Below are 288,358 nucleotides of genomic sequence, written 5' to 3' on the forward strand. Positions count from 1 at the left end.
CTGGAAAGTGTCCGACGGGCAGTTTCCGGCGTACAAGGCTGTTTTGTCTTTTGGCCCGCTGGCTTGTACACACCAGTGGACCATATTTCCCGGCGGACCAGAACGCGTGCACGTAAACCACGTTTGACGTCACTATAAAGGGGAAAGGCCAAAGTCAATGGCGACGCCCTCTGTTCCGCTTTTGCTAGTTACGGCTTTGCTCGTGTTAGTGAAGGTTTGGTTAGAGCTGATTCGCGCTTCTCGGTCTCCGTGCTTTAGCAGGTCGTATTTTCTGGTTCAGTGAGTGTGCTTGTGGGTTCGTAGTTGGCATTCGGGTATAGGCGTGCAGTTCGTTCTGCTTTGCAGTTTCATACTGTGCGCTCGTATCTGTGTGTCGTGCGTTCTTTGCAGGTACCGCTGGATTTGATTGTGCTTTCTGTTGGAGTGTGTTCTTGACTGACCAGCCGGCCGGTTTGAAGCCATGATGGAGCAGCAGCGTCAATTTTCGCGAGTTGGTGCTGTTTATGGGATGGCTGCTGGATATGTTCATCATTCCAGTACTTTGGCCAGGAACAGGGGGAGGAGGCGTTCCTGGACCAAGAATTGGTTGCGCCAGCGTGACCAGTTCTCACATATGCCTCTGCTTAGGGAAATCCAAGAGAATAATCCTAATGACTATAGGAACTTTCTCCGCATGACGGACCCCGTATTCAACAGTCTGCTGGATCTTCTGTCCCCCTATATCACGAGGCAGGACACTGTGATGCGCCAAGCCATCACGGCCGAGCAGAGGCTTATTGCCACGTTGCGGTACCTGGCGACTGGGAGGAGCCTGCAGGACCTCAAGTTCTCGACAGGCATCTCTCCGCAGGCGCTTGGGGTCATCATACCGGACACGTGTGCTGCCATCATCAAAGTTCTGCAGGAGGAGTATATTAAGGTAAGTTTCCTCATTTTAACCTCACAATGTGTCTTTAATAATGTGGGCAACTAACTTTTTATTTTATTTCCCAGATATGCTGTGTGTTTAAACGTTGTTCCCTTTTCTCCCTATGCATGTTGATATAAGATTGCCATGTTCTTTTTATTTTGGCCTACCTGCATATTTGTACCTTACCCAATATTAACCTGTCCAGCATGCTATCCTAGGGCCAACCCCCACCTTGCCTATTTTTAGTTAATATTTTTGTTTTTTAAACAGTTTAAACACCCCCCACCCCCCCTTAAAAGTGTTTTTGTCCCCATCAGAGGGCTGTGGAGTCTCTTATTAATTAAGTGGGCCTATCTATTTGTGCCCCGAAATTCTCCCTTCACAATTTTAAAATGCTATTTGAAAACTGTGAAGTTGCACAAGGATGCTTGTAGGATTATGTTTGCAATGTTTATGTGCCAAAGTACTAAATCTCTTTTTTTGTTTGTCCCCACAGCTACCCTCCACACCACAGGAATGGCAGTCTGTGGCTTCCCAATTTGCCCAGCGGTGTGATTTTCCTAACTGCGGTGGAGCAATAGATGGGAAACATCCGCATAGTGCCCCCACCCCACTCGGGGTCCTACTATTATAACTACAAGGGTTATCATAGTATTGTGTTGATGGCGGTGGTGTCGGCACAGTATGAGTTTCTATATGTGGACGTGGGGAAGAACGGCCGGCTGTCAGATGGGGGAGTATTCGCGCGGACAGAATTCTACAGTCGTCTCCAAGCTGGTGGTCTGGCATTGCCACCAGATGAAGATAATGTTGAAGGACTTCCATTTTTGTTTCTAGCGGACGAAGCTTTCGGGCTTGGACCTAACCTCATGCGGCCGTTTCCCCAGAGGACCCTCACCTCAGAGAGGAGGGTGTTCAATTATCGGTTGGCCAGGGCTTGGAGGGTAGTCGAGAATGCCTTTGGGATCCTCACCAACCGGTTCCGCCTGTTCCTGACAGCGATACACTTGGCGGAATATAAATTGAACACCATTGTATTTGCCTGCTGCATTTTGCACAACTTTTTACGCAGGCACTCCCAGTCGTACCTACCCCCCATGGGCTCTGAGGCAGGACTACCCCCAGATACAGTAGGTGAACCCGATTTTGTGTCAATCTCGCTCTCTTTCTCGGCGAGATTGAGCACCTACGAGCCCCATCGCGGGAGCCAGCGCCGAGCTGGCTTGCCGCGATGGAGACAGAGCCGTCATAGAAGCGACGGGAGATCCGACTTGGATTCCCGCCAATTCTACACGCGTGCGGCGTTTGTTATGAATCCTGAGGGGGAAGTCCCCGCCGGATTTTAAATAAAAATCCGGCATGGGTCCCCCCCTCAGGAGCATACCGGGCCCTTAGGTCTGTTATGGGTTGTAAGGAGAGCCCCCCCTACGCCGAAAAAAACGGCGTAGGGGGTCCCCCTACAATCCATACCAGACCCGTATCCAAAGCACGCTACCCCGGCCAGCCAGGAAGGGAGTGGGGACGAGCGAGCGCCCCCCCCTCCTGAGCCGTACCAGGCTGCATGCCCTCAACATGGGGGGGTTGGGTGCTCTGGGGCAGGGGGGCGCACTGCGGCCCCCCACCTCAGAGCACCCTGTCCCCATGTTGATGAGGACAGGGCCCCTTCCCGACAACCCTGGCCGTTGGTTGTCGGGGTATGCGGGCGGGAGGCTTATCGGAATCTGGGAGCCCCCTTTAATAAGGGGGCCCCCAGATACCGGCCCCCCCCACCCTAAGTGAATGAGTATGGGGTACATCGTACCCCTACCCATTCACCTGCAAGAAAAGTGGTAAAAACACAAATAAACCACACAGTGTATTAAAATATTTTATTTTTCTGCTCCGGAGGCCGCCCCCTGTCTTCTTTATTAGCTCTTTTACCAGGGGGGGCTTCTTCTTTGACGTCTTCGGGTGGGTGGGGGCCGCCATCTGGTTCTCTTCCACCGCCGGGGGGGGGTGGCTTTTAAAAAAGCCCCCACCCCCCCGGCGGGTTTCCTCCGGCGTCTTCGGCGGGGCTCTTCTTCTTCCGCTATCCCGACGGGTCTTCTCAACTCCCCGGGGTTCTCCTTCTGTCTTCGCCGCTCTCCGTTGTTGACTCGGCGCACCCCGGTTCTTCGTCTCGCTGTCCGGTGTCTTCTTCCGTGCTGTACGTCTTCTCCTTCCGTGCTGTGATGAGTTCTTCTTCCGTGCTGTGACGTCATGTTCTTCACTTCTCTCCTTCTCCCGATGTTGACACGCCGGTCCTCCTCGCTGAAATGACGGATGCGCGCCTTGCATCGGACCTATATAGGCCTCACAGTCCCATCATGCTCTGTACCTACCCATGTGATGGTAGGTATCACATGGGTAGGTACAGAGCATGATGGGACTGTGAGGCCTATATAGGTCCGATGCAAGGCGCGCATCCGTCATTTCAGCGAGGAGGACCGGCGTGTCAACATCGGGAGAAGGAGAGAAGTGAAGAACATGACGTCACAGCACGGAAGAAGAACTCATCACAGCACGGAAGGAGAAGACGTACAGCACGGAAGAAGACACCGGACAGTGAGACGAAGAACCGGGGTGCGCCGAGTCAACAACGGAGAGCGGCGAAGACAGAAGGAGAACCCCGGGGAGTTGAGAAGACCCGTCGGGATAGCGGAAGAAGAAGAGCCCCGCCGAAGACGCCGGAGGAAACCCGCCGGGGGGGTGGGGGCTTTTTTAAAAGCCACCCCCCCCCGGCGGTGGAAGAGAACCAGATGGCGGCCCCCACCCACCCGAAGACGTCAAAGAAGAAGCCCCCCCTGGTAAAAGAGCTAATAAAGAAGACAGGGGGCGGCCTCCGGAGCAGAAAAATAAAATATTTTAATACACTGTGTGGTTTATTTGTGTTTTTACCACTTTTCTTGCAGGTGAATGGGTAGGGGTACGATGTACCCCATACTCATTCACTTAGGGTGGGGGGGCCGGTATCTGGGGGCCCCCTTATTAAAGGGGGCTCCCAGATTCCGATAAGCCTCCCGCCCACATACCCCGACAACCAACGGCCAGGGTTGTCGGGAAGGGGCCCTGTCCTCATCAACATGGGGACAGGGTGCTCTGAGGTGGGGGGCCGCAGTGCGCCCCCCTGCCCCAGAGCACCCAACCCCCCCATGTTGAGGGCATGCAGCCTGGTACGGCTCAGGAGGGGGGGCGCTCGCTCGTCCCCACTCCCTTCCTGGCTGGCCGGGTAGCGTGCTTTGGATACGGGTCTGGTATGGATTGTAGGGGGACCCCCTACGCCGTTTTTTTCGGTGTAGGGGGCTCTCCTTACAACCCATAACAGACCTAAGGGCCCGGTATGCTCCTGAGGGGGGGACCCATGCCGGATTTTTATTTAAAATCCGGCGGGGACTTCCCCCTCAGGATTCATAACAAACGCCGCACACGTGTAGAATTGGCGGGAATCCAAGTCGGATCTCCCGTCGCTTCTATGAGGCGCTTCCTGGGATGTGCTGTCACTATTCCAGTGAGTGTGAGATGTCGGCGAGATCTCGGCACCCTGTTGCCGAGTATCAGCGCGACGCTGTCGTGCTAAAAGCACAATATCACAAACACCTACTGTAACATTCCTGGGCTGGACACTGGTCGCGCTGGCTTGGCCCCCCTATCTGCTCGTGAGGTACGCGACAAATATGTTGAGTACTTCATGGGTGGGGGGGCCATTGCTATGCCAGATCATATTTCTTTCTAATTCGGCCCCCAAAAGAAAGAAATATTCACAGAACTAATAAATAATTAGACCATTGGACTTTATACAGTTGTTTGTCATTAATGCTTTTTCTCTTTTTTTCTGTCTTCCTGGTTCTCAAACTAACTAGTGCACTTCTAGTGCCAATTTAAGTTAGGCCGATTTAGTAAATAACCACAATTGCACATTATTCACTCATCTACAAACTGGGTATTGAGTCGAGAAATAAGAAGCCACTATTTTTTCAGCTTTTGATGTCACCATTATTTTTTTTATTTTATTCCTTACTCTAAAAAAAAGGATGCATTTTTGGAGTCCAACATTTTTTTGGAATTTTGAGGAAAAAATATTTTTATTATTATATTTTTTTCAATTTTTTTTAATATTTTTTACAGTGATTAGCAAGAATACTGATAGAAACACAATGTCAGATATATTTTTTGCAAATCTACATAATAATTTGCTGGCTTGTCTATATATATATATATATATATATATATATATATATATATATATATACACACACTTCAAAATGTACAAATCTTTATTTTTAGCATCAAAATAATCTTTTTTTTATTATTTTTTTTTGTGGTTTTCTGTAAACAAGATGTATTCTTTTGCTCATATTTTTTTGGTGTTTTTAAAAAACATTTTTTTAAATAGATTTTTTTTTTCGTTTTGTTTATTTAAAAACATTTTTTGGTTAAATTGTATTTTTTTGGTTGTGTTTTTCTGAAAAATTAGCTTTTTGTATTATTTTTTTAGTTTTTATTTGAATTGTTTTAACCCCACAAAAATGTGAGATTTATCTTTTATAAAAATATATCTATTTACATATATTTTCTGGGGTCCTTATTTTTATTATTTTCTATTAATAAATCTTTTTTTTTCTTAGATTTTTTTCCCTTTTTTTGGTTTTGTTGATTTCTTGTTATTTTTGGGATCTGAAACTGTAAACATTTACAACCAAAACAAGATCACCACCAAAAAGAAATATCTTTTCAAAACAGCAGTCAGTCATGGATGGTGTGCTTTCACACTGGAACACGCCAAAATTTCAAGATGCACATATTCAGTGTGAATTCGCCAAATGTCATTGGTTCTACAGACAAATGGCCACATGTGCTATCTGACATCATGGGTGATCAATGTCTGTGTTTTGTGGGAGCAAACCCTTCCTTTCAACTACTTGAGGATCGAGGAGGGGTATGTACCCACAAAGCACAGACAATAGATATTCTGTGATGGCAGATAGCACATATTGGCACACTGTGTGTGCATCTTGAAATTTTGGCGTATTGTTAAATACAAAAAATTAAAATGGTTGGGGGGGGGGGGGGAGGGGCGGGGGGTGTTTCAGTCTTTGACACGGCCCATCATGTCAATGATATTTTTGTAATTCTGTTCGATGACTATCATCCTTTGGCGCATGTTGTCCATTTCCGTGCTGCACTCCAAAATGACATTTCGAACATTCTGCTCCATGACGACCATCCTTTCCCGCATATTGTCCATCTCCGTGCTGAACTCCATTACCTGCTGTACTATTATTGAAGCACTTGCACGTGAAAAATGTGCTACACCATCTTCATCCCCTAAAAACAAACAAATTGGCATTCAAAATATGTAAAGAGTTTCCGGCCTATCTGCATATGTTTTGCCTTATTAAAGTTGGGGTGACACTGACCTGATGGCCTGATAATTTCCACATCCACAATTTCGCCATCTTCTATCACTCCTCCTTCTTCCACCACCTCAGCCTCGTCATCCACGACTCCTCCTTCTTCCACCACCTCCCCCTCATCTTCCACGACTCCTCCATCTTCTTCCAGAACTCCTTCTTTATCCATCAATACCCCTTCAAAATCACTCAATTCTGCTTCGTCCAGTTCCGCCTCATCTTCCCTGAATTCTAACTCCAAATTTAAGTCTTCCTCCTCTCTTCCTTCCTCCTGTCTTACTTCCACATCCTGCTCTCTTACTTCCACATCCTCCTCCTCCTCCACATGCGGAGGTGTGTGATTTTGGGGGTGTCTGGCCCTCTCTGCCACCTCCAATTGCTGGCGTCTTCTTTCCCCTATAAGAAATAATAAAAACAAAAGGTATACTCATCAGCACACAGATATTGTAGAGCAGAACTCGCACACATTGCTTAGAAGAGGCATTTTTTTTTTTTTAGTTTCTTCTTTCAGCAAACCTACATTTTTGGCGGAGTTCTAGGCCAAGCTCTGATCCTGCCCCTTTTTTGCTAAGAAGTGACACACATGGATGTCCCCCCAAAACATTAATTCTCGGAGACCCTACTAAAACTTCTGCTTTTATTGTTGAGACACAGGTGCTTTGCATTTCTAGATGGGAAAACATCTGCTTTATTAGCACTGTTGAGAATGAATCTTGTTTGGCTGTCACATTCACTCAATTTAATTTCTGGGATTTAGCTTTTCAACAATGTTTGCAAACAAAGTTTGGGGCCAGTCAGCCATGTCCAGGTGTGTTGTTCCTGGACTAACCTTGCATTTCTGCGAAACAATGTCATATTACGCGGGTTACTATTTCACGATATTTGGTAAAGGTTGGTATTTAACATAAACACAATACAGTATCTACACATGTTCAAAAGTACAAGCAGGCCAAGGAGGCAGATGTCAAAAACTACATGTCAACACATTCTTGCAGACATTTCCCCCCCCCCCTTAAATAATATGGACTTACTTTTCCGCAGAATTTTGAGAATCTTCTTCATGTGATGTGGCTCCCTCAATTTCAAGTCGGACCAACGCTTCCTGAGTTGCTCTTTGGACCTGGTGACACCAAACATCTTCCTCATTCTCCTCGCCACCTTTTCCATAATGTGTGACTTTCTGCGGTTAGGGGTTTTGTAGGGCCCAAATTCACCATCATAGTCCTTCCTCCGCATGATGTAAACTAACTCCACCATTTCGTCGAAAGCCATATTAGTGGCTTTATATCTTTTTGGCCTGGATCGGGACGGTCCTGCCTCTGTCCCTTCACTTGCGCCATGAGAGCTCCGTGCCCGCTCGTGTGACATCGCCATCTTTCCTTCCCACAGAGATTAGGGGCGTGGAAACGAGGAAATGTCCCGTCATGGGCGGAGATGAGGGCGGGGATTCATGCATATGCGGAGTGTCGAGAATGCAAACAACGTGTTGACGTAGGTTACGCCGAGAATATTCCCCCGATTCCAGAACTTACACAGTTAACGCCATATTTCCGTTTCACATTGATTAGGGGCATGGCAAAGGTGACGAGGGCGGCGTTTCATACATACGCGGAGTGTATAAAAGGCGCACGCCGTGATTATGTAGGTTACGCGGTCACTAATCGAGCGTGACAAACGAGCAATTTGAGAGAGGAAGGTAAGAAATTTAAACATGGGATCAGCAGCGGCCTACAAAATGGAGAGCCATGGGATGGGGGTTTGGTCTGTTGGTTGCACACTTTTATTAAGCTATTATGTCTCTTGGATCCCAGAATGTGATTTTAGGAGCCAAATGCTTTTGTAGACATCACAAAATATAGATGTGAAAAATGCTGTACCTCATTACAATTTATGTAGGGTGTATTCAGATCAGGCCAAGTATTGTTCTGTGTTGGTTGGACAGAGGACATTAGGAAGTGTCTTTCATGTAATCAATGCTGAGGGGCAGGATATCTACACATGAAATAGTGCCTTGATGAATGCTCTCATTTGTAATAATTGGGTATGGTTCTAGATTCCACTTATTTACTGCAATGGAACCAAAGGGGCGGCATGTATAAAAACAATGTTAGGTACAACCAATGGGGCAGAGCTGGCCAGCATTTTGGAAACAAGAGACACTGTGTTTGTATTTCTATATAGGTCCTACATTTTGGGCCACATATTCTATCAATGTAAACGCTGAGCCTTTTTTAAATCGTGTTTTTGGTTTCTTTTTCTTTTGGGAATCTAGACTAAAATTAGCCCCAACAAATATTTGGAATGGATCTACTGCAGACCCAAGAGATTATCCAGCACTTGCTGGATAAATTCAGAGAAATGCCCATCCTGTGGGATTCCAAGCAGCCCACTTACCACAATAAGGACCTACGAGCGGCAGCACTTGAGCAGCTAGCAGCATACATGAGAACATGGGTGCCAGAATGCAGTGCCAACATGGTGAAGGATAAACTTGCCAACCTCAGGGGCACATATAGGAGAGCGTACAAAGCTCACCAAAAGCAGCTAAGATCTGGAGCAGCAGCAAGACCAACAAAGGAACCCAAGCTATGGTATTTTAACCAGATGACGTTTTTGCGGGATCAAGTGGAGGGCAGGCCATCAATGTCAAGTCTGCCTCCCAGCCTTCCCTCCACGCTACCTTCCAGCGGGACTTCCCCAGATCACCACAGCCCTGCAGAGTCGGATGAAGAGGGCCTGGCTGACAGAGAGGCAGATCTGCGCCTCTACGATGATGAGGTATAGTAGTTTCCTAAATATTTCTGGACTAATATTAATTATTGTTGGATTATTGACTTGATATTGTAAAATAAAAGACAAGCTGGGAAAAAAAATTCTAAAGTCGTGGGCAAACAAATAGGTGTCAGGGATGACAACTGCAGGGGTCAGAGGGTGAGTCTGTTGAAGTTTAAATTAGCCCCAAAAAAGGACATTCAAGCATGAAAATGTGAGTGATTAGATTTAGAAATATATTACAACATGTCCCTTTTTTTTACACAGGAAGAAGAGACCAGCCAGGAGGTGTCAGATCCTCTCCTCACTGTCAGCCAGGCCGAAGGGGTCAGTGGCAGCCAGGAGGAGGCCGGGCCCAGTGGCGTTCAGCAGCTCCCCAGGACAACCACCACCAGCCAGGCTCCTCCCCTCCAGATGAGGCCACCAGGCCGAAAGAGGAAATTGGGGCCAGTGGAGGAAGCCAGCCACAAAATGATTCAGGAGGCGAGTGCCATCATGAGGGCCCCCCTCAACCCCACTGAGGCCTACAGTGCCTCCCTGGCACACGATCTCAACAAAGGGACGGAGGAGCAGAAGCAACTGGCAAAGGGCGTGATCAACCAGGCCCTTTGGTGGATGGAGAGGGAGCTGCTGACCACAGACACTGGGCTATGTGACCCGGCCCGGCTTGCTGAACACCATCCTCCTGCTGCCACATCATCCCCACCTGCAAGGGGCCAGGGAAGACCCGCTGGAAGGAAACCTGGAGGGAAGGTTGCAAGGAAGAGGAGACGGTGATTCCCTGCCTTCCATTTGATCCCCCACAAATGGCATCTTGTTTGGACTACCACAGCTTGGGTTCCTTTGGTTATGTGCTGCTGCTTCAGATTTTTGTTTGTGTGCCTCCTGAGGTTTGATAGTTTATCCTTCACCATGTTTGAAATGCAAGTCTGCATGTTTTTTGCTAGCTGTTCAAGTGCTGCCATTCTGTTTTATTTACTTTTTAACATTTGCCAAAATAAATGGCTTTTTGTTTAATTTAAAAACGTGCCTATTGTTTGTTATACTGTGGGGATTATTTTAGGCATCAAACATTCCAAACAAATACAATGTTTCATTTAAAAATTACACAAAGTCCTGTGGGGGGGGGGGGTGCATTTGGTGTGCCAACATGGTAGACAATTGAAACAACCTTCAAAAAAATCTAGGAAAAAATACAAACAAAATCTAACTAAAAAAATTACGTAACACAAAATTCAAAATGGTGACATAACTATAAACACATAAAAAAAGTGGCTAAGATGAACATTAAAGAAAACCTAAAATAAGATATACATGTGGAGGACCCCAAAAAATATGCTACGTCTGGCCTATAAAAGATTGCTAAAATCTTACTACATCCCAAGCAACAAATGTCACTTTTCAGTATGGGACAACTCAGTTGAAATAGCATCAGCAAGATAACGGGTTTATTCTAGCAAGAGAACAATGAATAAAACGACGGCATCAACTGTTGTTTATTGGCTCGTTTTCTTCATTGTTCTATTGCTAGAATTAATCTTTCTACTGACGAATGTGCCATAACCCAAACAAACGTGAGTTTTACCTGAACGAGCGCTCCCGTGGCCTCCTTTAGTCTGAGCATGCGCGGGGTTTTTGTACGTTGCTTTTGTGTACTAACCACCAAACATGTCCGAGCGGACAGGATTTTAGCGGACGGTTTTAAAACAAGTTTGGAAATAAATGTCTGCTGAAAAATGGCCCGGCGGGCAAATGTACGCTGAAATTCTGTACGCTCGTAACTACACACGACCAAACATGTCTGCTGAAACTGGCCCGCGGACCAGTTTCAGCAGACATGTTTGGTCGTGTGTACGGGGCCTAAGGCCCCGTACACACGACCGGATCGATCCGCTGGGATTGATCCGCGGATCAGTTCCAGCAGATAGATCCGGTCGTGTGTACGGCCTAGCGGACATTTTCAGGCGGATAAAAATCCAGCCGACGTATTTTCAGCGGATAAAAATTTCTTAGCATGCTAAGAAATCTATCCGCTGGAATCCAGTCCAGCGGACTGATCCGGTCGTCTGTACAGACTCACCGGATCAGTCCGTCCGCTCCCATCCCTCGCATGCGTCGTAATGATTCGACGCATGCGTGGAAGTATTTACCTTCCAGGGTCGCGCACGTCGCCGCGTCATCGTCGGGGCGACGGCGCGGCACGTCACCGCGGATGTATTCCGCGGGGATTTTGATCTGATGGTGTGTACAGCCATCAGATCAAAATCCGCCAGAGGATTTATCCTTTAGGCCTAAAGGAGCTGCAGAGATCCACAGGTGGGATAATCTGTCTACAGTACAACTATTAGTCATGCACTCCGCAAATCTGGCCAGTATGGAAGAGTGGCAAGAAGAAAGATTTTGGGAAAGGAAAACCATAAGAAGTATTTTTTGCAGTTTGTGAGAAGCCATGGGGGAAACAGCAAACACGTGGAGAAAGATGCTCTGCTCTGGTCAGATGAGACCACAATTTTACTTTTTGGCCTAAAAGCAAAACTGTATGTGTGGCAGAAAACTAACATTGCACATTATCCTGAACAAAACATCCCCACGTGAAACATGTTGGTGGCAGCATCATGTTGTGGGGATGCTTTTCTTCCGCAGGAACAGGGAAGCTGGTCAGAGTTTATGGGAAGACAGATGGATCCAAATACACAGCAACCTTAGAAGAAAACCTGTTAGAGCCTGTAAAACATGAGGGTAAAGGTTCACCTTCCAGCAGGACTACAACCCTAAACAACCATCCAGAGCTACAATAATGTGATTTAGATCAAAGCATATTCGAGTGTTAAAATGGCCCAGTCAAAACCAGACCTAAATCCAGTTTAATGCTTCCAAACATGCGTCGACTTGATTCTGAGCATGCGCGGGTTTTGAACCGATGCTTTCTGTACTAACCATCGGTTTGGACTGATCGGGCAGCGGGCCATCGGTTCGATTTTAAAGCATGTTTTAAAATTTTGGACCGAAGGACAACAGACCGATGGGCTATACACACGGCCAGTTTGGACCGATGAAACTGAACCTCGGTCCATTCTCATCGGTTTTGTCCGACCGTGTGTTCACGGCCTAACATGCCACATTTGACTTCCTATCCCACTTCCCGCTTCTGACTTCGGGCCGCCTAGGCGACTCCTCCTCTCCCCCTTTCACAGGTCCCAGAAGAGTGTCTACTTAGAAGGTGCATCGCGTCTCAAGCAGAAGGTGAAGCCACAAGCTGTCACGGCCGGGTACCCACAGTTTCTATGGTGGCACCATGAAGAGGAGGGAGAGATGAGCGAGACTTCAGCAGCCGCATCTCTGGACCATGAGGCAGGTACGTTTTTGTAGCTGCTGACTTTTTTTTTTTTTTTTTCAATAACAGTTTTATTCAGAAAATTTTTCAATACACGTATACATGTAGGATCAATCTCGATAACAATATCTAGAGGAATGGTCATTAACATACTGGATAATGTCTAATAGTCTACTCAACCAGTTATGTGTCCTCTCATGAAGTAGCAAACTTTTCGTACCGAGTTTCAGCTACAAAAGCTAGTTAAGTGCTATGAACTAGGCAAACCTTTCAGTGCAGTGTTATACTAGTGAACATTTTCGTATCACCAGTGGGTTCACAGGAGATGAAAAGAAGAGGAAGAGGAAAAAAAAAAAAAAAAAGAAGGAAAGATAAGAAACTGTAAAAAGAAGAAGGGGGAGGGGGAGAGGGGAGTGGAGGGTATGGGAATGGGGAGGGAAATCATCCGTGCGGCTCAAGTACCTGATCAGGTTATCTCCTCTCGGCGGTGCCAAAGCTCCCAGACCTTGTCGTGGGCCTCCAGTCTGTCTAGCATTCTGGCCGTCATCTTCTCCATCATTTCCACATCTTTTATTCTGGCATATAGGGCCTCAGGGGGGGGGGGGGCAGAACGCTTCCAGTGCAAAGCCACCAGACAGCGCGCTGCCGTAAGTACATGCCTGGTCAATTTCTTGTAGGGTACTGGGATGTTTGAGCTGCTGACTTTTAATAAAGTGAAAATTGAAAAAAAGCCTGGAACTCTGCTTTAAAGGGGTTGTAAAAGTGTGTTTTTTATTTTCTAAATAGGTTCTTTAAGCTAGTGCATTGTTGGTTCACTTACCTTTTCCTTCAATTTCCCTTCTTTTCTTCCTTGTTTTCTTTGTCTGAATTTCTCACTTCCTGTTCCTCCTCAGTAAGTTGTTCAGTAAGCTATTCTAAATTACTTTCCACCGCTCGGATGATGGTGAAAAGCTTACTGAGGAGAAATAGGAAGTGAGAAATTCAAACAAAGAAAAAAAACATTTAGAAGGGAAATCGAAGGAAAGGGTGAGTGAACCAACAATGCACTACTGTAGCTTAAATAAAAGACGAGCTTTACAACCCCCTTAACCACCTTAGCCCCAGAAGGATTTACCCCCTTAATAAATAGGCCATTTTTTGTCACAGTCATGTGACACTGTACCCAAATAAAATGCATGCCCTTTTTTTCCCGACAAATAGAGCTTTCTTTTGGTGGTATGTGATTACCTCTGTGTTTTTTTTTTTTGCACTATAAACAAAAAAAGACCAACAATTTGGAAAAGAAAAAATTTTTTTTTACTTTTTGCTATACAATTTTTTAATACATATCCAAAAAAAAAAATATTCATCAGTTTAGGCCAATAGGTATTCTTCTATTTTTTTGGGGGGGAAAAATCGCAATAAACGTATATTGATTGGTTTGCGATAAAGTTAGAGCGTCTACAAAATAGGGGATAGATTTATGGTATTTTTATTATTACAGTAAAACCTTGGTTTGCAAGCATAATTTGTTCCAGAAACATACTTGTAATCCAAAGCACTTATATATATATATATCAAATAATTTTTTTACAGGGTATAAAAGAGAAGAGAGGCACCTCCTAGTGTAGCAATAAGTTGCTAAATGTTGTACCTTTATTAAATGTAACCATATTGCTACATTTAGAGGCTCCTCTCTTCTTTTTTATACTCAATTGTGACATGACACTACTCTTATATCAAGACATCACTTGTATATCAAGGCAAAATGTATTAAAACATTTTTCTTGTCTTGCAAAACGCTCTCAAACCAAGTTACTCTCAAACCAAGGTTTTACTGTATTGTTATTATTTTTACTAGTAATGGCAGTGATCACCGATTTTTAGGTGGATTGCGACATTGCAGTGGACAGATCAGAAACTTTTATTGCAGTGATCAGAGCTAAAAATATTCACTGATCACTGTATACATGACACTGGCAGGAAAGGGGTTAATACTAGGGGCGATCAAGGGGTTAAGTGTGTCCTAGGGTGGTGTTTATAACTGTGGGGGGGGGTGGACTGACTGGGAGTACAGAGAGATTGCTTTTCCTGATCACTAGGGACAGACAATCTCACTGTACTCTCCTGTCAGAACGGGGATCTGCTTTGTTTACATTGGCAGATCCCCGTTCTGCCTCTCTAAGAAGCGATTGTGGGTGGCCGGTGCATATCGCAGTCCCCGAACACACGCATCGGCTTCCCCGCTGTATAGAATGCATGCGTGCGTGCCCACAGTGTCTCATGCATTAAACAATGTACGGTACGTTGTTTGGCGCAATAGGACCGCCATGCCGCAGTATATTTGCAGTGTGTTGTCCTTAAGTGGTTAATTCCCAACCATGACACTGCCTGCATGGAATTTGCATGTTCTCCCTGTGCCTAAATGAGTTTCCTCCCACACTCCAAAGATATGATGTTAGGTTAATTTGTATGTATGGATGTGAGATAAGGACCTTAGATTGTAAGCTCCTTGGGGCTGGGAATGAGAATGCACAATATAGATGTAAATTGTCAGCACTATATAAACACATGTAATAAGAACTGCAGGAATAGGCTATGTAAAAATAGATATTACACATCTGTTCTCTTAAAACTTAACTTTCATAGGTAAAGCTTTTTGGTCCTCATTTTTCCATGATAGCTGCTCATAGAAATATATATAGTAGGACTTGGTAAGCTTTTAAGAAATTAATCAGTTATGACACCGGAACCAAAAAAACTAAATGCCTGCTACTTAAATTCCTTACAGCATAGAGCTGCCTTTTGCAACACAAGGCATTTCTTCACAAATCCCTAAAACATGTGTTTTACTTATGAAAGGTTATAATTAGTGCCATGAAAATCAGTAAATCCATCAGTCAGGAGTAGTGTTGCTCACGAATATTCGCATTGCGAATATTCGACTCGAATATAGCATATTCGAGAAATCGCGCTATATTTCGAATTTCGCGGTGAATATTCGCAATTCCGAATATTCGATTTTTTACAATTTTTTTTTTAAAACAGATCACATCCTAGATATCTCCATCGACGTCTAAAAGCATTGCTGGTATCATTAGAGACCCTGGGCCGAGTAGCTGAAGCGTTCATTGAATTTTCCCGAAAAATCGCAATGCGATTATTCGGCAAACGCAATATCGCGCGATTATTTTCCTCGCCCCTATCTTCCGCATCAGAGCGATTTTTACAGTTTCATTTTTAAAACAGATCACATCCTAGTGATCTCCATAGACGTCTAAAAGCATTGCTGGTATGATTAGAGACCTTGGGCCGAGTAGCTGAAGCGATCATTTTATATTGCCGAATATTCGCAATGCGAATATTCGGCAATAGGAATATTGCGCGATTATTTTCTCCGCCCTTTTGCATCAGAGCCAATCAGAGTTCTCCTTCCACACTCGTCAGAGGTTAGCAACCAATAGGAACCTGCCTGCATGGACATTATATAAGCTCACTCCCAGCACCATTTCATTGCAGATTCAGAAGCTGGCTAGAGAGTGTGGAGGCTGTTTCTGTGTTCCTGTGTCTTTGTTCCTGATTGATTTATATCATCACCAGCATAGTGCTGCATTGCTATTTAGTGATTCCAGTGCATCTTTTCCAGTATATCAACTGCTTTTTTCAAAGCAATAGACCCAAGAGCTTTTTTCAAAGCTACGTTTTGTGCTGTTTTGTGCTGTTTTGTTCATTTGTGTTACTGTTTGATCCTGCATCTTCGCTGTTCAGTGATATTTGCTAGAGATTTCAGTGCACATTTTGCTGAGCTTTCTAAAAGAGCTTTTCTAAAAGCTAAGTTTTGTTCATCTTGTGTTACTGTTAGATCTTGCAGGTTCGCTGTTCAGTGATATTTGCTAGGCATTTCAGTGCACATTTTGTTTAGTTTTTCCTAAAGAGCTTTTCTAAAAGCTAAGTTTTGTGTTCAGTTTAGTTAAATTTTGTGTAGTAAGTGTACACACTGTTAGTGTACATTTATTTCATCTAGCTTAGCTTAGTGTGTGTTTAGTGTCTGTGTTTTGTGTTTAAAAAAAAAAAAAAAAAAAAAAAAAAAAAAAGTTAGTGTTTGTTTAGTGCTTTTTTTTTTCTTTAATTTTGTAGTCCTTGTCTTTGGTGTACTACTTTTCTTATAGTTTAGTAGCTGTCTGTGTACGTCTTTGTCTGCGTGCCTGTCTTGTAAAAAAAACACAAAAACACATTTTGTTCACATTTCCCCCCCCCAATAAAGTTTACCCCCCCACACACATATCAGCAATAATGAGCGGCATCCGTGGCCGTGGCAGCAGGGGTAGGGGAGTTACTCCCAGTGCTGGATCGCTGCCAGCACGGGGTACCTCTCGTGCCCCTACTAGTGGTAGAGGATCGGGTGCAAGGGGAGTACGCCTGATCCGGGAGTTCTTCCCATCGGGCAGCCGCCCGATATTGCCATCTCAGGCTGAAGTAGTGGTGGACTACATGGGGCACAGCAGTGCCACTGAGTCGTCGGTCCCGACTCACAGTAGTACCACCATTACACCGGTGCTTGTAGTACCCCCCCCAGCCCCCAAGAGTCCAGCATCTTACTGTTCGACAGCGACAGTGAGAGGGATATCTTGGGGGAGGCCATGCATCAGGCAGACCTTCAGCTCTGTCCTGATGGTCAGGACCTTTTTGAAGGGATGGGTGAGGAGGATGGGATACCTGCTGGCAGTATCCCAGAGACATCCCTTCAAACTGGTGCTGTTGTTTTGGTGCAGGAAACAGCAGCACCTAGTCAGACCCAGGCGTGGGTGAGGGGACAGCGGAGCCAGGCTAGAGGCTCCATGTCAGTTGGTTCCCTCAGACCAACACATTTCAGCCCTTGGTCTGACATCTCTGGGGGCGAAGAGGGTGACCCATCATGGTTGCCATCTGACGCGTCGGCTCACTACGTCAGTGACGACGGGGAAGGTAGGCACCCTGGTGAAACGGTGCGCCAGGTCACCACCAGGGAGACCATCGTCAGGGTCTCCACTGGTGATGGCAGCAGGAGGTGTCAGGAGGAGGAGCAGCAGCAGCAGCAGCAGCAGCAGCAGCAGCAGCAGGCAGCTCCACCTGTGCGCACCGAGTCCCAGCAGGTGCAAGTAAGCGTCACCCCATCTGACAGGAGGGCAGTGCTGAAGTCACCTGTCTGGAATTACTTTACCCTGGTGGCAGACAACCCTACCGTGGCCATCTGCCGGATTTGTAAAGTGAGGGTGAAGAGAGGGAAGTGTTTGGCTCGGGTGGGTACCACAGCCCTGAACCAGCACCTGAGGATAAACCACTGGGCGGTGTTTGACGAGATGAAGCGTGGTGGTGGTAGCAGCGCCACCACCACAAGTGAGCAGGGTACAGCAGCCCCTGCCACATCTTCATCTCTTTCCAGCAGGTCATGCCCCCCCGCTCCCTCGAGTAGAGGTACTGGTACCGGCAGCCAGACCTCTACTTCCACAGCACCCTCCACGTCTGTGTCCCGCACTGCCGTCCGGCGCCAGGCGTCGATTTCAGACGCCTTTGACCGCACCACTCCCTTCCCCCCTGGAGACCGACGTGTGCATTCCCTCAATGGGCTCCTGGCAAGGGTTATTGCCCAACATCTGCTGCCCTTCAACATAGTTGACAGCAACCCCTTCAGGCAGATGTTGGAGCAGGCACAACCCCAATGGCGTGTCCCCAGCCGCCATTTCTTTGCCAGGACTGGTGTCCCTGCCCTACACCAGCACATTGTGCAGAATGTAACCCTGTCGCTAGATCACGCTGTCAGCGACAGGGTTCATCTGACAATGGATGGCTGGACCAGCAGGCATGGGCAGGGGCGCTACATCAGCTTCACGGCCCATTGGGTTTCCCTCCGAGGCGTCGGTGAGGGATCGGCGGCAACCGATCTTGTGGTGCCGCCCCGGGGTGTCCAGGGGAGAACTGCTGGTCTCCCTCAAGCCACTGTCTCCGCAGCTGCTGAGCCTCCCAGCAAGCGCCCCCGTAGCTACTCAAGTGTGGGGCACGTGCGCTGTCAGGCCGTGCTCCAGCTTGTTAGTTTAGGGGACCGGAGACACACTGGAGAAGAAGTGCTGAAAGCACTTCAGGCTCAGGTCCAGAAGTGGCTGACACCCCGAAGGCTCCAGGCAGGTATGGTTGTCTGCGATAACGGCAGCAACCTACTCGCCGCCCTCAGTGCTGGCAGTCTGACCCACGTGCCCTGTCTGGCACATGTCCTCAACCTGGTGGTGCAGAAGTTCCTGCGCACTTATCCAGGGTTGAGTGACATTGTGGCAAAGGCGCGTAGGATTGCCAGCCACTTCAGGCGCTCCCCAACCGCTACCGCGTCCCTGTCCAAGTTGCAGCGGAAGTACAGTCTGCCCCTTCACAGGCTGATTGTGGACAGTGTGACGCGGTGGAACTCCACCCTCCACATGCTAAAGAGGTTGTGGGAGCAGCAAAGGGCGGTGAGGGAGTACCTGATGGAACTAGGCACTGAGAGGGCTTCACCACAACTCCCTTTCATCGCCTGTGCGGAGTGGGGGCAGATAAACCAGGTCTGCCAAGTGTTGTCCTCCTTCGAGCAGGCGACCAAGATGGTCAGCAGTGAGCACATCGGCCTCAATAGCGTGCTGCCAATAGTGTTCATGCTGGAGAGGACACTAGATCGCCTGCTCGAAGCTGGGGAGAGTGCCTTGGTGGAGCAGGAGGAGTCAGCAATGCTCCACCGAGACCAGGGCCAGGACGAGGAGGAGGAGGAGGATGATGATGATGAGGAGGAGGTGGTTGCTGGTGTCGTCCCGGAGTCAGGGCCTGGTCAGGAGGGAGAGCCGGTGTTGGGGGCACCGATAGTCCGGGGGTTGGGCATCTCTGAGTTTGACCAGCAGCGCCTCAGGGATGAAGAGTCGGACCTCATTCACCTGGCCAGCAGTGAGGAGTCACAGCGGGCTGTGCTCTTCCCCATGGCTGCCCACATGCTGAGATGCCTCAGGAGGGACCCCCGGGTTAAGACCATCAAGGCGAGGGATGATTTCTGGATGGCCACCCTTTTGGATCCCAGGTGCAAGGGGAAACTGGAGCAGTTCATCCCAGCCAGCCGGAGGCAGCACCGGATGGAGGAACTGCAGGCAGGCATTGTCAGACGGTTGGAGCAGGCAACTCCCCGGCCTCCAGTTGTCCCCCCTCATCTCACCCAGCAGGTGGCTGCACCCAGCAGCAGCCGAGCAGGGGACCTAATGGATGAGATGAGGATGTTCTTCCAAACCGAGCGACCCAGTACCAGCACCAGCAGCAGCAGCAGTCACCACCAGCGGCTGGCCCACATGGTGGCAGACTACATGGCGTCCGTCGGTGCTTCTGACAGTATGAGCACCGACGACCCCATGGAGTACTGGGTTGGCAGATTGGACACCTGCCGCGAGCTCGCTCAGTATGCGCTGGAGTTATTGTCTTGCCCCCCCTCCAGCGTACTATCTGAGCGGACATTCAGCGCGGCAGGTGGGGTGGTCACGGACAAGAGGACCCGTCTGTCCACAGACTCCGTGGACAGACTCACATTCATAAAGATGAATGAGTCCTGGATCGGCGGTGACTTTCTGGCACCCGTCGTCGGTTCAGGGCGCTGAAGGGTCCCTTGTCATGCATTCCCTGATGGAGCCCCGGACCTGATGTATTTACAGTGCTGAATATAACTATTTTAACATCTGAGAAAATCAATGTTAATATTTGGTACAGTAGGCTTTCTTTGCAATTACAGCGGTCAAACCTTTCTTGTAGTTTTACACCAGCTTTGCACACACTGGAGGAGGGATTTTGGCCCACTCCTCCACACAGATCTTCTCTACATCAGTCAGGTTTCTGGGATCTCGCTGAGAAACACAGAGTTTGAGCTCCCTCCAAAGATTCTCTATTGGGTTTAGGTCTGGAGACTGGCTAGGCCACGCCAGAACCTTGATATGCTCCTTACAGAGCCAATCCTTGGTTATCCTGGCTGTGTGCTTTGGGTCATTGTCATGTTGGAAGACCCAGCCTCGACCCATCTTCAAAGCTCTAACTCAGGGAAGGAGGTTGTTGCCCAAAATCTCGCAATACATGGCCACGGTCATCCTCTCCTTAATACAGTGCAGTCACCCTGTCCCATGTGCAGAAAAACACCACCAAAGCATGATGCTACCACCCCCATGCTTCACATTAGGGATGGCGTTCTTGGCATGGTACTCATCATTATTCTTCCTCCGAACACGGTTAGTGAAATTATGATCAAAAAGTTATATTATGGTCTCATCTGACCACATGATTTTCTCCCATGACTCCTCTGGATCAGTCAAGACACCTATGTCAGCAGTTATTTCACACCCTATATACTCTTATTAAGACTACTGTTCATCATGGCACCTCCTGCCCAAGTGATATGACTCTGTATCAACTACTACTGCTAATACTACTACTGCTGCTTCTGCTGCTGCTGCCCAGTCAATACACCTATGTCAGCAGTTATTTGACACTCTATATACTCCTATTCCTACTGCTGTTCATCATGGCACCTCCTGCCCATGTGATATGACTCTGTATCAACTACTACTGCTAATACTACTACTGCTGCTTCTGCTGCTGCTGCCCAGTCAATACACCTATGTCAGCAGTTATTTCACACTCTATATACTCCTATTCCTACTGCTGTTCATCATGGCACCTCCTGCCCATGTGATATGACTCTGTATCAACTACTACTGCTAATACTACTACTGCTGCTTCTGCTGCTGCTGCCCAGTCAATACACCTATGTCAGCAGTTATTTCACACTCTATATACTCCTATTCCTACTGCTGTTCATCATGGCACCTCCTGCCCATGTGATATGACTCTGTATCAACTACTACTGCTAATACTACTACTGCTGCTTCTGCTGCTGCCGCCCAGTCAATACACCTATGTCAGCAGTTATTTCACACTCTATATACTCCTATTCCTACTGCTGTTCATCATGGCACCTCCTGCCCATGTGATATGACTCTGTATCAACTACTACTGTTAATACTACTACTGCTGCTTCTGCTGCTGCTGCAGCCCAGTCAATACACCTATGTCAGCAGTTATTTCACACTCTATATACTCCTATTCCTACTGCTGTTCATCATGGCACCTCCTGCCCATGTGATATGACTCTGTATCAACTACTACTGGTAATACTACTACTGCTGTTTCTGCTGCCCAGTCAAGACACCTATGTCAGCAGTTATTTCACACCCTATATACTCTTATTAACACTGCTGTTCATCATAGCACCTCCTGCCCAAGTGATATGACTCTGTGTCAACTACTACTGTTAATACTACTACTGCTGCTTCTGCTGCTGCTGCTGCCGCCCAGTCAATACACCTACGTCAGCAGTTATTTGACACTCTATATACTCCTATTCCTACTGCTGTTCATCATGGCACCTCCTGCCCATGTGATATGACTCTGTATCAACTACTACTGTTAATACTACTACTGCTGCTTCTGCTGCTGCTGCTGCCGCCCAGTCAATACACCTACGTCAGCAGTTATTTTACACTCTATATACTCTTATTCCTACTGCTGTTCATCATGGCACCTCCTGCCCATGTGATATGACTCTGTATCAACTACTACTGGTAATACTACTACTGCTGTTTCTGCTGCCCAGTCAAGACACCTATGTCAGCAGTTATTTCACACCCTATATACTCTTATTAACACTGCTGTTCATCATGGCACCTCCTGCCCAAGTGATATGACTCTGTGTCAACTACTACTGTTAATACTACTACTGCTGCTTCTGCTGCTGCTGCTGCCGCCCAGTCAATACACCTACGTCAGCAGTTATTTGACACTCTATATACTCCTATTCCTACTGCTGTTCATCATGGCACCTCCTGCCCATGTGATATGACTCTGTATCAACTACTACTGTTAATACTACTACTGCTGCTTCTGCTGCTGCTGCTGCCGCCCAGTCAATACACCTACGTCAGCAGTTATTTTACACTCTATATACTCCTATTCCTACTGCTGTTCATCATGGCACCTCCTGCCCATGTGATATGACTCTGTATCAACTACTACTGGTAATACTACTACTGCTGTTTCTGCTGCCCAGTCAAGACACCTATGTCAGCAGTTATTTCACACCCTATATACTCTTATTAACACTGCTGTTCATCATGGCACCTCCTGCCCAAGTGATATGACTCTGTGTCAACTACTACTGTTAATACTACTACTGCTGCTTCTGCTGCTGCTGCTGCCGCCCAGTCAATACACCTACGTCAGCAGTTATTTGACACTCTATATACTCCTATTCCTACTGCTGTTCATCATGGCACCTCCTGCCCATGTGATATGACTCTGTATCAACTACTACTGGTAATACTACTACTGCTGTTTCTGCTGCCCAGTCAAGACACCTATGTCAGCAGTTATTTCACACCCTATATACTCTTATTAACACTGCTGTTCATCATGGCACCTCCTGCCCAAGTGATATGACTCTGTGTCAACTACTACTGTTAATACTACTACTGCTGCTTCTGCTGCTGCTGCTGCCGCCCAGTCAATACACCTACGTCAGCAGTTATTTGACACTCTATATACTCCTATTCCTACTGCTGTTCATCATGGCACCTCCTGCCCATGTGATATGACTCTGTATCAACTACTACTGTTAATACTACTACTGCTGCTTCTGCTGCTGCTGCTGCCGCCCAGTCAATACACCTACGTCAGCAGTTATTTTACACTCTATATACTCCTATTCCTACTGCTGTTCATCATGGCACCTCCTGCCCATGTGATATGACTCTGTATCAACTACTACTGGTAATACTACTACTGCTGTTTCTGCTGCCCAGTCAAGACACCTATGTCAGCAGTAATTTCACACCCTATATACTCTTATTAACACTGCTGTTCATCATGGCACCTCCTGCCCAAGTGATATGACTCTGTGTCAACTACTACTGTTAATACTACTACTGCTGCTTCTGCTGCTGCTGCCGCCCAGTCAATACACCTACGTCAGCAGTTATTTGACACTCTATATACTCCTATTCCTACTGCTGTTCATCATGGCACCTCCTGCCCATGTGATATGACTCTGTATCAACTACTACTGTTAATACTACTACTGCTGCTTCTGCTGCTGCTGCTGCCCAGTCAATACACCTATGTCAGCAGTTATTTCACACTCTATATACTCCTATTCCTACTGCTGTTCATCATGGCACCTCCTGCCCATGTGATATGACTCTGTATCAACTACTACTGGTAATACTACTACTGCTGTTTCTGCTGCCCAGTCAAGACACCTATGTCAGCAGTTAATTCACACTCTATATACTCCTATTACCACTGCTGTTCATCATGGCACCTCCTGCCCAAGTGATATGACTCTGTATTGTCAATGTCTACTACTACTACTACTGCTCAATCAAGACACCTATGTCACTAGTTATTTGCCACTCTATACTACTATTACCACTACTGATGCTGCTGCTGCTGTTCATCATGGCACCTCTTGCCCGAGTGATTTGACACTGTATTGTCAATGTCTACTACTACTATTACAGCTCAGTCAAGACACCTGTGTCCCAATTTTTTGGTACACTATTGACTACTATGACCACTACTGATGCTGTAAAGTATTCCCCAAGTGTTTTTATGCTATCTATTACTATTACCACTACTGCTTGTAAATCATGCCTGTGTGATACTTAGTGGGAATGCTTTAATAAGCATTCCCAGTATGGATACCCGTAAATGTATTAATCTTAATTAGTGTGAATGCTTTAATAAACATTTCCAGTATTGATATACGTAAATTTAGTAATCTTATTATTCCTTACGTTTTTTGGTTCTGCGTAACTTCGGCATACTTTCAGCTATTGAGACCATTCAACTGTAAAAATGTTCGTCTCGTTCAGCTAATGATGGGACTTCTTCAAGTTTTTTTCTACTTTTTACACTTTTATAAATTTTAAGCTTTTAGACCCTTTTTTTTAACATTGAAGTCAATGAGAACATCCTTTTCCCCTTTGAATTCACATGCCCTGCCAAAAGTTTCAGCTACTTCATACTTTCACTTACAGACACTGAAAAAACTTTAAAGCGGTCACAAAATATTTAGCTATCCGGCTATGACTTTTCAGATCGTTATCGTTTACAATTTTTTGGTGAAAACGCAATTTACGTTTTGCGAATTTTTCACAAAAATGCAATCGGTTATAATGTAATCCTATGGAGGGGATTTAGAGTCTGTCATGTGACCTTAACATTGGAGATCTTTGTAATTAAAAATATCTTTAGAAAAAGGGGAAACAAATTGGTCTCACGCCCACAAGATCTACTTTTCATACACAATTTTTATATCAAAACGTAGCTATGCTTGTCTGGTTTATGGCAATGTGATCAATTCTGCGATACGTATTTTAGTTTTAGTTATTGGAGCAACAGCCAGAAATTATGTCTCATAGACTCTCATGTTAAATTATCTAAAAAATGTTGCTGCAGAACTCACAAAGACGCTCTTTTCTAAATCGCAGACATGGCCACATTTTTAAGTTTATCAACATAAATTTCATATCGATGCGTTTACAAGGGCCGTGTATTTCAAACGGTGTAGTCGTTGTATCAATTGCATGTACGTTTGAGGATTTATTAAGCTTTGTTTGGAGGCTTAAATCATGTATTAGATCTGTGAATTAAAAGCGTTTGTAATGTTATTTCTTTCCATAAATAACTTTCCTGACCTCAGTGCAATATTCCTCCTCACTGACCTGGGGGGGAGGGGAAACCTATTGAGGGGGAGGGGCGACCAGGAAGTCAGCATACTCTATACTTTGCAGATAGAGAAAGAAGCTGTGTGTCCTAAAGATAGTGTAGTGGTTATGGTGAATGTCTTTGGCAAGGGGCTCACCAATTAAGCTATTCAGCATTCCCACTCGCATTTTCCTCAGGAAATGCATTGTCTAGTTATATTATATTTTAATACTCCTGCTGCTGCCTCCATGCTGAGTAAAGCTTCATGACCTCTCTGGCACAGCGGATCCACCAACAGCCTCCGCTACAAGCTACCAGACCGGATCTAAACAGCAAGTGTAACTATAACAATGAACCTTATGTTAAACCCTGTTTTGCGGCATTTATACTGCAACCATTGGGCTGTCTGCAAGAGCTCATCTGCATTCTCTCTCTTTCTTGCTCTCCCTCTCTCTCTCTTTGTATATATATATATATATTGTTGCTTTTGTTATGTTCATTTTTCAACAGTTTATTTTGTGTTCGTCGTGTCTGTGTCGTGTGCTTTAGTTTGTCCTAGGTTACTGTTAAATAAAATAATAGTATAAAATGTGTTTGCTTATTATGAAGTTAAATGTGTTGATGTTGATTTGTTTGATGTGAAGTTAGATGTGTTGAAAAACCTACAACTCTATCTCAAAAAGAAATGAAACATTTCCAAAAAATAAGATTTTTTAATACAAAAATAAATTCAAATATAACTATCAATGCGTTTCTGAATGCGGTCCAGTTCCGCAATATGATCCGATAGCTGCTGCTCTAGCAGAGCATTTTGTTGGGTTAGGTAGCTCATCTTCCGCTGGTTTTGCAGGATCCTCTGGTGGGTCTTTTGGATGAGTCTGTTCTGCCTTCTCAGATCTCTTGATGCTGTTAGGATATAATAAAAAAACATTTGGATTTCAAAGAACGTTACCAAATAAATAAAATATTTTTTTTGCTTATTAATCAATCATTATCATGTGTATACACTTGTTATGTGTCTAACACATCCCGGGAGTGCAGAATTATTAGGCAAATGAGTATTTGGACCACATCATCCTCTTTATGCATGTTGTCTTACTCCAAGCTGTATAGGCTCGAAAGCCTACTACAGATTAGGCATATTAGGTAATGTACATCTCTGTAATGAGAAGGTGTGTGGTCTAATGACATCAACACTCTATATCAGGTGTGCATAATTATTAGTCAATTTCCTTTTCTTTGGCAAAATGGGCCAAAGGAAGGACTTGACAGACTCTGAAAAGTCCAAAATAGAGAGATATCTAGCAGAGGGATGCAGCACTCTTAAAATTGCAAAGCTTCTGAAGCGTGATCATCAAACAAAAGAAGCGTGTGGAAAAACAAAGGTGCAAAATAACTACCCATGAACTGAGAAAAGTTAAGCATGCAGCTGCCAAGATGCCACTTGCCACCAGATTGGCCATATTTCAGAGCTGCAACATCACTGGGGTGCCCAAAAGCACAAGGTGTGCAATACCCAGAGACATGGCCAAGGTAAGAAAGGCTAAAAGACGACGACCACTGAACAAGACACACAAGCTGCAACGTCAAGACTGTGCCAATAAATATCTCAAGAAAGATTTTTCTAAGGTTTTATGGACTGCTGAAATGAGAGTGAGTCTTGATGGGCCAGATGGAAGAGCCCGTGGCTGGATTGGTAAAGGGCAGGGAGCTCCAGTCCGACTCAGACGCCAGCAAGGTGGTGGTGGAGTACTGGTTTGGGCTGGTATCATCAAAGATGAGCTTGTGGGGCCTTTTCGGATTGAGGATGGAGTCAAGCTCAACTCCCAGTCCTACTGCCAGATTATGGAAGAGACCTTCTTCAAGTAGTGGTACAGGAAGAAGTCACCATCCTTCAAGAAAAACATGATTTTCATGCAGGACAATGCTCCATCACACGTGTCAAAGTACTCCACAGCGTGGCTGGCAAGAAAGGGTATTAAATAAAAAAAAGTAATGACATGGCCTCCTTGTTCACCTGATCTGAACCCCATTGAGAACCTGTGGTCCATCATCAAATGTGGGATTTACAAGGAGGGAAAACAGTACACCTCTCTGAACAGTGTCTGGGAGGCTGTGGTTGCTGCTGCACGCAATGTTGATGGTGAACAGATCAAAACACTGACAGAATCCATGGATGTCAGGCTTTTGAGTGTCCTTGCAAAGAAAGGTGGCTATATTGGTCACTGATTTGTTTTTGTTTTGTTTTTAAATGTCAGAAATGTGTATTTGTGAATGTTGAGATGTTATATTGGTTTCACTGTTAAAAATAAATCATTGAAATGGGTATCTATTTATTTTTTGGTTAAGTTGCCTAATAATTCTGCACAGTAATAGTAGTCACCTGCACACACAGATATCCCCCGAAAATAACTAACACTAAAAACAAACTAAAAACTACTTCCAAAAAAATTCAGCTTTGATATTAATGAGTTTTTGGGGTTCATTGAGAACATGGTTGTTGTTCAATAATAAAATGAATCCTCAAAAATACAACTTGCCTAATAATTATGCACTACCTGTATACTTCTAGCATCAATACCATATTATGGTTCTACAATCTGACAGGTGCGCTTTATATGTTGTCCATTTTTATATCTACATTTTATTGTTGAAATGTTATTAATCATTGTGCACATATTTACCTTCCTGAACGAGGCTCACAGGACCGCTGTCTTCCTCCTGCTCTTCTGCTTGAGAAGTTGGGGTGGTGGGGGGGGGGAAGCTCCTCAGCTTGCTCCTCAACAGGAGCTGGGGTTGGGGAGTGGGAGGGCCCTGGCTGCTCCTCCTCATCCATCTCCTCCTCTGCCGCATCCTCCTCTGCCGCATCCTCCTCCTCCTCCTCATCGGCCTGGCGCCTTCTGCGCTTGGCGCGCACAGCTGGTATTGGAGCACCTATAATAACACAATGTTCATATATTATAAAAATGTTTTCTAATGACGTATGCAAATTCTGTGTACTCTGCTGTATTGTATATGAATACAAATAGATTTATATAGACAGTTAACCAATGGGACAATGTTATATTAAAGGGTCTTGTGGGCACTACAGGGGACTGAGCGTGAGCTGGGATGCCACCATGTTAAAATGAGCTGTTTTTGTCTCCTTTGTTTTGTTCAGACGATCTCATGTTAAAAAAAGGGCCTGATGGAGCACACGGGATTACTATAACAACCCCACTCCTAACACAGGAATTTAGTGGTAATCTATATATATAAAACTCAACGTGTGTGTGCATAAATGTATGTATGTATGTATGTATGTATGTTCCAGCATCACGTACAAACGGCTAAAGATATTTATATGAAACTTGGCACACAGGTTACTTATATGTCAGCCACAAACATAGGATAGGTGGTTTAAACCTTACCCACCCCCATTTGCCATGGTCGGGGTTTTTCTTTAAAGTCCCATGCAAAGCAATGGGAAAAGTATGTTCCCACATAACTTCTGTGTTCCTGTCTGCTGTCCCATGTCTTTTTTCAACAGTACTATGAATACCTTGGCTGGTGGTGATATATGTTAGCACAACATGGCATCTTGGTTAACAACATCTGACCTTACATGAATTACATATGACCTTACATAACTGTCACCAAAGGAGCTGTGGTGGCTCCACGCGATTGCCACTGCGCTGACAAGTGATTCACCTCTGCAGCTAGGGGTTCGGATCCCGCTCTCGGCTACATGTGAATTGAGTTTGGTGGTCTCAGCCCCGCCCCCGGTGGGTGTGCTATGCGAGGTTGGGTTGGGAGGACCCCCTCACACCCGCCATTGCCAACCGGGGCATGGAGAAAGGTGGCAGATTGCCTCTGGGGGAGGCCTCCCAACTCCTGCAGGCCGGCTCCTCTCTCTTTCGAGTTCACGCACAAAATATACTTTTGAAAAAAAAAACATAACTGGCAACAATAACTTACCTGGATGATATCTAGCCCGAAGACGTCTGACCTGATCCATTTGGCGCCTCTTCAGGTCAGACCACTTCTTCACAATCGCCTTGTGGTCGTGTTGGCCGCCAAAGTCAGCGATTAGGGCGCTGACCACAGCCCTTTTCTCTGCCTGCCTGCGGAGCTGGTCGTACCCTGTTTCCAGGAACTTCTGCAAGATGAAGAACAAAGTATATTGTAATACTTCTGTTGACACCCTTATGGATATATGACGTAAATGTATGCTATTCAACAATTGGAAGAATTCTCGCCTTATTAATCAATGACAGGGGTAACATGACAGATTTTATATCCTGCCATTTCGGTCGCCACCTTTTTTGCATAAATATAGCAGCCATTATCATTTGCATAATTATGAATATATTATTAACAACACAGGATACACGTATAGGGGAGATATGCGTTGCTAACTCTTTTCCCTGTCAGGAGCCTAACGCCCCGGGGGGTCAGAGACGGGACCTTTTCGGAGGACCACTGACGTATGTACCCGTCGCAGTTTTTTGTGATGTCACTCTTTAGGTGTGTGCACATTTTTCACTGCATCCGGGTGGAGTTTTTGGGTTGTGTTTTGCACGCTACAGGCTTTTCAACAGAAAAAAACCAGCTGGAGGCAGAATGGTTGCAAAACACTACGGGTTTGTTACCTAACTCTGGGTTTCAAGACCAGTCCACCTCCAGCTGTTGCAAAACTACTACTCCCATCAGCCACGGTCTGTCAGTGCATGTTAAGAATTTTACTTTTGCTGCATCTAGGGTGCCACAGTTTAGAGACCCGTGCATAAAGGCCTGAAAAATGGGGGCCTGCAGAACTTACAATACTAGAAGTGCCAGCATTCCCAGGCATGCTGGAAGTTGTAGTTCTGCAACATCTAAAGGGCAATATGTATTCGAACGTCCTTGGGCCTTGAGGACACTGAAGTCAGGACGTTCGCATACGTCCTATGTCCAAAAAAATGTTAAATTCATTATGCTAAATAACAAGGAAAAGTGCCTAAATACACATTTGCCAACCAGGGTGTCTGCAGCTGTCCAGGCATGCTGGGACTTGTAGTTTTGTAAAAGCAGGAGACACATTTTTTGTGAAATACTAATATCTGATCATATATACTAACTTTTAAACTAGACTAAAATGCAGTTGAAGATAATGAAATAACAGTGGTCAAAATACTTACACAAATCAGCAACTTTTCCTCAGATACAGTGAAATTACTTCCAACCATCTTGCTCTGCGATTGCGTTGCGATCATAAAGTTGGAAACTGGCAAGGGTCCAGGAAATGGTCGCGTGTTGTTCGCGTGTTGATTGCGCTGCTTGGACCGAGATGGGTCCATATGGCTTCGGCTGTATGGACCACAGTAACTCTTTTCCCTGTCAGGAGCCTAACGCCCCGGGGGGTCAGAGACGGGACCTTTTCGGAGGACCACTGACGTATGCAACCGTCGCAGTTTTTTGTGATGTCACTCTTTAGGTGTGTGCAAATTTTTCGTTCCACCGGGTGGAGTTTTTGGGTTGTGTTTTGCACGCCACAGGCTTTTCAACAGAAAAAAACCAGCTGGAGGCAGAATGGTTGCAAAACACTACGGGTTTGTTACCTAACTCTGGGTTTCAAGACCAGTCCACCTCCAGCTGTTGCAAAACTACTACTCCCATCAGCCACGGTCTGTCAGTGCATGCTAAGAATTTTACTTTTGCTGCATCTAGGGTGCCACAGTTTAGAGACCCGTGCATAAAGGCCTGAAAAATGGGGGCCTGCAGAACTTACAATACTAGAAGTGCCAGCATTCCCAGGCATGCTGGAAGTTGTAGTTCTGCAACATCTAAAGGGCAATATGTATTCGAACGTCCTTGGGCCTTGAGGACACTGAAGTCAGGACGTTCGCATACGTCCTATGTCCAAAAAAATGTTAAATTCATTATGCTAAATAACAAGGAAAAGTGCCTAAATACACATTTGCCAACCAGGGTGTCTGCAGCTGTCCAGGCATGCTGGGACTTGTAGTTTTGTAAAAGCAGGAGACACATTTTTTGTGAAATACTAATATCTGATCATATATACTAACTTTTAAACTAGACTAAAATGCAGTTGAAGATGATGAAATAACAGTGGTCAAAATACTTACACAAATCAGCATCTTTTCCTCAGACTTAGTGAAATTGCTTCCAACCATGTTGCTGTGTGATTGCGCTGCGATCATAAGTTGGAAACTGGCAAGGCTCCAGGAAATGGTCGCGTGCTGTTCGCGCAATTGCGCATGCGCGATCGAAAAATCTGCTGCTACAGCAGTTTTCGAAATATCTGCAATCAATTTCGCATTCGCATTTTGTGAAATTGCGTTAAAATATCTCGAATATTCGATTTCAGAGTGAGCCAATCAGAGCGCTCCTCCAGCATATCTCGAAATTGCGCAATAAATATCGCATTCGCATGTTGCGATATTTCGATAAAATATCAGGAATATTCTGAGCCAATCAGAGCGCTCCTCCAGCATATCTGGAAATTGCGCAATAAATATCGCATTCGCATGTTGCGATATTTCGATAAAATATAACAAATATTCTGAGCCAATCAGAGCGCTCCTCCAGCATATCTCGAAATTGCGCAATAAATATCGCATTCGCATGTTGCGATATTTCGATAAAATATCACGAATATTCTGAGCCAATCAGAGCGCTCCTCCAGCATATCTCGAAATTGCGCAATAAATATCGCATTCGCATGTTGCGATATTTCGATAAAATATCACGAATATTCTGAGCCAATCAGAGCGCTCCTACCGCAGTTATAAAAAAATCGCAATTATTTTCGCATTCGCGAAAAATCGCAATCAATTAATTTCGATAAAATATCACGAATATTCGAATTTAGCGAATATATCTCGAATATTCGAATATATATTCGAGATATATCGCGAAATCGAATATGGCATATTCTGCTCAACACTAGTCAGGAGGACGGCAGATGGACCTGACCACGGACCCTCCCATCCCGCTTCCATGCAACAACCCCCCCCCCCGCTGACTTACCATATGACTGTGGTCACGGCTCAGCAGACAGATTGTCGGTGTGATCAGTGCACAGAGCTCCCCTCCATCATTGCACAGCGCAGGATGACAGCATGCAGCACTTCCACTACAATGATAGATGTGCGATCCTCACACCTACTGCAGAAGACTGGATCCCAGCAGAGGGTGAGCCTGGGGAGGACAGATCCACAGAACTTTGGATGAAAGACACAGAATGGTGTGTGGGAATGCCTGCTGCTGAAAGGAGCTGGTCAGAGCAGGGAGAGGGAGAGCAGCTCTCCCCTGGGCGAATCTAACCAGCGGCGGCTTCCCTCCTTTGTGTTTTGTGTCCCCCCTCTGTCTTCCCATCCTGGCCAATTTGGTCTTCAGACTTCCAGCCAATGGGGTCTTCAGAATCCCAGCCAATGGGGACTTAGGACTCCTGGTCAATGGGTTCTCAGGAGCCGATTTCTGATTGGTCCAGGAGGAGAAACAGGAAGACATTAAAGAATATTATTTCGCTAATGTCACACAAGTGGATGGGCTCAGGGTGCAGCGCTCGGCACCCCAAGCTCACCCTTTTTTGAAGCCAATTAGAGCTTTAGGCTTTAATCATGTGCTTCTGAAAAAAAAAACCTTCATGTAGATTAGGGGGCCGGATGCAATGGATAGGGGGGCGGCGCCCGTACACCCCCTATAGATGGGCCGCCACTGACCAGGATACATTATGAGAAACAGTGTTTTCCCATTAAAGTGGTTGTAAAGGTTCGTCTTTTATTTTCTGAATAGGTTCATTTAAGCTAGTGCATTGTTGGTTCACTTACCTTTTCCTTCCTAAGTCATTTAGAACAGCTTACTGAACACCTTCCTGAGGAGGAACAGGAAGTGAGAAATTCAGACAAAGAAAACAAAGAAAAAAAAAAACATTTAGAAGGGAAATCGAAGGAAAAGATAAGTGAACCAACAATGCGCTAGCTTAAAGGAACCTATTTAGAAAATAAAAAAATAACCTTTACAACCCCTTTAATAAATTATAAAAAAATAAATTCAAATTTCAAAGTGCACTAACAAACTGGAAAAAAAATTGAAGACCTCTTAAAACTAAACAAAGAGGCAAACGAGTATATAAAATATGTTGGCACATAAAAGGACAAACAGCAATTAACTTTAAAAATGTATAGAAATATCAGTAAAAATTCATACACATTTTTTTTTCAAAAATGAATACGTGTGTAGGTGAGAACGGGCCTGTAGTAGTGATGAGCTAATCAATGTGCAAATAAAACAGAATTTTCTCACTTGAATATACAGTATGTATTCAGTTTTGCCTGAATGATGAAATTGTGGGTTTTTCTGCTATTGTGTATTAAAATGTTCAGGCAAATTTTAAAAATGCAATTCCATTCTACTGATTTCACCATTACTAACCATATTTGGAAAAAGGCTGCTGTCCAAGGTTCTGAATAAGCAATATATGTTCAAAACAAAGTCTTGAAATATTATGATGACCTTCATATCTTATTTTCACAATCACCTTATTATTTGTGGTTCTTTACTACTTGGCTTTTTGGGTTTGATTCATATGCATTTTCTTTCTTCTTTGGTTATTTTTTTTTATTTATATGCTGAATGTAAGTCCTTGTGCACTTCTTGATGCACTGCTAATAGTTGTTGCAGAAAGCATGTCAAAAATGTATATTATTATCTTAAGGTTGCTTATCAATAAAACTTTATTAACAAAAGGCATTTTGTTTGGCTTTCAGAACTGTGCATAAATTATTTTACCACAACAAACAATACACTGAACAAGGATAGATGTTTGTGGGAAAATGTGAAGCTACACACTGGGCTAAATCCAAAGTTTTAGGGCGCTCATTCAGATTTCAGAACATAAATGTTCTGACCCAGCCTTCAGATCTGGCTATTCAGTAACATAACATATACATGGAATGTCTTGATTCAAATATGAGACCTTTATTTTTATTTATTTTTAAAGATATGCTACTCTCTAAGGGGTTGTAAAGGTAAAAAAAAAAAATCCTGAATAGCTTCCGTTACCTTAGTGCAGTCCTCCTTCACTTACCTCATCCATCGATTTTGCTTTTAAATGTCCTTATTTCTTCTGAGAAATCCTCACTTTCTGTTCTTCTGTATGTAACTCCACACAGTAATGCAAGGCTTTCTCCCTGGTGTGGAGTGCCGTGCTCGCCCCCTCCCTTGGACTACAGGAGAGTCAGGACTCTCTAGATAGAGAGAGAGAAAGGAGCTGTGTGTTAGTGGGGGTCCTGACTCCCCTATAGTCCAAGGGAGGGGGCGAGCACGACACTCCACATCAGGGAGAAAGCCTTGCATTACTGTGTGGAGTTACAGTAATCATGCCAGCTCAGCAGAGTCCCCAATGCAGAATGACAACACTATTTTAGGTGAGCCCAATTCTTCTGCATTGCCGATCTGTCTGTGCATGCTTGTGGGCAGCTCAAGCAATTCTTTATTTTTAATTGTTTTTAATTTGGACTTTTTTAATAACCAGGACAAGGTCAAAGGTCCCAATGTACTGCAGTGATGTGTGCATTACTCATTACATGTTCAAAATCTTCTCCACCCACCCACTTTTAATTGATTACTGAATACTTTAGACGGATCAAAGGGCCCACTCCCACAAAAAATTACAATAAGGTACATATGGACATTATAATTTGGCAGTAAGTGGATCATGATTTTAATGATAAGATACACTACTCAGATATTGGCATATTGACAATTTAAGTTGTGAAGGTTTTAAAGTATTTTCAAAATGTAATATTTTTATAAGATCCAGAAAGAAATACAATTTTTATAAAGCCAAAAATATTTTTTGGATAAAATTGGAAAGGGTTAGAATCCCTGTCCAATTATTTTATTTCTGTCTGTGTCCCTGCTGGATAGATGTGTTCTCACTATTGGTCCTGTAGACCAATGTTTCCAATACAAAAAGTGATAGGAAATAAAAAAAATCGAATTCTCATAGAAACAAGAGGTAAAGGCAATTATTCCAACAGGTAAACCTGTTTTGGTAAGAGCTGTTTAGAGGGAATATCATCTTCCTGGGAGAAGAAGTGAAAAAAAACTCCCTGATGGGACAAACAAAACAACGCTTACAGGGGTCTTTGCTATTTCCTACTCTATCAAATAATAATAATAATAATAAAAAAAAAAAACTACATACTTTGAACTCAGTATCTCTGAAAATATGTACTTTCTCATTAAACTAATTATAATTAGTATAGGCTGATCTAAATAAACTAAACTGTGCAATTTTGTGTGAACTACAATGATATTTCAATATGTTGAATGCTAATTGAGCCTGACCAGTTAACTCCTACAAATTTACCTACAATTTCTGCAATATAAACACTAGTATGGAGATATGTGGGATGAGAATAGATTTTTAATAAAACGTGAAAAATAAATAAAATAAACAATTCAAAGTTTGACTATTGCCCCAATCATGGTACACTTGCCGCATTCTTCTCTTAAAATTATTATATTTAATACTAAATACATGTTAGTCCAAATGAACCTTCTGTGTTTTTTTCCTTTGGCAGTGTTGTGCTATTTGCATACATCTTTATTAGTTCAGATCACTTTAGTCTAATGAGAGATTACAGATGTCTTGCATTGTAATACTAGTCTCCTAGATCTTGAAAGCTTTTCTGGCAGTCAGCACTTTTGCCATCTTAGATCTCAATTTAAGCAAAACATTTTGCTATGTTCATAAAACTACACTAATTACTGTACATTGTGTACTGAGATCTTTGCTTCCACTGGGATAAAAGAAGCACATTTTTTCCAAGTCTTCCTCAGGTAACACTGTATATCTCTGTTTTAATTTGTGCAAATGTTTATTTTCCAGTAATAGGAATGGTTGCAAGGCAACAAAGTGAAGGTTGACCACACTGTCTGTATTTCTTTCACGTTCATTGTGGCTATACTGGATACTATAATGCTCATCAATCAGATTACATTATCCCATCTTAGATCTGTGCACCTTCCTGACCAAGATGCATTGCACATATGCTAGATCATGGAAGCACATGTTAACATGTTCTATTTGCACACGTTTGTTCTCTTGCAGTAAGACATTAATTGTATGCCATAAAAGTGCATTTCAAATAGAAATCACATTATGTACTATATGGCTGGTACACATCTATGCACAGCAGTTTAGTGTGTTTCTAATGGGAAACTGTTGTGCTTGCTTATATATGTATAATGGGAAACTTTACAGGTATTACCATTGGGCCTGTTATTTAGGGTGTCCCTATATTGCTGATTATGGAAACAAATTGAAATTAGAATCCTGAAATCAAACCATCATATCAGCCTTGATTCAATTAAAGTGTGTATGGCCAGTCTTGATTTTGAATAGAATAGGGACGAGTTATGAGCATTGTCAGATTTTTACTGCTCTCTGGGGCTCCATTTGATAGATAGACATTCAGGGGCAGATCCACATACATCTGCGCCGGGTGCAGCGTATGTAAGATACGCTATGCCGCTGTAACTTACTTTGCATTGGTTTGAATCCTGAAAGAATTTGCGCCGTAAGTTACGGCGGCGTAGTGTATCTCTCGCGGTGTAAGGGTGTTCGTGGATCGTTGGAAATAGCTAATTTGCATACTTGATGTGGATTACGACGGAAACGCCACCTAGCGGACGCCGAAAAATTGCAACTAAGATCCGACGGCGTACGAAGACGTACGCCTGTCGGATCTAGCCGAGATGCCGTTGTATCTTGTTTTGAGGATTCAAAACAAAGTTACGACGCGGGAATTTTTAAATTACGCCGGCGTATCAGTAGATACGCCGGCGTAATTTCTTTGTGGATCTACCCCATAGGGTTGTTTTCATTCCTAATCAAAATTCAGACAAATTGCTCGATATTTAGAAATTCAGACATATCTGGCTTTCCAATTTAGAATAGGAACACATTTTAATAAATCTGTCCAAAATAACAAATTATTATTATAATGTGTGCAAGTGTACCTATTGTATTCAAATATTGATTTGCTTGAGATTATATCATAAGGTTCAATGGTATTTGTTACTGTAAATGTCAATTGGTTGACGCGTTTCACATTTCTGCTTCTTCAGAACCAAATATTTTTGACTTGTAACAAAAGGACCTTAATTTGAGAATAGAAAGAGATAGGTATCATTACCAATGGTTACATTACACCTATAACGACAGCAAAATCATTGTCACATTTATTCTGATATATTTAGAGAACAAGTTATTGACATAAAATTATAGCAACTTACGTATTGTGATCCAATTAGAACAGCCAATAGCGGTGTTCCCACAATAAAGGGGAAGTGGTGCGGAAGGATTACCCAGCTGGAAAGGTCCTTTAACAATAAAATATAGCTTACAAATACAACCATTGAAAGAGGAATATGTTCCAAGCAAACGTCTATAATGAACCAATCATCATGAAAATAGGTATCATACTCACTAAAATTCCCCAATCACAGTTTAGGACGGGACTAGGGATGAGCTGAACACCCTCCCGTTCGGTTCGCACCAGAACTTGCGAACAGACCAAAAGTTCGTGTGAACTTTAGAACTCTGTTAAAGTCTATGGGACTCGAAAGTTTGAAATCTAAAGTGCTAATTTTAAAGGCTAATTTGCAAGTTATTGTCCTTAAAAGTGTTTGGGGACCCGAGTCCTGCCCCAGGGGACATGTATCAATGCAAAAAAAAAGTTTTAAAAACGGCTGTTTTTTAGGGAGCAGTGAATTTAATAATGCTTAAAGTGAAACAATAAAAGTGAAATGTTCCTTTAAATTTCATACCTAGGGGGGTATAAAGTATGCCTGTGAAATAGCGCATGTTTCCCGTGCTTGGAACTGTCCCTGCTCAAAGTATCATTTCTGAAGGAAAAAAAGTCATTTAAAATCACTCGCAGGTATAATGAATTGTCGGCTCCCGGCAATTCAGAGAAACTTCATTGATTAAAAAAAAGCGCATGGGGGAACCCCGCCGTCAATTTAAAAAAAATGACGTGGGGTTCCCCCCAAATATCCATTCCAGACCCATCACGTCTGGTGTGGATTTTAAGGGGAACTCCACCCCAAATTAAAAAAAAAATGGCGTGGACCACACCAGACCCCTTATCCGAGCACGCAACCAGGCCGGCCGCAGGAAAAGAGGGCGGGACGAGAGAGCGCCCCCCCTCCTGAACCGTACCAGGCCACATGCCCTCAACATGGGGAGGATGTCCCCATGTTGATGGGGACAAGGGTCTCATCCTCACAACCCTTGCCTGGTGGTTGTGGGGGTCTGCGGGCGGGGGGTGATGCGTGCTCTCTGGATCCCGGACCTGGATGGATCTTCACATTGCTGGACCCCAGCGGAGAGGAGATCACCCGTCGCAGGATACCGAGTGGGGATCGAGAGTGGATTACCACCGCTGGATTTTTTTTTCCTTTTTTCAATAAAGGACTTTTTCCATGGTGTGTGTGTGTATTTGTTGACTATTATTAACACTTCCTTAGTGAATTGGTAGAGGTACAATGTACAACATTACCAATTCACATGGGGGGGCCGAATCTGGGGGTCCCCTTTGTTAAAGGGGTCTTCCAGATTCTGATAAGCCCCCCGCCCACAGACCCCCACAACCATCGGGCAAGGGTTGTGGGGATGAGGTTCTTGTCCCCATCAACATGGGGACATCCCCCCATGTTGAGGGCATGTGGCCTGGTACGGTTCAGGAGGGGGGGCGTTCTCTCGTCCCCCCCGCTTTTCCTGCAGCCGGCCAGGTTGCGTGCTCGGATAAGGGGTCTGGTGTGGATTTTTGGGGGAACTCCACGCCATTTTTTTTTATTTGGGGTGGAGTTCCCCTTAAAATCCACACCAGACCTGAAGGGCCTGGTAATTTGGGGGGACCCCCACATTTTTTTTTTTTTTATAAATTTATTTTCTCTGAATTGCCGGGAGCCGACAATTTATTATAGCCACGAGTGATTTTTAAATTACCTTTTTTCCTTCAGAAATGACACTTTGTGCAGAGACAGTTCTAAGCACGGGAAACATGCGCTATTTCACAGGCATACTAGACACCCCCTAGGTACGAAATTTAAAGCAATATTTCACTTTTATTGTTTCACTTTAAGCATTATTAAATTCACTGCTCCTGAAAAAACAGCCATTTTTTTTACTTTTTTTTGCTTTGATACATGTCCCCTGGGGCACTTTTTAGGACAATAACTTGCATATTAGCCTTTAAAATTAGCACTTTAGATTTCTCCCATAGACTTTAACAGGGTGTTCCGCGGCTTTTCAAATTTGCCGCAAACACCCCAAATTGTTCGCTGTTCGCCGAATAGGCGAACAGGCAATGTTCGAGTCGAACATGAGTTCGACCCGAACTCGAAGCTCATGCCTAGATGGAAGCAAGTAGTTCTACTCCAAGAATAAAACTGATGACATTTCTTGGGATAAATTCCTATTTTGTGTCGTAGGACTCCTGCATAATTTATACCCCAAATTAGTTAATTAAATTAACTTAAATTAAATTAAATTAAATTAAATCTAATGTGGTAACCTGTAAAATAAAATTATGGCGTTGGGTCTAAAGGGTGGGTGTATTCAAAATAAATATACCTGATTAAGCAGTATGGACAACTTGGCGGTGAGGCAGCCTCTTCTCACAAGAAATTAGAAAATTGTATAATCTAATAGGGTCCCATCCCAGTTGGGAAAGACGAGCGCCACGGACCCCCAAGGAAAAACAACAGACAAAATCTTATTAAGTAGCCTCATAGAAGGGATTCCTGTAATGTAAATAGTGTGGACTAAACATCATAAAGCAGAAAATGGGAAAGTTTCCATCCCAATAGTATCAACCGCACTTGCCATCATCTCCCACCTGCACACCAAACACTGTATGCCATGATTCTCACTGACTAAATAGACACTTTTGGTGCCAAATAGCGGCGTTCGGGTCAATTAGCAACAGGTTGGCCATCTGATAATTAAATTGTAACATTGTGATTACTGTCATACATATCTCTAGGTGTGTAATATAATGGATTACATTGGATCAGAGTGGGAAGGACTGATGTCCAAAATTTACAAGGAGTGTGGAGATGACCTTGGCACTGCACTAGAAATTTAGGTTTTAACCACTTAACGACTGCCTCAAGTAGATATATGTCGGCAGAATGGCACGGACAGGCACATCAATGTACCTGCACGTGCCTGTCTAGACGTGGATCGGGGGTCTGATCGGGACCCCCCCAGTACTTGTGGTGATCCGTTTTGCTGTGGGAGTGATCCGGGATGAGGGGGTGGCTGTTCGTTTCTGGCTACCCCCTCGCGATCGCTCCCAGCCAATCCCCTTCCACCGATGGGCTTCCTCTGCCTGTGTAATGTAAACACAGGCAGAGGAAGTGATGTCATCCCTCCTCCTGTCGGTCTTTTCATCCGGTGAGAGGAGAGAAGACATCACAAGTAAGTTGCACCAACAGACCACTGACACCAGTGACACATAGGCACACTTAACCCCCCCAGTCACCCCCCGATCACCCCCCCCCAGCCCCCTGTCACAGTGTCACTGATTGCAGTGATCATTTATTTACTGATCACTGCATTTAAATCTAAATAAAGGTTTTAACTCCTGATTGCCCCTAGAGTTAACCCTTTCACCAGTGATCACCGTATAAGTGTCACTGGTGACGCTGGTTAGCCGGTTAGCCAGTTAGTTATTTAGGTTCGCTGCTAGGTTTTTATAAAGCGTCAGGTACCCCCATATATTACCTAACAAAGGTTTTAACCCCCTGATTGCCCCCCTTTCACCAGTGATCATCGTATAAGTGTTACGGTTGACGCTGGTTAGTAAGTTTGCTGTTTATAGCATTAGGGCATCCGCCGTATATAACTCAATAACCCCCTGATCGCCCGGTGGGTGATATCAATACAATTTTAGCGTCAGTCAGGGTCTGCGTCGCCCCAGGCAGCGTTAGGTTAGTGCCAGTAACGCTTACACCCACGCGCACAGCATACACCCCCCTTAGTGGTATAGTATCTGAACGGATCAATACCTGATCTGATTAGATCTATACTAGTGTACCCAGCAGTTTAGGGTACCCAAAAACACATTATTAGCAGAATCAGCCCAGATACCTGCTAGCACCTGCGTTTTGCCCCTCCGCCCAGCCCAGCCCAACCCACCCAAGTGCAGTATCGATCGATCACTGTCACTTACAAAACACAACACACATAAATGCAGGGTTCGCAGAGACAGGCCTGATCCCTGCGATCGCTAACAGCATAGGAGCATTAGGGGCGGAGGAGCGATTTTTCTCCTAATGCCGCGTACATACGGTTGACATTCCTACAGAGGCTTTCCCGTGGAAAAGTCTGACCATGTATATGTGCCATAACTTTTTATGCTGCGTACATACGGTCGAAATTCCAATGGAGGCTTGCCCGTGGAAAAGTCCGACCGTGTGTACGCGGCATAACTTTTTTGCGGGAGGATGCCCCCATGCTTCGGCATATATAAATGGTGCATGTATGCCCATCATTAGAAGTGGGTGGATGAAGGGAGGTATTCTAATGGTAGGCATACCCACTGATCAATCTTTTTTTCGTTCAGCCAACAGGCTGCATGAAAAAAAAGATTACAATACATGTCCAACAAGAACCATCAACGTACTGGTATGTTGCTGGACTTTGAATGGTTATATCTTGGTATTATTCTTTTCAGCCAGCGGTCGACTTTCATGTAAAAGCAGTCCTAGCAGCTAATTAGCCTCTAGACTGCTTTTACATTCAGTGAGAGGGAATGTCCCCCCCCCCGGATATAAACAGCGCCATTGGGAAATTGGGAAAGCATTTTATCACACCGATCTTGGTGTGGTCAGATGCTTTGAGGGCAGAGGAAAGATCTAGGGTCTAATAGACCCCATTTTTTTCAAAAAAGAGTACCTGTCACTAACTATTGTTATCATAAGGGATATTTACATTCCCTGAGATAACAATAAAAATGGTAAAAAATAAATAAAATGGAAGGAACAGTTTATAAAAAAAAAAAAAAAGCTAAAAAAAAAAAAAAAGATAAAAAAAAAAAAAAAGCATCCCTATCCCCCCTGCTCTTGCGCAAAGGCGAACGCAAGCGTCGGTCTGGAGTCATATGTAAACAACAATTGTACCATGCATGTGAGGTATGACCGCGAAGGGCAGATCGAGGGCAGTAATTTTAGCAGTAGTCCTCCTCTGTAAATCTAATGTGGTAACCTGTAAAGGCTTTTAAAGGCTTTTAAAAATGTATGTAGTTTGTCGCCACTGCGCGTTTGTGCGCAATTTTAAAGTATGTCGTGTTTTGTATCCATGTACTCGGCCTAAGATCATCTTTTTTATTTCATCAATAATTTGGGCAATATAGTGTGTTTTAGTGCTTTTAAAATAAAAAAAGTGTATTTCTTCCCAAAAAAATGCGTTTGAAAAATAGCTGCGCAAATACTGTGTGAAAAAAAATAATGCAACACCCACCATTTTATTCTGTAGGGCCTTTGCTTTAAAAAAATATATAATGTTTGGGGGTTCAACTTAACTTTCTTGCAAAAAAAAATATGTTTTATGTAAACAAACAGTGTCAGAAAGGGCTTTATCTTCAAGTGGTTAGAAGAGTGGGTGATGTATGACATAATCTTCTAAATGTTGTGCATAAAATGCCAGGACAATTTAAAACCCCCCCAAATGACCCCATTTTGGAAAGTAGACACCCCAAGCTATTTGCTGAGAGGCATGTCGAGGCCATGGAATATTTTATATTTTGACACAAGTTGCGGGAAAAATATTTTGTTTTATTTTTTTTGCGCAAAGTTGTCACTAAATGATATATTGCTCAAACATGCCATGGGCATATGTGGAATTAAACCCCAAAAACCAATCACCGCCTAAGGGTGTACATTTTTGATTTCACTCCTCTCTACCTATCACAGTTTCGGAGGCCATGGAATTCCCAAATGGCACAAACCCCCCCAAATGACCCAATTTTGGAAAGTAGACACCCCAAGCTATTTGCTGAGAGGCATGGTGAGTATTTTGCAGACCTCGCTTTTTGTCACAAAGTTTTGAAAATTTAAAAAAGAAAAAAAAATACATTTTTATTTTCTTTCTTCATTTTTAAAAACAAATGAGAGCTGTAAAATACTCACTATGCATCTCAGCAAATAGCTTGGGGTTTCTACTTTCCAAAATGGGGTCATTTGGGGGGTTTTAATGCTATTTTGGCATTTTATGGCCTTCGAAACTGTGATAAGTAGTGAGGAGTGAAATCAAAAATGTATGCCCTTAGAAATCTTGAAGGCGGTGACTGGTATGCGGCTAGGCTCCCAAAAAGTCCCACACATGTGGTATCCCCGTACTCAGGAGAAGCAGCAGAATGTATTTTGGGGTGCAATTCCACATATAACCATGGAATTTGTGAGCAATATATCATTTAGTGACAACTTTTGGTACTTTTTTTTTTGTCATTATTCAATCACTTGGGACAAAAAAAGAAAATATTCAATGGACTCAACATGGCTCTCAGCAGTTTCCTTGGGGTGTCTACTTTCCAAAATGGGGTCATTTGGGGGGGTTTTGTACTGCCCTGCCATTTTAGCACCTCAAGAAATTAGATAGGCATCATAAATTAAAAGCTGTGTAAATTCCAGAAAATGTACCCTAGTTTGTAGACGCTATAACTTTTGCAAAAACCAATAAATATACGCATATTGTGATTTTTTTTACTAAAGACATGTGGTTGAATACATTTTGGCCTAAATGTTTGACTAAAATTTAGTTTGTTTGATTTTCTTATAACAAGAATTAGAAAATATCATTTTTTTTCAAAATTTTCGGTCTTTTTACGTTTATATTGCAAAAAAAAAAATCGCAGAGGCAATCAAATACCATCAAAAGAAAGTTCTATTTGTGGGAAGAAAAGGACGCACATTTCGTTTTGGTACAACATTGCATGACCGCGCAATTACCAGTTAAAGCAGCGCAGTGCCAAATTATAAAAACACCTTTAGTCCTTTAGCTGCATATTGGTTCGGGTCCTAAGTGGTTAATAACCAAATTGAAACAGGCACTGGAACCAAAATCCAATCTAGTTTGGCAGGTAACATTTTTGGAAAGATATATAAAGGAAGGTTTGAACCCACATGGCCTAAGGATTCAGGTATTTCCAAATCTTTGGGAAATTAAAAATTTGTTTAAACTACAAAGGGAAGCAAATTTGCAAGATTGTACAGCAAAAATTATGAACGCTTTAATTGAGCACTATAATAGGGACATTAGAAATAATTTCAAAAACAGAATATGTCCCTATGCGCGCATCCGAAATAAAGTATTAAAGGAGTACATAGAAAAATGTAATAAAGATTTGATTTATAAGAAAGATATTAAATTCATTAACGCCAAAATTGCGTTTAATGGAAAATATGCATACAAATGGACACAACAGGGAGGTAGAAAAGGGAGAAAAAAATCAAGGGGTAAATAAAAATACATGCAAAAGTGATGGCGATTCTATGGATAGAACTGATTCTGATTTGTCCGTTGTTTCGCATTCTTCATGCTTCTCTCAATTTTCACAGACCCTCGGTAGAGGAAGAGGCAAACAACGAGGCTCTAGGAGTAGACAAACAACTGGTGAGAACCATAATGGAGGTGGCAAGGACAAGAAAATTAAAGAACACTTACATGATAAAAACTACAACCTAGATATATGCACAGATAATACTGCTGGTGATGGGTCATTTAACGATGAGGCTTTGAATATGAGAGAGGCTTAGGGGGCTGATGTACTGATTGGCGGTAATAGGATACTGATGTCTCCATTACCATCCACTCATATGCACCCCAACACTCCTCGGAATCTAGGAACGATAACAAAAACTTGTAAAGATAAGGATTTTCAATTATTTCCCCCTACCCAAGATCCACCCAACAGACAAGGGATCTCCCACAATCTGGACAGATATGCATACAAAACCAAATAGAGAATCAATTGCAGGTGATTAATTTATCTGCAAAGACTCTCTCCCAAGTTGAGCTAGAAGTATTGGGCTTGGGTCTTAGTTTTCGCAGTCCAAGGACCACGGTTATGGAACGCTCTACCTACAGACATTCGGATGGAGGAAAACCATCGGCCTTCAGAAAAAAACTTTGGGCCAGATCCTCAAAAGGGATACGCCGGCGTAACTGCTGTTACGCCGTTGTATCCCTGTTTCTAACTATGGAACTGATCCACAGAATCAGTTTTCCATAGTTAGGCAGAAGATCCGGCATGTGTAAGGGACTTACACTGCCGGATCTTAGGATGCAGTACCGCATCCGCCGCTGGGGGCATTTTGTGTCGAAATGCCGCCTCGGGTATGCAAATTAGCACTTACGGAGATCCACAAAGCTTTTCAGCTTCGTTTTTTTTAAAAACAGACCCTTCTGTCCAGCGACGCAATTTTTATTTTATTTTTTTTCGCGCCGTATCTTTTTTTTTTCCCGACACAACTTTATTGACCCGTCGCAATCCACAAAGCTCGGCGTAACGTAATTTCGCGCTATGCACGTCGGGAAAATGACATCACGAGCATGCGCAGTACGGCCGGCGCGGGAGCGCGCCTAATTTAAATGGGAATCGCCCCCATGAAAATAGGAACACCTTGCGCCGGCGGAATTTAAGTTACACAGCCAAACATTTCTAGGTAAGTCCTTTGTGGATTGGGCACTTAGGTAGAAATTTTAAGGCAGTGTAACTTGGGAAAAATTAAGTTACGCCGGATCTTTGTGGATTACCCCCTTAATACCCATTTATTCTGAAGCATGGCTGGACGAAGACATTGGATACAGCGCCTTGGGGCGATTTAGTTCGCATTTGTAGCGCTATAAAAGTTACTCACTCATTCACTCATTCTGTCCGGCTGCCCATACAGACAGCTTTGAGGTTGTCAAGGATCTAAACCTCTTTGCTAGACGTCTAACTTACAAATATATGTATGATGAGGAAAGGAAAAAGAAAAAGCAAGAGATTGTTGAACGTGAACAATGGAAAGGGGTTACAGTAAGAGATTTTATGGCCTTGAAGTACCTGATGGACATATTGGATGAGAATGAGGATCACGCGGGGGGTCTGCTGAGGTTGGTCCACCAACCTGTTCGGGGGTCCCTCCTCGAGCAATCCCCCCTGCTGAGATTCCAAAATTTCACAAAAAATCTACTAACTACCCCCCCTCTAAAAACAAATCCAAACATTTGGACATTTTTGCTACAAGTTATAGCAGACGTTAAGAAATTGGACTTTAAGTCCAATAATGAAAACAATTTTACATTTCGACATCATCAGGCCATCACTTTATTACAAAATAATAAGGATATCACCATTAAAATGGCCGATAAATGTTGTAGTGATGGACACAGATAAATACCGAATGATGTGTCTTGATATTCTTTCCAATAGGGAATGGTATGCTCAGATCCCCGTAGAGAACATTCAGACATTTAACCATGACTATGATGTGATTGTCAGTGAGGCCTATAACATTGGGATCATTGACAAGGATGTCTTTGAGGCTTTATGGGTAGTATATCCGAGAACCCCTTCCTTTTATTCACTCCCAAAAACCCATAAAAATCTGAAAAAAATGCCTGAAAAGGGAAGTCGGTTGGTTGACGCCTTCCTACGACCACATGTTGTACAACTCCCATCCTATTTAAATATATATATAAAGGATACAATGGCTTTATTAAGAAATTTGTACGATAAAAATTACGAGTCAATAGCCTTCTAGTTTCAATAAGCGTAGAGGCATGATATTGTAGTATACCTCATCTCTGTAGCGGAATGTTTTCCTAAATGAAAGGGATTGTAACCTTACAATGCATTTATTATGCAACTATTGCAACATATTCTGACTAGAAACTTTTTTTCCTTTGATGGCTCCCACTACCTCCAGATGCAGGGGGTAGCGATGGGGACATGTTGTGCCCCATCATACACCAACCTGTACTTGGGGGGTGGGAGCGTACTTTATTTTCAGATAAGTCTCTTTCGATTTATCTGGCCAATATTGTATGTTGGCACAGATATATCGATGATATTTTTATGGTGTGGAATTTGAATGAGGATGAATTAAAGGTTTTCATGAATATGTTGGCCACTAACAATCTTAACCTAAAATTCACCATGAAATATAATCAATGATCTTTAGCATTTTTGGATTTTACTATCCTGAAACAGGAGGATGGAACTATAGAAACATCACTATACAAGAAACCCACTGCGGGGAAAAGCAAACTTTACGCAACAAGGGCCAGATTCACAGAAAAAGTACGCCGGAGTATCAGCAGATACTTTAAAATTACTTTAAAATTTGCCGCGTCATATCTTTATTTGTAATTCACAAACAAAGATACAACGGCATTTGGCTAAGATCTGACAGGCGTACGGCTTCATACGCCTTCGGATCTTAGGATGCAATACTTCGGCGCCCGCTGGGTGGAGTTTGCGTCGTTTTCCACGTAGGGTATGTTAATTAGCTGTTTACGGCGATCCAGGAAGGTACGCGCGTTTGTCGCATTCTTTTACGTCGTCGCTAGTCGGCTTTTCCCGTCGTAAAGTTGCGATTGCTATTTAGGTGGTGTAAAATTAGACAGCCCATGTTAAAGTATGGCCATCGTTCCCGCGTCGAATTTCAATTTTTTTTTGCGTAAAGCGTCCGGGAATACGAAAGTACGTAATGCACGTCGCCGTTCAAAACATTACGTCGGGTGACGTCATTTCGCGCAAAGCACGGCGGGAAATTTCAAAACGGAGCATGCGCAGTACGTTCGGCGCGGGAACGCGCCTAATTTAAATGGTACATGCCCCATTTGAATTAGGCGGGCTTGCGCCAGGCAGCTTTACGCTACGCCACCGCAAGTTTACAGGTAAGTGCTTTGTGAATCAAGCACTTATGCTGAAAACTTGCGGCGGAGTAACGTAAACGGGATATGTTACGCCGCCGTAATTCTACATGAATCTGGCCCCAAGTTTCTATCCTCAGCCACTGATTAGAAGTATTCCATATTCACAATATCTACATCTAAGGAACAATTGTTCAAATGAGGAAACTTGTTAATGAGGGGGAATATGCACATGTGGTACTGACGTCATGAAAACGAACCTGACAGATTACAAGCAAATGGAGCAGGTTAGGATCAATCCACACAGAGCAATGTGCACAGTGCTTATTGATGATTACATTCAGGAAAACTTATAAAGGAGGGTTTACAAGTTACATCCACTTTAATGGCTCCTTAAGTTATAGGCTTTTTTTATGATAAGGCCTACCTCTACAACAATGGTATATACTGTATGATTTCCTATGCAACTCTCAACACGCCCATGTTTCTATAGAAATAGGGATATTTAATGAGTGTTTCTGACCAAAATGTATATGTTAATATCTATGTATGACAATAGGGAGATATCCTTATGACATGTATCATAGTGTATATAAATATGTTTATAGATTTTAGTGAGACATGGAAGAGATGGACCTTATAATGGGTATGCATTGGACCACAATAGGGTAATTAAGTTACCAACTTTTGGTTACACATTTAGCATGTTTGGAACCCATTTTACAGCCTAGTCCATGTGTTGGTGTGGAAAGGTAGGTTCTAGCTGAATACCCGGCATGAGGATCCCCTAGCATGGTTTCTTTTCTGGGGACAGGGGGGCTCTTGTAGTGCCTTTTTAGCCTGACCATGGTGGTGGAGTTGAGGTGGTAGGAGCTGGGGATGCTCTCCCCATTTTTGGGTTTTGTGTTTCTGAGTGTCTTGGGTCTGGTGAGGTGGTGGGTTGCTCCCTGTTGCACTGGACGGTGTTTTGCTACTTATGTATTGGTTTGGGTCCTCTTGGGTCCTTGCCGCAGCTGGCTGTTGGTGTGATGGGATCGTTTGGTTCCATCTGCGCATGGGCGCAGTTTCAATTTCCTTTTCGATCGTGGATTGAGCTGGCGCATGCGTGGCTGCTTCTGTTAAGGGCTGCGTCATTGAGCGGATCTCCTACACCGCTATACATCAGCCAATCCACCCCCAGCATATTCACCTGCTACTAATTGACCTGAACGCTGCTATTTTGTGCCAAAACTGTCTATTTAGTCAGTGAGAATCAGGGCACACAGTGAGCAGTGTTTGGTGTGCTGTTGGGAGATGATAGCAAGTGTTGTTGATACTATTGGGATGGATACTTTCCCTTTTTTTGCTTTATGATGTTTAGTCTACACTATTTACATTACAGGAATCCCTTCTATGAGGCTACTTGATAAGATTTTTTCTGTCGTTTTTCCTTGGGGGTCCGTGGTGTTCATCTGTCCAAATTGGGATGGGATCCTATATGATTGTACAATTCTCTAATCTCTTGTGAGGAGAGACTGCCACACTGCCAGGTTGTCCATACTGCTAAATCAGGTATATTTATTTTGAATACACCCATCCTTTGACCCAATGCCATTATTTTATTCACTATGAGTCAATTAACTAATTTGGGGTATTAATTATGCAGGAGTCCTGTGACACAAAATAGGAATTTATCCCAGGGAAATGTCATCAGTTTTATTCTTGGAGTAGAACTACTTGCTCCTGTCCTAAACTGTGATCGGGGAATTTTAGTGAGTATGATACATATTTTCATGATGATTGGTTCATTATGGAAGTTTGCTTGGAATATATTCCTCTTTCAATGGTTGTATTTGTAAGCTAGATTTTATTGTTAAATGACCTTTCCAGTTGGGTTATCTTTCTTCACCACTTCCCCTTTATTGTGGGCACACCACTATTGGCTGTTGGTTCACAATACGTACCGTATTTATCGGCGTATAACACACACAGGCGTATAATACGCACCCTAACTTTAAGAGGGAAGTTTCATGAAAAAAACTTTCCACGGCCCCCTGCGTATAACACGCAGGCACAGTTTATCCTCAATTTTCAGGGTAAAAAAGTGAGTGTTATACGCCAATAAATACAGTAAGTTGCTATTATTTTATGTAGGTAACTAATTCTGTAAATATATCAGAATAAATGTAACAATGATTTTGCTGTCTCTATAGGTGTAATGTAACCATTGGTAATGATACCTATCTCTTCCTATTCTCAAATTACGGTCCATATTTGGTTCTGAAGAAGCAGAAATGTGAAATGCATCAACCAATTGACATTTACAGTAACAAAGACTGTTGAACCTTATGATACTAGTTCTATTGTTTATATATATATATATATATATATATATATATATATATATATATATATATATATATATTTTTTTTTTATCTTTAAATACATTTATTGAAAACTATGTATAGTGTATGAATTCCTCTATGGTACCGTGATAATCCATCATGTTGGTTTGCTTTTTCTAAATTCTATATAAGATGAGGTACCCCCATAGCCTATTTTTTCACTTTATATATATCACTGATCAATGTAAACATGAAGGGAAGGGATCAACAGTAGGGCGCAATCAAGGGGTTAAGTATGTTCCCTAGGTGTGTTCTAACTGTAGGGGGGATGGGCTGCCTGGAAGATGATAGCGATCAGTGTTCCCAATCTCTGGAAACAGTAGATCTCTGTCATGTCTACTGTCAGAATGGGGATCTGCCTTGCTTACAAATACAGATCCTCATTCAGCCTCTGTAATAGGTGATCACCGCAGCCCGATGTACAATGACAGCAATTCACAGAGGAGAACCAACCTGCCGGTATGAAATTTTATTTATTCAATTTCCATGTTACATATTCTGTTGGGCCCATAATGAAGACTTTTTTTGTTATGAAAACCGATTTTTATCTGAAAAAATCACAAATATTTAAACAGTATATAAACAAGTAGTGCCTAACTAATTTATGGATATTTCATTCAAATCGAAAACGAAAAATCTAAAATGAAATGAATTATGAAAATGAAAACTTCTAACATGACAAATACAACTAAATTTAATTCTTAACTTAACAATTCCATTCATAACAAAAAAGTTTTTTTGTTCTGACCTTGTCTATTGATAGACTTCCTCTTGGACCCAACCCTGCTGACAACAAAATAAGGAGTAAGGGATCCAATAGATATTTTTCTCCACTTCCTGTCTGGCGAAGCTGTTGTCAGCAGTTCCAGAAATTAGCACCCCCTATATATATATATATAATATATATATATATATATATATATATATATATATAGATAGATAGATAGATAGATAGATAGATAGATAGATAGATAGATAGATCTATATATATCTATAGATATATATTTATAGATAAATATATATATATATATATATATATATATATATATATATATATATATATATATATATATATATATATATATATAGATAAATATAGGGATATGTATATGTATCACTTAACATATTATATTTCTGAACTGAATATTTTGCCAAAGGTGTAAAACATTGATTTGGGCATATATTTATTTTTGCAGGTGCTGTATAATTACTGCATACTTTTACTAACATGTTTCTCTTTTCATTTAAAGATTACTTGCCTTAATGCTGTCTTAATATTTCTCAATATGGGACTTTCCTTTTTAACAGAGTGTTCTCATAATTGATAATTAATTATATTTAGCATTTAACTATTATTTGTTTCATGAATATGTAAATATGTTCTGTTCTCACTGTTCTGTATATTTGCTTTTTATTGAATTTACATACTTTATGAAGCCAATATATCATAATGGCACAAATGCTTTCCCAACAACAGACAGGACAATCCAGAACTGTTGCAACTTTTTTGACTTGTTCAGGGACTTTTACTTTTCACACAAAAATACCTGAATAGATTCTAATTGTATGTACCAATTTTTCTTAGATAATAGACGAGGTTCCAATCTATCTATTAAGTTGTCTATCCTGACTAACTATAGTGTGCGCGGGTGTGGTTGTGTGCATGTGCGGTACAATCGTGGGTGTGCTGTAGTTATCATTTATACACAACTTTGATACACCAGCTTGATGTCATGAGATAGAAAACACCAAGACCATAAGATGCAGAAGGTTACAGTTGTTTCTGAAAAGTCAGCAATTTATTAAATGTCAACTTTGCTGATAAATACAATACAATCCAGGATAGCTGAGTGGCTGTCAATCTCCTTTGATGGCAATTAGGACACATAGGCTAACTTAGAAAAAAAGACTTAAAAAAAGTCAAATGTGGCATTTTTGAAGTCCAGTGTGTATGAGGCCTAAAAGTGTGCGTGCAGTTGTATTATGTAAACTGAATTACAAAAATTATTATAAAAAACATATATATTTGTTTTGCACAGAAAATGGCAAGTGGTGAACTTTTCCTCCAGTAATGAGATCTGGGGAACAGAAATAAACCACGGGTGAAAAAAAGTTGAGAAGTGTTGGTCCAAATGATCACTTCACTTTTAAGCAGCATAGAGGCAGCAAGATTCTTCTAGATCTGGATCACAACACTGGAAATAAAAACCTCCAGTCACCAGACAGGATCCAATGGTAATAAAGCAATATTTTAGTTTTACTTGGGAGGACAAGATAACTCTTGTTATTGAGGTCACCAAAACATTTGTAAGAGAATCATATGAATGATTGAACCCACTATTTTTCACCATGAACTGAAATATCAGCTTTTAAATAGAGTTGTCTATTAAATGTTCATATTTTTCTCATGTGGTTATGGGTGAATACATTTTGTCTCAACCAGCACTTTCAATTTTACTGAAAGCATGCATTTTAAAAAATGCGGTCAACTATTTTCATATAAAGCATAGGTTACCAAGTGAAAGGGCAAATTAAGCAACTCATTGCTTAGAGAAACCATAGTCATGTGAAATAAATGATATCATTCCCCTGTTGCCAGCAAAGCAGATTGCTTCATGTTTATGTGTGGGAAAACATTAATTAAACATGTAATGCGATAATGGGTGTGTGCATTCAGCCCTAAAATTATTGGATAGGTTTATGTGTCTTTATTACTGTTCCCAGTACGACAAATTAACGTCAAAAATAATTATAGTGAAAACTGCACCTAGAGCCATTTCCTAATAAATGGCTGTTATGGATATTGCTTTAAAGATGTGTCAGAAGGTAATTATACTGTTAATACTTGTTGGAAAATAGGTCAAATGTCCAAACCTAAAAGACTGAAATCTCGTTTGCCATTCTAGTTTCCATTATTAATTTATTGCTTATAATTATTTTCATGGAAACATTTTTTTTTACCAAATTCATTAGGTAGGTTTCTTACAAATTATAATCATGATAGTTTTTATTTTGTTTACAAACTGTTTATTGAGAAATATTGTATGTCAGATACGATTACAAAATATAAACATCCATGTTTACAAAAATAGTATAACTTTATTAGACATAAGAGTGGATAAGTTTACAATGTTATAATAAACATAGATCAAATGGAGAATTTTTTCATGATTAGTTCATCCAATTACAAAAACAGAATAAAATGTAAATAAAAAATAAATAAAAAAAGTTGTGATCATACCATATCATGATAGATTTTAATGATTTTTTTTTAGATTTAAAGGTATTTAATAAGAGTTTATTCAAGATTTTAAAATACGTTAATTTTTTTATTTTTCTTGTTAAAATATTTTAATAAATACACATCAATGAACAAGTTTGTCAATTACACTTATAGAAATAGAGATATTAAAGCTCTTTGCTATACAATGTTATACAAACATTAGTAATTAAATAAAAAAATGTTTTCAAGTGCTATGAGTCTAAATACAACCTGAGGAGTTGATGAGAAGTCATGTGACAATATAGTCAATCCTATAATATTTAATAGTACCAACAGTAATTACTTTCTATCGAGTTATGAGGATACAGGTCATATGCATTTAAAGAGTGAGCTGTAAAATTAGGGTGATAGGGGAGAAAAAGTAGAATAGAAGCAAGGTAGAAAGTTGGAGAAGTCCACAAGGTTAACTCAGGCGTTAGTGCAATAAATGGTTTGGTTGATTAAATAAATGAATGAATGAAACAGCTACCATGGTAGGAGGACCAATTCATCAAAGGTTGGTGGTAGGTAATATTTTATCCATGAATACCATAACTTTTCAATTTGGGAATTTGGTCTTGTTCGATAGCCATAATTTTGGCATGGGACATGGTGGCATTCATGGGCTAGTACAGAGGTATTGAATAAGGAGACCAAACAACAATTTGATACAACATTTTTATTTAACTTTGGTAAAATTGGCCACGGTGTCATCCATAAAATGTGGGGGCGGGGTTACAAAAATTTTCTCAATAAATAAATTAAATTACAAAAGGCCAAATTGGCTAAACTTAAAACTTTAAAATCAAATTAATTTCTGTCCATCCAGCAAAAGCTGGACGACTACTCCCCCCATACAGACGACCCCATGACTTATTATGACAAACTGACAGGTAAGGGTGGGCGGGCGGGCGATGCTGCTTGTCAGGAGATGTGACTGAGCAAATCGCCTCAGCCTCTCCCTTATATAGGCTCGTCCAGTGCGGGTTTTACCTCACGCGAACGGACCTATCAGAGAAGGGGGCTGCCGCAGCTGACCAATCAGAGGCTGTTACTACCCCAGAGCGCGGCAGCCCACTTCTCCCTCTGCTCTATCCCATGCAGGCTCAGCATACTGCCGTAGCCTCACATGGGCTAGTACAGAGGTATTGAATAAGGAGACCAAACAACAATTTGATACAACATTTTTATTTAACTTTGGTAAAATTGGCCACGATGTCATCCATAAAATGTGGGGGCGGGGTTACAAAAATTTTCTCAATAAATAAATTAAATTACAAAAGGCCAAATTGGCTAAACTTAAAACTTTAAAATCAAATTAATTTCTGTCCATCCAGCAAAAGCTGGACGACTACTCCCCACCGGCCGGGGCCAACCGCGAAGCTGTTGGCCGAGGCCCCCCCACCACCGTGGCTGATTCGATCATGGACTGGATACCCATATTAAAAATGTCCAGGCCAATGCCTGACAGATGAATTTGGTCAACCCGAAACAACCCAGGCAAAAAACCCTCTAACTCGGAATGACGAAAGGAAGAGCCACCAATTGAAGGCATAAAACTATGAATCGTCCTATTTAGCCGTCTGCGGATTCTATCCACGTAGAAAAGGGTGCCGTGCGGCGACCATAACAGCCTGGGAACCATCTCAGAATATACTAACACTGAACCTGGGAACATTTGAGTTATGGAATAGAGATCCCTTTTTATTTCACATAACAAGTCCCATGTGTTGAATTTACCCAAGTCATTAGCCCCCACGTGGATAACTATCACTTGGGGTTGAGGCCAGACAGAAGACAAATAAGCTAGGTGGTCTTTTAAATTGCGCCACCGCATACCTCTAACACCTGACCATAAAATTAAAAATAAATCAGGATCAAGCCCCAGGTTAGCAGAGTATGATCTGGATCCGGAGTGCTTGTAAGCCCAGAACACGTAGGAGTGACCTATGACCCAAGCGATATTCCTGGATAAATCTGAAAGAGAATCATAAAGTTAGAAGACTGGGACGAACATATAACTTATATCTATTGCTGCCCCACCTGCCCACTTTTTTAACCTTACTCTCTGAAAAACCTATAGAATCAGCTGTGGTGGCAGCGCCAATTCGGAAAGAATGGGAAGAAAATTGGTACCCAGATAAATTCAAGCGCTTCAAACAGGAGGCCAAAACAGCTGAGAACTGGTACCTAGTTAGAGAGGACAAGTCTTCATGAATAAAAAAGGAATCGTTACTCAATGGTCTGACCAAAAGATAATTACGAACATGAAACACGGGACAGATAGCCTCATTAGGAGAACTGGATAAAGAAAACCACTGGCCAACCTGAGAGGACTTTGATCTGGACAAAAACAGACGGACAGAACCGACGTCAAACTGAACATGAGAAAAACGGAGAAATGAAAAAGCGTTTCTATTTGCTGCAGTAAACTCACCTAACCGAAGGGCTCCAAAGAATGCTATAGAGAAAGCAGCCTTAAAAAGCAAAGATTCGAAATTGGATGAGCAGACATCTTGAAGGATCTGAAGAAGATCGATCAAAATGGGGATAGATATGGGACGCCTATTATCTAAAGAGGGCCTAGACTTTTTGAGGCCCTTCAAAACCTGGGTGACCTGAAAGAAAGAGGTAAGAGCAGGAAGGCCTGCAAACTTAAGGAAAAAAGAAACTCCAGCCAATATTTTACCTATGGAAGCCGGGGACAGATTAGACTGAATGAGAAAGGACAAAAAAGACAAAGCCACGTAAGAAGACACATCTAGTGGATCCAAACCCAATGGTTGACAGAAAGAGCACCATTTGTGCCATGAAAGCCTATAATCCCTCCAGGTGTTTTCCGCTACTGAAGCCTTGAGATTCCGGAATATTATTCCCAAATTAAGCCCCAGAGGAAGTCTGGGCAAGGGGTGCCATGTTGATCCGCTGATGGCGCCAACTCTCGGAATCTCTTGAACTGTGAACGAGATAAAGAATCTGCTATGTTATTTTCTTTACCTGCAATATGCTCAGCTCTCAACCATATATTACAGTTCATACAATGAAGTACAAGGAAACGCAATAACCTCAGAACGGGATCAGACTTAGAGGACAGAGTATTGATGGCAAAAAAGACACCTTTATTATCCGTATGAACTAAGATTCTACGATTCCTAAAGATGTCTTCCCACACAACCACCGACACAATCACTGGAAAGAGCTCCAACAGAACTAGATTTTGAAGTATCTCCTTCTGGAGCCAATCAGGGTGCCAGGACTGGGCGCACCAGCGCCCATCCAAGAAAGCCCCGAACCCAGCAGAGCCAGCTGCATCGGTGAAGAATTCCAACTGAGAACTATTAATAAAGTCCATTTGCCAGGCCGAGGAACCATTAAACTCATTTAAAAAAGCATCCCAAATTCTTAGATCATCCTTGATGCTTTTTGAAATTCGGAAATGAGCGTAAGGGTTCACCATACCTTTTATGGCTAACGAGAACCTGCGCGAAAATACCCTCGCCATAGGGATGACTCTGGCTGCAAAAGCAAAAAGACCCAGCAAAGATTGTGCCTCCTTTAAGCACACCTTCTTACTGACAAGAAAGGTTGCAATCATAGACTTCATTTTATGTATCTTCTGTTGTGGCAATCTGAATTCCATTCGTTCGGAGTCAACCGTGATCCCCAAAAATTCAATAACTGTCGTGGGAAAACTGTTTTCTCCTGGGCCAGAGGCACGCCAAAGTCATGACAAACGTCAAAGAAAACCTGTAAAGCTTCCATACACACTGATGACCCCCGGGGACCTAAAAACAAGAAGTCATCTAGATAATGTAGGATAAGGCCTTGAGGGATAACGACTGACACGACCCAATGTAAGAAGGAGGAAAAAGCCTCGAAATAAAAGCATGACATAGAAAACCCCATTGGCATGCATTTATCAAAATAATATTTATTCAAAAATTGAAAACCCAAAGAATTGAAGCCTTGTGGATGCACGGGAAGAAGGCGGAAAGCCGACTTAATATCAGCCTTTGCTAGCACAGCCCCTTGCCCTGCTTGCCTCAAAAGACACAAAGCCTCATCAAATGAGGCGTAGCAGACTGGAGCCTCCACAGAGGCAACTTCGTCATTGAGTGACGAATGCGGTGGGTAAGATAGGTGGTGGATCAGTCTGAACGCACCCAGCTCTTTCTTGGGTACGATGCCCAAAGGGGACAACCGGAAATTAGAGAATGGCGGGTCATTAAAGGGGCCAGCCACCCTACCCTCAGACAATTCTTTGCAAATTTTCTCAAGCACTAAGTTAGAGTGCATGGATACCGATAGTAAATTTTTAACTGGTGTACACCCTGAACCAGTAAAGGATGGCACTAAGAAACCATTGGCAAAACCTTCAGTTAGCAGAGCCGCCATCCTGTGGTCTGGATAGCGCTCGAGCCATGGGCGCATTCTTGCCAGGCTCACCGGAGTCGGGGCCTTTCCCATGTGTGTCCTTGGGTCCTGAATGAGAGGAACTAGCGGCAGCTTTACGAAAACATCTGCTCGCCGCGTGAGTACCGCCACAATAAGAACACTCATGTTTGTATCTACAATTCAATAAGAATTTACATTGACCCTCATTGAATGCAAAGCATACACCCTTCCTGACTGGACTCTGACCATTTGAAGCGGGGCGAGGGGTGAACTGGGGCCTAGGTGGCAGCATAAGGTTTAACCATAAACCAACGTCCTTAGCCCCCCAATGCAGCGATGGGTGCACAGCTAGTTTTTGACGGAAATTCTCGTCATATGAGAACCATGCGGAGCCGCCAAAGTGGCGAAAGGCCTCCGCAATAATATCCAGGTGTTGGAATAAACCTGAGCACTTCCCCGGGAAGCGTTCTCCCATAACTGCTGAATAGATACAGAACGCTTGCAGCCAGTTTTGAAATGTCTTAGGAACCGCTCTCCTCCTATCTTCCTCTGTTCTTTCGCTGGACTGCCTGTCAGATTTAGCCAAAAACTCCTTAGAAGCAGGGAGAAGTGATAATATATCGAGATATTCACCCCTCCAAATTTTTTCTTTGACTGACTTAGACAGATGAAAACCCAGCGGGGATAAACTGCAAGGGAGGGGTTCCTTAAAGGAAGACTCGCTGACCATAGCAGCCGAGGATCTGAGGGGTAAAGTATTATTAACAGCAGGACACCTCACACTCGATCTGACAGTAACATCCTTATTTAGCAGAGAGGGATGACCAGCCTCATGCCACACCACACCAACCTCCTCCATATCAATAGCATTATCGCTATTTCCAGCACCAGTCTCCTGTGCACTCTGACTTACTGTGCATGCCTGAGTACTCAGACTCTCACCTGGTTGCACATACATATTTACATTTTGTGAGGTAAAATCCGCATCATGTATACCTTTGAACTGCTGCACAATGACAGACAAAGATTCAATTAGACTAGAAAATGCAGATAACTGGTTAACATTACTGAAAACAACTTCAGGTAAAACATGCTCACCCAAGTCCCCAGGAGGGGGGGAAGAGGCAGCGCTGCTCCCTTGCTGGCAAGAAGCACCTCTTGTTGCAGCTCCCTCAGCTTGAGGAGCTAAATTATTGGTCTTACATTTCTTTTTTCTTCCAGGCTGTTTCCTGGGGGCGCCCACGCTCATCTCTGGTACTGCAGCTGGGCTGACAGATAAAACAGAGCCACTCTCCTCAGACAGGCAACGCTTCAGCCACTCTTCACCTCCCCTGCTCTCCGCCTTCTCTAGGAGTCTACATAAGAGCTCCTCACGGCTGTCCTGCACAGCGCGCTTCATCCTGAGAGAGAGGGAGAGGCGGGCGATGCTGCTTGTCAGGAGATGTGACTGAGCAAATCGCCTCAGCCTCTCCCTTATATAGGCTCGTCCAGTGCGGGTTTTACCTCACGCGAACGGACCTATCAGAGAAGGGGGCTGCCGCAGCTGACCAATCAGAGGCTGTTACTACCCCAGAGCGCGGCAGCCCACTTCTCCCTCTGCTCTATCCCATGCAGGCTCAGCATACTGCCGTAGCCTCACATTCTATGCTTAGTCTCAGCCAACACCAATACAGGGGACTTCCATGCCTTTACCCCGGCCGTCTTTGGGTTGAAGCCATAACAAGTTAGAAATTGATAATGGGTCGCATTCTGATCCCTCTATTATTACCCATAAGGGAATTTCCTGTGTTGCATGTAATTAAGAAAGACTGGCAAGATGAGCGGCTTTATAGTAGGTTGCAAAATTGAAGTGAAATGAATGCTCAATTGGGTTTGAGATCAGGTGATTGACTTGACCATTGCAGAATATTCCACTTATTTTCCTTCAAAAGCTCTGAGCTCACCAGTGCATTCTTCTTTCCTCAGAATATACCAAACTGTTGATTTTGCCACTCCTGATGTTGCTGCTATCTCTCTGATGGATTTGTTTCACTTTTGAAGCCGTACAATGGCCTGTTTCACATGCATGGACAGCTCCTTTGAACGCATGATGTAGGTTCACAGCAATAGATTACAGATGCAAATACCACACTTAGAATCAACTCTAGGGGGCAGATCCACAGAGCTAGTACGCCGGCGTATCTACTGATACGCCGGCGTACTTTCAAATTACCCACATTGTATCTTTGGTTTGAATCCTCAAGCCAAGATACGACGGCATCTGGGTTAGATCCGACAGGTATACGTCCTTGTACGCCTTCGGGATCTAAGATGCAATACTTCGGCGTCCGCTGGGTGGCGTTCACGTTGTTTTCCGCGTCGGGTATGCAAATTAGCTATTTTCGTCAAACCACGAACGTACGAGCGGCCGGCGCATTTTTTTACAGCGTCTCTAGTCGTATAGTTAAAGCTGGTATTTCGTTGCGTATAGTTAGACCTGCCATGTTAAGTATGGCCGTCGTTCCCGCATTTATTTAAAAAAAAATTTTTTTTTTGCAGAAAGAAAATAAGATAGGGTTTCAGCCTAAAAGAAACAAAGATTTAGTTAGTAATATGGAGGTCTGATTAATATTTTAAAGTGATTTTACTCTGTTAGATTATAACACATTGTTGGACCTTCTCTTGTGAATTTTCCAAATTACTTATGGGGCTATTTTATCTTATAGGTTGATCAGTGAACATCCAAACATAACTAAAGTTATGCATTTTCTGATATACATGTAATGTCCTTTTTTTGTTCAGCCTTATCCTGCGTACACACAACCGTTTTTCGGGTTGTAAAAAATGACATTTTTAATGGTCTAGAAAAAACGTTTTTTTTTTCAACCCGATCGTTAAAACGGCCTTGCCTACACATGATCGCTCTAGCAAATCGCGGTGACGTAGAACACGTACGACAGCACTATAAAGGGGAAGTTCCCCCACCCTTGGGGCTGCTTTTGCTGATTTTGTTTTAGTAAAAGACAATTTGCGCTTTTCAGTCTGTTACAGCGTGATGAATGTACTTACTCCATCATGAAAGCTAGTTTTACCAGAATGAGTGCTCCCGTCTCATAACTTTTTTACGACGTTAAAGACGTCAACGTTAAACTCGTCGTGAAAAATTAGAGCATGTTCAAAATTTTTAACGCCCATTTTTTACATCGTGAAAAATGCTCTGGAGCCTACACACGATCGTTTTTAATGACATAAAAAAAAAACATAATTTTTTACAACCCGCAAAAACGGTCGTATGTACGTGGCATGAGGCTGAAAAAAAAACTGATTCCTCCATTCTCATTGGTTGATGTGGATAAAGAAATCTCTACCAGAAAAAGTATATGCAGAAAAACAAAACAAGTGTCACATCTCATTCCAAGTTTACTACAGACTTTGTGTGGTGACTTTTGTGTTGGGGTACCAGGGAGGACATCTGGAAAATTCCTCTCATGCAGTCAGCTAACTGCATCTGTATTTGGGCTTTGGGCTACAGTGCCGCATGGATACAAAAGGGCTTTGATGATCGCTTCCTAAAATTTTAGGAAGGATCCAGTTCTTCCAGTTGCCTTGTAAATTACAAAAGAATTGTGTAGAGCCAATTTAAATAAATAGATAGACACTTTTTTTTACCAGTGTCTAGCTCTGCAGGATGCTAAATACAGCTTCATTATTTGGTTGTTGAAATTGTTGAATTCTATGCCTTCCATATAAGGATTATAGTTGTGACCGCGGAGAGGCTTTTCAATGACACCAGATGCCATGTTAATTTGTGTCTGCATGAATGGAAGATAGGATGAACACATCCCATGTGTCCTTCCCTTCACTTGGGGAAGTTCTTCAATGCACAAGTAGGCTTTCTCCCTCTTTTGAATTGTGGTGTTAACGAGCTGTTGGGAGAAGCCCCTGTGATTAGATGCACATATTCTCCAGCACACCCTGGATCATTGAATAGCATCAAAAACCTTTATTGAAGAATTATCACATCACAGAGGGCATAGTGCAAATGTTTTGGACACGCAGGATCCCACGCAGGCAATAAAGATTTTGGACACTATTCAATGATCCGTGGTGTGCTGCTGAATATGTGCATTTAACCTGTAATGTCTCCAGTTTCAGCTGGTTGTTGCTTCAGTGGCCACTACTACTACTAAAGCCTCATTCAGGAAAGTGTGCAATGGGAATATTGACATTAGTTTATGCCAATGTGATTAGATTGCATGGTGCCACACCAGCCAATTTTTTAGGCAAAAAATGTCTTAAAAGTGGCAAGCTTGCATAAAAGTTGTCCACATACAAATGGTACACCTTATGGAACAAGGGTGACACCAAGTCCCATACTATCTAGCCACTTCTTTCAAAACAGTCTGGGCATTCATGGGGCTCCAGCTGACTGTCTTTTTTCTCATAAATTCTGAAATGTAAAGCCTGTGGCTCTTTCACAGATCTTATACAGTTTGAACCCCACATTGTGGTTATTTCCTAGCTGTATCACTGGCAGTGCCAGGACAAGGTCATCAAGTGCCCAGGACAAAGATGCCAAACTGCTAACCCCCCTTCCAAGGTGTGCAAGCTCAGGGGATCCCACACCCAGCAGTCTCTCACCTGTCAAAATCATTGTAGCTGTGACTACCCCCCCCCCCCCACACACACCCTGTTCACCCCTTGTTCCAGTTACCAGTACTTTTTATAATGTAAGTGAAGGAGTTGCAACCTTTAAAGTTCAGTGATTATGTATATCAGAAAATGCATAACTTTAGTTATGTTTGGATGTTCACTGATCAACCTATAAGATAAAATAGCCCCAGAAGTAATTTGGAAAATTCAGAAGAGTAGGTCCAACAATGTGTTATAATCTAACAGAGTAAAATCACTTTAAAATATTAATCAGATCTCCATATTACTAACTAAATCTTTGTTTCTTTTAGGCTGAAACCCTATCTTATTTTCTTTCTGCTTACTGCCAATAAATATACACATATTGGACAAAAATGTGTGTGTCCTTGGTTTAAATAAATATTAAGTTCCTTCCTGATATATTATTTACGGTATTGTAACCTACTACATATTAGTTGTGAACCTACATATTTATGAGATCAGTTTAATTAAAAGTTTCAAGCATTAAAATTGTTTTGAATCAGAGAGCTTAACATTTGTATCAGTTTCCTGGTTTTAATCATGTAGTTTATGTCATAATGACCTAGATCCCTGCCTGGGACATATGAGATAGTGTGTTGTCTTTTCTAAGATGATCTAGTAGGACTTGATGGATGTATTCTCATTCCTAAACTCATTACAACCAGCTTCCCATCCATCTCGTAAAATGCTATGATACAGACTTAGAAGGTGCTATAAATCATATTATTCCAGCCACTTCAAGCAAATTCATTAGAAATGCTCACCGTATATATCACAAATAGAAAGTCAATATAGTATCACATTTTCTAAGGGACTGAATTCTAAATATAGCACAAAAATATGAATTTGTTTATGCTGAAAATATAGTTGGAGTAGCTTGATATTTAGATGTCCAGAGTTTTTGAAATAAATGACTGTGTTCTGTTTTTCTTTAAATTTGTATTCAAATATTAGCACCGTTTAATGTGACCAGTGAATTTATATTTGAATCCAGTGTGTCCAAACATGCAAAGTTAAATCTGTATCAGGGTAGAATTTCAAACTTTTCAAACTCCTAATGCCATAAGCTGTGCCCGTGGTTTACTGATGTAGCGTTTTATTTCCTGTTATGCATTAAGCAAATATCCAGTCACTTTTTATTCCAGTTTGGAGGTGAAACAGTGGCACCTTCTTCTTTTTTTTTGTTTCATTCTTTTTTTATTGAGAAAAAGAAATATAAGAAAAGACAGTAACATGGATTGTAGGATGATACACAGCACTACAAACAATATTACAGCAGTTGCAGGATAGTAGGCATCACAAACCAGTTATGGCATAATTACGATGCATGTTACAAAGTACAGTAACGAGAACAGAGAACAGACTAGCTAAATCAAAGAACCATTTAGCTAGGTAGATAAGCTAACAAACAACCAAATAAACGAACAAGTAAACAGCAGGTCAATGTCGGAAAGGGCTAAGATTGTACATTCAATCACTGATCTTTGGCCCAGAGAACCCATAGTTGCCACTGACGGTCAAAGATGCGTTTTGAGCCATATTTGTAATATTTGCGTATAACTTAAGATCCGTGTTTAGGAGTGAAATCGGCCTATAATTGGATGGCTGGGTGGGGTCCCTACCTGGTTTTGGTATTGTTACAATATATGCCTGCAACATTTCTTTAGGAAAAGGAGCAGAGGCCATTGCAGCTGCGAACACCGAAGAAAGATTAGGGGCTAGAACATCTTGAAACCGCTTATAGTAGTCATTCGAGAAGCCGTCAGGTCCCGGGGACTTCCCAAGCGGCAACGAATGAATTGCTTTTGCAATCTCCTGGGGAGTTATAGGCGCGTTAAGCGCCCGCAACTGGTCAGACGTAAGAGCAGGGAGTTGCAAAGAGGCCAAAAAAGATTGAATATCTGAGTCATCAGGTTGCGGGGTATTAGGGTCATCTTTCAGGTTGTAGAGGGAACCATAGTAAGATGCAAAAGCGTCAGCGATATCTTTAGGGTTAGTAATTTTCCTCTGTGAGGATGAGTCTATCAGGTGGCTAATTTTCGTTTGTAATTTCCTCGCTTTGAAACGATTGGCAAGAAATTTGCCTGCTTTGTTGCCGGAGGAATAATATGTTAGGGCCTTAAGAAATTTATCGTGACGCTCTATTAACATCAGACGCAAATCAGAACGCAATTTAGAAAGAGCTGTGCACAAGGATTGGGAGGGGTTAGCTTTATTGGAAGCGTCAAGAGATTGGATATCTTTCAGTATTTTGTCAAGCTGCAACGACCTCTCTCTCTTAATACGAGAACACATCTGAATAAAAATTCCCCTTATATAAACTTTATGAGCACACCATACAACATAAGGGTCAGAAACCGATTGAGAGTTAAACCGAAAATATTCCTGAAGAAGGTTAGCAATATCTAAAACATTACGTTCAGAGTTAAAAAGTTGTGAGTTAACTCTCCAGATGTACGCAGGGTTGGGTGTGTGTTCCTCCAGAATTGATACAGAAACTGGAGCGTGATCGGACCACGTAATATCATGTATACTGGAGGAAGACACAGCCTGTAGAAGCACCTTATCCACCAAGATCATATAGATCCTTGAGTATGAGTTATGGCGTGCAGAGTGGAAGGTAAAGTCACGTTCTTCGGCATGTTGACACCTCCAAGCATCGTAGACGTCTTCCTTGTGGAAGAGTGGTTGGAGTGCTAAAGGTAGACGTTTAGGCTTAGAAGATAGGTCTAAATGAGGGTCAGCAGTGGCATTAAAGTCTCCGCATATCACCAGCTGCCCTCGTCTAAGGTGTGATATTTTGCGAAACAGTTTTCGTACAAAGCGACTTTGACGGGTGTTGGGAGCATAGGCACACACTATTGTGAAGGGCCTGTTGTTAATATCACACACAAGTATCAAAAACCTGCCATCAGGGTCTCGGAAGGAGTCATGAAGGGAAAAGGCCACAGAGTTTTTAACATCAATAAGGACTCCCTTCCGTTTCTGCGAGGCGGATGCGGTAAATATGTGGGGAAACTGTTTGTGATACAAGGCCGGTAAGGCTGATTCCAGAAAGTGCGTTTCCTGCACACAAATCAAGTCACTCCCCAGTTTAAGAGATTCAGCCCAAAGAGACGCCCGTTTAGCAGGGTGATTGAGGCCTCTCACATTAAAGGACATTATTTTAAACACCATCTGGACAATAGAGCAGAGTGCCTATGTTACCTCCCGGCGTCCCCAGCAGGGCCTCAAGTGGAGCTGCACAGACAGTGGCAGGGCTGTAAAGCTGCACGATGTGGTGATGAGCATCTAAGGGCCGTTCCCGAGCATTTGACCTGCAGTTCAGAACAAAAACAAAAAAAAAAGAAGAAAAGAAAACATATCGAACAGGATATAAAAAAGTGGGCGATTCCAGCCGGAATCTGAGTGCAGACGAGATGCACCAAAGCTGTAGGGGGGTCATCTTGGGCATAACGTCCTAGCGGACCGGGGTAAGAAAGCAATAAGGAGTATATGCTGGTTGGCACATGTGGTTAATTAGCACGGTTCTTCTGTTTACGCTTGTAGGAGACGGTCTGCCATACCTCTCGTGTATCGATCTTAGAAGGAGACGTTTGGGGAGCAGGTTCTTGTTCTGGCAGGATATCCCAGGAGCGAAGCAAAGCCAGGCCGCCATCCAAAGATGTTATTACTGAGGTGGAGTTGTTGTATGTGACGGTGAGCTTCGTTGGAAAGCCCCAGCGATAAACAATGTCGTGATTTCTAACAGCCTTTGTGATCGGCAAGAGTGATTTTCTTTTTTTGAGGGTATATTGCGAGAGATCCGCATACACTTGGAGGCGAGAATATTTCTCCAGGATCTGATTATTTTTCCGGAAGTTAGCCATAAGTTGGTCTTTCACATGGTAGAAATGCACTCTCACAATAACGTCTCTCGGCAAGTCCTCTGATAAATAAGAAGGTTTCGGCAGACGGTGTATGCGATCGATCACTACTTCAGAGTCAGGCACAGATGGCAAAACCGCACGGATTAGGTCACAAGCATATTGAGTCAGATGGGTATTCAGAACAGTTTCGGGGACCCCCCTAAGTTTCATATTATTTCGCCTTGAGCGGTCCTCAAGATCTGTGATTTTGGCTCTGAGGTCCTCAAGTTGTTCATCATGATCATTGTGGGAATCTATCAGGGAGTTATGAGAAGAAGCAAATTCCCCCATCTTATGTTCAATCTTGTCTACTCTGCCTCCCAGCTCCTGCACTTCAGCTTTAAAAGTAGCAACACATTGCACCATGTCTGATTGCAGTGATGTACGGAGAGACAGCAGCATATCTTTGAGTGTAGATTCAGAGACAGGCTGAGAGGTGGCAGGGAAGGAGTTACAGGTATCAGAGAGTTCTCTTGTAGTGTCAGCAGAGTTGCAGTCCAGGCTTACCTCTATAGGAGATGAACCCACAGACATCCTGGGCTTCGATTTAGCAGGGCTCTGCATTGATGGGGTTGAAGCCGCTGGTGATCTGGGCTGAGTAGCCTTAACTGCGGGGCTCTGTGAGGAGCGAGAGGAGCCGCTGGAGGAGGCCGGCGAGCACCCGCCGGCGCCATCTTGGACACGCTGTTGATCCACGGGGAGGAAGAAATGCGGGAGTTTCTGGCTCCCGACGGATTCTTTCTTCCTCCTTGCCATCGCGGGGTGTTCCGCTGCCTGTCACCGAGCTGCGGGGTTGTTTTGCGGTTGTTTAAAGTGCATCTAGCCGCCGAAAGTCCCGGTCCTCTGGTGGAGCTGTGAGCCTAAGCGTCCACCCAGCCGCGCGGTAGCCACGCCCCCCCCCCGGCACCTTCTTCTTTCACTGTTAGTCAAATATATTTTTCCTGGCCTACCTCATGTCAGCACATAACAGATGTTCTCTTTTTGGTCATGTTTCAGGCCACATGTTGACTGCAGTTGGTAGGTAATTTGTTTGCTGCATCCCCCCTGCTGAACCTACCCATCCATGTTTAGCCTTTCATGGAGTTGGAAGACCCTGAATTCTGGAGGTAAATCCTTCTAAAAACTGGGTGCCTTTTTGTGCCAAGGCCGTCAGCAAAATGATGCTTAAACAGCATTGATATGGTACAGGTGTGGTATCATAAAAGCTCTGGAATGTCATCATTGCCTCTCCCTTTGTTTTTTTTTCCTGTCTTTTAATATGCAGCGCACCACACTGCTCTCCTGGCTTTATTGTCAGTCTGAGAGTGGCTGTGAATGATGTCACAGAGCGGCATGGGATGGGAACTGCCAGACGCCATGTAATGGTGTAAATGGTCTTGGAGGTCTGCAGTTGAGAGGGCTTCTCTCCCCCTCTCTCTGCAATCCTGCCAGGTAAAGGACTTACCTCAGATTCTGACTGTGTCTCTGGTCTGCCTCTGGATCTGCTGTCCTGGCTCCCCTGCTATGCTGTTTACTTCTGCTTGCTGCCTGCCGTTGGGAGTGCTTACTGAGCTCACCTGTGGCTGCTTCTGAAGTGAGTGGAGGAAGGCAGATGTCTCTTAAACAGACAGTGTATCTGTTTTTGGTGAGGAAATATGCTTTTCTCCATATATTTTGTGCAAATATAAGTTTGCCACACCTGTTAGTGGCACAGAAGATTAGCAAAGGTAGGAGGGGGCAACGTGGGACATGGTTTTTAAAAGAGTGCTCAAAGAAAATTATGCAAAAGTGTTTTGCATTATGTTAGGAGCAGAAACCCTGAATGCAAACACTCCAAAAAAACATAAGACCCGCCAATGATCATTTTATCCTGACCAGGACAATGACACCTAACAGGTTTTCATATTCATTAAGCATGTGGTCAATACACTCTAAAGGAGTCATTTCCACTTACCCTGTGAAGGGACAGGATCCAGGAAATTGGCACATGTGTTTATGCCAGCATGATAGACAATGCCTCGTCAAGCTCAGGGTGCATTTTGGGCATGCAGTCTGCAGTGGCAGATAAATGAAATTTCACAGGTTGCCTTACAAGGATGTGGTTGTGCAAAATTCTAAACCCTATTAAGGCGGCTATAGCAGAAAGGATGCACACCACAAACAACACCCATAATAATAGAGCGTAAATTGCTTGTTGGTGAAGGATGATCTTTTCCCACAATGATAGAGCGTAAAGCATTCGTTGATGAAGGATGTTTTTTCCTCACAATAATAGAGCGCAAAGCGCTCGTTGAGGGAGGATGGTCTTTTCCCATAATGATAGAGCGTAAATCGCTTGTTGATGAAGGATGGTCTTTCCCTACAATGATAGAGTGTAAATCGCTTGTTGATAAAGGATGGTCTTTTCCCATAAGTATAAAGCATATCGCTCGTTGATGAAGGGTGACAGAGGCCTTGTCAGAAGACCAATTTACAGTAACAGGTTCTTTAAGCAGAAATTGTGGTGATCTGGCCATCAGGCATGCACAGAATCTATACAGTGACAGATTGTGCCTGCCAACCAGCAATAGAGTTGACTTTGATATATAAACTTTAGAAATGGCATTACATTCAACACTGAAAACTGAAAGATTTGGCACAGTTTCTGGAAAGAGTGGAACCTGTCAGCTGACTTTTGGTTGATGCTTTTGATAGACCTAGTACAAGCGCTGGCACATTTACTCACTGCTATGAGAGCATTGTGGTTACACCACTGGAGGGCAGGCAGAACTTCTATACAAGTCTTCAACATTTCCTATAAAGGTAGGTTATTGTTTGGCCAAACACTGAACAATCCAATTAAGCCAATGACAGGAGAAAAAGTTTGGACTGTGGCAACAGACTAGTAAGAGGAAGCCACCATCCTTCACTCAAGCCTACTGAACTTCAGAGGGTGCAGGAGGCCAAAATCTTATAGGACAGGCTGCAGATTTAATAGATCCTAGTGGAGGTGTCTCAAAGTTATTTTTGACATGAAATCAAGTCCAGAGCAAACTGCTAAGATGGCTGGAAAGTCTTTCTGAAGGTGCGTCCAACCAGTCTCTTCCAGTATGGCCAGAGGGCCTGAGTGAAGTTGATGTTTGTAGCATCCTTCTGGATGGTTTGGACGACAATCATCAAAGACCAGTGGGTCCAGAAGACAGGTGGGAGTACAATGGAGAATTCCAAAGCTGACCACTGAATCCAATTAATTTCAATCCAACAGATTTCAGAAGAGAAAATGTTATGTCATTTTTATACTGCTACAAGGCCATAATGCCAATGATGCCGAAAACAAAGAATCACCTGGGGGCCTTTCTCCCCAGTTTTTGTAGTACCTAAGGCAGGAGTCTTATGGCCTGTTTCAGTTTCAAGGAATCAAATGTATTCATATACACCAGGAGTTTCAAGATGGAGTCCATGCAGACAGTCACAGGGACAATTCAGGAGGAGGACCAGTTGGTATTAATCGACTGTCTGACTTATACTTCCATGTACTGACTGATTAATGCCGAGCACCAGAAACATGTGAGATTTGTGGTGGCCAGATTTAACTTCCAGTTCAGGTGTCAGCCTTTTACAGAATTGGCACAGCCCCAGGATTTTTTTAAGATCCTGTTGGCAGTGGTTGTACCTTGGGCCAGGTGGCACATGAGGTCATTTAAATGTGCCTTCTTTAGCCTATGAGCTGAGCTGTCCATGGATCAGAAAATATTTGTGCCTATAGAAAATGAACAAGAACTGGAATTTTGAATATCGCCACTGTGCTTTTTTCAGAGGCAAGCCTCTCAGCTCAGGAGATAGGATGATTCTGAAGCCAGGTGCCAGTCTCTGGGGCTATAAAGTCCACAATCTGAAGAAACAAGTGCAAGGCCAGTATTTTGAATGGAAGGAAGCCTTTTCTAGCATTGCAAGCCTTTCAGGATTTTCAAAAGGGGCCTGAGTAAGGTTGACAACAAGACAGGTGTAGCCTACATTGCCTGACAAGGGGGCACCAAGTCTTTTTTGTTACATGTTGCAAAGAAACTTTTTGTGGGGCAGAGAACCACTTACAGTCAGTTAAGGTTGGTCTCCTTGCCAGGGAAGCAAAATCAATTATTGGTTCCAATTAGGCAGAATATTTTTTCAACAAGAGCCTCATACCAATATTGGCCTTATGGGGCATTCCAGCAGTAGTTCTCAGGGAGACTTCACTGAACATGCAGCTTCTGATATTTGCAACAGGATACCAATGCAAAGACTCCGTCATACAAGATAGGTTCACAGTGCCATGGAATTGTCTGTTTTATCTTTGTCTCTGGTCAAATTAAATATTTTATGGCAAGGTCAGTAACAGCACCCCAATCCAACAAGACTACTTTTAATAGCCTGGCTATGGAATAGGCTACACTAGAGGTTGCTCAGACCTTAGTGACCAGAAAATCATCCATGAACGTTATGTTTTGTTTGCTCAACAAAAGCTTTCTCTCCTGTGTTCCCTGCTCTAGCCAATATCCTTGACATTGTACAGTCAGTGCTAGAGATTGGTCAGGCATACAACTCGATTTAGGGTACAGATCTCTACTTTATCTTTTCACAGGCTGCAGATGACCTTGAGGGAAATCCTTGTTCCCTCTGTGAGACATATGCCGCGTACACACGATCAGAATTTCTGACAACAAATGTTCCATGGGAGATTGTTGTCGGAAATTCCGACCATGTGTAGGCTCCATCGGACATTTGCTGTCGGACTTTCCAACAACAAAAATTTGAGAGCTGGTTACGATCGTGTGTACACAATTCTGACGCACAAAATTACACGCATGCTCGGAATCAAGCAGAAGAGCCGCACTGCCTATTGAACTTCATTTTTATTGGCCTGTCATACGTCTTGTACGTCACTGCGTTCTTGACGTTCGGAATTTCCGACAACATTTGTGTGACCGTGTGTATGCAAGACAAGTTTGAGCCAACATCCGTCGGAAAAAAATCCACAGTTTTGTTGTCGGAATGTCCGATTGTCTGTATGCAGCATTAGGCTTGGATATGAGAGCACCCTTTGCTCCAATAGGTTTCATTTTGATTGAAGTACCTCAGGGTAAAATTTGTTCTCCTAACAGCAACTACTTCAGACAGAAGGATGTTGAAGATTGCAACACTTTCCTGCAAGGGCCCTTTGGTGTCTTTTTTTATTTATATTTTTTACCAGAAAATTAAAGTATTTGATGATATAGGGATAGAGATACCACGTCTATCTCCACAAGTGGTATCCAGTTTCCAGAGAAACTGGGAAGTGGCCCCTCTGGGTTTTCACACGAGAGTGCACAACAGGATGACGTCAGTTTTCTTATACATGGTCAAGTTACTAACAGTGTACTTGGTCAAAGGAGGAAAATGCACAATCCTTTCATTTAGCCATTGGGCTCTCAAGAGTCATCCACTCTTGGGTTACCTTGTGATTAGATTGACATGAAGGAAGTAGGCCTTTCTGCTCTGAAACAATTGCAAGCCTATTTGACTAGAGAAAGTGACAGCCTTTGGGGCAGTTATGCCAGGATTGCTTGAAAGATAAAGGTAAGGTCTGATGTGGCCTTCATTCAACTTTACAAACTAAATATTCGGTCAGCACGTTTGGGACAAGAGAGATAAATTCTTTCTGGCTTTAGCAGCTTTTCTTTAATTGTCAGAGTCTTCATTAATTTTTCCTCTCTCGCCCCCATGTGCTGACGTGAGGTGGGCCAGGAAAACAGAAAATTGTTATCAAATACTTACCTTAATTTTCCTTTCCTGGCCCATTCTCACGCCAGCACAAGACTCTCTCCTAGGTTATCGAACATCTTATTTGGGGGAGGGTCTGTCTTTTATTCAACTTGAAACATGTGGTCATGTGGGGCTCCAAAGGAGGTGTTAACCTGTTATGTGCTGACTGGAGGATGGGCCAGGAAAGGAAAATTACGGTATTTGATAACAATTTTCCGTTATTTCCGTTACTTATTCAAGTTCTTGTAAACAAAGCACTGCATGGACCCTTCTTCACTGAAGTGTTTCACTCAGCAAGTGAGTTTAGTCATAGGGAGCTTTTTATTGCTCAACAACATTGGAATATGCCTCATGACCACTAGACTCCAAGAGTTAAATTAATGAAAGAATGGGTGCATCTCCCACCAGACACAGGCTCTATCACTGATTTTTTTCCCTGAATATGGCTTAGTCATAGAGCCTTTCTGAAATTCTGACTTTCTCAAATTCAGTGTTAATGTATATTATTACTTTTTTTTTGTTGAATTGGATCTGGGTGAAATCTTTCCACCCATGGCCAGTTCCAGCACTATACTATGGATATAAAAAGTCTCCACACACCTGTTAACCATTTGCCGACCGCCTAACTGTAAATGTACATCATTAGTTTGATGTTAAATACCAGGGTTATGGCAGAAGCTAGCTGCCCTAACTCTGGTATTATTATTTACAGCAGGCAGCCAGCTTTCAGAGGTGCTCGCTCCCTTCCCCCTGCTTTCCAGTGTTTTGCCGAGCTTACCGGACCCATCAGTAACCTGGGAAACCATCCAGTGCAGCCGATCATCAGGCAGGAAGCCGAGTGATAGTCCCTGCTCGGCTCTATGCCCTTTGGAGGACTGGAGCGACATCTGACATCACTTCTGCATCCCAGCCTTAGAGGGGTGTTTTTTTTTCCTCTTAAAGGCAAAATGTCTTTTTTTTTGCTTTTAACTACTTGGTAACCGCCCTATAGCCGAAATACGGCTACAAGGCGGTTACCTAACTCTAGGAGGGCGTCAATATACGTCCTCCCAGAGAGTCACAATTGCGCGCCCGAGCGGGCGCGCACACGCGATCACCGGCGCTCGGCGGGTCCACGGGACCCGCAGCAACACGGATCGCGGTAAGGAGCCAATGGAAGCGGCTCCTTACCACGTGATCGCGCCGTCCAATGACGGCGCGATCACTTGTAAACAAACCGGCGTCATGTAATGACGCCGGTTCCTCCCTCTCCTCTCTGTACCGTTCGGTACAGTGTGAGAGGAGAGGGAGGGGGGGGGATCGGGCGGCAGCAGCAGCCGCCGCACTGTGGGCTGGATCTGTGACAATTGCAGTCACAGATCCAGCCATCCCTGCGCAATACTCTGCAAAATAAAAATAATGATGAGTGCAATACTCTGCAATACCCCACCCCATACTCTGCAATACCCCACCCCATACTCTGCAATACCCCACCCCATACTCTGCAATACCCACCCTGGGGGGGTGGGTATTGCAGAGTATGGGGTGGGGTATTGCAGAGTATGGGGTGGGGTATTGCAGAGTATGGGGTGGGGTATTGCAGAGTATTGCACTCATCATTTTTTTTATTTTACTCTGCAATACCCACCCCCCCATACTCTGCAATACCCACCCCCCCATACTCTGCAATACCCACCCATACTCTGCAATACCCCCCCCCATACTCTGCAATACCCCCCCCATACTCTGCAATACCCCCCCCATACTCTGCAATACCCCCCCCCATACTCTGCAATACCCCCCCATACTCTGCAATACCCCCCCCCATACTCTGCAATACCCCCCCCCCATACTCTGCAATACCCCCCCATACTCTGCAATACCCCCCCAATACTCCGCAATACCCTCAATACTCCAATACCTTGCAATACGTCGCCTATGGGGATTTTTAAGTAGCAACGTTTGGCGCAATTTCACGAGCGTGTGCAATTTTGAAGGGTGACATGTTGGGTATCTATTTACTCGGCGTAACTTCATCTTTCATATTATGCAAAAACATTGGGCTAACTTTACTGTTTTTTTTTTTTTTTTAAGCACAAAACTGTTTTTTTTTTAAAAACACGCGTTCAAAAAATTGCTGCGAAAATACCGTGCAAGATAAAAAGTTGCAACAACCGCCATTGTATTCTCTAGGGTCTTTGAAAAAAAAGCATATATAATGTTTTGGGTTTCTATGTAATTTTTTTAGCAAATAAATGATGATTTTTACATGTAGGAGAGAAATGTCAGAATTGGCCTGGGTGCTCCAGAACGCCTGATGGTGCTCCCTGCATGTTGGGCCTCTCTATGTGGCCACGCTGTGTAAAAGTCGCACACATGTGGTATCGCTATACTCGGGAGGAATAGCAGAATGTGTTTTGGGGTGTAATTTGTAGTATGCATATGCTGTGTGTGAGAAATAACCTGCTAATATGACAGAAACTAGATTTTTTTTTTTTTTTTACAGAATTTTCAGTCTTTTTTCTTTTATAGCGCAAAAAATAAAAACCGCAGAGGTGATCAAATACCACCAAAAGAAAGCTCTATTTGTGGGAAAAAAAGGACAAAAATTTCAGATGGGTACAATGTTGTATGACTGAGTAATTGTCATTCAAATTGTGAGAGCACCGAAAGCTGAAAATTGGTCTGGTGATTAAGGGGGTTTTCGTGCCCAGTGGTCAAGTGGTTAAAGATAAATGAGAGATCTGAGGTCTTTTTAACCCCAGCTCTCTCAATAAAGAGGACCTGTCATGCTTATTTCTATTACTAGGGATATTTACATTTCTTGTAATAGGAATAAAAGTGATAAAAAAAGAAATGTAACCGATTGCCGACCAGCCGCCGCAGTTATACGGCGGCAGGTCGGCTCTGCTGGGCGAGATCACGTAGCTATACGCGCCAATAGGGGCGCGCGCGTCGCCGGGCACCCCGCGATCGCTCGTTACAGAGCAAGAACCGGGAGCTGTATGTGTAAACACACAGCTCCCGGTCCTGTCAGGGGGAGAAATGCCTGATTGTCTGTTCATACAATGTATGAACAGCAATCAGTCATTTCCCCTAGTCAGTCCACCCCCCCCTTCAGTTAGAACACACCCAGGGAACATACTTAACCCCTTCCTTGCCCCCTAGTGTTAACCCCTTCCCTGCCAGTGTCATTTTTATAGTAATCAATACATTTTTATAGCACTGATCGCTCTAAAAATGCCAATGGTCCCAAAAATGTGTCAAGAGTGTCCGAAGTGTCCGCCATAATGTCGCATTACCGATAAAAATCGCTGATCGCCGCCATTACTAGTAAAAAAAAATATTAATAAAAATGTCATAAAACTATCCCCTATTTTGTAAACGCTATAACTTTTGCGCAAACCAATCAATAAACGCTTATTGTGATTTTTTTACGAAAAATATGTAGACGAATACCTATTGGGCTAAACTGAGGGAAAAAATTGTTTTTTTATATATTTTTGGGGGATATTTATTATAGCAAAAAGTAAAAAATATTATTTTTTTTGAAATTGTCACTCTGATTTTGTTTATAGCGCAAAAACTAAAAACCGCAGAGGTGATCAAATACCACCAAAAAAATAGCTCTATTTGTGGGAAAAAAAGACGCCAATTTTGTTTGGGAGCCACGTTGCACGACCGCACAATTGTCAGTTAAAGCGATGCAGTACCGAATTGCAAAAAGTGGCCTGGTCTTTGACCAGCAATATGGTCTGGGGCTGAAGTGGTTAAGGGGACAGTGTAAGAATAAAAAGTAAAATAAATAATAAAAAAAAATAGAAATCGCCCCGTCCCTACATACTTGCACGCAGAAGCAAATGCATACGTAAGTCACACGCGCATATGTAAACAGTGTTTAAACCACACAAGAACTCCTCTGTAACTCTAAACAGGTAACCTTTAAAAATGTTTAAAGCATCGCCTATGGAGATGTTTGTCGCCACGAGCATACGCAATTTTAAATCATGACATGTTAGGTATCTATTTACTTGGGGGTAACATCATCTTTCACATCATAGAAAATAATTGGGCTAACGTTACTATTTAGTTTTTTTTTAATTCATTAAAATATATTTTGTTTTAAAAAATGTTTTAGAAATACCGCTGCGCAAATACAGTGTGACCAAAAAAAAATGCAAATGGTTTTTAGGTGGTTAAAATGTCAGGTTTCTGTGATGTAAAAAAATAAGACAAAGATAAATAATTGCAGAACCTCTTCCACCTTTTCCACCTTTAATGTGACCTATGAACTGTGCAACTCAATTGAAAAACAAACTGAAATCTCTGGGGGGGGGGGGGGGGGAGTAAAAATAAAAAAAAATAATAATGTGGTTGCATAAGTGTGCACACTCTCTTAAAACTGGGGATGTAGCTGTATTCATAATTAAGCAATCACATTTAAACTCATGTTAAATAGGAGTCAGTACACACCTGACATAATTTAAAGTGCCTCTGATTAACCCCAAATAAAATTCAGCTGTTCTAGTAGAGCTTTCCTGAAATTGTCTTATGCCACGTACACACGATCGGTTCGTCTGATGAAAACGATCAGACGAACCAATCGTGTGTGGGCCCCATCAGTTTTTTTCCCATCGGTGAAAAAACTTAGAACCTGTTTTAAAATTATCTGATGGTTAAAAAAACAATAGAAAAAAACGATCGTCTGTGGGGAAATCCATTGGTTAAAAATCAACTCATGTTCAGAATCAAGTCGATGCATGCTCGGAAGCATTGAACTTCATTTTTCTCAGCACGTAGTTGTGTTTTACATCACCGCGTTCTGACACGATCGGTTTTTTAACTGATGGTGTGTAGGCAAGACTGATGAAAGTCAGCTTCATCGGATATCTGATGAAAAAATCCATCAGACCGTTTTCATCGGATGAACCGATCGTGTGTACAGGGCATTAGTCTTATTCTACAGAAAAAGCCATGGTCCGCAGAGAGCTTCCAAAACATCAGAGGAATCTCATTTTTAAAAGGTATCAGTCAGGAGAAGGGTACAAAAGAATTTCCAAGGTATTGGATATACCATCACAGCGAAGACAGTCATCATCAAGTGGCGAAAATATGGCACAACAGTGACATTACCAAGAACTGGACATTCTTCCAAAACTGAAAACTGGTCCATGCCTAGCCTGACATACATTACGTTTTGTGACTTCTTCTGTGACAGAAGAAGTCCCATTGGATGAAACGTACGTCAGGCTAGGCACGGAGCAGCGGTGACGTCAGAACACTCGTGGAGGGTGCTGGACAAATTATTGTTTCCATTTTTTGGCCTTATTTTATAGTTTTTGTTGTAAGTACAACTTTTATTAAACTCCTGTGTGCTTTTAAAAGAATGTTGCGCAATGAGTTTATCTTCCTCTTTCATATGAAGAATGTGTGACCAGACTCTTAAGTTTCCGTAACTGATGATAACTGTGGAATATACACCTGTGGAATCCAATTAAGCAGGCTGGGTAGTGAATGTGGTTGAGCCCATAGTGAGGTGTGAAAGCTCACTAATGCGCAGATAGACCCTGAAGGGTCTTAAAATCTGGTAAGAAGATATACTTACCCTGTCTATCCTGTGGGGAGCACTGGGTGTCTTCCCAAAATGAACATTGGATCGGCACACCTTTTGCGCTCACTTTATGGATGTGGAACTGGGACATTTGGATTATTAATAATAATAATAATAAAAAAATCCCCTTTTCATTTTTTCATGTTTTCATCTTTATTGCATTATATTAGATTTTTTTGCACTTTGATCATTAAGGTCATTGTTTGATAGCGCTACACATTTTTGATTTACATTTTTGTTATGAAGTGTACATTGTTGTGAGAGCTGCTGTCGGTCACGGATCATCCGTGTCACTTCCATAATTTAATTTACTCTATCAGTGGTTCTCAACCCCAGTCCTCAGGACCCACTAACAGGCCAGATTTTACGTATTACCTTGGGAGGATGCAGACTAGAATACTGCAATCACTGAGCAGAAAATTATATCACCTGTCATGTATTTCAGTTATCTTGCAAATCTGGCCTGTTAGTGGGTCCTGAGAACAGGAGTTGAGAACCATTGCTCTATATGCAATTAGTGCAATATCGCTTATTTACTAATTATTTATCTTTGTCTTATTTTTTTACATCACAGAAACCTGACATTTAAACAGGGGTACAGTAGGTGTTTGTGATATTGTGCTTTTAGCACGACAGCGTCGCGCTGATACTCGGCGACAGGGTGCCGAGATCTCGCCGACATCTCACACTCACTGGAATAGTGACAGCACATCCCAGCAAGCGCGTCATAGAAGCGACGGGAGATCCGACTTGGATTCCCGCCAATTCTACACGTGTGCGGCGTTTGTTATGAATCCTGAGGGGGAAGTCCCCGCCGGATTTTAAATAAAAATCCGGCATGGGTCCCCCCCTCAGGAGCATACCGGGCCCTTAGGTCTGTTATGGGTTGTAAGGAGAGCCCCCCTACGCCGAAAAAAACGGTGTAGGGGGTCCCCCTACAATCCATACCAGACCCGTATCCAAAGCACGCTACCCGGCCAGCCAGGAAGGGAGTGGGGACGAGCGAGCGCCCCCCCCCCCCTCCTGAGCCGTACCAGGCTGCATGCCCTCAACATGGGGGGGTTGGGTGCTCTGGGGCAGGGGGGCGCACTGCGGCCCCCCCCACCTCAGAGCACCCTGTCCCCATGTTGATGAGGACAGGGCCCCTTCCCGACAACCCTGACCGTTGGTTGTCGGGGTATGCGGGCGGGAGGCTTATCGGAATCTGGGAGCCCCCTTTAATAAGGGGGCCCCCAGATACCGGCCCCCCACCCTAAGTGAATGAGTATGGGGTACATCGTACCCCTACCCATTCACCTGCAAGAAAAGTGGTAAAAACACAAATAAACCACACAGTGTATTAAAATATTTTATTTTTCTGCTCCGGAGGCCGCCCCCTGTCTTCTTTATTAGCTCTTTTACCAGGGGGGGCTTCTTCTTTGACGTCTTCGGGTGGGTGGGGGCCGCCGTCTGGTTCTCTTCCACCGCCGGGGGGGGGTGGCTTTTAAAAAAGCCCCCACCCCCCCGGCGGGTTTCCTCCGGCGTCTTCGGCGGGGCTCTTCTTCTTCCGCTATCCCGACGGGTCTTCTCAACTCACCGGGGTTCTCCTTCTGTCTTCGCCGCTCTCCGTTGTTGACTCGGCGCACCCCGGTTCTTCGTCTCGCTGTCCGGTGTCTTCTTCCGTGCTGTACGTCTTCTCCTTCCGTGCTGTGATGAGTTCTTCTTCCGTGCTGTGACGTCATGTTCTTCACTTCTCTCCTTCTCCCGATGTTGACACGCCGGTCCTCCTCGCTGAAATGACGGATGCGCGCCTTGCATCGGACCTATATAGGCCTCACAGTCCCATCATGCTCTGTACCTACCCATGTGATACCTACCACGTGGTAGGTATCACATGGGTAGGTACAGAGCATGATGGGACTGTGAGGCCTATATAGGTCCGATGCAAGGCGCGCATCCGTCATTTCAGCGAGGAGGACCGGCGAGTCAACATCGGGAGAAGGAGAGAAGTGAAGAACATGACGTCACAGCACGGAAGAAGAACTCATCACAGCACGGAAGGAGAAGACGTACAGCACGGAAGAAGACACCGGACAGCGAGACGAAGAACCGGGGTGCGCCGAGTCAACAACGGAGAGCGGCGAAGACAGAAGGAGAACCCCGGAGAGTTGAGAAGACCCGTCGGGATAGCGGAAGAAGAAGAGCCCCGCCGAAGACGCCGGAGGAAACCCGCCGGGGGGGTGGGGGCTTTTTTAAAAGCCCCCCCCCCCCGGCGGTGGAAGAGAACCAGACGGCGGCCCCCACCCACCCGAAGACGTCAAAGAAGAAGCCCCCCCTGGTAAAAGAGCTAATAAAGAAGACAGGGGGCGGCCTCCGGAGCAGAAAAATAAAATATTTTAATACACTGTGTGGTTTATTTGTGTTTTTACCACTTTTCTTGCAGGTGAATGGGTAGGGGTACGATGTACCCCATACTCATTCACTTAGGGTGGGGGGCCGGTATCTGGGGGCCCCCTTATTAAAGGGGGCTCCCAGATTCCGATAAGCCTCCCGCCCGCATACCCCGACAACCAACGGCCAGGGTTGTCGGGAAGGGGCCCTGTCCTCATCAACATGGGGACAGGGTGCTCTGAGGTGGGGGGGGCCGCAGTGCGCCCCCCTGCCCCAGAGCACCCAACCCCCCCATGTTGAGGGCATGCAGCCTGGTACGGCTCAGGAGGGGGGGGGGGGGGCGCTCGCTCGTCCCCACTCCCTTCCTGGCTGGCCGGGTAGCGTGCTTTGGATACGGGTCTGGTATGGATTGTAGGGGGACCCCCTACGCCGTTTTTTCCAGCGTAGGGGGGGCTCTCCTTACAACCCATAACAGACCTAAGGGCCCGGTATGCTCCTGAGGGGGGACCCATGCCGGATTTTTATTTAAAATCCGGCGGGGACTTCCCCTTCAGGATTCATAACAAACGCCGCACACGTGTAGAATTGGCGGGAATCCAAGTCGGATCTCCCGTCGCTTCTATGACGGCTCTGTCTCCATCGCGGCAAGCCAGCTCGGCGCTGGCTCCCGCGATGGGGCTCGTAGGTGCTCAATCTCGCTGAGAAAGAGAGCGAGATTGACACAAAATCGGGTTCACCTACTGTATGTAAACTTTTCATATCCACTGAATATGAGCCTCGGAGCTGTACTTTTGGCAGAGCACTAACAGACAGGACTTGTTGTCTGTGTCCCCATTGTCAATTCTTTCTCACTATCTATCCAGTTAAACAATTCTCATCATGACACCAAAGCTGGGTATACACAGAGATTTTTTTTAAATAAGGGTAAAACACAAAAAAAACCTCATGGATTCCTGCATTTAAGCAAGCAGAATAGATGCAGGGATCTCCCATGCTGCACTATTGTATTCTGAAAGCAGTGACTCCCCGTCAGAATACACTGATCACTGGCTGCAGCGGCAGATCGAAGGCTGTTTTTTCCAGCAGGACTGTTCAAAATAAGCTGGATTAACTATCGCCATCTAAGACAGGGAAACATACAAATCAGAATTTGTCTGGTTCCAGCTGAATTTTGATACATGTATACCCAGCTTAAGGCCCCTTTCAGACTGGGGCGGGAGCTGCGGTGGCGGTATAACGCCGCTAAGAATAGCGGCGCTATACCGCTGGAATTGCCGCGGGTATCAGCCGATAGCGGTGCGGTATTAACCCCCGCTAGCGGCCGATAAAGAGTTAATACCGCCCGCAATGCGCCTCTATAGAGGCGCATTGCGGGCGGTATTGCCGCGGTTTCCCATTGTTTTCAATGGGAAGGAGCGGTGAAGGAGCGGTATACATGCCGCTCCTCTCACCGCTCCAAAGATGCTGCTGACAGGAGATTTTTTTGTCTCCCGCCAGCGCATCGCCTCAGTGTGAAAGCCCTCTGGCTTTCACATTGAGTCTGCAGTGAAGGAGTTTTTCAGGCGCGATAGCAGCGCTATTTTTAGCGCTGTACCGCCTGAAAAACTCCTCAATGTGAAAGGGGCCTTAAGGATAAGTTTCCCTTTGGGAACATGTTACACGTTCCATCCATTTTTAGAGTGGAACATATAACATGTTCCCACTCCTGCAGCCTCTCGCCGTTCCCCCCCCCCCCCCACCTCCTGCTGATGCAATGCTTTACAGGCACCTACATTTTTTTTTTTCAAAGAAATGTGCATTTATTATAATCTTTTTTTTAAAGGTCAACTTATCCTTTAAGACAGGATACATCATTTTAATGGACCCCAAGAAAGCAGCGAACACCTGACTGAGGTTGGATATACACTTTCTAATCATTTATAATCTGCCAGTTTCTTTTTTATTATTTAAAAAAAATAGCTCCGTGTGTTAAAGCTCATTGATGCAATAGTGTTGGTTTATAAGCCTAGTACAATTTACAATGTCAAGGCAGTGAGTTTATTAAATGGTAACTATTATCATGCAGTGTGCAAATCAGTCATAAAATTCAAGTAAGGATCTATGTATTACAAAAGAAGTGCCTGAACAATACTAATGACTAAGAGCCAAGATTTATGACAGGTAGTTCATTCACATGAATATTGAAATTCTTCCACCTGATATACTCTATCTTAAAAGCTACCTACATAGCTTATGGGAATGTGTCTATAATATGCTGAGGAATTTGCATTTTCCACAATTCATTTTATTCTGCTTCTAATTTTGTGACATGTCTTTTCTTAAAGTTTCTTCTCAAAAAGGAATAAGAAAACTACAGCTAATAAGTCAGCAAAATCATTACAATACTTTATATAGGAAGTAGAATTCAAACTTAAATATGCAATTAAGTTTACATGTAACACATAATGTTTAGATTGTACTCACTCCTCCCTTTTGAGTAATGTCCTATTATATTAAATTGTACACCATTTCAAAGCCTATAATTAAATGTTGCAGCTAGGTGATGTCTCACAGTTTCTCACAAACTTACATTGTGGACTAAATTGCAGTCTTTTAGGCATATTCACAAGAACAAAGCAAGGCCAATGAAAAATTCTCTATCTTCCATTACAGTTAGCAATAACCCACGCACATGCCATGAGGCCACACAATATATAATTAAGGGAGTGCTGAGGCCTAGTGCTTTCGCTGGATTGCTATTGATTGTAGAAAAAATCTCCTGCTTAGTCTCAGGATTGATTTTAGGTGTATTTGATTGAGCTAAGTAATGCTTTAATTATCAAAATTTCTTGGTGCGATACTGAAGTTACTATTGCTCAGCCATGCATTTGTGCATTTCTTGGCATATAGTGTATATGTTTAACATTAATAAAACATAATGGTTTTATTAGCATACAAAGAACACACTGACCATTTCTGTATATTCAATCAAAAGATGAAAAACGACACAGTCTTTTTCTACTCCATAGTAAATATTCATGCTTTGTAAAGCCTCCCTATCCATTATGCCTTAGGCCCCATACACACCATAGAATCCATCCGCAGATAAATCCCATCAAATGGGTTTCAGCGGATAGATCCTATGGTGTGTACACGCCAGCGGATCTTTATCCGCGGATATATCTCCCCTGGGATGGATTCCAGCAGATCGGATATTCGCTGACATGCACAACAAATCCATCTGCTGGAATCCATCCCAACGGATGGATCCGCTGGTCTGTACAGACTCACCGAATCCATCCGTCCGAAGGGATCCCCCGCATGCGTCGTAATGATTTGACGCATGCGTGGAATTCCTTATATGACAGCGTCGCGCACGTCGCCGCGTCATAATCGCGGCGACGGCGCAACACGTCATCGCAAGAGGATTTCGGCGCAGATTTCAATGCGATGGTGAGTACACACCATCGCATGAAAATCCGCCGAAATCCACAAGAGGATTTATCCGCGGAAACGGTCCGCTGGACCGTATTCGCGGATAAATTCTATCGTGTGTATGGGGCCTAAGTAGTGATTGAATGCATTTTCGTCTGAATTTCAGGTATTTTCGTTATCGTTTTAACAAACTAAAACGAACGCACAGAATACGAAAACTGAAAGATACGACATAAATAAATGCTTTATTTTCATTTTCGTTGGTCGAATGTGCCTAACCTTAACTCTATTAGTCCAAGATTATTCTACATAGAGAGAAAAGATTCAACATTATATAGAGAAAAGATTTGTCATTATAGAGAGGAAAGATTCGACATTATAGAGAGAAAAGATTTGACATAGAAAAGATCACTGCTGGAATTGGGTGGGGGAAGTAAAATAAAAATAATGATGATGATGAATATTATTGGCTGATTGTAACCAAAGAGGAGGAGCAGTAAAATAGCTAGAACTAACTCGACAATTCAACATGAACGACAAAGATTTGTCAAAGCATCGAAAAACGTTGAATCTGTCATTGAAGGCTTATGCTGTCTATTGATAGTTCAAATAAGATTCGACGGAGCAGCTAAACTGTACGACGTTGCAATCATACATTTACGGTCAAATGCTTGGCCCATAGGCTATAGAAAAATTCTATTTTTGGTTGACTAGTAATAATAATTAATAAATATAATTATTACTAGTGTCATACAACACTAGAATTATACTATAACTTGTAGGCGGAACAGGAAAGTATGATTGAAGCGTCATACAGTTTCGCTGCTCCGTCGAATCTTCTTTGAACATTCGACAGACAGTCAGACACCATAAGCATTCAATGACAGATTCAACCTTAATTTGTTCGGATTTTCGGACGAATGCAATTTCCAACGAAAAACGAAATAAATAAATAAAAACTAATTTCGGGAGTTACTAAATAAATGTATTTTTCGAATGAAAATGAAAATCCGAAACAAAATATTTCAGTGTGTACATGTCTAGTAGTCATCCATCTGTTTAATACTGATGGTATTTTTACTCTGTATAAGGTGTCTGGTTCATGATGACCTACCCTTAAGCCTCGTACACACAATTGGATTTTCCAACAGAATTGTGTGTTGACAGCCTGTTGGCGGAAAATCCGACTTTGTGTACGCTCCATCGGACAATTGTCGGATTTTCTGCGGACAAATGTTGGATATCAGGCTTTAAAATTTCCCCGTGAACAACAGTCTGCTGTTGGATTTTCCAAACATGCGTACACAAGTCTGACAAAATTCCAAAATGCTCACCAAACACAACATTAGCAGAAGGTGCCCAAAGGGTGGTGCTAAAGAACTGAAAAACGACATGCCGTTTGTATGCAAGACAAGTTTCTGGCCAACATCCTTCGGACAAAAGTCTGAGGTTTTGTCTACGGAAAATCCGATCGTGTGTACGAGGCTTTAGGCTCTCCTCATGCTAATCCTCCCAGATACACTAATGTTAACCCTAATGCACTCTTTACCACTAATTCTATTACTTAAGCCACGTACACACGACCGAGGAACTTGACGGGTGAAACACATCGTTTTCCTCGTTGAGTTCCTTGTTAGGCTGTCGAGGAACTCGACAAGGCAAGTTTCTCCATTTCCGTCGAGGAAAAAGAGGATCCTCGACAGTTTCCTCGTCGAAAAATGTACACGCGACCGGTTTCATCGGCAAAAAAAAATCCCAGAAAGTTTCTTGCTGGTTTTTGCCGAGAAACTCGGTCATGTGTACGAGGCCTGACACTGCTTTTACATTAACCTAATTCTGAGGACTAAGTGTTGGAATCCCAGTGCTAGAATCCACTGTTTTATACAATTCCTTTCTTCTCTGCCACTAAAGCATAGAGATCAAATCCACCATAGGATTGAGGTGTATACTACCAAAGTGCAAAAGATTTGGTGGCATCATGGGAAATATCTTGCCGGATTGCTGGATTGGCGACAGATGAGTATAGTTGCCTGGGGATCTGGGGGTGAAATTCAGTATAAAATAAGGCTGGGTTCACACTAGGGCAAATTCATACTCATATTGCATAACAGGAGAGTGTGCCTCGCTCTCAATGGAGCTGGTTCACATGCTAATCATGTGGTGGCCGCAGAGCAGATTGTGTGTCTTTTGGCTCCGATTCAGGTCTGAATTCAGGCAAAAGTTTGGGCCTGATTCATCCCTAAGCCTAGATTCACATTGATGCGATTTGGCATGCGATTCACAAAAGTAGTTTCTGTACTACTTTTGGTGACTTTGGGTGCAATTTCAATATACATCTGTGCTGGAACTCACACAGATGTCTCTGAGATCGCCCCCGAAGTCGGACTGACATGTGGGTATGAAATCTTGCGAGTTCAGCTGAACTCACAGTTTTCAATCCCGCCTAGGCTTAAAGGGAGAACAGGGACGCACCGGAACCCTGCTGTGAGCTGCGTCGGTGCATGCATATGCAAAACATAAACATACCTGTATATTTGTTAAAAGGAATCCATCATGACTTATTTTAGGTGTGGAAGAGGAAGCTTTAGTCTTCTTACTTCACAAGCACTTCATATAGATACCGTGGGCACATACTTGTTCTTGATCCCTCACTAAAGTTTCTGAATAGAAACAGATTCTGCTTAGCCCTTACTATTGTTACTTTTGGAATGTGTAACTCATTGTTCATTGTACTTTTGGAATGTGGATTTTAGATGTTTAAATGCTACAAGGCAGACACAGGGGTTGATTTACTAAAACTGGAGAGTGCAAAATATGGAGCAGCTGTGCATAGTAACCAATCAGCTTCTAACTTTAGCGTGTTCAATTAACCACTTAAGGACCGGAAGGATTTGCCCCCTTAATGACCAGGCCATTTTTTTTGTGATACGGAACTGCATTGCTTTAACTGACAATTGCGCGCTCGTGTGACGTTGTACCCAAATGCCTTTTTTTTCCCCACAAATAGAGCTTTCTTTTGGTGGTATTTGATCACCTCTGTGGTTTTTATTTTTTGCACTATAAATAAAAAAAGACTCATCATTTTGAAAAAAAATGTTTTATATGTTTTACTTTTTGCTATAATAAACATCCCAAAAAATAAATAAATGTCTTTATCAGTTTAGGCCAATATGTATTCTTCTACATATTTTTTGCAAAAAAATCGCAATAAGTGTATATTGATTGGTTTGCGCAAAAGTTATAGGGGGCAGATCCACAAACAAGTGCATGGGCGCAGTGTATGTGAGATACGCTACGCCGCTGTAACTTACTTTTCCCAGCTTCAAATCCACAAAGAATTTGCGCCGTAAGTTACGGCGGTGTAGTGTATCTCTTGCGGCGTAATGGCACGCAATTCAAATGCGGCGAGTAGGGGGCGTGTTTCATTTAAATGAAGCGCGTCCCCGCGCCGAACGAACTGCGCATGCACCGTCCCTAAATTTCCCGCCGTGCATTGCGCTAAATGACGTCGCAAGGACATCATTGTTTTGACGTGGACGTAAATTACGTCTAGCCCAATTCACGGACGACTTACGCAAACAAAATAAAAAAAAATTAATTATACGTGGGAACGACGCCCATACTTAACATTGCGTATGCCACCAGATAGCAGCTTTAACTATACGCCGAAAAAAGCCGACTAGAGACAACGTAAAAGAATGCGACAGCCGCTTGTACATTCGTGGATCGTCGGAAATAGCTAATTTGCATACTCAACGCGGAATACGACGGGAGCGCCACCCAGCGGACGCCGAAGAATTGCATCTTAGATCCGAAGGCGTACGAAGACGTACGCCTTTCGGATCTAACCCAGATGCCGTCGTATCTTGTTTTGAGGATTCAAAACAAAGATACGACGTGGGAAATTTGAAAGTACGCCGGCGTATCACTAGATACGCCGGCGTACTCTCTTTGTGGATCTGCCCCATAGCGTCTACAAAATAGGTGAAAGATTTATGGCATTTTTATTATTTATTTATTTTTTTACAAATTATGTCTGCGATTTTTAGTGGGACTGCGACATTGCAGCGGACAGATCGGATGTTTGACACTTTTTTGGACCAGTGACACTTATACAGCGACCGGAGCTAAAAATAACCACTGATTACTGTATAAATGACACTGGCAGGGGAGGGGTTAACACTAGGGGGGGCGATCAAGGGGTTAATTGTTCCCTAGGGATGTGTTTATAACTGTGGGGGGAATGTAGTGACTGGTGGAGGAAAGAGATAGCTGTTCCTAATCACTAGGAACAGCAGATCTCTCTCTACTCCCCTGTCAGAACGGGTATCTGTTGTTTACATACACCGATCCCTGTTCTGGCTCTCTGTGAAGCAATTGCGACAGCCAGCAGACATCATGGCCGCTGGCCACGCACATCGCTCCAGCGACATGCGCGTGCCCCCTACCTCTCTTACAATGGCCGACTTCCACTTATGGCGCTTCACGCAGCCGTGCCAACCTGCTGCAGTATAATGACGGTGGCTGGTTGGCAAGCGATTAAGACTTTGACAAAAAAAACTGGAAGGTGATTGGTTTCTATGCAGAGCTGCATCAGATTTCACCCTCTGCTGTTTTAGTAATTCAACCCCATAGCCTTACTATAAAAGGCAATAAAATGTATTGCTAGTCAGCTATCACTTATCAAAAAATATATTAGATTTAAAAAACCCGTTTACAGTTCATTTAAATATCTAAAGATAAAAACATCCACAATTGTGTATGTATTATATTAATTATATTAATTAGAAAGGTTTTGTAACTCATTCCAGTGAACTTCAGAACTGTTAATTGATCATCACTTTATAACATGGGTGGATTGTGCTTTTGTGAAATTAATAACCAGGTGTTGCATTGAAATTATATGCTTCCAAAAGACGAGGGCTTGCTCCTCCGAGGCACTCTAGCAATTAACACAAGGAGGTTATTTGGCAAATTTCTATTTTAATATTCAGGTTGTGTTTCATTTTCACTAGATCTTAATTTAATATCTTGGCATATCTAAAAACAATTGTGTGGCAAAAAATGTACATACATTAAAGCTAATTGGCATGTTATTAAAATAATAACTACATTTCATGGTATGTCATTCCATCATTAAAGCAATATTTGTAATAGATCATAATTAAAAATGAGCACTTAGTACAATGTATGGTCACTGTAATGCATTGCACAATGAAAGGTAAGTGACATTGCTATATTAACCACTTCAGCCCCAGAAGGATTTACCCACTTCCTGACCAAGGCAGTTTTTGCGATATGGCACTGCACCACTTTAACTGACAATTGTGCGGTTGAAGGGACGTTGTACCCAAACAACATAATGTCCTTTTTTCCCCACAAATATACTTTTTTTTGGTGGTATCTTATCACCCAGCAAAGACCGACAATTTTGAAAAAAAATTATATTTTTTATTTTCTGCTATAGAACACACCCAATAAAATTGAAAAAAATAATCGAATTTCTTCATTGATTTAGGCCAATCAGTATTCTACAGCAAAAAAAACAAGTATATTGATTGGTTTGCGCAAAAGTTAGTGCGTCTACAAAATAGGGGATAGATTTTATGGCTTTTTTTTTTTACAAGTAATGGCGGTGATCTGCGATTTTTAGCGGGACTGCAACAGATCGGACCCCTAACTGACACTTTTTTGGAAACCAGTGAAATTATTACAGTGATCAGTACTAAAAATATGCAATGACATTGTACTAATGGCACTGGCAGGGAAGGGGTTAACATCAGGGGCAATCAAGGGGTTAAATGTGTTCCCTCACTGTGTGTTCTAACTGTGTGGGGGGTGAGCTGCATGTAACAACACACAGATCCATCTTCCTGCATAGCAGAAAACCAGGATCTGTGTTATCTCCCCTGTCAGAATGGAGATCTGCCTTGTTTACTGTAGGAGATCCCCATTCTGTCACTGCGGGAAACAATGGTGGGTGGCCGACAGACATCGAGTCCGCCGGACCCACTGTGTATGCTGTGACAGGCTCCCCTGCTGTGTACGAGCCTGACATACACCTACAGCGATTTGGACAGCCGAGAAGCCCTGCCACAGTATAATTGCGGTAGCTGGTCAGCAAGTGGTTAAAAACTGCAAAATTTGGAAGTTAGGCAGGATGAAACTAAAAGAAGATTAGGACTTTAAATGAGGCTATTGACTGGTAGAGGTTAAATGATATGTGGACATGTTTATTAGAAAAATGGATGTAAATACGTTACAATGGTACATAGCATGTATGCGATTAATATCATATGAATAACCATACACACATGGCATGGGCAGCATTAATAATACAAAGATATATACATATAGCAGCACATGGCAGTTCAGAACATAGTAATATAAATGTAAAAATACATGTATCTACACATGGCAGCACATAGCAATATTAAATATATTAGGCATACATTGTTTTTGTAGAATAAAAGATGGTATATCTGGATAATTTCTGTTGCAGCATATAGTTAGCTCCTTTAACCTGATGCATTTCGTGTAAAAGCCCTTCCTCCTGGGTACTTACAAACACCAGAACACAGTGGTATATGGTATGATTTTGGGCCAGGGCCTAAAGTTTGTCTGTCGCAGGAGCTGAGGTGGTCTATAGCCCTGTACCAACAGGGCGCACACACAGAAACCCCAAAGCACAGTTTGCCAATCTCTACATTGTATCAAAAATGATGAACAAGAGTGATGTCAGCCAATAAGGTCTACAATGGATAGATAAGGTATCCATTAGAATTCAAGACAATTGTGAAAGTGAGATGAGACCGGTTGCCCAAATGGAAAGATGAAGGGAATTAAAGAATGTGCATGTGAATATGGTGATAGTGATTAGTGGAGAATAGGGAGTAAGACTAATGAGAGAAGTATACAAATATCACCATGAGAAAGTCCAAATATACCAAGGAGCAGTAGAAACAAGAAAGAAAATGACATACTAAGAAACAGTATAATGGGATCACTAGGTAATTACCTTGAGTGTGTGCATAGAAGCAAAGTACTACTCCAAATTGCAGCATCTGCACGTGTGCAGCAAAGAGAACTGTGCTCAGGGGCATGCCTTATATATGCCCCGCACGCACAAAGGCTGCCACCAGCGTCACACTGGCATGGCAAGTGCAGGGAGGGGCCCCAGCCTGGACAGCAGATTCCGCCCGTTACTGACGCCAGTGTTCCCAACTGAGTTGGCAAAGGATGGAAGGCTTGCACTCCCGTCATGACGTCCAATTGGACACCACACATGGAATAGGGTGCGTGACGCCAATGCGCTGTGGGAACCCACCTGAGCCCCCCTACATCCCCCCGACCAAACCAGGGTGGAAGAAGAGGGAAAAGGGAGGGCGCACAGAGTGCATTGCAGCTCCCTGGTATAAGACAAAAAACAGCTCTATTGTATATATTGAGGGGGGAATTTGGGACTTTAGATGAGGCACATAAATATATGTGCCTCCATCCTAGGTTCATGTGAGATTGGGACTTTAAATTAGGCTATTGACTGGTAGAGGTTAAATGATATGTGGACATGTTTATCACATCTCATTTAACCTCTACCAGTCAATAGCCTCATTTAAAATCCCAAACTCCTTTTATTTCACTTGAACCCAGGATGGAAGCACATATATTTATGTGCCTAATCTAAAGTCCCAAATTCCCCCAAATTCAAATTCCCCCCTCAATTTGAATTTTTTAAACAGTGTAAAATTGTTGTTTGAAAACCCAATAAAAATAAAATACAAAAAATAAAAGGAATACAAGGAAAAGGCCCTAAACTTTTTTGTACTTTTTCATTTTTAGATAGATGTTTGTTATTTTCTTTCAACACAGCATGTATCACATGATTTTACATAATGTAACCTGGTGACATGGCTAGTAACACACCCCCTGTTTTAGTGAGATACCATTCTAGATTAAGGAGAACAGGAGGCACAACAGACAGCAACATTATCAGTCTGGGAGGGATTGTTAAATGTATTTGCAAATTTAAATACACTAATTGAAGCCAAAGTCCAGCTAACACTTTATAATCAGTTACAGATTTTTTTTTTCTTTCGGTAATAAAGACTTTATATGAAAAAATAAAAGTTGATCATTTTAACCACCTCTGACAGTATTAAATGGTTTGTCTCATCCATGTAAACTGATACATTCTGCTGGAGAGCTTGAACTGTTAAAAACACAACATACATGCTGCCTGGATCACCAGATGAAAATAGAAGAAAGATATTTAAAAAATAAGAAAATTAATGCAGCCATCACAACTAAGAATTGGTAAGCTGCACTGTAATAAATGTTTATGAAAACATGAATACTGTACAGGAATACATAAGTACAAGTATAAATTGTCCTACAAAAAAAGGTTTCTGACCCTTTTTATTACAAAAATAGTGCTGGAAACTGGCAAAAGTGGCGTGCTCCACATTATCAAAGTAGCAAGGCCGGACTGGGACTGGAAAAAAAATCATACCAGCCCCATAGCATTTTTATACCAGCCCAACAGCAAACGTCATTATTTTCTTGTTCATGTAAGGGAAAACCATGCATTTTAAACCCCCCCCTTACATTGTTGTATTCACTCCCCCCTTACAGCAATGACACCCTCCCCTCAGACTGGCCTTGCAGCGCTGTCACTGACCTCCTCTCAGGTGCACCTACAGTAGCAGAGATCAGTCAGTCGGCTCCAGCTTGGTTTGGTGGCTCTGGTTTCATCCTATAGTTTCCTCTCCACAGTCCACACGTCTGACTTCTCCCATGACCCCCATACCAGCAGCACTCCCTCGCTTGACTCCTTTACAGACTCCCTCAGAGACTGCAGACATGATATAAGACAAGAGATGGTTAGAGGTTGCAGACATGATACAAAAGATGGTCAGAGACTGCAGACATGATGCAAGAGATGGTCAGAGACTGCAGACATGATACAAGAGATGGTCAGAGACTGCAGACATGATACAAGAGATGGTCAGAGAATGCAGACATAGTACAGGAGATGGTCAGAGAATGCAGACGTAGTACAGGAGATGGTCAGACACTGCAGACATGATACAAGAGATGGTCAGAGACTGCGGACATGGTACAATGGATGATCAGAGAATGCAGACATGATACAAGAGATGGTCAGAGAACACAGCCATGATACAAGAGATGGTCAGACACTGCAGACATGGTACAAGAGATGGTCAGAAACTGGAGACATGGTACAAGAGATTTTCAGAGACTGGAGACATGGTACAAGAGATCAATGCAGGCTCCCTGTGCCCATCAATGCAGCCTCACTGTGCCCATCAATGCAGCCTTACTGTGCCCATCAATGCAGCCTTACTGAGCATATGAATGCAGCCTTACTGAGCATATGAATGCAGCCTTACTGTCCATGAATGCAGCCTTACTGAGTGTATGAAAGCAGCCCAGCCTTACTGTCCGTGAGAATGCAGCCCAGCCTTACTGTCCATGAATGCAGCCCAGCCTTACTGTCCATGAAAGCAGCCCAGCCTTACTGGCCATAATTGCAGCCCAGCCTTACTGTCCATGAATGCAGCCCAGCCTTACTATCCATGAAAGCAGCCCAGCCTTACTGTCCATGAAAGCAGCCCAGCCTTACTGTCCATGAAAACAGCCCAGCCTTACTGTACATGAAAGCAGCCCAGCCTTACTGTATATGAAAGCAGCCCAGCCTCACTGTCCATGAATGCAGCCCAGCCTTACTGTCCATGAAAGCAGCCCAGCCTTACTGTCAATTAAAGCAGCCCAGCCTTACTGTCCATGAAGGCAACCCAGCCTTAGCCCAGTTTCACACTGGGCTGCGGGAGTGAAATGTGCACATTCAGCTGAACTCGCACAATTTCACTCCCACTGGCAGTCCCGATTTCGGCCGCGATTACAAAGACATCTGTGTAGGTTTCTGCACAGATGTCAATGTAAATCGTGGGCCAAAAATCGCAAAAAGTAGTACAGAAACTACTTTTTGAAATCGGTGCAGTGCCGCAGATGCGGTGTCGCACTAAATAGGACGGTGTCAAAATGCACCAGTGTGAACCAGGGCTTACTGTCCATGAAAGCAGCCCAGCCTTATGTCCATGAATGCAGCCCAGCCTTACTGTCCATGAAAGCAGCCCAGCCTTACTGTCCATGAAAGCAGCCCAGCCTTACTATCCATGAATGCAGCCCAGCCTTACTGTCCATGAAAGCAGCCAAGCCCAGCCTTACTGTCCATGAAAGCAGCCCAGCCTTACTGTCCATGAATGCAGCCCAGCCTTACTGTCCATAAATGCAGCCCAGCCTTACTGTCAATGAAAGCAGCCCAGCCTTACTGTCCATGAAAGCAGCCCAGTCTTGCTGTACATGAAAGCAGCCCAGTCCAGCCTTGCTGTACATGAATGCAGCCCAGCCCAGCCCAGCCTTACTGTCCATGCATGCAGCCTTACTGAGCCCATCAATACATACTTGCCTGGATCACATATACATCGAGTATCTCCCGCGCTGTGTGTGAGAGCTGGCTGGGTCTGTGTTTGGCTGTGCTGCCTGTAGGAAGGTCCAATCAGTGTTCCATGATCCATCTACTATCACACGAGCAGATCTAGAGGGGCGGGACCTTCCTACAGGCAGAACAGCCGAACACAGACCCAGCTCTCACACACAGCGTGGGAGATGCCCGATGTATATGACACATAGGAAAGAGAGAGAGCGAGGGAAGGGAGCGCTGCATTCAGCTGCAGCTCAAAGCAGCCCCAGGACAGGCAGCCTACCGGGAATCCCGGTGGGCCAGTCCGGCCCTGCAAAGTAGATAGACCTGTTTCAAATTTAAAGTGAAATAGAAACTGGTGCAGATTTCTTATCAAATTAACAAAGGAATTTCAGTAGTTTTCACTATAGGAAACTGCCCTATATCCCCACCAAATTGTACCTGACATATAGGAAGTGGACGGTCTGCTGTAACCTGACAGACAGCTTAAATGCCTCTCTCTGTTCATGCAATGAACATAATACACAGACAGATCCTGGCTGTTAACTACAGCAGATGCAGGGTTAATAGAGATCCTCTCCCTGTTTGCTCTTAGCTGAGCAGGGGTGGGGTAGGCAGAAGGAGCCAGAACAAACAGTTTCAGCTATCCTGCCTCTATGGCTGCTGTGTTCGGTGCAGAAACAGCATAGAAAACATAGCAGATTACTCCTATTTAACAAACGGGTTTGCATGTCTTTTGTTGAATCAAGTTAGAATCTGTTCCTCAGACATCATGAGAAGAAAGAGATATGAGGGAGGATCACTCAGATTTGGGTATCACAGTCATCACATGATTCGAAGACCCTCCTACCAGCTCCCAATCCTTACTCTGATAGCAGAAGCTGTTGGTGACAGCACTGTCTCAGTGTGTTCAGGGAGCGTCATCAAGTGTGTTACCAGTACAAACACATGTAGCAGCACGGCATAAGGCCCAGTCAGCGGCACCAAATATATGCATGCAGCCGGCCTTAAAACTTTAAAGAAGAACTATAGGCAAACTTTTTTTTCATTTTGGTTAAGGGAATGTTATAACCCCTGTTAATTTATTTTTTGCCATCTGTACCCCATTGGGGAGATTTACCTTAACTTAACTTCAGGAAGTAAGAGGAAATCCCTCCAAATTAAGAGAATTCCTTGGGGACCCCCAGGCTACAAGAACCAGTGTCCCTATTGGAAGATTTTCCCTTTATTTGGAATAACCCAACATTTGGGATTTTCTTTTACTTTCACTTTTAATGCTAATGGTAAATAGGACAATAATAAAAGATGACTCTCCCTATTGGAGGCACAGACAGCAATGAAAAGTGGCAGGTGTTCTAATCCCTCTCCACTCTACCCAAAACAAAAGAAAACGTTTTACCTTTAGTTATACTTTAATGAATCATCGTTATCAAATTAAAATTTGAGCCCAGCAACAGACTGCTTCATTTTAAGGCTTCATGCCCACTGACGTTTTAAAAAACGGACTGTAAAGCTAGTACAGGAAAAAAACGGCGTTTTAACACAATTTTTTCCGTGTTTTGCATTGAATTCAATGCACGTTTCGCCTCACTAGCTTTCAGACGCGTTTTTCTTTCTCTATTCAAAATCAATGGTTCCCTATGGGAGCCCATTGATTTGAATAGAGGTCGCACCAGAAGTCGGATCAAGATGATCTGACTTGCAGGGCGACTCGTGTGCAGAAACAAAGTATACAAAGAAACACCCGCATGAAGCGCTACACCATAAGGACGGTAAACCACAGTGTTGTCAGTGGTTAAAGAAGTTTCACTAAAACACAATCCGTGCAGCTGTCAACCACTAAGGAGACATGGGCAAAAAGCAAAAGAACAAAAACATACAGCGCACAAGGGTTAAGTGAATGTCACTTTATAGTCTGTAATGTGTGGAAAAACATATATGCATGAAAAATTTAAAAGTTGAAAAAATTGAAAAAATTGAAGTAGCCACAAATAGCACACAGGAAAATAGCACATTAAAATTTTTAAATTTTTTTAAAAAAAACTAATAACAATAGTCCGCATAACATAAGCAGCAGTTCACGTGGAGATGGTAGAGTGAAAACACATACACTTCGGGGGAGATGTTAGGAATGAATCCAGGTAGTGTGCATACACTTGTATGCAGAGGTAAAACAATACCTCAATAAAAGCAGCCGCTTCTACGTCTCAATGCAGGGAGATGGAATCCGTTGGTGGGATGATGACAGCCACACTGGGAGCAGATGTAGAAGTTATATCCATGCAGAGATGGATACTGCCGTTTAAAGACCACTAGCTCAGGGGCTGATGGAAAGGAAACCTTCCTCGCAAACAGAAATCTCCAGCGGCAGGGGAAGTCCTGGAGGGGAGCCACCAAGCCGGTTCAGTGACGCAGCCGCGTCACACGGGAGCGAGGAAAGGGGGATGGTAGCCTGATGGAGTCACACAGAGAGCAGGAGGTGTCCGGACACCTTCGATCCAGCGTCAGGTGACTCAAAGCACCAATCAGTGTGGGCAGAAAACGAGCAGTAGAGATGCTGGCGCTAGTGTCACTGAGAGGATTTCCCGAGTGTCGGCACTACACATCAGCTGCAGTGTGCTTGCTGCAAACATACAGGGCAATGGTGTGGGGGTGGTGGCGCTGTCTGAGTGGAGGCTGATAATACCCAGAGGTGGTATGAACAAACTATATAGACCTCAAACACAATGAGTGATTAATGTGTCTCAGATATAGTGCCTCTAAAGTATGCGGTGTGCTAGTGAAAAAGTGGATGACATATGTGTTGCTATGACCACATGCTGCACGTAGCATCAAAATGCAAAATAATATAATATATACAACGTTGAAAAAAATATATAGTAATAAAAAGTGATAACATACAGCACAAAGGCTGGAAAAAAGGTGTCCAAAAAATGTCCAAAGGGTAAATCCAAAAAATGTATATATATTCAAAAGGTATATACGAAAACAACAATCCAGGTGTATAAACCAATATTAAATAAGTTGACAGCAGTCCAAAGTGATATTGGTGACTATGTGACTTTCCAAGCAGATAGGTGATCACAGTATGCAGTAGTGCAGTGATGCGAAGTGAGTCCGGTGCTCCCCCTCGTGGGTCCCTACTCACCAGAAGCCTTCACCCCTGCAGGGGTAAAGTGCATGGAAGATATCCAACCAACTCGAGTCCTCGCTCTCCTAGTAGATCCTATAGTCCAGCTGGTATCAAAAAGATCCTAGGTAGCCAGGTTCGGTTTTAGGCAGGTCTTCACCCCCAGAACTTCCAGTCCTTGCTAAACCTTTATCAGCTTCTCAGAGATACACAGCTTCTTAGGAGGAGTAAGGGAGTGCACCTGTCTGAAAGAAGCTGTGTATCTCTGAGAAGCTGATAAAGGTTTAGCAAGGACTGGAAGTTCTGGGGGTGAAGACCTGCCTAAAACCGAACCTGGCTACCTAGGATCTTTTTGATACCAGCTGGACTATAGGATCTACTAGGAGAGCGAGGACTCGAGTTGGTTGGATATCTTCCATGCACTTTACCCCTGCAGGGGTGAAGGCTTCTGGTGAGTAGGGACCCACGAGGGGGAGCACCGGACTCACTTCGCATCACTGCACTACTGCATACTGTGATCACCTATCTGCTTGGAAAGTCACATAGTCACCAATATCACTTTGGACTGCTGTCAACTTATTTAATATTGGTTTATACACCTGGATTGTTGTTTTCGTATATACCTTTTGAATATATATACATTTTTTGGATTTACCCTTTGGACATTTTTTGGACACCTTTTTTCCAGCCTTTGTGCTGTATGTTATCACTTTTTATTACTATATATTTTTTTCAACGTTGTATATATTATATTATTTTGCATTTTGATGCTACGTGCAGCATGTGGTCATAGCAACACATATGTCATCCACTTTTTCACTAGCACACCGCATACTTTAGAGGCACTATATCTGAGACACATTAATCACTCATTGTGTTTGAGGTCTATATAGTTTGTTCATACCACCTCTGGGTATTATCAGCCTCCACTCAGACAGCGCCACCACCCCCACACCATTGCCCACATTTCTTGTATCCTTTAGGGGATCACATTTTTGGGGGGGCTGCAGTCTTATACTTTCACCTTTTAATTTGGATCATATATCTTTTGGTAGATTTCCAATACTGTTACACATTTCCATCTAGTGTTTCCTAAGCGCGGATACTTGTTTTTATTTATTGCAAACATACAGGGGCATCAAAGATTGTACTGGTGAGCCATGACTGACATGTTTCGCGTGCCAGGACGCTTTATCATAGTCCACCTTGTCCGACTCGTGTGCAGAGAATCTTGAAGGGGACCCCTGCGAAAATTTAAAAAAAAATTGCGTGAGGTTCCCCCACAGGATGATACCAGGCCCTTCGTTTGGTATGGATCTTAAGGGGAGTGCCCCACACCGAAAAAAAAAAGGTGTGGGGGTTCCCCCAGGATCCATACCAGACCCTCATCTGAGCACTCAGCCCGGCAGGTCAGGAAGGCCACATGCCCTCAACATGGGGGGGCTGGTGCTTTGGGGCAGGGGGACACTGCGCCCCCCACCCCAAAGCACCTTGTCCTCATGTTGATGGGGACAAGGACCTCTTCCCGACAACCCTGGCCGTTGGTTGTCGGGGTCTGCAGGCTTATCGGAATAAGGTGGCCCCCAGATCCCAGCCCCCCACCCTATGTGAATGAGTATGGGGTACATCGTACCCCTACCCATTCACCTGGTGGAATAATAATGTCAATAAAAAACACTACACAGGTTTTTAAAGTAGTTTATTAGGCAGCTCCGGGGGTCTTCTTCCAACTTAGGGGGTCTTCCGACTTCTCCCTTCTGCCGGGCACCACCACTGTCTTCTTTCAGCTCTTTTACCAGCGAGGGCCCGATCTTCTCCCTTCTTCCGACTTCGGGGGTCTTCTTCCGACTTCGGGGGGTCTTCCGACTTCTCCACTCTCTTCTCCCGCTCTCCGGCTCTTTTTCCCTTCTGCTGCGCACCACCGCTGTCTTCTTTCAGCTCTTTCACCAGCGGGGGCACGGTCTTCTGTGTCGCCTTCTTCTCTTCTTCTTTTCTTCTCTTCTGCAATGTTGACTCAACGCTCTCTCCCGCTGTAATGCCGGGTGTGCGGTGATTTATATAGGCCTCTTATGACGTCACAGTCCCAGCATGCTCCGGGTGGTGACAACATAAGGGAGCGGGGTAATTATGTCATTAGCACCCGGAGCATGCTGGGACTATGACATCATAAGAGGCCTATATAAATCATCGCGCACCACACACCCGGCATTACAGCGGGAGTGAGCGTCGTAGCAACATCGGAAGAAAAAGAAGAAGGCAGAAGGCGACAAGGAAGACCGTGCTGGCCATCGCTAGTAAAAAAGCTGCAAGAAGATAGCAGCGGCCAGCCCCGAAGAAGGCACCGGAGAGTGGGAGAAGAACCGGGGAGCGCGGAGAGCAGAAGAAGAGAGTGGAGAAGACCCCCGAAGTCAAAAGAAGACCCCCGGAGAGCGGAGAAGTCGGAAGAAGACCCCCGGAGCTGCCTAATAAACTACTTTAAAAACCTGTATAGTGTTTTTTTATTGAAATTTTTATTCCACCAGGTGAATGGGTAGGGGTATGATGACCCCATACTCATTCACGTAGGGTGGGGGGCCAGGATCTGGGGGCCCCCTTATTAAAGGAGGCTCCCAGATTCCGATAAGTCCCCCGCCAGCAGACCCCAACAACCAACGGCCAGGGTTGTCGGGAAGAGGCCCTTGTCCCCATCAACATGGGGGCAAGGTGCTTTGGGGTTGGGGCGCAGTTCCCCCCCTGCCCCGAAGCACCAACCCAGCCCCATGTTGAGGGCATGTGGCCTGGTACGGTGTAGGAGGGCTGCGTGTCGGGCTGCATGCTCAGATAAGGGTCTGGTATGGATCCTGGGGGTACCCCCACACCATTTTTTTTCAGTGTGGGGGATTCCCCTTAAGATCCATACCAGACCGAAGGGCCTGGTATCATCCTTTTTTTTTTCGCAGGGGGTTCCCCTTCAAGATTCTCTGCAACCTTTATTTAAATCAATGGGCTCCCATAGGCAACCATTGATTTTGAATAGAGAAAGAAACGCTGAACGAGGCTTAACACAGCATTAAGCCTCGTTAAATCACGTTTTCCGGCATCTGACGTCTTTACAGCTCTAACGCTGGAGCTTCAGAGCACAATGGTCCTGTTTTTTTTTGCAGCTTAAAAACGGCTCAGGCATTTACAGCTCGAAAACGTCATGAGGCCATAGGCTAACATGGAGCCGTTTTTAAGCTGCAAAAAACGCTCAGAAAAGTGTCTGTAAAAATGTCCGTGGGCATGAGGCCTAATAGTTTCTCTTCGCTCACAGAAGTCTGAGGCCTCGTACACACGGCCGAGTTTCTCAGCAAAAACCAGCAAGTACACTTTTCGACGAGGAAACCGACGAGGATCTCGTCGGGCCAAAAAGAAAGCATGTCTTCTTTTTCCCCGATGGGAATGGGAAAATTTGGCTTGTCGCGTTTCTCGGCCGTGTGTACAAGGCCTCAGTTGTGAGGAGAGAAGTAAAGTTCTGTGCCAGGCAGTGTAAAAAAAATAGTTTTTTTTTAAAATGATGTGTGAATTACAGCTTTTGAACTTAGAACAAAATATAGGCAAATGCCTAATACTATTAAATCCAAAATATACACACTTGGTTTATCGATCATACAGTGATAAAGTTTGTATCAAAGCCTACAAATACAGTATATAGGCTTCCTGTACTCAGGATAAATAGGAAAACAAATTTATAAATGTTTTTTATAATAGCAACTATACAACAAAAAATTATGCATTAAACAATATTTAACTGCATTTTTCACTTTTGTGTTGCATATCTAGTAATTTATTTGTGTAGGGCCTATGTGTGTTTTAAAAATGATGTGAAAATCAGTTTGATATATAAGGAGGTTGATAGATTTGGTTAAGTGCATACCAACATTTTAGAATTTGGTCTGGTTATGAAGGTTTGATTACTCCTAATTGAGAAACCCCAAATAATCTTTCTTCAAGCTGCAATTTTCAAAACTTTTTCACACCTATTTTTTAAACACCTATAATTTTGGCTGATGTGAAACTGGCCAGTTTATGCTAAGAAATAAATCTACATATGTTTGAGTAGTAATTGACAGTTTAGTCATTCTTAAAGGGTCACTAAAGGAATTTTTTTTTTTAGCTAAATAGCTTCCTTTACCTTACTGCAGTCCTGGTTTCATGTCCTCATTGTTCGTTTTTGCTTTCATGTTGCTGTAAATCCTCTCTGTTCTGGACACTTCCTGGTTGCCTGTTTCCTGATAACCACAGTACTGGGAGATTTCTCACGGTGGTCACTAATCAAGGAGCTGTGTGTAAAACGAAACTGGATTGGTGCTGAGGAGTTTTAGACAAAGTATCACTGCTCTCTATTGGCTGACTGCCCTCTAGTGGCTCTCTGTACATCAGAGAACCAGCAAACAACAGCAAAAACGAAACTACACTGCAGGCACATTATATGATTGTTTTTTATCTATGTTTAATCATTTTTAAAAGGAATCAGTTAACTATTATGTCTCTATGTCCTGTAAACAGTCATTTCAGCTAAAAAAATGTTTTCCTTTAGTGACCCTTTAATTATTATTGTATCTGATTTTTTGTAAATAAAACATAAAACTTACAAAGCAGTCATCCTATTTTCTTACTTTGATTACAGCAAATTAAAACAAGGTAATTTTTTTCCCCATGTTTTTAAACTGATGATTTATATCTATTTTTATATACAATCTATAGTAATGTATGTTGTATAAATAGACAAATAATGATGACACAGAATTTCAAAAATACTATGGGTTAACTAAAGAGGCAGCACAGCAAAAGCAGCACACATTTAGACACATCTGATATTCAGACATGTCTCTTATTAAAACTTTGTACTGAGCTCCCTGATATGGGGCAAATTATTATTCTGATTCAACCAGTTCAATGTGTAATGACCCTAATGAAAATATGAGCATTGGGACTTTTTGAATGCCACATCAATAAAATGTACAAATCATTTTTCCCTAAACCAGAGTGTCTTTTTCTTTCATATGTAGAAAACAAGTCTTAAAAACATATTGTAAAACATTGCTGGCACTTGTTATAGTATTAACCACTTGCCTTCCAACCTATGTATTATAAATGTCTTGGATGGTAAGTGGTCATGCCAGAATCATGGCTGCAACTGCAGTCATGATCCTGATATCATTTTTTACAGCCAGCACAGATCTTTTGTGTCTTCCTTTCCACTGGGGAGCATGGGACCACTATAAGTGGTCATGTCAGCTGCCAATAAAGAAGATGGAGGAACATCCATTCCACCATCTCCTGTACAATCAATGAAGCCAGAAGCTACCAGAATTTCATCACTTCGAAACAGTCAGGGAAGAATCTGCCTAAACAGATTGAAGGACAGGGAAGACATCAGAGGTCTAATAGACCCCTTATGTCTTTATAAAAAGTAGCTATCATTGCCCAAAGCAATCACAAGGGGTCTTGTTCACTTCTTGTGATAGCAATAAAGTTAAATGAAAAAAGCGTTAAAAATTAAAAAATAAAATAAAGAATAAAATAAATAATAATGAAAGAAATGTTAAAGCATCCTGTGTTTGCCCCCAAGTCTCCCCACAACACATATGGGTTTACTTACTAAAGCTAGAGAGGACGATATTAGTCACAATTCTGCAGAGAAACAATTAGCTTCTAACCTCAGCTTGTTTAATTAAGCTTTAGCAATACAACCTCGAAGCTGGTTGGTTTTTCTGCAGAAATGTGACTAACTTTGTCCTCTCTAACTTAAGTAAATATACCCCAATGAGAACCTAGACAGGATATCAGGTGTATGGGGGCCCTTCAGAGCCCCTCATAGGGAGTCCATTGGAAGCTGTGGCCCTGTTTAGTAAGTGCAATTATGTCCTTGCCATAGGCCAATTGTTGTGAGATTTATGGAGCAAAAAAAAAAAAAAATTGCCAGCTACTTGTTTTAATAGAGCACCGCCCATTTGGACTTACCTGGCAGGCTTCACATGCTTGCGCATCCATCGCCACAGTGGCTGGAATGCCCTGGGAGCATTGTACAATACATGTCCATACCTCAATCAAGAAGGAAACATCAATATATATATATATATTCTACAATCAATGAAATTTACACTGGACCCAATCACCACTGATACCACCAAAAGCATCATCGGAAGCCTCTGAGACAGTACATCACCAAACGACATTATTCCCACAAAACTTCTGAAAGAATGTTTCGACATTTTGGCACCCACGATCACACACCTCATAAATCAATCATTTAAATAAGGTATGGTTCTGACCTCCCTCAAGCAAGGTACAATTAAACCCCTCATAAAGAAACCCAACCTCGACCCCAAAGACCCAAACCACCGCCGACCTGTAACTAGCCTTAACGTCTTCTCGAAGATCATTGAGAAAGCGGTAGTACAACAGCTACAACTCCATTTGGACACCCACAAACTACTAGACCCACTACAATCGGGTTTCCGCCCAGGCCATGGAACAGAGACAGCAATTCTCAAAATATGGGATGATGCCCTTCAAAGCAGCAGACGTTCGATGGAGAATCGTGTCTACTGATGCTGCTGGACCTTAGTTCTGCTTTTGACACAGTAGACCACAAAATGTTGCTAGGTCGCCTCACACAAGTAGCTGGAGTCACAGACTCTGATCTACCCTGGTTCGCATCGTTTCTGGAGAAACTATCCCAGACAGTGAAACTAGGAGCCTTCATTTCGGAAGCACGCACTATTTCATGCGGAGTCCCTCATCACCCCTGTCATCCGTACTCTTCAACATATACCTCCGCCCGCTCCTCAAAATCATCAGCAAACAGGACCTACTGTACCACATGGACGCCACCCCCCATTCTGGGACAAACCATCACCCCAAGCACCAAAGTCAAAAGTCTAGGAGTCACCTTTGACTCTGACATAACTATGGACGCACAAATAGGATCAGTAGTTAGCGGATCTGACCATCTTCTCCGCCTTCTACGAAGACTCATCCGCTTCATCCCGGAAGAGGATACAGGAGTAGTAGTTGGAACAATTAGCAACTCCAGACTCGACTATGCAAACTTCCTCTACCTCAAAGTACCCAAATACCAGATTTCTCATCCAGAACATGGCAGCCAGACTGATAATGATAATATTTATCAGTTCTATGTGTTCTAAATTTCCTCTTGAACTATCACATTTTTAAACACTTTTTTTCATTAGGTGATGGATGGAGAGAGCAATTAATACAACCGATAATTCAATAAATTGGCCGGACAAAATACTACAAAATAATCACAATAAATACTTACTTGACTAGAAAAGATAAATACCCTTTTTTTTTTTGCTCTGACTATAAAAAGTAAAGACTATAAGTAAAAATATGCATTAACATTGAAAAGCTTAAAATATTTTTTGCTGCTATTAAATATACAAACCAAGTAATCATATTAGAGAATATTTAATTTGTGCCCTCCTAGTAGCAATGCAGCCACACTTATAAAAAGAACAATTTAGAAGCAAGGTGCAATATACATTTGTAAACTTTGCAAATATTAATAAGGCACAACGGGAAGCATATTACAGAGCGAGATATATGCAAGTGATCATGCCTTGAAGACTAAAGATAATGGAGCTATATGAAATATGAAGACAGTTTCTGGTAATACAAAAATAATTTCAGCAAATGGTGCATAGAACTCTGCAATATACAGTAAATGGCAATTTAAAAATGAACATGCTGAAGACACCCTTTGGGGTCAAATATACAAAAACACAGCATTATGCTGGATAAAGCCTATGACTTTGTAACAAGCAAGCAAATTGAGTCAAGAAAGAAACCCAATGGCCATTAGCTGACATCAAGTTATGTATTTTCATCACTTTCTGAGTTCTCATTACACACTCAGTCAGCACTGGTGGTGATAATGTATGTGGAATGTGTGTTTGTGTGTTACATTCATTTCAAAAACATGATACTTTAATTGAATAATCTAATGCCTGCTGTGTATGTTCACATAAACAGGCACTTGGTATAAGTACAGAATATAAACACATACATAGATGACAATAAAGCCTCCTCTACTTTTCTGCATAAAATAAAATAAGATAAAAATCTACAGGATACAGGATAATTGTCTTTTAAGTACAGCAGCATATTGTACATGAATAAATATAATAACTTAAGCATATCAAAATGTAATATATGAACACTAGCAAATAAGTTTCCACTTGTTCAATGTATATACTGTTATGTATACAGTAATTTTTTAGCAATACAATTACATTGAAAATGAAAGTCATACTAAAGTCTTGTTTTTTTGTTTTCTTTAAAAATAACAAACATGTTATACTTAGAGCCGGTTCACACTGGGGCGACTCGTTAGGCGACTCAGCCGCCTGACAAGTCACGTCCCATTCTATTCAATAGAACCGTTCTAATAGGAGCGACGCAAGTGGCTCCGACTTTGAAAAAGGTTCTTGTACGACTTCGGGGGCGACTCGGGGCGACTTGCATTGACTTCTATACAGAAGTAATTTTGCAAGTCCCCTCTGAAGTCGTCTTCAGGACGCCTTGCCGAGTCGCCCCCGAAGTCGTGCCGCCCCAGTGTGAACCGGCTCTTACCTGCTCTGTGTAATGGTTTTGCACAGAGCAGCCTGGATCCTCCTTTTCTCGAGTCCCTCGCCAGCACTCCTGGCCCCTCCCTCCTGTCGAATGCACCACAGCAAGCAGCTTGCTATGGGGCACACGGGCCGAGCCGCAGCTCCATTCAGACATGGAGCCGCGGTTCAGCCCACCCCCTCTCTCTCCTGATTGGCTAACTGACTTTGATTGACAGCAGCAGGAGCCAATGACGGCCAAGACACTCGTGCACATCGCTGGATAGAGATGGACCTCAGGTTAGTATTAGGGGGCTGAGGGGGCTGCTACACACAGAAGGTTTTTTGATCTTAATGCATATAATGCATTAAGATCAAAAAACCGTCTCCCTTTACAGCCATTTTAAGTCACCCAGGTTATTTTATAAAGAATACTTTTTTTTAGGGCTAGGTTCACACTTCTGAAATACAATTTTGATCTGACCTTTAGTGTGATTATGTAGTGCAACTTGCATGCAACTTTGATAAGGTTTGTGTATTCTATGGAGCCGAAATTGCAATGGATATGCACAGAAGTAGTACAGGAACCTTTTTCAAAATAACTCAATGCTAATTCTAGATTTTCCTAGTATGGGACGGAAAATATTGATTATATGAAGACAGGAGGCGAGTATCTTGCATTAATCTTTCCATTTTAATGCTCATAGCAGAAACATTTTTACATTTAAATGAACTTAAAAACTACATTTCCCATCAGTCCCAGCGTCCGTATAGCCCCCCCCCCCCCTTAGGGGTCTGAGCCTATAACTAGGACTGTCCTACTGTAAATCCTCCTCTTTCTGTAAGCGAATGCCCAACACCGGACCACTTCGAGGAATAAACAGCACCACGACTCTTCGACCAGCCGGTCAAACCTGCGACGACGTCAACATAGGCAAACTGGAGATCAACATGTAGTCAACAGGACTCCAACCGGGAAACTTAACCACGATTTCGTTCCAACGGGGAACACAGGAATCGCTTCAACAACTGCTCCAAGGATCTGGGGTGATATTCAGTATCCTGAAAAGAAAAGATAAATAACCGTAATAGGGCGGGTAGGGAGGGAAGATACTCGCCTCCTGTCTTCATATAATCAATATTTTCCGTCCCATACTAGGAAAATCTAGAATTATATATCAGACAGGAGGCTCATATCTTGCAAGTTCAAAGCTATACATGTGTGAACCTCCTGAGATACTCATATATTTATCATATATACAATATTTTTCAGAGAAAAAAACTAAAGTATGGTAACAGGGATCCATAAGCTAAGCGGTGAGAACAGATAATGAGACATGATCTTCCGGCCTGAAGTAGAAACGACGAAAGGTCACCTCTGAAGACCAATCAGCCGCCAACAAAAGATCTGATAGTGATCCCCCTGATGTAACCACCCTAGTGGCCATGGCACCTCTGGTGGAATGAGCTCCAAAAAGAGATATATCTATACCTGCTATCTTCATAACTGACTTTACCCATCTAGCTAGAGTTGCTGAAGATACCGGCCGATGTGGTTGCACAAAGGATATCAACAATTGGGAAGAATCTGGAGCACGAAGCGCCAAAGTGAGGGACTCGTACGTCTGTAGACAACGGACCACACAAAGACGCGGATACGCTGGAAAAAAGGGGTAAAAAACTGTGTGTAGATTGGTTTTTGTCCTGCGAACCACCGAAAACCTAACCCCTTCCGGCGAGAATTGTCGTCTAGAAACGTCTAGGGCCCTGACATCGGATACACGTTTAATAGAAATTAAACATAACAAGGTGGTGAGTTTTAGGGATAGGTCTTTCAAGGATAATTGATCATTGTCCTCCCATGAAGAAAACAATTGAAGTATTTTGGACACATCCCAAGTAGAATGGTATCGTGGACGAGGAGGGCGTTTGTACTTAACGCCGCGGAGTAAACGACACACAAGAGGATGTCTGCCTATAGGAACTGTGTCTACCGGACAGTGGTAAGCCGATATAGCTGACCTATAGACGTTCAGGGAACTGTATGATCTTCCCAGCTCGTAAAATTCCGCAAGGAAATTTACAACTGAGGGAACAGGGGCATGAATGGGATCAATCTGTCGTTGATCACACCAACGGACCCACAACCCCCAGGCAGATCGATATGCCGATCTAGTCCCTGGGGCCCAGGCCACGGCGAGAAGATCTCTAGCCGATTGCGAAAGGTCTGAACCTGTCTCTGACATCCCGAGACCAACCAGGCCAGGAGTGGCAGCCTGTTTTCCAACAGCAAAGGGTGTGGACCTTTGGACGGGTTCGTCAATAGATGAATTGAGTGTGGGAGGAGTCTGGGGTAGTCTATCGACATACCCAGAACTAGCGGGAACCATGGTTGCGTTGGCCACCAGGGAGTGATCAACGCCACCGTCGCAGATTGATTCATGATGTGAAGGAGAAGTCTGGTTATCAGTGAGAAGGGGGGAAACGCATAGTTCACTCCCTTTGGCCATACTTGGAGGAATGCGTCCACCGCATATATATATAAAAAAATATATATAAAAAAAAAAAAAAAAAAAAAAAAAAAAACCCAACACTTATATGTATATGGTCGCTGGTCTGCTCTTTCAGAGCATAACCAGCTTCTTTATTATGTATACTCTTACATTCATGTATTAGACCTCTGAATGGATAAATATTTAGACAGATCGATTGCACATTACCACACTTGACCTCAGACTTTTGCACTAGATCATCATCTACCTAATGGTAAAATAACCGTTACCATGTTCATCACGATCACATTTATTGGGTAAGGCACCTTAACAGATGTTGTCATTACCTGCATGATGTTCACGCACATCATATCCATATGATTTTGTTTTCACTGACTCATTCATTATAAGGTCTTACTCACTATTGAACTTTAACTTAATGTCCATTCATGTAGCGATTCTCCCATCAATTTATTATTTGATTTTGCTATTTCACAGTTTATTCCCTAAAATAGGTCTATTTTGGCTTCACTAATTAATTTATTCCAATAACTTATGCATTTTTGAGTCACTAAATGACCACGGGTGAGAGCGCTTCTATATATATACATATGTACATGTATACACATAATAGAGAATTTTTTTATTATTATAATTATTTCTTATTTTTTAAGTGAGACTATACCTATACATATATGTTGTGGTCTGATTTTGAGAAACTTTATAAGTAATTTTATGGGTATTTCTATTTTTATATATTTGTTTATCTTCATTGTCATTTCATTTTGATTTTCATTTATACACAGGTTTTTCACAAATCAATATGTGTTTTTCACGCTTTCTCCCTTTTTTACAAAGGGACACACTTGAGGGAGGTTTAACCCATATTTCAGCTGTTTAAAGTGCCGTTTGATTTACTGCTTGATTAACTTAATTGATTCCTCCCTGCTGTAGGCAGGGCTTTTCATCACATGATTGTATGTTTTGTGTATATATTTCATTTGTAGTGTGAACCTTGCTAGCCATGACTAAGCACTGACGCCAGTGCGAAACGTTGGCCATACTGATTTTTGTGGGCTTGCAGTGACTGTATGCACAGTTGAAAATAAAGACATCTCTTTTAAAGAAAATTTTGGAGTGCGGCTGTCCAGCTTTTGTTCTTTTGTTTTTTTCGCTGTTGCCTCTGGATCCGGCCTCCAACTGAAGAAGTGGATCAGTTGTCGATTGATCCTGGAAGCGAAAAGGTCTGTGTGGAACGGACCCCAAAGTTCCTGTATTGTTAGGAAGGTCGATCTGTCCAGCGTCCAATCGCTGGCGTCTGACAGATAACGGGAATTCCAATCTGCCACATAATTGGAAACCCCGGGGATGTATTCCGCCACTGGCAGGATGTCCCTGGAAAGACAGAAATTCCAGAAGTCGGACGCGATGTCCGCCAGCATCTTGGATTTCGCGCCTCCTAGGTGGTTGATGTATTGCACCGCCGCCACGTTGTCCATGCGTAAAAGAACGCAACATCTGGACCTCCGGGAGAGAAAACTCTTGACGGCAAAGAATGCCGCCAAGAGTTCCAGTGCATTGATGTGAAGGGATGACTCGTCGTTGGACCAAGTCCCCCCTGTGGAGGCTTGCCCGCAACGGGCACCCCAACCCTGTTTGCTCGCATCGGATTCTAGTATGACATCCGGTCGAGAACTGAAAATAGTTTTGCCATTCCATTCTATGGCGTGATGGAGCCACCATCGTAACTCCTTTTCTGATTCCGCACAAAGAGAGATTTTGTCCGAATAACCTAGACCCTGTCTCAGGTGTAAAGTTTTGAGGCGCTGAAGGGCCCGGTAATGCAGGGGAGCTGGAAAAATAGCCTGAATGGAGGCTGACAAAAGTCCGACAATGCGTGCCAGGGTTCTCAACGATATCTGGCCCTTGCGCAAAACTGACCTGATTTCCTTCCGAATCAGGGACAATTTCGACTGAGGCAAGCGTAAGACTGCCTGTCTGGTGTCTATCGTGAAACCTAAGAACTCCATCTCCTGAGCTGGGGACAGTACGGACTTCTTGAGGTTGATGAGGAAACCTAGTTCCTCTAAAAGTGACACTGCCCATCGCTTGTGTAGGTCTGCCTGTGATTTCGAATGGGCCATGATCAAGAGGTCATCTAGATATATTATCAGACGCACTCCTCTGCATCGAAGGGCAGCTACCACGGGCTTCATTATCTTGGTGAAGCACCATGGAGCCGAGGAAAGGCCGAAGGGGAGACAGGTAAACTGCCACATACGGCCCCACCATAGGAATCTTAGAAAGGTTTGTGAAGACAGGTGCATGGGAATCGTCAGGTAAGCATCCTTCAAGTCTATCTTGACTAGCCAATCCCCCTGAGCGAGTAGGTCTCTTAGTAGATGAATACCTTCCATCTTGAAGTGACGATACGCCACAAATTGGTTTAATCCTTTTAAATTTATAATTGGGCGATGCCCTCCGCCTTTCTTCTTCACTAAGAATAGGCTGCTGACAAACCCGGGTGATAAGGGGTCTACTTCCACTATGGCCTGCTTTGCTGCTAGGTCCTGGATCTCCTCGTCTATGAGACGAGTACATTGTTCTGAAAACTGAGCGGGGTGTGGAAGCCCCAACATGGTTGGCTGCGAGATGAAGTCTATGTTGAAACCCGCTACTGTCGATAATATCCAAGCGTCTGCCGTAATCGTGTGCCAGACGTGGATAAAATGCTTCAGTCTGCCCCCTACCGGTATGTGAGAAGAAAACTGAGGAACACTTACCAGTGGAAGGGCGTGATCTGGGAAAACCTCTGCCCCCGCGTCCTCTCCATGGGCGTCCTCTGGGAGGAAAAAATGGCGCCGGCTGTGCCACTGGTAGGGAGTATTGCTGATGCATGGGCGTATAAGATTGAGCGGCTGCTCTAGGGTAGGCCCTGAAGTAATTGTTTCGACCGGCAGATCGGCCTCTCCCTCTGCCGGCCCTACCAAAAACCTTGGATCCAGAGCCCGCTTTCTTTAAAGAAGTCTGGGCCTTGTCAAGGCTATTAAACAGGCCAACAAACCTGTTAATATTTTTCATAAGATCCTCTCCGAAGAGAAGACCTTCTGCAGAGGGGCCCGGTTCTGATTCTGCCAAATGGGAGAGTTGCGGGTCCAATTTCATTAAGATCGACCTGCGACGTTCTACAGCGCAGGCCGAGCCTAGCAGGCAAATGGCCCTTTGTGCCCAACCTCGTAATTGACCTAAGTCTACTGGGCCCTCAGTGGAGGCTGCTTGTCCCGAGAGGTTTAGGATTTTCGTTAAGGGGCCTAGCATATCTAGGATACGATCCTGGATCGATTTAAACGATCGTTCAATGCCCTTTTTGGCTTGTTTGCCAGCTTTAGTTAAATATTTTAATAGCACTGGATCGATCTCGGGAGTAATAGCCACTTTCTTTGGAATAACGGGTCTCGGGCATTCTGCCCTCAGTTTATTCCTATTGACTCTATCCAAACCCTTCCGAGTCCAGTGTTCTATATACTGGGCTACCTGAGGAAGAGGTGTCCAGTCCCCCGATCTGGGGTGGGAAATGCCCTCTGGGTTGAAAAAGGGTTCGCCTAGCGAGTCTAGAATTGTCTCAGATGGTAAATCTGAGTTAGCCCCAAGGTCTGTGAACTCTTGCCCAGAGTCTCCCATGTCGGAGTCATAATCTTCTGATGCGGCGATCAGAGATCCCTCAGAGGCGTTATCATCTGAGTCCTCGTTAAAAGAATCCAGTTTGGACCGGTGGGAAGACTTAAACTTTTTCTTTGAAGACTCCTTAATTAGTAAGGGTCGTTCACCCTCAGGGTGATTGGGGCGGCAGGCCGTGGGGGGTCCTGCGTCGAGCATAAATTGTACTTCCCCTGCCGGGGAGTCAGAACAAGCGGTCAAATTTTTACGCTTGCAAAGGGCCTTGCCCTTTTTCACTACCTCCTGATGAGTAGTAGACGGATTGGGATGAGAGGCTAGGGCTGCTTGAATAGAGCAGTTGATAAGCTCCTGTATTTGAGCAGCAGTTAAAAGCTGCGGGACCTCAGGGGTTAAACCTGTAGAGGTATTATTTGCCATATTAATATCATCCGTCATGATGAGAAGAGAAACAGCCTGACAATAGGATGAAATATTATGTTAATGGTAAGGCTATAGAAACTATTTCTGCAGAAGCACAGTGTACAGTGTACAACTAATGAAGGCTTCTAACTTTTCCTGCAGAGTTTAACTAATAGGGTTAATCAATAAGTTTCAGTGCAGCAAAGATCTAAATTAGTGACAAATATTGCAGGGATAGCAGACCACTCCTCGAGTGCTCCGCTCTGAGAGAAAGTGAATAGGGAAAATAGCACAGAGTTACCGCTCTCCTCACCGCCCAGCAGCAGACTGGCGTGCGGTGAGGAAGCGGTGAATACAGCTTACAGCGCCGCCCGAGATCTCGCGAGATCTCGGCTGCGGGCCGTGATTGGCTGGAGAGCGCTGAGGAGAGAGCGCGCCTGGAATCGCCCCCCTTCCTCTGCCCACAGCCCGGGAAACTCGGGCTAGTGACAGGGAGGAGGAGGGGGGGCGAGGAGGACAATGGAGGACAGAGCCTGCCTTTGTCCAAGAGAGAGCACACCGCAGAGGCAGCGGTTAGCTGAACCATGACGCCCTAGGAGCAAGGGCAAGGATACCAGCAGAAAATTCCATATACAGTAAAAATTCAATTAATTAAATAGAAAAATAAAATAATAATAATAATAAATATAATAATAAAATAAAATAATACTAGAATAATAAAATAGAATAATACAATAAACAAATCGATAACTGACGCACAATGGAGTGCTCTATGTACAAGCTGCTAACAGCACATATATATACATCAAAGAAATATCAAAGTAATATGAATATACTTATCTCTGCCATGAGCAGAAAGAAAGGGGAGGATTTACAGTAGGACAGTCCTAGTTATAGGCTCAGACCCCTAAGGGGGGGGGGCTATACGGACGCTGGGACTGATGGGAAATGTAGTTTTTAAGTTCATTTAAATGTAAAAAAAATTCTGCTATGAGCATTAAAATGGAAAGATTAATGCAAGATATGAGCCTCCTGTCTGATATATAATTTGCATTAATGTGAAAGGGCACTATTGAAAACAGTGTGATTTCCTTTGTTATGTGACTCTGTGTGACTCTAGTCACATTTAAATCGCACTAGTATGAACCAGGCCTATGTGTCAATCCTCAATTGTAGTAACCCATCGCAACCAATCAGGATACACCTTGTACTCTTCTTCATCCCTTGAATAAGTGTTTAAAAACTGGACTGCTATGTAATGTTTGTGAGACTAATGTTAAAATTACTTACAACTGACCTACAGTGCCTTGAAAAAGTATTCACACCCCTTTAAATTGTCTGCATTTTGTCAGTTACAACCAAAAACGTAAATGTATTGTATTGGGATTTTATGTGATAGACCAATACAAAGTGGAACAAAATTGTGAAGTGGAAGAACAATGATAAATGTTTTTCAATTTTTTTTATAAAAAAATATCTGAAAAGTATGGCGTGCATTTGTATTCAGTCCCCTTTACTCTGATGCCCCTAACTAAAATCTATTGGAACCAATTGCCTTCAGAAGTCACCTAATTAGTAAATAGAGTCCACCTTTAACTTTAATGAACAAACAGCATCATGAAGGCCAAGGAAGACACCAGACAGGTCAGGGATAAAGTTGTGGAGAAATTTAAATCAGGGTCAGGTTAAAAAAATATCCCAAGCTTTGAACCTCTCACGGAGTACTGTTCAATCCATCATCCCAAAATGTGGCACAACTGCAAACCTACAAAGACATGGCCGTCCACCTAAACTGACAGGCTGGGCAATGAGAGCATTAATCAGAGAAGCAGCCAAGGAACTCCACAAATCTGGCCTTTATGGAAGAGTGACAAGAAGAAAGCTATTGTTGAAAGAAAGCCATAAGAAGCCCCGTTTGCAGTTTGTGTGAAGCCATGTGGGGGAAACAACAAACATGCGGAAGAATGTGCTCTGGGCAGATAAGACCAAAATTTTACTTTTTTGGCCTAAAAGCAAAACACTATTAGCCGGATTCAGAAAGACTTACGCTGACGTATCTTCTGATAAGCCACATAAGTGCACGGATGCGCCGTCGTATCTCTGCGCCTGATTCTTGAAATAAGATACGCCTGAATTTTGGCTCCATCCGACCGACGTTAGTCTCCTACGCCGTCGTATTCTGGGCGCATATTTACGCTGGCCGCAAGGGGCGCTTTCATTGATTTACGCGTCGAATATGTAAATGAGCGAGATACGCCGATTCACGAACGTACTTACGCCCGTCGCAGTAATCTACACCGTTTACGTAAGGCGTACGTCCGGCGTAAAGTTATTCCACACAATAGCAGGTGTAAGTCATGTTAGGGTATGGACGTCGGAACAGCCGTCGTATTTTACGCTGTTTACGTAAGTCGTACGAGAATGGGGCTGGGCGTAGGTTACGTTCACGTCGTAGGCATTGAGCCGTCGTATCTTAAGGAGTATATGCAACGTGATTCTGAGCATTCGCGTGCATGCGCCGTTCATTCGGCCCTTCATTTACATGGGGTCACGCTTCATTTTAATACATCACGCCCACTTCCTTGCTACTTTGAATTAGGCGGGCTTACGCCGGCCAATTTACGCTACGCCACCGCAACTTACGGACCAAGTGCTTTGTGAATACTGGTCTTGCCTCTCTATGTTACGTCGGCGTAGCGCATATGAGATGCGTTACGCCGGCCAAAAGATGCGCCGCACTACGAGAATTTGGCTATATGTGTGGCAAAAAACTAACACTGCACATCACCCTGAACACACCATCCCCACCGTGAAACATGGTGGTGGCAGCATTCTGTTGTGAGGATGCTTTTTTCAGTAGGGACAGGGAAGCTGGTCAGAGTTGATGGGAAGATGGATAGAGCCAAATAAAGGGCAATCTTAGAAGAAAACATGTTAGAGTCTGCAAAAGACTTGAGACTGGGGCGGAGGTTCACCTTTCTGCAGGACAACGACCCTAAACATACAGCCAGAGCTACAATGGAATGGTTTAGTTCAAAGCATATTCATGTGTTAGGCCCCGTACACACGACCGAGTTTCTCGGCAGAATTCAGCCAGAAACTCGATCGGAGCCGTATTCTGCCGAGAAACCCGGTCGTGTGTACACTTTTGGCCGAGGAAACCGACAAGGATCTCGTCGGGCAAAATAGAGAACATGTTTCCTTGTTAGTCAATGAGGAAACGTGGCTCGCCGAGATCCTCTGCGGCTTCACAAGGAACTCGACGAGCAAAACAATGTGTTTTGCCCGTCGAGTTTCTCGGACGTGTGTACGGGGCCTTAGAATGGCCCAGTCAAAGTCCAGACCTAAATCCAATTGAGAATCTGTAGCAAAACTTAAAAATTTCAGATGCTCTCTATCCAATCTGAAAGAGCTTGAGCTATTTTGCAATGAAGAATGGGCAAAAATGTCACTCACTAAATGTGCAAAGCTGGTAGAGATATACCCAAAAAGACTTTTAGCTGTAATGGCAGCGAGAGGCTGTTCTACAATGTATTGACTAACGGGGGCTGTATACAAATGCACGCCATACTTTTCAGATATGTATTTGTAAAAAAAATGTTAAAAACATTTATAATTTTCCTACCACTTCACAATTATGTTCCACTTTGTGTTGGTCTATCACATAAAATCCCAATAAAATACAATTACGTTTTTTGGTTGTAACATTTTAAGGGGTATGAATACTTTTTCTAGACACTGTGGCCGGGATTCAGAGAGATCGGCGCATCTTTAGATAGGTCGTTGTAACATTGAGAGGCAAGTACTGTATTCACAAAGCACTTGCTCCCATATTTACGCCGGCGTAACGTAAATGCGCCGGCGTAAGCCAGCGTAATTCAAAGTAGCAAGGCAGTGTTGTATTATAATGAAGCGTGACCCCATGTAAATGCATGGCCGAACAAACAGCGCATGCGCGCGCATGCTCAGAATCATGTCAAATTTACTCCCTAAGATACGCCGGGTCCATTCATGCGACGTGAACGTAACCTACGCCCAGCCCCATTCACGTACGACTTACGTAAACGACGTAAAATACGACAGCTGTTCCCGAAGTTTCCGACGTCCATACCTTAACATGACTTACCCCTGCTTTATGAGGGGTAAACTTACACCCGACGTACGTAAACGGCGTAGCTTAATGCGACGGGCGCAAGTACATTCGTGAATCGGCGTATCTAGCTCATTTACATATTCGATGCATAAATCGATGGAAGCGCCCCTAGCGGCCAGCGTAAATATGCACCCAAGATACGACGGAGTAGGAGACTTACGTCGGTCGTATCTTGCCAAAATTCAGGCGTATCTTGTTCCCTGAATACGGCGCATAGATACGACGGCGCACATTTGGACTTACGACGGCGTATCTGGAGATACGTCGTCGTAAGACCTTTCTGAATCCCGGCCTGTATGTGTAAAACAATATTTAAAAGATAACTTCAGCAAGTAGAATACTCTATCAGTAAAACATCTTTTGCAGAATATCTGACTTTAGCACTGCATGTATTGGCTGATTCTTTCATTGCTGCATATTAAAAAGCATTTTGGACTTTGCAGCTCCCCATGATCATTGATAAGGGATGCTTAAACTTGCAGTTTATAGGTAGTCACTTTGCACTTGCAGTAATAGCAAGATAATATCCTAGGGGGTAAGTTGTAAGATTTGAAACCTATGTATCATGTTCTGTGGTTATGGGAAAATGCTGTGTTATAACTTTTTTTTAATAAGTTTAATAAGTTAATAAATACAACTGTAATGACTTTGGTTCAATCTTATTATAATAGATGTTATAGACGTTTTACTATGTATATACAGTCTTTGTTTAAAAAATAAATATACGATGCATCACAAAGGATTCCCAAAGCACTATGGGCCACATTCACAAAAGAGATACGACGGCGTATCTCCTGATACGCCATCGTATCTCTGTTTTAGGGCCGTTCTAACTATGTGACTGATTCATAGAATCAGTTACGCATAGCTAGCCCTGAGATCCGACAGGTGTAATTGAATTACACCGTCGGATCCTAGGATGCAATACTTCGGCCGCCGCTGGGGGGAGTTTGCGTCGTAAACCAGCGTCGGGTATGCAAATTAACAGTTACGGCGATCCACGTAGGTTTTTCCCGTCGTTACGTCGGCGCAAGTCTTAGTTTCCCGTCGCAAAGTTAGGGGTACTTTAACATGGTGTAAAATTACTCCACCATGTTAAAGTATGCCCGTCTTTCCCGCGTCGCTTTTGAATTTTTTTGTTTTCCCGGCGTAAGTACGTTATGCACGTCGCGATTCTCAACACGTCGGCGCGTCGTAATTTCGCGCAAAGCACGTCGGGAAATTTGCAAACGGAGCATGCGCAGTACGTCCGGCGCGGGAGCGCGCCTAATTTAAATGGTACCCGCCCCATTTGAATTGGGCCGCCTTGCGCCGGACGTGTTACGATACACCGCCGCAAGTTTACAGGTAAGTGCTTTGTGGATCGGGCACTTAGACTGAAAACTTGCGGCGGTGTAACGTAAACGGGTTACGTTACGCTGCGCCGCAGGTACGAGAATCTGGCCCTATGAATTTTATAAAGAGAAAGCTCAGAAGAAGTTAACACTTTTTAGGCTGGCCATGTATTGGTAAATACTCATAAGGCATCACCAGTCTAACTCATGTACTCCCTTTACAATGAAAGGCCTTTTACCATTCTTTTTTGTAAGCCATCCTTGCTCTATTTCCATATTCACCCCGTGTTTCAGAAAGTATAAACCAAGTTTTTGGTATTAAAATATTAGGAACACCAACTTTTGTAGGCTAGATTAAGTTAGTCCCTGGAGATTTTGTCATGGCTATAGTCATTAGGAATAGTAAACTTTGTAACAGGGTGTCAAAGATATAGTCTGTGTGATTATTTCTTTCTGCAAATATTACAAGATTTATAGTTTTCATTAGCTAAGATGGAATGTTTGTATGAGAATGTTAGTGGCTAATTATCATGTAATTTAGCACACTGAAATGTGTACTGAAGATACACAGTTGATTATAAGCTAATTAGGTAATCTGCAATTGACATTTTTTTTAATGTAGATGATACATTGCTAATTACTTTATAATTAATACAAGTAGATATCCTGCTATGTTCAGATCAGCAACCTAATCCTGGTTTCATAAATTAAATAACTAATTACATTCTGTTGTTCTAATTGATAATGAAAGGGTCATATGTAAGAATTTTTACACTTGAAAGCATAGTTTAACACATAAATAGTAATAATGAATAAATAATTTGACAGTGTACCTAAAACATTATGCATTTGTACATTTGATATTTAATAAATAAGGAACATTTATGGTACAATTGTGGAATTTTATCATTTAATTTTGTTAATTTGCATAGTCCTACAATGCTGTGAAAAAGTATTTACATATTTGTTAGGCCCCATACACACGAGAGGATTTATCCGCGAATACGGTCCAGCGGACCGTTTCCGCGGATAAATCCTCTCGAGGATTTCAGCGGATTTCTCTGCGATGGAGTGTACTCACCATCGCATTGAAATCCGCGCCAAAATCCTCTGGCGATGACGTGTCGCGCCGTCGCCGCAATTATGACGCGGCGACGTGCGCAACGCTGTCATATAAGGACGCATGCGGGGGATCCCTTCGGACGGATGGATCCGGTGAGTCTATACAGACCAGCGGATCCATCCGTTGGGATGGATTCCAGCAGATGGATTTGTTTAGCATGTCAGCAAATATCTGATCTGCTGGAATCCATCCCAGGGGATAAATATCCGCAGAAACAGATCCGCTGGAGTGTACACACCATAGGATCTATCCGCTGAAACCCATTCGCTGGGATTTTTCAGCGGATGGATTCTATCGTGTGTATGGGGCCTTACACTTAAATGACTCCGATCATCAAAAATTGTTATTATTACACAAAGATAACCCAAGCAAAATACAAAATGCAGTTTTTAAATGATGGTTTCATTTATTAACCCCCCTGGCGGTATCCCCGAGCGTGACTCGGGGTTGATTTTTTCTGCTATAATCGGTATCCCCGAGTCACGCTCGGGGTAGATATGCAGAGCCTGCAGCGTGCGCTGGCTTACCTTGTCCTGGATCCAGCGATGCCACCGCGCTGTGTGAGCGAGCGGGACCTCGCTCGATTCTTACAGCGTCCTCCTGTGCCGCCGATCTCCGTTCCCTGCGACTTTACGACGCACGGGAGCGGAGATCGGCGCCAAATTCAAAAAGGTAAACAAACACTATACATACAGTATACTGTAATCTTATAGATTACAGTACTGTATGTAAAAAATACACACCCCCCTTGTCCCTATTGGTCTGCCCAGTGTCCTACATGTCATTTTATATAATAAAAACCTTTCTTTCTCCCTGCAAACTGTAGATTGTCCATAGCAACCAAAAGTGTCCCTTTATGTCAAAAATGGTTTTAGATCAGCTAAAAAACAGCGATAATAAATTATAATCACTTGCAGAATTGTGCGATAGCGATTTGTGGGGAAATTCGTCATAAAAAAAAAAATAATGACAGCGACAATTTTGCAACTGAGAAAATTTCAGTGATTTTGATTTGATTACATTATTGAATAATTTTTATAAGAATTATATTATTATTTGTTATAATTATTTATAATTATTTATTATATTATAATTTATAATTTTGTTTTTAAAAAAATGTCATACCCGGGATGCCTATTAGATTCTTGTTTGGTCAGATTTAAGTGAGTTATTCCTAAGAATTACAGGCCTACAGTACAAATCACCAAATTTCCTTGCAAATAATTGTACCGCTTTTGGTACGTAATTCCAGACAGAATCATACCGCCAGGGAGGTTAAGGCAAAAAAACTGTCCACTCCTGGGAAGGTTCACCACTGTTCCACGTTATCACCATTTGTGGATAACGGCTCCCCCCGTGGTTCACTGGAGTTCCAAAGCCTTAGAAATAGCTTGGAAACCCTTCCTAGACCGATACATGTTTGTTTCTAAACTGTTCTTGATTTTTTTTAGATTGTGGCATGATGTGTGGCTTTTTGTGATCTGTTAGCGGCCTGATGGGCCGTTTTAATCGGACAAACCAATCGGGTGGGGGCCCCATCGTTTGTTTTCCATCGGTGAAAAAAATAGAACATGTTTTAAAATTTTCCTATGGATAAAAAACTGATAGAAAAAAACGATCGTCTGTGTGGAACTCCATCGAAGAAAAAATCCACGCATGCTCAGAATCAAGTCGACGCATGCTCTGAAGCATTGAACTTAATTTTTCTCAGCACGTCATAGTGTTTTACATCACCGCGTTGGACACGGTCGGATTTTTGACTAATGGTGTGTAGAGAAGACTGATTAAAGTCAGTTTCATCGAAAATCTGACGAAAAAATCCATCGGATTAGATTCCATCAGATATCCGATCGTGTGTACAGGGCATAAGAGGTATGTGCTGGGAGTGGGGTTTTGGTGGGAGATAAAAGGGTTTGTTCTGGAGAGGTAATTTATGCTGGGAGGGATTAACATGATTTGTAGGGGGAATCTGGAGGCAAAAGCATTTGTATTTGGTGGACTGTGTTGGTAGGAGAGATTTGGGGAGTAAAATAAGAGGATTTATGTGAGAAAGAGAGGTTGAGAGAAGGATTATTGTTGGGAGGGGGATTGTTGGAAGGATTTATTCTAGCAGAGGGCATTCGGGGGGGTAAGAGGAGTTTTATTAGAAGGAGGGGTTTGGGAGGTGGAAAATTTATGCTGGGAGGGGGGAAGGATTTTTTCTGGGAAGGGGGTATTTGTGTCAGGTGGTGGAAATTAGGTGGGTGGGGAAAAGAGGATTTGTGCTAGAAGAAGGGATTGAGGGGGCGTTGTTGTACTGTGGGGATGATTTGGGGGAGAAGAGGATTTGTACTCAAATGGGGGAATGGGGAGGGGGATTTGTGCTAGAAGGATGGATGGGGGGATTTAAAGAAAAAAGAGATTTGTACTAGTAGGGGGCAGTAGATTTATGCTGCAAGGGGGGGTTTGGTGGGGGGAGAATTTATGCCAGGGGATTTAGAGAGGAAATGGATTTGGATTAGAAGAGGGATTTGGAGGGGTGAAAGAGGATGTGGGTGGGGGACATTTGCTGGGAGGAGAAGAGGAATTATGCTGGGAGGGGTGAATAGGCAGATTAATGCTGTTTTTTGTTGGAAGCCTATGGGTCCCTGCTCACGCTTTACCAATCATTGTCGGGCACTCACTTCTGTCCCCTACAGCCACGCTGGCTGATACAGGGAAGAGCACATGATCAGACCAGAGCAGCCTCAAAATATGTAAGTATATACAGTATTCTTTTTTTACACAGGTTAGTCAGCATAGGAGTTAAAAGAGAAAGGGGACATTTTTAAGGCACTTTAGGCTGTAATTCCACTTTAAGAGGCTACCAATAAAAGGGGGTTTTAATAGCATAACGCCATTGACCACCTATGCTTGGGGTTATTATTGCAGAAACTGGTGTCAATGCTGGGGGTTACAATTGCAGAAACTGGTGTCAATGCTGGGGATTATTGTTGCAGAAATTGACACCAAAGCTGGGGGTTATTATTACTGCTACTGTCACCAATTCTGGGGGTTATTATTGCAGAAACTGACACCAATGCTGGGGATTATTATTGTGGAAACTGTCACCAATGCTGGGGGTTAGTATTACAGAAGATGCCGTCTATACTGGGGGTTATTATTGCTGCTACTGACACCAATGCTGGGAATTATTATTGCGGTAATTGGTACTGATTTCGTGGGGGTTATTATTTGGAAATCTTAGGAAAATTAGGGGTTATTATTGCAGAAACTGACACTGATGCTGGGGATTATTATTCCTGCTACTGACACCAGTGCTATGAGTTATTTTGCAAAAGCTGGCACCAATGTTCGGGGTTATTATTGCAGAAATTGGCACTAATGCTGGGGATTATTATAACAAAAAACTGCCATTTATGCTGGTGGTTATTATTGCGTAGAGTGACAACAATACTTTTTTTATTGCAGAAGCTAGCACTGACGATGCTAAGGGTTTTTAGTGCAGAAACTAGTTTTGAAAAGAAAGTGACACTTTCTAAACAATCTGGGGGGATGCGGGAGGGGTTCGCAGTTTGCCATCTTCGCCTTGGTTACAAGATGACCTTGTCTGTGTTAAATTGGTTGGGTTGGAAAACTGTTGAAAGGCCTATCTGAACTTAGTTTAAAAAGCTTTTATAAAGCATGATACATATTCAATTGTTTCTTGTAGGATGTGTGGGAAAACAGGTTTCTTGTCTCCTTTGACCATGTCTTTATCAAAAAAAGAATTGGGCAGAAAAGATCACCTCTTTACTATTGCCTACCACTTTTAAAAAATAAACAGTAGCAGGGGCATATGTGTGGCAGCAATAATTAGCGGGTTGATTGTGAAGCCTGAAATCTGTCTATGGTCTGCTTCATATACCTCCAAGTAAGCTTCTTAGTCACATTCAATATGGCCATCTCAATGGTGAAAATCAGCAAGCAGAAACCTCCTACCTCACCTACCTCACCACTCCGGGATCAGAGGCCTTCGCAGGACCCTATAATGGAGTTCTTTCTCCACTGGCCATCCACCCCACCCTCGGCCGCTACTCCCTGGATTGTGAGCTTACTCATAAACCTGGAGGAGAACACCACCATTTCTGCTTCTATACCAATGCAATCCTCTGGGCCCTATCTCACAGCCAACATATTAAATGACTACTTACAGACCCTGCCACAGAACATTGCTTACAGTATATGCAGAGAGGTGGGGAGGATTGCACAAGACCTAAGGGGTGAAATATGCATACTGGAGGAACAAACTTATCAACTCGAAACAAAGTTTGATGATTTAATCCAATACGTCCACCTCATACCCCACAGCTACATTAACCCTCTACTCTCTGGAGTGTTCCTCATGGTTTTTCCCCTCTTTTATAATTTTGTGACAGGTCTTTTCATCTGTGTGATGTGCTTTCAACTCAGTAATTGAGACATACAGCTTAATGTGATTTCTAAAATAAACGTATACTTTATTATGCCCTTTATACATTTCCACTACTATGTGACAATCAAAATATTCACTTGCTACATGTGTTTCTTGTAAAACTGAAAAAATTAAGCAGCAGCAACCACAAAGATAATAATTATAGGAGTAAATGTTACACCTATTAAAAGAATTGACTAAATTATTATTATTATTATTATAATACACAATTTATATAGCGCCAACCGTTTACGCAGCGCTTTACAATGAAGAGGGGGGGACAGCACAATTACAGTACAGTTCAATACAGTAAGGACAGGAGGGCCCTGCTCGTAGAGCTTACATTCTAAATTGAGGGGGTGGTGGTTCAAAAGGTAATAGCTTTGGGGGATGATTTGATGGGGGTGGCTAAATGACTTCAAGTGGTATTAAACCCAAAATCAAATTTGTTTATTATTAGATGCGATGAATGCAGTCATTTTTTTTTTTCTGGAGGTAAAGACAGAGTCCAGGAAACAAGCCAAGGTCAGTAACAGATGGGAAAACAGTGTGCAGAAGGCAAGCCAGGTCATACACAGTAAAGCAAAATCAGTAAATCGGGTCTCAGGTAAACAAGGTCAAGCTGAAGATCATTCAGCAACTTCCTGCTGCATTTCTTAAGTTTATATAGGCCACTGGGTGCCAATACCAGTGCCAAGTGTCAACCCTCATTTCTGCTCATGTGCCTCCACACTAATGCACGTCTGGCATTTACCTTATGCAAAGAGGTATGGACAGCAAAATGCACATATGCATATGCCTGCACTGGTTTCCTTCTACTGAAGAGGATTTGACCTTTCTTACAGTGCCTCTGTGTGAACTTTAAAGAGGACCTTTCCTACAATGCCTATAGCTACGATAAGGACTTTTTGATTCTTTAGAGTGCATAGTCTTAGCACTGGGTCACTTTAAATATGGCAATGACTGACCACTTATGAATGCACTGGAGGACACACATACTAGAGAAAAAATAAAATGGCTCTGCGTAGCTTCTAATCGACATAGTTATAGACCCTCACATTAGAAAAAGACAGGAAGACGGGACAAGACATACAATATACATGTAGCCCCAGACACTAGAGGTCAAACTGTTCTGTGCTGAGACTGGCTGACAGCTCCATTTTAGAGACGACACAACAAAATACAAAAAAACACAGAAAAAGCTGTATGGTGGAAATATTTTCAGACAGGTCAAATCATTTGTTTCTGAATAAATGTTCAGACACATTTTTCATTATTCAGGAATTCAGATATATGCAAAAAAATGCTGTTTCAGTTAAGCCAAAGGGTGATTTAAGGAGTCATTATATTCATTTGATGAAGATTTTTCTTTTGTTTGTTCATTTTGCCACATTCGAATCAGAGAAAAAAAAACAAAAGTTTACGATTCGGCCGATTCAAAATGAATCGTCAAAATCTGTAAATTCTAAGAAAATTTAAAAACGACATAAAACCAATTCTGAATACAAATTCCAAATACGAATCCAGAAGATGAATTCAACCAAATTTAACAAAACGTATTAACCACTTAAGCCCCAGACCATTTTGTAGCTAAAGGACCAGGCCCCTTTTTGCGATTCGGCACTGCGTCGGTTTAACTTGCAATTGCGCGGTCGTGCGACGTGGCTCCCAAACAAAATTGACATCCTTTTTTTCCCACAAATAGAGCTTTCTTTTGGTGGTATTTGATCACCTCTGCGGTTTTTATTTTTTGCGCTATAAACAAAAATAGAGCAACAATTTAAAAAATATATATATTATTTACTTTTTGCTAAATAAATATCTCTCAAAAATATATAAAAAAACGTTTTTTTCCTCAGTTTAGGCCGATACATATTCTTCTACATATGTTTGGTAAAAAAAATTGCAATAAGCATTTATTGATTGGTTTGCGCAAAAGTTATAGGGCCAGATTCATAAAAGAGATACGATGGCGTATCTCCTGATACGCCGTCGTATCTCTGAGATACGACTGTCGTATCTATGCGCCTGATTCATAGAATCAGGTTACACATACAGTAGATCTCCCTAAGATCCGACAGGTGTAAGTGACTTACACCGTCGGATCTTAGGCTGCAATTCTAGGCCGGCCGCTAGGTGGCGATTCCATTGCGGTCAGCGTAGAATATGCAAATGACTAGTTACGCCGATTCACAAACGTACGCTTTGCCCGTCGCTGTAAATTTACGTTGTTTCCGTAGAGATACAAGGCGTAAAGATAAACCTGCCCTCTAGGTGGTCTAGCCAATGTTAAGTATGGCCGTCGTTCCCGCGTTTAAAATTTTAATTTCACGTCGTTTGCGCAAGTCGTCCGTGAATGGCGCTGGACGCCATTTACGTTAACGTCAAAACCAATGACGTCCTTGCGACGTCATTTAGCGCAATGCACGTCGAGAAATTTTAGGGACGGAGCATGCGCAGTACATTCGGCGCGGGAACGCGCCTAATTTAAATGGTCCCCGCCCCATTTGAATTAGGAGGGCTTGCGCCGGGCGGATTTACGATACGCCGCCGCAACTTTACAGGCAAGTGCTTTGTGAATCAAGCACTTGCCCGTAAAACTTGCGGCGGTGTAACGTAAATGTAATACGTTACGCCGCCGCAGAGTAAGCCAATTCTACCTGAATCTGGCCAAAAGCGTCTACAAAATAGGGAGTAGTTTTATGGCATTTTTATTAATTTTTTTTCCTAGTAATGGCGGCGATCAGCAATTTTTATTGTGACTGCGACATTATGGCAGACACATTGGACACTTTTGACACTATTTTGAGGCCATTGTAATTTCTCTATAAAAATGCACTGATTACTGTGAAAATTACACTGGCAGTGAAGGGGTTAACCTGTAGGGGGCGCTGAAGGGGTTAAGTGTTTCCTAGGGAGTGATTACTACTGTGTGGGGACGTGGCTTGGCGTGTGACATCACTGATCATCGTTCCCTATGACAGGAAACAAACGATCAGTGACACTCACATTAGGAAGAAGGGAGGGAAGACGTTAATGACGAAACGCGTAAGGCGGAGTTACGCACTTACGTCACATCCGGGTACCACCAGCTGGAACGCAGCTGGAGCGCACGCTGCGGCTTCCAACTTGCCGAACATATTGTGCCCGTTGTTTTTACTTTTAACTACCTGGAAACAGGCAGGATCTTGTTTTAATATATTTGAGATACCATTTTTTGTACAATTTTTTTGGTGTCTGTTGGAATAAATACTTTTATACTACACCATGAAAGCTATACTTCTCTTTTTCTGAGGATAATGGATACACACCATTGCCTGCTATTTGGAAAGCCTTTCTTGTAAAAAACTGGTTCGGCAAGCGGAGAAACAGAGGAGTGGAGGTCCAGGATATTTATCTTATATGTAGTATAACCCTGGAGGGGTGATTGGATATGGTGAGTGGGGACCCATGTGGGGGAGCACCATAACCACCTCAAGATCACTTGTTGCGTGCATCACCGTATTCACCTCAGGATCACTTGTTGTGTCACATTAGTATCTCTCTTGTGAGATCTTTCACTGTTTTGGACACTGATGAACGGAATCCCAACAGTGTTATTTATGGGACTTTATACACACTTTTGATTGGACTTCACCTTTTTCTTTTTTCTTTATATTTATATATTTTTTATTTACTCTTTGTTCTGATTGTTCATGCCATTTGTCTCATATGTACACATATTATATTTGAGGCACCTGCACATAATATATGACAATAATTTATATATTGATTTAACAATTGGTTCTTCTAGGTATCAGTCAGCAGTACTGGCTGTTGCATCACAGTAGGTATGACCTGAGATACACCCTATACTAGCAACTTTGGTTGGAGACCTAGGTACTTTTGTATATTAGTAGCACAGGTGCACACCTATCTCCTGGTATTCAATCATACGGATGGTGAGGAACCATTACACATTTTTTTCTTTTTTACTATAGTTTTTTCCCCTAGGGGATCTTACTAGGGGAGGCAGCAGCCTTCTTCCAAACCAACATCCTAAGCGCAGGACACATACATTTTTTACATATGTTTACAATTACCTCTCCCCGTTCTTCAGCTCTGTGACCCGATCGCGGCGATTGGGTCCACGGGTCCCGCGGGCTTGGTCACGGAGCTCAGGACCGGGTCACGGGCATTCTGACAGCAGCGCACGCGCGACCCACAGCTGGGCTGTTAAAGAGCAATGTACCTCTAAGTGCTTTTGCCCAGCCTTGCCGCTCTGCCGACGTATATCGGCGTGAGGCGGTCCTTAAGTGGTTAACTAGATTAATGAATCGAAACAAAACAAATGTTTTCGTCATGCACATGTCTACCTAATGCACCTGCATGTAGAAGATGTAGTTAGTTTTGTTTTAGAGTTCTAGATGATTTAGGTGCTAGCTGAACATACAGTTATTCATTTTCCATTGTAGATGTAGGCTTATGTTTAGACATCAATGAATTTGGACTTGATACAATGTGATCAGCCATGGATAATCTATGATTTTGGGTGATCTGTTTGGATTATATTCAGGTTTCTATATGTTTAATAAGGTTATCTGTTTATAATCCCTCTTATTTAGCTAAGAAGGACTAAACAGTGGATCAGCCTAACAGTCTGTAGTGTATCATACATGCTATAGTCATCATCTAAACAGCTGCTATAGTCATCATCTAAGCTACTATAAAGCAAGGGTAAATATGTACAATTGCAGACTGTATGTATTCTGTGTGCTGAATTATGATATTTATGTATTTATTTAATATACATTACAGGTACATACTGTATATAGCGTTGTCAATTTACACAGCGCTTTACATATATATTGTACATTCACATCAGTCCCTGCCCTCAAGGAGCTTACAATCTAAGGTCGCAAACTCACATTCGTACATACACATACTAGGGCCAGTTTAGACAGGAGACAATTACCTGCCGGCATGTCTTTGAAGTCTGAATGAAAACCCGAAGGAAAACCACACAAGCACAGGGAGAACATGCAAAGTCCTGGCAGGTAATGTCATTGTTTGGGATTCCAACTGATGACCCTGGTGATATGTTATGTAGATTCAAAAAGGTGTGCAGCCAGTAACATGGCAGACATAAGAACTCAGTTCTGCACAAACACAGTATGGAACCTATAAGTATGGTAGCTATAATCTGCTACACTCTTCTGCTATTCTGCTCTTTACATAGATGTGTTCATAATACCAATATGATACAATATACAACAATGTGTCTAGTTTGAAAAGATTTACAGTACCATATTTTTATCTAGCAATAAATATGTTTTAACCACTTAAGGACCGCCTCATGTACATATACGTCAGCAGAATGGCACAGGCAGGCACATCAACGTATATATACGTCCTCTGCTTGACGTGGGTCGGGGGTCCGATCGGGACCCCCCCCCCGGTACATGCGGCGGTCCCTGTGGCTTCAGGAGCGATCCGGGACGACGGCGCGGCTATTCGTTTATAGCCACTCCGTCGCAATCGCTCCCCGGAGCTGAAGAACGGGGAGAGCCGTGTGTAAACACGGCTTCCCCGTGCTTCACTGTGTCGGCGCATCGATCGCGTCATCCCCTTTATAGGGAAGACACGATCGATGACGTCATTCCTACAGCCACACCCCCCTACACTAGTAAACACATACACAGTGATCCCTAAATGTTACAGCGCCCCCTGTGTTTAACTCCCAAACTGCAACTGTCATTTTCACAATAAAGAATGCAATTTAAATGCATTTTTTTGATGTGAAAATGACAATTGTCCCAAAAATGTGTCAAAATTGTCCGAAGTGTCCGCCATAATGTCGCAGTCACGAAAAAAATCGCTGATCGCCGCCATTAGTAGTAAAAAAAATAAAATAAATAAAAATGCAAAAAAACTATCCCCTATTTTGTAAACACTATAAATTTTGCGCAAACCAACCGATAAACGATTATTGCGATTTTTTTTACCAAAAATAGGTAGAAGAATACGTATCGGCCTAAACTGAGGGAAAAAAATGTTATATATGTTTTTGGGGGATATTTATTATAGCAAAAAGTAAAAAATATTGCATTTTTTTCAAAATTGTCGCTCTATTTTTGTTTATGCGCAAAAAATAAAATCCGCAGAGGTGATCAAATACCACCAAAAGAAAGCTCTATTTGTGGGGAAAAAAAGACGCCAATTTTGTTTGGGAGCCACGTCGCACGACCGCGCAATTGTCTGTTAAAGCGACGCAGTCCCGAACTGTAAAAACCCCTTGGGTCTTTAGGCAGCATTTTGGTCCGGGGCTTAAGTGGTTAATATAAGCCATATGTTGTTGAAGGCACTGTGAATCAATTCATCCTTGGCTGAAGGTGCTTTACCAGAGTACCTGCCCTGTATTTACACAATAAATTTCTCCGCTGTGCGTAGCTCTTTAACTGCTTGTTAAGAATATGCAAATACTGAATGTCCATAATCAGGCCACATGCTCATTTTAAACTGTAAATCTCTTTATATTAACATTTACCTTGTAAAACTTCACTGTGGTTTGCTGAGACAGTACATTAGTAAATAATATCCACTCTTAAATTTCAATTATTTATAATTGTAGTCATACAGCTGTAAAATACAAGTTGTGTTTCCTTAAGCTGGTGTTGTCTTTTTAAAGAATAGATTAAATATTGGAGGTATCCAGGCAGACTGTAAGTGATACTTTAATTAAGATTTAATTATTTTGTCATGAAAGGGTAGGAAAGCTAAATAAATACAATTTATACAGGCAGGATCTACGCACCTGTAATTGCAAGAGGGCTACACAAGCTTTAAATAATAGGTCCTTAAAACACAAATTGATATGGGAGTGAATAATGACACCCAGGTGTAAATCTTTTAGTTGAGCACAACACAGAATATTTAATGACTTAATTACCTCAAAAGCAAAATTTTAATTCAGACTAAGTGTCATCAGTAAGATTGCATTAAAATGCAAAGCTAGCCTTCTAAAAGTAAAGGACTAAATAATTACAGCAAAATAGCATACAATTTGTTGTACATAAAAGTGATAATATATTTTGCAGTGCTGTACAACAGAACCAGAGATGATCTCCCAGTAAATGTCCACTGTGGATTTCAGACCAATCTGGAGATTATCTGTCATCTTTTTACCTTGTTTTTGCCATTAATGTAGAATTTTTTTTTTTTTTTTTAAACTCATGCAACCCTTCCCCCCCCCCAAAACGTTTTTCATCCCCCTTATACAAGTGGTTAAACAGTGTACAGGCCTGCTTTTATTGCATACCAACAACTGTTGGGTTTCATGAGCAGCTGCTGTGCCACAGCAAACTGGTAATTGGACTTAAGGGCTAAGATCTCCTTCTGTCCCATGTTACACCCATATTTAGGGTGTAACATGCAGCAGGAGAGCATTCATGACCGCAGAAATAAATGTGCATTTGCACCCTTACCAGAATCATGGAGTGCATCTTATACCACATTTTGTTCCTTATTAAAACTGTGCAGCCATGCCCCGCACAGACACGCCATTTATGACAGCTGTCGCTCCTTTCTCTAAAGTACACTTTCCATGTGCCACCTCTGCAGATATGTCTACAGAGCAAGTGCATGTTCCCATCCCTCCTTCCTGGGCTGTTTGCTTTGGTATGCTGGGTGCAGCCTAGTCTGTATTCCTGAGCATGTTCTCAAGGAACACTTTCAGCCTTGTGTTAGGTTTTAGAAGGATAGCTGGCCATAGTAGAGTAGTGAGGTCACATCTATCCTTCCTGCATGCTCATAACTGAAGGTCTGTGCAGAAGTAAGAACCTCAGCTTAGGACTAGAATTTGCAGAAGCCTAAGCATTGCACCCACAGTACACTAACCATGATTGCAATGCTTGAAACTATGAACTGGCTTTTAAGTCATGGAAGTAAACCTGCATGACATGGGTTTGCTACAAAGGGGGAAAAAATTACTGCTATAAACCTGGTAAAGCTATCATGCTGGTGCTGACCAGTGACATCATGGTAAAATCCCAAAATACAATGCACTTTTTTCTAGGATTAATTGTTAGGGGGAGTTTTATTATGGGATTGAATGCGATAATGTAGGGGAGCTTTCCTTTCTGAACTTTAAAGTAAAATGTTGTACAAAACCTTTTTTTAAACTTGAAGAAGGAAGGGTTAAAGCTTTTGCCAAGTTTTAATTGCTGTATGTATGATCTGCTGACAAGGTAAAATGTGAGGGGACATGTTTAATACATTTTATTTACAGTCAGCATGGTTAGTAACATAGGGCCAGATTCATGTACTTTTACGGCAGCGTAACGTATTCCGTTTACGTTACACTGCCGCAAGTTTTCAGCGTAAGTGCTTGATTCACAAAGCACTTGCCTGTAAACTTGCGGCGGCGTAGCGTAAAGCCATCCGGCGCAAGCCCGCCTAATTCAAATGGGGCGTGTACCATTTAAATTAGGCGCGTTCCCGTGCCAAACGTACTGCGCATGCTCCGTTTTGAAATTTACGGAACGCGACCTGCGTTCCGTACTTTCGTATTCCCGGACGACTTATGCAAAAAAAAAAAAATTGTAATTCGACGCGGGAACGACGGCCATACTTTAACATGGGCTGTCTAATTTTACACCACCTAAATAGCAATCGCAACTTTACGACGGGAAAAGCCGACTAGCGTCGACGTAAGAGAATGAGACGAACGCGCATACCTTTGTGGATCGCCGTAAACAGCTAATTAGCATACCCGACGCGGAAAACGACACAAACTCCACCCAGCGAGCGCCGAAGTATTGCATCCTAAGATCCGTACGCCTGTCGGATCTTAGCCAAATGCCGTTGTATCTTTGTTTGAGAATTCCAAATAAAGATACGACACGGCAAATTTGAAAGTACGCCGGAGTGAGTGAGTGAGTGAGAAACTTATATAGCGCAGCACATGCGAACTAAATCGCCTCTGGGTGCTCGTTTGTCCATTTCTCCTTAGAACTTAAAAGAGATGGGTTTTGATCATTCTCCTAAAGGTCAGGTGATTCTCCTCCAACCGAATGCTGGTTGGTAAAGCGTTCCATAGTCTGGGGCAGCAGATACTCCGGCGTACTTTTCCTGTGAATCTGGCCCATAGATCTTTATTCATAATTGATTTACACAGTGTAATCTTCTTACTGGATTATTCAAATATATAACATGATGCATGTACAATAAAGTTCACAAAGTAATGGAAGAAAATATTATAAATTACATAGCAACGAGTTTTGAAAATTACATTAATATGGCATATTTCTAAAATGGAAACTGTATACCAGAGTTTTAATGAGTAAGCAAAATTATGATTGTAAACATTTATTTAACAATTAAATCCTAATAATAGCCTTATCTCTTAGAGAAAAATTTGATAGAGAATCTTGAACGCTATATATTAAATAATCCCTGCTAATATTGAAAATCAAACTTTTTCTTATTGAGCAGTTTCTTGACTAAAGGCATTGTACTTAGTGCCTCTCATCATTTTTGTTTTGATATTGCTCCCTTTGGAAATCTTAATATAATAGCCTATGATTCATCATTTTTCAAAGCTGTTTCTAGTAAACACAATTTAATATCTTTTTCGTTCTGAAAAATAGAGGTATTGAAAATTTAAAGCCATCATACATTATAATTTGTGATCCAAAGATATATAAGGGATAACCTCAAACAAAATAAACAAAATAAGTTCTAAAATATGATGATTTGGCTAACCATAAAAATAAATGTTTAGTTCATATTATGCATTAAAGGTAAACTAAACCCATCAATTTAGGCGTTACAGTTACATTAAAGGCATGCCATGATTAAACGCTGTCACAAGTGCTTGTGCTCTAAACAGAATTGTCAATCCATCAAACAGCTGGTATCATAACTGATCACATGTGTAGCACCATGGCAACTGCAGATCAACACGAGGCTAAGATTTCAGCTTTCTTGGCTGTAAAGGATAGGAAGGTTTAGTTCTGCTTTAAACAGCCCTAGAAATCAGAAACTATCTAAGCAGGATCCATGGTGGTTTCAGCTGATTTTTTAATTAGTGTTCTCAACTCCAGTTCACTAGGATTATGAACAAGTATATTTTTTGCTCATACATCACGGGACACAGAGCCTTAATTACTTAATGGGTTATGTCGTCACCACAGGTGATTGGACACTGGTAAACCTAATTAAAATTGAGTTCCTCCCCTATATAACCCCTCTCAAATGGAGAGTACCTCAGTTTTTTCGCCAGTGTCTAAGGTGGTTGGTCACGTTGAACATGTGCTAAGAAAAAAAAGCTCTTTTGAAGGTCTTCTGCGGAAGCCTAGGAGCTATAACCAGATCCATACCTCGGGCCGATATCAAAAGCCTAAAATGGGTGGTATCTGGGCCTCGTGTAAAGAAGAGAATGTTTGCCTGTAATGTTTCTCTGTAGAGGTCTGGGCTCTGGGATCCAGGCTTTGGTGTACTAATGCAACTGTGGCACGAAAAGTTACTATCAGAGTCTTCTACAGGTCCAGGTATGAGGTTCCTCTAAGTAGGAACCCATGGAAACCTGAAGGTTGGCACAACATACCCGCCGTGATGGGTGAAGGCTGGATCTACTTTTAGTAGTATCTTTCCTGCAGCGGGGATAAGGTAGGAAAGGATAATTTTTTAAATAAATGTTATCTTCTGTGAGTAGGATGTCTTACCTGGTTTTCACCACTCGAGGGAGTAATACATACCTGGTGTATTCTTACTGTACATAGCCATCCAGGACACGCTTTGTAAAGTTGGTCAGTTAAACACCACTCACCTCCTCCGCTGCAGGCTCTGCCACAAAAACGCATACAGGGGTCCCCCCAGAAAGCCCCAGTGATATGCTCTCCTTTCCTTTTCGCCATAGAGTGCCGCCATGATGGTCGGCTCACGCAGGTGCATGTCGGGAGCACGCCTTTTACTGTCTATAGGCAGATGGAGAGGGGGAGGGCCGTGGTTGCTCATGCCCGTGCCAAGACACGACGCAACTGTGTGCAGGCACCAAGAGGCTGGTTTAAAAAGCCCAGTATGCCAGAGCCTTCTGTAAAGTGGCATGGACACATAGCTGTGGGCTGTAAGCATCCCTGTGGATTGAACCAGGCAAACCTAAGACTCCTACTCTGCATCAGGTTGTGCAGTGAGCTAATATTTGTGTATTGTAAGACTATAGCACAACAGTGATTGCATTTTTTGGATAGTTCCTTTGCTTTGCAGTAATGTCCCCCAGAAGAGGTACATGGGCTAGTAAAAGAGGCACCAGGAAATCCCCTCTTATGGCTAAGGATTCTGAGCTTGCCTGCAGTTTACCATCCCCCTCTTTCAGTCTGGTAGCAGCCTCACAGGATGATCATGTGCCCCTGTCTGGTTTTACAGCTTCTCCTATGGCAGCTCCTTAAAATTACCTAGAGATGATTCTACAGGTAGAAAAATCTTGTCTGCATTGCGAAAGTCTAAACAGTCCCCTTAAAGGTGTGAAGTGATAATTCCGCACCAAATACTACAAAAATTATAATAAATATATAATTGTATATAAACACACAGGGCCAGAATCACAAAAGAGATACGACAGCGTATCTCCTGATACGCCGTCGTATCTCTGTGATCCGCCCGTCGTAACTATGCGACTGATTCATAGAATCAGTTACGCATAGATAGCCGTAAGATCCGACAGGTTTAATTGACTTACACCGTCGGATCTTAGGTTGCAATTCTAGGCCGGCCGCTAGGTGGCGATTCCATTGCGGTCGGCGTAGAATATGCAAATGACTACTTACGGCGATCCACGAAGATACGCGCGTTCGTCGCAATCTCTTACGTCGTTGCTAGTCGGTTTTTCCCATCGCAAACTTAGGCCTGCTTTATCATGGCTTATCTTTAGATCAGCCATGTTAAAGTATGGCCGTCGTTCCCGCGTCGAATTTCAAATTCTTTTTTTTTGCGTAAGACGTCCGGGAAAACGAAACGACGTAACGCACGTCGCCGTTCAAAAAAAAACGTTGGGGCGCCGTAATTTCGCGCAAAGCACAACGGGAAATTTCCTAACGGAGCATGCGCAGAACGTTCGGCGTGGGAACGCGCCTAATTTAAATGGTGCCCGCCCCATTTGAATTAGGCGGGCTTGCGCCGAGCGGATTTATGTTACACCCCCGCAAGTTTACAGGTAAGAGCTTTGTGAATCAGGCACTTACGCTGTAAACCTGCGGCGGTTTAACGTAAATGGGATACGTTACGCCGCCGTGGCGTACCGTAATTCTACCTGAATCTGGCCCACAGTTACTAAAGCTGCTCCTCTGCAAATCAAGTGATACTTGTTCAGAATAGTTGTGAATAGTTGAGGGCGCTATACCATAATAAAATGTGCTAAATTACACTTAATGTCCTATAAATATATATGTCCATATGTGATATCTGTATGTATTGGTGAATCCTAAATCAAATTATGTCACCAAACGTGTACTCAATGTACACTCAAAAAAGTGCAGTCCCAATATTTATTTAAATTTCCATTCGATCCAGTGATCCAAACTTGAAAAAACTGTCCCAAATATTGATTAAAGTGAAAGAGTCCTTCACCACACACACGACTCTCTGTGATCGCCAAAAAGTGCTTGAAAGGTTAATTCGCTTACCAGATGTCTCTGACTTCTTTGGTGAGAAAGAAAGTCAGATATAGCCTTTGCAGGTTAGTGCCTGCATGCACATCAATTAGACAGGAGAAAGTTTCAACCTCTTGCTCGGGGGTTAAAAATTAGATATGCAAAAAAGAATGCAGCAATCCATAGCATAATACTGCTTATTTATTTAAAACATACAATATAAAAAAACGGCCGATTGGCCTCTTACATTAAAAAGTTCCTTGTCCCGGCACCAAGGCTGCTAGCTTGTCTGTATTGCGCCTGTCCTCCACCTCCGTGGTGGCGTGCGTTCCACCCGACGAGACAGCAACCAGATGTCCGGAACTTGCATAGAATACCACGTGACCAGGTCCGCCGCCGACGTACGTTTTGTTTCCTTACATCTTCAGGGCGCGTCGTATATATTTATAGGACATTAAGTGGAATTTAGCACGTTTTATTATGGAATAGCGCCCTCAACTATTCACAACACTCCCCTTAAAGGGCTTGCTTCATTTGACAGCAAATACTGTAGCTGGGAATATATCTACAAGTGAGACAATCGTGTTTGCATTGTGAGATTATAGCAGCCTGCTTTAAGGGCTAGCTTCATTTGATAGCAAATAGCTGGGAATAATTCTACAAGTGGGACAATCTTGTCTGCATTGTGAGAGTCTAAACAGTTCCCTTTAAGGGTTAGCTTCATTTAACAGCTAAGAGTTGTGTTTAGTCTGGCCTCCTGTCTCAGAGTACATGTCTGCTGAATGAAAGATAACTGCAGTTCAAGAGTCAGTGTCTAACTCCAAAAAGGTTTGCTCTTGCAGTTCTAGCCTGGAGTCCAAAAAGAATTGAAGTGAGAAAGAGTCCTCAACCAAGTAGTGAGCGAAGTTGAGAAGTTGCTTACGGGCCTTTTTCATATTTGTGCCATTCATACATATCTTATGGGTACCTGGATGCTCCTCTTCTGATAGGAAGATGCAGCTTTGGTCTCGGACGGTTGGACCCTCAGGTCAAGCACTTCAGGCCATGTTGGTCAATCAGTCATCTTCAAGCCTCTGACTGTGCCAGGAGGAATCCTTTGCACCAACAACAATAGACAAATTCTGCTAGCCAACGTGGTTCTTACCGTTTCTAGAGATGGCAATTGCTATTCCAAGAGATGTGATTTTAAGAGGAGTAATATTGTTGCTCAGAGAAATGCCTATTTCCAACTCCCAGAGCTGTCTTCTGACATACCTCTGTTTTTACATGGGTCAAGACGTCATGCATATATGTCTGCTGGTTGGGTTCTTGATCCACTCCTCCTCTAGATAGGAATTCTTGTCAAGTATATGAGTTCTCAGAACCGTACAAGATTGGCTGTTTAGTCTTTCAAAAAGGGTCATGTGAATCCTACGCAAATGCTTGTGTATCTGAGAGCCTAATCCATCACGGTTCAGGATACATTGGGCCAGATCCTCAAAAGGGATACGCCGGCGTATCTACTGATACGCCATCGTATCCCTGTTTCTATCTTTGGAACTGATCCACAGAATCAGTTTCCAAGAGATAGACGGAAGATCCGGCAGGTGTAATAGTTTTACACTGCTGGATCTTAAGATGCAGTACCGCGACCGCCGCTGGGGGCATTCATCGTCGAAATTACATCGGGTATGCTAATGAGGAGTTACGTCGATCCTCAAAGCTTTTTCGCGCTCGCTACGTCGCCGCTACATTAGTTTCCCGTTGCTTAGTTACACTTTTGTAAACCAGCCCTACTTTTACACAGCAGGCGTACTGCTGTGTAAAGTATGGCCATCCTTCCCGCGTCGAATTTTAAAATTTTACGTCAATTGTTTAAGCCGTACGGGAATACGGAAATACGCTACGCGCCGATCAAAAAATGACGTCACGTCGCGCAAAGCACATCGGGAAATTTGCGTCACAAGCATGCGCAGTACGTCCGGCGTGGGAGCGCGCCTAATTTAAATGGGACTCACCCCATAAGATTAGGAACGCCTTGCGCCGGACAGATTTGAGTTACACCGCCGCAAATTTCCAGGTAAGTGTGTTGTGGATCGATACCTAACTTAGGAAATTTGCGGCAGTGTAACTTAAATCTGTTAAGTTCCGTTGCGCTGCGGGGCTGTGGATCTGGCCCATAGTTTTTGCCACTAGAGCATACTGGTGGTAGGATGCTGAGTAATCCTGACTTTCCTCTCTTCACCTGTCAGTGTCTCAATACCTAATGATCAGGACCATTGTCTCTCACATCCCTATATTGAGGTGTGCTTAATGGAAATGGCCTCCTGTCCTGAAAGTGTTTTTTTTTCAATTATTTTTCCAATGTTGATCATGCACCCAGCGATTCATGTCTCGCAAGCAGGCAGATGAAACCTTGGGACCTGGCAAAGTAATAAATATTCTGTACTACTGAGTTATTGCCATTGGAACTCCCCTGTCAGGAAGTTGTTTTGCCAGTAGAACTCCTGGTTGAGAAGTTATTTTGAACATTCTGGTTTTCTGGCCAGCTCTTTCATACTTTCTTTGGCTTTTGTCACCTAACAGCAGGCTTTCTAGTTTCTGGTGAGGCTGAACATCAGGGGGCAGTTCAGAACCTGCAGGGTCAGCTCACTGAGAAGAGGTAGAGATGACTGTGGAGTGGAATCTTCTTTATCATCTCTTTTGGGAAGAATCCATGTTCTGTGGCCCAATTGGGCAATAAGTAGTTCTAAAATCCAGGTTCCTCCCAGTGGATTTTATCTCTGGACAATATATATATAGAGTTCGATCTGGTAGCATGTCCTTATAGTTACAAGCTGGAAATCTTTTCCCTAGGGGCCTGGGTCAAGCCCTGGGTGCAGATGCTATGTCAGATCAGGAAAGATCTCACAAGCCATATGCTTTTCCCATTCGATCCATATACAACTTATTCGGGGGGGGGGGGTCTAAAGACTGTGGCAATTTTTGCAGTAATTCCCTATTGGCCAAATGGACCTTGGTTCCTGCCTTTGATACCAGGGTATGGGATTGAAGCCCTTTCTCTCGAATGAGATCTTCTGTCGTAGAGGGCAATATTCCACCCTTGTTAATCTCTTCCAGTTTCTCATCCTGGCAGAAAGAGACTGTTAAGGCTATAAATCCTACAAAAGCATTTGAATAGAGCTTGTTCAGTTTGGACTGCTTTGTTCTCTTTGCTTCAGTCCTCAGGTCAGGTGCATTCTGGACTTCAACTGATCCTAAAGCTCTTTTAGAGGGCAAATCTCTGCAGTCCCTGACATATCCAATGTTTCATGGGTAGACTATCCCTTACTCACCCAATACTTTGATGGGGGGCTGTTTCTGAGACTCGAAGGAGGGGTTTACTACTTCCACTGGACTTCCTTTCCAGCTCCACATGAGATATCTTTGCAGTCTAGCTTGGTCAAAGACTGAGATATGAAGACATACACTCTAAGGGCTATCTGCCAAGATCAAAGCTTTAGGCTAGGAAGGATCCTTTGGTGACTTTCAGCTCCAGGTGGGATCCCCTCCAGTTCAGTTGGAGTAAGGATTGAGCCATGATGTCAATCTCGCTAGGGCTACATGCTCAGCAGGAAGTTTGGCAAGTGTCAGGGCCTTTAAGCCCCTTGGCAGCTTGTTGCTTTAGATGGAATCTCTTTTAGTCCAGTTTTGAGTAGTCTCTGTCAGGGCAGCCTTTCTTTGGGTTCTTTTTCCTCAGTCATGAGATTTGCTGGGATCTGGGCCTTGTGCGAAAGAGGGATACTTGTGGCTTTCTGCTTTGTACAGGTAGTGTTTATATCCATACTGGGCGGTAACCTGAGGTGGCTTCGGCATTCTATGAGAACAAAATATTTGTTCCTTCCCATAAGCAGGACCACCAAGGATAACTGGTTCCATGCAATGGATATTTCGAGCATGCTCTCAAGCTACAGTTTAGGACATATTTGTTGCTCTTTCTAGCATAACCAATGGGATGGGGATGTCATCCAGAATTTTTGATGAATGGGTCATTCCAGTTAGCTATTAGGCTTATACAGCTTAGGGCTTGGTTCCTGCGGAAGCAGTCACCACACACTCATCCAGGAGTGTATATGCTTTGTGGGCTCCTTGTGAAAGGGCACCAGGAACAGTTGTAGGAGGATGACGTGTCTTTCATTGAAGCTGTTTTGGCTCATTGTAGGGTGTAGTTAACTTCCTTATGCTGTTAATATCTATTCATAGGGTTTCTGTTGGCTATGAAACCCTACTTTTTCTGACATCTCACCCTTGTTTTTTGGGCTAGTTAGTTCCTCAATGTATGCTGCCATGGAAGTCTGTCAGGAAAACTGAAAATTTACTATCAAATACTTACCCCATAATTTTCTTTTCCTGATTGACTCCATGGCAGAAGGAGTTTCTTTCCAGATTCATGAGTAGGCTAGTTATAGAACGTGGCCTCTGGTTCAGCCTGAAAATTTATGGGAGTGGGGTACTATGGGGTAGGAGCGAGGGCGGGGCTACCCAAATGTATGATGCTATGGAGTCAGGAAAGGAAAATTACGATAAGTATTTGATAGTTCATTTTCCATTTTTACATAATTTCTAGGTTGTTATGTCATGTTGGTCATGTCAGTTATTGAAAAAACAGATCAAAATATAAACATATGAAAACATTGCTTCCATGTGTTTTGTTTTACCGGTACATATTTTTTTACAATTAATGACATGATCACCAGAGCTCTGTCCATATATTTTACAAATACAGCAGCAATAAACTGTGAGACAGTTGTGTAGGGTGGCTTGCTGTGCAGGAAATAAGTTCACAAAAAAACTTACAAAGAATTTGGAGCATGTAGAAATCAAGTGTCAAAGCAAATGACTTTAGATCTCAATAGTGTTCCCACTCTGAATATGGAATTGGCAGGATCACTACATAAATACAACCAACACATGGGTTTTCAACTGAAAACAACAGTGCATGCAATACTCTACAGCTTAAAGGGTCACTAAAGGAAAAAAAATGTTTTGCTGAAATGACTGTTTACAGGGTATAGAGACATAAAAGTTAACTGATTCCTTTTAAAAATGATTAAAAATAGATTAAATTCAATCATATAATGTGCCTCTAGTTTCACTTTCGGTTTTAAACTGGTTTCATGTTTCTGTGAAGTAAAGAGACCCACAGAACAAAAACAAACAAATCCAGGGCAGTGTTTTGTTTTTAAAATTAATGTGATTGGTTCTGTTAAGTTTTAGACACACTGTAATGACAGCTTAGACCACCGTGAAAAGCTCCCAGTACCATGGTTATAAGGAGCCAGACAAGCAGGAAGTGTGGAAATCACAGCAGAATTACAGCTACTTCAAAGCAAAAACGAACAATAAGGACATGAAACCAGTACTGCAGTAAGGTAAAGGAAGCAATTTAGCTAAAAAAAAAATTCCTTTAGTGATCCTTTAAGGTAAAATTTCAAGTTTTGGATTTACTGACAATCGAAGACTAAACTTATGGGCCAACAGAGCTTGCAAATGCAACTAACTCAGAAGACCATATCACTTCAGTGTAGCCACATCGCGACCGCCAGGCACGCGCACCGGGTCCCGAGCAAGGATGTCATATGAGGTCCATCCGGAGAGAGGTAGGGTTTGCGGCCGATGTCATTTTACAATGACTCGGTAGGGAAAGTGTTAAAGTCATGAGTTTTTTGGGTTCATGTTCATGATGAAATTGATGTGCAGCATGTTTCTCAGTGGCTGTTAAAGTCTGTAGGACTATCCTCTTTGCAAAAACTCTAAAAACCAAGATTTTAAGTCCGCTTTTAAGTACAAGGAAGCTCTTTGGAAATAGAGTGTCAGCCTTAAAGGTTCAGTCCTCCCCAAGCTTACATTGTAGATATAGCTGGAGGTTGGTAGGTTGGCTTAGCCCCAGACATTTTGTGTAGCCTTTGATACCCATACAGCAAGTTCTCTCTAAGATTATTACAGACGTTTGAGTCTTGCTACCTACAACTGTGTGTTCCAGCACTTGCTGTTGGATTTTCAAAACATAAAATAACATTTTAGTTTTACACCACACTCACTCAAGAGCATGGTTGTGTCTCTTGAGACTTCTGGTGTTGTCTGTTCGCCAGGGTTGTAGCAGGTAAGGCCTGGTTCTGCATGTAGAGAGAGGGGCTAGTTTGTTCAGAGAGGATGACAGTATGTTGTTGTAGATGGAAGTTGCTAGGTCTGGGCAGGACAGGGGTGTGATTTTATCATAAAGGCAGTCAGTAGTAGAATGAAGAAGTTAAGGGTTGAGGTTGCAAAGGTTCCTGCCGGTAATTGTTAGCAGATGAGCTGTATTATAGAGTATATGATCAGCTGCAACTCCATTTTATAATTTCCCTTCCATTTCATAGTTCTTGTTTTTAAAGAATGTACGTGCCTCATCTTACACTTCATTCTCGTTAGTTTAGACTTTTTGCTTGAGCCAAAGTTTTAAATAGAAAACCCCCACTGTATGATTTATTGTATTTAACTATGTCCTTGTAGATGTTATCTCTCCTGGGTTTCTTGCAGCTGCCGAAACTGATGGGATAATGTTATCTTTCCTAAGTTTCTTGCACCTGCTGAAACTAATGATAAAAAAAATCTCTGTAGAAACCTGCTTAACCCTTAGAAACTTAGAATTAAGTCTACCCCTGCCCTCTTGTTTTTTAATCATATAAGCTATAGCCCTTAATAAAGATTTCAGACTTGCTTTGCACACTGCCTGCTGTGTGTGCGTGTCATTGAGTTCTCCAGAATTCTGACAAGGTCGCGGTGGATTACCAAAGAGGGTGGTCGGCTGTCCAGTAATCTATCCTTTTTAAGCGGAATGGGAGGTAGGAGACAGGGAGAGTGTGAAACGGATAAGGTTGTGATCGGTGAGAGGAAAATGGTGTTAGAGATCATCATTGTTTACTTGTGCTGTACAGTTGTTTGCTCCAAAACACCACATTTGTATACCCCTGTTTGCCATAGCTTCCATTAAATGTAGGGATCCCCCCAAAAATAAGGTTGGGAAGGCCTAGAGTAAGAGACAGAGGTACTGCATGCTGACATAGTACTTTGTATGTATTTTCGATTTTTTTTCTAATTTATGTATTCATTTATTTTTATTGTAAGACTGACCCATTGAAGAAAAATGGGCAGGGATGGTAATATAACCTAGGTAATACCTAAAAAAGAATGTTTTAGACCTAAAAATCTGATCATGGTTCTCTGATGTAAACCTGTTTTTCTATTTGGCTCCAACATCCCTAGGCTCTTCTGAAAATGTGTAGGGTATTGATAGAATAACTGAAAAGGTGGACACTGGTGGTGGACACTGGTGTTTTAAAGGAGCTGGATGTCTAATTCAAGGAATTCAATGAAAGAGAACAGAAAATAATCATTAATATAGTACTTACCCCAGACTTGTTTGGCAGACCAATGAAGAGTGTAGACTATAATAGTAAGTAAGGGAGGAATTTATTATTCCATTATTACACCAAAGTCGTGTGAGTCAGCTCAGCGTACCCAATACTTACAAAGTACAAAATAGGGGGAAAGATCCCAAAAAAGTAGATACTTAATGCAGCCACAAATGGTAATACTGAAAAATATACTTTATTATGGACTTCAAAATTAGAAAAAAGCACAAAAAGGCAATTAACACCTGCACCCAACACTAAATATTACAACGTTGAAAATTCTAAAATAAATACTAGAGTCCGGACTCAGAAAAATATAGCGTCACTGTATCTCAGCAACCACCATCAGTGTTCCCAAGCTCACATCAGAGCATATAAATGTGTAACAATAGACATGCAATTTAAAGTGGGACCACGTAAGTTGATGGAGTGATAGTGACCCCAACCATACACTCATCAAATCATGAACAAATAGATACAGTATTGATTCAGCAACCTGTATGGTTGATCACTAATGAGCAAAGGGTACTTAAACTGTAAGAACTGAAGCTATTAATGTGGAAGTAAACCCTCACATATACCCAGTAAGGTGAACAGCCTCAGATGATACACAGATATTAAACAAATCTCCCTACATAAGTTTTACATGTATATCTGCTGTCTTCAGCTTGCTATATTCTTTAGAAATTGAACATCGTGTTAGAATTTTGTTCTTCCTGTTCCAGCAGTGGAGTCTAGGCATTCACTGTGTGACAGCTGATTGGAGGAAAGGCACACGCCCCTCCCTCCACAAAGTTAGGAGAACGAAGATACTTGCAGAGCTCTACTGTGAATAGACCAGCTCTCTGCTAATCTATAGCACCCCCCAGACACAAATTTTCAGCTGCTTTTATCTGCCATCTCTGAGAACTTGTCAGAAGTTATGTTTATGGGTGTGTAATGGTGTGCTTGTTCAAATAACTTTATATATATACAGTATAGTGAATCCAGTGAAAAAATTTTGCTTCCACCGCCACCAATAGATAAAATGGCTGCGAACCTCAGGAAATGGCCATAAGGCCAGACAGTGCTCAAACAACCATGACTTCTGGTCCGCAAGCTCTCAGAAAGAGCACAAAAAACACCATAGCGCAATTTTGCCAGGAATACATGTATTAATATCTGCTTATATTAAAATTCAATGACATCCGCGATAAATGAGAAAATGGATCGCCTCCTCACCGCACTTCCGCACACTGTGGACATAGGAAGTGATGTCGCAGGCTCTACCCGACGTGTTGCGTCACTGGTCACGTGACTTCCTCAGGGATAGGAGCCTTATGATGAGCTTCTGGCTTTTAAAGTCCATCTGTGATCATAGGTTGCCTTAGTGACAGATGGCTCATCAGTTCATGACCGCTGTCTAAAAAGACTGAATATTCAAAAAAAGAGAGAGCTGATTTGCATACGCCAACAGAACCTCAAAAACGGAGCAGCAGAAAGAAATGGGATTTGGAGAGAGATAAGTAAACACTACAGAAAAACGTGCCCAGGTCAAATTTAATTAATCAGATGTACATCCACTTTAAGGCAGGCTTAGTGCCCCCCAAGAGGCATCACAAAGATGAATGATTGTAACTTAACTGCACATGGAAATGGCTTTCTGAGCACAGAGGTTTTCCTTCCTCATAGAGTGTTGCTGAAGGTTAGTACAGGTGTGCAACAACAGGGGTAATTCAATTCACCATCTGCAGCATGAGCATCAATATAACAGTTCCAAAAATGTCAAGTGAATATATACTCTGCAATGCTGGTAATACTCACTGCTAGTAGAGTCACTGTGGCAGGGCCACGATAAACACATATGAGCCATGCAGTCCTAGATCAGGTATCTCTCCCAATGATAGATTAGGCCATTAGTTCCCCAAGCTCATGTCAAGCAAACATGCTGCCCAAGTGTGTGACAGGCCTGCTGACCAAGCTTATCATGGGGAGAAGATAAACCTTGAGCTTAAAGGGGTTGTAAACCCTGATGTTTTTCACCCTAATGCATTCTATGCATTAGGGTGAAAAACTAATGCAGCAGCCCCCCCAAGTCCCCGTTTTACTTACCTGACCCCGATCCTTCTCTTGCTGGGATATTTACATATATATACATACACACACACATATATATCACCTCCCAGTCCTGGAAGAAATCATGTTGTAGAAAAGAAAGGTAAAGACCCCACATACTAGAAGAACCACAAATAGCAGATCCAATTTACTGCTGATCTATGACACAAATTAGGTCTTAAACTCCCTGGCGGTATGATTATGTAAAATTTTAGGTGCTGAAAACGGTACAATTATTTTGCATGGAAATTTGGCGTTTTATATTGTAGGCCTGTAATTCTTAGGAATAACTCACTTAAATTTGTCCAAACAAGAGTCTTGTAGACATCCCTGGTATGATAAAGTTTGAAACACAAAATTATAAATTATAATATAATAAATAACTATAAATAATAATAATAATAATAATAATAATAATAATAATAATAATAATAATAATAATAATAATATATCCATAATGTAATCAAATCAAAAACACTGAAATTTGCTCAGTTACAGAATTGTCGCTGTCATTACTTTCAGTGTTTGATGATGAATTTCCCCACAAATCGCTATCGCTCAATTCTGCAAGTGATTCTAATTTATTATCGCTGTTTTCTAGCTGGTCTAAAACCACTTTTGACATAAACTGACACTTTTCGGTTGCTATGGACAATCTCCAGTTTCCAGGCAGAAAGAACAGTTTTTATAATATAAAACTGCATGCAGGGCATTGGACAGACCACTAGGGACAAAGGGGGTGTGTAATTATTTGATACAGTACTGTAATATTACAGTATACTGTATGTATATTGTGTTTTTACTTTTTTGAATTTGGGGCCGATCTCCGCCCCCGTGCGTCGTAATGTCGCAGGGAACTGAGCTCGGCGGCACTCAGGCACTGTGAATCGAGCGAGGAGGACACAGCTTGCACACACAGCGGGAGACATCGCAGGATCCAGGGGACAATATAAGTAACCATGCCTGGATACTGCGATGCGATCCCGAGTCTGGCTCGGGGATACCGCTAATGGTTCTGGATTTCCACCCCAAGCCAGACTCAGGATTACCGCCAGGGAGGTTAATAAATGTATTGAGAGGCCAACAATATTTTATCAAGATAAATATGGCAGAAACATGAGTTTTGATATTGCTGAGAGTCAAACGCTGGTCTCCAGATGAGACATGTTCCCATTCTCCGCTACAATTTTTTTTAGGTTTGAATTTTTTTGTACTATATACAGATTAGTCTTTTTTTTTTTTGAATCACATCATTTTATTGATTTTAGCAGAAATAAAGATTTACAAAAACAACAAACAAAAACAGACAAATTTGAACAGTTTGTCCTCACATACATACTGTATAGTTACATAGTTGGTAAGGTTGAATAAAGACAACAGTTCATCCAGTTCAACCTGTGTTGGTGTGTGTGTAAGTGTAGATGTTCTAGCACAATACAGATTATTAGATTGTACCACTTCAGATAGGATCATTTCCACACCAATTCAGTGAGTTTCAAAAGGGGTCTAAAGAGGACATACAGAAAAGAAAAGAAGAAACATATACATCTACAATTGTCAAAGAATTCATCCTGCATATAAAATGTATCTAGATATACTGGGATGCAGTGGCGGCTGGTGAAGTTTTAGGATGGGGGGGCGCCAGACCCCGCCCTTCCTTTTTGACCCCTCCCACTTGGTGGACATGGGCGTGGCTTCATCGGAATAGTGGGCGTAGCTCTAAGGTGGTGTGGTTAGCATCTGAGATGAACAAGGGATGAAAGGAGAGCAGGCCCAGATCCTACACAACAATAGAAATATGTGCATTCTAGAAAGTTTAACAATCAGCAGATAAAGATACTTCAATCATCCCAGCACCATGGTTGTTATGGTCTCATGATGATTGAAGCGCATTATTTCTATTATTACATTGTAATATAAAATGAAACCATTCAACTCACCATAATGTAGAATCAGTGGGATCTCTGAGCGTGTCGCCTGCCACCGGATGCTATCAGGTGTCCCCAACGGAGTCCCTCCTTACATCACGTGTCCCCAGCGGAGTCCCTCCTTACATCAGGTGCCCACAGCAGAGTCCCTCCTTACATGCAGCCCTGTGTCACATCAAATGTAGCCTGTGTCACATCAAATGCAGCCTCTCTCCCTATCAAATGCAGCCTCTCTCCCTATCAAATGCAGCCTCTCTCCCTATCACTTGCAGCCAGTGCCTGTCCTCATCAATTGCAACCTCTGCCCCTATCAATTGCAGCCTCTGCCCCATCAATTGCAGTGACTGCCCCATCAATTGCAGCGACTGCCCCATTAATTGCAGTGACTTCCCCATCAATTTCAGCGACTTCCCCATCAATTGCAGCGACTGCCCCATCAATTGCAGCGACTTCCCCATTATTTACAGTGACTGCCCCATCAATTGCAGCGACTGTCCCACCAATTGCAGCGACTGTCCCATCAATTTGCAGCGACTGCCCCATCAATTGCAGCGACTGCCCCATCAATTTACAGCGACTGCCTCATAAATTGCAGCGACTGCCCCATCAATTGCAGCGACTGTCCTACCAATTGCAGCGACTGTCCCACCAATTGCAGCGACTGTCGCATCAATTGCAGCGACTGTCCCACCAATTGCAGCGACTGCCCCATCAATTGCAGTGACTGTCCCACCAATTACAATGGCTGAAATGGCCGTCAGTCTTATCCAAGGAATGCAGGTGGGCTGCGTTCCGAGGATAGACATCCGAGAGCCGGAGGGCTGTACTCAGAAAGCCTGCTGGCTCTGATAGGCACTTCCGCTCAGCCAACCAGCTGCCGTTATTCATGTAATCGGCGCCCTAAGGTCCGGTTATATGAATAGACCTGCGGCAGCTGGCAACCAGCAATAACATACATTCATGCAATGCAATGAATGTATGTTATTTGCGAGAGGGGTGGCGCTGCAGCGCCCTCTATAGACGGCCGTCAGAACTGCAGTTAAAGTTAAAATGATAAAATAAGCAAAATAAAAATTCTTAAAGGGCCCGGTTTTTGTTTTTTTGGAAATATATGAGGGCTGGGGGTGGCGCCCGGGTGTCCCTTATGGACGGGCCGCCACTGCTGGGATGAGTGAACATTGGGCACAAGAGGATTGATTTACTAAAACCGGAGAGTCCAAATTTGGTGCAGCTCTGCATAGAAATCAACCAGGTTCCATTTTTTTTGTCAAGGCTTAATTAAATAAGCTGAAGTTAAAAGCTGATTTGCTACCATGCACAGCTACACCATATTTTGCATTCGCCAGTTTTAGTAAATTAACCCCTAGGTGTCACAATTTATAAAATTCTGAATAATAATCACAGCATGCAAAGCTATCCACAACACAGCTACACAAACTTATCTCAAGATATTTCATCCACTCCACTAGCTCCCTTGTAATTTCCTTCCATGCTCACCTTCAGGGCCTCTCCAGAACCTCTCCTATCCTCAGGAACTCCCTACCCCAATATGTTTGTTTAGCTCTTAACTCAAGTGGTCCAACATAGAATGATTTGTCTGTCTCAACCTTTGGAAAAGATTCCAGAGTGTATAGCATAAGAGGTTTAAGTCTGTTGAAGAAAAAAAACAATGACAGGCAAAAAAAAAATGTATTGACAGAATTTTGCCTGAGAAAAACCAAGCCACAATCAACCATACACTCCACATCAGTTAAACCCCTTTCACACTGAGGTGTTTTTCAGACACTGAAGGGCTAAAAATAATGCCTGTGAGAACTTGAGTTCTTTTACACTGGGGCCCTGCGCTGGCAGGACGTTAAAAAAAGTATCTTTGGGGCGGTGTTGGAGCAGTGTAAACACCGCTCCTAATCCGCCCCTGCCCATTGAAATTAATTGGCACTGCTGCTGAAGTGCCTGCAAAGAGCTTCGGCAGCGGCACATTTAACCCTTTCTTTGGCCACAAGCAGGGGTTAAAAGTGCCTCGTTAGCGGCCGAATAGCACCTCTAAAACTATGGTAAAGCGTTGCTAAAACTAGTGACACTTTACCGCTAATGGGCCCGCGACTCAGTGTGAAAGGGCTCAAGCCCAGATGCCGGTTGAAGCTTAGTGAGAGAAAAAAGCGTGTAAAGTCTTTCTTCCAGTAGGTGAAATTTTACTCACTTCTTTTGTAGGACATGAGGCATAAAGTAAATATCCACAATCTAATGCCACGTACACATGATAATTTTTAGGCATGAAAAAACGTAGTTTTAAAAAAATGTCATTTAAAATGATCGTGTCTGGGCTTCACATCATTTTTTGGCTTCTGAAAAAACGACAAAATGTTTTTTAAACGTTTTAAACTATGTCGTTTTTCGGGTTGTAAAAAATGATCGTGTCTGGGCTAAAACGACGTTAAAAACCCGCGCATGCTCAGAAGCAAGTTATGAGACGGGAGCGCTCGTTCTGGTAAAACTACCGTTCATAATGGAGTAATCACATTCATCACGCTGTAACAGACAGAAAAGCGCGAACCGTATTTTACTAACACGGAATCAGCTAAGGCAGCCCCAAGGTTGGTGTCATCCGCATGGTACTTCCCTTTTATAGTGTCATCATATGTGTTGTACGTCACCGCGCTTTGCTAGAGCATTTTTAAAAAACGATGGTGTGTGGGCAACATCGTTTTAATGATGAAGTTGGAAAAACATTGTTTTTTCTACATGCCGAAAAACGTTGTTTTTTTCATGCCGAAAAATGATCGTGTATACACAGAATCACAGAACAGATTACTTAGCTAGTTAAACTCTGAGGTGTTGTTCTTTTCTTTCCAGCCCTGTAACTGCGGTCTTTGGGGTCTTCGAGAATTTCCTTTCTTTGTCTGCCATGACAGGTAATTTAGCAGGATACATCATTGGAATGGGAAAGCTGAAGAGAGCAGAGTCACTTCTTAACATCATGCTATTTTGCCTATTGCTTTGATAGGGCCTTTGGTGAAAGCTTGAGGATAATGTCTCTCTCTTTATAATTCAGCAGCTTTATTATAAGCAGCCTTGGTAAATTTACATGGACAAGGAGTTGCAGCCTCTGGGGCCTTTCAAAAAGGTGTGTATATGTAGTGACAGATCATGTGACACTTAGATTGCACACAGGTGGACATCATTTTACTAATTATGTGACTTCTGAAGGTAATTGGTTGCACCAGAGCTTTTTATGGGCTTTATAACCAAAGGGGTGAATACATACGCACATGCCAATTATCATTTTTTTTTCCTGAAAAATAGTTGTATGTATATATTTTTCTAATTTTACTTCACCAACTTAGACTATTGTGTTCTAAACCATCACATATAATTAAGATAAAAAAAAAACATTGAACTAAAGGCTGTAATGTAACAAAATAGGTAAAAAGCCAGGGGGGGTGAATACTTTTGCAAGGCACTGTATGTTCTAAACTGAACTTAGTGCTGTCAATGATAAATTGTCTCTGGTGGTAATTCATATTAGAGTCTTTAGTGAAAAAATATTGTGGTGCAGTAAGTTCCACTTTATGCAGGATGGCGGTATTAAGAGAAAACACATCCAAGAGGCCCATACATAACCATCTTCCCACTTATATTATTAAAATGCAAAAGTGCTAAGTCGGTCCTCTTCTTTCAGCACAGCTCAGCGCTCAGGGGGTTGAAATATGATAAATGGACTACATACAATAAAACAATAAATAAAAATAAAAATAATGATAGGAAAACACCATAAATCACATATGAATAGATAGCAGCCACTTAAGTTGAAACAAATATATGTAGACAAAAAATAAAGAGCAAAAAAGTCCAATAAATATTGTAGTGGTGCTTTTGTTCTTGATGAAATGAACAAACTTCTTTATGTAATACTCTTCATAAAGAAAATCAATAGAAAATTGAGTGAATGAAAGAGAGGTGCTCACACAGTGTAGTTCATTAGTGACAGCAATGTAAGAGTCTTCTTCACACACCACCGTTCACCCTTATATCACCTTGTGACCACAGAACGCCCCTCTCGGGGATGCACTTACCCCAAGGATAAGTATATATTGCCTTGAGATCTCAGAAATCTTCCTTCTCCTCTTAGAACCTCCTTACACCGTCATATATAGAGAGATAGGCTCCAATGGGCTCATGCAAACAATAACAGAATGCGAACTATAGCGTAATATAGTTATAGACTTTATTGTTCCACATGTGCCCCCCTCTCAATATATACGTACATTAAACAATTTCACTAGGTCCCCTTGTTCAATCTATATTATGTATTGAAATCTCTGGTCTCCTTCTCCAAGGTCTGACAAAGGGGCAAGACCTCAAAACATGTAATCTTGGAGTATCTGTATGCTTACTGGCACTATGGACTCCGACAATATGGCAGTCTGAGGACTTCCTTTTAGCAGTGATGCACTTCCAGTTCAACAGAGCAGCTCTAGCTGGCTGGCTGGGTGGCTGGCATTAATGCTGCAGCTTCCTCCACTCTCACCTTCTAGGGAGCATGGATTTTGCCACATTATAGCTGCTGGTCAGTTAGTTTGTGGGAGTGCACCTCAGACAAAAGTCCCACCATGGTGGGTTTCTGCACACCACAGAAACCAGTGTAAGCACCATTTATGATTGCTGGGTTTATGTGGATACCATTTACTCTCTGTGGATTTAGTTTTTAACCCCCCAATGACTCAATAACATGTCTATTAAATTTTATATGAGATTGCCACATTAATTCAACACCACCACAAGAGTGTTTATTGCTTGGGCATGTAGTTAAGCATTAGGTTTGACATTGGAATTAGCCCATAATTTGCACTCACAGCCAAGTAATTTATAATGACACCAGCACCATCATCTGGGTTGTTTATTAGGACACCATATATACTCTTAAGGAAAATTACCCTTTAAAAAAAAGATATACTATTAAGGTATTTGCGCTGTGTTTTGAGTGCTCAATTTAAGCTTCAAGCTATGCCTTTGCTGCTTATATAGTGTGCATCAAACTATTTCTGGATTTTATCTCCGATAACATGCTTTCTATTTTTTATTTCTGGATAATGTCAGATTTTTCTTTCTGAAAATGCAGTTTACATAATGTGCATGGAAACTGTACTACGTTTTTTGTTTTAGAAAAAACATACACTCTAGTTTTTTTGCCTGGATAACACGTGCTTGGTCTTTACCTCTAAAAATGTATCCTAGTCAAAAGCCTTACTACTATTGTAGTAGTAGTGCATCAAATCTATATTTTATGTTTTGCTTTTGTATTAGAAAACATACAGTACACTCATTTTTATTTTATGATAAAACATGCCAAGTCTCTCCATCGTAATTTGTGGCCTAAAATGTACTGCTTATATAATGTTCATCAAGTATGAACAACTTCTGGCTCTTGTGCCTAAAATAATACACTGTAATTTTTATTTCATGAAAACACTTGCCTAGTTTCTCCCTCCTACAATGTGGATTAGTAAAAATGCTTACATAAATGTGCAGCATGTCAGTGCAAGGTGTATTTTTGTATACAACATTTTATTGAATAAAGATTTAGGGGCAGATCCACATACATACGCTGCGCCCGGCGCAGATGTCAAATACGCTACGCCGCTGTAACTTACTTTGAGTTGGTTTGAATCCTCAATGAATTTGCGCCGTAAGTTACGGCGGTGTAGTGTATCTCTCGCGGCGGAATTCAAATTGGGCGGGTAGGGGGCGTGTTTCATTTAAATGAAGCGCGTCCCCGCACCGAACGAACTGCGCATGCGCCATCCGTAAAAACTCCCAGGGTGCATTGCTCCAAATGACGTCGCAAGCACGTCTGTCATGGATCTGCCACTTAAGGGTTAATGGTGCAGACTGATTTCAGTGATTAACAGCAGGCTGCCCTATTTAAACACCTCAGCAGCACAGTGTCTTCGCTGCCTGATCTGCAGTATTGACCAGATCATACCTGAGACCTGTTACCTGTTTATCCTGCTTGAATACCTGTTTGAAACCTGAACCCGGCTTGTCTGACTCTGCTATATCTGAACTGTTTCCTGCTTGTGCCGCTGTAGTCGCAGATCCCGTGCGGGTCGCTGACCCATCCTCCGCTTCTGTGTTCAGCATCTACTCACCAGAGGTATTCATCCTTCTGCAACTACCCATCATCACCTCGGCACTCCTACCCCTCTGTGCTCCGAGTCCGCTGTTCCCACATTCAGTGGCTCGTGAACCAGAGTCGTAAGAGAGGCTACCCTGCATCAGACTCTACACACCAGGTACGTAACAGTATCAGGCAGCCATGACAGAGTCTGCAGGTGTAGTTCCGGCCATGGAAGAGGTGTGTAAATATCTAGCTTCCCTTACCCAAGCCGTGAAAAATCTGCAAGATGGCTATCTAAGGTTGGAGGGACAAGTTCAGAACTTAACAGCATCTGGGGACGCAACTTCAGCATCTGCTGCTAGACCATCTGCATCTTCATCCGCTTCTGGTCCGTCAGTAGTGATGTTACCGCCCGAACCCAGGGTTCCCATGCCCGAACGATTTTCTGGAGATCGAACCAAATTCCGGGACTTTCGCAACTCCTGTCAGTTGTATTTCGCCTTGCAACCTCGCACATTTTCTTTGGAAGCTACCAAAGTAGGATTTGTTGTTTCTTTGCTTCAAGGGGAACCTTTGAATTGGGCACATCGATTACTGGAGGAGAACAGTGTCCAAATCGAGACTTTGCCGTTCTTTTTCCAGGCCATGGCACAACTTTATGACGACCCTCAGAGAACTGCCACAGCTGAAGCGGCTCTACTCGCTCTCCAACAGGGGCGAAGGGCCGTAGAGGACTATGTTACAGATTTCCACCGTTGGAGTGCGGACACTCAGTGGAATAGCGCAGCCTTGCGCCATCAATTTCGTTTAGGTTTGTCCGAAGCTTTAAAAGACGAATTGGCCCGTATTGGGGTACCTGACACCCTGGATGACCTGATCGATAAAGCTGTGCAGATCGACCAACGATTAAGGGAGCGCCGAGCAGAACGATCTTCTCAGCCAAGTCGCCCAGTCTGGGTCACTACCCGAGCTCCTTTGCCTCCTTCTCATTATCAGCCACCAACTTCTTCTAACTCTACTGGCTCTTCCTTTGACACTCCTGAACCCATGCAGTTAGGCGTGATGCGACCTACCTTACCGCCAGAAGAACGCATTCGCCGCCGCCAGCTGAACTTATGCCTGTATTGCGGTGAGGCTGGCCACTACGTTCACAATTGCCCTGTTAAACTACATAAGTCCCGATCATCAGTTCCTGGTAACATTTCTGATATCTCTACCAATACCAACCTTCTCGATATCTCCCTTTTGTTACAGCTTCCAGGAAAGACGGTGTCGGTCAAAGCCATCGTTGATTCAGGTGCGTGCAGCTGCTTTATTGACTCCTCATTTGCCGATATGCACAACATCCCTGTCCGCTTAAAGAACTTTACACTTTCAGTTTTTTTGGCTGATGGCTCACATATCAAATCCGGGCAAGTCACCCAGGAAACCTTTCCTTTACCTGCCATCACTGCCTCCAATCATAAGGAACTTTTGATTTTGGACGTTATCTCGTCTCCTTTGTTCCCGGTGATCCTGGGAATACCTTGGCTTAAAGCACATAATCCTCAGATCGATTGGATAGCCAAAGAAATCTTGTTTTCATCCCCCTACTGTCAAGTACACTGTCTACCTGGACACCCTGATCCATCTTCTGCCCTACTTTGTTTGAATACCGATCCAAGTCTGCTACAATCCGTCCCTAAACCCTACCACCAATTCCTGGATGTCTTCAGCAAGAAGGGAGCTGACTCCCTTCCACCTCATCGGCCATATGATTGTCCGATCGACCTCCTTCCCGGGGCTGAGATTCCCTTTGGACGAATTTTTCCACTGTCCGAAAAAGAACAGGACGCATTAAAGATCTACCTGGATGAAAATCTGGAAAAGGGATTTATCCGCCCGTCCACTTCACCAGCAGGTGCCGGAATATTTTTTGTTACAAAGAAAGATCAATCTCTCCGTCCCTGCATTGACTACCGGGAACTCAACAATGTTACAGTGAAAAACCGCTACCCCTTACCCCTAATACCGGAACTCTTCCAAAAGCTAAGGTTTGCCGTCATTTTCACAAAATTAGACCTGAGGGGAGCGTATAACCTAATACGTATCAAAGACGGACATGAGTGGAAGACAGAATTTCGTACCCGTTATGGCCACTACGAGTACTTGGTCATGCCCTTCGGGTTATGCAATGCGCCTGCTACGTTCCAACATTTTGTTAATGACGTGTTCAGAGATTTCTTGGACATTTTCGTTATTGTTTATTTAGATGACATATTAATTTTCTCTCGTTCCTTAGAAGAACACCGAGGACATGTCTGTAAAGTTTTGGATCGTCTTCACCAGCACAGTTTGTATGCGAAAGCAGAAAAATGCGAGTTCGAGCAGCAAACCATTCAATTTTTAGGCTTGGTAATTTCTCCAACAGGAATTGAGATGGATTAAAAGAAGGTATCTGCAATCTTAGACTGGCCAACACCTCTAGATAAGAAAGGGGTACAACGCTTCATAGGATTCGCAAATTTTTATAGAAAATGTATTAAAGGTTTTTCTGCTATTGTCGCCCCCATCACACAACTCACAAAACAGAACCTTCGCTTCCGTTGGAACCCTGAAGCCCAGAAGGCCTTCGACACTCTAAAAAGACTTTTTACTTCAGCTCCAATTCTCAGGCACCCCAATCCAGCGTTACCCTTCCTCCTCGAAGTAGACGCCTCTGAAGTTGCCGTTGGGGCCGTCCTCTCCCAATGTTTAGGAGATAAAGATCTAATACATCCAATAGGATTCTTTTCTCGAAAGCTTTCCCCCACAGAAAAGAACTACGACGTGGGAGATCGGGAATTACTAGCCATTAAGACCGCCTTAGAGGAATGGAGATATTTGCTAGAAGGCGCCGCTCACCCTGTTCTGATCTATACGGATCACAAAAATTTGGAATACTTAAAAACTGCCAGACGCCTTAAACCTCGACAAGCTCGTTGGGCTCTTTTCTTTTCTCGTTTTTGTTTTCACATTACTTACCGGCCAGGATCTAAAAACGTGAAATCGGATGCATTATCCCGAATGCACGACAATCCGAAGGATGCATCCACTCCTGATACCATTTTACCGGACAACAACTTCCTACTGTTACATACCGACCTACTCTCTATGATCAGAAGGGCCTCTTCCAATTCCTCTAAACCCTCTAATATCTCACTAACCTCTAGAGACGGACTATTTTGGAGAGGAAGTCAGGTTTTTGTACCAGAAGATATCAGAGTCGAGGTCTTGAAACTTTGTCATGATCATCCATTAGCAGGCCACTTTGGAGTTAATAAAACTCTTGAATTAATACGACGCACATTCTGGTGGCCCAATCTGGAGGACTTCTGTAGGTCATACATCAATTCTTGTCCTATATGCAACCGAAATAAAACACCCCAAAAACAAGCTTGGGGTTTACTAAAACCGTTACCAGTACCCAACCGACCATGGGAAATGATAGCAATGGATTTCATTGTTGAACTTCCTCGTTCCGAGGGATGTACGGCGATCTTTGTTGTTGTGGATCGTTTCACCAAAATGGCCCATTTCTTGCCCCTGAAAAACACGCCTTCTGCAGCGGAGACGGCCCGCGTGTTTATCAAGGAGATTATCAGATTGCATGGAGTACCTCCTAATATCGTCTCTGACAGAGGGGTTCAGTTTACTTCCCGATTCTGGAGAGCTCTCTGCGAAACACTACAAATTCAACTGTCCTTGTCCTCTGCCTATCATCCTCAGTCCAATGGACAAACGGAAAGGACGAATCAAACATTAGAGCAATATATTAGATGTTTCACAACCTTCTCCCAAGACGATTGGGTCTCCCTGCTACCTTTGGCAGAATTTGCATACAACAATGCCAATCATTCAGCTACTGGGCAATCTCCTTTCTTTGCTAATTATGGGTTCAATTTAACATTTTTGCCAGATTTCTTTTCAGAGTCACCAGTTCCAGCCGTACAAAGTACTATGGACTTTCTCAGACGCAACAATCAACTTTTGCACGACGCAATTACCAAGGCTCAGGCGGACAGCAAATTTTTTTTCGATAAGAAGAGAAGGGGTGACTTGGATCTAAAACCGGACGATCAGGTATGGCTATCTTCAAATAACCTCAGATTACCTTGTCCGTCTAAAAAGCTAGCACCTACGTTTTTGGGTCCTTTTCCAGTCAAAAGAAAAATGTATGTAGCCTCTTACGAACTGTTTTTGCCTGACACCCTAAAGATACATCCTGTGTTTCACGTCTCTTTGCTCAAGCCTGCAGTTGCCGATCCTTTTCCCAACAGAGGGTCTAAACCTCCAGAACCCATTCATGTGGACGGATGGGAAGAATACGTGGTAGAAGCCATATTGGACTGTCGGAAGCGACAAGGCCAGAATCAGTTCCTAGTCAAATGGAAGGGGTACGGCCCAGAGGATAATTCTTGGGAGCCAGAAGGTAATATACATGCCAAGAGGTTGTTACGTGCTTTTTTCCTTGCTCATCCTGACAAAGAAGCCCGACTGGGCATCCGGAGGCTGCCCCTTGGGGGGGGGGCAATGTCATGGATCTGCCACTTAAGGGTTAATGGTGCAGACTGATTTCAGTGATTAACAGCAGGCTGCCCTATTTAAACACCTCAGCAGCACAGTGTCTTCGCTGCCTGATCTGCAGTATTGACCAGATCATACCTGAGACCTGTTTATCCTGCTTGAATACCTGTTTGAAACCTGAACCCGGCTTGTCTGACTCTGCTATATCTGAACTGTTTCCTGCTTGTGCCGCTGTAGTCGCAGATCCCGTGCGGGTCGCTGACCCATCCTCCGCTTCTGTGTTCAGCATCTACTCACCAGAGGTATTCGTCCTTCTGCAACTACCCATCATCACCTCGGCACTCCTACCCCTCTGTGCTCCGAGTCCGCTGTTCCCACATTCAGTGGCTCGTGAACCAGAGTCGTAAGAGAGGCTACCCTGCATCAGACTCTACACACCAGGTACGTAACAACGTCATTGTTTTCATTGTGAACGTAAATGGCGTCCAGCCCCATTCACGGACGACTTACGCAAACATCGTAAAATTTTCAAAATTACACGCGGGAACGACGGCCATACTTAACATTGAGTACGCCACCATATAGCAGCTTTAACTATACGCCGGAAAAAGCCGAAAGGAAACGACTTAAAAAAATGCGACGGCCGGTCGTATGTTCGTGGATCATCGGAAATAGCTAATTTGCATACTCGACGCAGATTACGACGGGAACGCCACCTAGCGGAACCTGAAAAATTGCATCTAAGATCCTACGGCGTACGAAGATGTACGCCTGTCAGATCTAACACAGATGCCATTGTATCTTGTTTTGTGGATACCAAAACAAAGATACGACGCGCCAAATTTGAAATTACGTGGCGTATCAAGAGATACGCCGGCGTAATTTCTTTAAGGATATGCCCCATAATAAATAAATAAATGCTGAATTATAAAAACAGAGCCTTATTATAAATATTATAAGAGGAATTGTAGACAATAGTGACAAATCTGTGGCAAAAAAAGACAACCAGGGGTTCCACCTTTCTTTAAAGTGAGATATGAAATCATGGGTTTTGTGATTTTCTGTTTCCCTTTAGCATAATGGCATCTACTCTAGAAATGACTTGCAACTTGCAACATTTGAGGATTTCCAATCAAATGCAATAGTCCATTTCATGGCAAAACAAATTGTGTAACTGAGCTTCTCCAAAAATTTGGGAGATCAGGAATATTAGTGATTAATAGGCAATTTGCCCAGGTCAGGTTAACCGTTTTACTAATCAATTTAGTAGACAAATACCTCCCGCCAGACTGGAGCTAGCTAGTCACATTCCCAAAATATATTCCCAAGATACAGTGTAGTTTAGGTTGTTCACAATACCACCTTGTTTCTCTAACCATCAGTGACTTAGTACATTTCCGTAGGTTACATTACAGGGTCTCCTACACCTGATCGGAGAAATGCTCTCCAATCTCCTCCTCCTCCCAAAGGATCGTATGGAAAAGTCTGTTTGTGGAGTTAGCCTCAAAAAAGTTGTTATAAAGTTTGCAAATCAGTCCTTTCCCTCAAGGATTGACATTTCAGAATGTTTCACAAATTGTATAAGGAGAGAGCGTAATGTGTAATAGAAAATGTCTAACTTGCAGAAAACTTAAAGTGGATGCAAACCCACTCTCATCCTTTCTAAACTATTGCCATAGTGCTGATCTATAAAGATTTATAGGTAGATTCAGGTACATTGGTGCAAACTTGCGGCGGCGTAGCTTAGCGTGTTTAGTCTACGCCGCCGTAAGTTAGCTAGGCAAGTACATGATTCTCAATGTACTTGCCTGCTAATATACGGCGGCGTAGCCTAAAGCGGGCGGGTGTAAGGGCGCCGAATTCAAATGTGTGGAAGGGGGGCGTGTTTAATGTCAATCATGCTTGACCTTATGTTTTTGAGGTTTTTATGTTACTGCGCATGCGCCGGGCGCCTACATTTCCCAGTGTGCACTGCGGCTAAGTACGCCGCACGGGCCTATTGATTTTGACGTGGACGTAAACAACGTAAATCGCTATTCACGGACGACTTACGCAAACAACGTAAAAATTTAGAATCTCGCGGCGGGAATGGCGGCCATACTTTAACATTGCTATTCCACCTAATAGATGGAATAACTTTAGGCCTGATAATGCCTTACAGAAACGGCGTTAAACTACTGCGGCGGCCGGGCGTACGTTCGTGAATCGGGGTATCAACTCATTTACATATTCTACGCCGACCGAAATGGAAGCGCCACCTAGCGGCCATCCGAAATATTGCAATCTAAGATAGGACGGCGCAAGCCGTCCTATCTTAGATATGTTTAAGCGTATCTCTGTTTGAGCATACGCTTAAACATTGGTCGGCGTAGATTCTGAGTTAGGTCGGCTTATCTACTGATAAGCCGGCCTAACTCTTTCTGAATCTACCTAATAGATGCCTCCTGCATGTATCCTCCACCTGTCAAATGTCTCTCCTCTGTCTGTTATAAGAACTGAAAAACTGCAGATTCTGTGGGTGGATCTGTTGTCTGGAGCTCTGTGGGTGGAGTCGTGATGTCAGTAGACTCCCTGCCTACCTCTACACTCCCCTTGTCAACATGCATTTTCTCATGTGTATTCCTTACACTAAATTCTGCTATGATCACTAACATCCAGTCAAAATCCAGAAAGGTAACCACATGACTTCAGAAAAGAAGTGGGGGTGTGAATTAAAAAATAATGACTGTCTCCAGGCTAGTGCACAAGATATGTAAATAACCTGTTAAAAAAAGGAGGTACAGCGCAAAAACCAGGGAATGATTGATGGTGAAGACCTAATGACTGAACATAGGTGTAAAAATAAAAAAACACAAAAACACATAAGGATGGCGGAGAGGTGCTGAGCAAAGCTGTTGCCTGTGTGTAGCGATCCCAGTCTTCGTTCCTCGTTCTCCCAGACATATATGAAAGCCATATCCAGGATCTAGGAACGGGATTCCCCTTAGTCTTGTTGGGAGACTTTAAATAAATCGTGTGTCCATACTGACCGCTGTAGTGGTCATTTGTTCTGGTAAGCAGACTACAACACTATATCACTTGGGTGTTTTATCTGGTGGATAGATCGCATGGATTTCTTCTGATGTCACATCTTGAGTTTATATCAGTGATTCACCTGATTCACATTGGAGATTTCATTCTTTGGACTTCCAATTATTCACTGTTCCTCACTTGATATGTTTGGACCTTGTTATTATTAACATTCATCTACAATATAGCATGGGTTTCTGATTGCCTGCGGACTCAAGCCATTTTTATGTGTTTTTGTGTTTTTTATTTTTACACATGTTCAGTCATTTGGTCTTCACCATCAATCATTCACTGGTTTTTGCACTGTACCTCCTTTTTTTAACTTGTCTTTAAATTTGTATCTACAATTTTTGGTACTTGGCAGCACTTACAAAATGTATTTCTGTGCACTAGGACTGCAACACCAATGTGAAGGTATGCAAAAATGTCACCATAGTGAGATATGAAGAAAGCCGCGTACCTTAGCCCACCAAGCCTCTAGCTAAATGAGCCTTCCTTGGACTACCGATGCATGTCTGGCTTTAAAAAAATAACAAAACATTTTATAACTATTAAATCAACCCACATATATATTTGAAAACTAAACAATATGTTAAAATAAAAAAAGGAGAGAAGCAGTCAACAATTAAGGAAGTAACACACTCTCTATTTTGGCTCAGCACTTCTAAGATGGAAGCAATTACTGTATATCATCCCTGTCATGGAAAATATGTGAATATTCCTTAATGTAATCAAGACATAATCTGCACATTTTCTTTAAAACTGGAACTTTCAACTACTGTAACTACTTGCCGTTGGAAGAGAATTTTGTGAAATCATAAGAAATCCAATTTGTGTCCTCAAATTACTATTCAAAATATGGTTAAAATAATTCCCCAGGGGGAAACCTTACCACAGACTTTTATTATTCACATCACGTAGAATGAGTATAGGAACATCAAACAGGAAAACCCACATGGAATAAATTATGTCACTTATGTTACAGCTTTCAGATCTCATAATGTGTGGCTTGTGGTTTTGTCATGTGTTTTAGATCTCAGGAGTTGGCTGATGATTTCCTAAAATACCACACTGCCCATGATCTTTAATGTACCTCGAACAGGCAGTTTTAAATCTGGAATTGATCATGCATATTTTCAAAATGTAGGCCTCTTCATTTAACTGCTCTGAAACATTTTTGTGGCTTGTCTTAAAATGTCTTAATTATTTATGTGCCCAAAAGTAAATATTCAATGTACAAAGCATAGAAAATATGCCTTAATGTACTAGGGAAATTACATATTTGGTTTTCAGGCTTTGGTCTTTATGAACTTTAATAATTCCATTCCATGTCTTAAAAGAACATTTCATATTATGTCTCCACTCTTTGTACGGTTATTTTTTACAGTACTTATTTGTACATTTTCTTTACAAATGACATATAAAGTTCTAGATCAAATAAATCAGTTCATTTCTTATTTGCATTAATACACATGGTGAAAACTGGACTTTTCATGGACAGGAGCTAACTTCTTAATACCTAGACCAGGGACACACGTTATTGCCAGGAGCTTGGCTAAGAAAAGAGAGTGGGAGGCTGCAGCTGCCCACAGTAGCTGCTGCCCTGTGGTGCTGAACTGGTTAACAGCTATTTCAGCAAGAGGGAGCAGTGAACAGGAAGAGTTCAATAGACTGAGTCAAACAGAACTTGTGATTTTGTCATGTGTTTTAGACCTCAGGAGTTGGCTGATGATTTCCTAAAACACTGCACTGCTCATGATCCAAAGGAGAGATATGCTACTGTAATCAAGTGCTTTTGAACTGTATTTCCTAGATAAAGATTGTTTTGAAGAGGTGAAAGAGCTGCATTTTCTCAAGTTGTACAGGGCACAACTTTCTCTTGCCAGGAGGGAGCCTGGAGAGTTCACATCTCTTTCCAGTGTACATCACCACTGCTGCATTAGGCTGCATTCACATCTGAGCGTATCGTTTTGCAGCGATTTTGCGGCGTTTTTTACCATGTTTTGCTGCTGCATTCACACCTGAGCGTTTTGTCGCCTGAAGCATGAACCTCTAAAACGCTAGAGGGGAAAAAATACATTATTCTCTATGGAGATGGTTCACATCTCCACTCCAAAACGCCTGACGCCGAACGCCTGAAGCTCAAACAAGTTCTGGACCATTTTTTGTCACTCGAATTGAGCGTATTTGGCCGTTTTTCTGTTTTTAACATTGGTGACCCTAGACCTGTCCAAAATCGCGGTAAAAAACGCTGCGACAAATCGTGGCAAATTGCGGTAAAAAATGCTGCAAATAGCGCGACAAAATGCGGTAAAAAACGATGCAAAATAGCGGCAAAACGCTACGCTCAGGTGTGAATGCAGCCTTATAGCGGCTTGAGTGGGATCTCGAAAGCAGAGTCCAGGTGTGCTGAAGCCAGAGTCACCTGGGTGCAGAGCAACGAGAGGACTAATCACCGGATGGTGACATACAGTGGGGGGAGAACCCTGGGGGAGAACATCTGGGGGAATCTAGGATGGAGAGGGACGTGGGGGTCCTAGTAGATGACAGACTCAGCAATGTCATGCAATGCCAAGCAGCTGCAAGCAAAGCGAACAGAATATTGGCATGTATTAAAAAGAGCATTAACTCCAGAGATAAAACGATAATTCTCCCTCTCTACAAGACTCTGGTCCAGCGGCATTTTGAGTATGCTGTCCACTTCTGGGCACTTGTCCTCAGGAAGGATGTGCTAGAACAATTTGCTGTAAGTTCGGGTTCGGTGTTCGGCAATGTAATGGCGCGCTGCAGGGCAGCCAATCACCATTTGTTTTACTCATGTGACCTAGAAGCCATCACAGCCATGCCTACTAATCGCAAGGCTGTGATTGGCCAGTGCAGCATGTGACCCAGCCTCTATATAAGCTAGAGGCACATAGCACAGCTCTTCCCTCTGCTTTAGATAGGGTAGGGAAAGGCTGTTGCTGCTGCTACTCTGAGGGAGAGAATTAGATGGGAGTCAGACTGTCCTGCTTCAGAAATCAAATTACACCAGCACTGCATATGTTCCTGTGAGATACTCTGCATTAGATACTTTAGGGAAAGGTTCCTGGTTGTGTTTGTAGGGAGAGAAATATATAGGAGTCAGTCCTGCTTCAGAAATCAAATTACACCAGCACTGCATATGTTCCTGTGAGATACTCTGCATTAGATACTTTAAGGAAAGGTTCCTGATTGTGTTTATAGGGAGAGAAATATATAGGAGTCAGTCCTGCTTCAGAAATCAAATTACACCAGCACTGCATATGTTCCTGTGAGATACTCTGCATTAGATACTTTAGGGAAAAGTTCCTGATTTTGCTTATAGGGAGAGAAATATATTGGAGTCAGTCCTGCTTCAGAAATCATATTACACCAGCACTGCATGTGTTACTGTGAGATACACCCTTTAGATACTTTTCTTCTATTGTGCTATTAAAAAAAAAAACATTTAGGCCCAAAAAAAATATTTTGCAGTGTTTCCTCCAGTGTTTGCAGTGTTTCCTGCATATCTGTACGTGTGAGATACACACTTTGATACTTTTTTTCTATTGTGCTATTCCCCCAAAACATTATTTAGGGCAAATATTATTTTTTTGGTGCGTTTCCTGCATATCTGTACGTGTGGCATAAACACTTTAACAAGTGTTCTTCTATTGTTCTATTAAAAAAACACCCATTTAGGGCAAAATATATATATACTGCAGTGTTTCCTCCAGTGTTTGCAGTGTTTCCTCCATATTTGTAGGTGTGAGATAAACACTTTAGCTAGTGTTCTTCTATTGTTCTATTAAAAAAAACACCCATTTAGGGCAAAATATATATATTTTGCAGTGTTTCCTCCAGTGTTTGCAGTGTTTCCTCCATATCTGTAGGTGTGAGATAAACACTTTTGCTAGTGTTCTTCTATTATTCTATTAAAAAAACACCCATTTATGGCAAAAATATATATTTTGCAGTGTTTTCTCCAGTGTTTGCAGTGTTTCCTTCATATCTGTACGTGTGAGATTAACACTTTAGCTACTGTTCTTCTATTTTGCTATTCAAAAAACACCCATTTAGGGCAAAAACATATATTTTGCAGTGTTTCCTACAGTGTTTGCAGTGTTTCCCCCATATCCAAAAACCTGTGTTGGCTACCTCGTCCTCCTCCACCACCGCTTCCACCTACACCGCCACATCCACCGCCACCTCAACCTCCTACTCCATATGGACCTCGTCCTCCTAGGTCAAGATTATTTTTATTTATTTTTTATTTTTTTATGTTATTTTAAGTAATTTCCCTATCCACATTTATTTGCAGAGTACTTGCCATGCTCTTACCAACACGTTTCTGCCATTTTCAGCCCTCTAGCCCTTTCCATTAGTTTTTTAGAGACATTTTAGTACTCAAAAATTCGGGTCCCCATTGACTTCAATGGGGTTCGGGTTCGGGGTCAAGTTCAGGTCAAGTTCGGGTCCCGAACCCGGACTTTTTTCCACAGTTCGGCCGAACCTGTCGAAACCGAACATCCAGGTGTCTGCTCAACTCTAGTTACGAGCACTGAACTTGTTCTCTCTGGAGAAGAAATGCTTGAGAGGGGATATGATTTCAATGTACAAATACCATACTGGTGACCCACGAGAGGAATAAAACTTTTCTGCATAAGGGAATTTATTAAAACATGCAGCCATTCACTAAAATTAGAAGAAAAGTGGTTTAACCTTAAACTGTGTAGAGGGTTCATTATGGTAGGAGCGGTTATGATGTGGATTCCCTTCCACAGGCAGTAGTTTCATCAGGGAGCATTAATAATTTCAAAAAATGATTAGATAAGCACCTGAACGACCACAACATACAGGAATATACAATGTAATACTGACATAAAATCACACATATAGGTTGAACTTGATGGACTTGTGCGTTTTTTCAACCTCGCCTACTATGTAACTGAGTGAACTGCAATATCATTGGGACTGGTGAGCTGTTGCTGTGGGGATTAACTATCTGCTCGTAGAGAGAAAAAAAGAGAGAGACAGCGAGAGAGAGAGAGAGACTGAGACCTTTAGGAACTGACAATACAGCCATCTAGTAGCCTTATTGCTACCTCCAGGCTTGAGTATGAGAATTCTCATGTGCACCAATGGTACAACTGAGCCCCAACACTAGCGGGCTGAAGAATTAAGACTAAAGACTGCCCCTTTACAGCTGTTATCTAGAGACCTTCACCTATTGCTTATGCTAAGAGATACCTCTCAGGGGACATTGAACCATATCCTATCAATTTTTCTAGAGTGCACTCTAGACTAGTTATAGTTGTTCTGGATATTTTATAGATAGGCAACTCCTATCCTCATATTGGTTAGTGGTTCCAAATTAATAACTACTGCAGTAGGGAACAGACACAAAAGACACACTCTGAGTCTTTTCAAATAACTGTTCTGTTTTATTATGACGCAATTGAAGGTTTTTATACTGATTACGTAGTTATCACATTAATATTACAATTGTTTTAAATTTCTCTTTATTGTTCTTTTTTCTGTATACAAAAAATGTTCATTATCCCAATTGAACTATTTGTTTGATGAACTTATTACCACAGCCGTGTCATATCTAGTCTCCATCAGGACACATTTAATTACCTTTAACAGGACAGAGACTCTAACATAGGTTCAAGAGCATAATTCACCCTGAGGGGCGGGCTCTTTCATTCTATTGATTCTCAATATACACAGGCTTTTTTCTTTGCTAAATTAAGTGGAAGTATACATTTTCTTCAGCCCCCCGCGGGGTCACCTCTATTGTTTTGCTCCACAGCATTTATACTTTATATTATCATATCATTTTTCCCATAAGATTATTATATCTTCGTTCCGGTTATTCCGAATTGATAATTCAGCAGAGGTGATTTTTTGAGCGTCCGGACTGTCTGTCTATACTTGTTTCATGTTCGTCATTGTCCTTCATGTATGTTTGCGTATTGTTTTTAGTACATAGTATTCTATACTGGTGCATGCTGCTCACTTATTTGGATCAATTGCCTGTTTCATTTGTTGCACTTTCACTTTTTACTGCTAATTTTCTGATATTTTGTAGCGACCTTTTTTCATCCAATAAATTGCATATCTTGTAAACATTTGGTTCATGAGTATAGCCCGTCTTTTTACCTATAGTAGCCCCTTTGTTGCTCTTGGGATACCTCCCTTCTCGGGGTCTCCCTGGGGCATTTCCTTTTTGTTATGCCTATATTGTTTGGTAACACTTGGGGAAGGCCTACTCTATATAGTCGCCACCACATATTAGCAGTTTCTCTGCATTAGGTACATCTTTCCCCTTCCCCTTTTCCTTATCATCATATGTGTTACATAGGCAGGCTACATATAATCAGGACTCAAAAGAATGCAAACATGTAATGAAAGCATTATTAGCGCCATGTGCACAATAAGTGCAATACATATAAAATAGAATACAATTATATACAGAACTTACATATTATCCTTTAATAGTATTATTATTCACATTGCAGTTAATGCTTATATACACTGTTTATTGTTGACTTTGCTGATTATTAGTTAACCTCTTGCTGACCAGACACCATCACAATATATCGTGTCAGGTGGGCTCTCCTGCGCAAACCTCTGTAGGTTTAATGCCGGTCTGTGCAAGGGAGGTTAGCGGATGCACGCACGCCCGTGCACCCCGTGCACCCCTGCGGACTCGATGCCTGCCTGTATCTACATTTGTGTTCCTATAAGCACTTGCTGTAAATTTTACTCAACCAGGTGTGTGTCAGGTCACCTGAGGCCAGGTGACAGATGCACACCGTTGGGGTCAGGAGTGCACCGCTAATGTAGTGGACCCTATGGCTGACTGCTGCAGATGGAACTCTAGGTGGTTAAGGAAGGCAGATTCACTGGAGCACCAACACGGATCCCACAGGGAGCTAATGCTTAAGATTCCCCAGGGCAAGTGTTCACCAGAGCCTCTAGTGGTGAGGATGGACTGTGTTGCAGCTGGATCCAGGTCGCGGCCCCCAGAGTCTCCCAACTCATGCTCACAGTAGGCTACAGGAGGATAGAGAGGAAGCAGCAGCCCAGGATAACAAGAAATAGTAAGGGGATAAGCCAAAGGTCGGGGCGACTAGCAGGCAAGGATAAACATAGAAAACGCCAAAGGTCAGGGTCACAAGCAGGCAGGGATAATCAAGAAAAAGCCAAGATCGGTAACTGGAATCAGACGTAGAAGGCACAGCAAGTCACACACGAAAGCTAAAACACAATGTTGATCAGCAGGGCTAGCTTTGCAGTGCACAGGTTAATATAGAGTTCTCTTATAGGGGCTGGGGTGGAGTCATGCTTTGAGGAGAGATTACTTAAGCAGCAAGGTGAGAGTGGCTAGAGTGGCCTCTAAAGGTGGACACATGGAGGAGAGGTAAGCTGACAGACAAACATTACTGCATACCCATGACAGTGTGTCAAAGAGGCTGAGGATGTTCTTGGAGTTAAGGTACAGAACAGAGAACCCAAATTACCAACTGACTCCTTCAATGGTAGTGCTAAATATATATAATGTTGCTTAGGAATTAATAAACACTGAACAACATTTTTATTTCCAGTAGCTTTCCTAGCTTTCTTGGACATTAGGATCCTTATATCTTTTTCTTGGTGTGTTAACATTGTGAATCTAATGCTTGATCTATTGATGAAGCGTCACATAAAATGGTTTTGTTTCTTTATTAAATACATAGGCATTGTTTTTCTAAAAATGGAGAGTGCACAATCTGGTTCAGCTCTGCATGAAAACCAATCATCTCCCAGGATTTTTGTCAAAGCTTAATTGAACAAGCTGAAGTTAAAAGTTGTTTGGCTACCATGCACAGATGCACCAAATGTGTCCCTCTCCAATTTTTGTATATCAACCCCAGTGTGTCTGATTCTTAAAATATTATACAAACATATTGAAATGTATCTACTGTACTTCAGTAATCCAGTCTACTATAATCACTTACTTGTTCTATTTAAGAATAAGTCATTTATGAGCATAAAACTCAAAGGTTTTGGTGCGTGTGCAATGTTCTATCTTATAGAATGCAAAAGAGATAGCCTTTATATACACATATAATGAGTATCTCAAATGGATGGGCTATAAAAACTGCAATCTCTTTACATAATTGTTGTATTTTAAAAAAGCTCCACAACATATGGAGAGAGTTCCCTAAACATATGCCATATTTAAAACATTTATACGAAGAGATACTGTTCATTCTATATAATCAAGTTGAAGTTACGTGAAAACTTTATTTGTATTAATTTATCTATTTAACCTTTTTTTTTTTTTTTTTTTTTATTTTTTTTTTTTTTTTTTTTATTTTTTTTTTTTAAAGTGTATTTTGTGCGTGAACTCGAGAGAGGAGCCGGACTGCAGGAGTTGGGAGTAGGCAGGCCTCCCCCAGAGGCAATCTGCCATCTTTCTCCATGCCCCGGGTGGCAATGGCGGGTGTGTGAGGGGGTCCTCCCACACAGCCCGCCCTACCTGCTCCGCTTTGAAGCCCAACGGGGCAGAGGGACTCCCTATAAGGGAGTGAGAGGATTAGCCCGCTCAACCAGCCCCATTAGTCCTTCGCCTCTCTTTTTAGAGACCGCGTGGTCAAAGTGCGTGTGTTAACCCAATTTAGAGTGCGTGTGTAGGTGTGGTGGTTTTTGTGGGAGGGGGGTGGGCGTACTAAGCACAGGCTTACCTTGCATAGCACACCCACCGGGAGCTGGGCTGAGACCACCAAACTCAATTCACATGAAGCCGAGACCGGGATCCGAACCTCTAGCTGCAGAGGTGAATGGCTTGTCAGCACAGTGCCAATCGCGTTGAGCCACCGCAGCTCCCTATATATTTAACCTTTTTAATACCAGCATGTTATAACCCATTTCTTTCCTGATAATTTTTTAGTTTTTCAGTGATGTGATAGTTTGACTGGCAATTGCTTAATTGTGTTACATTGTATCCAAATGAATATCATATGATTTTTCAGACAGAGCTTTCTTTTGGTGGTATTTAATCACTTCAATACCAGACACTTTCACGCCCCTTCCTGTCCAGGCCAATTTTCAGCTTTTAGCGCTGTCACACTGAATGCTAATTTCTCATACAACACTGTACTCAAATTAACCACTTAAGCCCCAGACCATTATGCAGCTTAAAGACCAGGCCACTTTTTACGATTTGTCACTGCGTCGCTTTAACTGACAATTGTGTGGTCGTGCGACGTGGCTCCCAAACAAAATTGGTTTTCTTTTTTTTCCCACAAATAGAGCTTTCTTTTGGTGGTATTTGATCACCTCTGTGTTTTTTATTTTTTGCGCTATAAACAAAAATAGAGCGACAATTGGACAATAGAGCGTTTATTGTTTGGTTTGCGCAAAAGTTATAGCGTCTACCAAATAGGCGATAGTTTTATTGCATTTTTATTAATATATTTTTTTTCTAGTAATGGCAGTGATCAGCGATTTTTATCGTGACTGCGACATTATGGCGGACACATCGGACAATTTTGACTCATTGTCATTTTTACAGCGAACAGTGCTATAAAGATGTACTGTTTACTGTAAAAATGACACTGGCAGTGAATGGGGTTAACCAGGAGGGGGCGCTGTAGGGGTTAAGTGTGCCCTAATGTGTGATTCTTATTGTGGGGGGGCATGGCTTGGTGTGTGACGTCACTGATCGTCTTTCCCTATGACAGGGAACAGACCATCAGTGACAGTCTAACTAGGAAGCATGGGAAGAGGTTTGTTTACACTTACCTCTCCCCGTTCTTCCTCTCTGTGACCCGATCGCGGGACACCGGCGGCGATCGGGCCCGCTGTTCCCGCAGGGACAGTCACGGAGCATAGGACTGGGTCACGATCCCCACGGCTGGGATCTTAAAGGGGACGTACATGTATGCCCTTGTGCCCAGCCATGCCATTTTGACGACGTATATCATCGTGCGGCGGTCCTCGAGCGGTTAAATTGTTATAATTTTTTTGAGAAGGATACAGCTTTTATGTGGTGGTATTTAAAAGAGTATTTTAAAAGTATTTTGCTTTTTTTTTACATCATGCTTACCAAGCTTTATGCAGCATTGGTTCGATGCTGCATCTCTCCCCCCGCCGGCTCTAAAAATGAGAACTGAGCGATGAAACACTGCTGATAGCTCAGTTATCACAGCTCCATGAGCAAAGAGCTGGTGATTGTCGTTCACTGGTTCTCTGCTCTGCCCCCCTCCCATACTCACTGGAGCGCTGGACTGTGAGGAAGGCGTGAGCGACCTGCTCAGACTCTCAGCAGCTTGCTGAGAAGCTGAGCCAGATTTGTAACGTCAGCCAACAGCGGACTTCAGCCTGCTGTCTGCTAAAATTGGGTCACCGGACTACAGAACAAACTGCACTGGAGGTGATCAGGATTTTTTTTACTCTATGATTGCTTATAACAGTGATACATTTCTGTCATACGCAATCATTTTTATGAATGGCATCCAATCATTCACAGGGTGTACTATTGTGGAAGCTGTGATTGGACAAGTAATATTTTAACTGCCGCTGTATAAACATACCCAAAATAAATTACAGTGGTAGTGAGTAAAATCTCAAACACCTATGCAGTGCTAAATGACTCCCAATATGTGAAATTCTGGAAAGGCACAGATGTTATCACTGTAATTAAGGACTGCTTAAGGACGGAGATCTGAAAAATAATATCAGATTGTTGATTAGCTAGATTAAAGGCTTTATATTAGACCCTTAATGGAATAACCACAAGCTATTAGCCTAACTTTAAAAACATCAGCTTCCCACCTAAAATCCTCCTGACTGGATAAATTGTGTCTAAGATGCAGGTATTGGCTGTAGGGTATTGATTTAATTAAACTGTAAGGGCCTTCTGATATAAAGTAGACCCCAGTGTTTGACTGACCAGCCTGTACAAAAATGTCAAAATCCATAAATTAAATTCTCTTTTGATCAAATGTCATGGTGAATGAGAGATTAAAATAATTGACATTAAAAGCCTTTACAAAAGTCTCCAAAAGTTCTTTGGTACCATCCCACAGGATGAGGACATCATCGATGTACCTATGCCATGATAGCACATGGCACAGGTACATCAAGAGGAACCCATCGCTGAAGATCTTTTGTTCCTACCCTCCAGGTACAAATTGGTGTAGGATGGGCAGAACATTGCTATGCCCTAAAGCTGGAGGAAGTGGGAACCATCAAATGTAAAACAGCTAATTGTTCTTTAGAATATGCTCAAGCAGATCAAGCACAAAGTTATGGGGCCAGATTCACGTAGCTCAGCGGATCTATAGATCCGCTCGATCTACGTGAATTAAGATCCGCTCCCGCAAGTTTAGGAGGCAAGTGGCTAATTCACAAACCACTTACCTCCAAACTTGCGACGGCGGATCCTAAATCCCCCGGCGGAATTTAAATGCGCATTCGCCGACTGCGAAATTTCCCGGCGTGCATTGCTCCCACTGACGTCGCTAGGACGTCAGTGGTTTCGACGCTTACGTAAACGACGTCCGTCCGTATTCGAGAACGACTTACGCAAACGACGTTAAAAAATTCAAATTCGACGCGGGAACGCCGGCTATACTTAACATTGGCTGCGCCTGATAAAAGAAGGGGTAAGTATACTCCGGGAAAGCCGCTAAGGAAACGTCGTAAGAAGACTGCGTCGGGTCCGCGTACGTTCGTGAATTTGCGTATCTCGCTGATTTACATATTATTTATCGTAAATCAGCGGGAACGCCCCCGGCGCCATTTTTAAATGGGAAAAAAAGATCCGACAGTGTAACACAGTGTAACACTGTCAGATCTTAGCCCTATCTATGCGTATCTGATTCTATGAATCAGGCGCATAGATAGGACCAGTGTAAGTCAGAGATACGATGGTGTATCTGTAGATACACCGCCGTATCTCTTTGTGAATCTGGCCCATTATGTCTTTCTTGATCTTTACTACTTTCCTGCAACAATTATTTGACTATGGAAAGGCCATTATCGTGTGAAATATTGCTATATAACTTCTCAAAGTCCAATACTACTAACCAGACATTATCTGGGACATATATGTATTTAATTGTTTGCAAGAGATGTATATTGTCTTTGGTATAGGAAGGTAAGCTACTGATGTGAGGTCTAAGATGAGAATGTACCACAGCCAGAGATTATTGGTCTACCTGGAGGAGTTATCAGGGGCTTATGAACCTTAGGGATAGAGAACAAAATGTTGGTAAGCATGGGCAGTCTACTTTTTGATATTGCCAAGTACTTTTGGGAATGACACCTTCCTGCAGAGCTTTATTAATGAAGTCATAAAAGGCATGTTGGGCCTTGGTAACTTGGTGTTAAGGAACGTTCCTATACCAGTCAGTATTTTTGAGAATCCATTGGCACATCATTGTATACTGGGCATTAGACATGATCACAGTGTTGCCCCTTTTTTTCTGAGGGTTTAATAACTAGTTCCTTTCTATTCCTAAGCGTACCTAATGTCGCTAAATAGGCTTACTTAGATTGTACTAAGAACTCTCCTTAACAGGTAGTGTCAGACTTGCCTGAAAGAGCAGAGGAAGGTCCCCGTATGGATCCGACTTGAGGCCCCTGGAAGTGGGAACAGGAGGCACGGGAGTGCGGATGGGTATGAGAGCCTGGACACTTGTTGCGGGTGAGTAGCTCAGGAACCGGGTGCAGGAGAAGCAGATGGTCCGCTCTGCAGCGGGCAGGCTGATAGGACCATGGGGGTGGAGCTGGAAAGAAACAGAGTAGAGTAGTCGGGTACAAGCAAAGTCAGCAGCAGACGGGCAGCCGAGATACAGAGAGGCAGGCAGGTGCATGGTCAGAACAAGCCAAGGGTCAGATGCAGGCGGAAGACAAGGGGAGTCCGGATAAGCAGACCAAGGGTCAAAAGATCACAGATCAGGCAGATAACAGGTATGGGCAGTGTTGCTCATCTTCCTTTAAAAAAGTAATTAGTTACAGTTACAAATTACTTGTCCGAAAAATTAATTGAGTTAGTGACTCAGTTACTACATTGGCAAAGTAATTAGTTACTCAGCAAAGTAACTGGTTCTGCTGGTGGGAGAAGTCATCCCTGCAAGGAGAACACAGCGATTACCACTAGTTACTATAACAGCTGATAGCAATACTCACATCTAAAACGTGACAGACGCGTTGTACCCAAGTTGATCGATCAAAGGTGTTTTCGATCCTAGCCAAAATAAAATTGTATACAATCAGTCGATCAACTTGGATACATTCAGCTTGCCTATTTATGGTTTGAATCTCAGCTGGATCAGCATGAATTCAAATCCGTTATGGCTGGCTTTATTGTCTCTAGCAGTTTTTTTTTTTTTAAGGAATACGGTATTCCAGATCAGATGTGGATCATTGGCTTAAAAAAAAAGGGCACACATAGGTATGCAGCTATTCATATGGCTTATTTATTATAGAATTTAGCCTTCAATGTCAGGGTTGATAGGTTACTACTGACTGTATCATGTTCAGTAATGCTTCCCTTTGTGACACACACTGTACTGACATGATATGATTATATTTTGGCTAGGATCGAATACACATTTGGCTGGATCTAAAAACCGCATGACCTCCATGCCAGACACCAACCGTCACTCTCCACCCTGACATACTGACATATGTACTGGCTGGATTGCGGCTCCTCCTCATCTGTATTATTCACACATCTGATTTCTTCACAACTTCCTTCCCTCAGAGATAACAGCCTGTTGGATGGCCAAACAAGCTTTGTGTATACTCCAAGTGGTAGGGAATCCTCAGACCTCCAGACAGCAGCCTCCATATAATCACTCAAATGGAATCCATCCATCCATTTTGAGACAAAAGCAAAGGAGCTCTCATGGTGTAGTATTTTGTCAAAATCAATTTAATATAAAAGGTAAAAAATTACTCACAAAGCCAATACGACAAACGAGCAGTATAAAATATCACAAGTGCGAGTGAGAGCGGCACTCCCTCCACCCTCCCCTCCACCCTCGCTGGAAACTGTGAGTGACGATAAAGCCTTGGTAAACCTGTAGTCTGCTGTGCTGTGCTGCTGTGCTGCGTGGGAGCTGGATTTGACAAGCCTTAACAATACCTTGGTAATACTTGTATTCCGCTGGAAGCTGGAAGCCCTGGAAGCTCTGGAAGCGGGAAGCGGCTTACAAACCCTGGTGGCAGTGTGAGAGTGCTTTTTTCCCCTCTCAATCTCCAAGTCCCAGATGAGAGAGAGAGAGTCGCGTGTGCCTCTCTCTCTCTCCTCCTCAGTCCTCTCTCTGACATTGTCGGCAGAAGCAATTACTCTGCTGCCATCTAGTGGCTGTAGATGTAATTGCGGTAACGCCGCCCAAGTAATGGGAACGGCGTTACCATGAGGGGAAGAGTAATCAGGTAGATTACTCGTTCCCCTCAAAAGTGGCTGCGTTACGTAACGACGTTTATTTTAATGCCGTTACTGACAACACTGGGTATGGGGCAACGGAACGCTGTAGATCAGACAGCACCGACCTGCAGTCTTCCAGGAGTTTAAGTAGGCTGTTTGGCGCCAAGTGGTGCACGCACACGCGTGTGCACTTGCAATCCAAGGCGTGCGCCAGCTCACACAGGCGCGCGCACCCGCAGTCCGGAACGTGAACCGGCGGAGACAGGACCGTGCACGAGCGCGCACCGAGGTGACCAAGGCCAGATCTGGAAGGGTATGTTCTCTGACAGGTAGTTCCATATTTTCTTTGGATGTTTTATTGGGCAAAAGCAAATATATTGCCATTGAGAGTTAATGAACTAAAGGCCTTGGACATGGGTTTTCAATACATTCTGCAGTGGAAATCTAGTGGATGTGGAAGAATCACGTGGATGTGTGACAATTCATTAAGATACCACTTTTCAATCTCATCAATATACATTGTACATTTCATGAAGGAAGTGTAAATAGGAGGGCACAGGAGAGGATATACCACACGCGCATGAACATCTTTGGCATGGGTGATTCGGAGGTGTTTCGCATTTTCAGATTCAGCCCTACTGCCATCCAGGAAATAGCCACAACCCTGCATGATGACATCACCAGCAAGACACAAGCAGTGCAGCCACTGGTCAAGGTCCTAGCAACAAAGCATTTGCTCGCCAGTGGATCTTTTCAGCGTACAAGTGGAGTCGTGTCTGGGATGTCACAATCCAGCATGAGCAGATGTGTGCACCAGGTTGTCCCCACAATCCTCAGACGCATGTCCCACCACATCATCAAACCCACCCAGGAGCACCTGCTGAATAAGGCAATGGCAGATTTCTATCAAATTGCCGGATTCCCAAGCACTGTGGGGGCCATTGATTGCACACATGTGGCACTACAGCCCCCCCGTGACACAGAGCACATATACCGCAATCGGAAGCACTGGCATTCCATCAACGTACAGGTGATAGCCTATGCCCATTGCCTCATATGGCACATCCGTGCCAAACACCCAGGGGCCAGCCACGACAGCTACATATACCGTCAAAGCCACATGTCCACAGAATTCGAGCAGAATGTGTATGGGGACAGCTGGCTGGTTGGTGAGTGACATGGGAGTCAGGCATGACTGTCCGCCCCCATGATGCAGACATCACGAGGGGCACATGCATGACTAACATCCTCCTGTCTTTTCCCTTCCAACTGACGCGGCATATGCACTTGGGCCCCATCTCATGACTCCATTCCGGAACCCCCAAACCACAGGAGAGCAAAACTACAATGATGCACACACACGTACCCGTGCAGTGGTGGAACACACATTTGGCCTCCTGAAGTCCCGTTTCCGATGCCTGGATACGTCCGGGGGGGCCCTGTTGTATTCCCCAAACTTCGTGTGCCAGATCATCGGTGCATGTTGCATTCTGCACAACTACGCACAACTACGCCATGAGAAAGGGCCTGGAGATTGACATACGTGATGACCTGACCCCCCTGACCTGACCCCCCAACCATACAGTCCCCCCCAAACCTAGGCTACCCCATCTGCTGAGGGAAGAGCAGTCAGGAGTTGCCTTGTGGAACGTATCTTTGCACGTTAAACACACACATTCATCATGGCACAAGGAGAATGCACGCATGCACACCACTGTGGTCCCTAGCACACACCCCACATCCACATCACATTGGATTAGCCCAAGTCCACCAAGTAGGACTTGGGAGCAGCAACGCCACGGCAAGGCTCCAATTATGTTAGTGGCCATTCATACCACATTCACACGGCCGAGGGTGACACCCCTTTGCTGGCAGGAGTGTCACCCCCCCACATTCACACACCAGTCACACTGTAGTTTACACTCCTCACCATGTGTAGGAACTACAACTAAAAAAATAAAGCTCATACTCTGAGCAGCATAAAAATAATAATAAAGCTCATACTCCGAGCAGGATACAAATAAAATAAAAAAAATCAGAGCAGAATATTAAAAATAAATGAGCACTCATCTGCTCTGACGTGGGCCAAGGCTGGTGCCACGGGTGCCATGGCTCTGGCTCCTCAGTTGGCGGGAGGGGGGGAGCATCATCCCCTGCTCGGTCACTCCTGGCAGGTGGTGACTGCCTGCCCTCCATTGCGATGGCGAGGCGGGTGAGCACTGAGTTTGTCTGTGCGAGCATCCTCAGCTGGTGGGTTGTATTGTGGTGCTGGTGCCGCCGGGTCTGTGTCCCCTCCGCATGCACAGCAGCAGTGTTGGCCTCTACTGCACCTGCCAACTTGCTCACCTCCGCTGTGAGGACTGCTGTGGTGGCCTGCTGCTCCCCCATGCATGTCACCATCGCCACACAGTTAGAGCTCACATCCTGCAGGCTCTCTGTCATTTTGCTGCCCTGATCAGCATGCAGGGTGAGGGTCTCCTGCAATGTCGCTGTACATGCAGCCTGGGACTTGGACGAGGAGGCCAGGCTGTCCGCCACACGTCGCAGGTCACCCACCATAGCCCCGATATGGCGGGTCTGCCGGCCCTGCTCCTTCTGCAGCCCTTCTTGCAGGGCTCCGGGTACACACCTCGTCTTCCTTAGAGCCTTCCTGGGGGAAGGAGAGGCTTGAGCCCGTCCAGACGGGGAAGAGCGGGATGGGGTTCCCCTGGATGGGGTAGACCTGATGGTCGGGGAGGTGGTTGAGAGTCCAGGGATGCTGGAAACCTCCTCTAAATAGATGGAGTCCTCCTGGTGGAGATGTTTGGACTCCTCCACAACAACCTCAAGAGCTGAGGTGTGGGCACTCCCCTCCACCAACATGCCTAGGCTTCCCAGGGGGTCCGACTGAGCCACAGTATGTTCCGGGGATGGTGTGGGTCGAACAACAGCCGACGACGGCCCAGCTTCATCCAGCACATCTGCGGATGACACAAAAAAAACACATGTTGGTGAATCCACACACTTGTCACATGTTCCCTTCCACCCCCTCACATGCTACACATCGAATGGAGGATAAAACACACTTACCTGTCCTCAAGTCCCGATCAGTGGAGTCGTATCCCTGAATGCCCTCCACCTGCTCCTGGGAAAGACACCTTGCGATAATCTCTTCGGAAGGTGTCAATCGCAAGGAACAGGCTGGTCCTCCTCCCGTGCCACTGGCATGCTTTTTAATCAGGGCCAACTTGTCCCGGACCCGACGTTGCATGCCGTTCAACTTCTTCTGGATGTCATCAGAAGAGCGTTTTTCATTGCCAATGGCATTAACATCCAGGGCGATCTTGGACAGAATCTCCCTCCTCTGTGCCTTGGTGGTATTCTTACGTTTGGCACCATGCAGGGAGGCATCGTATTTAGTCAGTGCCGCCAACATAATCTCCATCTCAGCAGGGTTGAAGTTGTGCTTCCTCTTTTTCTCCTTGCACACTTGAGGAGGTGCCATCTCCAGACCAGACAAAATTACCTTGCTCAGGGGGGGGGGGAAAAGCAGGATGTAATTTTGCGCCGCACGGGCGCATGTCTGGGCGTATTTATGCACTTGGCGTAAGCCGGTGGGCCGGCGTATCCCAGGAAGTTGGGCCGGCGTAGTTGTGAGCATGCGCACAGGGAAGTGATCATATGTCCACGTGACTGCGCATACTTCGTCTATGATACGCCGGGCGTAATTCACTGCTCCACGTTCAGGCCATCATTTACATAAGGACACACCCACTTACACTTACGCCGGCTTGCGCCTTCAAATTTATGGTACGCCGGCGCAACGTTACGAGCAAATGCTTTATGAATACATTACTTACCTCTCAAAATTACGTCGGCGTAGCGCAAATGAGATACGCTACGCCGGAATAAGGATGCGCCAATCTACCTGAATCTAGCCCAAAATCTCTGTCAACAGAATTTTCCATTAATGAATACATGAGTTATTCATTTGACTATTTTTTTTGAGGGATGTGGTTAACTTTATGACACATGTACATCTATTCCTATGAAAAGTTCACAGGTGGATTATTCACAAGTCTTCAGTGAGACATTTGTAGCAGAAATCTTATTGGGACTGTTTTTATTTCTATATAATTCAAGGTTTTTATGGAAGGCTGACCTAATCTTTCATATTGCATCAGTTTCTGGCTGGATTTCACCAATGCCAATATATAAAAGTAAAAAATAATAAGAAACTTTAAGATAAAGTTGAGAAAATGTTTGGCTTTCAACCAACAGCAATAAAACACTCTTAGTTAAATTGGAAACATTGCCTACCATTCACTATTTTTGTTCCTTTACCAGGTACATGTTTCTTAACAATAGTATGTTTTCATTTGTAATATAAGGATATGGAATATTCCAGTACATGTCTTCCTATTTGTAAATAAATATTTTTGCTAAGGAATACAATAGATAGGCAGGTAGTATTAAAGTGAAGTTCCACCCAAAAATGGAACTTCCGGTTTACATACTTGTGGCACCCTGACATGCCACGTTTTATTTGGGATGGAAGAGCAGGTACCTAGCTTTTACAGATACCCAGCTCCCACTTCCTCTCCTGGCACCATGGTGCTGGAAGGAAGTTCACCTCTCCCCCCTCTATCCCTGCAATCTTCTGGGACACGTCACAGGTCCCAGAATATTGGACGGCCATTCATAACGTGCAGTGCAGCTCGCCCATGCGCAGTGCTTGCCCGGCTGTGAAGCCACAGCTGGGCGCCCACACTTCCAAAGCCAGCGCCACAGAGAGGACAAGGAGAAAAGCGAGGCTTCAGGAGGCCGCATCACCGAACCATGGGACAGGTGAGTTCCTGTTTATTAAAAGTCAGCAGCTACACTTTTTGTAGCTGCTGACCTTTAAATGGGTGGACCTCCGCTTTAAATAATACTTTGTTATTTCAGCGCATTTCAGAACATTTTGTTAACTTCTTTGGGGCAATTATGATCTAAGATTGAAACAAAGCAGGCATCTATTTGAAGAAAGTGCCAAACCTTAGATTTTCATTTGAAAATAAAGCCTTAAAATACAAACACTTTATTCTAATTAGATCCATATTCATTGGTTTGTTCTCAATTAATATCAAATGTTCTGGGACCTTAGAAAGCAAAGGCAGAGGAATGCTTAACATGTACTAGGACTGATTTATTTTCACTCTGAGAATAACTATGCTAATTTTAGGCACAATGTTCTTGGTGTTGTACATTTAAGCACAATTAATACCTGTTAAAGTGAAAAGATAGCTACAGTAAACAAAAAAAGGCAAATGACTACAGTATATCCAAGAAATACTTCACCCAAGAAAGAATAATAGTAATGTCAGTTACTTCTAACCTTATAAACCCCTAAACTTTACCTCAGTCTCTTATAACCTCATCCATTATTTAACTCTGTACCTAAACCCTCAAAATAACTGATGCCTCAGCCTGTTAACCCTAAAACATAAAAATATTTCTAAGGTTAAGCTTAACCTGATCTTTTAAAGCAATTGTAAACCTTATACATTAAAAATGAAGCACATCCTACTATATACTGTATCTGCTATCTCCATGACTCCCTCTTAATAGATTAAGCCTACAACTCTGCCTTCTGGGAGACATCCTGCCACTCTCCAGCACACAGCAGATGTGTCAGGGAAATGTCCGTAGAAGAAGTACTGGCAATCTTGCCTGTAGAAGAAATGGCCATAAAAGAAGTACTGCCAATCTTGCCAGTAGAAGAAATGGCCATAGAAGAAGTACTGGCAATCTTGCCAGTAGAAGAAATGAGAGCATAGGCTCATCATGTGACAGGAAGATCCTCCTGCTGGCCTATAAAAGGCTGCCACTGTCTGATCCAAATTGCTGGATTGTTGTCAGCCTTCCTGAGTCTCTGTATTACTGCTGTTTGGATTTCCTGTTGTGACCTGGCTTGTTTCTGACCTGTCTGATCCGCTCTCCTGGTTTGACCCCCTGGCTTGCTTTACTGACTTGTTACTTTCTCCAGCACCTGATCCCGGCTTGTTTCATGGACTTTGCTTCAGTTATCTGTTCCTGCCTGTTTTCCAACACCAGACCTTTGGCTTGTCTCCATTCCTGCTAACCTGCATCTCCTGCCTGGATCCACAGTGTTTGATCCCCAGCCGGCTTCCACTGTTGCTCCCTGTGCACACCTTGCCAAGTGTTACCGAGGACTCCTAGAGACTGCAGCCCAGCGGTGTTTCCTGTACTCTCCAGTATTCTTCAAGCACTCACCAGCTCTTTTCTCCTGGATCCATCTGGCAACCTGTGCTTCTATGGGCACTACACCCTCTGTACCCAACCTCAGGGGTGTACTGCACTTAGCCGCAAGGGGAGCCCTCTCGGCATTTTGGCCTTCAACCACATATGTGACAAGATGACTCATATCCTTGGCTCTATGTTTCTCTGAACCTGTTTTTTTGGGAGGTGTCACTTTCCTCCAATCAGCTTTCAGATTACACTCAACTCTCTGCTCTACTGCTGCAGTGTGTGTAAAGTCAGCTCCCTGACCCCTGCTTTCTGCTGCTGAGAAAACTTCTTTCATGTGTGTGTCTTAGAAGGCTGTATGGGACAGATGGCTTTCAGATTACACTCAGCTCTCTGCTCTGTGCTGTGCACTGTGTGACATCATTTCCCTACCCCCTGCCTTTTGGAAGCCTTTAAAACAGTATGTGAAAACTGAATGGCTATAGAGAAGAAAAGGCTGCATATAAACAGCTACAACTTATGCAGGAGAGTTTATTTAATCTTTGTTTATCACATGAGGCTAGTCACTTCAGTGGACATATGTAAGGGTTAACAACCACATTAATTACAAACACTACTGAAACACTGAGCTGCTAACAATAATAACTAAAAAGTTATATTTTAAATGACCTTTGATTAAAACACTAAAAGATGTTTATGAACACTATTGGCTATACTATGCATGCATGATATAGCTGCAAAATGATTGTCCTTATGAACAATCACTGTAAATGTAAATTAACATTAGACAGTTTGCATATTTGTGCATGTGGAGGATAGAAGCAAGCAACTGGTGGGGATAATTCATCCTAGGTGATCAATTTTTACTCTGATCAGGAAACAGGCTTTACGTAAAATACCATTTAAAGCCTAACTTTATCTTTGCTTAGGTAAAAAAAAGGTACAGGCTATATAAATAAATGCTAATGGTTGTAAGCACTCTTGTTTAATGCTCACGGCAGAGGTCAGAGACTATAGATGGCAAGTGTAACTTCACTTATAGCAGTCCCAGGTCCCTTAAAGTGGACATAAACCTGAAAATAAATGTTTAATGAAGACTTCCACCTGGTACAGTAGAGGATGTCAAGTCATCTGTGCCCAGTCTTTCCACAAAGAGTTAATCCAGATCTGAGAAATCCTCTTGTCTTTTTTTAGTAAGATAAAAAAACGACACACAGTACGTTTGCGTTGCCACATCCCCCACTGCTGTGATTGACACCTGATTTCTATATCTCATGAACGAACAGAGAGCAGATTGTGTGTGTTACAATTCCAGCTTCACATCTCTCCTCCATTCTTCTCCAGCTGTCCCAGGATTGGCTGCTCCACACCTCAGCATGATTGGGCATGCTAAAGTCATGTGGTGCCTTTCCTGAGTTTTGACTTTCCTGAGTTATGTTACTCATGGGGCATGATCAGTGTGACTGAAGAGTAGGAAAGTGTAGAGGTGAACAGGGAGTCTTATGACATCACGACTCACTCACCCACAAGCTTCGGAAAAGAGACGCACCCACTGATTCCAGGAGGCTTGCGTGTATATACACATTAATATTGTGCCATTAGTATATACTGGGTGAGTGGTGGGTTTACATCCACTTTAACCACTTGGTAACCGCCCCATAGACAATATACGTCTACAGGGCGGGTGGTTAACTCTAGGAGGGCGTCAATGTACGTCCTCCCAGAGTCCGTCTCCCGCGCGTCCCCTGGGGCGCGCACACAGGAACATTCGTGACCGCCGGGTCCAGAGGACCCGGCCGATCACGAATCGCGGTAAACGGCCGCTGATAGCGGCCGTTTACCACGTGATCGCTCCGTCCAATGACGGAGCGATCACATGTAAACAAACCGGCGTCTTTTGATGACGCCGGTTCCTCCCTCCTCTCTCTGTACCGAGCGGTACAGTGTGAGAGGGGGGAGCGCGGGTGTCAGCAGCGCTGTGGATGGATCTGTGACTATTGCAGTCACAGATCCATCCATCCCTACTCAGCCATCCCTGAAACCCCCTGCAATACTGTGCAATACCCCCCCTACAATACTCTGCAATACTCTGCATACCCCCTACAATACTCTGCAATACCCCCCCTGCGCAATACTCTGCATACCCCCGGCAATACTCTGCATACCCCCCTGCGCAATACTCTGCATACCCCCCTGCGCAATACTCTGCATATCCCCCTGCAAAATACTCTGCATATCCCCCTGCAAAATACTCTGCATACCCCCCTGCGCAATACTCTGCATACCCCCCTGCGCAATACTCTGCATACCCCCCTGCGCAATACTCTGCATACCCCCCTGCGCAATACTCTGCATACCCCCCTGCGCAATACTCTGCATACCCCCCTGCGCAATACTCTGCATATCCCCCTGCGCAATACTCTGCATACCCCCTCCGAAATACTCTGCATACCCCCCCCTGCGAAATACTCTGCATACTCCCCCCTGCGAAATACTCTGCATACCCCCCCCTGCGAAATACTCTGCATACCCCCCCCTGCGAAATACTCTGCATACCCCCCCTGCGCAATACTCTGCATACCCCCCTGCGCAATACTCTGCATACCCCCCTGCGCAATACTCTGCATACCCCCCTGCGAAATAATCTGCATACCCCCCTGCGCAATACTCTGCATACCCCCCTGCGCAATACTCTGCATACCACCCCCTGCGCAATACTCTGCATACCCCCCTGCTCAATACTCTGCATACCCCCTGCGCAATACTCTGCATTACTCCCCGGCAATACTCTGCATTACTCCCCGGCAATACTCTGCATTACTCCCCGGCAATACTCTGCATTACCCCTGCACAATTACTCTGCAATACCCCCCGCACCAATACTCTGCAATACCCCCGCACCAATACTCTGCAATACCCCCACACCAATACTCTGCAATACCCCCGCACCAATACTCTGCAATACCCCCGCACCAATACTCTGCAATACCCCCGCACCAATACTCTGCAATACCCCCGCACCAATACTCTGCAATACCCCCGCACCAATACTCTGCAATACCCCCACACCAATACTCTGCAATTCCCCAACACCAATACTCTGCAATACCCCAACACCAATACTCTGCAATACCCCGGCTAATACTCTGCAATACCCCGGCTAATACTCTGCAGTACCCAGAAAATACTCTGGGGAAAAAATGCGTTTTAACCACTTCCCGCCCGCCGGCCGTCATGACGTCCTTGACTTTGTGCGGGGATATCTGAATGATGCCTGCAGCTACAGGCATCATTCAGATATCATTTTTTTCAGCCGGCGATTCCCTACACCATAAGAACGATCATGGCCGCTGTTCCGCCTCTTGATTGTTCTTACGGGAGGCGAAAGGGGACGTCTCCCCTCCCTTCTCCCTCCGGTGCCTCTTCTGACTCACCGCTACGATCGAAACCAGGATCGTTTTATTTTTTTTATTTTTTTTTTCAGGCTTCCCAGCCTAGAGGTGAGATGTGGGGTCTTATTGACCCCACATCTCACTGTAAAGAGGACCTGTCATGCTATATTCCTATTACAAGGGATGTTTACATTCCTTGTAATAGGAATAAAAGTGATCAAAACATTTATTTTTGGGGAAAAACATATCAAACTAAAATAAATAAAGTGAAATGAACAATAAAAATATATTTTTTTTTTAAAGCGCCCCTGTTCCTGCGTGCTCGTATACAGAAGCGACCGCACACGCAAGTCCCGCCCACATATGAAAACGGTGTTCAAACCACACATGTGAGGTATCGCTGCGAACGTTGGAGCAAGAGCAATACTTTTGGCCCTAGAGCTCTTCTCCAACTAAAAAGATGTAACCAGTAAAAATATTTAAAGCGTCGCCTATGGGGATTTTTAAGTAGCGAAGTTTGCCGCCATTCCACAAGCGTGTGCAATTTTGAAGGGTGACATGTTGGGTATCTATTGACTCGGCGTAACTTCATCTTTCATATTATGCAAAAACATTGGGCTAACTTTAATGTTTTTTTTTTTTTAAAAGCACAAAACCGTTTTATTTCCAAAAAAACACATTCGAACAATTACTGCGAAAATAACGTGCGCGATAAAAAGTTGCAACGACCGCCATTGTATTCTCTAGGGTTTTTGCTAAAAAAGCATATATAATGTTTTGGGGTTCTATGTAATTTTCTAGCAAATAAATGATGATTTTTCCATGTAGGAGAGGAATGTCAGAATTGGTCTGGGTGTTCCAGAACGCCTGATGGTGCTCCCTGCATGTCGGGCCTCTGTATGTGGCCACGCTGTGTAAAAGTCTCACACATTTGGTATCGGCATACTCGGGAGGAATAGCAGAATGTGTTTTGGGGTGTAATTAGTGTTATGCTGTGTGTGAGAAATAACTGGCGAATATGAACATTTTGTTAAAAAAAAAAAAAAAAATCTTGATTTTGCAAAGAATTGTGGGAAAAAATTACAACTTCTAAAAACTCACCATGCCTCTTTCTAAATACCTTGGAATGTCTTCTTTCCAAAAAGGGGTCATTTGGAGGGTATTTGTACTTTTCTGGCTTGTTAGGGTCTCATGAAATGAGAGAGGCTGTCAGTACATCAGATGTGATCAAATTGATCAATTTTCAGTAATTGGTACCATAGCTTGTAGACCCTATAACTTTCACCCAGACTAAATAATAACCCATTTTTTTTTTTTTTTTTACCAAAGATATGTAGCAGTATACATTTTAGGCCAAATTTATGAAAAAAATACTTTTTTGCAAAATGTTATAATAGAAATGAAGAAAAATTCATTTTTTTTACAAAATTTTCTTTCTTTTTTCATTTATAGCGGAAAAAATAAAAACCGCAGAGGTGATCAAATACCACCAAAAGAAAGCTCTATTTGTGGGGAAAAAAAGGACAAAAATTTCATTTGGTTACAGTGTTGTATGACTGAGTTATTGTCATTCAAAATGTGAAAGCACCAAAAGCTGAAAATTGGTCTGGTTATTAAGGGTGTTTAAGTGCCCAGTTGTCAAGTGGTTAAGGTAAGCAGACCTACTGGTGCTTGGTTGCCCCCAAGGCATACATTTTAAAATGCACATTTGTGGCCCACAGATTAGTTAAAACCCTCAAACATTATATATTTTCTGAAAGCAGAGACCATGTAAACAAAAAATGGTGGTAGTTCATTTTTTGTCTCAAGATATTAGGCAAATTGTATATCAAAAGCCTATTTTTAAGTAATAAAATAAAAATAAACTAAAGTTACTAGTACATACAAGCACAATATATAACTAGAGTTGAGCGGACACCTGGATGTTCGGGTTCGGGTCCGAACCCGAACTTTAAAATAAAAGTTCGGGTTCGGGAACCCGAACTCCGAACCCCATTGTAGTCAATGGGACACGGACTTTTAGAAAAAAAATGCGCGGAGGTCCCCGCAAATTCAATAACCAGACCCTTTAGGTCTGGTATGGATATTAAGGGGAACCCCGCCGTTAATTTGAAAAAAAAAATGACGTGCGGTTCCCCCTAAATATCCATAACCAGACCCTTCAGATCTGGTGTGGATCTTAAGGGGAACTCCACCCCAAATTTAAAAAAAAAATGGCGTGGAGTTCCCCCTAAAATCCACACAAGACCCCTTATCCGAGCACGTTGACCTGGCCGTCCGCAGAAAAGAGGGGGGGGGACAGAGTGCGCCCCCCCCTCTCTCCTGAACCGCACCAGGCCACATGCCCTCAACATTGGGAGGGTGCTTTGGGGTTCCCCCCAAAGCACCTTGTCCCCATGTTGATGGGGACAAGGGTCTCATCCCCACAACCCTTGCCCGGTGGTTGTGGGGGTATGCGGGCGGGAGGCTTATCATAATCTGGAAGACCCCTTTAACAAAGGGGACCCCCAGATCCTGACCCCCCCCCCTGTGTGAAATGGTAATGGGGTACACTGTACCCTTACCATTTCACGAAGGAAGTGTAAATTCTTGTAAAAAACACACACACACACACACACCGTAGAATAAAGTCCTTTATTAATAAAAAAAAAGAAAAAAACTCCAGCGGTGATAATCCACTCGTTCCCGGCTTCCTGCTCCAACGTTGTCCTGATCCAGCGACGGGTGTGGGTGATCTCCAGCGATGAGAAGATCCATCCATCCAGAGCACAGCATCGCCGACCTCCTCTTACCGCTGGACACAGCCCAGCGAATGACGTGCTGAAGCTGTGACATTACTTATATAGGGGAGGCAGGGCCACCCGTCACGTGACCCCGCACCCTTTGACGCACCCTCTGCTACGTCACTGGGTAAGCCCAGTCTTCCCTCTTCCTGGGCTTCCCCAGTGACGTAGCAGAGGGTGTGTCAGAGGGTGCGGGGTCACATGATGGGTGGCCCTGCCTCCCCTATATAAGTAATGTCACAGCTTCAGCGCGTCATTCGTTGGGCTGTGTCCAGCGGTGAGAGGAGGTCGGCAATGCTGCGCTCTGGATGGATGGATCTTCTCATCGCTGGAGATCACCCGCACCCATCGCTGGATCAGGACAACGTTGGAGCAGGAAGCCGGGAACGAGTGTATTATCACCGCTGGAGTTTTTTTCTTTTTTTTTTTATTAATAAAGGACTTTATTCTAGTGTGTGTGTGTGTTTTTTTTTTACAAGAATTTACACTTCCTTCGTGAAATGGTAGGGGTACAGTGTATCCCATTACCATTTCACACAGGGGGGGTTCAGGATCTGGGGGTCCCCTTTGTTAAAGGGGTCTTCCAGATTCTGATAAGCCTCCCGCCCGCATACCCCCACAACCACCGGGCAAGAGTTGTGGGGATGAGACCCTTGTCCCCATCAACATGGGGACAAGGAGCTTTGGGGGGCACCCCAAAGCACCCTCCCAATGTTGAGGGCATGTGGCCTGGTGCGGTTCAGGAGAGGGGGGCCGCACTCTGTCCCCCCCTCTTTTCTGCGGCCGGCCAGGTCAAAGTGCTCGGATAACGGGTCTGGTTATGGATGTTTAGGGGGAACAGCACGTCATTTTTTTTTTTAATTGACGGTGGGGTTCCCCTTAATATCCATACCAGACATAAAGGGTCTGGTTATTGAATTTGCGGGGACCTCCGCGCATTTTTTTTCCCGAACTCCGAACCCGGACCCAAACTTTTTCCAATTATTCGGGTTCGGGTCCGGGAAAAACCCAAAGTCTGTACCGAACCCAAACTTTACAGTTCAGGTTCGCTCAACTTTATATATAACACCTTTTTGTAAAGTACGAATGATGTAGTTAGTCAATTAAGAAGATACTAAACATGTCAAACTTTAAAAGTGCAGGTGCCTGTGAAACAGTGACAATGTATAAGTCCTTACAGGTCATCAGTTTAGAAATAACTGTAATGGATGACAGTATTATTTATCTCACTCCAGTATGTGCGGTGATACCTAAAATGCATGATTCAGTAGTGGTTTTCATGAAAATGTTCATTGATCATCCTCTGCTCTCCTCACTGACACCCTTCATGGGTGTCCTGGGCACATCTTCCATCAGTGATCACTTCCACTAGAAAACTGACAGTCAGCTGAAGAGATTTAAACAGATTCCGGACTTATATAGCAACCGGGAGTTCATTGATAAGGCTGTGCTGCCACTAACATAGTATTAACGTCTGTGGCAGTGAAAGGGTTAAAGACATCTCCCAAGCATGTAATTTAAGGGATTGGTGTTTTTTCAATGTCAACTTAAAAGTCAATTAAAAAAAGGACACATAGGAGAGAGTTGGCGCTTGCACCAGCAGCGATGTAAACAGAACTTAAAAACAAGAAAACTCCTAAAATCAAGGCACTGTTTAAAAACTTGAGACTCTTAAAAAGTCCTTTTAGTTCATACTACAGCACTTTAAGACAGCCCAGTGAAGATGTAAAGCATATCTGGATTTAGCTGGGGAGAGAACACAATGGCGCCACTCTAAGTGCAGTATATTGCATATCCTTTATTAGACAAGCAAAGCGAACATACTCACAAACGTGGGTAAAATTAAGCGTGTAGAACCATGGAACATCCAGGAGAGTCACTGTGAATGGCTGTGATGTAGTGTAGCGGGTTGCGCCGGTGGATGCCGAGGCTTCCTGTATCTCGATCACACAGGGAGCCGGGGCTGTGACGTCAGTTCCAGGTGAACGATGGGCCGTGTGGATAACGGCACTTCCGGGTAATTCGGGGAACCAATAGACGACGCGTTTATGGAGCATGCGCTCCTTTCTCAAGCCTGACGGGGGCCATGTTGGATTTGGGCTTATACGCTCTGTCATGAGAGCTCCTGGGTCCTAATGTCCTTTCTATTCGCTTGCTCTCAACAAACGGAGCACAGATGCCATACATATGTTAGACAATATAGCAAAATACAACAATGGCCAAAAAAATACAAATGCGTATGAAGGAACAATGGACAAAAACATTGATGGGCAACAATAAATGTTAAAATATGGAAAATAATGAGGAAAAAATATGTGTAAATAGTATGTGTAAATAGTATTGGGAGAAATGGAAGTAAAAATGGAAATAAAAACATAGTAAGAGATATATTAATAAATATTAAGAAATATATGGAAAATTAATGGATAATATTGAAAAAGGATGGGAATGAATAAAATAAATAGAATAACATAAACAGATATATCTATACTCATATACATGCGCATACATTTATATATATACATATATATATATATATATATATATATATATATATATATATATGCATACATGCACATAAGGGTAAAAAAAAAACTATATACATATGTGGGAAAAAATGTATGTGAAAAAAAAGGGGCCACATATAATTGCACGCACATGTGTCCATGTTGACATAGACCAAACTAACGTGTACACTTACTAACATGGGAGATTGTGTTTGCTTATGCACTTGATCAGGATGAGTCCTAGTACATGTTTATTGAGTGTGAATGTACATTAACCCATAGAGGTACTTTCTTGTTGTAGAGGAAGACCTTAAGGATCCAGGGTATACTATACGGACCAGGACACCAGAAAGAAGGGGGGAGTTGAGGCAATAGACAACAAATTCTGTCAAGCAGTTGAAGAAGCTGGAAATGGAGTAAGTTTTTCCTTTTATTGTGAATTCCTTCTACCCGTGGTTGACATGCTTACATGTCAGACACAGTGCTGTGCAACACTGAAACATGCCAACCAAGGGAATGAGACACATGGTGCGTGTAGGAGCACCGGGGTGGGGTATATACTTGCTGGGAGCTATGAGATTTTTGATATTTCTGGCTTTCCTATATGAGAATTTGGGTTTCTCTGGAATAGTGGATTGCAACTGAGGGTCCTCCAATAGAATAGACCAGTGTTAATTTAGAATTTGTTCAATTTTTCTGTATTTGGTGTGAAATTAAGTAACAAATCTGACCGGTTGGGCTGCAGATTGGTTGGCGCCTTTAGGTTGCACAACTAAATCGGACAGAGAGTTTTTGAAAGCTTTTTCTGCAAATTTTTTGTTTGAGAAGGGACCCTTGTTCAATTTAGTCTGCTTTGATGGTGCAGTTTCTGCGAAGATGGCAGAACTGGCTTTTGGGAATATTATTTATCCACCTTGGATGATGGCAACTGTGGTGGTTTAAATAGGAGTTTCTTGTTGTTGGCTTATTGTAATTTTTGTAAAATATTTGACCATCTTTATGATATAATGTTAAATCTAGAAATGATAGTTGTTGGGAATCGTGCTCTGAAGTGAACGATAGACTGAAAGTGTTGGTGTTGCAATGTTGGAGGAATTCAGTGAAGAGGGACTCCGGGCCATACCAGATGACAATAATGTCATCAATATACCTCCCATAAAAAATAATATGGGAGGTATATGGATTATTGTGCCAGATGTAATTGGCTTCCTAGAGTCCCATGGTGAGGTAGGCATAGCTTGGGGCAAAGTTGGCCCCCATGGCTGTGGCCTTCACCTGTAAATAAAACTCTGCATCAAACTCAAAATAATTGTGTGACAAGCAGAATTCTGTGGCTGCCAGAATGAACTCTGCTTGTCTAGGGTTAAGTAGGGATCTGTAGAAAGAAAATATGACGTGGCTCTGAGGCCTATGGGATGTGGTATGGAAGTATAAAGGGAATTAACGTCTAAGGAAGCATACATGTAAGTAGGTTCCCAAGTGTAATTGGCAAGTAGTTCAAGAAGATGTACCCCATCTCTAATGTATGATGGGAGATTTTGCGCAAGTGGCTGGAGAAACTGTATTGTGAAATTGGATTGGTTATACTGTCCATGGCTGCAACTATTGGCCTGCCAGGTGGGGTAGTAGTGCTTTTGTGGATTTTGGGTATTTCTAATAAAAATATGGTGTTGAGAAAAAATCCCTGTTAAAAAAAGCGTATTCTAATTTGGTGATTATGCCGTCTTCTTTAGCTTTTTTGATGAGTGTGGTTACTTCAACCATAGAGTTTGATAAGGGATCGGACCGAAGTTGGATGTATGTCGTAGTGTCTAACAAAAGGCGGCGGGCTTCCAAAAGATAATCCTTTTTATCTTGGGCAACTATCCCGCCACCTTTATCGGCGGTTTTTAGAACCAAGTCATGGTTGTGAGCAAGGTCAGTAAGAGCTGTTTTCTCATTTGGAGTGAGATTAGAATGATTGGGATGACTAGTATGGGTCCAATTGCAGAGTTTTATTAAATCTGAGTATACAACTTGATAGAATGTTTGAAGTCCCTTAGTATGCGTGGGGTTAAAAGTAGATTTTGCCCTGAATTTACTGTATTGCACTGGGGGAGAAGTGGAGAAGTGTTGTTTAAAGAGGACAAGATCCTCGTCCTCACCTATATCATCGTGGCAGTATAATTCTTCCAGTATACCTAGATCAACTGAATTGGGACCTTCTGAATTAGTGATGGCATCCTGAGTGGAAAAATTGAAGGAACATGCTGTGTCTTTGGGGGATTTGGTGTTGAAGTAGCGTTTTAGGGTAAGAGTACGTATAAAGCTATGCAAATCCTAAAATAGTGTAAATGAGTTGGGTAAGGATGAAGGGGCAAAATTGAGGCCTCGTTGCTAAATTGAAGTTAAAGATTCTGATAAGGTATGGGAGGATAAATTAAAAATCTTTATTGTTTGTGGAGCTTGGCTCTTTGATTTATGTTGTTGTCTGCCCCCTTGTTTTCCTCGTCTTCTAATTTTCTTTTTAATTGATTGTGGGTTTGCGAGGGGGACTGGACTAAAAAATCCAAGGGATTCCTGGGTTGTCCATGGTCAGAGCTAAGCTAGGATCGAGATCCACAATGGAATTTAAATTATGTTGGGGAATAATGAATCGATTTAGGAAAAGATTGAATGCAAATGAGGTGTACAACTCATCAAGAGTCACATATTTGGCCTGTTCTAGTTGTTGTAACCAATCCATGGTGAGTGGGAATGGAAATAGTTGTATATATGTGTCTATATGCACTCAAATGCACATTTATGTACATATATGCAAATATGCAAACACACATATGTGGTGAAACAAAAATGGGAATATGGGAATAGAAAGGTATACACATTTATGTGCCCAAAAACATGTATTGTACAGTATTACCATAAACAATCATACAATATCTGTACTATGATATCATACAGTATCTGGGATACTGTTGGTATTAGGGGCAGTATAGAGGAATAAAAAATTATATTTTAAAAATATATTTAAAAAAATTATAAAATTATAAATATATAAAAATATATGGGGGGGCGTGGCCTGGACGGGATCCGAGATGGCTGCTTAGAGAAGGAGCTCCGCACACAGAGGACGAAAAAAAGCATATATCCAGGGTCCATCCGACCCTAAAACATGGGCAAATCCACAAGAAGCTCCTCAACACCCCGCACGCTGAAAGAGACCGGGACCCAGCTAAGCAACAACATCCCAGAGATGTTCCGGACCCGGCCGTCGGGGACACACGTGGAGACACACGCTACACAGGCCGCATCCCCGGCCTCGAGTAGCAACACGGCCGAATCGCCGTTCGCCGACGGCGGAACTATGGCGTCCAACCCCAGCCTGCTAGACCTCCAGAGGGACCTGCAGAAGGTGGCGCTGGACATCAAACACACCCTCACAGCGGCTATATCCGACCTGAAATCGGACATCCACACGATGAATCACCGCATCACGGCAGTGGAAGAATCCTCTCAGATGCAGGCAGCAGCGGTCAGGCAAGTACAGAGGGCCTACGACCTACAGCTCCCACACATGTTTGAACTCCACAGGCAAGTGGAGGAATTAGACAACCGTGGCCGCAGACATAACATTAGGGTGAGGGGGCTCCCCGAGGGGGTAGACCAAGCTACCATGCCACAGACAGTTTGCGCCATTTTTAATGACCTGCTTGGGCGCCCAGCTGAAACCCCCATCGAAATGGAACGAATCCATCGGGCCCTGAGACCTCCTCCCCGTGACTCTGAACCCCCAAGAGACATTGTCTGCTGCATTGTCAATTTTCCCCTTAAGGAAGAAATACTGCGGAAGGCGAGAGACAGAGGCCGCATTTTGTTTAATGGAGCAGACATTAAACTATTCCAAGATCTCTCCCAAATAACATTACAAAATAGACGGTCACTGCGCCCCCTGCTGGACACGCTGCGGGCTCGCAACATCCAGTATAGGTGGAAGTTCCCCTTCTGCCTCTCGGCCTCCTCCAGAGGTCACACAGCTCTCCTCCGTACCCCAGAAGACCTACCCACGTTCTGCGAGCAGTTGGATATTCCGCCTATTGACCTGCCGGACTGGTACGCTTTCTACTTCCCTGCTGAGCCGTGGAAACCGGTCTCCCACACTTCGTCCCCGAAGTCGCAAAGGCAACGTTCCAGACGTCGCAGACTGGACCCCACAGCATCTAATGATCGCCATTCCCACCGTGATCCTCCTCCACGTGACCTTGAACCAGCCGTCACCCCGCGTAGGGGCCACCAAGATGCTTAAACCCTGAAGACCTCACCCATACACTCAACAACGACGAGAGGGAACCCCCGTTATGTTTTTGCTCATGTTCTTTTCCCCTTTTCTTGTTGTTCCCTCTTGTTCTTTTTTCGGCTTGAAGGTTTGCCTGTTCTTCTCTCCACTCGTATTGCACAGTCGGATCCTAGATGACTGACATCGCCCGGTAACCCGGAAGAGCGTAGCCGACGCGATACAGTGAGCTTCCGATATCTTCCCGCGGCTCCAGATGGACAAACCCCTGGATCTCCCCGGCTCAGGTACTGTTTCATCAGAATGTGTGCACGTTTACAGTCGCAATAGCCCCCCGTGACCCAAGCTGAATCATTATTTGTAGACTCTTAAACTCAGGTATTGATGTGATCATTACACATATATGGCTGCTATAGCCTCTTACGAACCCCAGAGAGATCACCTCCTTGAGGCGCGCCGGCTTAGATACTGTTTGACTCTGCCACTAGCCTATATGCACAGCTATAACTGCAGTGTCCCCCTGCGAATCTCACTGGACAACTGCTGATACCACTTCAGCCCAGATTCTGTTGTGATTTATTCGTTAGAGCGTGTGTGTGCATTTAAGATTGCTAGATATTCCGCTCTGCTATGTCCCCTTGCCTCCCTGAGGGTTTAAGGGAAATCCTACACGCCTCTTACACTTTTCCTATGGGCTATACTCATATTCAAATCCACTGCAAAAACTGTGAGTTGGGATTTCAAATGTTGCTATACATATGTGGGTTGAGCTTATATCAAACAGGACGCTGTGACTACCTTCTCAGAGGAGGCTCCTGGCAGCCACACCTGGGTCTAGAGGGGGATGATCTATCCAGGTAAAGATGCGGATCGCCTAATTTTCTCAGAATGGGGAAATTGGATTGTATTTTACAACCCTGATGAAACTTACACTGGTTTTCTTTAAACGTTTGTTTTAACTGCTTATCTGCTTAAAGACTGACTGTTTTATACTTAATGTGTTTAGAGGATTGGATGGGTCCAACCCCTTCCGGGTATGCTAGAAGCTTCCTGGCGGTACTCAGAACCGCCAGATGCTGTCAATACCCCTCACATGTTATCTAGGATTTTGCTTGCTTGTTAGACTTTGACCCTTGATTCTGCCTACCTTGCACTTGATGTGCGGTTAAGCCGCGAATTTACTGCGGAGATGGGCAGACCCAACGGACTACTGATCCGCTTTACTCTGAAACGGTAATGTCCTTCTTTAGTGGTGATACATTTCTATCCACACCCTGGAAACACCTGTTCTCCACCCTTCGTCCTCTGTGGTGCGACATTCCGTATTCCGCCCACGGTTTTCTATCCCCCCCACAGCTTCCCTACTGGATTGAAGCTGACATTCCGGACTCTCTCCCTACCCCCCTAAGGTGGGTGGGCACTTCCCTAGCCACCTCCGGTAATTTCTCACACCTGGGATTAATACACCCTGCGTAGGTGTGACTTTTAACTCTATTATCCCCCCCCCCCCCGGTTCTGTTCAACTAGACAGGCCCCCTCTCCCCGAGCCCCCCCCCCCCCCCCCCCCCTAAAACTTTTTCTCTTTTTTTTTCCCTTCTTTTCTTCTTTCTCTTCTCTCTCTCTCCTCTCTTTCCCCCCTTCTTTCCCATTTCTTTCTTTCCTTATACCTCCTCCTTCCCTCTCCCTGGGTCCAGCGAGTGACGCAAATCCCTCGCATACACTTTCTACTCCCCGCCAGCTGTTACGATGCAGAAGACACAGGTCTCTACCCAACAATTGTCGCTGAAATGCCTCTCGTTAAATGTCAAAGGCCTCAACCTCCCAGAAAAAAGGTCGCAGGTCTTAGCTGCCCTAACCAAACACAAAGCTCACTTCCTCCTGTTACAGGAAACACACTTCCGTTCAGATGCCATCCCTAAACTAGGCAATCATGTATACAAATGGGCATTGCATTCCACAAACCCAGACTCCAAAACAAAAGGGGTATCAATCCTCATCTCCAAACACGCTGACTTCCAAATCTTAGACACAATGATAGACCCCGAAGGTAGATACATATTTGTTAAAGGTAGATACGCCTCCAAACCTGTTACGCTGGCAAATGTATATTGTCCAAACGAACACCAAACTTCCTTTTTCAGGAAAATGTCCGATCTTCTCTTCACATTTCGCGAGGGGATCGTGCTGCTAGGAGGAGACTTCAATGTCCCCCTCAACCCAACTGTGGACACATCCACCGGTACGATGGCTCTCTCTTATAGAGCCCTCCGCCAAATTAAACTCCAGCTGCAGAACCTGACGCTCCATGACACATGGCGCACCATGTTCCCCACTGGAAAAGACTATACTTTTTTTTCCCCCCCGCATAACAAATACTCAAGAATCGACTATTTCTTTCTTTCTCAAACAGACCTTTCACTTCTCACGAAGGCCACCATAGAACCAATGTTTCTATCAGATCACCACCCCATTACAGTGACACTCGTCTTTCCAGAATCCAACAAAACGACTAAGACCTGGAGACTGAACCCCTCCTTACTAAAAGACCCCGAAAACCTTAGACAGATAAACACACAAATCCAACGATACTTCGGGGAGAACGCCACCCCTGACGTGACACCCATCACACTTTGGGAAGCCCACAAGTGCGTTATTAGAGGGACTTTGATTGCCCTGTCAACAGCACATAAAAAGCGACACCAAGAAAGAATTAAGACACTCATTGCCACGATTAACCGCCTGGAAGCTGCCCATAAACAGTCGGCCTTGCAAGCCACACTACAAGACCTCCTGCTTGCGCGCTCCACCCTGCTAGACGAATTAGGCAAACGTACCAGGCGACAATACGTCCTTGGCCAGAAAATCTTCTACGAACATGGGAACAAAAGCGGGAGGTTATTGGCGCGCACGATACAGGCTTCCAAAGCTTCTTCGGTAATCCATCATATCCGGGACAAAAATGGCAATGTGTTCTCTAAAAATGAGGACATAACCAAGCAATTCGAGAAATTTTACTCGAAACTCTATAATTTGACGCCAGACGGGGGGGAACCATCCGACGCGCTCACACGTTCGGCCCAAATAAAAGAGTTTCTTGCTCGATATTGCCCCAAGTCTATCCCTTCGGAAAAGGCGGAGGCCATGGAGAGTCCTCTCTCCATGGAAGAACTTAAATTGGCAATTAAACAGATGAAAGTGGGAAAAAGCCCGGGCCCTGATGGCCTCCCCTTAGTTTATTACAAATGCTTCCAAGACGAACTCTCCCCTCAGATGCTGCGGACATTTAACTCATTTGCAAACCCCCAAGTGTCACTAGGAAGAATGTTAGAAGCCCATATAGCTGTTATCCCGAAAGATGGTAAAGACCCTTCACTAGTCTCGAACTACAGGCCAATATCCTTGCTTAATGTAGACATTAAACTCTACTCGAAAATCCTAGCAAACAGATTGATGTCACTGATCCCGGGCCTTGTCCTACCCGATCAAGTAGGTTTTGTCCCTGGCAGGGAAGCCAGAGACAACACCATCCGTACCCTAAACCTACACCACTGGCTCACCTCATCAGGCACTAAGGGGTTCCTACTTTCCCTTGACGCCGAGAAGGCGTTCGACAGGGTGGCCTGGGATTACATGCGGGAGGTTTTGAGGAACATTGGCCTCCTTCCTCGCATGTTCGCGCATATTGATGCTCTGTACTCTAATCCCTCAGCCAAAGTTAAGGCTAATGGCCTCCTGTCGGACGCCTTCTCTATCGGCAACGGCACGCGTCAGGGATGTCCGTTGTCCCCTTTGATCTTTGTCCTAACATTAGAACCCCTGTTGAACAGAATACGTGACAATACTGACATCAAGGGCATCCCTTTTGAACGCAAAGAATTCAAAGTCGCAGCCTTTGCCGACGACATACTATTATCCTTACAAGCCCCCCGAATTTCTTTACCTAACCTATTGAAAGACATTAATTACTTTGGGACGCTGTCCAACCTTAAAATAAATTACACAAAATCTCATGCACTCAATGTGACACTGTCCCCCCAAGACGTCTCTCACTGTCAGGACTCCTTCCCTTTCCAATGGAAAGCTGAGGCCATCACCTACTTAGGAATCCAAATCACTAGAAAGTTAACAGATCTATATAGCGCAAACTTCCTTTCCTCCCTCACTAAAATTCAATTAGACTTGAAAGAATGGGCCGCACTAAACATATCTTGGTTCGGACGTTCAGCGCTCGTTAAAATGGTTGTCCTACCTCGCCTTTTATACATAATGCAAATTATCCCAATCCACCTACCCCCCTCCTTTTTCGCGACATACGAAAAGGCCTGCACAGCCTTCATATGGAAGAATTCAACCCCACGCATTAAATTCGCGCGCCTAACCTGTACAAAGACGTCGGGCGGAATTGGGCTCCCTGACCTGAACAAGTATTACCTAGCTTGCCATCTAACCAGAGTAGTTGACTGGAAAACGCACAAACAAAGCAAACCCTGGGTGATGTTAGAAAACTCCTTTTCACAACTCTTGACACATACTCTACCTTGGGTTACGCCCAAATTCTGTCCCCCATCTATCAGGCAGCACCCTCTCATTCTCCCCTCTCTTCTGGCCTTCAGGAAAGCGATGTCTCTCTTCAACCTATCCTCACAACCAGGTCCGCTGACTCCCGTAAGAGAGAACCCTGAGTTCCCACCAGGAGAGTCCAAAACATTCCTGCAAAGGGAATGGCCACACGAGGAGGTTCTGGCTTGTCATTTCTTTCATAAAGGCCGTCGGCGTTCCTACGACGAGTTAAACTCCGATTCTCGTACGGGTGCCTTTCCCTTCTGGTCATATAGACAACTGACACACTTCCTTACTTCCACAAACTCGAACGACCCCTGGAATAGAAGTCTCACGCCATTCGAAACACTATGTATACGCTCTACACCCCAGAGACATTTAATCTCATATATTTATGCTCTTCTGCAAGCTGACAAGGACCCCTCCCTGACACAGTCGCTACATACTTCCTGGGAGGCAGATTTACAACTGACTCTCACGGAAGATGACTGGGAATCCATCTATACATCTGCTCACAAAGGCTCGATGAATGTAGCTATCCAGGAAAATGGATATAAAATCATCACAAAATGGTATAGGACCCCAGCTCGTTTACACAAGTTCTCGCCCTCAGTTCCAAACACCTGTTGGAGATGTCAAAATGCAAAAGGCTCCATGATTCACATTTGGTGGGAATGCCCTCTGCTCCAACCATTTTGGAGAGAAGTCCACTCCATAATTTCCTCGGTCACCACCTATACCTTAGACTACACCCCAGCTCAATACCTTTTACACCACACTTCCCTCTCCCGACACGCCTACCAGAAATCATTGGCCATGCACATGGTCAATGCGGCCAGACTATGCATCCCCAACCACTGGCGATCATCGGATATCCCAACCATCAGAGAGTGGCTGGCCAGGGTGTCCAAAATTGAGGAGATGGAGGAATTAATTTATATTGCCCAGGATCGTATTCAGAAGTTTACAACGACGTGGGCCTGTTGGTCACACTTCAGGAACTCAGATTTGTACAAGTCCCTCTTCCCGTGCTAGCAAGAAACTGCTTGCCAGATGGATTCTCACGACCTGGACCCACCCCACTAGCCCCCCCCCCCTTTCCCCCTTTCTTTTTTTCTCTTTTCTTCTTCTTTCCCTCACTTCCTTTTTTCCTTTTCTTTTATCTCTCCTTCCCCCTCTCCAACTGGGGCCCTTGGCCCCCCTGGCGATATAACCGACCAACGCCTCCCCCAGGCCCCCTGTCTGAACCACAAGTGTCGGTTTTCAATGGTTTGTCCATAGGCATATGGTATTTATTTGGTGTTATTATGTTGAATACTGCATGGCGCTACCCTATGCGCTCACTGAAGCCGTGATAAACTGTGTTACCTTGCTTATGTCACGCCATAATTGTAATACCTGAAGTATTGTCATGCTTTGTATGTACTTATGCATTTTTATACGCATATATGTATGACTGTCTTTTCCTTAATAAAAACCTTTTTTGTGGAAAAAAAAAAAAAAAAAATATATGGAAAAAATATATAAATTATATATATTTATATGTTGTAATGAAGATGTTAAGTGTGGTAGGATTGGGGATGGAATAAAGGGAGTGAATGGGTATACCAGCGTCTGGTGGTGCAGCAGCACAGCTTTTTTATTTCCATTTTTACTTCCATTTTTCCCAATACTATTTACACATAATTTTTCCTCATTATTTTCCATATTTTAACATTTATTGTTGCCCATCAATGTTTTTGTCCATTGTTCCTTCATACACATTTTTTTTTTTGGCTATTGTATTTTGCTATATTGTCTAACATATGTATGCCATCTGTGCTCCATTTGTTGAGAGCGAGCAAATAGAAAGGACATTAGGCATATAAGCCCAAATCCAACATGGCCCCCGTCATGTTTAAGAAAGGAGTGCATGCTCCATAAACGCGCCGCCTATTGGTTCCCCGAATTACCCGGAAGTGCCGTTATCCACACGGCCCATCGTTCACCGGGAACTGACGTCACAGCCCTGGCTTCCTGTGTGATCGAGATACAGGAAGCGTCGGCATCCACCGGCGCCACCCGCTCCACTACATCACAGCCATTCACAGTGACTCTCCTGGATGTTCCATGGTTCTACACGCCTAATTTTACCCACGTTTGTGAGTGTGTTTGCTTTACTTGTCTAATAAATTATATGCAACATACTGCACTTAGAGTGGCGCCATTGTGTTCTCTCCCCAATTAAAAAAAGGAGCCTTTCCCAGTTGTATAGTGTTTTTTTTTTAATATTTAAATTTTTATTTGCCTGTCCCCCATGGCAGATCCCAGCTCCCCAAACCTATTTTATTACAACAGGTTACCTATTTGCCTTGAAAATGGCCAGAATTCAGTATCAAGATTTGCCCCTCAAGGACTTCAATTGGGTTTACAGCTAAGCTAGGGTTTTGTGGAATTGAAGCGGGATTCAAGGAACCACCTGCAAATCAAACCCAGGTAAATAGTAGTACAATTATTAACACAGTCAAAATAAAAGTGGGCCGACAGTTTCCAACTTTTAGCAAGAGCTAAATAAATTTGTTTTTTAAAAATGTTGTATATTTGAAACTTGTATCATAATAGTAATGTCACATTATCTGAAATCCATTCACTAGCTCTATTACCCCAAACAATGTTTTGTATACCTTATAGATTGGTAAAAAGGTCTAGTAATATGCACAGAGAAAAAGAAGAGTATAAGTGGCATGGTGGCTAGGTACTAGAGAGAGTACCATTAATTTTCAACATGTGGAATCAGCTTGATCATGACTGATCCTCCAATAGTTGTAACCTCAAAGACATTTGACTTGGTAGCACACATGACTGTTCTCTGCTGTGTACCACCAAAAACTCATTAAAACAAATCACACAAAGTCATAATTATACTAGATTCCTTTTAAATTACCAAGGGGGGTAGGAGGTGTAAATTTAGAAGGGGCTACCAACAACAGTCATCCTCAGTTATCTTAGCAGAAATACAAACAACTTGTATGACCTTTTCTCAGTCAAACAACACATGTACATCTATGCTTATTCATATACTAGTATTGTATACGTACAGTATATACAGTTTAAGGGGATAAATGGTTTCCTGAAAAATAAACACTGTCTTAATCTGAATCATAAATGAATGGCTTCCATTAATGTGACCACTTGCCCAAGGTTAAGAAATGGACAACTATCCAAATAGTATTTGTCTTCCATTAATAGTTACACCATCTTGACATGAACTTTTTAGTTATAGAGGTCACTTGGTTGTAAGATAGGTAAAACAGCTAAGTGCAACTTTATATATAAAGGTGATTAATCCGAGACAGGAAACATCTGTATAGTGTGACAATTCCAGACTACCTACAGAAACAACTGAATTGAATATGTTATTATTTGAACCCCATTATTTACGTTAATAAGCCTATTTTTATTCCAATTATCACTTTACAAAGATATCAAAAACATAGAGTAACTAAGTAATTAACACCAAATACAGTTCTGTTTTCTAAAAGTGGAGATGACAAAAATACAACAGCAGTTCTTTTGTTTTCCAAGATCGTTTTCTTGGCAATCCCAGGCTTGGGCTGAGAACAAATTCAACCTTTTTTAACGCATACTGTTAGACAGGTTAATTGGTTGTTCTGCGAGCTGTTCGGTAAGTAGGCTTGGTTTTTCCCTGGGCATTCCCCAGGTTTTGTTGTTATTTGGCTGAGAACAAATTCAACCTGACAGAGAATAGCAGATCTTAAGATCAAAATTAGTATATGTCTATGAAGGTTGTCTGCACCAAGGCAGAAATAATGACACATAAAAACAAGTTGAAAAGCGTGTAAGGGTAGTTTTCTTATATACTATGGGGCAGATTCACGTACCTCGGCGCATATCTCTAAGATACACTACGCCGCTGTAACTTATTTTTTTTCGAATCCTCAAAGAATTTGCGCCGTAAGTTACGGCGGCGTAGTGTATCTTTGGCGACGTAAGGGCGCGGAATTCAAATGGATGTGATGGGGGCGTGACCCGACGTAAACAACGTTTTTTTTTAACGGCGCATGCGCCGTCCGTGGGGGTATCCCAGTGTGCATGCTCAAAATTAAACCGGAACAAGCCAATGCTTACGACGGTGACGTCATTCTATGCAAATCCCTATTCGCGAACGACTTACGCCGTAACTAGCTAATTTGCATACTCAACACGGAATTCGACTGAAACGCAACCTAGCGGCCGGCGGAAAAAATGCACCTAAGATCTGACGGCGTACTAAGACGTACGCCTGTCAGATCGACCCGAGATGCAGTCGTATCTTGTTTTGTAGATACAAAACAAAGATACGACGCAGGAAATTAAAAATTACGCAGCGTATCAATAGATACGCCGGCATAATTCTTTTGTGGATCTGCCCCTATGTATATATTAATATAATATGGGGTTGATTTCCAAAAGGCAAATAGGCTGTTCAATTTGCAAGGGAAGATGCACTTTGCAAGGAAATTTTCTCCATATCTTAGTGAATGTGGTAAAGTTTTACTTTGCAAAGAATAACCAATCACGTGCAGGGAAAAAAATGTTTTACTTGCACATGACTGTACTTATATTGCACTCACAGCTGTCAGAATACCCAAAAAGTGGCTACATTTGATTGGATGCAGGTGCTATTCAGCCAAGAATTTTCTGCCTGACACCTTTCACAAAAGTAATTTGAAAAATGTTTGTTGCGTGTCGGCTTGTACCCCTAGGGAAAGAAATTCAACCTGTGTATGGCCAGTTTTACTCATACAGTTTTTTCTTTTGCAACTTTCACGGGTTAGTTTCCAGTGCTCAAGAGCAAAGAGTGAGCACTTCTACAAACCTTTCCTCATGTCTTAAGCTGGTAAACTGTTTTAAATAATAATAAAACAAAAAAACATTATTCCTATGGGGTTTTCTGAGTGGTAGCAAGTGTTGAGAAATACACTTTATTTCTTGCTATCTGCATATGTAACATTGACATCTAATTTGTTTTGAATATCATGTTTCATACATATTTGTATGTAATAAAGATTTTTTTTTTAATATATATTTGATCTAGTTACATTTTTGCAGCTGCCTATAGGCCCTTGGGGGCATTTTTTTCAATGTTATATTATTCCTATCTAAACCCTTACATAGACAATGAAAGGGCTTTGAAAAATAAAGTTGACAATACCTAGCTTGTAGAATTCAAGGCCCAATATTTTACAGGGTGGTCTGATGTTCTAAGCAAATCCCAGCATGAAAAACAAAGTTTTTAACTTTTTAAGTTGATATTTTTAAAAGAGAAAATCACAATTTAATAAGTGAAAACACCTTTAACCAGCTAGTCTTACTCAGCACAGACCATAATGATCATCTAAAATGAAAATATATTCAATGTTGATTTTTGTCAGTTGATCTACATATGTCAACAGCTTGTTACATTTTATACAGTTTTAGTTATTTCTCATGAATGTGCTAATGCCACAAAGGCACAGTATTTTTGTTTGTTATTAGATTTGCCATTTTCATTAAAAAGCAACATATTTAAAGCATGTGATGCTTTTCTAAGTAAGAAGGAAGTCTTGGCTAAAGCTTGTTACCTCATGTGCATGATTTTTGTCCTATGAAGCACAATGCTTTTAACTAGCTCAAAGGCGTTTATTTTAAGCAGTTCATTTCCCTTGGTTTAGTGCTGGGAAACCTTTTTAGAAGTGTTTAGAAAAAAATGATACTGATTAAAAGCTTGCTACCATAATCCAAGTAACTGTTAAATCTTCAGAAAATTGCAAGCAGCTTTGGCTAAAATGTAGCGTTAAATGCTTTGATGATAGCATGGCCATGTTGTTTTCATGAAAGTATTAGTGGCTGCTTGGCAGATGCAGATATTAAGCAAGCACAGTCAAAATTGCTAGAAGGTGAAAACAAAGGGCTACTACATTAGAATGCCTAAAATACTGTACAGCATCTCAGTTATAATTCTTTAGCAGGTGGCCAGAAAATGAAAGTCCTGCTACTTTCTTGTTCAATTATTTTCAGGTACTCTTTAATGTAAATTAGAGTGAGGATTTAAGTAACTCACAGGTTTATTTGAAAATCTTTCTCCATGTACATATTGTTACTCCTTTGTGAAGTTACAGCAGCAAATTACAGTCAGTGTATTGTCCCACGGTAGAAATAGAGCTAGCTGGATATCACACATGTTCTACAATTAAGACTGGCCATAGACGGTGCAAATTTTTATCCTGCAACCCCGGGTTGCAGGATAGAAATTTGCATGGTTCCCCAATCAACACAGGGAGTGCTTACAATGCATCCCCTCCTGCCAAGCAATTATCTGGTCCGATGGGGAAATCGGAGAAGACAGTGATTATTGCTAGTGGCCATAGCAGCCATTAGTGATAATCGAAACTGAATATGGCAGGCTGGTTGTACCCAAGTTGATCAATTGATCAACTTGGTACATTCAGCCTGCCCACACACAGTTATCAGCTCAGCTGGCCGAGATTCAAACTGTCTATGGCCTAACTTTAGACATGTCAAGTTTGATAAATGAATAACTTGTCACCTGCCATATAGAAATATGATGTAGGCAAAGTGGTTTAGTTATCCTGATTGGACGTCATATGAGGTGATCAGGATAACAAGCTGGTGCGTGCCCGCGGGGACGCGTATAGCGGCGATCGAGGTGCTGTGTGTCAGTCTGAAACACTGCAACTCAAATTATGATATGGAGCCTGACAGAGGCTTCGTACCACGTGATCAGCTGTGACAATCACAGCTGATAATCGTGTGAACCAGGAAGTGCCGGTAGCTGGGTGGGTGAAACCTGATAGACATTCAGAGAAACTAGTTTGTTATGGATGATATGTTTCTTTAAATGCAACTCTATGATGCATCTCTGTTGTACTTCTTCCTGTATGGCGTGTACACCCTTGAACACCCGTGAAAGCACATGCCACCACCTATTGAGGAAACATGATTTAGATCTACAAACAGCAATTGACATATGTCGCACTGCAGAACTTACTGACAAACATATGAAAGCTATGGAGCAGTATGAACTGATTGACAATATCAATGTAGCCTCTAAACAACAGTAAAGCTTCAAAAGCCACTAGCATAAGTTTCAGCACAAGGGTCACCTACACAACTCACCTGGGAGGAAGCCTGCATCATGCAAGTATTGCAGCAATGTGCATGTACGAGAGAAAGAAAAGTGTCCTGCATATGGGAAAATCTGTAGTGCACGTGGTAAACCAAATCACTTTGCAAGAGTGTGTCTCTCCAGTAGGGATGAGCTTTATGTTTGGGTCGAACATGAGTTCGACTCGAACATTGGCTGTTCGCCGAATAGTAAACAATTTGGGGTGTTCGCGGCAAATTCGAAAGCCGCAGAACACCCTTTAAAAGTCTATGGGAGAAATCAAAAGTGCTAATTTTAAAGGTTAATATGCAAGTTATTATCATAAAAAGTGTTTGGGGACCCGGGTCCTGCCCCAGGGGACATGTATCAATGCAAATTTTTTTTTTGTTGAAAAATTACGTTTTTTCGGGAGCAGTGGTTTTAATAATGCTTAACATGAAACAATAGAAGTGAAATATTCCTTTAAATTCCGTACCTGGGGGTGTCTATAGTATGCCTGTAAAGTAGCGCATGTTTCCCGTGTTTATAACAGTCCCTGCACAAAATTTAATTTCTAAAGGAAAAAAAGTCATTTAAAACTACTTGCGGCTATAATGAATTGTCGGGTCCCAGCACAACAGATAAAGTCATTAAAAAAAACAGTATGGGTTCCCCCCAGTCCATTACGCGGCCCTTCAGGTCTGGTATAGATATTAAGGAGAACCCTGGGCCAAATAAAAAAAAATGGCGTATGGGTCCCCCTCAAAATCCATATCAGACCCTTCAGGTCTGGTATGGATTTTAAGGGGAACCCTGCAACAAAAAAAATGGCGTGGGGTTCCCCCCAAAAATCCACACCAGACCCTTATCCGAGCATGCAACCTGACAGGCCGCAGGAAAAAAAGGGGAGGATGAGAGAGCGCCCCCCTCCTGAACCACACCAGGCCATGGTATGGGGACCATGGGGACAAGGGCCTCACCCCCACAACTCTTGCCCGGTGGTTGTGGGGGTCTGCGGGCGGGGGGCTTATCGGAATATGGAAGCTCCCTTTAACCAGTTAAGACCCGGACCAATGTGCAGGTTAAGGACCTTGCCCCTTTTTGCGATTTGGCACTGCGTCGCTTTTACTGACAATTGCGCGGTCGTGTGACGTGGCTGCCAAACAACATTGGCATCCTTTTTTTTCCCCACAAATAGAGCTTTCTTTTGGTGGTATTTGATCACCTCTGCGGTTTTTAGTTTTTGCTCTATAAACAAAAATAGAGCGACAATTTTGAAAAAAAATATGTTTTTTCCCTCATTTTAGGCCGATACATATTCTTCTACCTATTTTTGGTAAAAAAAAAGCGCAATAAGCGTTTATCGATTGGTTTGCGCAAAATTTATAGCATTTACAAAATAGGGGATAGTTTTATGGCATTTTTATTAATATTTTTTTTTACTACTAATGGCAGTGATCAGCGTTTTTTTTTTTTGTGACTGCAATATTATGGCGGACACATCTGACACATTTTTGGGACCATTGTCATTTTTACAGCGAAAAGTACTATAAAAATGCAATGATTACTGTGAAAATGACAATGGTGGTGAAGGGGTTAACCACTAGGGGGCGCTGCGGGGGGTTAAGTGTGACCTCATGTGTGTTTCTAACTGTAGGGGGCGGGGCTGGACGTGTGACGTCAGTGATCGTCATTCCCTATATCAGGGAACAGACGATCACTGACATTGCCACAGAGAAGAACGGGGAAGGTTTGTTTACACTCACCTCTCCCCGCTCTTCAGCTCCTGTGACCCGATCACGGGACACCCGGCGATCGGGTCCGCGGGTCCCACGGGCGCGGTCACGGAGCTTCGGACCGGGTCTCGAGTGCCCAGCTGGCGGCGCGCTCGCGACCCGCGGCTGGGCTCCTAAAGGGGATGTATATATACGTCCCTGTGCCCAGCCGTGCCATTCTGCCGACGTATATCATCGTGCGGCGGTCCTTAAGTGGTTAACAAAGGGAACCTCCAGATCCCAGCCCCCACCATGTGAATTGGTAAGGGGTATATTGTACCCCTACCATTTCACAAAAAAAAGTGAAAAAAAAGGACCAATGTGCAGGTTAAGGACCTTGCCCCTTTTTGCGATTTGGCACTGTGTCGCTTTTACTGACAATTGCGCGGTCGTGCGACATGGCTGCCAAACAAAATTGGCGTCCTTTTTTCCCCACAAATAGAGCTTTCTTTTGGTGGTATTTGATCACCTCTGCGGTTTTTAGTTTTTGCGCTATAAACAAAAATAGAGCGACAATTTTGAAAAAAAAACAATATTTTTTCCTTTTGCTATAATAAATATCCCCCAAAAAGATATAAAAAAACTTTTTTTTTCCTCATTTTAGGCCGATAAGTATTCTTCTACCTATTTTTGATAAAAAAAAAGCGCAATAAGCGTTTATCGATTGGTTTGCGCAAATTTTATAGCGTTTACAAAATAGGGGATAGTTTTATGGCATTTTTATTAATTTTTTTTTTACTACTAATGGCAGCTATCAGCATTTTTTTCGTGACTGCGGCATTATGGCGGACACATCGGACACCTTTGACACATTTTTGGGACCATTGTCATTTTTACAGCGAAAAATACTCAAAAAATGCACTGATTACTGTGAAAATGACAATAGTGGTGAAGGGGTTAACCACTAGGGGGCACTGTAGGGGTTAGGTGTGACCTCATGTGTGTTTTTAACTGTAGGGGGCGGGGCTGGACGTGTGACGTCAGTGATCGTCGTTCCCTATATCAGGGAACAGACGATCACTGACATTGCCACAGAAAAGAACAGGGAAGGTTTGTTTACACTCACCTCTCCCCGCTCTTCAGCTCCTGTGACCTGATCATGGGACACCCGTGGTGATCGGGTCCGTGGGTCCCACGGGCGCGGTCACGGAGCTTCGGACCGGGTCTCGAGCGCCCAGCCGGTGGCGCGCTCGCGACCCACGGCTGGGCTCCTAAAGGGGATGTATATATACGTCCCTGTGCCCAGCCGTGCCATTCTGCCAACGTATATCATCGTGCGGCGGTCCTTAAGTGGTTAACAAAGGGAACCTCCAGATCCCGGCCCCCACCATGTGAATTGGTAAGGGGTATATTGTACCCCTACCATTTCACCCAAAAAAGTGAAAAAAAAGGAAAAAAACACACACATCTCCTTTTATTAAAGTCCTTTAATAAAAAATTATGATAATTCCAGTGCCGTAATCCTTCTACGAGTCCGATCCGCCGCTACGAATGATACAGCCTCCATAGGAGGTGCCTGGCCGAATGACGTGCAAGCCGTCTGACAACTCTTAAGTAACCTAGGGCGGGGACACCTGTGACGTGGACGTGTGACCCCACCCTCTCTGATGCAATGGGGGTTCACAGCAGTTTCCCCGTGGCATCACGGATGACCCTGCCCCCCTCTGACGCAACGGGGGTTTCCCGTGACACTTCAGAGGGGGGAAGGGTCATCCGTGACAACACGGGGAAAACACCGGAAACCCTAGTTGCGTCAGAGGGGGTGGGGTCATCCGTCCACATCATGGGTGGCCCCACCCTCGGTTATTTAAGAGTCGTCAGACGGCTCGCGTGTCATTCGGCCCGGTGCCTCCTATGGAGGCTGTATTGTTCGTTGCAGCGTGTCGGAGTCCTAGAAGGATTACGGCACTGTAATTTTATTTTATTTTTTATTAAAGGGCTTGTCCCAAGCTGTGTGTTTTTTTCCTTTTTTGTCACTTTTTTGGGTGAAATGGTAAGGGTACAATATACCCCTTACCAATTTACATAGGGGGCCTGGGATCTGGAGGTCCCCTTTGTTAAAGGGGGCTTCCCGATTCCGATAAGCCCCCCGCCCATGTGTTTTTTTTGGGTGAAATGGTAGGAGTACAATGTACCCAGTTACCAATTCACAAAGGGGGGCCAGGATCTGGAGGTTCCCTTTGTTAAAGGGGGCTTCCAGATTCCGTTAAGCCCCCCGCATGCAGACCCCCACAACCACCGGGCAATGGTTGTGGGGATGAGGCCCTTCCCCCCATCAACATGGGGACATCCTCCCCATGTTGAGGGTATGTGGCCTGGTATGGTTAAAGAGGGGGGGTGCTCTCTCTTCCCCCTCTTTTCCTACCGCCTGCCAGGTTGCATGCTTGGATAAGGGTCTGGTATGAATTTTTGGGGGGAACCCCACGCCATTTTTTTCTTTGATGCGGGGGTTCCTCTTAAAATCCATACCAGACCTGAAGGGTCTGGTATGGATTTTGAGAGGGACCCCTACGCCATTTTTTTTTATTTGGCGCAAGGTTTCCCTTAATATCCATACCAGACCTGAAGGGCCATGTAATGGACTGGGGGAACCCATACCGTTTTTTTTAATGACTTTTATCTGTTGTGCTGGGACCCGACAATTCATTATAGCCACGAGTAGTTTTAAATGACTTTTTTTTCCTTTAGAAATTACAATTTGTGCAGGGACTGTTATAAACATGGGAAAATGCACTACTTTACAGTCATTCTAAAGACACCCCAGGTATGAAATTTAAAGGAATATTTCACTTTCTTTTTTTCACTTTAAGCATTATTAAAATCAATGCTCCCTAAAAAACTGCATTTTTTAACTATTTTTTGCATTGATACATTTCCCCTGGGGCAGGTCCCCGGACCCCAAACACTTTTTTGACAATAACTTGCATATTAACCTTTAAAATTAGCACTTTGATTTTTTATGTTCGTGTCCCATAGACTTTAACGGTGTTCGTGTGTTCAAACAAATTTTTTGCCTGTTCGCATGTTCTGTTGCGAACCGAACCGGGAGGTGTTCGACTCATCCCTACTCTCCAGTAAAATGGAAGCAAGGAAGATGCACACAATTGAGCAAATGTCAGATACGGAGGATGCACACCTGCTTAGCACTGTTATGATTTACTCCTCAAAATGCATTGGTGCTGTAAAAACAAAGGGCAAAAAAGGTTTGTAAACCTCATATTAAACAATATAATCCAACCCTGCCAGCTGGACTTGGGTGCAACGTGTGATGTCATGAGTATAAAGGACAAAATGAAACTGGCACCCAGAGCACCCCTTCAGCCCAGTAGCACCAAACTAAAGTTGTATTCAGGGGAACCTATGGAATTATTGGGGCTATTCCAAACAGGATGCAGCATACATGATTGTATACACAAACTGAATTTTGAGATTGTTGACGCCAATCAGAAACCGCTATTATCTGGTTCAACATGTGAGCGCCTTGGACAGATGCTGTTCACCATTCCTGCTGAGCTACATAATGTTGATAATCAGCCTGCAAAATCTCTGACTAGGCCACTGACAAAACAGCAAATTCTTCACGCCTACAGTGATGTGTTTAAGGGCCCGATAGTCTCTTTTCCAGGAGAGGCTTGTTTTGAACTTGATCCTACCATTCAACCTGTACAATGTGCCCCACGCAATGTGCCTATCGCCATTAAACCACAGGTTAAAGTTCAACTAGATAAATATGAAGCTGAAGGACATATAACTTCAGTATCAGAGCCTACAGATTGGATCAGTAACATGGTTGTTATCATAAAGCCTGAAAAGATCAGACTATGCATTGATCCCAAGTTCCTAAATATGGCCCTGAAACGGTCACACTACTTAATGCCAACACTTGATGATATTTTGCACAAACTACCTAAAGCACATGTCTTCACACTTGTCGATGCTAGAGATGCCCTTTTACAGTGCAAACTGGATGAAAAGAGTAGCTACATGACCATGTTCTGGACTCCTTGGGGCAGAAAGATATGGCTCAAACTACCATTTGGAGTCTTTGTAGCGCCAGAGGTATACCAGCGAAAGCAGCATTAGTTGGTCTTCAAGGAATTGAGCCAAAAGCTGATGACATTCTTATAGTTGGCTGCGGTAATACAGATGAGGAGGTCGAACTTGACCATGATGAAAAATGAATAGCACTACTGGATCCTTGTAGGCAGGTGATGCTGAGGCTTAGTGTAAAGAAATTACAGTTCAAGGTGGAAAAGGTACGTTTCTATGGACATATCCTATCTTTACATGGCTTAAAAGCTCACCCGGATAAGATTAAAGCCATTGTGGACATGCCACAGCCTGCTGATGCCAAAGCGGTACAGAGATTTATAGATTTATTGGCTTTGTTACATACCTAGCGAAATTCCTGCCACACTTATCTAAAGTGTGTGAGCCATTAAGGCGACTTCTGGACAAAGATGCAGTTTGGCACTGGCTTCCTAAGCATGACCAGGCCGTAGAGGATATAAAATGCTTGGTCACCTCTGCCCCAGTTTTGAAATACTATGATGTCGCAAAGCCTGTTACGATACAAAGTGACTCCAGTAAAAATGGTCTAAGTCAGTCTCCAAACTGTGGCCTGGGGGCCAGATGCGGCCTTTTGCTTGCTTTTATCTAGCCCTTGGGGCACTATTTCATCTGCTGATATCAACAATGGGGCATAATTCCCGCCCACTGACACCAATGATGGGGCACAATTCCTCTCAATGATACCAACAATGGGGCACAATCCCTCCTAATCATGCCAAAGATAGGGCACAATGTGTCCCAGTGATAACAACAATGGGGCCCAATGACACCAATGAAGGGGCACAATTCCTCCCAAAGATGGCAACAATGGGACACAATTCCTCCAAATGATGCCACAGATGGAGCACAATTTCTCCCAGTGACACCAACAATGGAGCCAAATGAAACCACTGATGGGGCACATTTCCTCCCACTGACACCAATGTTGTGGAACTATTCCTCCCACTGACTCCAAAGATGGGGTACAATTCCTCCTAATAATAACGATTGGCCACACTTCCTCTCACTGACACCAATGATGGAGCACAATTCCTGCTACTGACACCAATGTTGTGGAACTATACCAACAACGGGCCACAATTCCTCCCAATGATACCAACAATGGGGCACAACTTCTCCCAGTGACACCAACAATGGGGCCCAATGACACCACTGAAGGGGCACATTTCCCCCAATTACACCAATGATGGGGCATTGTTTTTTCCCACTGACATTGGGACCCTTTCTACTCCCAGTGACCACAGTCTGGCCCCCCTAAAGTCTGAAAGAACAGTAAACTGGCCCTTTGTTTCGAAAGTTTGGAGACCCCGGTCTAGGTTGTTGCCTTTTGCAGAAAGGTCAGCCAGTTGCATATGCGTCCAGAACTCTTTCACCAGCTGAGCAAAATTACGCTCAAATTGAGAAGGAATGTTTAAGCATTGTATTTGCTTGCCAGCGTTTCCATCATTATCTTTATGGACGGGATTCAATTACAGCTGAAACTGATCACAAACCTCTGATGGCCATGTTAAAAAAGCCCCTTTTGTGTGCTCTCAAGCGTTTGCAGAGCATGATGCTTACATTGCAGCATTACAACCTCAATGTTGTCTACAAGCCAGGATGTGAAATGTATATCAGCGATACCCTGAGCAGAGCTACATCAGATAATGTGGCACCTGGAGGTAAGCATGAGCATCATACAATTTGAGTGCTGCAACAGGAACAACATTTCTTTGCTGATATCAATCAAACTATCTTAATGTCACAGATCAGCGACTACATCAACTCATACAGCACACTGACAGTGATGTAACTTTACAAGCTTTAAAGTCTATTGTTTTGAGTGGGTGGCCAGATAAAAAAGAGGCAGTACCTGGAATTGTAAGGGAATACTGGTCCTTTAGAGATGAGATCAGCATATAAAATGGTATCTTGTACAAAGGTCCAAGGATCATCGTGCCAAAGTCACTGAGAGTGGAGATGTTATTACGCATATACTCCAGCCATATTGGTGGTAAAGCATGCTACAGACAATCTCATGATACTCTTTACTGGCCCAACATGCATGGTGAAATCAAAGACTTTGTCAGTAATTTCCCCACCTGCAATGAATATGTCCATTTACAACAAAAATTATGACACATGAGATACCTACAGTATATGTCTGTGGCAGATTATCAGTATGGACTTATTCAACTACGCAGGCAAGGAATACCTGCTATTAGTCTATTATTTTTCAGACTTCTGGGAAATAGACCTTCTTCCCGACTTATCCGCTGAAGCTACAATTAAGAGGTGCAAGGCTCCGTTTGCACATCATGGCCAACCAGATACAGTGTATTATGACAATAGCCCTCAGTTTGCAAGCCTACAATTCAGAAAATTCACCACTGAGTGGGAGTTTGGGCATGTTACTTCCTCACCACGTCATCCACAGGCTAATGGCAAATTAGCTGTAAAGATTGTTAAAAATGTATGCAAGAAAGTACAACGGGATGGTAAAGACCCATGAAAGGCCATTTTACATTGGAAAAACACTCCGACTGAAGGCATGGATAGTAGTCCGGCACAAAGCCTGATGTCAAGGAGATTAAAAACCTCCTTACCACCAGTAGCAAATAGGCTGCTTGAACCCTCTGCCATACAATGTGTTACAGAAAAGGTAAGGATTAAGAGACAAGTGTCAAAGGCACGATATGACACATAGGCCAGAGATTTGCCAGAATTTAATATTGGGGAACAAATCCATATGAAACTATTACCTGGAGATCGAACAGGCCGTTGGAGAATAGGTACTTGTCTGCAAAAGGTTGCACCACGTTCCTATCTTGTGGACGTTGAAGGAACGCTCTATTGCCTCAATCGAGTGGATTTGAGAGTGGCAGAGCAGCCTGAATCTCAGTATCCCGTTGAAAGATCAGACTCACCCAGTGTCACTGGGACATACTCACCCATTGACAGTGAGGCATGTACAGAGGCAATGCCTCATACCAATGGCAATGACAGTTCTGGGCAAGCAACTATACCCAACAGCTGTCAAGCGCAGAGCATGTCAGTACGTGATGAGAGGAGCCCAGTAACTTTAGAGAGGGCTAAAGGAATCCTTGCACAAGGGCCAGTCTTCACGCGTAGTGGAAAATGTTTAAAACCACCTATGAGACTTAACCTATAGAATGTGTTATTGCTTTGTCTCTTTTGTATTTCACAATGTTCATTTATTAACATTAAAAGGGGGGATGTTATGGATGATATGTTTCTTTAAATGCAACTCTATGGTGCATCTCTGTTGTACTTCTTCCTGTGTGGTGTTTCCTGTTCCTGCTGGGTCTTTCAGTAAACATGGCTTCTGTACTGTAATGGCTTGTGCTGTCTCTTCACATATATCACATCAAACAAGGTACATAGACGATATTTTCGTTCTATGGAAGGGCGACCGGCAGTCGCTCATATCGTTTTTTGAAAAACAAAACGATAATCATGTCAATATCGTATTGACTTGGCAAATTGAAGAGAAGATGATACCATTCCTGGATTTGGAAATCAGCCGGACGAACAATGTGTTTACTACGAGGACTTTCTTTAAAAATGTTGACCGTAATAGTTACCTCCCCATTACCAGCTGCCACCACAAGAACTGGCTTTTTAACATACCCAAAGGGCAGATGGTACGTTTACGGCGGAACTGCACGACCACTGAAGAATTTCAGATCCAGGCCAACAAAATAGGCGATAGGTTTATAGAGAAGGGATATGAAGTAACCTTTATCCAAGACAAAATAAGAGAAGTATCTGAGCTACAAAGAAGCCAACTTATAGAAACCCGCAGGCCTGTCAGCAAGAAAGATCAGGTTCCTATTATTTTAGAATTTAATGTACAGCACAGAAAAGTAGAGAAGATCATTTCACGCCATTGGCATATTTTAAAGTCAGATCCGGGCCTAAAGGAGATATTGCCTGATAAACCAAGGTTCATGTACACAAGAGCGCCCACTCTGCACGACCAATTGGTCAAGAATGTGATTGATCCTCCTTAAAAAGCATTCTCCTTCTTTACGGGAAAAGGGTTCTATCCCTGTAAGAGATGCTATTCATGCACCCATACCCACAAACCTAATCAGAAAGTGACCAAGTTCCAGTCCAATAGCAATGGGACTCAATATGAGGTCAAGGAATTCATTGGGTGCAACACGGAAGGTGCGGTCTATTGTCTGGAGTGCAGCTGTGGCCTCCAGTACATTGGGCGCACCAAAAGGCTCTTGAGAATTCGCATTAAGGAGCACGTTAAAAACATAGAAAGCGGTTTTCCAAAACACAGTGTATCCCGCCACTTCGCTGAAGTACATCAGAATGACCCCACACATTTAAGATTTTGGGGGATAGTGCCCTACTCCAGGCCTTGGCGTGGCGGCCATAAAGTAAGAACACTTAGCCAAATTGAGTCTAAGTACATATTCTCCATGGACACTTTGCACCCAAGGGTCTAAACATTGAATTTGATCTTAACTGTTTCCTTAGTGATTTCTGATTTTAGTTTACATATGCTCCCTCTTACTGTATACATTTATGACCCAGATGGCGTCTGGCTGTACGTTAAATGCTGCGGTACATCATGCCTGCGTTTTTTCGGCTCAGGCCAGATTCTCCCATTTTTGAACACAGGTTCTCCCTTGTTACTCCACTTCGTCCCCTTTGTAGTCTCCATTTTTAAAATTGTTTTATTTCCAGCCCTAATGGGCCACTCAATATGCTAACATTTCCACCACTACCATAAGATCATTGGGTGTTGCCTCACCCCTGATGTGTATGGCTGTTTGTCACTTGCTTATTGGTATGTGACATCCAGGTCCCCTTCTACCCATGTCCCTCCTCTCCCGCCCCTCCCCCCTCCCACCTCCCTCCCTCCTCGCCACCACGCCCCCCGTTCTAGGTTCTTTCTTTGGATCATTAGCTACTCACACCATATGGATATCATGAATAATTCTAGTATTCCCCCACTCTCGAGGAGAAGTGTACTTAACTTCCGATTGGGTCGTACCATCAGTTGATCACCCATTCCTCACATACCAGTCTACCTGGCATTTCTTCACACGGTTACATACCCCACACCCCCATATGAGGTTAGGAGTCTATGGATCGGGCCTTCAGGCCCTTATATGTCTGATACTCCTTTTTCCCTGTTTTTTATGGTATATAGTTATTTAAGCTAGGTATCTGGCACCTGTGGACCTTTAGGTTTATTTATCAATATGGTTCACCACTAGGGGTACTTCCACATTCCCTGTAGCCCCTCCCCCCCTCCCCCCCCCTCCCGCCCCCCCCTGACCAGTTCCAATATTCCCCTATTCTCGTTAGTAGTGCATCGATTGGGCCATACCGATATTTTGACCCCCCATTCCCCACACACCAATCCATCTGGCATCTCCGCATACGGTCACATACCTCACACTCCCATATGAGGCTGTGGCTATATGGATCGGGCCTTCTGGCTCCTATATGTTTGACATCTTTTCTCTCTGTTTGTATGGTACATATTTATCTTAGCTAGGTATCTGGCACTTGTGGACCTTTTAGGCTTATCCATTAATATGGTTCACCACCAGGGAGACTTCCACATTCCTTGCCCAACTCCCTCCCTCCCCCCCCGCCCCCCCCTCTCGATATGTTTTTTCCTTGCCCTCTTTCCCGTTTTTGCATTAGTTCTCTCAAATTGGCATTAGGGTTTTGCTGGCCCTGATATTTTACTGCCGGTCTGCTTAGATGGGACGCTAATAGTGCGTTTGCACTCTTTGCCCCCTTCTTGTCTTACTTACAAGCGCCGCTTGCAATGTATAACATGGCGCAGGCAGACCACAGGCAGCGCTGTCCCTATTATAATGTGTGAGCTTCGACAAAATGGCCGCCGGGCGCTCATCAATACAGACTATAAATGTCTGTCAGTGTGTCCCCTACATCATCCCCTGATGAAGTCACGTGTTGTGACGATACGCGTCGGGATTGGCAGGCAGGACACACTCCAGCATCTGACGAACAGACACACGAGTTCGCCACTCGTAGGATTGATGCAGAGTTCCTGAGTGTTAAATGTGAGTTTTTATTTGTTTTTAATAAACCTTTTGTACCGCTGATTGGGCTATACTATGGCTGTTTGTTCACTTCTCCCCTGTGTATGATTACGCCATCTGAGCGTTCCATCTGAGTCCCCGAGAGAGGGAATAGGAGCCGCTGCAAGCCCATATCAGCTGAGGTATTTCCACACACCGCGAGCCATTGGGGAGACGAGACAGCTAGCCTACTACTCCAGAGAACTAGCAGGAGAAAGGATAGAGGGACTAACGAGCTCGGCGCTCGTGGATACGAGCCTGAGATCTCTCACTTACATGTGAGTGCATTCCCACTAGCCAAGACCCTAGCTACCAGCCCCCTCTGTGACGTTATTTCACCATTAGCTTTTTGCCTTTTTTGCTTTGTTTTTTCATGTAATACACCGGACGGAGACCTGTATGTGTTACCTAACTGTGGACTATACCTACCAGGACCAGGTTGACCAAAACACAGTGTGTTTAATTTGAGGTGAGCAGCTGGGTCCACCAGAGGTGTATACATGTGATCTTGGTGTCGGCTCAACTACTCTATCTCACCCATACTTCGGATCCAAGGGTCTTATACTTTTTCTAGAACTATTTTCTTTGTTTTCCACTTATGAGTGTGTTTTTGTATTATTATTTACACAAAACCTACATTGCTGGCGATTGGATCCACTTTTGATGAACTGCACCTATACACGGCAGGATTGTGCTAGATCTGGACTTTTTCTGAGTGCCGTGTCCTATTAAGGATTGTTCAACTTTTTCTTTATTGTCACAGTAGTATTATCCTTACCAGTAACTCTGTAATTTCATTACCTATGTGGCTGATATTTTCACATTTTTTGTCACACACCTTACAGCGCAAATATTTTATTTGTTACACTCACATCAAACATAGTTCCCCATCAAGCATGCGCTCCTTGTAAATGACAGGCTGGCAGGCAGTGGGCAGATTTTTTTTTTTTTTTTAATTCTTTATTTTAAAATTTTTTTTAATTTTCCATAATAATCCGTGAACATTATATAACATTTTATAACACAAAAATACATTTCGCGTATCCATATACTCGTACCACTTCTTATACCGACTTCATAACTACAACATAATTTCTGTTTTTATACTGTTACACTTAACCACTACTTGTTATGGATTACCCCAACCTATATCTCGCCTACCCGTTTCCAGATCTTCCCTTATCCACCCCCCTTACACCCTTCCCTCCCCTCCCCCCCCAAAAAAAAAAAAAAAAAAAAAAAGGCATCATGTCACTCCCGCGGTCTCCCGGCATCTCCGCCGTCTCCTCCCTCTACTCCTCCCCCCTCAAGGCTCTCCTTCTCTGTATCTTATGTAGGGATTCGATATCAATCTGTACCCATCTTCTTGTTCTCTTATGCCCATGGTAAGCTTTTCCATTTGTTGAATTTCCGAGATTCTACCTAGCCATTGCTGTTTATTTGGGATATTTGTACTTTTCCACAGGATTGGGATACACGCCCTAGCTGCAACTAATAGATGTCTTAACAGAGACTTTTTGAACCTGACCACGGAGACTGGTAGATCCAACAGTAAATACGTGGCGGGATTGTCTCCCAAGTCCACCTCCACAATTTCCTTGACCGTGTCTCTAACCATTTTCCAGAAATCCCCCAACTTTGCACATGTCCAGAAAATATGTAACATATTTCCCTTTTCCCTACCGCATCGCCAACATCTATCTGACACATCCGGGAATATCCGGTTTAACACTACTGGGGTTTTGTACCATCTGATTAAGATTTTGTAACCTCCCTCTTGGTATCTGGTGGCCAGAGATGCTTTATGTGTGAAATTAAAAAATTTTGTTCTCTGATTCTCCGAGAGGACAACCTCCAACTCTTTTTCCCAAGCTCTTATGAACGGTAAGTCACTCGGTGCTACCTCGTCCACCCATAGGCTATACATCAATGAGAGGCCATGTCTTATCTCTTCCCCCTTTAGGCATATTTCCTCATAGCCTGAGAGATCTCTAAGCGGTTTCCCTTTTGGATTCATTGCTCTGATAGCCGTTTTTAGTTGATTTTGTCTCATTGGGTCGAGTTCGTTTATTGGTGGTTCCTCCCTTTCATCCCTTCCAGCCCTTTGGGTCTCCCCCTCAAAGTGTATTACTCTACTCCAGCCTAACCGTTTTAGCGTCTTAAAGTGTGTGTCTTCTATCCCTAGCTGAAATTTCGGGTTCCCCAAAACCGGGGTAAGTGGACTTGGGAGGGCCGAGAATTTCGTTTTCCTGAATAATTTTTTCATTACTCGCAGGGTAGCCCCTATTGTTGGATGTTTCTTTACTTCCCCTGGTATATCTACTTCCTGTATCCACACCATACCTTCCAATGGGATATTTGTAATCATTTGCTCTATATGAATCCAGGGTTTATGCTTCTCCCATGTACACCACTCGACCACTCTTGCCATATGTGCTGCTTCATGATATCCCACTGGGTCAGGGAAGCCCACTCCTCCCCTCTCCTTGGGTAACGCTAATATTTCCCTACGTATTCTCGCCTTTTTCCCTGCCCATACAAACTGCACGAACCTAGATCTTAAATCCCTTAAGTAACTCGGGGGAGTCTTTACCGGTAGAGTTTGGAATAGATAAAGTAGTCTTGGTAGCACGTTCATTTTTAAGATACTGATTCTCCCGAACCATGAGTACGTCTCTTTTTCCCATCTAATGAAGTCAGATTTGATTTGCCTCGTCAGCGGGGCAAAATTAAATTCAAAGATTCTATTTAAATTTTTTGATATTTTTGTCCCTAGATAGAGTATGTGCGATTCCGACCATTTAAAGGGAAAGTTTGCTGTTAACTGATCTTTTGCCTGTTTGTTTACTTCTATCCCCATTGCCTCTGACTTGGTGTAGTTTACTTTGAAATTAGAGAGGGCTCCGTATTCTCTTATCTCTCTCATCAAAGGTGGCAGTGATAATTCTGGGGCCGTTATTGAGAACAAGAGATCGTCTGCGAAAGCAGCAACTTTGTATTCCACTCCTTTAACCTGATATCCCCTTATGTCTGCATTAGATCGAATTGTCCTCAATAGTGGCTCCAGTGTTAAAATAAATATAATCGGGGAGAGCGGGCAACCATGTCTAGTCCCATTCTGGATTGGAAATGGGTCAGATAGTACTTCATTTACCTTTACCCTTGCCGATGGGCAAGAGTAGAGGCTTGCAATCCAATTCTGCATGCCTACACCCAACCCTATATACTTAAGTGTAGCCTTCAGGAAGCCCCAGTCCACCCTATCGAAGGCTTTCTCCGCGTCAGTCGAAATAAATGCAATTGGTTTATGGTGGACTTGGGCCAAGTGAATGGTACTTAACACTCTTTGAGTATTCTCCCTTCCCTCTCTTCCAGGTACAAAGCCCACCTGGTCTGGATGTACGAGGGATGGGATATTGGGTGCTAGTCTGTTGGCAATTATCTTTGAGAAAATTTTTAAGTCTATGTTCAACAATGATATCGGTCGATAGCTCGCGCAGACTGTTGGATCTTTCCCTTCCTTGGGGATGACAGCTATGTGTGCCCCTAATGTTTCTCTTCTCATCGGGTATCCTTCTTTCAATGAATTAAAGGCCTCTAAGAATTTCGGTATTAGTTTATCTTGGAAAATTTTATAGTACCGGAGCGTATAACCATCTGGCCCTGGTGATTTACCTGGTTTCATTTCCTTTATTACTTCCTGACATTCCTTTACTGTGATCGGCCCTTCCATGCTCTCTATCTTTTCATCTGATATTTTAGGCATTTCTGACTTCATTAGATATTCTTTTACTCTCACTTCTCTGTTATGTACTTTCTCTACCTGAGGTTGATTAGTCAGTTGGTACAGATCTCCGTAGTACTCTCTGAATGCATTTGCTATTAAATGTGAGGGGCTCACTAAGTTATCTCCCTGTGTTTTATTTTCTCTATATGTTTTCTAGCTCTAGACTCTCTCAGTGCATTCGCAAGCATTTTACTAGGTTTGTTACCGAATTCATAGTAAGCCCTTCTACATCTATTCAACTGAGCTTTCGCCTTGTCCATCAATAATAAATTTAGTTTCTCCCGAAGGGACATCAGTCTTTCCTCCTTTCCTATTTTCTGCACTTTCTTATGTTCATTTTCCACTGTTTTAATTTCTCTTAGTAAGGTATCTATCTTTACTCCTAGTTTTCTCTTCCTCTGGGACCCCAATGAAATCAGTATTCCCCTTAGGTAGCACTTATGTGCTTCCCACTTACAAAGTGGGGATGTTCCATCGTCCCTGTTTGTATCAAAAAATATCTCTATTTCCTGTCCTATCTTCTCCTCATATTCTGGGTCCTTAATTAGGGTCTCGTTGAGCTTCCAATTCCATTCTCTAGGTCCTGCTACTCCCCAGTCAATAAGACAACTGACTGGGGCCTGGTCTGAAATTGTAATCGACCCAATTGAGGATTCCTTTAAATTCAACAAGACCACTCGGTCCAGGAAGATGTAGTCGATTCGTGTGTAAGTTTTGTGTTTGTGAGAGTAGAAACTATAATCTCTGTCATGTACATGCTGGGATCTCCAGCTGTCTACTATTTGCAGGTCGTACAACATATTTCTAACTTGTCTAAGTTTAGAGTTGGATATGCTGTAGGACCCCCTGGAAGAGTCCAGTTTCGGGTCCAACAGCATATTCATGTCTCCTCCTACTATAAGGGCCCCTTCTTTGTTTTCTTTTATTATTTCTACAAATTTACCCATAGTGGACACTGGATCTTCATTAGGGAGATAAATATTTACTAATGTAACCTTTCTTTCATTTATTAGGCCTTTTATCAATATGAACCTCCCTTCTTCGTCTGTCACCACCTTAGATTCTTTCCAGGTTATGTTTTTAGCAAGTAAAATAGCTACCCCATTCGCTTTTGATGACTGGGAAGCCCCCATGTATGCCACTGGAAATCTCTGGTTCTTCCATTTTGGAATCTTATCTTTTCTGAAGTGGGTTTCCTGTAAAAACACGATGTGTGTTTTTAATCTCCCCAATTCATACATCAATTTTGTTCTTTTTTCCGGGATGTTTAGCCCTTTCACATTGTACGATGTTATATTTAGTCTATGCATTTCTGATCTCATATTTACGTTGTCGTTTATATGCCAGATTCTCCCAACCCCCGTCCACCTTTACCGCAGGTCTAGGCCCTTATCTCCCAAGAGGCATATGCGGAGAGAGGGAGGAGACCGGCCCAATTAACCCTGATGGAAGGACACAAGATGAGAAAAAAAAAAAAACGGATCCGCCCCCCCCCCCTTGTAGCTCGAACTCAAGATCTCCGTCCAGATGCCCGAGTAATTGTGAGAAAAAAAAAAAAATTGTTGGGTCCCTGCCCGTGGTCACCTCTTGACCAGATTCGACCCCCAGTCTATCGCTGGAAACAAAAAAACAAAAAAAAAACAAAAAAAAACCCACGCGTCTCCGACTTCCCTCCTACAGGAGGAGAGACGCTAAGTGGGGGAAGTGTGAGAGCACAGCGGAGAGTCTCCTCCGGTTCCCCTATCAGCACTCACCCTCTTTCTTTTTAAATCTAAATCTATTGCCCTTCTCCCCTCCATTTCTATGAAAACTTATCGCTTACCGTCCGGTCTACCAGCGGCCAGTATTGTCACCTTCTACACAAACTTCTCCTCTTATTCTCAAACTTTTCCCATAAATAATATGTAAGTTATGCTTATTTGGATATATTACACATACATTAATAAACCAGAAACATAACCAGCAAAGGAGCTGAACACTAAATTTCAAGACATAATTTCACACCTCTATGGTCACATATAGGTTAGCACCTAGCTCTTCCCTTACCCCCGTAACCCCCTCTCCTGTTCCCAATAACATCGTCTGTTCCCCCTCTCTCCCTCCCCCATCACCCCCACCACCCCCCCCCTCCCCTCGCCCCCCTCCCCTCCCCCACAACTCCTTGTCATCTCGACTCACTCCCCACGTTAATCCGTCGGCCTTGACTTTTACTCTACTACCCCTAGTTCCTAAATCAATTCTAGGATGTCCCCCCCTTTCCCACCCTCTCTCCCTCTTACTTCCTCCCACCCTCTTACCCTCTCCCCCAAAACCCTATACCCCCCTCCTACTTCTTAGTCCTTGAACTCCCTCCCCCTTACGTGCTCACAAAAATACCACCACTTAATATAAGTCGACTGATGTAGACTTAGCATATATAAAAAAAAAAAAAAAGACTCTAACCACATCTACAATGTACCCTAACCTCTCCCCCCCCTTTCCCCCCCCCTCCCCCCTCCAACGAAAAAGAAAAAATCCAGTGTAATTCTTATAGTGCCATCCATAACTATCTATGTGTGTCACTATATCTGTGTAGCTATGTGCTCGTGACCTTCCCCCCCCTCCCTTGGCTCCCCCACACACAAAGAAAAACAAAAACAAAAAACAAGTAAATAAATAAATAAATAAATAAATAAATAAATTCCCCTTACTTCCCTATTGGCCTACTCCGTGTGAATCATAATACAGTGTGTTCTTATTTGTATCCAGTGTCCAGTGTCCTCTCTTACCCCCCCCCCTCCCGGGCCCAGTACACCCCTCCCATTTTACTATCGGAACAGCTATCAAGAACTAGGGTGTTTAATTAATTTGAGGAAGAGACACAAAAAAAAACAAAAAAAAAAACAAAGGGGGGGGGGGGGGGAGGAACCGGGAAGGAAGGCCACACCCCCAAACACCACTGGTGACGGATAGGTGCCCCCTCCTATCCCCCCTCCTGTCCCCCCTAACCTCCCATAGCTTCACATTTAAGATCTATATATAACCCTCTGGGCAACTACCCTTCTCTGCGTCTCAAAAAAAAAAAAAAAAAAGAAAGGGGGTTGGGAGGCTCCCAACTCAGACCGCTTTTCATTCATATTGATGCGAACCTATAATACGGATATTTCTTACATGTCATCCTTATCTGGAAATTAAAAAGCAAAAACGCTGATCCCCCAAAAAAAAAAAAAAGGGAAAACACCCAAACCCTAATGACAGAAAAAAAAAATGACTGTGTATTTTTCTATGGGCCCAGTCTAGCCGCGACTTAGTCAGATCTTGCTAGTAAACTCAGTTATGTATTTTTTTTGTACTTTTCCTTCTTTCCTTCTTTCACCATCTCCAGGCAAGTCCAGCCAATTGGACACAGTTATTGGTTCTACCCCCAGAAATTGGAAAAACCTAGGGAGTTGCGAAGGCTCACTTAGATAATAAGTTTCTGCTTCTTTCTTCACGATTAAGGCTAGAGGGAAACCCCAACGATAGGTAGCCCCAGTGTTTCTTATATATTCTAATAGGGGTTTTAGTAACCTTCTCCTACTCTTAGTTTGCGGGCAGAGATCCGGGAAGATTTGAATATCCGACTCCTCCAAGACCCCTGCTGTACCCTCCTTCCAGGCTATCCTAAGAATATCCTCCTTTATCCTGTAGAAGTGGACTCTACAAAGTACATCACGCGGGGCCGCTCGATCTTGATACCTCCCGATGGGGATTCTATGAACCCGGTCTAGCTCCAGTAGTGATTCTAGGGGTCTTTTCAGTAATTTGTTCAATACTGCAGTTACCACCTCTCTCAGCTCCACCCCATCATACTTATCAGGTATTCCTTTTATACGCAAATTGTTTCTTCTGCTTCTGTTATCTGTTTCTTCAGCTTGTAACTGCAGTCTAATTAATTGGAGTTGCTGGGAGTGGACTCTCTCTTCCAATTCTGCCATTCTGAGCTCCATGACACCCTGCTGCTCCCCACACCTTTCAACTTTTTGATCTACCTCCGCCACTTTTACTCGTACTTTCTCAATCTCCCCCATCATTGCGGCAGTAATGTTTGCTACGATTTGTTGCATATCTTCCTTGGTTGGAAGTGCCTGAATAAGCATACTAATTTGCCTATTGTCTGGGGGGTGCTCCATCTCTTCCCTCCTTGTTTGCTGGGAAGTGTGTGATAATGGCAGCTTGAATGATTCGGCTAAACCCCTGCACTCAGTCAGGTTCTCCCTTTCATCTCCATGAAATTGGCCGCTGTACCCTTTATCCATATTCAAAGACACGGACAGTACCCCAGATAAAGTCTCTAATGTTTTGCTCGGCAACTGTAATGCTCCTACTGGGGGGGGCGGAGGTATAGGTGTTAGTAGGGATGGGGCTTTGGATTCAAGGTGAGCCTGTTGATCTAGTGAGAGATAGTGAGACTGGGTGCCTATATGCGCTGTTAGTCCTTCTGATACTGTAGTGTCTCTCACCTGTGTTCCTGGAGGCTCTGGTGCTCCCCCTTCACTTCCCCCCTTGGAGGTTGTCAGTTGAATCACCGCTGGTATGCCGGGGATCTCAAGTTGTGCTGGCTGGGCGGGCAGTACACTCTCAGCGAGGGAGTTCTGTCTGCTCACCCCGTAGTCCTCGTGCTGTTTCTGTTGGTCTCCTTTCACTGACATATAGCGCGTTATGTACGAGTGTCCGGACTGAGCGGGAGCTCCCCTGAAATTCTTCCCAGCGCTACGTCCACGCCGCGACATCTACGGCTGTAAGGAATTGGCCTCTTGCGGTGATGGTAGTCACACCCCCCAGCCAGCCAGTCAACGGTGATGGGGGTGAGGGGCCCTGATATGACCGCTCTCCTGTCCGTGAGTGCTCGGGGAACCGCTAGACTCTCCTAGTCAGAGCGTCTAGTCCGCCATGTCCTCGACTCCTCCCCCGGAAACGGAAGTCCTTGAATAGTGGGCAGATTTTTGAGCCAATAGGCAACCTGTAATTGGCTAATCAAAGGAGGAGGCAGACCTGATGGTCCCCATTAGACTCCACCTACTTTCAGCCTCACCTTTGGGTTCTCTGCACTCTGTCTGTCTCTGTACATCAACTTAGAGTTGGTCTTAAATCTCTCCAGTTTTGTTATCTACTAATTGTGGGTAATTACTTTTGAATTTAGTGTAGCCATACCTTTCTTTATGTCAGCAAAGCTACCAAAGATGGTGGCAGGGATATTTGAGCCCATTTTAAAGGAAAAAAATGTGTAAGTGTTTCGCTGAATAAAATCCACTAAAACACAGACATTAAGACACCATGGGCTAGATTCAGAGAGAATTTACGCCGGCGTATCTATTGATACGCCGCGTAAATTTAAATCTGCTCTGGCGTATCTTCTTTCTGTATTCAGAAAGCAAGATCCGCCGAAAATTTGCCTAAGATATGACTGACGTAAGTCTCTTACGTCGTCGTATCTTAGTTGCATATTTACGCTGGCCGCTAGGTGGCGCTTCCGTCGCTTTCAGCGTAGAACATGCAAATGCGCTGGATACGCCGATTCAGAAACGTACATGCGCCCGGTGGAATTTTTTACGTTGTTTGCGTAAGGCTTTTTCCGGCGTAACGTTGCTCCTGCTATATGAGGAGAAACCAATGTTAAGTATGGACGTCGGGCCAGCGTTGAATTTTGCGTTGTTTTCGTCATTTGCGTAAGTCGTTCGCGAATAGGGCTTTGCATAAATTATGTTCACGTCTAAAGCATTGACGATTTGCGGCGGAATTTCGAGCATGCGCACTGGGATTCTTTCACGAATGGCGCATGCGCCGTTCGTTAGAGACGTCATTTACGTGGGGTCATGTTTTATTTACATAAAACACGCCCACCTCTTGCAAATTTGAATTTGGCGCGCTTACGCCGGCTGATTTACACTATGCCGCCGCAACTTACGGAGCAAGTGCTTTGTGAATACTGCACTTGCCCGTCTAAGTTGCGGCGGCGTAGCGTAAATAACATGCGCTACGCCCGCACAAACTTACGGCGGGCTACGTGAATCTAGCCCCATTTGTTTTAGCAGTGTTTTTCGGCTGCTAGCAGAGCGCTTTTAACCCCCGCGAGCGGCCGAACAAGGGGTTAAAAATGCCCATATTTCTGCACTTCCAAATCGCTTTTCAGGCTCTCCAGAAGCTCTGCCCATTCAGCGCTGCCCCAGTGTGAAAGCACTCAGGCTTTCACATTCAGGCGGCATGGGAGGCAGTTTTCAGGCGCTTTACAGGTGCTATTTCTAGCGCTAAAATGCCTCAGTGAGAAAGGGGTCTAAGGCTGGTATCATACCTCTGCGTGGAGCAGCTCACAGCAGGGGTCCGGTGCATCCCTGTTCACCATTTCAGGTCCAATTTCGGTTTGAATTTTTAGTTGAATTCAGACCTGAAATGGACCAGAAGAAGCACAGGACTCCTGTGCAATTTGCTCCGCAGCCACCCTGGAGATGTGTGAACTGGCTCCATTGAGAGCCAGTCACAATCCCCCGTCACCGCCTCCAATTCGCACTAGTGTGAGCCCAGCCTTAATAATAACATGTCCTTCTTTCTGGCTTTACATGTATTTTGCTGTAACATAAGTTATTTCACATGATAAGAGAAATAGCAACTTTGAAAATGTAAAGAGACAGTAACATAAGCATGTGCCCAACGTTTTTTTTTATGTGGTCTCCTCTTTAAGATCCTTACAAGACCATCATCGTGAATAAGGGACTGGTATAGATGAAGGGTATCCCTGGGTGCTTTTTAAAAACAGAATGTAGCAGCTAAGAAATTAAATTTACCAGTTCGCTATTTAAATGTTTTTCTCTCTATAAAAGTTATTTTTCCTTATGTACATCTTGCAGGTGTGCCACTTTACAGGATTTTTTGTGTGTATTTTATTGTTGCCCTTTAAGCCTTTTTAAAAGGGGTGCTCTCCATCTATTGATATCTTTTAAAATTGTATTTTGCATTGGTACATGCCCCCCAGGGAAGTTTGGCTTTCTAAATGTCACTTTTGTTGCAGTGTATTGTAGAGATGTGTCATTTCACAGGCAGGCTTAAAGCGGAGTTCTGGCCACAATTTCACTTTTTAAATATAAATACCCCTGTAATACACAAGCTTAATGTTTTCTAGTAAAGTTAGTCTGTAAACTAAGGTCCGTTTTGTTAGGTTGTTACAGCATTTAGACACTTTATAAAATAGAAATTGACTGGGGCCATCTTAAGTGTGGGCATCATGAAGCCAGACTGTATGACTTCCTGGATTTCAGCCTTGCAGACCTCGCACATGCTCAGTGCCACACAAGCAGTGTAATAGGTTTCAGATCAGGTTTCAATAGCAACGGGAGTGTCAGAGAAAGTTGCCGCCCCTTATCTATGCAACCCTCTCCTCCCCTCCCCTCCTCCTTCCAGGAACCAGTAAATATACTAAATAATCTGTTCCTATGCAGATATATCTACATAACAAAATTATATATATATATATATATATATATATATATATATATATATATATATATATATATATCTTGTTATATATGTGGCGTGTATACATATACTAGACATGTGCACTGTCAATAAATTCATTTTGTTTAGTTCCGTGTCGCATTAGCCGTTATTTCGTATTTTGTGCCCGAAACTCACTTTGGATTCGTACGCTCATAATGAGCACAGCACAGGGATGGTGGGAACCCCTCATAATGAGCACAGCAGGAGTACAGCCACAGGAAGTCAGCACAGAACAGGGATGGTGGGAACCCTTCATGAGGGGTTCCCACCATCCCTGCACTGACTTCCTGTGGCTGTACTCCTGCTGTGGTCATTATGAGGGGTTCCCACCATCCCTGTGCTGTGCTGCATCGGCCCCAGCACCCCGCATCGGCCTCGGCACCCCGCATCGGCCTCGGCACCCCGCATCGGTCTCAGCACCCCGCATCGGTCTCAGCACCCGCATCGGCCCTGGCACAGCACCCCGCATCGGCTCTGGCACCCCGCATCGGCACCCCGCATTGGCCCTGGCACAGCACACTGCATCGGCCCCCCGCATCGGCCCCAGCACAGCACCCCTCATTGGCTCCGGCACCCCGCATCGGCCTCGGCACCCCGCATCGGCTCCGGCACCCCGAAACGGCACAGCACACTGCATCGGCCCCAGCACAGCACCCTGCATCGGCTCCGGCACCCCGCATCGGCCCTGGCACAGCACACTGCATCGGCCCCCCGCATCGGCCCCGGCACAGCACCCCGCATCGGCCCCGACACCCCGCATTGGCACCGGCACAGCACACTGCATCGGCCCCGGCACAGCACCCCGCATCGGCTCCGGCACCCCGCATCGGCACCCCGAATCGGCCCTGGCACAGAACCCTGCATCGGCCCCGGCACCCCGCATCGGCCTCGGCACCCCGCATCGGCTCCGGCACCCCGCATCGGCCCCGGCACAGCACCCTGCATCGGCCCTGGCACAGCACACTGCATGGGCCCCGGCAACCCCATATCGGCCCCGGCACAGCACCCCGCATACTGTCACTGATGCCCCCACCACCACCATTACTGTCACCGATACCCACCACCATTACTGCACAGCACCCTGCATCGGCCCCGGCACCCCACATCGGCCCTGGCACAGCACCCCGCATCGGCCCCAGCACAGCACACTGCATTGGCCCCAGCAACCCCGTGGCGGGGTGCCGAGGCCGATGCGGGGTGCTGTGCCGGGGCCGATGCGGGGTGTCGGGCCGATGCGGGGTGCCGAGGCCGATGCGGGGTGCCGTGACCAATGCGGGGTGCTGTGCAGTAATGGTGGTGGGCGTCGGTGGCAGTAATGGTGGTGGTGAGGGGCATCAGTGACAGTAATGGTGGTGGTGGGGGCATCAGTGACAGTAATGGTGGTGGTGAGGGGCATCAGTGACAGTAATGGTGGTGGTGAGGGGCATCAGTGACAGTAATGGTGGTGGTGGGGGGCATCAGTGACAGTAATGGTGGTGGTGGGGGTATCAGTGGCAGCAGTGGTGGTGTGGGGGGAAATCAGTAGCAGTGTTTATATTGACTTGAGTTGTGCCCGTGAGTGAGGGCGGCGAGGAGAAGATGGACGGCGAAGGAGAAGATGGTCAGAACCATACGGTGAGCCCGTGAGTGCGGGCGGGAGGAGACTGTGCCCGTGAGTGAGGGCGGCGAGGATAGGCGGAGCCGCCCCCCGCCCTTCACCCACCGCCGAGACTTTGCTGTGTGCCCGTGAGTGAGGGCGGGGAGGATGGGCGGAGCCGCAACTATACAGTGTGTGCGGGCGGGAGGAGACTGTCCCCGTGAGGGCGGCGAGGATAGGCGGAGCTGCCCCCGCCCCGCCCCTTCACTCACTGCCGAGACTTTGCAGTGTGCACCGTGAGTGAGGGCGGGGACTATGGGCGGAGCGGGCGGAGAAGATGGGCAGTGCCCGGGACTTTCAACTGCGGCGGAAGTCCCGCGATACTTCAGCACGACAACCTTTCTGTCTCCTGGGATTGATGATAAACATCTCTTAGGAGAAATAGCAGCACTGGATAACGCAGCGAGGTCGATGCGCCGCGGTGGTAGAAATAAACAACCAGAAATAACACAGTGAGTTTTTAAATAAAATAAAAAAAAACATGCCAAATATAATTAAGGGGGCAGTGTTAATTTGAATGGTATAAAATTGAAAAAAAAGGGTGGAACTCCGCTTTAAGGCATCCTCAAGCAAGTTGTTTAAAGACATTTTTAATATTTTACGTTAAGTGTTAATAAATGAGCTGCTGCTTACATTTTTTTACACTGGTATATGTCCCCCAGACAGATCCCTCTCTCAATGCCCTTTTTTGAAATTCCCTTTCCCATTACCCCTGAAAATGGAGAGTATTTACAAATTAAGGAATACCACCATGTCATTAACCACATGCCTACTGGGCACTTGTACCCTCTTCTTGCCCAGGCCAATTTTCAGCTTTCAGCGCTGTCACAATTTGAATTGACAATTGCGCGGTCATGAAACACTGTACCCAAATGGAAATTTTATAATTTTATTCACACAAATATAGCTTTTTTGGTGGTATTGTTTCATCACTGGGTTTTTTATTTGTTTATAAATAAATAAATAAAGACTGATTTTTTTTTTAAATAAAACTTTTTTATAGTTTGTTATAACATTTTGCAAATAGGTAATTTTTCTCCTTCACTGATGTGCACTGATGGGCACTGATAGGCTGCTCTGGTGGGCACTGATGAGGCACTGATGAGGCTGCACTGATAGACAGTGCTGATGGGCAAAGATAGGCAGCACTGATAGGTGGCACTGATGGACATTGATAGGTGGCACTGATAGGCATCACTGATGGGCACTGATAGGTGGCACTGATGGGTAATGGTAGGCAACACTGATGGGCACTGGTATGCGGCACTGATAGGTGGTACTGATGAGGATGCACTGATGGGAACTGATGCCAGCACTGGTAGGCACTAATTGGCAGCACTTGTGGGCACAGATTGGCAGGACTTGTGGGCACAGATTGGCATCACTGGTGGGCACAGATTGGCAGGACTTGTGGGCATTGTTGGGACTGCACTGATCATCAGGACACTGATAAGTGTAGATGTCCCTTTTAGAGAATCGGGTTATTGGTTCTCTTCTCCTCCCTTAGTCTGTCAGCATGAGTAAAAGAGTGCTGATAACAGGCTTCTATTGACATCTATGATCAGCTGTGATTTGACACGGCTGATAACGTGGTAAAGAGCCACTGATTGGCTCTATACTGTACCTTCGGACACTGCGTTTTACAGAGCGCAACACTCGTGACCCAAGTGCGTCATATGACGGCATCCCAGTACTAGATAACTACGCTGTAGCCATTGTTTGGCTATTGCATGCTCAGCAAGTAGTCAATACAAAAAATGCAAATCTTTCATGTTGGAGTAAATTGTGTTGCATGTGTAACAACTATTCTGGCACTATTTATTGCATGGATGGGAGACAGAATTCTAATGAGTCTCTACAACATTCTTAATGAAGTACATTAAAGGTTGTTTATACTATATATTTTTTAACATGTTTTTATACTGTAGTTCAAACCACACAACATTTTAGTATCACCAACCTGGCCCTTTAAGAACAAGCACATTTTTGCTAGTATATAATTGTGTTCCTATTTTTTAACTTCTTACTTTCAAACAGACTTTATTTGTAATAAAAAAATATCCACTCTTTGAGGTTCAGCTGATAACTATCAGGGATATAATATTTGATTTGCTCATGGCACTTAAATTTATATCACCCAAGACCATTTTAAAATCAATAACAACAATGCAAAATCAGCTCTACTTAGTCAAAGTAGACATCAATATATAATTTGTCATTTTATTAAGCCATGTGGTTCTGATTAAGCCTAAGACCTCAAAAACCAGAACCAACATCCTCACACAAAAGCTGTTTCAAATTATGTGCAGCAAGTTTTTAAGCACATTAGCAACAAGAACAAGCTGTCCTCATGCTAACTGGCCCTGCTTTGTTCATGATTGTGGAAAATCTTGCTTTAACTGTTCACTAATTTGATGCAGATCGCTACTGCACCAGCAGCTGTCTTGGCATATGATTAAACACAAGAAAACATTATTTTTCCATATAAAATATTAACAGTGCCAAAAGCCGCAAAATCCTCTTTGGAAAATTATTTTCATCCAGGCCAAAATAATAGAGGCCTGCAAAAAATTACACCTTACCCTTAGATTTAATGCAAACATACTTGTGATTCCTTTTCTCTTCATGTTTTTTTTTTTTTTACGAAGGGCTTTAGATAACTAACTGATTTTTATATGCATTTTCTAGGAAAAAAAAGAAAACACTTGGGGGAATGAAGTTCTCATGGATGGGGGATTCACCAATGAAACGTGTTATCATTTAACTTTTAATATGATGAGAGGGTTACATAAGAAAACAGCTTTTCAGGCTAGATTTAAATGATTTATAGAAATCTTAGCTTTCCTTTGAAATGTGAAATATCAAAGATCATATAACGAAAGATGTGAGGTTGGGGTATCTTTGAATTGTGAAATGCAGCCTTTATTAATGATTTTTATTTATAGCTTGTCAGAAGAAAAGTTGATAAAACTCATCAGAGTGCATTTTGATTTAACACAGACATCTAAGATTAATGTTGTGATGGAAAACTAATGGTGAGAAGACTAATGAGACACTACGGAGTAAATTATCATCTTATACTACAAGAAAGTATGCAAAGTTGAAATAAAGACATATACAGATTTCCTGTTTGAGCAATTGGTATACAAATGATTTGTTTGTGTTTACCAAAAACAAACAAACAAAAAAACAAATATATATATTGTAAAGTTCGGGGAACCAGCTTGATCGCAGGACACAGGCTTTTAAATCAAAACTGAGGTTTATTAAACTTAAATGGCTTCACAGCAGCAAAAACAAAAGAAATAACAGTCTCATCGACTTGTACAGCTCATAACTGCTATCGCAGTTAAACAGTCCTTGCAAGTTTCCCAGTAGCAGGCTTCCAGGCAGGACACTGCCAAGAGCTTTTACAGATTTTCACAGCTTCCCACAGCTTTTCCTTGTTCACCATTCACCATGCACAGCCTCCACTATGCTCCTTCACTCTCACCTGCAACTTCCTGTTTGCTTAAAACCACTTCCTTAGACAGGTGCATTAACCATTTCCGTTCCCTTAAAGGCACCACAGTCCAAACAGTGGGGAAATATAACGTCCTTCCAGGACCCAGCCACGGTGTCCTGTACATATCCCCCCCCCCCGTGCCCCAACGCCAAGGAGGTGGAGGCAACAGTGGAGCTCAAACAATGGACTCAGGAGAGGTCATCTGCATTTTGATGCAGTCTCCCGGGCCTATGCTCCACTACAAACTTAAATTCTTGGAGCGCCAGGAACCAACGTGTAATCCTGGCATTAGTCCCTTTACCCTGCGTCATCCATTTTAAAGGGGCATGATCAGAAATAAGCCTAAACTTCCTCCCCAAGAGGTAATACCTGAGGGACTCCAGAGCCCACTTAATGGCCAGACACTCTCTTTCAATTATAGCGTAGTTTTTCTCCGCTGGTGTCAACTTTCTACTGAGGAAGACTACTGGGTGTTCCTCACCATGAACAACCTGTGACAATACAACTCCCAATCCTACATCGGAAGCATCAGTTTGGACAACAAACTCTTCTGAAAAATTGGGCGCTATCAAGACAGGGTGTTGGCACAGTGCTGACTTGAGCTCCAAAAAAGAATTTTCAGCGTCTGCATTCCACTCCACCATGACCGACTTCCGACCCTTGGTCAGATCGGTCAATGGAGCCGCCAATGTGGCAAAGTTGGGTATGAATCTCCTGTAGTATCCCACCATGCCCAGGAATGTACGTACCTGCTTTTTTGTGAGGGGGCAGGGCCAACTCTTTATAGCCTCTACCTTGCTGACCTGAGGTTTTACCACCCCTCTACCCACGATATAGCCCAGGTATTTCACCTCCTCCATTCCCAAAGTACATTTTTCAGGGTTTATTGTAAACCCCTCCTTCCAGAGAGAGTCCAGTACTGCCTGGACTTTTGGCAAGTGTGATTCCCAGTCTCTGCTAAAAACGACTATGCCGTCCAAGTACACTGAGGCATACTCCCGATGAGGTCATAAAATCCTATCCATTGCTCGCTGGAATGTGGCTGGAGCAGTTTGCAGTCCAAAAGGCATTCGTTTGTACTGAAAACTCCCCTCTGGGGTAGAAAAAGCAGTTTTCTCTCTAGCAGCCTTAGTTAATGGGATTTGCCAATACCCCTTGGTAAGGTCTAATGTTGTAATATACCTGGCTCTCAATGAGCTCATCTACCCGGGGCATGGGGTAGGCATCAAACCGTGAAACCTCATTAAGTTTCCAGAAATCATTGCAGAATCGCAGAGTCCCGTTGGGCTTTGGTACCAACACAATCGGGCTCGACCACTCACTCTGCGATTCCTCAATGATCTCCAGGTCTAGCATCTTCCTCTGAAACGGCCTTCCTTTGAGCCTCTGGGATGCGGAAGGGCCGGACAAAAACTTTGACTCCAGGTTCTGTGATAATATCATGCTCTATGATACTAGTTAGCCCCGGCAAAAACTTCTCTTTATTTCTCTGCAAGAACTCCTTTGCCTGCTGACTTTGGATTTTAGACACTCTCCACCCCAACCTGAGGCTCAAGTCTTGCACTAGCCAGGGAGGTCACCAGTTCCCTGTCTGTCCAGGGCTTTAACAAGTTGACATAATATATCTGATATGGTTTCCTCTTGCCTGGCTGGTGGACTCTATAATTGACGTCTCCCACTTTTTCCACAACTTCAAAGGGTCCTTGCCACCTGGCTAAGAACTTACTTTCCACAGTGGGAATTAGCACCGCTACTCGACCCCCCACTTGGAAGCTCTGTTATAGACCCGTCGTTGAGCCTCCTGGGCCTTTTGCAAATGCTCTTTGACTAACGGCATCACGGTTTGGATCCTTTCCTGCATTTGGGAGACATATTCCAGGATACTCTTATGCTGAGCAGGTTCACTTTCCCATTCCTCTTTAACAACGTCAAGAAGTCGGCGAGGTCTCCGCCCATATACCAACTCAAAGGGCGAAAACCCTGTGGAAGCCTGGGGCACTTCCCGGATAGCAAACAGGAGAGCTGGTAACAGGCAGTCCCAATCTTTCCCATCCCTTTGTACCACTTTCTTGAGCATAGACTTAAGGGTCTTATTAAAGCGTTCCACCAACCCGTCCATTTGGGGATGGTAGACCGATGTGCGCAGCTGTTTAATCCGGAACAGCTTGCACACATCGGCCATAACCCTTGACATAAACGGGGTACCCTGGTCTGTGAGTATTTCCTTGGGGAAACCAGTTTGTGTAAACATCTGGAATAATTCCCGGGCAATGGCCTTTGAGGAGGTATTCCGCAGGGGTAGCGCCTCAGGATATCAGGTGGCATAGTCAAGAATCACCAATATGTAGGAGTGACCTCGAGCTGACTTTACCAAGGGACCCACTATATCCATGGCTATCCTCTCAAACGGGACCTCAATTATGGGCAGAGGGACCAAAGGGCTCCAAAAATGAGTCACCGGAGCGGTCAACTGACAGGTGGGACAAGAGGTACAGTATCTCTTTACCTCTGCTTTCAGACCTGGCCAGTAAAACCGGTCAGTGATCCGTGCCTCCATCTTCTCAACTCCCAGGTGTCCCCCTAACACATCGTCATGGGCCAGGTCCAGAACCTTTCGTCTATATTGTTGGGCTACCAACAATTGCTCTACCACATTTTCTCTCTCCTTGGTAAGCCGATACAGCAATTCATTATATATTGCAAAGTGTGGCCACCTCTCATTCGCACCTGGCTCTTGGGGAACCCCACTTACTACTACAACTTGTTCCCGTGCACGGGCCAAAGTGGGGTCATGCATCTGAGCAGTACCAAATGCCCCCTGGGGAACACCCAAATCCGGCAGGGCAGGGGTAGAGGCCACTTCCTCATCCTCTTCCCCCAGCATTACCCGAAGTGGGGAAGGCTCCTCCCCCTTAGTGTTTTGGTAGGTCGGTGGACCACATATCTTGACATCCTCAATAGTATCAACACTACTTTCATCACCATTAACCCAATCATTAGCATTTTCCTCATCTGGATCCACATTAAGAACATTTGGCAGTTCAGGGTTATCCCTCTCAGCAGCAGGAACATGGGGGCTAGTTTCTCCCCAGTCTCTGAACCGTTCTCCTTGTTCCCACAGTTTTGTAAACAATGGACAGTCTCGTCCTATTATAACATCATGCACCAAGTTCTTTACCACCCCCACCTCTTGAGTACCAGTGCCACATGTTGAGGAGATAGACACCGTGATGAGAGGGTACTCTCTAGTGTCCCCGTGAATGCACACCACCCGTAAAGTTTTTCTTATCGGACCGATCTTCCCAATCACTCTAGGATGAACAAGGGTTACCATGCTTCCAGAGTCCAACAAAGCCCGGGCAGGGAGGTGGTTCACTTGGACTTCACACTCAAACTTTTCCTCACCCAGGTCGAGGTGTGTGGTGCACACTTTATGGGCAATAAAAGACCCCCTCCGAAGAACCCAGCATTCCATTGGCTCCTCTTGCAGTGGGCAGTGTGCCCAGGTATGACCCCAGGAATGACATTGCCAACATTGTAGATCCCCTCCTCTCCGAACAGGAACAGAACGCTGAGGAGGTACCGGGAGTGACCCTTGGCCTTCCGGGGTGTTTGTTCCAGGGCTCCTTGGAACATCCTTTCGAAGGGCAGCAGTTGGTCGAACAGGCCGTGGCAGATTAGGCCCTATGCGCTTGGTAGGTCCGAGCAGGTCCTCCACCACTGTATATCGTTCCACCATCTCGACAAGGGGGTTTGCTGTTTTGGGGTCTCCATGGCTGATCCACCGTTGAAGGTCATCTGGCAGGGACCTCAGGTATCGGTCCAGCACGACCGGCTCCACGATTTGGGGGCCAGACAACACCTCAGGCTGCAGCCATTTTTTAACTAGTTGCACCAGGTCATGTATTTGAGACCGGGGTGGCCGATCTGGACGATATTTCCATTGGTGTACACGTTGGGCCCGAACGGCTGTAGTCACCCCCAGACGAGCCAGAATTTCTGCCTTTAGCTTTTGATAATCTTTAGCATCATCTGGTGGCAGGTCGAAGTAGGCTTTTTGAGGATCTCCGGTGAGAAAAGGAGCAATGAGGCCGGCCCACTGGTCCTGAGACCACCCTTCTCTCTCCGCTGTCCTCTCAAACGTAGCAAGAAATGCCTCTACATCATCGCTCAGGGACCTTCCTACAAAACCATTTTGTTCTTTTAAAGCGGGGGTTCACCCAAAAATAAATTTTTAACATTACATTCAGCCGAGTTGTCCTAATGACAATCGGCTGTTTTTTCCCGTACATACCGTATTTTCACCGCTGCTTCCGGGTATGTCTTCTGCGGCACTGGGCGTTCCTAATTGATTGACAGGCTTCTGACCATCGCATACAGCGTGTCACGAGTTGCCGAAAGAAGCCGAACGTCGGTGCGGCTCTATACGGCGCCTGCGCACCGACATTCGGCTTCTTTCGGCAACTCGTGACGTGCAGTAGGCAACGGTCGGAAGCCTGTCAATCAATTAGGAACGCCCAGTCCTGCAGAAGACATACCCGGAAGTGGCCGTGAAAATACGGTATGTACGAAAAAATAAAACAGCCGATTGTCATTAGGACAACTCGACTGAATGTAATGTTAAAATTTGATTTTTTGGGTGAACCTCCACTTTAAGTAAACTAGCTGTTGGCATGCTGTACAGCCCCATGCCTTCCAAATTCAATATTAATCTCCTCCCACTGGGTAGCCTCTTGCACATGTGTACATTGTTCCCAAGTTCCCAACACCTAGCTGCATTCCCAGCATCCTACAAATGCCGGGGATGAGCCAGGATGTACATGTGCTACAGACAATGTACATGTCTATAAAATTCTAGGAGACAGGGAGAATTTTTTTTATTATCGGAAATCACATGCAAAGTCTATTTTTCCTAGAAATTTTTATAAACCACGTTCCACTTTATTGTCCAACTCCAATAACACCAAAAAAATACATTTTAAATATGCAAGTGATATATTAACGGGAAGATACTGAGAACAACTGAAACCTGGCAAATGTTCTAACCCTTCCCCACTCTGCTATATAAATGTGCTTTTGTTGCTACTGTATCTCTGTTGCTATTAGAGAGGTATCTTGTTAATCCTTATCCTTGTTACACCTTGTGATTGGTACAGAAAGTGAGGGTAAAGCTGCATACACACTATCCAATTTTCTGATTTTTTTTTCCTGTCTTAGGGGTAATAAAGCTAAATAAATATTAAAAATAACTGACCAAACACTGTTAGAATTTCCCCACTTTATGAGCAGATGTGTCCTTTGAGTCCATTAGAATGTTGTAGCAAGTATGGTTGTGCAATACCCAGAATGACAACAGCAAGATCTCTAATTTCTAAATACTATTGATGAGAAACCTCTCTTTGTTTGGATACCCTTACTTTCTTTCTTTCTGATACACTTGAATGAATGTAGAGTAAGCCCACCAAATGTAGAAAGTTGCTGTCATAAAATCCTTCCTATTGTGCCATAATTGGGCTCTTTATGCTCTTGAAGAATATTATCAGGAGATCAGTAGAGATTGGGTGTGCTGGATTCTATCTTATCTGACTCTTTGTTCAATGATATTATGATAGCTAAAGATAACTCAGCTTACCCATTTCTGCCTCAAAGTGGATGAAAACGTTTCCTAACTTGCACCGAAGAATGGAGGATTGTTTGTTTGTTTAGTTTAGTTTTAAATGATTGGATCAACTTTTGCATTGGCCTATATCCAGCATAACTTATATTTCCCAAACAGCACTTAAATTACACTTAAGACATTCATCTGATTTACTATAGGATTGGCATATAACTGCTGTGCCTAAAACAAATTTGATGGTGGTGCACAAGACTGCAGGCACACATAACCACTAATAAGCTCATTTTAAATTTGGAGTTTTATACTAGGGTTGGGCATAGCCTCATGAGGATCTGAGAGACTAGCTCCCTATGAGGGCATGGGAGTGGGTGGATCCATAGTCATTATTCAGTCCAATAGTAGCTTTTGAATATGCCCACTGCTGTGCACTGTCACTCAAAAGTGAATCAGACCGTATGGGCAACTAGTCTTTCAGTTTTCTATCAAGCTCCACCCAGACAGTGACCAATCAGTTCCTAAATATGGGCATTGCACAAACTTTGGTAATGACATTAGCTGTATCCCTGGCCTTTTTGCTTAAATTTAGCTTTTGGCCAGGGAATCTCCTGGCTGGCAGTTAAATGAGGCAGGGGATATAGCACAGTGTGGGAAGCTGTCACATATAAGAAGCAAAATTTCAGACCATTAAAGATAGAGTTATGGAATCCAACTTATTAAGTTAAATCCCTCCTGTTGAAGACTGATAACATTCAAACTGATCTGATCAGTTGAAAATAGGTGGCTAAAAATCCCAAAGTTCATCAGCACCCCACAAGAATTCCTAATTATCCAAAGAAGGAAAGGCACAAGAGGAATACCAGGTAAGTACATACATCCTTCACTTACAGAGCTGGCCCCCCTGCCAGAACACTCCGATCAGCGCTCTCAGCTGAGATCACTGGTCAGGAGTCGGTTGGCTGCTGGTTTTCCAGCATGCTTTTTCCAACAGAAGCCGTCTTCTGAAGGACCTGCTGCCATACACAAGGGCTGAATTTCGGCCAGGTTTTATTGAACGGCTGATGGCGCCCAACATTCGGTCCATGTGTACTAGGCTTTAGATGCTGGATGCCTACAGACATTTACCTATGTTACCAGAGCTACCCTTAACTTCACTGTGATGGATTTGGTTTATGAGAACAATCAAAAGTAGTTGTATCCTGTGCTGTTTTATTGTGCTGTGTTCTTAGCTAGACTCTGTAATGCTATAGGGCAGGAATATGCAATTAACGGACCTCCAGCTGTTGCCTCTGCCTCTGGGTGTCATGCTCGTGGCTGTCAGAGTCTTTCTATGCCTCATGTGACTTGTAGTTCTGCAATGGCTGGAGGTCTGCTAATTGCATATCCCTGCTATAGAGCTTGCAGTTGCAAGTTACCCTAAACAAGTCACAATACTGTCATCCTGATCCTCAGTTTACTACCTAGTAAATCAATTGCCAAAAGCAAACCCATAAAATTGAAGTTTCAATATAGAAAACTCCCCCTTAGCAGAACTTTTAGTGGCCCAAGTAATTAAATCTATAACATACTGAATCCAACAAAAGAAGTATATAAATCTATACACTGTATTTATTTAACAATGAGTCAAAAAAAGAGCAACACTAGTGGCTAATACACATGAGTGTCAACACAAACATATAAGGAAAACAGTAAGGCCCCTTTCACACTGGGGCGGTGGGTGTGTCAGCGGTAAAGCGCGGCTATTTTTAGCTGTGCTTTACCGTTAACACTGCTCCTTCACCACTCCAAAGATGCTGCTAGCAGGACTGTTTTTTATCATCCTGCTAGTGCACCACTCCAGTGTGAAAGCCCTCGGGGGTTTCACAGTGGAGAGACAGCAGCGGCTCTTTCAGGGCGCTTTTCAGGTGTAATCTTTAGCGTTATAGTGCCTGCAAAGCGCCTCAGTGTGAAAGGGGTCTATGCAATTGGAGTTCTAGAAAGGCCCCTGAACATTTGGATGTTTTCCATGGTACCTGCCATGGTGATCCCTATCACGGTAGTCCAGGGACCTTTGTTAAACTCCAATTGCTTACTGTTTTCCATATATGTTTGTATTGACACTCATGTGTATTAGACACTATTGTTGCTTTGTTTTTTAACTCATTGTTAAATAAATAAATTTGTATAATTTGATATACTTCTTTTGTTGGATTCTGTATGTTATATATTTAATTACTTGGGCCACTAAAAGTCCTGTTAAGGGGGAGTTTTCTCCATTATCTATAATATTTGGGATGTGGGCCTACTCCATTGGTCAACCATACCACAACTCTTTTTTGAATAACACTGAAGTTCAGACTTTTCAGGCTTTGTTGACTGCATGCTTGTTTGCAAGTCAGTGATTCACTAACTATTGAAGGCAAGATTAGGATGACAGTTCAGAAGCTTGCATATTTTAAAGCAGGTTGGTAATGGCATCTCTCATATTTCTACCCTGCCAAGTTCACGTTAACACCCCAAAGATTAAATGTTAAAAGAAAAAAGGAAGTCATGGTCATGAAACCAAATTTAAAAAGTAGAATATGTGGTTCTTAAATTAAATCAAAGTGTGGTAATTCCTATTAAGATTTATTTAAACCAATACCATTGGGTAAATAATTCCAGGCAGATGTGCAAAAATAGATCTGTTTATTTTACTGGTATAACAAAATACAGCTTGAGTTGAGGCTGATATCTTAATTTCCTTTTATCTTCTTGATCTAACCTTTGCCATTGAAAAGATAGTATTATATATCACTAGTAGCAACTCCTAATCACAAGCAGTTTCATGACATAACGAAAATCATATGTGTGAAGATTTTAATCGAAAACTCTATACTGAGACATGAACAAATTCTAATTGATAACATTAAACCCACCATCTAGCTTATCAGATTCAGCCAACCCTGGTAATGAATTGCAGAGCTTTAAATTACCCTTTGCTTTTCTTTAGCATTTTATACCATGGAGAAGCTCAATTAGTCTACTTGGATGAGTGAGCAGAGGGGATGCTGTAGTCCTAAGTACCAAGTTAAAATGCTTTATCTGATTGTCTAAAATTACATCCTAACTGCAATTACTGAACAAGTGGACAACTCACACAGATTCCCAGCTTTTGACCTTGCTCTTTCCAGTGCACTCAAATGAACTCACCTCTACATAATAATGACAGCTAATACTGAATTATTAGTAAATTAAAATAATTGCTTCAAAATAACAATCAAATACAGAAAACAAAGTACAGCAGAAATGTAATTTCTAAGCAAAGAACAAACAATCATCCTTAGCTTTTGTCCTTATTAGTATTATTATCATTACCATAAGCACAAATAATGTTAGCATTAATAAATCATTATTCTTCTTTTTTACAAGGTTAAAAATGCATTTGAGGTGGGGATTTGTAATGCCATGACGGTGCATGTAGCATCTGCACCAATTTCACTTTGGGATGATGTTTGATGATCTTAAAGGTGGCTATACTTGCCATCTTTAATTAAAAGTAACTTTGTGCCATCACAAACAATATTCAAGATAAAAGCACTACAGGAGCACATATGCCAGTTTATCGGCTTTGCTCAGAGCCTTAAATGTATTGCTCGCTTTTTCATTCAGTTACTCATCACCATCTTTATTCCTCAATATATCAGCAGTGCTGCTTAGATTATTTACCACTACATTATACAGTTCTTTTTAATATTCTTTTTATCATCATCATCATTTGGATATCATTTTACAGTAGAGATTCACGATTATGTATTAGAGACAGTTCTTATTCTCATCCATCATTATCCTCAGTGCATCCACAGTGCTTTACAGACCTTTGCTACACCTGCCATTATAATTTTATTTTTATAAACATAATTTTGCCAGGCAATTAATTAGCACTTTAGTGAAAAAAATAGTAGTGCTCTGTTTCATAAAACAGTACTAGTAAAGTGATTATATTAAAATAACATAAATAAACACAATGGGCCAGATTCACGTAGCTCAGCGGATCTATAGATCCGCTCGATCTACGTGAATTAAGATCCTCTCCCGCAAGTTTAGGAGGCAAGTGGCTAATTCACAAACCACTTACCTCGAAAATTGCGACGGCGGATCCTAAATCCCCCAGCGGAATTCAAATTCCGCGGCTAGGGGAGTGTCATATTTAAATCGTTCCGGCGCCGATTTAAATGCGCAGGCACCGTCCACGAAATTTCCCGGCGTGCATTGCTCAGACTGACGTCGCTAGGACGTCAGTGTTTGCGACGCGTACGTAAACTACGTAGTTCCGTATTCGAGAATGACTTACGGAAACTACGTAAAAAAATTCAAATTCGACGCGGGAGCGACGGCCATACTTAACATTGGCTGCGCCTGCTTTTAGAAAGGGTAAGTATACGACGGGTACCGCGCTACGGAAACGACGTAAGAACACAGCGTCGGGTCCGTGTACGTTCGTGAATTTGCGTATCTCGCTGATTTACATATTATTCAGTGTAAATCAGCGGGAATGCCCCCGGCGCCATTTTTAATTTAAAAAAAAGATCCGACAGTGTAACACAGTTACACCTGTCAGATCTTCGCCCTATCTATGCGTAACTGCTTCTATGAATCAGGCACATAGATAGGAAATGTCTAAGTCAGAGATACGATGGTGTATCTGTAGATACACCGTCGTATCTCTTTGTGAATCTGGCCCATACAAATTAGCACATAAAAAAAACAAGTGAAAGTAAATTAATAGTGCATGTGAATGGCCTATAAACATATAAAGAAAGTTGAAAAGAAAATAAATTCATATAAAAATGTCCATAAATCACACCAATCTGCAAGTGATTAAACAGTGATTGATCAATGAATGGTATCTTTCTTGAAGAAATCTTGATACAAACTTTCCACCACACCTTATGTGCTTGTGAATCCACTCCCAACGGAAAAAAACTCACCAAAACAATATGCCTCACATTCACATGTTCAGCACAATAGCTTGATAACCCACCCGGGTTGATAGACAATTCCAACGGTGATCACAAATCAATCAAATTAGAGCTGCACGATTAATCGTCAAGAATCGTTATCGCGATCTTTTTCCCGTTGCAATTCTTGACACAGGGTTTCACGATCTTTGGTATGCAAAGAATTTCCTCTCTGCTCTCAGCCAAATGTCAAAGTCTAGGCAATCTGCCAAGTCTGGGCAGCCTGCCAACTTTTGAAAACATTCTTTATCAGTGGAAAGTTAAGTCTAAACATTGTATCACATCAAAGGAATAAACTTCTGTATGTAAATTAGGGAACGTTTAACCACTTAAACACCAAACCTTTTTCTGACAGCTCTTTTCAAGTTAAAATCATTATTTTTTTTGCTAGAAAATTACTTAGAACCCCCAAACATTATATATTTTTTTAGTAGAGACCCTAGAGAATAAAATGGCAGTTGTTGCAATATTTTATGTTGCACTGTATTTGCGCAGCAGTCTTTTTAAACGCAATTTTTTTGGAAAAAATTACTTTAATGGATTTAAAAAAAAATAGCCAGTAAAGTTAGCCCATTTTTTTTTTGTATAAATGTAAAAGATTTTACACCATGAGAATCGTGAGAGAATCGTGATCTTCATTCTAAGCAAAAAAAAATGTGATTCTCATTTTGGCCAGAATCGTGCAGCTCTAAATCAAATCCACATGAAAAAATAAATAAAATGGTGAAGTATGTAAAACCAATTTATTATAAAGTGCTCACAAATCCTCACTCATTGTACTCACATGCTTGCTCACTTCCCCAGCCGGAACAGCTACCTCCCTTGGCGGTGATTGTACGTATAGGGATCACAAAAATTTGCCTTGCAGGCCCCGCCCAGACATGTTTCGTCAGTATAGAATGCTGAAAAAGTCTATACTGACGAAACATGTCTGGGCGGGGCCTGCACGGCAAATTTTTGTGATCCCTATATGTACTATCCATTTTCCTTTGGTAGTGGATTCACAAGCACATAAGGTGTGGTGGAAAGTTTGTATCAATAATTCTTCAAGAAAGATACCATTTATTGATCTATCACTGTTTAATCACTTGAAGATTGGTGTGATTTATGGACACTTTTATATTAATTTATTTTCTTTTCAACCGTCTTTATATGTTTATTGATCATTCACATGCACTATTAATTCACTTTCACTTTGTTTATTTTTTATGTGCTAATTTGTATGTGTTTATTTATGTTATTTTAATATAATCACTTTACTAGTATTGTTTTATGAAACAGAGCGCTACTATTTTTTTCACTAAAGATTCACTATATACATTTCTATTTAAGTAGCACCTGTAGGTAATCAAGTTTATCCTGTGAGCAGTGGTGGTTTAGAAAGTTACTAGGGGCGTTAATTAGCTTTGTTTACCAGCGTTTATTAATTAATTAGCACTACTTACTGTAGCACTTACTGTTATCAACTTTTACTTCATTTAGTGACATATTGGGGTTGATTTACTAAAACTGGTTTCTATGCAGAGCTGCACCAGATTTTTGCCCTCTCCAATCAGCTTCCAGATTTTATTGACAAAGTTTAATTGAACAAGCTGGAATTAGAAACTGATTGGCTACCATACACAGCTGCACCAAATGTTGTACTCTCCAGTAGGCAAGAAAAAAATACGCAAAGGGCAGTAATTAAATGGACGGACTTTTGAGGCAAGGCGGGAATATCAAAAATACATAGATTTTATTACAAAAAATATACAAAATGTATACATAAACAAATCAATAAAAAGAAACCATATAGGATATATCATATGGAAAATATCCTCTGTGCATCGTCGATTGACGATGCACAGAGGATATTTTCCATATCATATATCCTATATGGTTTCTTTTTATTGATTTGTTTATGTATACATTTTGTATATTTTTTGTAATAAAATCTATGTATTTTGTTGGATGTTTTTAAAACATACTACTCTAGACTTCTGGGGACCCCGCAATCAAAGCCTTTCCAGGCAGCCCTCGATAGATTTGACGAGATCCCTCTCCCTTCCCTCTCTACCACCCAATCCAATACACTTAATTTGCCTATCGCCTCATCTGAGGTACTCAACGTTATTAAAAGTCTTAGGCCTTGTACTCACGACCGGATCTGTCCGCTGTAAACTGTCTGACGGACAGTTTCCGGCGAACAAGGCTGATTTGTCTTTTGGTCCGCTGGCTTGTACACACCAGCGGACCAAATTCCCGTTGTACCGGAACGCGTGCACGTAAACCACGTACAACGTCACTATAAAGGGGAAGACCAAAGTCAATGGCGCCGCCCTCTGTTCCTCTTTTGCTAGTTACGGGTTTGCTCGTGTTAGTGAAGGTTTGGTTAGAGCCGATTCGCGCTTTTCGGTCTCCGCGCTTTTCCAGGTTGTATTCACGGGTTCAGTGCGTGTGCTTGCGGGATCGTAGTTGTCATTCGGCTATAGGCTTGCAGGTTGTTTCTGCTTTTGCAGTTGCGTCCTGTACGCTCGTATCTGTTTGTCACGCGTTCTTCGCAGGTAGTGCTGGATTTGCGAGTGCTTTCTGTTGGAGTGTGTTCTTGACTGACCAAAAGTGTGTTCTTGACTGAAGCCATGACGGAGCAGCAGCGTCAATTTTCGTGAGTTGGTGCTGTTTATGGGATGGCTGCTGGATATGTTCATCATTCCAGTACTTTGGCCAGAAACAGGTGGCGGAGGCGTTTCTGGACCAAGAATTGGTTGCGCCAGCGTGACCAGCTCTCACATATGCCTCTGCTTAGGGAACTCCAGGAGAATAATCCTAATGACTATAGGAACTTTCTCCGCATGACGGACCCCGTATTCAACCGTCTGCTGGATCTTCTGTCCCCCTATATCACGAGGCAGGACACTGTGATGCGCCAAGCCATTACGGCCGAGCAGAGGCTTATTGCCACGTTGCGGTACCTAGCGACTGGGAGGAGCCTGCAGGACCTCAAGTTCTCGACAGGCATCTCTCCGCAGGCGCTTGGGGTCATCATACCGGACACGTGTGCTGCCATCATCAAAGTTCTGCAGGAGGAGTATATTAAGGTAAGTTTCCTCATTTTAACCTCACAATCTGTCTTTAATAATGTGGACAACTAACTATTTTTTTAATTTCCCAGATATGCTGTGTGTTTAACTAACATTCCCTTTTCTCCCTATGCATGTTGATATAAGCTTTCCATGTTCTTTTTCTTGGCCTACCTGCATATTTGTCCCTTACCCAATATTAACCTGTCCAGCATGCTATCCTAGGGACAAACCCACCTTGCCAATTTTAAAAACAGGACTTTTTGTTTTTTCTGTTCCAACCCCCCCCCCCCCTTTAAAAGTTTTTTAGTCCCCATCAGAGGGCTGTGGAGTCTCTTAATTAAGTGGCCCTATATATTTCATTCCCCAAATTCTCCCTGCACATTTTTGAAATGCGATTTTAATACTGTGAAGTAGCACAAGGATGCTTGTAGGATTATGTTTTCAATGTTTATGTGCCAAAGTACTAAATTGCTTTATTTGTTTGTCCCCACAGCTACCCTCCACACAACAGGAATGGCAGTCTGTGGCTTCCCAATTTGCCCAGCGGTGGGATTTCCCGAACTGCGGTGGAGCAATAGATGGGAAACACGTCCGCATAGTGCACCCACCCCACTCGGGGTCCTACTATTATAACTACAAGGGTTATCATAGTATTGTGTTGATGGCGGTGGTGTCGGCACAGTATGAGTTTCTATATGTGGACGTGGGGAAGAACGGCTGGCTGTCTGATGGGGGAGTGTTCGCACGGACTGATTTCTATGATCGTCTCCAAGCTGGTGGTCTGGCATTGCCACCAGATGAAGATAATGTGGAAGGACTTCCGTTTGTGTTTCTAGCGGACGAGGCTTTCGGGCTTGGTCCTCACCTCATGCGGCCTTTTCCCCAGAGGACCCTCACCTCAGAGAGGAGGGTGTTTAATTATCGGTTGGCCAGGGCTCGGAGGGTAGTCGAGAATGCCTTTTGGATCCTCTCCAACCGGTTCCGCCTGTTCAGGACAGCGATACACTTGGCGGAATATAAATTGAACACCGTTGTATTTGCCTGCTGCATTTTGCACAACTTTTTACGCAGGCACTCCCAGACGTACCTACCCGACATCGGTTCTGAGGCAAGACTACCCTCAGATCCCCTTCCCGGGCTGGACACTGGTCGCGCTGGCTTGGCCACCCAATCAGCTCGTGAGGTACGCGACAAATATGTTGAGTACTTCATGGGTCGGGGGGCCATTGCTATGCCAGATCATATTTCTTTCTAATTCGGCCCCCAAAAGAAAGAAATATTCACAGAACTAATAAATAAGACCATTGGACTTTACACAGTTGTTTGTCATTAATGCTTTTTCTCTTTTTCTCTGTCTTCCTGGTTTTCAAACTAACTATTGCACTTCTATTGACACATTTAGTTCTCTAGTTTTCTTAAATCACCACAATTGCACAATATTCACTCATCTCCAAACTGGGTATTGACTCGAGAAATAAGAAGCCACTCCATTTCCCAATTTTGAGGTCAAGCTTTTTATTTTCTGCTTGTTCATGACCACACAAAAAAGTATGTATTTTTAAAGGACTCCCTGCTTTTGGAGTTAGGAGTCTACAATATTTTTCTTCTTTTTTTTTTTACCAAAAAATATTCTCAAGAATATACATTTTTAAACAAGTTCACATTTTTGGTTATCAAATATAGTTCTAGTTCTTTTTTACATAGATATATATATATATATAATTTAGTCAAATTTTGGCCAATAAACTTAAAAAATATAGAGATATATAGGTAATCTTTTTTTTGTGGGGTGTTTACCGCCATTTATTTGTTTTTTTTTGCCTTTTTTTTGGCAACAAAATATTTTTTATTTTTTTGGACCTTTTGTTTCCAAATAAAATAATTTTTATTTTTGTTAAATATTTTGTTTCTATTTTTTGAAATGTTAGAATTTTCTCTTTTTTAAAAAATATTTTTTTTTTGGTTTGTTCTTATTTTTTGTAGGTAATTTTTTTTTTTTTTTTTTTTAGCCAAAAATATATTATTTTGTTTTGATTTTGGTGTAAAATATAGACTTACCTAAATTTTTGCTTTTTAAAGATATATAATTAGATATATATATATATTTGTTTGGTGTTTATTATTTGATTGTTTATGGTAGAAACTTTTTAGTATCCAAAAATAACAAAATGGACAAACAAAAGAACTTAAACCTTATAAAAATATAAGAATTCACAACAGCAGTCAGTCATGGTGTGCTTTCACACTGGAACACGCCAAAATTTGAAGATGCACACATTCAGTGAAAAATCGCCAAATGTCATTGGTTCGACAGACAAATGGCCACATGTGCTATCTGACATCATGGGTGATCAATGTCTGTGTTTTGTGGGAGCAAACCCTTCCTCTCAACTACTTGAGGATGGAGGAGGGGGTTGGACCCACAAAGCACAGACACTAGATATTCTGTGATGGCAGATAGTGTTGCTCACGAATATTCGCATTGCGAATATTCGACTCGAATATAGCATATTCGAGAAATCGCGCTATATTTCGAAATTCGCGGTGAATATTCGCAATTCCGAATATTCGATTTTTTACAATTTTTTTTTTGAATCAGATCACATCCTAGATATCTCCATCGACGTCTAAAAGCATTGCTGGTATCATTAGAGACCCTGGGCCGAGTAGCTGAAGCGTTCATTGAATTTTCCAGAAAGATCGCAATGCGATTATTCGGCAAACGCAATATCGCGCGATTATTTTCCTCGCCCCGATCTTCCGCATCAGAGCGATTTTTACAGTTTCATTTTTAAAACAGATCACATCCTAGTGATCTCCATAGACGTCTGAAAGCATTGCTGGTATGATTAGAGCCATTGGGCCGAGTAGCTGAAGCGATCATTTTATATTGCCGAATAATCGCAATGCGAATATTCGGCAATAGGAATATTGCGCGATTATTTGCTCCGCCCTTTTGCATCAGAGCCAATCAGAGTTCTCCTTCCACACTCGTCACAGGTTAGCAACCAATAGGAACCTGCCTGCATGGACATTATATAAGCTCACTCCCAGCACCATTTCATTGCAGATTCAGAAGCTTGCTATAGAGTGTGGAGGCTGTTTCTGTGTTCCTGGTTTCCTGGTTTCCTGTGTCTTTGTTCTTGATTGATTTAGATCATCACCAGCATTGCTATTTAGTGATTCCAGTGGATCTTTTCCAGTATATCAACTGCTTTTTTCAAAGCAATAGACCCAAGAGCTTTTTTCAAAGCTACGTTTTGTGCTGTTTTGTGCTGTTTTTTTCATTTGTGTTACTGTTTGATCCTGCAATCCTCCCTGTTCAGTTATATTTGCAAGAGATTTCAGAACACATATTGATCTGAGCTTTATAAAAGAGCTTTTCTAAAAGCTAAGTTTTGTTCATCTTGTGTTACTGTCAGATCTTGCAGGTTCACTGTTCAGTGATATTTGATAGGCATCTCAGTTCAAATTTTGTTTAGTTTTCCCTAAAGAGCTTTTATAAAAGCTAAGTTTTGTGTTCAGTTTAGTTAAATTTTGTGTAGTAAGTGTACACACTGTTAGTGTACATTTATTTCATCTAGCTTAGCTTAGTGTGTGTTTAGTGTCTGTGTTTTGTGTTTAAAAAAAAAAAAAAAAAAAAAAGTTAGTGTTTGTTTAGTGCTTTTTTTTTTTTTCTTTAATTTTGTAGTCCTTGTCTGGTGTACTACTTTTCTTATAGTTTAGTAGCTGTCTGTGTACGTCTTTGTCTGCGTGCCTGTCTTGTAAAAAAAACACAAAAACACATTTTGTTCACATTTTCCCCCCCAATAAAGTTTAACCCCCCCACACACATATCAGCAATTATGAGCGGCATCCGTGGCCGTGGCAGTAGGGGTAGGGGAGTTACTCCCAGTGCTGGATCGCTGCCAGCACGGGGTACCTCTCGTGCCCCTACTAGTGGTAGAGGATCGGGTGCAAGGGGAGTACGCCTGATCCGGGAGTTCTTCCCATCGGGCAGCCGCCCGATATTGCCATCTCAGGCTCAAGTAGTGGTGGACTACATGGGGCACAGCAGTGCCACTGAGTCGTCGGTCCCGACTCACAGTAGTACCACCATTACACCGTTGCCTGTACTACCCCCCCCCAGCCCCCAAGAGTCCAGCATCTTACTGTTCGACAGCGACAGTGATAGGGATCTCTTGGGGGAGGCCATGCATCAGGCAGACCTCCAGCTCTGTCCTGATGGTCAGGACCTTTTTGAAGGGATGGATGAGGAGGATGGGATACCTGCTGGCAGTATCCCAGAGACATCCCTTCAAACTGGTGCTGCTGTTTTGGTGCAGGAAACAGCAGCACCTAGTCAGACCCAGGCGTGGGTGAGGGGACAGCGGAGCCAGGCTAGAGGCTCCATGTCACGTGGTTCCCTCAGACCAACACATCTCAGCCCTTGGTCTGACATCTCTGGGGGCGAAGAGGGTGACCCATCATGGTTGCCATCTGACGCGTCGGCTCACTACGTCAGTGACGACGGGGAAGGTAGGCACCCTGGTGAAACGGTGCGCCAGGTCACCACCAGGGAGACCATCGTCAGGGTCTCCACTGGTGATGGCAGCAGGAGGTGTCAGGAGGAGGAGCAGCAGCAGCAGCAGCAGCAGCAGGCAGCTCCACCTGTGCGCACCGAATCCCAGCAGGTGCAAGTAAGCGTCACCCCATCTGACAGGAGGGCGGTGCTGAAGTCACCTGTCTGGAATTTCTTTACCCTGGTGGCAGACAACCCTACCGTGGCCATCTGCCGGATTTGTAAAGTGAGGGTGAAGAGAGGGAAGTGTTTGGCTCGGGTGGGTACCACAGCCCTGAACCAGCACCTCAGGATAAACCACTGGGCGTTGTATGAGGAGATGAAGCGTGGTGGTGGTAGCAGCGCCACCACCACAAGTGAGCAGGGTACAGCAGCCCCTGCCACATCTTCATCTGTTTCCAGCAGGTCATGCCCCCCCGCTCCCTCTAGTAGAGGTACTGGTACCGGCAGCCAGACCTCTACTTCCACAGCACCCTCCACGTCTGTGTCCCGCACTGCCGTCCGGCGCCAGGCGTCGATTTCAGACGCCTTTGACCGCACCACTCCCTTCCCCCCTGGAGACCGACGTGTGCGTTCCCTCAATGGGCTCCTGGCAAGGGTTATTGCCCAACATCTGCTGCCCTTCAACATAGTTGACAGCAACCCCTTCAGGCAGATGTTGGAGCAGGCCCAACCCCAATGGCGTGTCCCCAGCCGCCATTTCTTTGCCAGGACTGGTGTCCCTGCCCTACACCAGCACATTGTTCAGAATGTAACCCTGTCGCTGGATCACGCTGTCAGCGACAGGGTTCATCTGACAATGGATGGCTGGACCAGCAGGCATGGGCAGGGACGCTACATCAGCTTCACGGCCCATTGGGTTTCCCTCCGAGGCGTCGGTGAGGGATCGTCGGCAACCGATCTTGTGGTGCCGCCCCGGGGTGTCCAGGGGAGAACTGCTGGTCTCCCTCAAGCCACTGTCTCCGCAGCTGCTGAGCCTCCCAGCAAGCGCCCCCGTAGCTACTCAAGTGTGGGGCACGTGCGCTGTCAGGCCGTGCTCCAGCTTGTTAGTTTAGGGGACCGGAGACACACTGCAGAAGAAGTGCTGAAAGCACTTCAAGCTCAGGTCCAGAAGTGGCTGACACCCCGAAGGCTCCAGCCAGGTATGGTTGTCTGCGATAACGGCAGCAACCTACTCGCCGCCCTCCATGCTGGCAGTCTGACGCACGTGCCCTGTCTGGCACATGTCCTCAACCTGGTGGTGCAGAAGTTCCTGCGCACTTATCCAGGGTTGAGTGACATTGTGGCAAAGGCGCGTAGGATTGCCAGCCACTTCAGGCGCTCCCCAACCGCTACCGCGTCCCTGTCCAAATTGCAGCGGAAGTACAATCTGCCCCTTCACAGGCTGATTGTGGACAGTGTGACGCGGTGGAACTCCACCCTCCACATGCTGAAGAGGTTGTGGGAGCAGCAAAGGGCGGTGAGGGAGTACCTGATGGAACTAGGCACTCAGAGGGCTTCACCACAACTCCCTTTCATCGCCTGTGCGCAGTGGGGGCAGATAAACCAGGTCTGCCAAGTGTTGTCCTCCTTCGAGCAGGCGACCAAGATGGTCAGCAGTGAGCAAATTGGCCTCAATAGCGTGCTGCCAATACTGTTCATGCTGGAGAGGACACTAGATCGCCTGCTCGAGGCTGGGGAGAGTGCCTTGGTGGAGCAGGAGGAGTCAGCAATGCTCCACCGAGACCAGGGCCAGGACCAGGAGGAGGAGGAGGAGGAGGAGGAGGATGATGATGAAGAGGAGGAGGAGGTGGTTGCTGGTGTCGTCCCGGAGTCAGGGCCTGGTCAGGAGGGAGAGCCGGTGTTGGGGGCACCGATAGTCCGGGGGTTGGGCATGTCTGAGTTTGACCAGCAGCGCCTCAGGGAAGAAGAGTCGCACCTCATTAACCTGGCCAGCATTGAGGAGTCACAGCGGGCTGTGCTCTTCCCCATGGCTGCCCACATGCTCAGATGCCTCAGGAGGGACCCCCGGGTTAAGACCATCAAGACGAGGGATGATTTCTGGATGGCCACCCTTTTGGATCCCAGGTGCAAGGGGAAACTGGAGCAGTTCATCCCAGCCAGCCGGAGGCAGCACCGGATGGAGGAACTGCAGGCAGCCATTGTCAGACGGTTGGAGCAGGCAACTCCCCGGCCTCCAGTTGTCCCCCCTCATCTCACCCAGCAGGTGGCTGCACCCAGCTGCAGCCGAGCAGGGGACCTAATGGAAGAGATGAGGATGTTCTTCCAAACCGAGCGACCCAGTACCACCACCAGCAGCAGCAGCAGCAGTCACCACCAGCGGCTGGCCCACATGGTGGCAGACTACATGGCGTCCGTCGGTGCTTCTGACAGTATGAGCACCGACGACCCCATGGAGTACTGGGTTGCCAGATTGGACACCTGCCGCGAGCTCGCTCAGTATGCGCTGGAGTTATTGTCTTGCCCCCCCTCCAGCGTACTATCTGAGCGGACATTCAGCGCGGCAGGTGGGGTGGTCACGGACAAGAGGACCCGTCTGTCCACAGAGTCCGTGGACAGACTCACATTCATAAAGATGAATGAGTCCTGGATCGGCGGTGACTTTCTGGCACCCGTCGTCGGTTCAGGGCGCTGAAGGGTCCCTTGCCATGCATTCCCTGATGAAGCCCCGGACCTGATGTATTTACAGTGCTGAATATAACTATTTCAACATCAGAGAAAATCAATGTTAATATTTGGTACAGTAGGCTTTCTTTGCAATTACAGCGGTCAAAAATTTCTTGTAGTTTTACACCAGCTTTGCACACACTGGAGGAGGGATTTTGGCCCACTCCTCCACACAGATCTTCTCTACATCAGTCATGTTTCTGGGCTATCGCTGAGAAACACGGAGTTTGAGCTCCCTCCAAAGATTCTCTATTGGGTTTAGGTCTGGAGACTGGCTAGGCCACGCCAGAACCTTGATATGCTCCTTACAGAGCCAATCCTTGGTTATCCTGGCTGTGTGCTTTGGGTCATTCTCATGTTGGAAGACCCAGCCTCGACCCATCTTCAAAGCTCTAACTCAGGGAAGGAGGTTGTTGCCCAAAATCTTGCAATACATGGCCCCGGTCATCCTCTCCTTAATACAGTGCAGTCACCCTGTCCCATGTGCAGAAAAACACCACCAAAGCATGATGCTACCACCCCCATGCTTCACATTAGGGATGGCGTTCTTGGCATGGTACTCATCATTATTCTTCCTCCGAACACGGTTAGTGAAATTATGATCAAAAAATTATATTATAGTCTCATCTGACCACATGATTTTCTCCCATGACTCCTTTGGATCAGTCAAGACAATTATGTCAGCAGTTATTTCACACCCTATATACTCTTATTAAGACTGCTGTACATCATGGCAACTCCTGCCCATGTGATATGACTCTGTATCAACTACTACTGTTAATACTACTACTGCTGCTTCTGCTGCTGCTGCTGCCCAGTCAAGACACCTATGTCAGCAGTTATTTGACACTCTATATACTCCTATTCCTACTGCTGTTCATCATGGCACCTCCTGCCCATGTGATATGACTCTGTATCAACTACTACTGTTAATACTACTGCTGCTGCTTCTGCTGCTGCTGCTGCCCAGTCAAGACACCTATGTCAGCAGTTATTTGACACTCTATATACTCCTATTCCTACTGCTGTTCATGATGGCACCTCCTGCCCATGTGATATGACTCTGTATCAACTACTACTGTTAATACTACTGCTGCTTCTGCTGCTGCTGCCCAGTCAAGACACCTATGTCAGCAGTTATTTGACACTCTATATACTCCTATTCCTACTGCTGTTCATGATGGCACCTCCTGCCCATGTGATATGACTCTGTATCAACTACTACTGTTAATACTACTGCTGCTGCTTCTGCTGCTGCTGCTGCCCAGTCAAGACACCTATGTCAGCAGTTATTTGACACTCTATATACTCCTATTCCTACTGCTGTTCATGATGGCACCTCCTGCCCATGTGATATGACTCTGTATCAACTACTACTGTTAATACTACTGCTGCTTCTGCTGCTGCTGCCCAGTCAAGACACCTATGTCAGCAGTTATTTGACACTCTATATACTCCTATTCCTACTGCTGTTCATGATGGCACCTCCTGCCCATGTGATATGACTCTGTATCAACTACTACTGTTAATACTACTGCTGCTTCTGCTGCTGCTGCCCAGTCAAGACACCTATGTCAGCAGTTATTTGACACTCTATATACTCCTATTCCTACTGCTGTTCATCATGGCACCTCCTGCCCATGTGATATGACTCTGTATCAACTACTACTGTTAATACTACTGCTGCTGCTTCTGCTGCTGCTGCTGCCCAGTCAAGACACCTATGTCAGCAGTTATTTGACACTCTATATACTCCTATTCCTACTGCTGTTCATGATGGCACCTCCTGCCCATGTGATATGACTCTGTATCAACTACTACTGTTAATACTACTGCTGCTTCTGCTGCTGCTGCCCAGTCAAGACACCTATGTCAGCAGTTATTTGACACTCTATATACTCCTATTCCTACTGCTGTTCATGATGGCACCTCCTGCCCATGTGATATGACTCTGTATCAACTACTACTGTTAATACTACTGCTGCTTCTGCTGCTGCTGCCCAGTCAAGACACCTATGTCAGCAGTTATTTGACACTCTATATACTCCTATTCCTACTGCTGTTCATCATGGCACCTCCTGCCCATGTGATATGACTCTGTATCAACTACTACTGTTAATACTACTGCTGCTGCTTCTGCTGCTGCTGCTGCCCAGTCAAGACACCTATGTCAGCAGTTATTTGACACTCTATATACTCCTATTCCTACTGCTGTTCATGATGGCACCTCCTGCCCATGTGATATGACTCTGTATCAACTACTACTGTTAATACTACTGCTGCTTCTGCTGCTGCTGCCCAGTCAATACACCTATGTCAGCAGTTATTTGACACTCTATATACTCCTATTCCTACTGCTGTTCATGATGGCACCTCCTGCCCATGTGATATGACTCTGTATCAACTACTACTGTTAATACTACTGCTGCTTCTGCTGCTGCTGCCCAGTCAAGACACCTATGTCAGCAGTTATTTGACACTCTATATACTCCTATTCCTACTGCTGTTCATGATGGCACCTCCTACCCATGTGATATGACTCTGTATCAACTACTACTGTTAATACTACTGCTGCTTCTGCTGCTGCTGCCCAGTCAAGACACCTATGTCAGCAGTTATTTGACACTCTATATACTCCTATTCCTACTGCTGTTCATGATGGCACCTCCTGCCCATGTGATATGACTCTGTATCAACTACTACTGTTAATACTACTGCTGCTTCTGCTGCTGCTGCTGCCCAGTCAAGACACCTATGTCAGCAGTTATTTGACACTCTATATACTCCTATTCCTACTGCTGTTCATCATGGCACCTCCTGCCCATGTGATATGACTCTGTATCAACTACTACTGTTAATACTGCTACTGCTGCTTCTGCTGCCCAGTCAAGACACCTATGTCAGCAGTTATTTCACACCCTATATACTCTTATTAAGACTGCTGTACATCATGGCACCTCCTGCCCATGTGATATGACTCTGTATCAACTACTACTGTTAATACTACTACTGCTGCTTCTGCTGCCCAGTCAAGACACCTATGTCAGCAGTTATTTCACACCCTATATACTCTTATTAAGACTGCTGTACATCATGGCACCTCCTGCCCATGTGATATGACTCTGTATCAACTACTACTGTTAATACTACTACTGCTGCTTCTGCTGCCCAGTCAAGACACCTATGTCAGCAGTTATTTCACACCCTATATACTCTTATTAAGACTGCTGTACATCATGGCACCTCCTGCCCATGTGATATGACTCTGTATCAACTACTACTGTTAATACTACTACTGCTGCTTCTGCTGCCCAGTCAAGACACCTATGTCAGCAGTTATTTCACACCCTATATACTCTTATTAAGACTGCTGTTCATCATGGCACCTCTTGCCCGAGTGATTTGACACTGTATTGTCAATGTCTACTACTACTATTACAGCTCAGTCAAGACACCTGTGTCCCAATTTTTTGGTACACTATTGACTATTATGACCACTACTAATGCTGTAAAGTATTCCCCAAGTGTTTTTATGCTATGTATTACTATTACCACTACTGCTTGTAAATCGTGCCTGTGTGATACTTAGTGGGAATGCTTTAATAAGCATTCCTAGTATGGATACCCGTAAATGTATTAATCTTAATTAGTGTGAATGCTTTAATAAACATTTCCAGTATTGATATCCGTAAATTTAGTAATCTTATTATTCCTTACGTTTTTTGGTTCAGCGTAACTTCGGCATACTTTCAGCTATTGAGACCATTCAACTGTAAAAATGTTCGTCTCTTTCAGCAAATGATGGGACTTGTTCAAGTTTTTTCCTACTTTTTACACTTTTATAAATTTTTAGCTTTTAAGACCCTTTTTTTAACATTGAAGTCAATGAGAACATCCTTTTCCCCTTTGAATTCACATGCCATGCCAAAAGTTTCAGCTACTTCATACTTTCACTTACAGACACTGAAAAAACTGTAAAGCGGTCACAAAATATTTAGCTATCCGGCTATGACTTTTCAGATAGTTAGCGTTTACAATTTTTTGGTGAAAACGCAATTTACGTTTTGCGAATTTTTCAAAAAAATGCGATAGGTTATAATGTAATCCTATGGAGGGGATTTAGAGTCTGTCATGTGACCTTAACATTCTAGATCTTTGTAATTAAAAATATCTTTACAAAAAGGGGAAACAAATTGGTCTCACGCCCACAAGATCTACTTTTCATACACAATTTTTAGATCAAAACGTAGCTATGCTTGTCTGGTTTATGGCAATGTGATCAAGTCTGCGATACGTATTTTAGTTTTAGTTATTGGAGCAACAGCCAGAAATTATGTCTCATAGACTCTCATGTTAAATTATCTAAAAAATGTTGCTGCAGAACTCACAAAGACGCTCTTTTCTAAATCGCAGACATGGCCACATTTTTAAGTTTATCTACATAAATTTCATATCGATGCGTTTACAAGGGCCGTGTATTTCAAACGGTGTAGTCGTTGTATCAATTGCATGTACGTTTGAGGATTTATTAAGCTTTGTTTGGAGGCTTAAATCATGTATTAGATCTGTGAATTAAAAGCGTTTGTAATGTTATTTCTTTCTATAAATCACTTTCCTGACCTCAGTGCAATATTCCTCCTCACTGACCTGGGGAGGAGGGGAAACCTATTGAGGGGGGAGGGGCGACCAGGAAGTCAGCATACGCTATACTTTGCAGATAGAGAAAGAAGCTGTGTGTCCTAAAGATAGTGTAGTGGTTATGGTGAATGTCTTTGGCAAGGGGCTCACCAATTAAGCTATTCAGCATTCCCACTCGCATTTTCCTCAGGAAATGCATTGTCTAGTTATATTATATTTTAATACTCCTGCTGCTGCCTCCATGCTGAGTAAAGCTTCATGACCTCTCTGGCACAGCGGATCCACCAACAGCCTCCGCTACAAGCTACCAGACCGGATCTAAACAGCAAGTGTAACTATAACAATGAACCTTATGTTAAACACTGTTTTGCGGCATTTATACTGCAACCATTGGGCTGTCTGCAAGAGCTCATCTGCATTCTCTCTCTTTCTTGCTCTCCCTCTCTCTCTCTTTGTATATATATATATATTGTTGCTTTTGTTATGTTCATTTTTCAACTGTTTATTTTGTGTTCGTCGTGTCTGTGTCGTGTGCTTTAGTTTGTCCTAGGTTACTGTTAAATAAAATAATAGTATAAAATGTTTTTGCTTATTATGAAGTTAAATGTGTTGATGTTGATTTGTTTGATGTTAAGTTAGATGTGTTGAAAAACCTACAAATCTATCTCAAAAAGAAATGAAACATTTCCAAAAAATAATATTTATTAATAAAAACATAATTTCAGATATAACTCTGATTGAGCTTCTGAAGGCGCTCCAGCTTCTCAATATTTTTTAATTGCTGCTGCTCCAGCAGCACATTTTGCTGAATAAGATAGCGGATCTGGCGCTGATTTGCCTGGATCCTCTGGTGGGTTGTCTTTATCAGCGCGGTCTGCCTCCTCATCTTTCCTGATACTGTTAGGATATAATAAAAAAAAAAATTGGATTTAAAATAACGTTACCAAATAAATAAAATTTTTTTTTTGCTTATTAATCAATCATTATCATGTGTATACACTTGTTATGTGTCTAACACATCCCGGGAGTGCAGAATTATTAGGCAAATGAGTATTTGGACCACATCATCCTCTTTATGCATGTTGTCTTACTCCAAGTTGTATAGGCTCGAAAGCCTACTACAGATTAGGCATATTAGGTAATGTACAACTCTGTAATGAGAAGGTGTGTGGTCTAATGACATCAACACTCTATATCAGGTGTGCATAATTATTAGTCAATTTCCTTTTCTTTGTCAAAATGGGCCAAAAGAAGGATTTGACAGACTCTGAAAAGTCCAAAATAGAGAGATATCTAGCAGAGGGATGCAGCACTCTTAAAGTTGCAAAGCTTCTGAAGCGTGATCATCAAACAAAAGAAGCGTGTGGAAAAACAAAGGTGCAAAATAACTGCCCATGAACTGAGAAAAGTTAAGCGTGCAGCTGCCAAGATGCCACTTGCCACAAGATTGGCCATATTTCAGAGCTGCAACATCACTGGGGTGCCCAAAAGCACAAGGTGTGCAATACCCAGAGACATGGCCAAGGTAAGAAAGGCTGAAAGACGATGACCACTGAACAAGACACACAAGCTGCAACGTCAAGACTGTGCCAATAAATATCTCAAGAAAGATTTTTCTAAGGTTTTATGGACTGCTGAAATGAGAGTGAGTCTTGATGGGCCAGATGGAAGAGCCCGTGGCTGGATTGGTAAAGTGCAGGGAGCTCCAGTCCGACTCAGACGCCAGCAAGGTGGTGGTGGAGTACTGGTTTGGGGTGGTATCATCAAAGATGAGCTTGTGGGGCCTTTTCGGATTGAGGATGGAGTCAAGCTGAACTCCCAGTCCTACTGCCAGATTATGGAAGAGACCTTCTTCAAGCAGTGGTACAGGAAAAAGTCACCATCCTTCAAGAAAAACATGATTTTCTTTGCAATTGTTTTTATTGATTAAAGTCATGTCACATACAGAGGTAGGCAAATACACAGTTCTTGATTACAAATCGCATATAACATTGGTTTGTGGAGATAATGTTACATAATAAACTGTCATGTCTTAGTACAGAGTAAGGGAAAATTTGCATATCGGGGGCCGCGCATCCTACTACACAATGTGGAGCCACGGTCCCCCATATAGGAGTATATCTATATGATCTGTACATTACACCTGGCATTTGCAGTCCACTATGCCATTGCACAAACCTCTATAACTGTAGACGGGCGACAGCCACCCACTCCAGGACCCCACCGAAAAACATGATTTTCATGCAGGACAATGCTCCATCACACGTGTCAAAGTACTCCACAGCGTGGCTGGCAAGAAAGGGTATTAAATAAAAAAAAGTAATGACATGGCCTCCTTGTTCACCTGATCTGAACCCCATTGAGAACCTGTGGTCCATCATCAAATGTGGGATTTACAAGGAGGGAAAACAGTACACCTCTCTGAACAGTGTCTGGGAGGCTGTGGTTGCTGCTGCACGCAATGTTGATGGTGAACAGATCAAAACACTGACAGAATCCATGGATGTCAGGCTTTCGAGTGTCCTTGCAAATAAAGGTGGCTATATTGGTCACTGATTTGTTTTTGTTTTGTTTTTAAATGTCAGAAATGTGTATTTGTGAATGTTGAGATGTTATATTGGTTTCACTGTTAAAAATAAATCATTGAAAAGGGTATCTATTTATTTTTTGGTTAAGTTGCCTAATAATTCTGCACAGTAATAGTAGTCACCTGCACACACAGATATCCCCCGAAAATAACTAACACTAAAAACAAACTAAAAACTACTTCCAAAAAAATTCAGCTTTGATATTAATGAGTTTTTGGGGTTCATTGAGAACATGGTTGTTGTTCAATAATAAAATGAATCCTCAAAAAATAAAACTTGCCTAATAATTATGCACTACCTGTATACTTCTAGCATCAATACCATATTATGGTTCTACAATCTGACAGGTGCGCTTTATATGTTGTCCATTTTTATATCTACATTTTGTTGTTGAAATGTTATTAATCATTGTGCACATATTTACCTTCCTGAGCGAGGCTCACAGGACCGCTCTCTTCCTCCTGCTCTTCCGCTTGAGAAGTTGGGGTGGTGGGGGGGGGAATCTCCTCAGCTTGCTCCTCAGCAGGAGCTGGGGTTGGGGAGTGGGAGGGCCCTGGCTGCTCCTCTTCATCCATCTCCTCCTCTGCCGCATCCTCCTCTGCCGCATCCTCCTCCTCCTCCTCATCGGCCTGGCGCCTTCTGCGCTTGGCGCGGATAACTGGCATTGGAGCTTCTATAATAACACAATGTTCATATATTATAAAAATGTTTTCTAATGACGTATGCAAATTCTGTGTACTCTGCTGTATTGTATATGAATACAAATTGATTTATATAGACAGTTAACCAATGGGACAATGTTATATTAAAGGGTCTTGTGGGCACTACAGGGGACTGAGCGTGAGCTGGGATGCAACCATGTTAAAATGAGCTGTTTTTGTCTACTTTGTTTTGTTCAGACCATCTCATGTTAAAAAAAGGGCCTGATGGAGCACACGGGATTACTATAACAACCCCACTCCTAACACAGGAATTTAGTGGTAATCTATATATATAAAACTCAACGTGTGTGTGTGCATAAATGTATGTATGTATGTATGTATGTATGTATGTATGTTCCAGCATCACGTACAAACGGCTAAAGATATTTATATGAAACTTGGCACACAGGTTACTTATATGTCAGCCACAAACATAGGATAGGTGGTTTAAACCTTACCCACCCCCACTTGCCATGGTCGGGGTTTTTCTTTAAAGTCCCATGCAAAGCAATGGGAAAATTATGTTCCCACATAACTTCTGTGTTCCTGTCTGCTGCCCCATGTCTTTTTTCAACAGTACTATGAATACCTTGGCCGGTGGTGATATATGTTAGCACAACATGGCATCTTGGTTAACAACATCTGACCTTACATGAATTACATATGACCTTACATAACTGTCACCAAAGGAGCTGCGGTGGCTCCACGCGATTGCCACTGCACTGACAACTGATTCACCTCTGCAGCTAGGGGTTCGGATCCCGCTCTCGGCTACCTGTGAATTGAGTTTGGTGGTCTCAGCCCCGCCACTGGTGGGTGTGCTATGCGAGGTTGGGTTGGGAGGACCCCCTCACACCCGCCATTGCCAACCGGGGCATGGAGAAAGGTGGCAGATTGCCTCTGGGGGAGGCCTCCCAACTCCTGCAGGCCGGCTCCTCTCTCTTTCGAGTTCACGCACAAAATACACTTTTTTAAAAAAAAACATAACTGTCAACAATAACTTACCTGGATGATATTTAGCCCGAAGACGTCTGACATTACCCATTTGGCGCCTCTTTAGATCAGACCACTTCTTAACAATGGCCTTGTGGTCATGATGGCCGCCAAAGTCAGCGATTAGGGCGCTGACCACAGCCCTTTTCTGTGGCTGCCGCCGCAGGTCATCGTATCCTGTTTCCAGGAACTTCTGCAAGATGAAGAACAAAGTATATTGTAATACTTCTGTTGACAGCCTTATGGATATATGACGTAAATGTATGCTATTCAACAATTGGAAGCATTCTCGCCTTATTAATCAATGACAGGGGTAACATGAAAGATTTTATATCCTGCCATTTCGGTCGCCACCTTTTTTGCATAAATATAGCAGCCATTATCATTTGCATAATTATGAATATATTATTAACAACACAGGATACACGTATAGGGGAGATATGCGTTGCTAACTCTTTTCCCTGTCAGGAGCCTAACGCCCCGGGGGGTCAGAGACGGGACCTTTTTCGGAGGACCACTGACGTATGTACCAGTCGCAGTTTTTTGTGATGTCACTCTTTAGGTGTGTGCACATTTTTCACTGCATCCGGGTGGAGTTTTTGGGTTGTGTTTTGCACGCCACAGGCTTTTCAACAGGAAAAAAACAGCTGGAGGCAGAATGGTTGCAAAACACTACGTGTTTGTTACTTAACTCTGGGTTTCAAGACCAGTCCACCTCCAGCTGTTGCAAAACTACTACTCCCATCAGCCACGGTCTGTCAGTGCATGCTAAGAATTTTACTTTTGCTGCATTTAGGGTGCCACAGTTTAGAGACCCGTGCATAAAGGCCTGAAAAATGGGGGCCTGCAGAACTTACAATACTAGAAGTGCCAGCATTCCCAGGCATGCTGGAAGTTGTAGTTCTGCAACATCTAAAGGGCAATATGTATTCGAACGTCCTTGGGCCTTGAGGACACTGAAGTCAGGACGTTCGCATACGTCCTATGTCCAAAAAAATTTTAAATTCATTATGCTAAATAACAAGGAAAAGTGCCTAAATACACATTTGCCAACCAGGGTGTCTGCAGCTGTCCAGGCATGCTGGGACTTGTAGTTTTGTAAAAGCAGGAGACACATTTTTTGTGAAATACTAATATATGATCATATATACTAACTTTTAAACTAGACTTAAATGCTGGGCTGGGCTGGGACTTGTAGTTTTGTAAAAGCAGGAGACACATTTTTGGTTAAATACTAATATCTGATCATATATACTAACTTTTAAACTAGACTTAAATGCAGTTGAAGATGATGAAATAACAGTGGTCAAAATACTTACACAAATCAGCAACTTTTCCTCAGACTTAGTGAAATTGCTTCCAACCATGTTGCTGTGTGATTGCGCTGCGATCATAAGTTGGAAACTGGCAAGGCTCCAGGAAATGGTCGCGTGTTGTTCGCGTGTTGATTGCGCTGCTTGGACCGAGATGGGTCCATATGGCTTCGGCTGTATGGACCACAGTAACTCTTTTCCCTGTCAGGAGCCTAGGAGCCTAACGCCCCGGGGGGTCAGAGACGGGACCTTTTCGGAGGACCACTGACGTATGCAACCGTCGCAGTTTTTTGTGATGTCACTCTTTAGGTGTGTGCAAATTTTTCCTTGCACCGGGTGGAGTTTTTGGGTTGTGTTTTGCACGCCACAGGCTTTTCAACAGAAAATAACCAGCTGGAGGCAGAATGGTTGCAAAACACTACGGGTTTGTTACCTAACTCTGGGTTTCAAGACCAGTCCACCTCCAGCTGTTGCAAAACTACTACTCCCATCAGCCACGGTCTTTCAGTGCATGCTAAGAATTTTACTTTTGCTGCATCTAGGGTGCCACAGTTTAGAGACCCGTGCATAAAGGCCTGAAAAATGTGGGCCTGCAGAACTTACAATACTAGAAGTGCCAGCATTCCCAGGCATGCTGGAAGTTGTAGTTCTGCAACATCTAAAGGGCAATATGTATTCGAACGTCCTTGGGCCTTGAGGACACTGAAGTCAGGACGTTCGCATACGTCCTATGTCCAAAAAAATTTTAAATTCATTATGCTAAATAACAAGGAAAAGTGCCTAAATACACATTTGCCAACCAGGGTGTCTGCAGCTGTCCAGGCATGCTGGGACTTGTAGTTTTGTAAAAGCAGGAGACACATTTTTGGTTAAATACTAATATCTGATCATATATACTAACTTTTAAACTAGACTTAAATGCAGTTGAAGATGATGAAATAACAGTGGTCAAAATACTTACACAAATCAGCAACTTTTCCTCAGACTTTGAGAAATTGCTTCCCACCATGTTGCTGTAATATTGGGAAACTGGCAAGGCTCCAGGAAATGGTCGCGTGTTGTTCGCGCAATTGCGCATGCGCGATCGAAAAATCGCAATCGCAATATGTATTTTGGTTAAAATATCATACATATTCGATTTCAGAGTGCTGCTACAGCAGTTTTCGAAATATCTGCAATAAATTTCGCATTCGCATGTTGCGATATTTCGATAAAATATCAGGAATATTCTGAGCCAATCAGAGCGCTCCTCCAGCATATCTCGAAATTGCGCAATAAATATCGCATTCGCATGTTGCGATATTTCGATAAAATATCACGAATATTCTGAGCCAATCAGAGCGCTCCTCCAGCATATCTCGAAATTGCGCAATAAATATCGCATTCGCATGTTGCGATATTTCGATAAAATATCACGAATATTCTGAGCCAATCAGAGCGCTCCTCCAGCATATCTCGAAATTGCGCAATAAATATCGCATTCGCATGTTGCGATATTTCGATAAAATATCACGAATATTCTAAGCCAATCAGAGCGCTCCTACCGCAGTTATTAAAAAATCGCAATTATTTTCGCATTCGCAATAGCGAAAAATCGCATTCAATTAATTTCGATAAAATATCACGAATATTCGAATTTAGCGAATATATCTCGAATATTCGAATATATATTCGAGATATATCGCGAAATCGAATATGGCATATTCTGCTCAACACTAATGGCAGATAGCACATGTTGGCACACTGTGTGTGCATCTTCAAATTTTGGCGTATTCATTATTCAAAAACTAAAAATGGTTGTGGGGGCGGGGGATGGGTGGGGGGTGTTTCAGTCTTTGACACGGCCCATCATGTCAATAATATTTTTAAAATTTGCTTCGATGACCATCATTCTTTGCCGCATATTGTCCATTTCCGTGCTGCACTCCAAAAGGACATTTGTTACATTCTGTTCCATGACAACCATCCTTTCCCGCATATTGTCCATTTCAGTGCTGCACTCCATTACCTGCTGAATAATTATAGCAGCACTTGCACGTGAAAAATTTGCAACACCATCTTCATCCCCTAAAAAAAAAAAAAAACGGCAATAAAAACTTAAATATTTTATGAGGCCTATCTACATATGTTTTGCCAAATAAAGCTGGGGTGACACTGACCTGATGGTCTTCTCCTTTCCACCTCCACAACTTCGCCATCTTCTATCACTTCTCCTTCTTCCACCACTTCACCATCATCTTTTATCACTCCTCATTCTTCAACCACTTCCCCATCATCATCGACTCCTCCTTCATCCATCAATCCACCTTCTTCCAATTCGCCAAATTCTTCTTCCTCAACTTGCCCTTCATCTGCTATAAATTCTAAATCCAAAATTACTTCTTCCTCCTCTCTTCCTTCCTCCTTTCTTCCATCCTCTTCTCCTTCCACATCCTCTTCTCCTTCCACATCCTCTTCTCCTTCCACATCCTCCTCTCCTTCCACATCCTCCTCTCCTTCCACATCCTCTTCTCCTTCCACATCCTCCTCTCCTTCCACATCCTCTTCTCCTTCCACATCCTCCTCTCCTTCCACATCCTCCTCCTCCACATGGCGAGATGGAAGATTTTGGCCTTGTCTGGCCCTCTCTGCCTCCTCCAAATGCTGGCGTCTTCTTTCCCCTAAATAACACAAAACAAAAGGTATACTCATCAGCACAAAGATATTGGAGAGCAGAAATCGCATACATTGCTTAGAAGAGGCTTTCATTTTTTTTGTTTTTTCTTTCATCAAACCTACATTTTTGACAGACTTCTATGCCAAGCTCTGATCCTGCCCCTTTTTAGCAAAGTGACACACATGGATGTCCCCCCTAAACTGTATTTCTGGGAGACCCTACCAAAAAAAATTTTTTGGGAGACACAGGTGCTCTGCATTGCAGATGGGAAAACATCTGCTTTATTATCAGCGTTGAGAATGAATCCTGTTTGCCTTTCACATTCTCTTAATTTGAGTTTTCAAAACTAGCTTTTACACAATGTTTGCAAAACAAGTTTTTGGCCAGTGAGCCATGTCCAGGTGTGTTGTTCCTGGAATAACCTTGCATTTATGCGAAACGATGTGATGTTACGCGGTTTACTAAGAACACTATTTTCAAAAGCTAGGTATTTACATCAAAAACAGTAAATTTCAACATGTCTTCAAAAGTACAAGCAGGCCAAGGAGGCAGATGTCGAAATATACATGTCAACACATTCTTGCAGACAATCCCCCCCCCCAACCCCAAAAAAATTAACTTACTTTTACGCAGAATTTTAAGGATCTTCTTCATCTGATGTGGCTCCCTCAATTTTAAGCCGGACCAGCGTTTTCGGAGCTGTTCTTTGGACCTGGTGACCCCAAACATCTCCTGCATTCTCCTCGCCACCTTGTCCATAATGTGTGCCTTTCGGTGCTTAGGGGTCTTGTATGGCCCTAATTCACCATCATAGTCCTTCCTCCGCATGATGGAAACTAACTCCACCATTTCGTCGAACCCCATATTTGTGGCTTTGTATCTTCTTTGCCTGGATCGGGACGTCCCTGCCTCTGTCCCTTCACTTGCGGCCTGAGAGCATCGTGCCCGCTCGTGTGACATCGCCATCTTTCCTTCCCACAGAGATTATGGGCGGGGAAAAGAGGAAATGTTCCGCCATGGGCGGAGATGAGGGCAGCGTTTCATACATACGCGGAGTGTAGAGAATGCAAACAACGTGTTTACATATGTTACGCGGAGACTATTCGAGCGATTCCAGAACATACACAGTTAACGCCATATTTCCGAAACACATTGATTAGGGGCATGGCAAAGGTGACGAGGGTGGCGTTTCATACATACGCGGAGTGTATAAAAGGCGCACGCCGTGATTACGCAGGTTACCCGGTAATTAGGCGAGCGTGAGAAACGAGGAGCGAGAGACAGGAAGGTAAGGAAATTCAAAATGGGATCAGCAGAGGCCTAGAAAATGGAGAGCCATGGGATGGGGGTTTGGTCTGTTGGTTGCACCCTTTTTAAGCTATTCTGTCTCTTGAGTACCACAATGTTATTTTGGTATCCAAATGCTTTTGGACACCTCACAAAATATAGATGTGAACAATGCTGTACCTCATTTAAATCTTTAAATGGTGTATTCAGATCAGGCAAAGTATTGTTCAGTGTTGGTTGTACAGAGGTCATTAGGAAGTGTCTTTTATGTCATCCATGCTCAGGGGCAGGATATCTACACATGAAAGAGTGCCTAGATGAATGCTCTCATTTGTAAGCATTGTTTATGGTTCTATATTAAAAATATTTACTGCAATGTTACCAAAGGGTCTGCATGTAGCAAATCAATGTTTGGTACAACCAATGCGGCCGAGCTGGCCATCATTTTTACAACAAGAGACACTGTGACACATATTATATCAGGGTCAACGCTGAGCCTTTTTAATATCTAGTTTTTATTTGGTTTATGTTTTGCTAATCTAGACTCAAAAATCACATCTGAAAAAAAGGCCGGGAAATGGAGCTCCTCCAAACGAAGGAAGCAATAGAGGCCTTACTAGAAAAATTTGAGGACACGCCCATCCTGTGGGATTCCAAAAACTCGTTATATTGCAATAAAGATGTACGAGCGGCAGCACTAGAGGAGCTAGCAAACTATATGCAAACATGGGTGCCAGGATGCACTGCCAACATGGTGAAGGATAAACTTGCCAACCTGAGAAGCACATATAGAAGAGCATACAGAGCTAAAAAATATACAAAGTCTGGAGCAGCAGCAACACAAGCAAAGGAACCCAAACTGTGGTATTACAAACAGATGTCTTTTTTGCGGAAGGAAATGGAGGGCAGGAAATCGATGTCTAGTCTTGCTTCCAACTTTCCCTCCACGCTACCTTCCAGCGGACCTTCCCCAGATGACCACAGCCCTGCAGAGTCGGAAGAAGAGGGCCTGGCTGACAGAGAGGCAGATCTGCCACCCTTTGATGAGGAGGTATAGTAGCTTTCCTATTTATTTTTGGCGTAAATAATTATTGGTGGATTACTGAGTTGATATTGTAAAAGAAAAGCCAAGCTGGGAAAACAAAAAAAAAAGCTCGCCAGACAAATAGGTGTCAGGGATGACAACTGCAGGGGTCAGAAGGAGAGTCTATTCAAGTTATAATGAACCAAAAAAAGAAAAACAGGAAAATGTGTGTGTTTTGATTTTGCAAAATAGTAAAACATGTCCCTTTTTTAGAGACAGGAAGAAGAGATCAGCCAGGAGGTGGCAGATCCTCCCGTCTCTGTCAGCCAGGAGGAGGCCAGGGTCAGTGGCAGCCAGGAGGAGGCCGGGCCCAGTGGCCTGCAGCAGGTCCCCCCGCCCAGGACAACCACCACCAGCCAGTCTTCTCCCCCCCAGGTGAGGCCATCAGGCCGAAGGAGGCAGTTGAGGCCTGTGGAGGAGGCAAGCCTCCGCATGATCCAGGAGGCAAGCGCCATCATGAGGGCCCCCCTCGACCCCACAGAGGCCTACAGTGCCTCCTTGGCAAACAATTTAAATGAAAGGGGGGAGGAGCAGAGAAGACTGGCAAAGGGCCTGATCAACCAGGTCCTTTGGTGGATGCAGAGGGACCAGCTGACCCCAGACACTGGGCTATGTGACCCGGCCCGGCTTGCTGAACACCATCCTCCTGCTGCCACATCGTTCCCACCTGCAAGGGCCCGTGTAAGATCCGCTGGAAGGCAGCCTGGAGGGAAGGCTGGAAAGAGGAGGAAATGGTGATTCCCTGCCTTCCATTTCCTTCACCACAAAGGACATATTGTTTGGACTACCAGTTTGGGTTCCTTTGGTTCTGTGCTGCTGCTTCATCATAATTTTTATTTTGCCTCCTGAGGTTTGGTAGTTTATCCTTCACCATGTTGGAAATGCAAGTTTGCATATAGTTTGCTATCTGTTCTAGTGCTGCCGTTCTGTTTATTTTTTTCAATTACATTTGCCAAAATAAATGGCTTTTTGCTTTCATTTGAAAACCTGTCTATTGTTTGTTATACTGTGTGGGGATTATTAGGCAGCAAACATTACAAAAAAATACAATGGGTCATTTACAAAGGACACAAACTCCTTGGGGGGAGGGGAATATTTGGTGTGCCAACATGGTTAAATATTCCTAAAAAAAATAAATTAAAATGCACTAAAAAATAAATATAACATGTAATAACAAACTGAACAAAATGGTGACATAACTAGAAACACACCAAAAAAAAAAAAAAGATGAACATTCATTTCCAAAAATAAAATGAGGACCACCAACAAAAACACACGTCTGGCCTAGAAAACATTTTTAAATGATTACATCACAAGCAAGAAATGTCACATTTAAGTATGGGACAACTCAGTTGAAATTGCATCAGCAAGAGAACGGGTTTATTCTAGCAAGAGAACAATGACTAAAACGACGCAATAAACTGTTGTTTATTGCGTCGTTTTAAGTCATTGTTCTCTTGCTAGAATAAAAGCTTTCAAATGACGAATGTGCCATATCCCAAACAAACGCGAGTTTTACCTGAACGAGCGCTCCTGTCCCCTCATTTTGACTGAGCATGCGCAGGTTTTTTGTACGCTGCTTTTGTGTACAGACGACCGAACATGTCCGAGCGGACACGGTTCCAGCGGACTGTTTTAAAGCAAGACCAGGAAACAGTTGTTCGTTGGGAAACGGTCTGTCAGACAAATGTTTGCTGGAATCCTGTCCGTTACTGCCTACACACGACCGAACATGTCCGCTGAAACTGGTCCGCGGACCTGTTTCAGCAGACATGTTCGGTCGTGAGTACGGGGCCTTAAAAATGGCTCTTCCCCTGGACCTGATGGCTTCTCTGCCATTTATTATAAAAAAATTTCCTCACAACTCACCCCAAGACTGGTTCAGCTTTTTAACTCTGTCCTCCAAGGTGGGGTTTTTCCGGAGGAAATGCTCTTGGCCAACATGTCGCTTATTCCGAAGCAGAATAAGGACCACTCCCTACCTCAGAACTACAGACCTATTTCAGTCATTAATAACGATTTAAAGATTTTTAGTAGGATTCTGGCTGACAGGCTTGGGGGTGTGATTTCCTCCCAGATATCCCCTTTCCAATCGGGTTTTGTCCCTCATCGGTTCATTAAGGATAATATCCGCTTGGCAACAGACATTATACAGGATGCGAATCTATTTTCTAAAAAACTGTTCCTTCTTGGTCTGGATATTCATAAGGCATTATCCGTGGCCCTCCCCGTGTGCTTCCCCCCTGACGAGCTGGAGAATCTCAAACACTCCTTTCAGTTTATGTGGGCTAAATCCAACATCTCCTATTTGGGAGTGAGGCTCTCCGGAGATTTCGGTCAACTCTTTACCCTTAACTACCTCCCTCTTGTTGCCCATTTGAAACAACTCCTCAAATCATGGTCCCTTCATAGAATCTAATTTTTGGGTAGGATTACGGCCATTAAGATGACTATCTTGCCTAAGCTCCTTTACCTTTTTAGGGCCCTCCCCCTGTTGGTCTCAAAGACTTTCCTCCTAAAACTGCAGGCTCACTTGAACAGATTCATCTGGAACGGCAGACCCCCTAGGTTTTCTAGAACAGTGCTTTATAGACCATACAGGTCTGGGGGTTCCACAAATCTGGTTATACTTTTTAGCTAGCAGATTCTCTCAATTAGCGCAGTGGAACATTAGAGATTCTAGAGTTCCTTGAGTTTCTTTTGAACAGGACTCCATACGCCCTTATTATTTGCTGGGGCTATTGTGGTCCTCAAGATCTTATGCCTCCGTTTTGATGCGAAATAATCTAATAGTCTCCCAGGAGCTGAGGCTGTGGGAGAAGTTAGGCCCCTGTTTGGCTCTTAGATCGAGGGTTCCACCTGGGGCCTCATTTTTAGGGGATCCTAGATTCCCGACGGCTTTCGATACACCTGCTTGTTTTGGATGGTGAACGTGTAGTGGTCTGGTATCCCTGGCGGACTTTTTGCACAAAGGCAGATTTGTCTCTTTCTCTCAGCTCCGCACTCTGAAGAATGTTCCCTTGAGGGAATACTACAGGTATTTGCAGGTCCGCCATTTCTTTCAGACTCACTATGCGGCCGTCCCCTCTGATTCTAGTACGGTTTTTGAAACTCTTTGTAACACTTCCCCCAGGCAGAAGGGCTTGATCTCGGCACTGTATAAATCTATGGAGGGGGCGGGAATGGCTTCATTCTGAGACACATGACCCAATGGGATCAGGAGTTAGGCCTCAACTATGAACTTGGGGATTGGGATGCTTGCTGGCAGAACCTGAGGAAGTGCACTATTTCCCTTTCTATTAGGGAAACTGCCATCAAATTATTCACCCGTTGGTATCTCATTCCCCTAAGGTTGAGCAAAATCTTCCCCCAAAGTTCTCCCTTATGCTTTCGGGGCTGCCCCCTTCAGGGTTCTTTTCTGCACCTGTTTTGGGAGTGTGAGAAGTTGCAGCCCATGTGGAGGGAGGTTCTGAATTTGATGGATAGGCTGGCGGGGAGGCGCATTGGCTCTGACACACGCTCACTGTTTGCTGTTTGAGAGAATTCCAGACATTCCTAAACCCCTTTTGAAGCTGTTTCACACTATGTGTATAGCTGTCCATTGCAGCCTTCTTTCAACCAGTGTGCCGCGGCACACTGGTGTGCCATCAGAGGTTCTCAGGTGTGCCGCGGGGTCAGTGGAGAGAAGGCTGTCAGATAAGCCTGCTCTCCTGCTGAACTGTGAGAAGTTATGTCGGCTTCAAAAGTGAAAGTAAAGTGCAGAGGAGTGTGCTGTGCTCTCTGCTTCCCCCTAGAGTGCAGTACCCGGCTGAATGAGGAATCTGGAAAGGTACTGAGCTAGAAGTTAGATTCATTTTAAAATGGCTTTATACATGTGTCTGTGTGTGTGTCTGCACATGTGAGTGTCTGTCTGTATGTGTGTGTGTGTGTGCATGTGTGTGTATGCGTGTGTAAGAACGTGTGTATGCGTGTGTAAGCATGTGTCTGTATGTATGTGTGTATGTATGTGTATGTATGTATGTATGTGTGTGCATGCGTGTGTAAGCATGTATGTGTGTATGTTACTTTTAATCCTGACCCCCCCATTCCTGTACCATCAGAATGGCTTTTGTAGGGCTTGTGTGTAGGGCTCTGAAAAGCAATCCACGCACAGATCGCTTTTCAGAGGCATTTGACAGGCAGTAAAGAGGCATTATGTTGCCTCTTTACCACCTGTTTTAAGCCCATAAAAGCAGCATCACTACACCGCAACTGTGTGCATTGCAGTGGTAGTTGCAGTGCAGCCCCATTCACCCTCGGTATACCTCCAGTTGCAGCCACAGCATGTGAACACCCTCAGCTGCTGCCTCTGCAGCTAAAGGTGGAGAAGTTGGGGGTGGTAAAAACAGCTCAACAATGTGGTTTTACTGCCCCTATGACATGTGAACAAGCCCTTGGTTCACATCTGTGTAGCTGCATGTAGGGCAGTCCATTCATTTCCGTACCCACAAAATGCAGGGAAACAAGTCCCCAAAATTTTTTTTTTCAATTACACTGCAGCAAAAGCACCCCACGTTTTGCAATGTGTGGGGGTACCATTAAGAATTAATGGTACCCCTAAAGAGCAGAGCATTTGTCTGTGTGTCAGGAATTAACATGATTTTGCGCGTGTTCTGCGACACACCGTAATGTGAACCAAGCCTTGGACTGGGGTGCCTCAAGACTGAAAATACTTTTTAAGGGTGCCCTGACTAGAAAAAGGTTGAGAAACACTGGTTCATTGGACAGTTGCCCTTCATTGGAAGTCTAGCACTGTCCCCCTCGCTCAGGTTTTGACGAGGGTAGATCAAATAATGTTAACGGAAAAAATTCACCACACACTTCGAGATACTATTCCAATTTACGATGCTAAATGGAATCCTTGTTTTTTGCTACATTTGGCTGATTGACCTGAGATTTTTTTAGATTTTTTTTATTTCATTAATTTATTGTCTTTGTTCCTTTTATTGTTCTTTTTGTTCGCTGTTGCTCTCATTTGTATTCATATTTGTTTTCGGTCATAGACATTGGGCATTTGAATGTCTTAGTGCATGGTAATTGTTACTATTTGATAATTTTGATGTCTGTCTATTCTCATTTGCACTTTTTCATTTGTCATATTCACTGAATGCCTTATCTGAATACATGCTGTAAAATTTTTGTTTTCAATAAAAACCTTTAGTAACAAAAAAAATCTATGTATTTTTGATATTCCCGCCTTGCCTCAAAAGTCCGTCCATTTAATTACTGCCCTTTGAGTAATTTTCTTCTTGTCTTCAAAATTTACGGATGTTGGCAAATATGAGTGCTCCCCCCTGTCCTAATTTTTTTATTTACTCTCCAGTAGGGATGAGCCGAACACCCCTTGGATCGGTTCGCAGCAGAACATGTGAACAGGCAAAAAATTTGTTCGAACACGCTAACACTGATAAAGTCTAATGCCGCGTACACACGACCATTTTTTATGATGTGAAAATTTTAATTTTTTTAAATGGTCATTAAAAACCATTGTGTGTAGGCTCCAGAGCATTTTTCTGAAAAATGGGCATTTAAAATTTAGAACATGCTCTAAATTTTCTCATTGTTTTTATGTTGTCGTTTTTCACGTCGTGAAAAACGGTCGTGTGTAGGCTTTAACGATGTGAAAAAACGTGCATGCTCAGAAGCAAGTTATGAGACGGGAGCGCTCGTTCTAATAACAAAGGGTACCTCACCGCGCTTTGCTTGAGCATTTTTTTTCACGATCGTGTGTATGCAAGGCAGGCTTGACATGAATCACGTCTAAAAAAACGTTGTTTTTTCTAGGACATTAAACATAGTCGTGTGTACGTGGCTTATGGGACATGAAAAATCAAAAGTGATAATTTTAAAGGCTAATATGCAAGTTATTGTCATAAAAAGTGTTTGAGGACCTGGGTCCTGCCCCAGGGGACATGTATCAATGCAAAAAAAAGTTTTAAAAACGGCAGTTTCTTTCGGGAGCAGTGATTTTAATAATGCTTAAAGTGAAACAATAAAAGTGAAATGTTCCTTTAAATTTCGTACCTGGTAGTGTCCTGTTTCCTGTGCTTACAAAATTCCCTGCACAAAATTACATTTCTAAAGGAAAAAAAGTCATTTAAAACTCACGGCTATAATGAATTGTCGGGTCCCAGCAATACAGATAAAAGTAATTGAAAAAAAAAAACAGCATGGGTTCCCCCCGCCCCGCCCGCAGACCCCCACAACCACCGGGCAAGTGTTGTGGGGATGAGGCCCTTGTCCCTATCAACATGGGTACATCCTCCCCATGTTGAGGGCATGTGGCCTGGTACAGTTCAGGAGGGGGGCGCTCTCTCATCCCCCCTCTTTTCCTGCTGCCTGCCAGGTTGCGTGCTCAAATAAGGGTCTGGATTTTTGCCGTGAGTAGTTTTAAATGACCTTTTTCCTTTAGAAATGTCATTTTGTGCAGGGACTTTTCTAAGCACGGGAAACATGCGCTACTTTACAGGCATACTATAGACACCCCTCAGGTATGACATTTAAAGGAATATTTTACTTTTATTGTTATTATTATTATTTCCCTTTAAGCAAGTTTTACATGTCCCCTGGGGCAGAACCCAGGTCCCCAAACACTTTTTTATGACAATAACTTGCATATTAACCTTTAAAATTAGAACTTTTGATTTCTCCCATAGACGTTTAAAGGAGGTTCCCCAAATTGTTTGCTGTTCGGCGAACGGGCAAACAGCCAATGTTAGAGTCAAACTCATGTTCGACTGGAACATAAAACTCATCCCTACTCTCCAGTTTAAAAAATCAACCCCAGAGTGACATGGGCATTGTGATGTACAGAGAGAGCAGTGAGATAGATGAAGAGAGAGAAGATGCTAGGTAATTCCAGTTTTATAGGAGCAGTAGGCATAAGAGCAAAAGGAGAGTAATGTTTACTTTGAATATCTGTATGAACTTCCCTAGATGTTGGTGGACACATACAACCTGTGGTTGACCCTTTTCAATATGAAGAACCCAGTTAGCTATATTGGATTTTTTAAATCAACCACTATTGTTAATCCCTCAGGTGATCCAGTAGCAGTGGGGTCTGCTCAGTACCCCCTTGTTTATGCCAAAGGTGCAAGCATGCACTTTTGGACAATTAGCTTTTCTAAGCTAAAGATATTTTGGCAGTTGGATTTTGACTACAAATTTAGCTACCACATGGTGTCTGTAGGTACCCATGGAAGATTAGAGATTGTTTCCTGCTTGTAATGAGAAATATATTTGGGAGACCCCCTTGTTATTCATTCCCTGGACAACCAATCAGCAAACAGATGTTCATTGATCTCCATCTGCTCTACCTATTGACATCCACCATGGCCATCCCAAACCCACAGGAAGAGGATCAGAGTCTGGGATACATGAGATGGGGGTGGTAGGGCAAGAAGAGGAGGGGGTTGCAGATTTGTGTGTGTGTGTGAAAGATATTGGGCTGTTTTATAGCGACCTGAATCATTTCTGGAAGAAAGATGACAGTTGGCTGAAGAAGAATACCTGTGCTGACCCATGCTGCTGCCGATATAAGCCTTGTGTCCAGGGCCACCATCAGGAAGTATGGGGCCCCTTACACAGCTTCAGGCAAAGAACCGGGGGGGGATGGTTTTTTTTTGCTGCCGCCTCTGAAATTGAGAAGCGGGGGGCCTTTACAAAAAAAAGAAGAAATAAAGAAAAATATAAAAAAAGGGGGGTAGCCATCCGGGGCCCTGGGGACCTCTGGGCCCTTTAATAAAAAATAAATAAAAGTATATAAAAGAAATAAACTAAACATTTATAAAAAAAAAAAAAAGGGGGTTGCCATCCAGGGCCCTGGGGACTTCTGGGCCCTTTAATAACAAATAAATAAATAATAAAATATATAAACAAAAATAAACATTTATAAAACAAAAAAAAGGGGGCCACATGGGGCCCTGGGGACCTCTGAGCCCTTTAATAAAAAATATATATATAAAAAAAATAAAAAAAATGTACGCCAAACTCAACAGAAGCGCCACCTAGCGGCCAGCGGAAAAATTGCACCCTAAGATACGACGGCGTAGGAGACTTACGCCACTCGTATCTTAGCCTAATTTAAGCGTATCTGGTTTCCAGAATACGCTTAAATTTACGACGGCGCAGATTCAGAGTTACGACGGCGTATCTACTGATACGCTGGCGTAACTCTCTCTGAATCTGGCTATTGGTGATTATAACCATGTTTGCTACCTTAGTGGTGTACTAATTTACATACCTCCCATTATCATTTGGGCTCTTCTGTCTTTTTCCATAGTTTATCAAAATGGGTTTCACAGTTTCTTAATGCATATATAGCTAAATACATTACATACATACAGTGTTAAATAGAGCCTTCATCGCTAGTCACAGCATTTCTCTTTCGCATTTATCATAGTTCCCAGTACTTGAAATGTGTACTGTTGATTTTTATTAAATCAGTTATAACTACTTTTTACATGTATTTGCAATGCAATCAGTGATAAGAATGTGCTAATTTCCACAACAAAAAGTTGGGATGAATTGGGTAAGTCATTGGAAAAGTGGATTTTAATTATATTGTTCATCTCTATTACATTTATTCTTAACCTATGCACTGCTCTATTGTGATGTAAATCTATCAAAAGAACAGGTATTATGTTGTAGAGAACTTTTATTTAATGGAATCTACAGTAAATCAAATGTAATGGTCAATTATGGAACAAGTAATTCAGATAGATATCTAGATACATTAAGTTAATAATTTATTATTAATCAAAATTATAGCATATAGACATTATCAGGGGTATTCATTAGGAGTGTCTAAAGCAGTCCATAAAGGAGTCAGTTTTTTTCGATCAACCAGCTGGTTGAACAAAAGAGACTGACTTGATTCGCCTGTCCACACACTCAACATGGATGGGGGAATACTGTCGCTGATCTGCATTGCAAGCACTGATTGAGCAGGATAAGTTTGACAGGGAAGTTGTACAGAAATCGGCTGGTAGATCAACTTATATACAACCATAGTCCCCATACATAGATATTTGGCCTAGCCCTGTATTATCAGCTTAGAAATCCAACACTCCTCCATTGTTAGTGCAGGTGACAGAGTCATGTACCTGTTTTAGGCAGGTGCATAATTCTGGGGCATGCAGTGGAGGCACGCTGAGACAAGAATGTCCCTGATTGACAGGAGGTAGTGGGTGGATCCTTAACCAATAGACAGCCTACTATTGGCTATATAATCCACCCATTGTCTGCTGTCAATTACAAGATGAGAATGGACTTGATAGGGAACTAGTGTCTCAACCTCCCCTGCAGGTTCACTGGTTACCAGGAGGCTCTTGGCTGTGAAACCGATAGCGTACTTTACAATCAGTGACAGGAAGAGGGTAGAGGTGTCACTTTGCACTCTGCCAGTCTTTTTGTTTCAAATTAAAGGGGATCTTAACCACTTTTCGACCACCCCATAGCACATTTACTGCTACAGGGCGGGTGCGCTGCACAAAATGAGGTATATATACGTGATTCTTTACTCCCAGATTTTGGACCCAAAAGTGCCATACCGGCGGCTCACTCCTGCTGTGATTTGAAACAGCGGGTCCCGCGGACCCGATATCCGCCAACATTCACTGATCGTTCGGTACACTGACAGAATGGCATTCTACCTATATAAACAAGGCAGATTGCCTATCTGTCAATACAGAAGACATGGATCCTGTGTTTCTAAAACAGAAACATAGATCCATGCCTTCCACTAGTAAAAGCACCTCCTCCACTGCACTAAAGCATTAGTTAGGCACACAATTAACCCTTTGATCGCCCCTGATGTTAACCCCTTTCTTGCCAGTGTCATTAGTACAGTGACAGTTCATATTTTTAGCCCTGATCACTTTAATATTGTCACTGGTGCCCAAAAAGTGTCAAAAGTCTCAGTTAGGTGTTCAATTTGTCCGCTGCAATATCATAGTCCCTGATAGTTGCTGATTTCCACCATTACTAGTAAAATTAATTTAAAAAATCCCATTTGTAGATGCTATAACTTTTGCGCAAACCAATCAATATACACTGATTGGGACTTTTTTACCAAAAATATGTAGCAGAATACATATTAGCATCAATTGATGAAGAAATTCGATTTTTTTTATTTTTTTATTGGATGTGTTTTAGAGCAGAAAGTAAAAAATATTGTTTTGTTTTTCAAAATTGTCGGTCATTCTTTGTTTATAGCGCAAAGAATAAAAAATACAGAGGTGATCAAATACAACCAAAAGAAAGCTTTATTTGTGGGAAAAAAGGACATCAATCTTATTTGGGTACAGTGTTGCACGACCGCTCAATTGTCAGTTAAATGAACGCAGTGCTGTATCACAATAAATGGCCTGGTCAGGAAGGGGGTATTTACAGTACCTCCAGTTTAATTATCTACAAACTAGAGATATTTATTTTTTTAATCTGGTGCACTAATAGCAACTCTTAGAAAAAGTGGCACTTTTAACCACTTCCCTACCGGCCCATAGTAAAATGACGTCCACAAAGAACTTCTGCCGTTCAGAGTGGACGTCATATGACGTCCTGGGCTTTCCGGGTGGATATCTGAATGATGCCTGCAGCTAAGAGGCATCATTCAGATATCCTTCTAAACTGCCGGCGATTCTGCACAACGTAAGAACGATCATAGCGGCGGTTCCGCCGCTAGATCGTTCTTACAGGCGGCGGGAGGGGACATCCCCCCCTCCCGCCGCCATCCGGTGCTTCTCCGGGCTCTCCCGTGCCATCGGGGGCCCAGAGAACGAATCGTCCGGCGCTCGCAGAAAGCATAGAGATGACTGGTGACCAGATGGTCACCAGTCATCTCTATGACCGTCGGAGGACCCGGGCGCGATGTGATGACGTCACGCCCGGGTCCCCGTAAGTAAACAAAGCCGCGATTGCGGCTGCTAAGCAACCACAAGCATGAGATCGGTGAATTTTTTTCACCGATTTCATGCTTTCCAGCCTGGAGGAGAGATGTGGGGTCTTATTGACCCCGCATCTCTCCATAAAGAGTACCTGTCACACACGTACCTGTCACACACATTCCTATTACAAGGGATGTTTACATTCCTTGTAATAGGAATAAAAGTGATAAAAAAAAAAAAAAATTAAAAAAAAAAGTGTAAAAAAAGAAATAAATATATAAAAAAAGAAAAGAAATAAAAATTTATTTTTTTAACGCCCCTGTCCCCGGTAGCTTGCGCGCAGAAGCGAACGCACACGCAAGTCCCGCCGACATATGTAAACGCTGTATAAACCACATATGTGAGGTATCGCCGCGTGCGTTAGAGTGCCAGCAACAATTCTAGCACTAGATCTCCTCTGTAAATCTAAACTGGTAACCTGTAAAAAAATTCAAATCGTTGCCTATGGAGATTTTTAAGTACCGAAGTTTGGCGCCATTCCATGAGTGTGCGCAATTTTAAAGCGTGACATGTTAGGTATCTATTTACTCGGTGTAACATCATATTTCATATTTTACAGAAAAATTGGGCTAACTTTACTGTTTTTAAATTTTTTTAATTCATGAAACAATTTTTTTCCCAAAAAAAGGCGTTTGAAAAATTATTGCGCAAATACCGTGCAAGATAAAAGGTTTCAATGACCGTCGTTTTATTCCCTAGGGTGTCTGCTAAAAAAACATATATAATGTTTGGGGGTTCTGCGTAATTTTCTAGCAAAAAAATTATGATTTGTACATGTAGGAGAGAAGTGCCAGAATAGGCCTGGTATGGAAGTGTGTATAACTGCCCGGTATGGAAGAGGTTAAGAACAACCTGAATCTCCCAAAATGTTGGCAAAGTTACTGAAACAGGCCATAGCACCAGAAAACTGTTGGTAGGGCTTTATTGAACTCCACCGCATGTTTTATTTGTTTTACCTCTGCTACCTGTCACAGCTCAAAAGCTTTACTACTGATCTGTCACCTCCATTGCCAAAGATCCAGTGCTTCTGTGTGTTTTTGTGCACTTCCTGTATAGATTGTACTGCCTGGGACCTGTGATCTCAGTATCACAACCCTGCAAGGGACTCTTAACTGCTTATCTGCCTTTAGTTCCATGTAGCTGCCACAACCTGGAATCATCTGCAGCATGACCCACCTTCAGAAGCTCTGGAGAAGACAAGCTGGTTTATTAGAGTGCGCCTCCACCATTGCAAGGGCCCTAACTTTTGCTGTACATCTGAGAATGCTTGGTTCTCCCACATCTGTACCAATAGGTATCATCTGTTTCCTAGACTCCTTTTGCAGGCCAACTGTATTTAGTGAACCTGCATTCTCTGGGATCCTTGTACAACTTCATGTTGCTTATACTATTTGTTACCCATGGGTACATTTAAGCTCAAACAATGGAATGGTACTGGTGCAAGCTTTTAATCATTGATGATAAACGGGGAACATTAATCCAAGGATGGGTAGTTTATAGGTGGGCAGTTGGTGGTAAGGAATAGAGGGAAACAAGTCTTTACTGTGAAACGGCAGATGATAATCCTGCAATGGTGGAAAACAGTTCAGAACTTAGGGTAAGCCTCTTGAGGGAAGTTGAAACACACTCCAGGAACATGTAAAAGACCGAAGCAGAGGCGCCTCTTATGTAAACCTGTATATCATTTATTAAAATACTTATTATACTTTTATAATACGGGGACACTTTTATATATACATTTTTTGGTATAATTAAATCCTGTGCGGTAGATGCATGGTTGATAATTGTGATGTATGAAATAATGTGTGGAGTAGAAATGTAATTTCATTGTGAATTTGTTTCTACAATGACAAAACATCTTATCTTATCTTAAAACAATGTACACTGCTTGAAAAAATTAAACAAACACTTTGAAAACTCAACGGGCAAAAATCTCATGCTGGATATCTATACTGATATGGACTGGGTAATGTGTTAGGAATGAAAGGATGGCACATCATTTGATGGAAATAAAAATTATCCACCTACAGAGGGCTGAATTCAAAGACACCCCGAAAAAATTATGCAGCAAGCTTATCCATTTTGCTGAAATTTCATTGCAACAACTAAAAATGGTCCTCAGTAGTTTGTATGGCCCCCAAGTGCTTGTATGCATGCCTGACAACATCAGGGCATGCTCCTAATGAGACAACGAATGGTGCCATGGGGTATTTCCTCCCAGATCTGGACCAGAGCATCACTGAGCTCCTGAACAGACTGAGGTGCAACCTGGCGGCACCAGATGTACGAAACATAATGTCCCAGAGGTGTTCTTTTGGATTTAGGTCAGGTTAGCATGGGGGTCATTCAATGGTATCAATGTCTTCATCCTCCAGGAACTGGCTGCATGCTCTTGCCACATGAGGCCAGGCATTGCCGTGCACCAGGAGGAACCCAGGACCCACTGCACCAGCGTAATGTCTGACAATGGGTCCAAGGATTTCATCCCCATACCTAATGGCAGTCAGGGTGCCATTGTGTAGCCTGTAGAGGTCTGTGCGTCCCTCCATGGATATGCCTCCCCAGACCATCACTGACCCACTTCCAAACCGGTCATGCTGAACGATGTTACAGGCAGCATAAAGTTCTCCGCGGCTTCTCCAGACCCTTTCACGTCTGTCACATATGCTCAGGGTGAACCTGCTCTCATCTGTCAAAAGCATGGGGCACCAGTGGAAAATGCCAATCAAGCTCCACAGTGTCCGGCAGTGAGCACAGAGCACACTAGAGGACGTTGGGCCCTCAGGCCACCACCATAAAGTCTGTTTCTGATTGTTTGTCAGAGACATTCACACCAGTGGCCTGCTGGAGGTCATTTTGTAGGGCTCTGTGTAGGGCTCTTGCACAAAGGAACAGATACCAGTTCTGCAGATGGGTTAAGGACATTCTACGGCTCTGTCCAGCTCTCCTAGAGTAACTGCCTGGAATCTCCTACATGGTCTTGAGACTGTGCTGGGAGACACGTTAAACCTTCTGGCAATGACACATATTGATGTGCCATCCTGGAGGAGTTGGACTGCCTGTGCAACCTTTATAGGGTCCAAGTATTGCCTCGTGCTACCAGTAGTCACACTGACCCTAGCCAAATGCAAAACTAGTGAAAAACAGTCAGAAAAGATGAGTAGGGAAAAAAAATGTCAGACACCTCTACCTGAAAAAACATTCCTGTTTTGGAGGTCGTCTCATTGTTGCCCATCTAGTGCACCTGTTGTTAATTTCAATTAACAGTAAAGCAGCTGAAACTGATTAACAACCCCCTCTGTAAACACCCCTCCCCCTCTGATACTTAACTGACCAGATCAATATCCCAGGAGTTCTGATTCAGAAGTGCTCCTTACATTTTTTTGAGCAGTGTATAAAAGCACTTACATCTTGGTAAATTAAGTAAGGTACATCCTGTAACGGTGAGTCTCTGTGCTTGCTGGATTGCTGCTGAGAGTGCAACGTCCTGCCTGGTCTCGTGTGAACGCCAATCGTTGGCTCAGTTTGTAACTGAAACAGGATGGAGGGCTGGAACGCACGTGGACCACAGCGGCAGGCGTGTGACTTTACCGGAAACGGTGTGTTGTGTTTATGAGCATTTGCTCTGCCAATATTAATGACAGGCATGCTCTTTTTTCAAGTTTGAAGCTTGAAAAAGGAGTGCGCCTGTCACTAATATCAGCAGAGTGCACGCTCGGAAACGCATTGCATCATTTCCGATACATCACACGTCCACGTGCGTTCCAGCCCTCCATCACTTTGCAGTTACAGACTGAGCTGACGATCTCCATTCACAGGTGACCAGGCAGGATGTAGCACTCTTAGCAGCAATCCAGCGAGCACATGCACCTACCATCACAGGACTCCCTGATGTGCTTACTTCACTTACCATGATGTAATTGCTTTTATACATTGTTTTAATAAATGTTATACAGTTTTACTTAAGAGGCACCTCTGTTTCTGTCTTTTACCTTTAAGCTCAGTATCCCACTGTTGTAAGATACCCCTTTACTCAAGTCTTTAAAGCGGGGGTTCACCCGAATTTTTTTTTTAACATTAGCTTGAGGCTTATTATGGGAAGCACAATCGGGTGTTTTTTTTTAAATCAATGCAGTACATACCTTTTTAGAGATAGATGTTCTTCGCGGCTTCTGGATATGATCTTCGGGAATGGGCATTCCTATTTGATTGACAGGCTTCCGACCGTCGCATACAGCGCGTCACGCGTTGCCGAAAGAAGCCGAACGACGGTGCGGCTCTATAAGGCGCATGCGCACCGATGTTCGGCTACTTTCGGCAACTCGTGACGCGCTGTATGCGACGGTTGGAAGCCTAAGAGTCAACCACTACATGGTACTGAAAATCCAGATATACCATTTGTTTTTGTGGCTGATGAGGCATTCGCTATCAATGAACACCTAATGAAGCCATACTCACAGAGGAATCTTAACTCCCAGAAGAGGGTCTCTGTCAGGCACTCAGGCTAGTTGAATGTGCTTTTGGAATACTTGTCAACAAATAGCACATTTTCCACAAACCAATAAACCTGAAGATCGAAAATGCAAGCACATTTGCATGTGTTCTACAAAATCTGGTATGGGAGAGCAATGGTGTGAATTTCGAGGACACATTGGCACACAATTTAGAACCCGCTGATTTTGTTCATGTTCGTGGTCTGACAGGGGGTTTTACAATATGGGATCAATTGGCTGACTCTTTTCTGTGCCCTGTTGGTGCACTTAGTTGGCAAGAAGATATGATTTAACCCTTTCCCAAATCCAAATGAACACAAATCATTTCTCTAAGACTAAGCTACTGTGGGAAGCTCCTCCCCAATTTCTCACTCAGCATTCAAGTTCCATTGGGGTGGTCCCCTTTGTCCTTGGATTTTGCCTTCAGTTGTTTGCCTGTGTTATCACAGCAACCCTGTACTTCAGTGAGAGGGACATTGTTTATGAAGATATTTGAAAGTAGTTATTTGTGTTTAACAAACGTTATTTTTCTCAGATAAAATTCGAGTTTATTAAAGACTACTCTCTACAGCCACATTGCTTCAGCCCATGTCTGTGAAACTTTCATAAACTGTTTTGTATTAGTCTAAAGAATTTAGCATTCTTTTGCCATAAACCTAGTTTGTACCGATTTAGTAAACTTCATGTTTAATTATCTTTGTGAGAAAGGACAATATTCTGTTTATTGTGATAGAATATATCTAGATATTTGGCAATTATTATCTGTCATGTAATAAAAATACAAATCATTATTATGAGTGGTGTTTGTCTTTTATCAATTTAACAATAATAATTGTAACATCAATACGCAATAAGACTATTGGTTAGGGATTATGGGATAGGGGTAATGGGTTTAAGACTACTGGGAGTGGGATTAGGGTTAGGGAATTAGGACTGGGATTAGGGTTATGGAATTGGGACTAGTGGGAGTGGGATTAGGGTTAGGGAATTGGGACTAGTGGGAGTGGGATTAGGGTTTGGGAATTGGGACTAGTGGGAGTGGGATTAGGGTTAAGGAATTGGGAGCAGTTGAAGTGGGATTAGAGTTGGGGGATTGGGACTATTGGGAGTGGGATTATGGCTAGGGTTAGGGAATTGGGACTAGTGGGAGTGGAATTAGGGTTAGGGTTAAGGAATTGGGACTAGTGGAAGTGGGATTAGGGCAAGGATTAGGGAATTGGGACTAGTGGAATTGGGATTAGGGCAAGGGTTAGGGAATTGGGACTAGTGTTAGTGGGATTAGGGTTAGGGAATCAGGAATAGTGGGAGTGGGATTAGGGTTAGAGTTAGGGAATTGGGACTAGTGGAAACTAGGATTAGGGTTAAGGTTATAGAATTGGAACTAGTGGGAGTGGGATTAGGGTTAGGGAATTGGGACTAGTGGAGGTGATATAAGGGTTAGGGTTGGGGGATTGGGACTGTTGCGAGTGGGATTAGGGTTAGGGAATTGGGAATAATGGGAGTGGGATTAGGGTTAGGGAATTGGCACTAGTGGGAGTGGCATTCGGGTTAGGGTTAGGGAATAGGGACTAGTGGGAGTGGGATTAGGATT

This window comes from Rana temporaria, chromosome 1, assembly GCF_905171775.1.
Source record: "Rana temporaria chromosome 1, aRanTem1.1, whole genome shotgun sequence".
Lineage (NCBI taxonomy): Eukaryota > Metazoa > Chordata > Amphibia > Anura > Ranidae > Rana > Rana temporaria.